This window comes from Chiloscyllium plagiosum, unplaced genomic scaffold (genome assembly GCF_037043375.1).
Source record: "Chiloscyllium plagiosum isolate Xiang-an unplaced genomic scaffold, Cpla_swu_hap1 HiC_scaffold_47, whole genome shotgun sequence".
Classification (NCBI taxonomy): Eukaryota; Metazoa; Chordata; class Chondrichthyes; order Orectolobiformes; family Hemiscylliidae; genus Chiloscyllium; species Chiloscyllium plagiosum.
In genome coordinates, this window is record NW_028270185.1 from 6,538,164 (window position 1) to 6,826,521 (window position 288,358).

The window sequence follows — 288,358 nt, forward strand, 5'->3', positions numbered from 1 at the left end:
CATGTACCTGTCATAGACAGGTCTATCCACAACAGTATCAGTGGGAGTGACATTATACAGTCCTTATGGAGACTAAGTCTTATTTTCATATTGAGGAGACTCTCCATCACTGTATGGCCTCATCACCATGCTAAATGAGACAGACTTCAAACAAATCTAACAGCTCAAACCTGTGAGGTGCTGTGGACCATCAGCAACAGAACTGCATTCAATCATGTTCTGTAACCTCATGACTTGGCATATCCTTCACTCTACCATGACCATCAAACTAAGGGCTCCACCCCGGTTCGACGGAGAGTGGAAGAGCGCATGCCAGGAGCACAGCTACATTGAAACGTCTTGGGGAAGCTACTACACAGGACTACTTGAATGCTGAAGAGCGTAAGCATCAAGTGATAGACAGATTAGGTGATCCCATAGCCAACGGATCAGATCTAAGCTCTGCAGTCCTCCCACATCCAGCAGCGAATGGTGGTGAACAATTAAATAACTCACTGGAGGAGGAGGCTCCACAAATATCCCCCTCCTCAATGATGGAAGAGCCCAGCACATCAGTGTAAAAGATAAGGCTGAACCATTTGCAATAATCCTCAGCCAGACGTGCTGAGTAGATGGTCCATCTCGGTCTCCTCCAGTGTGCCCAGCATCACAGATGCCAGTCTGCAGCCAATTTAATTCACTCCATGGGATATCAAGGAACAGTTAGAACCACTGGATACTGCAAAGACTATGGTGTCTGATAACATTCTGGCAATGGTACCGAAGACCTTGTGCTCCAGAATTAGTCGATAGTGAGGACTACAGACGCTGGAAAGTCAGAGTCGATAAAGTGTGGTGCTGGAAAAAGCACAGCCGGTCAGGCAGCATCTGAGGAGCAGGAGAGTCAATGTTTTGGGCGTAACCCTGCATCAGGACTGCCCCCAATCCCACTTTATCAACTCCAGAATTAGTTGCTCCCCCAGCCAAGCTGTTCCAATGCAGCTACAACACTGGTATCTACACAACAATGTGGAATGTTGTCCAGGTGTGTCCTGTACACAAAATGCTGGACAAATCCAGCCTGGAGAAATACTCCATCCTCAGTAAAGTGACGGAAGGTGTCATCAACAGCGCTATCAAGCAGCACCTGCTCAGCACTAACCTGCTCAGTGACACCTTAGTTTAGGCTCCACCAGTGTGACATCCATGAGCCCTAGCAAAACCGGAGTAAATGGGAACCTTGGGGAAATCTATCTCCTGATTGGAGTCACAATGCCAACAGTGGGAAACCGTGGTGATGACCAATAAAACAACATAAATGCAAAGGCCACAAAATCACTGTAGAAGCCCTGATATTGGAAATTCGAGGCTGACGATTGGGGAGGGTAGTGTAGTGATAATGTTACAGTCATGCTCCAGAGACATGAGTTGAAATCCCACTACAGCAAATGGTGAAATTCAAATTTTATGAATTAAGGCACGAGGAAGATGAAACCCAAAAGACCTACGGATGCTGTAAATCAGAAACAAAAAACAGAAATTGCTGGAAAAGCTCAGCAGGTCTGGCAGCATCAGTGGAGAGAAATCAGAGTTAACGTTTCAAATCCAGTGACCCCTCCTCACACCTGGTTCACCGGAAGGGTCACTCAATCTGAAACGTTAACTCTGATTTCTCTGCACAGATGCTGCCAGACCTGCTGAGCTTTTCCAGCAATTTCTGTTTTTGTTTTACATTGGAAGATGGTTGTGGTTGTCGGTCAGTCATCTCAGCTCCAGGTCATCCCTGCAGGAGTTCCTTCAGGTAGTGTCCTAGATCCAACCATCTTCAGTTGCTTCATTGATGACCTTCCCTCCACCATTAAGGTCAGAACTGGGGACGTTCGCCGATGATAGCACAATGTTCAACACCATTCACGACTCCTCAGATACTGAAGCACACCATGTTCAAATGCAACAAGATCTGGACAATATCCAGGCTTGGGCTGTGAAGTGGCAGGTAACATTTGCCCAGTAATGATCATCTCCAACAAGAGAAAATCTAACCATCATTCCTTGTCATTCAATGGCATCACAATCCCTGAATCTCCCACTATTAACATACTGGGAGGTTACCATTGACCAGAAACTGAACTGGACTAGCCAAATAACTCGGAGAAAGTGAGATGCTGGAGATTAGAGTCAAGAGTGTGGTGCTGGAAAAACACAGCAGGTCAGGCAGCATCCGAGGAGCAGGAAAATTGACATTTCGGGCAAAAGCTCTTCATCAGCCAAATAACTTCTCTGCCTACAAGAGCAGGTCAGAGGTGGGAGCCCTACAGTGTATAACTCATCTTCTGATTCTCCAAAGCCTCAAGTCAGTAGTATGCTGGAATATTCCCTACTTGCCTGGATGGGTGCAGCTACAACATGACTCTCAAGAAGCTTGACACTGTTCAGGACATTGATTGGCACCACATCCGCAAACATTCTCTCCCTCCACTGTTGATGCTCAGTCGCAACAGTGTGTACTATCTACAAAATGGACTGTAGTAACTTACCAAGGCTCCTTAGACAGCACCTTCCAAACCCACTTCCATTTAGAAGGACAAGGACAGCAGATACATGGGAACACCTATCCCCTGCAAGTTCCCCTCCAAGTCACTCAACATCCTGACTTGGAAATATATCTCTGTTTCTTCAAATCCTGGAATTCCCTCCCCAATGGCACTGTGTGGGTGTCCTTACACCACATGGACTGCAGCAGTTCAAGAAGGCACCTTCTCAGGAGGGGGCAATTAGGCCCAGACAGTGACACTGACACCCGTGAACAAAATTCTTAACAAAGTGTTTCTTTCCCTTGTGTAACACAATAGGATTCAGTAGTGGGTCTGTAAGACCTGACTCTCTCTGAAGGTTAATTTATCTGCAACTCATTTCTTTTTTGGCTGTTTAATGAAAGTGCATTCTGTCTTGACCTCATGTTAAAAATAAATTAATAGCAGCATCTGGAAACTATCAAGGGCCCAGTGTTTGGAAAACAGTGATCCAGTCACCAAACATGAGCAGCTCCATTTCCTCCAATAAGCCACCTGTAATATTTGTTTACTCATCTCTATAGAAACCACTAGTTTTAGTTTCTGCAATAAGGAAACGGGATCTTGGCCACCAGTTATTGATAAGTAAACTGGTAGATAAACTGAGTGTGCAACCGGCCTATTTATATTTTAAATGGTGCCTTTTCTATTCAGTCACGGGATGTGGGCGTCACTGATAAGGCCAGTACTTATCACCCGCCCCTAATTACCTAGAGGGCAGTTCAGAGTCAACCACTGTGGGTCGGGACTCACACGTAAGCCCAGATCAGGGAAGGGCAGTAGTTTCCTTGCCTGAAGCAGATAGGGTTTTCCTGACAATCGGCTGCAGTTTTATGGTCATTATTCATTGCAGATTTTGATTGAATTCAAATTCCACCATCTGCGTGGTGTGATTTGAACCCATGTTCCCAGAATATTACTGGGTCCCTGGTTTATAGAATCCCTACAGTGCAGAAGCTGGCCATTCAGCCCATTTGAGTCCATAATGACCCTCCAAACAGCATCCCGTCCAGAACCACCCCTACTATATCACTGTAACCCTGCATTTCCCACGGCCAATACATTTATCCCTCCTCACTATGGGTAATTTAGCATGGCCAATCCACCTAACGTGCACATCTTTGGCCGGTGGGAGGAAACTGGAGCACCCGGAGGAAACCCACGCAGACAATGGGAGAATGTGCAAACTCACCCGCCTCAGGGAACTGTCTGTGTGGAGTTTGCACATTCTCCCAGTGTCTGCATGGGTTTCCTCCCACAGTCCAAAAATGTGCAGGTTAGGTGAATTGGCCATGCTAAATTGCCCGTAGCGTTAGGTGTAGGGGTATGGGTGAATAGCTCTTCAGAGGGTCGGTGGAGACTTGTTAGACCGAAGGGCCTGTTTCCACACTGTAAGTAATCTAATCTAATCCAGACAGTCGCCCGAGGCTGGAATCAAACCCTGATCCCTGGTACTATGAGGCAGCAGTGCTAACCACTGAGCCACCGTGCCACCTTATAATGAATTTGCTAGATTAATAATCTAGTGATAATATCACTAGGCTATCATTGAATAAGGTGTTGAGTATGTACGGTACAGTTAGAAACAGGTATAGTCAGTTAGATAGTGGCAGTATTATTTTTCCATGCCATGGTGGGGAGATAGTGATAATGATGACTGGATTAGTAATTGGAGCATAGATCCAAATCCCACATCGCCATCCTCTGGGATTTATCAGTTCATCAAATATGGAACTGACCACTTGTTTTACAGCAAATTCAAAGACAACTCTTTAAATCCCTTCTTCCTTCAATCCAGCAATGCTGCTGCTAAATATTTAATTCAAATTTTTATTTTTGTCCATCCCGCCTCAAATATTTTGTAAAAATGTATTCTTTCATCACTGGCAGAGTCAACATTTATTACGCCTCTTTGACTGCCCTCCAACTGAAGTCCCTTGTTAGTGCCATTTCAGAGGGCAATTAGAAGTCAACCACGTTGCTGTGGATTAGAAGTCAACCACGTTGCTGTGGATCAGAAGTCACGTGGAGTCAGAGAGCTGTACAGCACAGAAACAGAAACCAATCCGTTTATGCCGACCAGATATCCTAAATCAATCTAGTCCTACTTGCCAACCGTTGACCCATGTCCCTCCAAACCCTTCCTATTCATACACCATCCAGATGCCTTTTAAATGTTGTAATTGTACCAGCCTCCATCACTTTCTCTGGCAGCTCATTCTATACATGCACCACCCTCTGTGTTATAATGTTGTTCCTTAGGTCCCTTTAAATCTTACCATCTTACCTTAAATCTATGCCCTCTAGTTTGGACTCCCCTACTCTGAGGAAAAAGACCCTGATTATTCACCTTTCCAATGCCCCTTATAATTTTATAAACCTATATAAAGTGGCATGGTGGCACAGTGGTTAGCACTGCTGCCTCACAGTGCCAGGGACCTGGGCTCGATTCCAGCCTCGGGTGACTGTGTGGAGTCTGCATGTCCTTCCTGTGTCTGTATGGGTTTCCTTCCACAATCCAAAGATGTGCAGGTCAGGTGAATTGGCCATGTTAAATTGCCAATAGTGTTAGATGCATTAGTCAGTGGGAAATTGGTCTGCGTGGGTTACTCTTCAGAGGGCTGGTGTGGACTTGTTGGACTGAAGGGTCTGTTTCCATACTGTAGGGAATCTAATCATGTGTATATATATACAGGCAAGGACAGCAGATTTTCTTCCTTTAAGGACGTTAGTGAACCAGATGGCTTTTTGCAACAATCAATATTAAATTCATGGTCATCATCACTCGGACTAGCTTTCAATTCTGGATTTTATTAATTGAATTTAAATTCCACCAGCTGCCATGGTAGGATTTGAACTTGTGTTCCCACTGGTTGAACCTCTAGATTATCGTAATAAAACAAAGCACTGCAGCTGCCGGAGATCTGAGGCAAACAAGATCGGAAATTCTGAAGAGGAGTCACTGGCCCTGAAATGTTGACTGTGCTCTATTGCTGTAGATACTGCTGAGTTCCTCCAGCAATTTGTTTTTGTCCCAGATTCCCAGCAGTTCTTTGTTATACGAGAAACAAAGATTCTGAAGAAGGGTCACTGAATCCGATATATCAGCTCTGCTTTCTCTCCCACAGATGCTGTCAGACCCGTCGAGTTTCCCCAGCAATTTCTGTTTTTGGTTGCCTCAGTTTTACTAGTCCAGCAACATTACCATCTCTCCCTATCTCTTCAGCTGGGTATAAATTAGTGTCTCCAATTTGCAACCTAATCTACACTCAGAAAACTCAGTTTCATCTTGGGAGACAAACTGCTGGAGAGGCGTAGATTTTAAAATAAAACCTGACTCACCATGGTACAGGAGACAAAATCAAAGGAAACAAAGTTCTTTCAAACCCATTTCAAACTTGTATTTACTCTATCCAAAGCCCTATTTACAAACAAATGTGGATTTTGAAAGCTCTGCCTTCACCACAGAGTTTTTATGATATTTCTCCTTTGGTCTTTCTCACCATTGCCCAGGCTAGCTTTCAAATTCCTGATTTTATTTATTTAATTTAAATGTCACTAGGATTTGAACCATGTCCCCAGAGCCAGAGGATTACTGTAATAAAACAAAGGCTAGTGGTTGCCAGAGATCTGAAACTAACAAAAGCAGAAATTGCTAGAGAAGTTCAACAGTACCTGTGGGAGGTAGAAACAGAGTTAATGTTCCAAGCCTGATGACCCTTCTATACAGACGCTGTCAGACCTGCCGAGATTCTGTCTTTTATATCATTCCTGGTTGTTATAAGAATTCTGCACAAGCTGCTGTGAATCCGTGATGGCAAAGAGTCTGTCATTTAAAGATTAGATTAGATTAGATTACTTACAGTGCGGAAACAGGCCCTTTGGCCCAACAAGTCCACATTGACCTGCCGAAGCGCAACCCACCCATTCCCCCACATTCACTTAACCTGCACATTTTTGGACTGTGGGAGGAAACCGGAGCACCCGGAGGAAACCCACGCAGACACGGGGAGAACGTGCAAACTCCACACAGTCAGTCGCCTGAGGTGGGAATTGAACCCGGGTCTCTGGCACTGTGAGGCAGCAGTGCTAACCACTGTGACAGAGAAATCCCCTTTATTTACAACCTTAAAGCTCTGCATTTCCCATTTAATTGCAGTGGGGCTAATCTCCAAAATGTTACTTCCCAGTTAACTCCACTGCTATGACACTCCCTCCTCAGCTTTTCTCACCTAACATTTCATTTCCGTAGTTGCTTCTATTGCTGTTTTCACTTTCCTTTCTCCCTTTCATCATGTACTCAAACTTTGGGAGAAATCTTTGGGGACATAGCCACTCACGTTATCCCTCCAGGGCAAGACTTAAACTTGCAACCTTCTGACTCTGAGATGACAACACTCCGACTCAACGATGGCCTCTGATAACAGATCGAGGGAAAGGACGTGCCCGATAGACCGAATGGCCTGAGACCTTTAATAAACAGTCGTAGCTGGGTTCTTTAAATGTTAACAAAAGCTCTAAAGGGCAATGGTGTCAGACTCAGGAGGCTGTTTTGACTGGCTTGCCACAGACTTGTGACCTCTCTCTCTGCTTAAAAGCCTTGTGTGCAGTTTGTGGCACAGCATTACACACATCACTTGAAAATGTGAGTGTCAGGAATGGTGCAGTAAGCCGTAAAGTAGCAGTAAGCTACTGAAAGCAGCAATGAATTTTTTTAAAATATAAATGATTGGTCTGCCAGATATTAGGGACAAGTCAAAATGGCTGTGCATTTTCCACTCCTTGCTGCTGTGGACATGAAAGGAGATATGAGACAAGTAGAGTATTCTGTCTCTGTCAGTAGGAAAGCTACAAAATAACTACAGAAGTAATCTTTGAAAAGCCTGAGCAGATAAGAGTAGAACCATATGTTCAAAGAGATCTGGGTAATGCTGCTTTCATACTGTGAACTGATGATGGTAGTTTTAGTTTCCAAACAGTGAAGATCCCAAACAGCTATTAAGAAAATTATAACCATCACTCTCTAAATTTTAGCGAGTTTAACTTATGAGCGTTTGTAACTTTCAGGGCCTCAAATTGCTGGGGGTACACAAAGTTTGAGGCACATCCTGGTCAATATTATTGAAGTTACAACTTGACGTCAACATTGTCTTGAGCAACTTTTGCTCTTCCTGAGCCACTTGCAGTTGTCAGCCTGTTCCACCAGTAGGTGGAGCAATGTGTATTCAAGCATGAAACTGTAACATTACTTTGGATTTGATGTACAAATACCATTCAGAATGGTGGAGGGGAGGGGAGGGGAGGGGAGGTGGATCTAGTCAACAGCAATGATTGCTCATTTCTGATGGGATCTGCGAACAAAAGAAAATCTTCAATGTCAGCTGCGGCAGCTGTTTATTAATAATAAAAAAAAAGTTTCCACCAAATATTTTTTAAAAAATCAGGGTTGTAAAAGCAGCCTGATCAGATTTCAAGAAACAACTAACAAGTTAAAAATCTCACAAACCAGGTTATTGTCCAACAGGTTTAATTGGAAGTACTAGCTTTCGGAGCGTTGCTCCTTCATCAGGTGGTTGTTCTACAACCACCTGATGAAGGAGCAGTGCTCCGAAAGCTAGTGCTACCAATTAAATCTGTTGGACTATAACCTGGTTTGTGAGATTTTTAACTTTGTGCAGCCCAGTCTAACACCAGCATCTCCAAATCACAAGTAAAACGTGTATGCTTGACCATATATTAATCTCCTTACAGAACTCAAGATATAACTATAGTCTTGCATCCCAAATTCCTGTCAAAGCTCTTCCTGATCCTGGGTGTTGCAGGTACATTAATGCATGCAGAGATGGAAAAAGGTGGGGGGAAAGAGTAGCTGCTCTTTAACAGAAAGGCCATTTGCTCCATTGAATGAACGTTTTCCAGGAATGTAATCAATTTCATCCAGGAATAGGATGGATTGAGCTTGCTGAAAAACCGGAGCCCAAGTCTATTCAGAATTACCTACAAATGGTGAGAATTGTTCTGTGATGGTGGCTATTTCTAGCAGTGTTTATCTTGGCGTTGATAAAACACACACACACCATTCCTGAGCAATCCCAAGCAATTCACAGCGATGAGTTAGCACAGTACTTAAAAACGACATAGAACTTACAGCTCAGGAACAGGCCATTCAGCCCAACCAGTCTATGCCAGTGATTATGCTTCACATGACCTCCATCTTCCTTCATCGCATTCACTGATACATCTGGAGTACAGTGCATAGTTCTAGTCACCCTTCTATAGGAAGGGCATTATTAAATTGGAGGGGGTTCTGAAAACGTTTATCACAATGTTGATGCTAGGATTGGAGGGTTTGAGTTATAAGGAGGACCTCCATAGACTGGGTCTTTTTTCAAAGTGAAAGTGAGGACTGCAGATGCTGGAGATTAGAGTTGAGAGTATGGTGCTGGAAAAGCACAGGTCAGGCAGCATCTGAGGAACAGGAGAATCAACATTTCGGGCAATAGCCCCTCATCAGAAATTCTTTTACTAGCAAGTAGGAGGTTGAGGGGTGATACTATAGAGGCTTATAAAATCAAGAGGGGCACAGATAAGGTAAAGAGCAAAGGTCTTTTCTCAGGAGTAGGCAGATTTTTAAGGTGAGAGGAGAAAGATTTAAAAGTGAGCCGAGGGGAACCTTTTTTACACAGAGGGTGGCTCGTAGCTATAAATAACTGCCAGAGGAAGTGGTAGATGCAGGTACAGTTACAATATTTAGAAGACATTTGGTCAGATACCCAAAATAGGAAAGGTTTAAAGGGATACAGGTCAAACAGACAGGTGGGACAAGTTTAGTTTGAGATTATGGTGAGCATGCACTGGTTGGACTGAAGGGTCTGTTTCCCTGCCATATGACTTTATGGCTCTGATTAAGTTTTGATACCAAAGATATTTTGGGGGGAATCATTCATCTATCACTGCTCAACACCATAGATTTTTGAAGCAAAAACTTGTACAACAAAGTCTTTTGTTAAATAAGATAGTTTTTTAAATTACAGGGTTATAATAATGAATCACTATTTTATGGTTTGCAGATATTTAGTGCTTTCTATTTCAGACACTTATGGTTAGGAATTCTAACTTCATTTCATAATTCAGGAATTGTCCAAATAGGTTGGACTGAATGGCCTGTAAATTCTACTGGTGTAATTCAAAGCGTTCTACTGTATAAGGCAAATGGTCAAAAGCTTGATCAACAGCATCTTGTGAGGAGGAGAGGGAAAGAGAGAGAGACTTGGAGAGGAAATTTCAGAGCATAGTCATTGGCAGCATGTTGGTTGCCAATACTGCAATGGCAGGAATCAAGGATGCACAAGAGACCAGAATTCAAGACCACATATCTTGAAGGATTATAGAGGTGGACAGGATTACAGATGGTGAAAATCTGGAGTTCAGAAGTATGGAGAGGGAAACCTATAAAATTCTAACAAGATTAGACAGGGTAATCATAGAAAGGATGTTCCCGATGACTGGCGAGTCCAGAACCAGGGGTCACAGTCCAAAGGTGCAGGGTAGGCCACTTAGAACTGAGATGAGGAGAAATTTCTTCACCTGGAGAGTGGTAAGCCTATGGAATTCTCAACCACAGTAAAGTGTTTGAGGCCAAAATATTCATATTTTCAAAAAGGAGATAGATATAGTTCTTTGGGCTAAAGGGTATAGGGAGAAAGCACAAATAGGGGACTGAGTTGGATAATTAGCTATGATCATATTGATTGGGGGGAGCAGACTGAATGGCCTGTCCTGCTCCTATTTTCTAGGCTTCTATAAAGGAGCAGCCTCTGGTTTTTGTCCCTTTTCATCCAAAACCTCAAACATACCTAATGTAAATGGCCAGAGCTGCATGAGCACAGAAACAAGGGGCCAAAGGGTGGAGACTTATATAGATAGCATTGTGACGATGAACAACAGGGAGAATTTAATCAAACAAGGTTCTGAGGAAGGGTCACTCAACCTGAAATATTAACTCTTGACATCTCTCCACAAATGCTGCCAGACCTGCTGAGCTTTTCCAGCGATTTCTGTTTTTATCTCTAATGTACAGCATCCGCAGTTCTTTCGGTTTTTATTATGTAAGCTAATTGTTTGCTGGCAAGTAAAAACTAGGATTTGCCATATACTCTGCCTTCTCACATGGTTTCATTCTAACTGCTACATTTGCTGTTCTATCTTCCCACATTCATCGTACGAAATGTCCAACAGGCACTCTATGCATGCCACAGACTGTAGTTTTTGTATACAAGGACAAAGAAAGTCAACCAGTTAAAAAGAAAACACACACAAATTATAGGCAGACTCTTCGTACATTTATTACCCTCGTAACATTAGAAAGATCCAAGCAACTATAGTACATAAATAAGTTACTATTTGCATGGAAAAGGATCCTGGAATCAATTTCTTCAGTCATTTCCCCAATCGTCAATGTTTCTACTGAGGTTTTTTTTAAATTACATTATCCACTGTCATAGAAAAATAGATTTAGAAGAAACACATAATTCACATAGTCAAATTTACAGAGGTGGTTAAGATTTTCACTATATATAATGTATACATTTGCAGGCAGAAATCAGTCGTCAACATATAGGTCACACAAAGATGAACTTAAAAAGGAAAGTGGACAGCAGTTGCAGAAGATGCATCCAACATATTGCTGAATCTACTCTAATTAACATCTTGGCATAACCCACAGTAGTTGGATTGTAGTGGAGTGGTACAATTAATGCAGCCTAGGGCAATTATATACTTTTAAATAGTCTCATTATAGGGCCAATGTTAAAACCAGATAAGTGCTTAATACTACAAGTTGCTGGGCAGCAAGTTAACAAGAGCAAGTCCTACACTTACAAACGAGTAGTTTTCAAACTGAACTGAAGTAGTGGCGATACCCAAGGAGTGGTGGGATTATGACTTGGGAATTTTATTCAGATGTGGTTTCTTTATTCTTGATTTTTGGCTAGGTAGATCTGTTTAAAATTTAATCAGCAAATCACATTCAAAAACTGACAACTAAAATTTCCCTCCTTGGGATGGATCCCCATACGCCCAAACAGTGGCCCCTAACTCGACCCCAGCACACGCTAAATCACTGACTTTGGAGCACGAAAAGGGGTGGAAAAATTGGGAGAAACTCCTGATCGAACTTCTGTATCGTATTGCCCTGCTGATGACCCTTATCCTCAAGAAGTTTGCTAGCCATTTGGCTATTAAAGCTCACACAGAGTGGCGGTGGTAGTACAGGTAAACTGTTCAACAGACTGGAGATTTTGGGGGGACGGGGATGGTGGAATATCACAGAAATGAGTGAAAATGGCATAACATTATAGATCAACCACTACCTACATGAATTGCAGAACACATCTCTGGGTGTGAATAGCTTCTTTCAGTTCGTATGTTCACATCATGCATCATGCTTTAAGTAGCATGCAGTTACCATTGACCAGAAACTGACTGGACTTGCCATATCATTACTGTGGCTACAAGCACAGGTCAGAGACTAGGAACCCTGTAGCAAGTAACTCACCTCCTGACTCCCCAATGCCTGCCCACCACCAAGACAAGTCAGGAGTACACTGCAGTAACCCCCTTAGATGATTGCAGCCCTAATAACACTCAATAAGCTTGATCCTGAACAAAGTTCCGGCCTGACTGATGCCACATCCACCATATCTCTCCATCACCGACACTCAGAAGAAATAGTGTGGACCACCTACAAGATACACTGCAGAAATTCACCAAGGGTCGTACAACATCACCTACCAAAACCTACAACCACAACCATCTAGAAGGACAAGGGCAGCAGATACATGGGAACACCATCCCCTGAAAGTACCCTCTGAGTTACTCACCATCCTGACTTGAAAGTATAGTGCCGTTCGGTCAACATCCTTGAGCTCCCTTCCTAACAGCAATATAGTCCAACCTATACCACACAGACTGCAGCAAATCAAGGCAGCAACTCACCACTAACTTCAAGGTAACTAGCGATGGGCAATAAGCCAGCGATGCCTCAACAAATAACCCCCCCACCCCGCAGCAACTCCAATCCCAGTTGACTCCAAACAATCATCTGGATCTCAGGAACCCTTTGATTTTTAAAATCCCTGCATTGCTCTGCTTCCATCTTCTGCCCCGCTCCTTCCTCCAACCCTCTTGATAACTGTGCACAATGCAGTGTTAACACAGGATAAACTGCTGAGAGAATAAACTGATACAGGACATTCAGGAGGTAATAAATGGGCAGTTACAAACGTTCTTTCATTGCTACTTCCCTGGAGATTTTACAGGGTTCCAATGCACTTTGAACCAAATGACCCCCATCTCCATCCTGATCCTGTGACAATCAAGACTTCTCTTTTTCTAGTCACCAGGGCTGGATTGAACAGAATATCTTGGTGGTTGAGGATGTGGTGAAAAAAGACCACAGGAGGTTGTATACAACTACCAAGCTTCTGAAACCACTAAAACATATCATTTGTTTGTTTGCATAATCTAGTTTCCTTAATAAAAGGGACGCTTCCAAAGTCCAAACAAAACTCGCATCTCCCATCCAAAAGGAGAAAAAACTGGAAAGGTTAAACATTTGGAGAACAGGGACTGCTTTCCCTTCGTCAGAAAGTAAAAGGATTTAATTTTGGTTTGAAAGTGAATCAAATCATGAAATTAAATAAATGGACATGTGGGTCAAAATTAAGGGCAGCACTTTTGTGCACGGTCTTAAATTGCAACTTGGAGGGATCCTACATTGCCACTGGTGTTCCTCACTCGAGAGATTACTGAACACTCTGGTATTTAAAAAGTCACAACTCGTTTATTTTGGGTTTCTGTTCATGTTCTCATGACTCTATAAATGGAAAATAGACTTTTTTTTTTAAAAAAAAAGCGTTCCATGGTACACGCGGGTCAATATCGCCTACTGATATGAAAAGCAAACATGTGACTATTACTGATCACCTGACATTCCCAAGGCATTGCTGCAGTGCCAACAACTCCCATTTTAATGTCATGAGCAAGTATGGACAGAGGTCCCTGCTATCTCCTCTAAAAACCCTATCCAGTACCATTCTTCAAGAGATGCCCTGCTTTCCCAAAACCTCCCGAGATTCTTTCATTTCTTTTGCTCATACGTGTTCCTTGCCTCAAGTCTCAAAAATACTTGAAATCATTGAAACATTCAATATTTCACAGAGGACTCTAGGCTAAGGTCATGGCCACCTTTTTCTTTAATAGGAGAACCCTACTGTGCTCATCCATTTAAAGGAAAGAGAAATCTGAGAGTAGATTTGGGTTAACTTCAGTGACAGGCAATTTTGAGCCTGATGGGAGGAAAATCTTACTCTCACAGGACTCCTAACATTTGAAATTAAGCTTCAGGGAGAGGGTAAAGAAAATTTGCAAGACAGTTGGAATCCCTGAACTGAAGTGATGAATAAGTTGAGACAGGCTGACTGTCCCCCTCGTGTTTGCGTCATCTCAAGATGGGCCATCAGATTTCTACATGGGTGGAATTGATTGGAAAAGGAACACAAATGTTGGCTGAAGCGAAGTCACTTGTCAATGACTCCCAGTGGACAAGATTCTCAGTGCTGTTTTTGCCATGAGGCTAAGCCAATTACAAGTCGGCCATTTCTCCAAATGAAGGAGAAACGAGGAAAGGGGCAAGAAAAGTAACAGGTCACCCATCAACATTCCATTCTCATGAATGTCTTGCAGAAGAATCCACTGGCAAACCTCAGAGTCAGATGCCTAACTCTTACAGACTTCCATCAGGGCACCAGACAGACAAAGGTATATTTGAGAGGAAAAGTGGTAATTATACAATGTAGTACACTCCAAATGCAACAATAGTCATATAGACAAATGCAAGAATGGGTTTGGGGGGGAAATAAGGGACATCTCTTTCCCTCTGACTTAGCCAGTCATGGATTTTGACACTTGGGAATATTCCAAGGGTTTTGTGACAACTAACAACCCTGTACCTCAGTGCACTTGACAGGTACAGAATAAAGTGGAGGTGACGGCCTAGTGGTATTGTTGCTGGACTAGCAATCCATGGAATGTTCTGGGGTTAGGGGTTCAAATATAACCATGGCAGATGTTGGAATTTGAATCCAATTTTTTTCTTAAAACCTGTAATTAAAAGTCTAACGATTGTCGTAAAAATTTAACTGGTTAACTCGTGAGAAGGAAACTGCGTGATGGTGGTGAGGCAAGAGGGAAAGAGGGGGGAGAGGACGAGAGGGCAAGGGAGAGGGCCTTGAAATATTTTCTTCTTGATACATCATAAAGCAGCTTGAACATCTAAAGCTGACAACTCACTGGTCAGACAACAATCGGACTTCTGAAAAATATTTCAGAAACTTTCAGGAGGTACACCAGATACAAAGGAATCAATTTTAACTGCTGTGCCCATTGTGGAAACTGAAAGGACCAGATGACTTTAGCTCCATGTGATTTTAAAAGTAGATCTCTTGATCGTGAGCAATAGACATCTGGCAGTTTAGTTAAATTACAGCCCTTCCAATCCCAATCTGTGATGTAAAATATTTATCTACCTCCCTACCATGCTTCAAATAATTGCTGAATTAGGGAAGTGAACCTCATTGCTCAAACCATTACCTAGACCCAACACTTCATACAAAAAGGTGAAGGCCATTCAGCCCAAGCCTGTCATGCTATTCAATCAGATCATAGCTGATCTTGGATTCTCAATGCCACTTACCTGCACCACCTCCTTAATGCCTTTTGTCCCCAGAAAGATATGGATTTCTGTCTGGAGCCTGTTCAATGATATCAATTCCACAGTTCTCAGTGGAATTCAAAAGATTTAGAGTGAAGAAATTCCTCATCTCTGCCTTAAATTGGCTACCCCAAATCCTGTTTCCCCAGCCAGGGGGAAGGTCCAACATCCAATCTATTAAGCTCTTAAGAATTTTATCAGTTTTAATTAGATCGTCTCTCATTCTACAAAGCTCTATGGAATACATACCTCAATCCTCCTCACAGGACGATCCTGCAATCCCAGGGATCAGTCTGGTGAAGCAGCGATGAACTCCCTTTAACAAATATACTCTTCCCCAAGTAAAGAGACCAAAAGTGTACATAATACTCCAGGTGTGGATTCAGCAAAGTTCCATGCAACTGCAGAGATATAATTACTCTTGTATTGAAATCCCCTCGAAATGAAGGGCAACATACTGTTTGCCTTCCTAATTGCTGGCTGCACCTGCATGTAAGCTTTAGCAAGCATCACTATCCCCTCAATCTCGCCTCAGGCTTGGTAATTTCATCAAAAATACTAGAGGATGCATTCTTGGTCAATACTGGTCTGGCTGTTGTTTAAATAAATAGTACTGCCAATGCGGGGAAAAAAACCCAGTAAATATTCAAAAGTACCTTGATTTCTGCAGTGATATCTGGGGCAATAGATTTAATCAGCTAACTAATATGCTGGGGTTTACAGGTAATGGGTCAGCCTGTCTACTTAATAGCCCTAGAACAAAACCCTGGTTTTTTTTGGGTTTTCAAAGTGAATCTTGTTTTTTATTAAATACCAAAAACAAAACACCATTTCAAAGACCATTTTCTCACACAGGGGAAACAGAGGAAAAGACTTGACAAACAGGATGTTTTAGAAAAAGACAATACAACTTGTAGATGCAGAGTTTTTAAAGTTGATATATCATATAAAAATATATTCAAAACATAATTTTAACTTCAAGGAGCCTAAATAAAAACCACCCCCTCTCAAAAGCATTGTAAGTGTTTAGAAGTAACTTAGAGATAGTTAAAGGGATGGGTTAAGTGGGCTATTGTAACCTTGGAAATACAAGACCTAGATACAAAGGATGGGAGAGAATTCCCAGTAGTGTAGTGTTGTCGTACCATACTCCTCTGAAAAATAACTGCCATCAAATTGAGGCGTTTCATTGTTCGGCGCTCTCAACTCAACCCTGTCAAAATTTCTCCCACCACCAGTGACAGATCTGTACCCACTGGTGCAGATGTTACATTAACTCTAATGTTACATTAATCCAAAAACTCGTACTAAACAGAAGGCAGAATCGGTAACTGCACGGGGTGGGCTCAGCATGAAAATCTCACCCATTCCTGGCGCGATCTCTGCCTCTGGTTGACCTTCCCTGCTGGTTACAGGTTGAGATGCCTTTGTATTTTCACGGGATAAGCGAGTTAGGAAACCATTACATAATAGAGATGGTAACTCTTCCACCCCTCACCCGTCAATAATTAACAAACTTCTTGTGAACAAAAGTGACGGGCTGAATCAAATTTAAGAAATTCATAGCTAACTTCAAGAGAAGCATTTTCTTTCAGCCCATTTCCCTACCTCTGGTGACAGAATGCTGTTGTTGAAATGAGAGGACCACCAACTCAAAGACTTACTTTTATTCCTTCCTCTGAAAGACCCTTCTCCTTGACATGGCGAGAGCAGTGCCCTAACACGTGGTTTGTTTTTCTTAATTTAACACCACCCAAACAGAAGACAGTCATGAGAAACCTGTTTGGATTAGGCGCAGAGTACAAGCTAGTTTTTGTTTTGTTTTCATGGTAAATGGTTTGACAAGAGATAGGATCAGCCGAGAGTGAGTAGTCTCTCCCCTTATTTGAAGGCTCAGAATAGGATTTGGCTTCATTCTCACAGACAAACGACATCTTTCTTTGTGCGTAATGCACAGAATGCTCAGGTGTGCATTACAAGAAGAGGAGAGACGTTCTTTATTCATGGATGCGGGCACCACAGGCAAGGCCAGTATTTGCTGCCCATCCTTAATTGCCCCTTGAATGGAGTGGGTTCCAAAGCCATTTCAGAGGATCTGGTGTCAGAGGACAAGGATGGCAGATTTCCTTCCCTAAGAGAGCTGAGAGAATCAGATGAGTTTTTACAACAATCTACCATAGTTTCATGATCACCATCACAGACTAGCTTCATATTCCAAATTCATTAATTGGAATTTAAATTCCACCAGCTGAAGTGCAGGGATTTGAACCCATTTCCCCAGAACATTAACCTGGGCTCCAGGATTGCTTGTCCTGTGACAGAGGTATGGCTGACTCAACTGCCCTCCAAAATGACCTGGCAAACCCCTCAGTTCAAGGGCAAATAAGATGGGTAACGAATACAAGCCTGCCAGCAACACTTACTCCAATGAAAAGAATTTAAAAAGAAAGCTCATTCCACTTTTTAAAAAAATCTTGGTTACTTGTCAAAATGTCTCAGCCGTCGGTTCAGGGACGTGCAGAACAGACTCCCCTCCTGAATTAGCCTCCTTGCGAGGCATGCCTGCCTAATGTGGCCCTGTCCTTAAGGGGTAGCACAGGTTGAGAATGGGCTATTCAGAGGCATCACCAACCTGAAATCAATGCTCAGCCTTTACAAACAGAAAATCAATGGAAACCAAACAAATCAATGGTCCCCAGCCTCAATGTGATATGCCACCCGTCCCCCTGACAAAAGATTCATCAGATCACTCAGGGTCTTCTAACGTTCTTTTGAGTGGATCAGATACTTTGCAATACAGTCAAAGATGAACCAAAGCCATAGAATAGCTCTGGTTGCACCATATCATTTTATTTCCATTTACTGGATACCCTTTGGAGAAGGTGGAGGGGAAATAAAAGAAAGAAATATAAAATGCAACAGACTAGTAATACAAATATGAAATTTATAGAGCTGATTTTTTGTAAGGAAAGTCTCTAGTCTCAGATTTACTTGGCTGTCTCTTGGAGTTAACGCTATGGGTGATGCAACAGTTTGATGGTGAGAGGAGGTTTGTGTCGGCTAGTCTTCTTCCAGAGGAGTCCTCGAAAACTGAGATTAATGGCACACCAACACTAGGGCTGGTAGGAAGACTGCAAGTCAAATCTGTCGTCATTGCCACGCCATTCCCACCCCTCCGGTAAAGATAATCACAACAGCTCGGCTCTGGGGAGGAAAGGACGTCCGATTTTACCGTGGTCTGTGGGGAGCTCCGTTGTCTTGACTGAGAAGCCGGTAGGTCGCAAGTTAGAAATGAGCACTTGATTGGGGACGCAAGTCTAGGTCTGGGTTTCTGCTCTTCTGCTGGCAAACCATGTATCAAATCTGTCCCCATTAAAGTCCCACCAGAGGTGGCTTTATAACCAGCTGGATCCAACGGAAGTTGCTGGTCAGATCTTCCAAGCTGTTGAGGAGTGTCAAGCAGCCGTTCCTCATGGGCTGGTAAACCATGGGTCAAATCTGTGCCAGCACTACAATGGACCTCTACTGTAGACGATGGGTCAAGTTTTACCAAAGTCCTCTTAAGTTCAGGCTTCTCCTGAGGATCTACAGATTCACTGCTCAAGGCCTCTTTCCTTTTGGATGGTGACGTGGGGGTGATTTGGCCTTGCTTCAAACCAGCAGGGGACCGAGAATTATTCTTCAGGTCCTGACAGAAAGCAAGGCCCTTTGAAGGGGAAGGAGAAGGGGAAGGCAACTTTTGGGGCAACACAGAAGTTTGGCAAGAATCTTCAGGGGAAAAATCATAAAAATCAGGGTAGTTCCAGAAGTCTACGTGTCTTCGAGGTTTCTGGCCTCGTGAGTGTTTCTTCTTCCTTAAGCTGTACTTACTGATACCCCGGTTCGTGCAGAGCAGTTCAGACGATTCCATGGGGGGCTCTGTAGAATCGCGAACAGAGTCAGTGATGGGCTTACACAGCTCAGGGTCCTTGGAACTTAAATTCTGCTTTGACCCAGCTGCCATGGCAATGTCAGGCATCAAGTCTTTAACCAAACTTTTGGAACTCTGTGAAGTCAAACAGTTAAATTAGTCTATAGGAAGTACCAAAGCAAATCCAGACTAGAAAAGAACTAGAGATATTGCAAATGTGCCTACACACTGGTTTTAATGTTATTGTAAATATAGAGATACTGCATTGCCATCACTGGTGGGAAGATGTAATTACAGTATGACTAATTTTCATACATAAATTTCCATTAATAAAATATGAAGCAGAGAATTTAAGGGAATTATTAAAAATGTTATTACTGTCTGCACTCATTCAATTATTCTCACCCGAAAAACTAAAGCTGATCTCGCCTCATCTACATATAATCTCACCTAACATCAAGTAGTTAAATATTAAACGTGTTGAGGAAACAATGGTAAATGCATTTATTATTGAGTCTTCCACAATGGCCAAAATGATTTATAGCCAAATGAGCACTTTTGATGAATAGACTCTGTCAGAATGTAGGGAAAAATGGTAGCCAATCATATACATTGTCGCACAGAACCTTGAAGATGAATATTGAAGAGCTCTAGTGACAATGGTTAAAGGACAAATAGGAGTCAGAATACCAAGAGAGTTCATTTGCCCTTCTTTGGATGGTATTTATTTTATGGTCACTTGAAAGAGTGGAAAAGGTCTTGATTTAACAGCATAGTGCAGAAATCTCTCTTTTTCCAGCCATCCCTGACAATTAGAACATTAACTGTATAGCACAGGAACAATAAGCCAAATTAAACAAATCCCTTCTGCTTGACCTTTGTTCATATCCTGCCATTCCTTGCTTATTCATGTGCTTATCCAAAAGTCCCTTAATCACCCCTATCGTATTTGCCTCCACTACTACCCTGGCAATGCATTCCAGACTCCTACCACTTTTTATAAAAAAACCTTTCCCTCACATCTCCTTTGAACTTTCCCACTCTCACCTTAAATGCATGCCCCAATATTAGACATTTCAACTCTGGGAAAAAGACTGACCATCAACCCTACCACTGCATCTTAATTTGATAGACTTCTATCAAGTCTTCCCTTGGCCTCCAGAGTTCTGACCAAGATCCATTAATTGAACACAAATTGGGAAGGGCAGCCGGGTCCATTTCTGGTCTGACTGAGTACCTTGTGCTTGCCTGCTTTTGTTTAAAATCAATGGAGTCACTGAGGCTGGGAAAAAAGACAGTTCATTTTGAACAGATGCACTGACTGGTGTAATGAGGAACATGCACTCGTTAAAGGGAAAAAAACCCTCCAATTAATTAGCATTGTTCATGATCTCAGGATGTTCCAAAGCACTTTGTGACTAATGAAGTAATTTTGAAGTGTAATTACTATTATGATATTGGAGGCAGCATACAAAGAAAATGGTGCCATTTACTATCACTGTAAACCTAGTCAATTTTGCTCTGATAACAATAGGAAGGATTCTACTGCAGAGATCAGCTACAGCGATGCAATTCATTCCTGATGGAGGGCTCCTGCCTGAAACGTCGATATTCCTGCTCCTCCAATGCTGCCTGACCTGCTGTGCATTTCCAGCACCGCTCTAATCTTGACTCGAATCTCCAGCATCTGCAATCCTCACTTTCACCTCCAACAATGCAATGCCCAACATCAGCATCAGTGAGATACCAGACAGACATTCACCAATCAGAAGCTAGGAGTGTACACTTATACTTACAGAGACCTGCTCCTCATGGGTCAAATGGTTGTCAGTGGGCTCCTCGCAGTTTATAGCCCTGATAGATGCCTGGACCGCCTGTTCTGAAGTTCGAGCGCCAGAATGTGGCTGTTGGTTAGTACGTAAAGCACAGTATGAGGTAGGCTGGCTGTCTTCTTTCTTTTCACTGGGCTGTGCGCGGTCTCTTCTAGGCGTGGGAGGGAGATGGTAAGGAGGAGGTGGTGGTGGGAGAGGCGGGCTGAAATTCCTGAAGGGGTCCAGGGTCAGGATGTTGGTTTCTTTGACTGGAGTGGTCCGCCGAGAGTTTGGCTGGCGTTTTGGGAAGGTCGGGCTATCAATGCCAAGGTGCTCATTAGGAAAATATACCGCGGGATACTGAAATGGAAAGAAATAAAACAGTAAAATAAAAGGAACACTGTACATCTTAAAACTAAATCAGCTTTGAAGCAAATCTGCCGCTAAAGGGTACAGTGGGTCAGTTAACATTGGAAAGGAAAGGCTAATATTTCAAATCACAACTGTCAGAACTCTGACATGCTCTGTGCCAGGGCATGAAGCATTTAAAAGACTCAGACCTTTGTATGACACCAGGGGAGAAAAATGACAAGTGTGGCTGGGGAAGCAGAGGAAAGTGTCATTGAGAAGGTTGGCGAGTTTAGAGACTTGTTGGCAGACAGAAGGATGGAAAATATACTGAGTTTCACTTGTACAAAGCTAAACCCACCTGAAGAACAGCTGATGAAGCCACTCTCAAAAGAAAAGAAATAAACATTTAAAGAAGCCACACAGCTGCCAGACCACAGTGCAAGCCCCACTGTTACGTCAGAGTTCCCGGCCCAAGAACCTGTTTTGGAGGGGGGGTTCACAACTTCACCACTTGGGAACCCCTGGTCTACACTCAAACAGCAAATATCCCTTTCTCTTTCCTGCTTCCAACATGCTTGTTCCTTTTAAGTTCCTTTATTCATTCTTTGAACAATGATTCTGGAGTGAAGGCTGGAATGTCTGAGGTATTTATCATCACTTCTCAAACTATAAGGCTTTTGCTCAAGAACAATTTGCAGTGGTCTTTTGTGACGCTCCGAACATTTTAAAATAAAATGAATACGTGGATGTAATAAGGCAATTCCCAGAATCAAACAAAATTTAACACAAAGGCAACCAAGACTGAAGCACAAGAGGTAGGTTTTAAAGAGGTTATTAAAAGGAAGTGGGTCAGGGAGGTTTACTGAGGGAGTTTCAGAGCTTAGGGTCAGGGAGCTGAGGTCACGAGCTGAGGTGGAGTAAGGGAATCAGGATGTGTAAGAGGACAGAAGTGGAGGACTTCAAAGATCTCAGAAGAAGCAAGTGGAAAGAATCCGTGAACAACATTAAACCACAAAGAAAATTTTAGAGCTTAAAGAAACTTCAAAATTTAGTACCACTAGATGTCTTCTATATGAAAAGTTAATTTTAAAACATTTATTTGGCTAAAAGTGGAAAATCTTTAAGGGGAAGCTAGATAAGCCAATAAGGGAGAAAGAAGTAGAGGATACACGAATGTAATTGAGTGAGAAAGGAAGAAACACTTGAATCTTTAAGGAGGCTCACATGGAGCATGGGGCCAAATGGTCTCATTGCCACTCACCATCATAGCATAGTGCAAGTATCACTGGAATAGCAATCCAGAGGACCTAGCTACGGATTTGGAGACGAGGGTTCAAACCCCACCTTGGCAATGGATGGCACATAAAATCAATTGATTAGTCTGGAATATAGGGGGACTTTCATGACCGAGTTGTAGTGTTCCTACTTCTGAGCCAGAAGATCCGGGCTCAAATCCCACCTGCTCCAGATGTATAACATCATCTCTGGAGGAGCGGTACGGTGGCTCAGTGGTTAGCACTGCTGCTTCTTAGCACCAGGAACCCTGGGGCAATAGTTTGTGTGGAGTTTGCCCATTCTCCCTGTGCCTGCATGAGTTTCCTCTCTCATCCAAAGACATGCAGCTAGGTGGATTGGTCAAACTGAATTGCCCCTTGTATCCAATGATATCCAGGCAAGGTGGGGTAACCATGGGAAATGCAGGGTTACAGAGACAGGATTGAGTAGGGGGATGGATTTGGGTGGGATGCTCTTCAGATGGTCAGTGTGGAAGTGATGGGTCAAATGGCCTGCTTCTAAACCGTAGGATTCAATGAACAAGTTGATTGGAAAATATCTAGTCTGGAATATAAAGCTAGCCTCAGTAATGGTGACAACTATGATCAAACGTATGCCGTTTAGGTAAGGAAATCTCACCTAGAACCATCTCCACACTCACAACAAGCTGGTTGACACTCCGTTTACACATGGGAAAAGGGAAAGCTGTATTAATGGAGTTGAGAGCTTAAACAACAGCATGGCTTTGTTAGGCTGAATGGCCTGTCTCTGTGGTTATGCGCCGCGCAGAGGTCAACAGCGGAGACAACAGCCAGACAATCAGATTCTATTGTGCTTCTTCAGTTCAGCCGCTAGATGGCAGCAGAGCAGAGAGGTGCTCCGGTTTCCTCCCACAGTCCAAAGATGTGCAGGTTAGGTGAATTGGCCATGCTAATTTGCCCATAGTGTTAGGTGAAGGGTCAAATGTAGGGGAATGGGTCTGGGTGGGTTGCTCTTCGGAGGGTCAGTGTGGACTTGTTGGGCTGAAGGGCCTGTTTCCACACTAAGTAATCTAATCTAATCAAAACCATGAAGGACTTCAGTCATTGATACAGGCAACGTGGCAGGGTGACTAAAAAAAACTTTTCACAGAATTTTTCATCTAAAAATACATGTGACAATAAATTTCTATTCTATTCTGAGAGCAGCAAAAAAGGGGGTTTACTCTCCATCTGCAGTTCATTGCAGAGTTTGGGACTAGGGTGGAAAGAGTGAGAGAGGGGGCACTAAGCAAGATGGAAGAAGACAGCAAAAAAAAATCAAGATTGTGAACTCTCCACAAGAGGGAGCATGAGGCAAAGAGAACCATCTACGGAAAGCAGTGTTTAATGAGGTTTTGAAAAGGTTTGTAGCTCAGGTTGTGGGTGAATTATTTAATTAATTACACCAGTAAACTACTGACATACCAAAATTTAATTTTTTGCATTTCTGATTGGGCTTTTAAGCTAGTTTGATCCACCGGGTTGACCATGCAATAGAATAAGTGGTCTCCAGTAAACTGGGGCTCCAACAGTGTGGGCTGAAAATGTATTGCTGGAACAGCACAGCAGATCAGGCAGCATCCAGGGAACAGGAGAATCGACGTTTCGGGCATAAGCCCTTCTTCAGGGAAACGTCGATTCTTCTGTTCCCTGACCTGCTGCGCTGTTCCAGCAACACATTTTCAGCTCTGATCTCCAGCCCTCACTTTCTCCGCTCCAACAGTGTGGCAACTCAAGTCAAAACACCCATGCATGGTGTGTGTGTGTGTGTGTGTGTGTGTGTGTGGGGGGTGGCACGGAGAGAGAGAGAGAGAGAGAGAGAGAGAGAAAAAAAAAGTCAAATTAGAATAAAAACACCCATCTGATTGCTGCTTGTAGTATCACATCTGTGTGCTAAATTGGTGTTTTAAATGCAGGAAGCTTACTAAATTGGCACAATCCAGAACAATGCAGATCAATTATGCACTGCTTATTTTCATAACTAGCTTCTGTAAAAACACTACAAAAAAAATCCAATCACTGCAACCAATTAAGATGTACAAGTAGCAGCTTCAGCTGGTGAATTCCTCAAGATTTATTTTTGCCTTCAGTTGATTAGATTCCAGCCTGATATACAAGAAGCAGCCCGCCTCTTCCAACCCAACCAGCACTGTCCCCTTTGCTACTGTTGCAAATGTAAAGAGTTACCTTTAATAATTCAGTTGCTGCATCAGGAAGGCCAAACTCTCGGACCACGCGCAAGTACACTGCCCGGGTGACAGCAGCCCCAGCACCGATGTTTAAAGCATAAGCTCTCTGCACCTGGTCACCTTGCCAGATCTCCTTCAGCCGCCTAAACATGGTCTTAGCTACATCGATTGGAGGCACTGGGAGCAAGAGGGAGAGAGAAGGAGGTCGGTAGGGGGGAGGAAAAGAGGGAGAGGGGTGTGGGAAGGGGCAGGAGGGGAGGTATAGAGAGAGCGCGCGAGAGAAAAAGAGGGAGAGAGAGAGATAGAGAGAAGGGAGCGAGAGGGGAAAGGAGAAGGAGAGAGGTGGTGTGGGGGAGTGAGGGTGGGAGGAAGACAGAGAGAGAAGAGTTTATCGGTTAACAAAATTGTGATACAAATTGCTCTGCGAGTATTATGAATTTCATTTACATTTAGCTTCTATTTTTGATGCTGAGAGAATTAGGTCATGAAGGCAACCCTGAATATGCCAATCAGATCAATATCTCAGTTACACTGCAGTTACTGTGATGCACATGTAACCTGGAAACTGGATTTAAAATCTCACCGGCCACTGTAAAATCTAAATACCATTAATTAAATATATCTGGAATAAATAAAATGTTGATATCAGTAACAATAACTATGAGTCTATAGGATTATTGTTAGAAAACATATCTGGTTCACTAGTATCCTTTGGTGAAGGAAACTTGCTATCCTTACCACAGCCGAGTACTCCCATCATGTGATCCAAACCCAGCATCGTGGTCAGCTCTTACTAGCCCCCTTGCTATGACCGAACAAGACACTCAGTTGTATGCAAGCCAGTTGTTCACTACCTACTTGGGCAGTTAGAGAGGGACAATAGCACTGATCTTGCCAGTGATGTAAATATCCGATGCAACAGTACAATGAACTCCCAATATCTTTGACGGCACAAATTATGACTGCATGAATTAATTGAGTTGGGAATTCCATTCTTGCAACCGTCCCCACCTCCAGATGGGCTAACCATTTTTTTTGCATAACTCTCCCAGGAATACCCCTGTTGTGGTTTCAGAAATTTAGATATTAGGAGGTGGTTGCTATTTTTAAAATCTATCCTTGTACACACCCTGGCCAGGATCACGTCAGTGTCTAATTTGAGCTTTGTCTTAGTTTCTCCCGACTATCCTCCCCCACAAACACAGGTTTCCCTCACTGTTTGTGACTAATCACTCCTTACCAAAGAACTTTACTAACCCAAACTAATTACTTCTGATGCATCATTTTGTTACAATGCCATTCAATTTCAAACCTTTCAATTTGACAGGACTGTTTCTGGAACACATCTTTAAATCCCACATTGCCCACCGGCATGCACAGACTTACAAAAAGGATTCTACATTATGATCGTGATGGCAATTCAAAAAGCACCTCACCGTCTATAAAACACTTCAGGACATATAAAGTCATAGATGTGGAGGTGCCGGTGTTGGACTGCTGTGGACAAGGTCAGAAGTCACTCGACACCAGGTTAGAGTCCAATAGGTTTATTCGAAATCACAAGCGTTCAGAACGCTGCTCCTTTGTCAGGTGACTTCACCTGACTAACGAACAGAGCTCCAAAAACTTGGGATTTCAAATACACCCCTTGGACTATAACCTGCTGTCGTGTGACTTCTGATAGAGTCTGTTTCTGTGCTGTATGACTCTTTGATCCAACCAGTCCATGCCAAACATAATCCCAAATTAAACTAGTCCCACCTGCCTGCTCCTGGTCTGTACCCCTCCAAATGTTTCCTGTTCATGTACTTTCCCAAGTGTATTTTAAATGCTGTAACTGTGCCAGATTGTGAAAGGTACAATTTCTTCCTAACATTACTCATTATCTCTACAGGAAAACTGAACCAATCGGATACAACATAGGTGTCAGCTATGCCTTAGTGGGTATCACACATTTCAGAGTCAGCTCAATACCCATTTCAGAGAGTGAAGTACAAAAGCCACAGTATAGTCACTAAGACAGAGCCATCCTAAAGATTAGTGGAATATCTGAGGCATCAAGTTAGACAGACTGTAGAAGGAAGGAAGCAAATCTTGTCTTGCATTAACCTACCAGGTACTTCTTCATGAAGAGTTGCAGAAACACTTTCATCACAGCTGTGGGGGGATCCGGCATTCAGGCGTGAAAAATCTGCCACACTAGAGTCCACCATGTAGAGGGTATCCGGAACACTGGAAATCCGACTCATTCGTACCTTTTCCAAACTCGTCTGCTCTGACATTAGTTCTTCCAAAACGATCTAAACAGATGAAATTTTCACTCTAAGTTACAAGAGCATTTTTGCTGCCTTACTGTACAATCCCTTTAGATAGGAAGGATCTTGAGGGATGGCTGTGGTTTCTTCCATTAGGTTATGGAACATGTGATAAATATGTTAAACGTTAAGATACACTTATTTCTTGTGCTTCATGGTTGTAATGTAGTAAAGTAGGAATGAAGGCACTGCAAGGGGCAAGGATAAGGGCATCACGCTAAGTGGGGAGAAGCACTGAGTTAAAGATTGATAAAAGAAGTGGGCTTTAAGGAGGATTTATAATTGAGGAATTGAAAAGAGGGAGGTTGAAAAATGGAATTTTAAACTGCGGGTTCTTGCTAGCTGAAGGCACAACCAGCATTAGCTTTCCTGCCATAGCAACAAGCTAAAGATGGAAATCAAGGGAAATCCCCAAAGCTTGGGCTGTAGGTGGGAGACGAGTGGACTGTCTTGCATGCCTGTACTTAAGGACTAACACTGCTTAGAAATCAAGATGCATTCTGACAATCCATACAGTGTATTACAAGGCAGTAATTCAGCTCAGCATTTGAATATAGTAGGAATCTTAGATTTAAAATAACAGCAGCATCCAACCCAAGGCTGAATCATAACCTTAAACTCACAATCACTTTTTATTCTTTATTATATCACTCAACATTATTTATGGAGAGAGACAGAAAGGGAAGGATACCACAAATGAGCCCAACGCAACATAAATGGGAACAAACGTGGGCCGAAGGCGCCTCAAACCTGTTCAGGTATTCAATATTGATCCTCCACTGTCCCACCCAATTCCATATCCCTAGATCCCCTTGAGATCCCAAAATCTATTCATCTCAGCCTTGAATGTTCAATGACTAAGTAACCATAACTCTCAGATAGAGAATTCCAAAGTTTTGTAAATCATTGGGTGAACAAATTTTGCCCTCAGCCCTAGATGGATGGCTGGCCCTCGTGGCCAAAGGGATCAAGGGGTATGGAGAGAAAGCAGAAGTCGGATACTGAATGGTGGTGCAGGCTTGAAGGACTGAATGGCCTCCTCAAGTACCTATTTTCCACGTCCCTTCGTCTGAAAGAACGTCCCTTAGTTTAACATTCTCTAGTGAGGGGAAACAGCCTCCCAGCATTTCCACAAGTTCGGAGAGGACTGGACAGGGTATGTTTCATTAAGATCACCCCTCACTGTCCTAAATCCCATTCCATTCAAACGCTCCACATAGAACATGCCCTTACGAGGCACTCTGTTTCCAAGCACATACAGAGGCACTCTTCCAGGCAATAAAGGCATCACTGTATACATAAAGACTCAGATTAACTTTCCCTTGCCAGGCTCAGGACTACAAAGGCAGACTCCCTTATGCTGTTCCATGTGGAGTCAGCCAAATTATACAATCATAAAACACATTTGACCCACAGTGGCTCTTTTAAAAGGTTAGCCAATGTGTCCCACTGCCCTGTTCCCAATCCCCACAAAAGATATTGATATAGATTTTAAAGAAGAAAATTAGAACTAAATTGCCTTTCAAACGAGTCTGTTTAACCTGCTCTCCTGTCTCTTTCAGGCAGTATATTCTAGTTCAGTTCAAAATAAAAGTTCTCATTTCCCTCTTTGGATTTTGATCCTTTGATCTTCAATCTGTGCCCTCCAGCCAGCAGAAACACCTTCTAATATAAAATCCCTCCTAATTGTAAACATTTCTATTAGGTTGTTTCATAACCACTGCAGTTCTGAAAAGAGCACAACCCTGGCAACCAATTACCAGGAAATAAAACTCTAATATTAAAAACAGCATGAATAAGCCAGGGTTTGTTTTGCCTGGCACAATCAGTAGAGAATGCTCATTTTGGCAAATGGCCACAGCTTGAATTCCCCTTCTTTTTAGAAAGCTGAAACCACCAGCATGACTGATCAGAATAAAAGCACAGCGATCACAACAGCCAAGGATGCAAGCAGACCACTGGGAAACCAGGTCCAGCATCCAAGGAGCATTACAAATTGGTGCAGAGTTAAATTCTGACGAGCACGATGTACAAGCCCCTATTACCATTCAGTTAATTAGGTAGCATTTAATCAGAGCTGACAACCAGGGCAGTGAGGTGGAACAAGCCTTGGCTTTTATTTAATGTCACATGCTGGAGGCATCGAAAGAAAATGCAGCATAGCAGAAACTGTTTTCCCATTAATGTTCCGCTACAGTTACCACAATTGTGCCTGTGGCAAGTAGCTGACTCCAGGGCACAGCTTTGCAACGTTTGAAAAAAAAAAAATGTAGTGTGTGCCATCGGAAAATAATGGGAGATTTACTTGCCTTGGCTTCCTCAATATATGGGGTAAACAATCGGGGCTTGGCACCAATGCCTGAGGCCTTGAAGCAAAACCATGCCCTGGATTTCCTGCCCTCTGGGGGAGGCAGCATGTCCAACGGGGGCGAGCTGATCAATGCTCTCTTCATCTGAAACACAAAAATGATTTATTATCCCCACACTGTTACAAACAACAGCCAACAACGGAAACTATACAATTTGCACAATTAAGCACACACATTCAGCCTGAGTTCAGGACTACCCTGGATTATTCTCCCCAAACAATTAATATACTCAAACGCTCATCCCACGGAACAGCCACACTGGCTTTGGCTGCAGAAAAGAAAGCTGATTTAACAACTGTTGGGCCTTTGCTGTCAATTTACACGGCTGAATTTTGCAACAGTGCAGCTCAATGAATAGTAGCCAACCTCAGGTGAAATTATCAAGCACCTAAGCAAAGCCACTTCTCCAGGGATTAAGTGGGACACAGCACAGGCTCCACTCCAAATGGTTCAGTGATCAATGACGAAATTGTTAATATCCTGCCTTAATTCAACAGCACCGAAGCCATATGCAGCACCTCCACAACTGAGGCCAGCTAAATCAAGCAGATTGGGGCCTTCCTGCACCAGTACTACGTTCATCACAGAGCTCAATCAAACAAGGAGAACAGACAATTAAGCTTGAGATGAAAGAGTAACCAATTACACTTTGGTTTGAGCTTGTGCACGCCTGAGAGGGAAAGCCACAAAGTGAGGGCAGAGTCACCCTGCAGTCATCGTCTATAGTCAAACACAAAAAGGTAAGTGCCTGTGCAATTCTAACTGGCTGTAAACATCAGGCTTCAGCTAATGGATTGGTTTAAATGGGGACTGTTTTATAAGAAATTCTAAATGGACACTAGATAGAGCTGCTTTAGAAAAATTGAACAAGCTACACCATACAAGTTCTTTTTGTTGCTAATAGCAGTTGTGCAAACACCAAGTTCATCAACAGTTGAGTTGCTATCTTTGTTGTAGGTAAAACCTTTGGTTTGGAGGTTACATCAGTTAAGACAACAGAGATATTTGTATTCAGATAGTTCCTGCTTCCGAACAGTTTCAAAGTACTTTCCAAATTTCTGCTCTTGTTGCCTTTACACACCCTGTGATACAGAAATTCAACAGGAAATGTTTATGCAGGTGAACAATTCACACAGAACGTGCAAATGTCGTCTGGCACTGATCCCTGGGACGAAGGGATTGTCTTATGAGGACAGGACGAGTAGACCAAGCCCACAGACTGGAGAATTATGAAAAACGAGAGAATGGTCCCAGGAATGAAAAAGCTTAATATGAGGAACATTTGAGGACCCAATGGCATTTAGAAGGATGAGAGGTGATCTAATTGAAACTTAGAGAATACTGAATGGCCTGGACAGATTGGATGTTGGGAAGATGTTTCCATTGGTGAGAGGGGCTAGGAGTTAAGGCCGCTGCCTTAGAGTAAAGGGAAGCTCCTTTTAAAATGGAGATAAGGAGAAACTTCTTCAGCCAGAGTGTGGTGAATCTATGGAATTCACTGCCACAGAAAGCTATGGGGGCCACGTCATTGAGTATATTTCAAATTGGGACAGATAGGTTCTTGACTGCCAATGGGATCAAAGGTTATGGGGAGAAAGCAGGAGAATGGTGTTGAGAAACTTTTCAGCCATGATTGAATAACTGAGCAGACTCGATGGGCTGAATGACCTAATTTCTGCTCCTCTGTCTTATGGTCTTATATATTCTATAAAACCACAAGAAATAACAGAAGTAGGCCATGTAGCCCTTTTGGCCCGTCCCACCATTCAATAAAATCATAGCTGACCCGACTACAACTGTAACTACCTGTTCCTCCACAACCTTCGACCTCTTTGGTGAACCAAAAGCCTGTCTAATCTGGAGATGAATGAATTTGATGACCCAGTGTCTCTCTGAGGAAGAGAATTCCAGACACTAACAACCCTGTAAGAATAAAAATTCTGCCTCACATCGGTCTTAAATAGGAGACCCATTATTAAAACATGCTGCCTAGTCTGAGATTCTGCCAATGAGGGGAAATATTCTCTCAGCGACTAGCCTATCAATCCCCTAGAAAACTGTGTTTCTTTAGGATCATCTTCCATTCCTTGAAACTTTGTACAATTCTAACCTGCACAGTCTTTTTCAAAAGGCAAATGCCTCCTCCCAGTCCAGTAAACTACTTCCTATGCAAATATGTCCCACAGTGCAGCGATCAAAACTATAAGCAGTAATTGAGATGTGGTCACAACAATGCCTGTCCAGTTGCAGAAAGACTTAACTCCATCTCCTCTTGCAATAAAGATCAATATTTCATTTGCCTTCTTAATTATTATACCTGCTTGCTAAATTTGTGATAGATGTGAAGTGATACCCAGTTCCCATAGGGAAATCGGGGAGAGTGGAGAGTGACAAGCTGAAGGAGACAGAGGTGGAGGTGCAGAAATGAAGGAGGGAGTGACGTGGGTGGGACAAAGGAAGGGGGGAGGTAGTGGTGGCGGCGATGGTGGGATGGTCCTTGTAGTTTGTAAACCCAGACAGCTATGGATGTTAGTTGATGAGTATCTTCAAGCCAGACATAATAAAGTAGATTTTTCTTTGGATACCAAGGCCAATGGGAAAAGGCAGAGAAGTGCAAGTAAGGTAAAAAAAAAATCTATTTTTATTAAACATTGCAACAGACTCAAAGGGCTGAATGGTTGATTCGTATTCCTATTTCTCATTTTCTTCTTTTACCCACCAGTCATGAGTCGAGTTTTTGACAGAATCAGAAGCTTGTACGTTCAAGTTCTATTCTAGATATTTAAAATAGTAACCTATAACCCTGCCCAGCATTGAGGGAGCACTGCACTGTGATGCACCGCCTTATGGATGAGATACTAAATTGAGGGCCCATCTGTCCTTTTGGGATGAACATAAAGATCTCATGCAAATATTTCAAAGAAAATCAAATATCTCCCTACTATCCTAGTCAGCATCTATTCCTCAAAAAGATCATTTGCTCATAAGACCATAAGACATAGGAGTGGAAGTAAGGCCATTCGGCCCATCAAGTCCACTCCGCCATTTAATCATGGCTGATGGGCATTTCAACTCCACTTACCCGCATCCTCCCCGTAGCCCTTAATTCCTTGTGACATCAAGAATTTATCAACCTCTGCCTTGAAGTCATTTAGCGTCCCGGCCTTCACTGCACTCCGCAGCAATGAATTCCAGAGGCCCACCACTCTCTGGCTGAAGAAATGTCTCCGCATTTCTGTTCTGAATTGATCCCCTCTAATTTTAAGGCTGCGCCCACGGGTCCTAGTCTCCCCGCCTAACGGAAACAATTTCTTAGCGTACACCCTTTCCAAGCCATGTATTATCTTGTAAGTTTCTATTAGATCTCCCATTAACCTTCTAAACTCCAATGAGTACAATCCCAGGATCCTCAGCCGTTCCTCGTATGTTAGACCTACCATTCCAGGGATCATCCATGTGAATCTCCGCTGGAAAAGCTCCAGTGCCAGTATGTCCGTTCTGAGGTGTGGGGCCCAAAACTGGACCACAGTACTCCAAATGGGGCCTAACCAGAGCTTTATAAAGTCTAAGTAGCACATTGCTGCTTTTATATTCCAACTCTCTTGAGATAAATGACAACATTGCATTCGCTTTCTTAATCACGGATTTAACCTGCATGTTTACCTTTAGAGAATCCTTGACTAGCACTCCCAGATCCCTTTGTACTTTGGCTTTATGAATTTTCTCACCGTTTAGAAAGTAGTCCATGCTTCTATTCTATTTTCCAAAGTGCAAGACCTCGCATTTGCTCACATTGAACTTCATCTGCCATTTCCTGGACCACTCTCCCAAACTGTCTAGATCCTTCTGCAGCCTCCCCACTTCCTCAGTACTACCTGCCTGTCCACCTATCTTCGTATCATCGGCAAACTTCACTAGAATGCGCCCAGTCCCTTCATCCAGATCATTAATATATAACGTGATCACATTTCTGATTGCGGCATTGTCCTGCATATAGATTGACTGCTGTGTCCTACTTTAAACAATGATTACATTCAAGAAACACTTTTTTGATTTTGTTCTGTGTGCTCAAGCACAAAGTACAGTGAAAAATACACAATGCTGCACACAAGGTGTCATCTGAGGTACAAGTACGTAGGTACAAAATCTTAAGAACAAGGTAAAAAGCAAAAACAAAATTAGTGACACTTTCTTAGTTATAAGTAGAAAATAAAGCTGGAAGTTCAGACATTACAGTCTTTCTCAAGTGCTTAGCCACAGTGGGACTGCATTTCAATGAATCATTTCAAGACCAGAAGTTCAAGCTGAGGCCACACTGGGCCAAGAAACTGCTATGCCAAGCCACTGAGAGGCTGCCACACTGGGCCTGGAGAATGCAAAGTACATTGGAACATCCGAAGTCGTGAATGGCACCGTATAAATACACATTTTGCACCCCAACTGAGATTACCTTAAGAACGTTATTTCTCCTGGTAGAATACAGGCTGTAAAACAATCTGCACTCACACAGAACCTTTAACTGAGCATAACATCCAAAGCATCTCCCTTACAGAGACAGGTGAAGTTGCTAAATAGCACATCTTCACCACATTGCCCAATGAACATTAAAAGAGGATAAATCAACAAACACAATCTGCTGAAGCAGCGGTAGGGCCAGTGTTGAGTTCACAGCAAAACTGCTAAAGAAACCAGCATGCAGTGACATTATGCCCTGAAGTACAAACAGTAACATCTAATCCTGGGGTGAGAGCAGCAGTGTTCATCTCATAGCTAGAATGAGGCTTGTTTGTACAAATAGTTCACTGCACTTCAAAAGACAATTTTACCACTTTAAAGTAGAATTGATGTCTTTAAACACAGATTTATTCCAGTCCCATAGGAATGATGATCCAATTTCATAATATTTAGGCATGCAGACTGGCGCACATTTGCTCTTCACTCCGTCCCATAAATGCCTCAGATTTTCCCCACACTCAGCCCAAGAATGTTGCACTGCCGGGGCACTGAGTACAAGAATGCTGAACAGGGAGGGGCCAGTTTCCTGTCTTTCATAAAAGGATAGAAAATCATGCAAGTGCTCCTTTTTATTCAATGCATTCATTGGTCCCTCATAATCTATTGCTCCCAGAGACAGGACCGGGAATAATCCATCACAGAGCATCTTAAGTTGGTCTTGCTTGGGATTCAAGTGACTTAATATTGGAAAGATGGCACCCACCATGCAGAAGACAAAATCCAGTTCCCTACCTTGGCAGGAGATTAATAAAAATAAAGGCCCGTGAGTCAGACAGTAGGATTAGGATACCAGAGTTAATTTGGGAAATATCTGTAAGCAGTGGACAGATTGCAGGTTTCCAGAATCTTCTACAAAAACAGGTCTAAATACTCTGAATAAAAAACATTTCTCCTCATTTCACTCCTAGCTCTCTTGCTGACAATCTTGAAATTGTGACCCTTAGTTACTGATAAACAGAAGATCCTTCCTTACCCTGTCAAAACTATTCATCAATTTTGAATACCTCACTAAGGTCACCTTTTAATTTTCTCTGCTCTAAGAAGAATAAGCCCAATTTCTCTAATCTTTGCTTGCATCTAAATGTTTTTCACTCTTGGTATTATTCTAGTAGATCATAGATTCGAGTCATACAGCATGGAAACAGGCCCTTCTTATCCATGCTGACATCCCAGTCTGACTTAGCTCAGATTGCCAGCATTTTCCCATATCCCTTTCCATTCATGCAACCATTCAGATGGCTTTTAAATGCTGTAATTGCACCAGCCTCCACCACTTCTTCTGGCAGCTCGTTCCATATACACACCACCCTCTGCTTGAAAGAGTTACCTCTCAGGTCCCTTGTAAATCTTTCCCCTCTCACCTTAAACCTATGCCCTCTAATTTTGGACTCCTCCCCCCTGAGGAAAATGACCTTAGCTACTGACACTATCCATGCCCCTCATGATTTTATAAACCTCTGTAAGATCACCCCTCAGCCTCTGACACTCCAGGGGAAAAAAGTCCAAGCCTATTCAGCCTCTACCTATAGCTCAAACTCTCTAGACCCAGCAACATCCTTGTAAATCCTTTCGGCACCGTCTCAAGTTTAACAACATGGTTCCTATTGAAGTGGGTGCTGTCTGCAGGACTCTAATATCCACCCTGTAAAATTCTATGAATTTATACTTCACTACAACCCTATTGAACAAAATGACAAATTTTAAATGCTTCATTGCATTGCTCCTTTGCAACCCAGAAATGCAGCACACAATAAGTTTAATACACTGGATACATGGGGCACCTATGCAAACTAAATCCCTTTTTCCAGATATTGTAGCTGCATTATCATACATTTCAAGCATTCCCAGAGTTTGCACCATTGCCCCCCCTAGCAGGATCGCAAGTTGGGATTCTGAGGTCACGAGCTCTGAGGAAACAATGACAGTCGCAAAGCCTAAACTGAAGTTTTGAGAAATGTGCGGTCCTTTTGAGCATTGGGTCAGTGTAAGTGATCAGAGGTCTGACTTTTGCTTCAACTACAGCCAGCTTAAAAAAATGTATTTAGCCATTTCAGCCACCCCACTCCCCAACAAAAAAACCCTGACCCTTCAACAACTTTCTGATCATTCCTGGATGCCAGGTAACACACACACACACCACACAATCTCACAGAAGCCTAAGCTTAAAAGAGTAGTCAAATCAGGAAAATGTTCAGGAAACACCAAGGTACACCCTTAAGTATGCATTCTCAGCAGGCTGCGTGGGGATTTCACATTTTATGCAAATGCATGATTAGCTCAACAGAAGTTGATGTACAGCCAACTTTTGGGAAATAGCTTTTTAAAGTAGAACATTCTGTATTTTACCCTATGACCTACGTTAGGTTGGAAATGTGTCAGTCAGCACAGACAGATGAGCTGAAGGCTGCCTTCTGATTTCTACAAATCTGGTTCCATGGTATCTGTCTCAGTGTTCACTGCATTAAGAATTTTTTGAAAAAATGGATTAGAATGGAAGATTCTGTCCCATCCAATGATGGGAAATGCATTTATATGAATACAGAGCTGGAAATGTGTTGCTGGAAAAGCGCAGCAGGTCAGGCAGCATCCAGGGAACAGGAGAATCGACGTTTCGGGCATAAGCCCTTCTTCAGGAATGAGGAAAGTTTGTCCAGCAGGCTAAGATAAAAGGTAGGGAGGAGGGACTTGGGGGAGGGGCGTCGGAAATGTGATAGGTGGAAAGAGGTCAAGGTGAGGGTGATAGGTCAGACTGGGGTGGGGGCGGAGAGGTCGGGAAGAAGATTGCAGGTTAGGAAGGCGGTGCTGAATTTGATGGATTTGACTGAGACAGGGTGGGGGGAGGGGAAATGAGGAAACTGGTGAAATCAGAGTTCATCCCTTGTGGTTGGAGGGTTCCTAGCCGGAAGATGAGGCGTTCTTCCTCCAACCGTCGTTTTGTTGTGGTCTGACGATGGAGGAGTCCAAAGACCTGCATATCCTTGGTGGAGTGGGAGGGGGAATTGAAATGTTGAGCTACAGGGTGGTTGGGTTGGTTGGTCCGGGTGTCCCAGAGGTGTCCCAACACGAGAGAGGGGTGGGGGCGAGAGAGGGGTAGGGGCGAGAGAGGGGTAGGGGCGAGAGAGGGGTAGGGGCGAGAGAGGGGTAGGGAGGCCAAGCAGGGGTGGGGAGGACATAAATTGCAAGGATTGAATATTTAGGCTGGGAATTTCAGCTTTTGGAAGTCAGAACTGTGGGAATTACACTGTGAATGGAATTTACCACAAGACAAGAATTTGAAATCCATGCATCGCTGGACTGAGAGCAAATTTAGGTCAGAGAGAAAATATTTTGAGAGCTCATCCACTTGTGTTGCTAATTTTCCCTTTTCCTGTTCTCCTGAAGGCCGTAAATCATGCTGCAGTATGGTTCCACTGACTCTCCTCGACCCAAGCCAAATGACTCTTCAAGTAGCAGCTTAGACAACAATGAATTGGCAAGCTCTTCAATCCTGATAGATCTCACAGCCGTGCCTGATCTCATCATCACTGGATATCCATCATGCGCACATACTTTCTATCTGTATCACAGCACATCAATCAGAAAGAGAGGCAGAGGCTACCTGTCCCCTTTCTACACCATAGATGCTGAGACCAAGTGTAAGTCACCATTGCCAAGGTCCCCGCATCCCCCAAAAAGATAGGACTCTTTCTCACTGCCTCAGCATTGGCTAAAATCAGCTGGCTTGGGATGAGTCTGAACATTTCAGATTAATATCCTGGCCAATGTTTCCTGCTACTCAGATACTTGGCATTCACCCAAATATTCAGTCTGTGGTTCAGGGATCAAAGCAAGAATAATTAACATAACAGGGCAGCCATGACTTGTCCTGTCATGGCTTAATACAGTTGAAGAGAATATATTAATACACATTTCCAGGAAAGCTGGCTGCTTTTTCCAGTCACAGAATGCGATATTCAACACTAGATCATTTCTCGTTTTCAAAGGTAATAGCGAAGGATTCACCAAATGTGAAAACATTCGCTCAATGCATGCAACCAAATTCTAGTCGATGGAATTAAAAAGGGCAGCACAAGCACAGATAAGGGACTTTGCTGAGGAAGATCTAACAAGAGGTTAGCAGTGAAATGTTGCTTTGCAGACAGGAGCATAGAGAAGCATTGCACCACCTTTCTGTCTGCCTGTCCCTCTATTTCTGGTCTTCTAATTTAATCTACACCAAAATGACGCTGGCACTGCAAAAGAATAAGAGAAAATAATATAGTTCCTCAAGTTTGATCTGCCCGTAAATATGTCATGGCCGAATGGGGTCCCTTTTTTTTCTTTGCTACATATCCTTAACAGCACTAGTTAACAAATATCTATCACAGTTCTATTATTAGTTATTAACCTAGCAAACAGAATCATAATCCCAAGTCCACACTGATCCTCCAAAGAGCATCCCACCCAGACCAACCCTCTACCCTATCCCTGTAACCCTGCATTTCCAATGGTTATCCAACCAACCTACTCATCCTTGGACACAATGGGCAATTTAGCATTGCCAATCCACCTAACCTGCATATCTTTGCACTGTGGGAGAAAACCAGAACACCCACAGGAAACATATGCAGCCACAGGGAGAACATGCAAACTCCACAGACAGTCACCCAAGGGTTGATTGAACCAGTGTCCCCAGTGCTGTGAGGCAGAAGTGCCATCATTTTGGTATATATTAAATTAGAAGACAAGAAATAGATGGACAGGTAGACAGAAGGGTAGGGAAAGGAGGGAGGGACAGGCAGACGGAGCTGTGGGGGGTGGGGATGATCGACTAAGGCAATGATAGTTGAGAAGGAATTTAGATACAAATGGAGTGCGAACAGTAGAAAATAGGTCAGCTTTGAAGACAGCAAACAAGACTCTGCAGGAGTGAGTGGCAATCAAAATGGAGTTTAGTGTTCATGTTCTGAAGTTGCTGAACTCTCGGTTGAGTCCTGCCTCAGTGAAAAGTGAGGTGATATTCCTCCAACTTGAAAGTCTGCAGCAAGCCTAAGACAGAAATTTTAGAAAGAGAGGAAGATCCAGCTCATTTTGCTAGCTCTGCTTGAATGGCCTCATAACTGCCCTAATTTAAATGGTAGTATTAGTCCCACCCTTCTCTTCTCCCAAACTAAATGCAAAATTCAATCATATTATGATTGCAGCTATTATTAATCAATCATCTCACTTTGCACCATACCAGGCCAAGTCTATCTTGCTCTCTGCTTTGCTCCAGATCATGCTGTTCTGAGTAACCATTTAGAAAACACTTAACTCACCTAGGCTACCTTTGTCCACCTGATTTTTCCAATCTATCATGAGAGAAAAGAATTACACACCAGTGTTATAATCAGGAATGTACTGCCTGAAAAGATAAGTGAAATCGGATCCATAGGTAACTTTCTAAATTCACTTTCATGTATACAGCCCAGTCCACCAGGCAAATCAATCTTCCATCCATTGACTCCATCTATACTTTCTGTTGGCTCGGGAAAGCAACCAACATAATCAAAGACCCCTCCCACACCGGTTATACCCTCTTCCGTCAGACATAAGATATAAATGCTTGAATACACACACAAACATATTCAAGAACAGCTTTTTCGCTGCTGTTTTGAACGGACCTCTCAAATGTTAATCTCTCTCTGCGACTGTAACACATTATTCTGTACTCTGTTCTGCTATCCTGATGCACTTGCATATATGATCTGCTGGTATAGCACACAAAACAACACTTTTCACTGTATCTTGGTACATGTGACAACAATAAATTACACTCAAAACTAAACAGTAATGGGATATACACTTGAAGGAGGGAAAAATGTGGACTAGTGGAACTTACTGAATAGCTCAACCAAAGAGATAACACTGAGACAATTAGTCAAATTGTTGCTGTACCACTCCAAGGCTGATTACTACAAAATCCAAACTTAGAATTGGGTTTCCAGTCAAGCGCGTAGGCAGATCAGGAAATGAAGAAATCCAGCAACCTTTGTGGAAGTCAGCAATTTCCAGATAGATGAAGTGAACCACTGCAAAATACCAGAAATGTGCAACAGCAACCAAAACTGTGGAGTGAAAAATGCAGACATGGGGCATCTAAAACAAGTCTTTTTTCACTTCTTAGCTCTAGCCTTGGGAGTAATTTTAAAATTTTTTTTTCAGCTTGTCCACTGAAAACAAGAGCAGCCACATCCAGATCTGGGTCAGTCGAGGGAAAGAGCTTTTATTTACAGACTCTCTTGTCTTTGGAACATATTTGGTTGCCTCACAGCTAAGGGGTCAGTGTTCAAGTGTGGTCATCATTCTTACATGGGCAAATTCTGCTATCAATTTGTGCAGAGTAAAATCCTGGTAATAGCAAATTAGACAATCAAGATGATATGGGGGCTTTGGGAGAGAGGTGTAGTATTAGTTTAGAATATTATAGCAAAAGGCCAGCACAAACTTAACAAAAAGTTCATGAAATTTGAGCATTGCTGGCTTCGATAGCCTTTATTGTCCATCCTTCGAGCACAGTTAAGCGTCACCACGTTGCTGTAGGCCTGGAGTCTGACGTATGCCAGACCAGGCAAAGACAGCCATTAGTGAACCAGATGAGTTTTTATGACAATACCCAATTTCTAACTGAATTCAAATTTCACTGTGCTACATGGGATTTCAACCGGTGTTCCTATAATATCAGCCAAAGGGTACTAGTCCAGTAACACAACACCACAATGGACTGAAGACCATTTTCTGTGCTGCAAATCTCTATTGTTAGAATTCTACAAAGCCACTTACAGCATCAGCCAGGACCTCACTCTTTGCTGGAAGGATATGAGCAATGCGAACATGAGGCACTAGATCGGAAACTATTTCACGGAGTTGGGCTGAGTCCAAGTCCCGCTTCTTCACTCCACGTTTGTTGACGCTGTGTGCTGTCCCATTCAGTAAATTGGGCTCTACATAATGGAAAAGGAAAAGCAAAGCTTTAGTTACAAAATCTGATTTCAATGTTCCTTTACTACGAGTCGTTTTGCACCAAGTGCTTCGCTCAAAATCAAAAGGCAGCCAGCTCTATGTTCTCAGGTCTCTGATGAGATTGCTTTACAAAAGTGAGCAAACAGCATAGTTAACTCATTTCTCTTCCATTTGGCATGTCTATGCTATAACTTGGCATTTATTTATAATCAAGTTTATTGTTGAGGGAGACTCAAGTCACATAAATCCACATCCCATCAGGGAAATGGAACAAGAAACTCAGCAGATACTGCCTGAATTTCTAGGTTTTGAAGATATGTTGGGAGCGAGCTGAAATATAGGACAGAATTTAAGCAAAGTAGGAAACTAAACTGAATAAATTCAGAGAGTGGCTTAATACTTCAAATATAGCTGAATTCTGATCATGGATCCCATTGTATTGAAAACTCCCATTAACTGGGGCTCAGTGCCAAGTGACCAAGATTTATCAGAATATAAATTTAATCTTAAACCGGTAGACTTCAAGCTGTTCTTATTTTTTAAAAAAGCCTGGGAAAATTGGTGAAGTTGTGGTAATGCCTGGGGAGACAGTTTCAAATCCCATCAATTTAAACTCAATTAGCAAAATTTGGAATGTAAAGCTAGTCTCAGTAAACTGTGACATGTAGCGTTGACTGTCATTAAACAGAAATCTACCTAGTTTGTTAATGTCATCTAGAGAAGAAAATCTACCACCCTTAACTGGTCTGGCTTACACTGATGTGACTCCAGACCCATAGCAATGCAGTTGATTTTTAACTGCCCCCAGAAATCAAGGAGATAGCAGTAAGGGGTGGGGAATGAATGCTGGCACTCCCAGAAACACCCAAATGCCGTAAAGAAAAATGGGCACAAGTAGCTAATCAAGCTTCACAAATGAGGAAGCTAATGGACATTGGAAGAATAAATTTAAAATTGGCTCCCCACACCCATTGATATCTTCTCAGCTTGCAAAACCTGCGCCCACACCTCCTCCCTCACCACCATCCAAGGCCCCAAAGGAGCCTTACACATCCACCAATGTCATTTATTGTATCTGTTGCTCCCAATGCGGTCTCTGGGAAGACTGGATGCCTCCTCGCAGAGTGCTTCAGGAAACATCTCCAGGACGCCCGCACCAATCAACCGCACCACCCCGGGGTTCAACATTTCAACTCCCCTTCCCACTCTGCTGAGGACATGCAGGTCCTGGGCCTTCACCACCACCGCCCCCCTCACCACCCAACACCTGGTGGAAGAACACCTCATCTTTTGCCTTGGAACACTTCAACCCCAGGGCATCAATGTGGACTTCACCAGTTTCCTCATTTCCCCTCCCCCCAATTCCAACCTTCCAGCTCAGCACTGTCCTCATGACCTGTCCATCTCCCTTCCCACCTATCCACTCCACCCTCTTTTCTGACCTATCACCTTCATCCCCACCCCATTCACCTATTGTATTCTTTGCTACCTTCCCCCACCCTCCTCTCTGACCTATCACCTCCATTCACCTATTGTACTCTTTGCTACCTTCTTTCCCCCGCCCAAAATTCTCTCTCCACCCTGGAGGCTTCCTGCCTCTATTCCTGATGAAGTGCTTTTGCCCGAAACGTCGATTTTCCTGCTCCTTGGACGTTACTTGACCTGCTGTGCTTTTCCAGCACCACTCTGATCTAAACCCCTTGATCATGTTTAATACAATCAATCAGTCTTTCATTGCTACTCAATACTAACTCGGTTTAATATATTCTGAGAGGTTAATTCCATACAGTCAATTGGCTGCACAATAACTCTACCCCCCCCCCCCCCCCCCACCCCGCCACCACCACGTGACTTTATTTTCTTGGCACAAAGTAAATCAAATTAGAATTATGAATGAACAAAGTCACTCAGACTGAAGGCAGCCATCCAGGAACATCATAAATGTGTCTCAAGTTCTGCGGTATTCTAGAGCATGAGAAGGTCTGGACAGAGCAGACAGGGAGAATATGTTCCCACTCTCAAAAGAATCAGCAATGAAGGGGAACAGACTTAAAATGCTTGGCACAGAAAATGAGAGACACAAGAACACACAGCAGGCAGTACGGTCAGGAATGCACTACTTGAGAGTGAGATGAAGGCAGCATCAAAAGGGAATATTATCTGACAAGGAAGAATGTGGAGGGTTACAGGGAGATAGTGACAGCGTGATACTCAGTGAATTGTTCATCCAAAGAGCTGGCAGACACAATGGGCTGAATGGACTCTTTCTGCACTGTAACAATTGAGATTACAGTAAATCGTACTCAACTGATTTTTCAATGGCACAGAGCATTTCAATTTCACTCTTTTACCTGCGAGATAATCCTATACATTGATACTTCCTGCAAGACAATTTCCCAAAACCTGCTCTCATTCACACCCCAACCCAACCGCAACCACATACACAGACCGACTTGCTCACCCAGTTTAAAGTTTACTTGTTTACATGAACAAATATTTTCTGCTGAATTAGTCAGTGGGTGGAACATTCATTGCTGGGTTAATGATGATAACCAAAAGAGGTTTTCAGCTTTCACACTGAGGGAAGGGAAGGCAAGACAAGACTGAAAGGAGACTAATGGAATGAGAGCTTCAAAACAAAAGAACACTGAGAATATTGAATGCATTGAGATGAACAGTGCAAATGCATTGAAGGAGAGGCTAGATAAGGTACAAGGGAACATATTAACAGATAGAGACATATGGGAAGATACTGGAGAGGAGCATGAACTGGCTGGACTGTTTAAACTTTGTGCTGTACATTCGAAGTAAACAAAATTCTAGAATTCAACGTAACAGGGATGAGGTTTGGCATTTTCAATTATCGTAATAATGCTCCTAACCACGATGTTTACTGAAGTGCTGATGTGGAGATGCACTTGAACTAGGTTGTGTACAAATTAAACCTTCAACGAGTAATTGCACATTTCAGATCCTGAGCAGGCAATAAAATTAAAATGGGAGGTTTCACAAACCACTTTGGCGAGAGATTTTTGTCACTATGATATAAATGTGCAATAAATAACAATAATGAAAAGAAATCAAAGTATATAAGCACACTCTGTGTGCCGCAATGTGTTAATTCAGGTGTCAGTACTCTACAAATAAAAGCAATTATGATCGCAGCAAGAGAAGTGCCAATGTGAATAGAGTCTGGCTCCAAACTAGTCGACACATGCAATCATCCAGATTCAACTATTACCGGTTTTTAAAAGGAGCCATCCACACCCATTAATTACTACATTACTTTAAACAATCCTTCAATGCATTAAAAACAAAAATCAAACTTTGCATCAGCCCTCATGCATCACAGCTTTAACAGGCACAAGTCAAATTCATCCTACCAAGGATGCCAATTTAGAAGAGATTTGGAGATGCCGGACAACCACCTCCGAAAGCTAGTGTTTCCCAATAAACCTGTTGGGACTATAACCTGGTGCTGTGTGATTTTTAATTTAGAGGAACAATAGATTGTCAGGAAAACAGAAAGAATAAAATGTTGTATAAAACAAGAAACCTCCCCCCCACCTTCTGCACATGTGGTATCAAGCTGAGCTGCAATTATACAGCTTGACCTGTGCTACCCCTAAAGTGGCTACACTTCATGTGTGTGAACTAGACAATAAACATCAGGTGGTTATTCAAGCATAAGGTTATCTCAATAAGATCTTTTCACAGCAGAGAGCGGCGCGAGCTGGGCGGAAGTGAAGTTGGAGCGCAGAGCTGGTTGGGAAGGTAAGTGATTGATATTTGAGTGGGTGTGTTCTAGACCCCAGACCCTACAAAGTCCACAGGTAAGCTACTCAGTGTTCTTGTTTTGGAGACTAAGTGCAAAGTAATGGCAGCGCAGGCAGTGGAATGTTCCTCCTGCAGGATGTTTGAGGTAGGGGTGACCACCGATGCTCCTGCCGACTTCATCTGCAGGAAATGCAGTCAGCTCCTGCTCCTCACAGAACGCGTTAGGGAACTGGAACTGGAGTTGGATGAACTGAGGATTATTCGAGAGGCTGGGAGGGTGGTAGATAGAAGCTACAGGGACATAGTTACGCCAGAGAACAGAGGTAACAGTTAGAGGTGGGAAGGGGAGGAAGCAGGCAGTGCAGGGATCCCCTGTGGTCGTTCCTCTCAACAATAAGTATACCACTTTGGATACTGTTGGGGGGGGGGGGGGGGATGGGGAGGGGGGGGGGGGGGGGGCTAGCAGGGATAAGCTGCAGTGACCGGGTCTCTGGCAGGAGGTCCGGCTCAGAGGCTCAGAAGGGAAAGGGGGGGGAGGAGGAGAACGCTAGTTATAGGAGACTCTATAGTTAGAGGGATGGACAGGCGATTCTGTGGACATGGGCAAGACTCTCGGATGGTTTGTTGCCTCCCGGGTGCCAGGATCCAAGACATCTCGGACCGTGTCTTCAGAATCCTTAAGGGGGAGGGTGTGCAGCCAGAAGTCGTGGTGCACGTTGGCACCAACCACAAAGATAGGAAGAGGGGTGGGGAGGTCATTCAGGAGCTCAGGGAGTTAAGCTGGAAGCTAAAAGCTAGGACGGACAGAGTCATCATCTCTGGGTTGTTGCCGGTGCCACGTGACAGTTAGGCAAGGAATAGGGAGAGAGTGCAGTTGAACACGTGGCTGCAAGGATGGTGTAGGAGGGAGAGCTTCAGGTATTTGGACAATTGGACTGCATTCTGGGGAAGGTGGAACCTGTACAAGCAGGACGGGTTGCACCTGAACCAGAAGGGCACCAATATCCTGGGAGGTAGGTTTGCTAGCACTCTTCAGGGGGATTTAAACTAATTTGGCAGGGGGATGGGATCCAGACTTGTAGTCCAGCAAGTAGGCTAGCTGTTTGTCAGGATGTCCAAGAATGTAGGGAGGCTGTGGAGAAGGTAGCACTGACAGGGAATATTTGCGGACACAGAGATGGGTTCAAGTGTGTAAAATTCAACGCAAGGAGTATCAGAAATAAGGTGGGTGAACTTAAGGCGTGGATCGGTACCTGGGACTACAATGTTGTGGCCATCACGGAAACGTGGATAGAAGAGGAACAGGAATGGTTGTTGGAGGTTCCTGGTTACAGATGTTTAGTAAGATTAGGGAGGGTGGTAGCGTTGCTAATTAGAAATGGTATAAAGGCTGCAGAAAGGCAGTTCGAGGGGGATCTGCCTTTGGATGTAGTATGGGCTGAAGTCAGAAATAGGAAAGGAGCAGTCACCTTGTTGGGTGTTTACTATAGGCCCCCCAATAGCAGCAGAGATGTGGAGAAACAGATTGGGAAACAGATTTTGGAAAGGTGCAGAAGCCACAGGGTAGTAGTCATGGGCAATTTCAACTTCCCAAATATTGATTGGAAGCTCTTTAGATCAAGTAGATTGGATGGGGCGATGTTTGTGCAGTATGTCCAGGAAGCTTTTCTAACTTAGTATGTAGATTGTCCGACCAGAGGGGAGGCCATATTGGATTTGGTACTCGGTAATGAACCGGGACAAGTGATGGGCTTGTTAGTGGGTGAACATTTTGGTGATGGTGACCACAATTCTGTGACTTTCACCTAGGTTATGGAGAGAGATAGGTGCGTGCAACAGGGTAGGTTTTACAATTGGGGGAAGGGTAAATACGATGCTGTAAGACAGGATCTGAGGAGCATAAGTTGGGAGCATAGGCTGTCAGGGAAGGATGTCGTGAAAATGTGGAACTTTTTCAAGGAACAGATACGACGTGTCCTTGATATGTATGTACCTGTCAGGCAGGAAAGAGATGGTCGTGTGAGGGAACCTTGGTTGACGAGGGAGGTTGAATGTCTTGTAAAGAGGAAGAAGAAGGCTTGCATAAGGTTGAGGAAACAAGGTTCAGACAGAGCATTGGAGGGATACAGGATAGCCAGGAGGGAGCTGAAGAAAGGGATTAGGAGAGCTAAGAGAGGGCATGAAAAATCTTTGGCGGATAAGATCAAGGATAACCCCAAGGCATTTTATGCATATGTGAGAAACATGAGAATGACGAGAACGAGGGTAGGTCCGATCAAGGACAGTAGTGGGAGACTGTGTATTGAGTCGGAAGAGATAGGAGAGGTCTTGAATGAGTACTTTCCTTCAGTATTTACAAACGAGAGGGACCGTATTGTTGAAGAGGAGAGTGTGAAACGGACTGGTAAGCTAGAAGAGATACTTGTTAGGAAGGAAGATGTGTTGGACATTTTGAACAACTTGAGGATAGACATGTCCCCCGGGCCTGACGGGATATATCCTAGGATTATGTGGGAAGCAAGAGAGGAAATTGCAGAACCGTTGGCAATGATCTTTTCGTCTTCACTGTCAACGGGGGTGGTACCAGGGGACTGGAGAGTGGCGAATGTTGTGCCCCTGTTCAAAAAAGGGAATAGGGATAACCCTGGGAATTACAGGCCAGTTAGTAATGGAAAAGGTACTGAGGGATAGGATTTATGAGTATCTGGAAAGACACTGCTTGATTAGGGACAGCCAGCACGGATTTGTGAGGGGTAGGTCTTATTGAATTCTTTGAGGTGACCAAGCATGTGGATGAGGGTAGAGCAGTGGATGTAGAGTACATTGATTTTAGTAAGGCATTTGATAAGGTTCCCTATGGTAGGCTTATGCGGAAAGTCAGGAGGCATGGGATAGAGGGAAATTTGGCCAGTTGGATAGAAAACTGGCTAACCGGTCAAAGTCAGAGAGTGGTGGTAGATGGTAAATATTCAGCCTGGAGCCCAGTTACAAGTGGAGTTCCGCAGGGATCAGTTCTGGGTCCTCTGCTGTTTGTAATTTTTATTAATGACTTGGAAGAGGGAGTCGAAGGGTGGGTCAGTAAATTTGCAGATGATACGAAGATTGGTGGAGTTGTGGATAGTGAGGAGGGCTGTTGTCGGCTGCAAAGGGACTTAGATATGATGCAGAGCTGGGCTGAGGAGTGGCAGATGGAATTCAACCCTGTCAAGTGTGAGGTTGTCCATTTTGGAAGGACAAATAAGAATGCGGAATACAGGGTTAACGGTAGGGTTCTCAGTAAGGTGGAGGAGCAGAGGGATCTTGAGGTCTATGTTCATAGATCTTTGAAAGTTGCCACTCAGGTGGATAGAGCTTGTAAGAAGGCCTATGGTGCATTAGCGTTCATTAGCAGAGGGATTGAATTCAAGAGTCATGAAGTGATGTTGCAACTGTACAGGACCTTGGTTAGGCCACATTTGGAGTACTGTGTGCAGTTCTGGTCGCCTCACTTTAGGAAAGATGTGGAAGCTTTGGAGAGGGTGCAGAGAAGATTTACCAGGATGTTGCCTGGAATGGAGAATAGGTCATACGAGGATAGGTTGAGTGTGCTAGGCCTTTTCTCATTGGAACGGCGAAGGATGAGGGGTGACTTGATAGAGGTTTATAAGATGATCAGAGGAATAGATAGAGTAGACAGTCAGAAACTTTTTCCCCGGGTACAGAGTGTTACAAGGGGACATAAATTTAAGGTGAAGGGTGGAAGGTATGGGGGTATGTCAGGGGTAGGTTCTTTACCCAGAGAGTGGTGGGGGCATGGAATGCACTGCCTGTGGGAGTGGCAGAGTCAGAATCATTGGCGACCTTTAAGTGGCAATTGGATAGGTACATGGATGGGTGCTTAAGCTAGGACAAATGTTCGGCACAACATCGTGGGCCGAAGGGCCTGTTCTGTGCTGTATTGTTCTATGTTCTATCTTTTGTTAATATCACACCTTCAGTGTAAGCAAAGATCACGCATCACTTCACACGAATGTTATCAGCCAAAGGTTTGTCATTGGTCCACAACAGGAGATATTAAGACTGAAAGCTTTTCGGATGGGGTGGCAGTAAGAGAGAGTGGGAGGAATGTAGACTAAAATAATGATGAAGCAGAAGTAACTAAGTAGACAATTAGGCGCAGGCCACAAGGGCTATCATAGGTCTATCTCTAACAGAGGGAAATCCAAGTAACTTGACATTTTAAAAACTCTTTCATGGGATGTGGGCATCATTGGCTAAGTCAGCATTTATTATCCCCTTGAGAGCACAAAGGTGAGCCACCTTCTTGAACAGCTGACATCCATATGGTGCAGACACACCTACTGCGCTGTTAGGGAGGGAATTTCAGGATTTGGCCCAGCAGCAGTGAGGCTGGTATATTTCCAGGTCAGGATGGTGTGTGGCTTGGAGCTGCACTTGCAGGTAGATTGAGGAGTGTAACTCCACATTAAACACAGGGAAAGGAAACTAGACATGCCTCCCCTCCGTGAACTAACACAGCCAGTTTGGGGATTGAATGCTCACCACTGGTGTAATTCAGTCCAACACTTGAGCCATTTGTTACCCAAGTTAACAGGTCTGCACCCCACAACAGAGGAAAAGGAATACCTTCATTTTCTTCCTTAAATCAAAAACAATCAAAAAGAAGAATGGAGCTGGGAAGTGACAGAATCTTACAAGACCACCTGTCTACTTCAAGGCTGGAGTTTGGGTTTTTTTGTGGGGAGGGGTATGCGAGAGCAATAGAAAAAGCACACACAAGTGTATTTTTTTAAATCCCCATTGTCTTTTTACAGCCAAACTTTACAAGAATGTTCTTTCACTGTAAACACCAGCAGTGACTATGGACAGACACCAGCTCAAAACTATGAAGTTAACAACAGGGACTTTCAGCATGCAGAGTAGAAAGCAAGTGGCCTCTAGCACCTGAACCAGCAAGTCACCCCAGGGCTTCAGCTTAGCAAGTCTCCACTGCACTCAGTACATCTGCACATAACTTACCTTCATCCGACAGACGCCTTGCCAGCTGGTTTTCTGCCCATTTAATCACAGCCTTCAGAATATCGTGTTCACTTGCCTGCAAAGGAGGGGTGGGGAGAGGAAAGGTGGGTGAGAGGTTGAGGGAAGAGGCACCATGTCAGCATCAGTATCACAGGTTTTATTTTAAAATTGTTCTCTTTTCACCCTCATTTCACAAAGGTACTCTCTCATGGGGCACAATTCTGCCAACAACAGCAACTTGCATTGAGATAGCACTTTAACATTATGAAACATCCCAAGGCACACCACAGGTATGTTATAGAACAAAATATCACAGTAGAAATTATTAAGTCAAATGACCAAAACAGTTGAGCTTAGATAAGTGACCTGAAGGAGGAAAGTGAGATAGAACAGCCGGAAGTTTTAAGAGTATTGGGTCTCGGCAGCTGAAACCATGGCCACCAATAGTGGCACAATCAAAATCAGGAACACACAAAAAGGCCAGACTTAGAGGTCAACAGAGATCACAGAGGATTATAGGACTGGAGGAGATTATAGGGATGGGGGAGGCCATGGAGAGACGTGAAACGAAGGATGAGAATTTTAAAATCAAAATGACGCTCAGCTAGAAGCAAATGTGGATCAGTAGATACAGAGGTGACAAGTTAAGACAAGGCCAGAGTTTTGAAAGACCTTAAAATTTACAAAGGGCAGATGATGGGAGACCAACCAGGAGTGTCTTCGAATAACCAAGTCTACGGGTAACAAACACACAAATGCTTCACCAAAAGTGAAACAGGGGCAAAGTTATAACAGGTGGAAACAGATCAACAGTCTCAGGTGATGGTATGAGTAGTGCTTGAAATACAAGATCGTGAACGGACATGAAGAATGCCAAACTTTTGTACCTTTGTACTTTTCTCTTGGGAAAAAAATAGTTACCTGTAGTCCTCTAGTTCCATACCAGAGAGTGAAAAATGTTCACCTACACCTCAGACAATAAGTGTCAACTGACCATCAGAGCAGAAAACTATCAAAACCATATCCTTTTACCTCCCCACTAGCTCAAATGGAGGATAGTCAGTGGCTGAAGCTGTAACTGACTCTCTTCGGCAGTCTAAGGCCATTCAAGCTACTCATTATTGGACTAGACACCCTAATGCTGCAAGACAAAATACAAGGGGTTACTGGTCATACTTCAAACTATGCAAAGCTTGGTGCTCATTTCTAAATACCACATGTTAAAGGAAGTGCAGATACAATCACAAGAATAATACCTAAACTAAAAGGGTTAAATTATAAGGAGCAAATACATGAACCAAAATTGCATTCCCTAGAACAAGAACAAAGCCTGTTCTGACACATTTTGCCCTTTCCTACTAAAACTGTCTTCATGGCCAGGATCCATATTCCTCTATTCCCTTCCTATGCATGCATTCGTCTAGCTGTTTGTTGAATGCTGCTGATGTGTCTGCTTCCACCATCTCCTCTGGCAGTGTGTTCTGGACACCACCCTTTGAGAAGGAAGACTTACATCACACATCTTTTTAAACATCTCCCCCTTCTCTCTCCTCCATGCCCCTCCCAAAATAAAAAAAACCCACACCTTGAATCCATGTCCCCTAGTAACTGACCCCTCCAACCTGGGGAAAAAGCCTTATACTTTCCACTCTATCCAGGCCATTCACAATCTTATAAACTTCTATCAGGTTGTCCCTCAACCTCCTGCGTTCCAGTGAAAATAAACCCAGTCTATCCAACCTTTCCTCACAGCCAAAATCCCCCATGCCAGGCAACATCCTGGTAAACCTTTTCTGTACCTGGTCCAAAGCATCCAGATCAGATCTGTATGCAATATTGCAAATGTGGCCTAACTAAAGTTCTACAAAGCTGCAGCATAACTCAATACCCCTTCTAATGAACTTAAAATTCACACACCAGGTTATAGTCTAACAGGTTTATTTGGAAGTACTAGCTTTCAGACCACTGCTCCTTCATCAGGTGCCAATGAAGGCAAGCATGTCTTGGGCCTTTTTTACTATCTTATCCATCTGTGCTATCACTTTCAGTGATGTATGAACCTACAAACCCCAGATCCCTCTGCATATCAATATTCCTAATTTAGAAGGTTATGGGTGATTTGATCCAAGATTTGGAGTCTGGGGAAATACAGTGGTGTAATGGCAATGTCACTGGACTAGCAACCTGGAGCCCTAGGTTAATATGCTGAGGTCAGGGATTAAGATCCCACTGTGGCAACTGGTGAAATTTAAATCCAGTTAACAAATCTTGGATATAAAAGGTAGTCTCAATTAATCTATTGTTGAAAACATTACCTGGTTCACTAATGTCCTTTAGGGAAGGAAATCTGCCATTCTTACATGGTCTGGCCTACATGTGCCTCCAGATACAAATCATGTGATTGACTCTTATTTACACTCTGAAATGGGCTAAAATGCTTTTCAATTCAAGGGCAATTAAGGATGTGCAATAAATGCTAGCCTTGCCAGCGATCTCCATAGCCAATGAGAAAAAAAGAGAAAAGGTATTAAGGGAAAATGAGAGGGGTCATAAAATCTACTTCTTTGACCCAGCCTTTGGTCACATGATCTGGTACCCCCTTTGTGACTCATACCATATTTCACTTTAAAAAGCACCTGTGAAGTACCTTGGGACACTTTATTGTGTTAAAAGGTGCCCAACAAATATGCTGCTGTAAACAAATTATTTTGCTGACTGGAGTGTTAGTATTAGGGGTACAGCCTAAAAATTGAGCCAGACTTTCAGGAGTAAACATTTGTGCACACAAAGATAGTGGAAATTGAAATTCTTTTCCTAGAGTAAACTGGTGCTGTATAGATTGTTAATTTTAAATCCAACAAATCATTGGTTTCTGATAACCAAATGTATGAGGGTTATGGGGCAAAGGCAAGTATGCTAAATTCAGTCATGACTGCACTAAATATCGAACAGGCTTGAGGGGCAAAACAACCTCTTCTGTTCTGATATACAGTGTGGATTCCAAAGAACTACCACAGTACAATGGGAAGAATAACCTCCACCTGTGCTGGATTATTCCATGATTCTATAATTTCACACTGATCAATTTATTCAGATCGTGATATAATAATTTCCTCAGCTTCATGTGAATGAGTTTTAAACAAAGAAAATTGTTACTCAGTGGGTCCTTGATTGTCTAGTGAACACAACTTTAACTAGTGATAGAAAGTGCAAATATAAATATGTTCCACAGGCCCAGTATGGTGTACTGCAAAACATTTGAGGCTAAACTTGCAGGGCTAGAATTAAAACATCCCTGACTAATGATATAGTTCCATCAAGACAGTACTTTACATAAATAAAGCTTATTTTTCAGCGGCCTTCCCTCAGAGCATTTTACATTCAAGAATCCTTTTGGATGCAACCAGACATGATTAGAGGGACAGAATAAAAACACTTCAAAGAAACTGGCTCAAAGGAAGAAAGAAGGAGATAGCACGACAATCTTCTGATCAAAGAAATGCACAGCCCTCCTATGTACAGATTCTCTACTAGCCTAGACTAGTGTTCCTTCACTAACCCCTTCAACCAGACATACTCCAAACCACAAAAAAGTGTTGACTTCAAAGGTCTCTTGTCATTGAGCACAGTTAGCTCTCAACATTAAACACTCAGATGCTTTAAAAAAAGCAAATAAGTTGCACAACACCTTAAAGCACACCACAGGTGTCTTCATGTTGTATTAATCTCTTAATGTCGCAAGTAAAACAAAACCCTCATTTAAACAGCACACTTCATGGTCTTTGACTGTCCCGATATGCTTTATAGCCAATAAACTGTTGTAACATAGAAAACATAGCAGCAAATGTGGTGATACAACAAATCTGTTTTATTTCGATTGAGTGTGCGGTGCTGGAAAAGCACAGCGTGTCAGGCAGCATCTGAGGAGCAGGGAAATCGAAATTTCGGGCAAAAGCCCTTCATCAGGTTTTTGCCCAAAACATCGACTTTCCTGCTCCTCGGATGTTGCCTGACCTGCTGTGCTTTTCCAGCACCACACTCTTGACTCTTCTCTCCTGCATCTGCAGTCCTCACTTTCCCCTGTTTTACTTTGATACTGACTGAGGGATGAATATTGACCAGGACAGCAGGGAGAGGTCTCCGGCTCTTCTTCAAAGCAGCACAATGGGGCACATGAAGCCATGGCTTAATATCTCATCTGTAAGACCACATCTCCCGCACTGCAGGTCTGCCTCAGGACTGAAGTGTTAGCCCAAACCACAATCGTCTGACTCAAAGGCGAATGTGCTACCCACTAACTCATGGAGCACACCAATGGCTGACAGTATCTTCTGCCTTATAAAGATCCCAGGACCTAGATTATCCAACAAAACCAAAGAAGAATTACCAAATTCACTTGTGCAGGCAAGCCAGATAGATCACTGAATATTCCAGCATGTCACAGAGAGCCAAGCACGTTGACTCCGTTGTTGCGAATAGCTAGTCCAGACCAGCAAGCTGACAGGTAATTTGCATTGGAGCAATGTAGAAGCAGCTAATACTAATCCTCACAGTGAAAGTGGATCAGAACAGAACGACGCACATTTTAAACACAAACTTTTGTGACTGAAAATTCGATAAGCCTTTGCACCATTACATTTAAATTCTTTACCACAGTGAGTGTTTGAAGTAACTAGCACAGTTGAATTTAAAGTGGAATAGTCAAGTCCTAGGAAGAAGACGGAAATAAAGGCTATGATGAAAAAGGAGGTAAAAAGGGAGGTGGTTCAACAGGTGCACAAACACTGGCATTGGCTGGTTGGGCCAAATGGCCTGTTTCTGTGTGACATCTGTATAATCCTATGTACTAGATAAGCATTTCATTGCATCATAGCTTATGCCGATATATTTGTTTAAAAAGGATTCATTGCTGTGGTTCTGTTCGCCGAGCTGGAAGTTTTTGTTGCAAACGTTTCGTCCCCTGTCTAGGTGACATCCTCAGTGCTTGGGAGCCTCCTGTGAAGCGCTTCTGTGGTGTTTCCTCCGGCATTTATAGTGGCCTGTCCCTGCCGCTTCCGGTTGTCAGTTTCAGCTGTCCGCTGTAGTGGCCGGTATATTGGGTCCAGGTCTGTGTGTTTATTGATGGAGTTTGTGGATGAGTGCCAAGCTTCTAGGAATTCCCTGGCTGTTTTGTTTCGCTTGCCCTATAATGGTAGTGTTGTCCCAGTCAAATTCATGTTGCTTGTCGTCTGCGTGTGTGGCTACTAGGGATAGCTGGTCGTGTCGTTTCGTGGCTAGTTGATGTTCATGGATGCGGATCGTTAGCTGTCTTCCTGTTTGTCCTATATAGTGTTTTGTGCAGTCCTTGCATGGGATTTTGTACACTACGTTAGTTTTGCTCATGCTGGGTATCAGGTCCTTCGTTTTGGTGAGTTGTTGTCTGAGAGTGGCTGTTGGTTTGTGTGCTGTTATAAATCCTAGTGGTCGCAGTAGTCTGGCTGTCATTTCAGAGATGTTCTTGATGTATGGTAGTGTGGCTAGTCCTTTGGGTTGCGGCATGTCCTCGTTCTGTTGTCTCTCCCTTAGGCATCTGTTGATGAAATTGCGAGGATATCCGTTTTTGGCGAATACCTTGTATAGGTGTTCCTCTTCCTCTTTTTGCAGTTCTGGTGTGCTGCAGTGTGTTGTGGCCCTTTTGAACAGTGTCTTGATGCAACTTCGTTTGTGTGTATTGGGGTAGTTGCTTTCATAGTTCAGGACTTGGTCTGTGTGTGTGGCTTTCCTGTGTACCTTAGTGGTGAATTCTCCATTTGGTGTTCTCTGTACCCTCACGTCTAGGAATGCACACTGCAGCACACCAGAACTGCAAAAAGAGGAAGAGGAACACCTATACAAGGTATTCACCAAAAACGGATATCCTCGCAATTTCATCAACAGATGCCTAAGGGAGAGACAACAGAACGAGGACATGCCGCAACCCAAAGGACTAGCCACACTACCATACATCAAGAACATCTCTGAAATGACAGCCAGACTACTGCGACCACTAGGATTTATAACAGCACACAAACCAACAGCCACTCTCAGACAACAACTCACCAAAATGAAGGACCTGATACCCAGCATGAGCAAAACTAACGTAGTGTACAAAATCCCATGCAAGGACTGCACAAAACACTATATAGGACAAACAGGAAGACAGCTAACGATCCGCATCCACGAACATCAACTAGCCACGAAACGACACGACCAGCTATCCCTAGTAGCCACACACGCAGATGACAAGCAACATGAATTTGACTGGGACAACACTACCATTATAGGGCAAGCGAAACAAAGAACAGCCAGGGAATTCCTAGAAGCTTGGCACTCATCCACAAACTCCATCAATAAACACACAGACCTGGACCCAATATACCGGCCACTACAGCGGACAGCTGAAACTGACAACCGGAAGCGGCAGGGACAGGCCACTATAAATGCCGGAGGAAACACCACAGAAGCGCTTCACAGGAGGCTCCCAAGCACTGAGGATGTCACCTAGACAGGGGACGAAACGTTTGCAACAAAAACTTCCAGCTCGGCGAACAGAACCACAGCAACGAGCACCCGAGCTACAAATCTTTTCACAAACTTTGAAAAAGGATTCATATCCATTACAGCTATTTATGGAAAATGTAGATATTATAATCTAACGTGCACAAAACCTAACAAAAGATAAACCAGTTAGCACACCGGCTGATTTGTATATACAGAGGAACCTCAATTATCCGAACGAGATGGGCGGGTACTATTTCGTTCAGATAATTGATTGTTCGGTTAATTGATTTCCTCCCCTGGGACTCGGAGTTTTCTGAGAAGTCTGCTCCCCATTCAGGAGACTAGGCAGCAGCACACTGCGCACAAGACCCCTCCCCTTCCACTGCCTGCCCCTCCAACCCCATCCGCTCCCACCCCACCCCAACCCCGTACGCTCTCACCCTGCCCCTCCACCTGCCCCCAACCCTGTCTACTCCCAACTCCATCTGCTTCCCACCCTGCATCTCCAACCCCGCCCACCTTCCAATCCCGTACTCTCCCACCCTGCCCCACCACCCGCAGCCCCAACCCTACAACCCTTTCCATCCCCACCCACCCTACCCTCTCTGGGGCAGCCAAACGGTACACCAATAAGACTGCTGCTGCCTTTTTGGGTGGGGTGTAAGTCTCCAAATATGCGCGCACACACACAACCTTTTGACAGGTTCCACCTCTGCTCTGTATGGGAGAGATTATCTGGGGAAGGGGGGGTTTTGGGTTCACCCCTATGTAGACCTTCAGGGAATGTGTGGGGGGAGAAAGGGCGGGAGGGCAGTCATTTAGAGACGGTGTCAGGACTGTCCAGGACTGTGCTCGGCAGCATTTCAGTGAACCGAGTTCGTTTCTAATCATTGTACCTGTAAACAAAAGATGCAATCAGGATTGAAACTTCTCTTTGACGTAATGTTTCTATCGGGATCTTGAGATCACCTTCGGATAATCTGATATTCGGATAATTAATATTCGGATTATCATCGAGGTCCCTCTGTATACTTAGTGAAGAGAATGGTGCTGACTATAATACGTGACAATATTGAAACAATACTTGTTAAACAAAGTCTCAGTGAAGGGCTCTACATGAAACAGTCTTTTTCAAACAGTGATTGACTTACTATGTATTTCCTGAATTTTCACGTCATACTCAAACTTCAAATTCAGTTGGTCAGTGCGCAGAGGGAACTCTACCTATCTGCACAGTTTTCTTTACAAGTTTCATGTGTTCAACCTGGGTTACAAATCAGTTGTGTAATACTTTTGCTTGCCTCAGCTAACACCGAAAGACATCAGATGACACGATCATTTGCATCATTGCTTTCAGTAGGGATTTGGAAATGGCTACCATGATTCCAGCAATTATACTTTAAAAGTAATTAATTGGCTGTAAAATAATCAAATACATAAAGAAAATGCAAGTCTGTTTGTTCATGGCCCAAACTATAGACTAGAGAGATAGTTCTACAAATTATTGCTCTTTCTGAAACAAACAGGCGCCTTTTGCAATTAGCAATGCCACAACAAAGACACCCTGGGTAGACAGGGTGACTTCAGGATCCAGATCGATTCAACTGTGTAAATACCATGCAAAAAGACATCCTTTATCATTTCCTGTCATTATCAATTTTCTATTTCATTCTATTATTGCCAGTAACAGTGATGTGGTGTGAAGAAAGAAAGGGAGACAGTGTCACCGAAAACCTTTTAGTTCTTCTAATTGGAGGACAAAGTCATGAGGGATCTGGGCAGAGTAGATGGGGAAACATTTCCCACTGGTGGAAGGATAAAGTCCAAGGCAACCCAGGTTTATAGTGATTGGCATAAGCAACAGCAATATGAGAAAACAATATCTTGTACAGAAGCAGTTAGGATCTGGAATACACTGTCCATTTGCGGAGTGGGGGCAGATTACATCAAGGCACTCAAGAGAAAATTAGAGTGCTGTCTGTAAAGGAACAATGTGCAGGACCAGAGAAAAGGCACAAGGGACATTCAGACGCAATAGTCAGAATACCCTCCTCCCGTGCCACAATAGTTGTGATTCTCTTATTAACTTATCTGCGTTACTTAAATTCCGTCAGGATGTAGTTGTTGCCTGGCAAGATTGGCATATGTTGCCCATCACCAGGTTTGCTGGGCCAATTCAAAGGACATTAGGAATCAGTCACAATGGTATGGGGCTGGAGTCGCACAAGAGATAAATTAGGTAAGAGGAGCAAGTTTCCATCCCGAATGAGCAATCTAGTCTACTGCTTTAAATCCAACAGCGATGTTTAATCCGTGGGTCACTGTGTATCTGTAAAACAAAATTGCTTTCAAATTCTTAACTCACTACAGTGGCATGAAATCAAAAAATCTTTAAACCATCAGTCCAGATCCTTGAACTATAAAAATAACAATACAAACGATATCAAACCTTACTCATTATTTAGATACAGAGGCCAGAAACAACAATTAAAAGAAAACAGATTGGTTAATCTGTCTTTCACAGTGCTGATTGAAGGGCGGGGCAGGGTATGAGCTCCCCAGTTAAGAACACAAGAAGTAGGACAAGTAGATCATTTAGCCCTTTGAGCCTCTTCTAGCATTATAGGATCATGACTATTTTGCTACCACAAACCCATTTTCTCATCAGACATCATACCCTAAGTGTCTAAAAAAAGGGTCAAACTCTATCCTGCACATATTAAACATTCACTGCTCTCCAGGGCACAGAACTCCAAAGCTTCACAAACCTTTTCTCATCTCGGTTTGAAATAGTCCTCTCCTATTCGGAGGTATTTGGTTCCAGATTACCGGGGGGGGGGGCATGCTGTTAGCATCCACCTTGTCAAGCCTCTTAATTCAATAACCCAAGATCACCCCAAATTCTAAATAAAAACAGCCCTACTCTACTTGATCTTCTCAATCCCCTCAGTGCAGAAATCAATCTAGTGACTTTCCTTGCACTCCCTCCAAGGGAAACGTAGCTTTCCCTAGATAAAGGAAAACAAAAACTCTGTACTGTATTTCAGGTCCCAATAGCTGATACAATTGCAGTATTACTTCTTCACTGTTGTACTCCAATTCCTTTGAAATAAAGGATGATGTACCATTTGCTTTCCCAAATAAACAGGACAGTTCCATATTAACACAGCAGGTAGACAGACTGCTAGTTTATCATCCTCTCTACAGGACAATGACATTCCCCTAGGTTTGCAACAGCACTTCAACTTTTGCTATGTGCTGAAGTCCTGGTATAAGGGCACTACTTTCTGGCATTGCCCTCAGAGCAACAGCAGAGTCAGGCAGAAGAATTAAACTTTAACAAAATGATACAAACTTACTCAAATCACTTCAAGAGCAAAACAAAATATTGGGTACTGTTACAGCAGAGGAGACGATGCTATTGAAGAAGTGGAACTTTGTACATTGCTGGGGCTGCCTGCAGGGATACATGTTGACCAAATTGGGACTAGGCGGTAATGAACCCACAACTTTGAGTCAGAAGGCAGCTTAAACTCCACAACTAGGAGCAGCAGTAATCAACGGCAGATTCCCACCTGGATTCCATTCTGAACTCCAGCATTGCCACTGGAAGTAATTAGCAAATAAGTACTGGTGAGCATAGAAAGTACACCACTTAAAATCAAGTCATTTATTTGTCTCTAGCTAGGTCTTGGACAGTGTGCAGAAGCAGATTTGCTAGAATGATACCAAGGATGAAATTCTAGAGTTATGTGGCGAGACTGGAGAAGTTGGGTTTGTTCTCCTTAGGACAGAGAAATGTAAAAGAGAAATTTGGCAGAAAACTATGATGAGCTTTTACAAATTAATCAAATAAAACCTGTTTCCGACAGCATAAAGGTTAGTTAGTAAATGACATAAATTTACATAAGGAAGAAATTTTTTAAAAAAAATAAATATAGCCAGGTATGATGCAAGTGCCATTTGAAAAGGATGATGAAGCAGATTCAAAGACAACTTCAAAAAGGACTTGGATAAATACTTTGCTAATAAACTATTTGCAGAACTGTTGAAAAAGGAGGAGGAGGAGGAGTGGAACTAAGCTGGTAGATCTTTCAAAGAGATGACACAGAAAAGATAGGCTTGAAAATAATTTCCTGGATGATTTTTTGCATTCAATGTCATTTCGATTCTTTATTCACCTCAAATTGCTGACACCACCAGAAGCAAACTAAGATAGATAAGTTTCATTCTTGTATTACAGATGTCAAAACTCTCCTATCAGACACAGCCCCAAGTAAAAATCTCAAGCATTTTTTTCTAAAATTCAACACAAATCAAAATTGCTTGGGGCACCATTTCTCTTTAACACATTTCTCTAAAGAGAACTTGAGGTTCCTGAAGAAAATCTGAACTTTACTAGTTACAGTGAGGGTCAAGTACCTGCAGGTAATCTGACTGGATGGCAGCCATCAGGTGCTCCTTGCTCAGCTCATAGAGAATGTCAGAAGTGATGACGTTACTGAACTCCTCACAGAGGAAATGCAGCATTTGCCGATGGACCCACTTGGATCCATATGGTTGAGAGCTCCACTTCAGAATAGCAACTAAAGAGTCCAGAGTGACACTCTCAACAATCAGGTCCTCACAGCCTGCGCAGAGAACAAAAATGTGAATTAGAACACTAGAACAGCAAAACACTTAATACTTAGAAAACCAGTGCCTTTGTGATCAATCGAAAACCATATCCCCTAATCCCTTCTCTATGTAGGAACATCTTCCTTTGCCTTTCGAATCTATTTATGTTTGCGTCGATACTCTCCCAGTTAATTGATTTCACAGCTCACTCATCCTTTGTGGAACCGCTTGGCTAGCTTAATAGAGTTTTACTGAAATCACCCATTGTCTCTCTGCCAGCATTTAGAGCAATCCATGCAAGTTCCATTCTCTTGTCATTCCTACACGTCCTACAGCTTTGTGAACAAACGTCTTTCTTTTGGTTTTGTGCTGAAATACTGAACAGCCTTTTACTTCAATCATATTATACACACACATACACTCTTTAGAAAACCAAGGCCGCCAGAGAACAAGATCCTGACAACAAATCTTTGCACAGAGAATGCTGTAGATCACAAGATGTTCATGGATAAGGACCCCCATCTAAGAATAAATAAATTCTCCCCATAATGTCACACGTTCTAGTTTCTTTACTTCTTGAGGTTTTGACTCCATATCTGGCTTCAAGGGTTGATTCCAAGAACTGATTATTTCTAGTGTAAATACCCATCTTAAAATTATCTTTTGAGTTTGAACCCATGTCACATGGGGCACTATAAACTGCCCAATGCTTACTTTGAGGTTTAATACCGAATTAATTTTTGCCATATATCCAATGACAATTTAATATACTTTTAAAGAGAGCATCTTGCAGAGAATACCCTTTCAGGTGGAAAACCCAAGTTTCCCCTGCTTACTTCGACTTTAAGGGCCTAGGGACCAACACCTGGCTCTGCTCTCCACAACCTCCACCACCTTAAACGTCTCCCTTGTTTCACAAAGACTGAAACCATACAGAATAGCTCATTGAACAAACCTACGTCCAGTCACGCTGCTGTCTTAGCAGAAAGGTTGGCTCCAACTTCTTCTAACTTGTTATTTAGTCTTGAGGCACTAACTTTACAGGGCAATGTTTTACACCAACTCTGCACCTTCAAAGTCTTGTTTCAAGCTTATCCTTAATCATTTAGATACTGCTCGCTTTGACTATGAAATATATATATTTAGATACTGCATTCCACAAAAGAATGCAGTAAAAACATTCATAAAGTATTTTTTTCATTTTATGCAGCAAATGTTCTTTTTAACTGAATCCACTTGCTACAAAAGCACACTGGTTTTGAATTGGGCTTCCAGGTCAGCCTGCTGCAAGAGCAGATACAGTTGGAACACTCCCAATTGGCCAACTAGGTTCCTGATAAAAGTAGGTTAGTCGCAATCCCACAGAACAATACTGGACAACAACGTGCATTTATATTTAGTACATTTAAAGTGTCACAACATCTCAAGGCACTTCACAGGAGCACAAAAAAAAACTGACACACCATCACTTAAGGAGATTTCAGCACTAAAAGCTTGATCAAAGGAGTACACTTCAAATAAGATCATTAAAAGAGGCAAAAGAAGAGTTAGAGAGGTGCGGAGCGGGAACATAGGATTTAGGAGGAAGAGTAGGCCACCTGGTGCATTGAGCTAGTTCTGCCATCCAGTAAAATCACAGTTAATATGGTTTCCTGTTGCCACCAACCTACCCCCTTCCCGGAGCCTCAGCAACTGAAGACACAACTACCAAGAGTGGAGCAAAAGAAACAGGGATATTCAGAGGCCAGGCATAAAGGGAAGCAGAGTTCTTGGAGGGTAACAGGAGTTTGCCAATACAAGGAGTGTCAAGGCCACATACTTTCAAACAAAGGATCCATATTCCATTCAGTAACCATTCCTGACAGAGTGTTAATAAAAACCAAAGGTAATCCTAAGGCTTTAAGTACAAATTACCACATAAATGCAAACTTTTAACAAATATAAAAATATGCCTCATTCCGTGCAACTTAGAGAAATGAACATCTGAGGTGGTTCCTCACACTTTAATGCAAATTCAGTTTGTTTAAAATAGAGAATGCAATTGCTCATGCGCACATACAAAGCACCAGTGGGTTCTCATAACAATCATTTAAGTCTCTTAGGCAAACTGTCAGTGTAGTGGCATTAAATTAAAGACTAACTTAAGCCAAGCCACGATCACAGCTCAATTAAAAGACTTTCATGTGGAACTTTCATCAAAGAACTTCTTGGAAGTCCAAGTGAACAAGCAAATTCAATTTCATTAACTTCTTAAAAAGTCATGATATATTTCATAAACATGAACATTCCTTTCAAGACTTTCTAAAAAAATTATTAGGTTATGTCTAACAGCTCTTTATCTCGCCCATCCCTTAGAAAGCTTCCCTTTGCCTCAGTAAACTTGTGAATCTGCTGGTGTCTGTTACACATATAAGTATTACACTTCGTTGCTTCCAATGAAGGCTCAGAAACCTCCTCACGAGGGCATGCACTCCCAATGTGAAACAAGGCCTCAGAGCCACCCCCTAACCTAGTTAATCTGAGGATGCACATACCCAAAGAAAGGAAATGTACTGGGCTTTAAATTAATTTGGGGGAAGGGCGCAGGGGGGAGAGAAGAGGAGTAGGGAGTGGGGGTGTTTAGGAGAGGGGAAATATAAACTTGCAAAGCAAGAGATTATGATAGTATTACAGGGCAGCTATTTGGATAATGATACGCAGAACAGAACAGGAAAGGACAGAGTATACAAAGATAGATATCAAAGGTAAATAGGGTCAAAGGGAAAAAACAACAGTAAACAGACAAAATTAATCACTTGAGCACACAGTGCTCGAAACAGCATTAAATGAATTAACAGCCCAAATACAGGTTAATGAGTAAGATTTTATAGCCATTAGGGAGACATGGTTACAAGGAGATCAAAGCTACATATTCAGGGTTAAGTAACTTTTCTAAGTATGGTCAGGAAAGGAAAGGTGATGGGATAGCTTTGTTATTAAGGATTGGAATACGTATGAAAGTAAGAAATGATAGTTAGTAGCTCACAACAAAGTTATAGCCCAGTGACAAAGAAGGATTCTAAGAAGGGATGAACCAAACATGGTAAACCAGGAAGTTAAGGACAGCATCAAATAGCAAGTAAAGAAACTTGTAACGTGGCAAAGATTAGAGGTCAGTCATAAGACTGGGAATGTTTGAAATATGAATAAAAGACGTCAGAAATTCAACTCTGTCTTAACATTACTTGCAATTTAATCCTCAATCAGCGAGAGCTTTTTAAACATATGAAAATGAACATAGCGGCCAAAGTGAACATAGGCCTTTTTAGAGAATGAGGCTGAAGAAACAATAATGGGGTACCAGGAAATGGCAGAGGGGTTGAATAATTACTTTTTAATCAGCCTACACAGTAGAAAACACATAGTATTCCAAAATTATGAAATAAATCAAAGGACAAAAGGAGGAGATGAAATAAATATAACTTTCACTAGCGAAAAAATACCAAGGAAACTAATGGGGCTAAAGACTGATAAGTTCCTTGGATCTGATGGGACGCACCCCAGGACATTATAAGAAAGTAGCCACAGAGACAGTGGATGTACTGGCAGTAATCTTCCAAGAATACTTAGTTTGTGGAAAAGTCCCAAACAAATTGGAAAACTGAAGTACCACTTTTATTCAACAATGGAAGGAGGCAAACAAAGTAACTTATAGGTCAGTTAGTTTAATATGTGCAATTGGGAAAATGTTAAAGTTTATTATAAAGGATCTAATAGTAGAATTTTATAATATATAACATAATCAAGCACAGTCAGCATCATTTTCATAAAGGGCAAATCATGCCTGACAAATTTCTCAGAAATCTTTAATGAGATAACAAGCAGGACAGATAAAAGAAAAGTAGTAGATGTAATGTATTTGGATTTTCAGAATGCATTTGATATGGTATCACATGTTAAGCTATTTCATAAGATAATAGCCCATGTGTTGGAGATGGTATATTAGCATGGAGACAGGATTGGCTAATAGGCCTCATAAATCACAAAAAGCTATCATGTAAATTCAGCAGGCAAATAGACTGATGGCCTTTACTACAAAGGGAATGGAATATAAAAATAGGGAGGTCCTGATAAAACTATACCAAAAGAAATAGGAACAAGAGTAGGCTGCTTGAATCCGCTCTGCCTTTAACAGGATGATGGCTGATCGGACCCTTTTCACATCCACTTTCCTGCCCTTTTCCCATAACCCTGGATTGCCCTACAAATCAGGAATCTATCTCAAACTTAAATATACACAAAAACTCTACTCCCAAAGCTCTCTGTGGCATCGAGTTCCAGAGACTCTCAACCCTCAAAAGGAGAAATTCCTCCTGTTTGCAGTCTTAGATTGACACCCCTTAATTCTGAGGCTATGCACCCAGTCATAAATCCTCCCATGAGGGGTAAACAATTTTCAACATTACTTGTTAAGCCTCTTAAGAATCCTTTTTTTTTTAAAAACGTGTTTACCTCTCATTCTTATAAATTCCAATGAGTAGAGTCCCAGTCTTTTTAACTGTTACTGTTAAGATAATCCCTCTATACTGGGGATCAACAACCTTTTTTTGAACTACTGCAATAGAAAGCACTATCTGGAATATATGAATAGTCTGGTCCCCTTATCTAAGGAAAGATGTACAGTTGTATTAGAGAAATCTGGAGAAAGCTCACGAGATTGATTCCAGATACGAAGAGATTACCTTAAGAGGGGAGATTTTGTACGTTGAGCCTATACTCAGTTTAGAAGGAGGCAACCTTATTAAAACATATACAATTATTAGGGGACTTGACAGGGTAGATGCAGAGGCATCTCCTCCTTGTGGGAGTGTCTAGGATCAGAGGACACATTCTCAGAATAAAGGGTCATCCAATTAGGACACAGATGAGAAATGACTTGTCCCAGAGAGTTGTCAACCTGTGGAATTCCTCACTGTAGAAACTGAGTAGTTAAAGAATATGGTAAGCTGAGACAGACAGGTTGCTATATCAGTAAAGAGATCAAGGATTATGGGTAAAAGGTAGGAAATGGAGTTGAGGACTATCAGATAAGGCATGATCTCACTGAATTGTGTAACAGATTCAATGGGTCAAATGGCCTTTTTCTGCACCTATGTCTTATCATCTTAAGCCCTATTACTTCAATCAGTATTTGAAACCACAGTTCAGTTTGAAAGGGGAAAGTTATAACCCACTTCATGCCAGAAGCCAAAAACAATGATGTTACAGATTGAAGTAAAATATGGAGTAATTCCACAGTAAGTCAAACCAAATGGCAGATAGTAACTTTGCCATCATAGAATGATACAGCACAGGAAAAGACTATTCAATCCTTTATGTAGGACTCTTTTGAAAGAGCTACCCAATTAATTCCACATTCTCCATTTTTTCCTCATAATCCTGCAAAATTTTCTCTTTCCAGCATTGATTAAATTCCCTTTTAAAACGGAATCTCTTCCCAGCACCCTTTTAAGATGGTGCATTCCAGATCATCACCATTCACTACATGATCATTCCCCTTCTGTCTATGTCCTCTAGTTATGAAACCTTCTATTCTAATGTTTCTCTCTTGTTTTGCTTCAACATTTCAAGCAGTTTTATCAAATCTTATCAGTGTCTCTATTCTAAGAGACAGCAACTCAAAGTTTCTCCCAACAGTCTTTTTATCCCTGACATAATTTTAATAAATCTCCACTGCAATCCCTTGAAGCTCTTCACATCATTCCTAAAGAATAGTGCCTAATAAAGGAAGGAAAATTTCAGTTGGAGTATAAGCAGTGTTTTGTTAAGGTTTAATGTTACCGCCTTGCTTTTGCGCTTTCAGCATCTCTTTGTAAAGCCCAAGGATCTCATTTGCTTTTAAACAACCCTACTAATTTGAATTGTTAAGATTCCACTGATCAATCCTGTCCACACCCACAGAACATCAACAACTCCTTTTCCACCCTTACCTTGTGCCAGCATATCAAACTCAATGAAGAGAGCTATATGGAACAGCTCCATAGCGCTTTCCAGTCGGGTCTCACTGTCCTTCCCAGATTCATCCTGCACTTCTCTTAAGCTGCCAGTTGATGGGCTGAAAGGCAGAACCAAGTCCAGATCAACCAGGTCCGTGTACATGCAATGCAAAATAACTTTTGCATATTTCTTTGGAATGATTGCTTCGTTCAGCACAATCCTAGCTGGAGTCTGCAAGGTCCGGTCTGTGGTTTCTTCACCGGTGCGAATGCGCTTCTGGAGGAGGTTGCGGAAGAATGGAGAACGAGCACACAAGATGGCCTTGTGACAGCGGAACTCTCCCTCTAAGCAGCATCCTTCAAAGTTGTCAGACGCATCGGGGTTAGAGGTAAAGCTTAGGACTGCATCATAATAGCAGGAGCTCTCCAGGAGACTGTAGATATCGAAGTGAAGTGCATTGGGCATCCCGAACTCTTCGCTGAGACGGACCAAAACGTCAACGTTCTTAATTTGGGAATCTTGCATGCCAAATTCTCCACTATACAAGTAGTGCAAAAGAGATGACAGTATTTGCATGTCTATTCCAACAGTGCTGATGTCCATGACTAGCTCAGCACGGTCCAGGTTGGACAAGAGGAGAGTTTTGAAGAAAGGACACCGGGCTGCCAATATAGCACGGTGTACAGGAAAGCACGTACCTTGGAATACCAGGTCCACATCTGTACAGTACTTGAACTGATACAACTTGGCCAGGTCTTCATTTAACCGGCTGGCCTCTGGCCTGGCTACACACGCCTGAATCACCAGTTCCTTCACAGCTAGTGCGGCTTCATACTGCTTCACCAACAGACCTACATCACGCACGTCCCAACTGCACAGGAGCTCGCGCATGTGTTTCGCATGGTCAGCCGCCTTGGCTGACTTCCGCCGCCTAAAGAGCTTCTTCTTCAGCAAGGCGAGGTTAGAGCTCCGCTTCTTCTCACGTTTATCCTGGCTGAATCCAGAGATGCAGAACTTCCCCTCTGGCTGACATCCAAACTGAGGATGCGAAGGAGATTCTGTCCAAGAAATAAATTAATAACAGGTTAGATTAGATGCCAAAAGCATAACAGAACTAGAGTGTGTTTTGCTGCAACTGAGTTGAGTGATAAAATATTATTAGTGCGCCAGATAGCCCCGAGAGTCTATTCCACTATTCAATAAGATAACCACTCGTGGTTTTTTTCACCTAATGTGATCCGCTTGCTTTGGCACCATATCCTCATCTAGTAATAATCATCAATCTCATATTTAGAACGATTGAGTTAACTGGAATTTGCTGATTTTTGTGGGAGAAAATTCTACACTTGCACCAACCTGTGTGAAGAAATGTTTCCCGCTTTTGCTCTTGAAGAATGTGGTTCGGGTTTCAAACCCATGTCCCAAATTATTCACGAGCAGAAAAAGTATGTCTTTAGCAAATCTTTTCATAAAGTCCTTAAAAAGTCAAATCAGATCACTTGAGCTTCTCTATCAGCAATGACAAGCCTCTCCTTATAACCCAGCCTTAGCAACATTTGGTGAGTCAAAGGAACTCAAAAGTGAGAGCGCCTCTGTTCTATGGGATCTTTTGCATCCGAGGCAGGCATGGCCTCGGTCTAAAGTCTTAATTGAAAGAAGGGTTCCCCAATGGCAGCACTCCCTCAGTACTTCACAGAGTTGAAGTGCTGAATCCCTAAAGTGGACTTGAATCCTGATACTATGGGGTGCTGCAACAGTGCAAAGAATGGCTGTGATTTGGAAAAACACACAGAGGATTGCACAGTCCCTCAAGCCTGCTCAGCCATTTAAGAAGATCATGACCAAGCCTTGACATTAACTACATTTTCTTCCATCTGATCCCCATCTCCCCAATTCCCTCTGGAGTCCAAAACCTTACTGCACCCAGGGTTGAAAAATCCAAAGACTGAGCGCCCAGAAATCTAAAATTCACAACCCTTCAAGTGAAGAATTTTGTCTTCATTTCAGTATACAATGCCCTATTATCCTGAGACCGCACTGCTTAGTTCTAGTCTCCTCAGCCAGGAAAACACTCAATATCAATCGGGCCAAGCCTTCTTCAGAATCAATAAAATCACCTCCCACCTTGAGAAGGTATAGGCTCATCCCACACAATCTTTCCTCACAGGCCAACTCCTTGATTCCAGGGACCAATCTGGTGATCCTGTGCTGGCCTGTATCTCCTGCAAGTATATCCTCCTTTTAATATGGAGACAACAACCTCTCATGGATATTCGGATGTGTTTGCCTGATTTTTCCTCTGATTCTTTTTAGTTACCTCTTTGTTGTCCCCTAAATGACAAGCATTTCCTTCCTTAGGTATAGCAACAGATTGCAGAATGGTCCAGGTGTGGTCTCACCAAAGCTCCGTACATTGCAATTAGACTTCTTTACTCCTGTACTCAAACCCCACCCCTCCCAAAAAAAATCTCTTGCAATAGACCCCAACATACCACTTGCGCTTCCTAAACTGCTCGCTGCACTTGCAAGGTAATCTTGCCTGTTTGGAGACATACAATTAAAAAACAACATATTGGGGAGATTTAAAGGAAAGATAGAATTTCCTTTGCTTAAACTGTCATTAACTTAGAGAAAAAAAAGTCAGAACTCTCCACTGGTTCTACAAGTTCTTCCAATTTTGAGGAGCTGGAAAAAGAAGAAATCTTTATTTTGTTCCTCCCACACTGTCGTGCACCGTTTCCAATTCTGTTAAATTCATAATCAAACACATGCTGAGGTTTTTGGCGCAGGGACAAGCCTTCCATCTGCAGTTGCTATATTCAGCACTCAAGAACATTAGCTCTCATTTTCCACATGCCATTGATCAATCAGCAAGGCGCTTGCTGCCACGTCGATCACCCCTCCCCCACAACTACCACCACCCTCCTCCCCAACCCCCGCAGAGCTCCTCTTACTGAAAGACCAAGGGTGCCTCATGAGTAAGTGCTGCCAGTCATTTACTTGGGCACCAATGCAGAAACTGCAACATTTGCTTCATGAACCTTTTCCCTTGGTGATGACTGATTCTCAAACTAGTGCTCATTAGGAGAGAATTAATCAAATCAATTCTGAAAGGGGCAGTTTTAAGCTGCCCATAAGATACTAGATTAAAACTATTTAAATTCATTCCACGCAGAGCCCATGATCTCTGAAGAATTTTGCTGTGTGCAGGCAGTTCCTTTCCTAATAACCAGTACCTTTAAAATTTGAAGATGACATACTCAGCAGGTCAGACAGCATCATAACTGATGAACGGTCATCATTGACATGAAATGTTAACTCTTTCTGCAAAGGCACTGCCTGACCTGAAATTCCCATACTGCTCAGCAAGTCGGGCAGCAAATATAGATAAACAGATTTAACGTTTCAGGCCGATGATGACCTTACATCAGATCGGAAGCTTCTGGACCACGTTCAGCACCTTCTGTTTTCATTTCCACTTTCTTGCATTTGTACCCTGAAATGGTTTTCAATATTCAAGGCAGGCACAATGTTTCACGTGCAACAAAGTCAACATGATAACTTTTAGGCTACAGCGTAAACACGCAACTCAATAGGAACACTGTGTACGATCCTCACCTGCTGATAAAGACACATCTCACAGCGGTCTGAACTAAATATGAAAGCCAATTTGAGAGTTTGAAGTTCAGTGTCTAATGCACAGCACCACACACAGCATTATTTATTCCTAGTCATAAAAAAGTCACAGGCAAGACATATTCTACGGCTAAAAAACACAAACTTATGAGGCCTGAAGCCCAAAAGGAAAATTAAACATCAGAGAAAACAAAAATATACACACTCATAGTACACAAGTTGGAGCTTGCTCCAAAGCAGTAACACATCAAAAGATTAGAGAAATAGAATAAATCTCAGCAAGGAATCGCAAAGAGACCAGGTGTAATCAAGTGATTCATTCAATCCCTGAAATATTCTTTATTTATGGAGAAGTCTAATCTGTGGAAGGGCTGCTATTATTTCCAGTAAGTTCTTGTTTGCTTCAAAAACACAGCATATGGTGGACTAAGGCATCAGATTAACATGATTCAGTCTGTGCTATGAACTAAGTCAATATGGTGCATAATTGTTTTTAAAATTACCTGGTCATCCATCTTATTGTTCCATGTGTGGTGCTGTTCATGCAGAAAGGCTACTGCATTTAGCTGCACAATAAGAGTAACTCAATGTGGACAGGGCATTTATAAACAGAAGAGGTGAGGCAATTATCAATTTTAATCAACAACGATTACTGCCCAGGAAGACAAGTACTGTACACACTTTGACATTAGCTGAGGATTGAACCTCATTTTTCCTAACAAGAGTGAAATACCCTGGGAAATGTGATACACAGATTCATGCATAAAAAAACAGCCATCTGGACAAGACCAATATTGAAAAGAACTTTTTTTTTGTAGCTCCCTTCACAACCTCATTACTTCTCAAAGTGCTTTACAATCAAAGTGATTTTGGGAGCTGTAATCACTGTTAGCATGCAGGAAACACACACAACAAGATCCCATAAACAGGCACTAAACAGAATCATAGAATCTCAACAGTGTGAAAGCAGGCCATTCAGCTAACGTGTCCACACCAGCCATCTGAAGAGCACCCCACCCAGACTCACCCCCCCTACCCCACTGCTGGATTCCCTTTGGTCAATCCACCTAGCCTGTACATTCCTGAACAATATATGGCAATTCAGCACGGCCAACCTGCACATCTTTGGAATGTGGGAGGAAAGGAGTTGAGACTGTGGCGCTGGAAAAGCACAGTAGGTCAGGCAGCATCCGAGGAGCAGGAAAATCAATGTTCTGGGCATAAGCCCTTCATTAGGAAGGAAATGTGGGAGGAAACCAGAGCACCTGGAAGAAACCCATGCAGACACAGGGAGAATATGCAGACACCACACAGATAGTCGCCCGGGGATGGCACTGAACCGGAGTCCTGGAAGGCAGCAGTGCTAACCACTGAGCCACTGTGATGCTCTTTCTAAAATAAAATATCAGGAACTAAATTTGGGATTATCCAGTCTCCGAGACATACTACCATATCACATGGTGTACAACCGTACAGGAGGCCATACAGCTCACTGCACTTGTTCTTGCTCAAACAGTCTTTCTCCAGGAGAGAATGGGATGGGATAGAAAGATTGGAGAGGTGATAAAAATAACATTAATCACAGCACCTCTGATATGAATTGCTTGCACCATCAAGTTGCTAGCAGTTAGAATGAAGTGTCAGATTTACAAAGCTCACAGTGAAGTTAGTTGAAACTTTATTGCTGGAACAGCACAGCAGGTCAGGCAGCATCCAGGGAACAGGAGATTCGACGTTTCGGGCACAGGCCCTTCTTCTTCCTGAAGAAGGGCCTGTGCCCGAAACGTCGACTCTCCTGTTCCCTGGATGCTGCCTGACCTGCTGTGCTGTTCCAGCAATAAAGTTTCAACTTTGATCTCCAGCATCTGCAGACCTCACTTTCTCCTCACAGTGAAGTTAGTCTGATTCACAATATAAAACTACATTTTGGGACACAGCATAACTGAATTTATTGTCCATTCATCGTTACTGAAGTGGTGAGCCACCTTCTTGAGCCACTGTGGTCAAAGTACTCCAATAATACTACAGTAGTACCTACATAGAACATACAGCACAGAAACAGGTTTCTCAGCCCAACTAGTCTGTGCCCAACTGGAGTATATTTCCTCATCTAAATCTGCCATCATAAACCTCTACTGCCTGGTCCTCATAGGTTTGTCTAGCCTCCCCCGAAATGCTATAATTCTATTCAATTTAAACTATCCCTGTGGTAATGGGTTACGCATTTTAATCACTCTTAGGTAGAGAAGCTTCTTCTAAATTCCCTGTTGAATTTCTTTGTGAGCGACTTAAATTGATGGCCTTTAGTTATGGTTTTTCCCCAGAGAAAGGAACATTCTTTCAGCACTCGCTCAATCAAAATCTGTTATTTTATAGAACTTCATTAGGTTCCTTCATTTTACAAGAGAAGAACCATTCATCAAAGCATCACAACAATGACTATCAGGAAACCAGGTCATCTAAGTAGCACACCAAAACCAAACCTAAACATGCCCTCATGTGCACCTTGTAATAAAAGAAGGAAATAATGCATCATTATTGGATAGCAATCAATAATGACACGTCCTCTCCCATATTGTCAATACAACATTATCATCCCTCCGAGTAGCCCAAATGGGATTAACTATTTCATATTTAGCTGCAGTTCAATATGAAGCTCCCTCATCTTTGGGTCAGCAGGTGGTATGTTTGGCCTCACTCCAGAAAATTGAGCACTAATGGGAAAATCCTGCAATTCTGAGGTGACATATTTGGGATGATATCCTAAAGTGAAGCTCCAACAGCTATCTGAAGTTTAGGCAAGAAACCCCTCAGCACTATTGTAAAGATCAACAGGAGGTATTCTCCAGTGTCCTGTCCTATATTTACACCTCAGCCAACATGATCAAGGAATAGATTTTTTGACATTATTACAATGCTGTTCATGGGGGTTAATTGTGTATCAGTTGGATGGCATCTTTGCTACACTACAATAATTAATAGACTTGGAAAAAAAGGTATTCTCACTGGCTGTAAAGAACTTTGGAGATGTCCTGATGCTGTGAAAGGCAGAATTTAAATGCAACTTTTTAAACAAAATACAAGAGTTAAATCTGGGATCATCCAGTCTGGAAAGTTTGTTACATTACATGACATTGAAGAATGCCAAGAAGTTCACTGTGCCCATGCCTATCCTTTCTAGAGTCTTCCCTGCTCCTTTTCACATAGCCCTGAAAACAGATCTTTTAAAAGCTTTTAAATCCAATTCCTTTTTGAAATTTACTACTTAACCTGTTCCCTCTTGGGGAGTGCCTTCCAGATCACAGCAACCTGCTGCATCACAAAAGAATTTCTCCGGGAATTTTGTCAAAATTGTTAAATCTGGATCATCTAGTTATCAATCTGCCGACGAGAGCAAACAATCTCTTCCAAGTACTCTTAACTAATTCTCTCAATTTGAACACTGCACTTATTTTATTAACCCTTGACATTCTTTGCTCTAACTCGACATTTATCAAATCTTTACCCAGTAAAAAACCAGAGAATTAGTAATAGGAACATGCACTTTGAAAAGCTGCTGTATCGGGAGTCACATCTGGACAGAAGGCCATTCAGCCCCTTGAGCCTGACTTGTTATTCAATAAGACCATTGCTCCTCTCTCTCACACAAGCAGAAGTCACACGATACCAGTTTATAGTGCAACAGGATTATTTGAAATCATAAGCTTTCGGAGCACTGTTTCTTTGTGAGGTGAAGTCCTTAAGTAGTGCTCCGAAAACTTGTGATTTGAAATAATCCTGTTGCACTATAAACTGGTATCGTGTGACTTCTGATTGTGAGAATGAGAGGAGCAATGATCTTACTGAATAACAGGTCAGGCTCAAGGGGCTGAATGGCGCTGTGCGCTGTTTCTTTGTGAGGTAAAATCCTTAAATGGTGCTCCAAAAGCTTGCGATTTCAAATAAACCTGTTGAACTATAAACTGGTGTCATGTGACTTCTGACTTTGTACACCCCAATCCAACACTTCCACATCATGGCCCCTCTCTCACAACATGAAATAAAATTCTTACCACCAACTGCATTGGAAGATTGTGTTTTCACCCCAGCTGTCGGACATGATGGATACGGGTAGGTAGAAGCATTAACACCCATTTTCTTTGTACACACATGGCAAGAATCTCATAAGATAGTCTTCTTCCACTCGGCAAGCAACTTCAGCTGTCTACTGACAGAGCACCATTACACCACATGAAGGAGAATTCCTGAGGGGGGAGAGATTTAAAAGATAGATCAGCAATTTCCTCCAAATCTACAATGGTCATACTTCGTTCTAATGAACCACGAAGTAAAATTATGAGGCCTACAGTGCTTACACCAATAGTTCATCAAATGGAGATTATTTTTGAGATGGAAATAATGTTATATTTAATATAAAGCTTAAAGCTACCATATATTCAACACCATTAATTTTTTTAAAAACTGGTCATTTCTCATGTGATATTGTGGGATCTGTGCATAAAGTGGCTCCCAGATTTCACAAGTAGAGAAGTGTACTGAATCTGTAATGACCCTCAGTTAGACCAAACTTTACAGTACAGCATTCAGTTCTCGTTGCCAAATTATAAGCTTTTCCCCCAGAGCATAAGAGGCTCAGATGACCTTAATAAGGTTTCTAAAATCGTGAGGGGCATGGATAGGATGAATAGCCAAGGCCACTTCCCTAGGGTAGGGGGAATCCAAAACTACAGGGCATAGAGTTTTAAGGGGAAAGATTTAAAAAGGACCGAGGGGTAACTTTATCATGCAGAGGACAGTGCATGTATGGAACAAGCTTCCACAGGAAATGATGGAGGCTGGTACAATTACAACACTTAAAAGGCATTGGATGGGAATATGATTAGAAAGGGTTTTGAGGGATGTGGGCAAAATGCTGGCGAACAGGGCTAGGTCTGATTTGGATCTCTAAACAGCACATATATGTTGGACCAAAAGGTCCATCTCGGTGCTGTATGACTATGATACTAGAAAAGGTGCCAATATGATTTACACAAGTGACACAAGAAATGTGTGGATATGCATACCAGGAACAGATGGATAGGCTGGGTCTCTTATTTATATTTCAAAAAGTAATGTTGAGGGATGACCTAGAGGTCTTCAAAACTCTTAAAGACTTGATAAAATGTGAGGAAGAGTCATCAAGAAATCCAATAGATAACTCAGAAGAAAATTTCTTTGCTCAAAGAATAGTGAGAATGTGGAACTTGTAACCACAGGGAGTTTTTGAAGCAATTAGTATAGATACATTGAAGAGGAAGTGATAAGGTTGAAAGAGTCAATTTAGATGTAGAATGATTGAGAAAATGCAAGTAAAGCAGAAACACTGGCAAGACTAGTTGGGCCGAATGGGCTGTCTATCCTATGAAAATGTTGATCAAACTAACAGGTGATGGTATTTTAAAAACATCCAGTTCACTGGCTGCAAAGTACACAGGATTGCACTGGAATTATAAGAGGAATTGTATGAAGGAAATTGGTTTCTTTTTGCTGTTGCAATCCACGCATCCTATTTTGAAATTTTCTTTGCCAGATGTAACAAATCATTTAACTGTCCTTGTAACTTGATAATTTAAAATTAAAATAGAATGCAATTGTATTTTACATCAGTTCAGATAGATGGCTAGATTGGAGAAATTAGACCTTTTTCCTTGGAGAAATTATGGCTGAGATTTGAAAAAGGTATTCAAAGTCATGAGGTGTCTGGACAAAGCAAACAAAGAGAAATTGTTCCCACTGATGCAAGGATCAAGAGCAGGATTTAAAGTACAGTAAATGGTGAAAGAAGCAATGGAGATACGAGGGAAAGCCTGTTCACACTGCAAATTGGTAATTTATGAAATGTATTGCCCATGTATGTGAAGGTAAATTCAATCAAGGCATGCAGGAGGAAATTAGATTGTTATTTGACAAGAACAAATATGCAGGATGACAGAGGTGATGGGAATGGCATGAGATGTATTATCCATTGGGAAAATCAGGCACAGCCATGATGGTCCAGATGACACCTCCATGCTGTACCTTTTCTGTCTAGTATTTATACATTCTCCCTGGCAAATAGAAAGCAAACCATTACAAAGTAAATTCCCTAACTCTTTGCAGGGGTAATGGTGATGGGAAGCAAGATTACAGTACTGTCAACCACCTCTCAACACAAAACAAATCACTTCTAGCACTCATAGGGGTCCAGAATATGATCCACTCTTGGAATGAATGACAATCAACTGATTACAGGCCACATGAGTTCTCCCTAGTTTCCTCCTTTCATCACTGAATCTAAAAGACAATTTGAAGTTTTACATGAGCTGCCTTTCAAAAGTATGGACGAGACCTCAAACATGAACCATATCAGTATAGTTTAGCATACTATTCTATGAAAACACCAGGGAGGATATAATTAAACATGTTCCTGCCCTCATCCTATTCATGTTTTCCAATCAAGCTTCACTGGACAGTGATCAGAAGCTCTGAGAGTGACTTTCTTCTCCTGCTTTCCAATTAAGATCAATTAGCTCATCATAGATTAGTTTGGAATACAGGTTTGGTTTGGTCCATGAAGCTCAGTATCCAAGCAAATACAGGGTTCTGCGATAACACACCTTTTGTTAATGCAAATTCGCTGAACCATGTTTGAAGAATTGGGGATGCTAATTCTAAAGCACAAACTTTTAAAACTTGTGTTGGCTGTAATACGATTACATCACTAACACTAAGTGCTGCATCTAAAGTGCGATTTTTCTATAATGCAAGGTTGCACAAGAACACAAACATCGCGTTATACAAGAACTACCTGTAGTGCACGTATGCCAATAACGTCTAACATTTGGAGCAAAAAAGAAGTACCTGCATTCTGTCAAATCCGTACTCCTCCTGTTATCATTAAGTAAGAGATAAAACAATAAAGGAATGGCTTCATCCATCGCTACAGCTGAGAAGCTGTATGAGATATATTAATCACAGAAAATTTCAAGATTCATTTACAATAGCAGCTCTTGACGCCAGTATTACAAAAGAGGGACAGAAACTTGAAACAGCAATAACGAATTATCCTTTTGATTTGAATATGTAAGTGTCTGCTTTAACATCTGGCTTGGCCTTGTGCCAACACAAGGTTATACTACATAATCAGTGTGCAATGAAAATGCAGTGCTCCACTTACTTGTTCCAAATTAATTACCACAACACAAAACAGAAAGCTCTCTGTAAATGTAAATCTATTATAAAAGCTTACATGGAGCACATGCTTCCTGTTGTCCTCATTTTCTGCTAGTAATTCTCCATTGTCCATTAGAATTTGCCATGTCATCTGTCACGATGTAGCTACAGGCACCAGCCTCTGAGTGGCTCTATAGGTAAATATGTGGTCTCTTGACCCTGTTCCATTACCACCTTGTACATTTTCAATTTATTAGAAACTTGAAGAAACATTCGTAAACAATTGACAAGTGTCATTTCAGTGCATAATATGACCTTTTGGTCCATCAAGTCTATATCAGCTCACTCAATCCAGTCAGTCCAATTTCTGTGCTGGAATAAGAAAACAGTGGCGTAAAACCTGGTGCCATTTCAAAGTGCCCAGTATCCAAAATCAAACAACATCAACACAATTCAATACTATACAATTTCAATAAAGGGAAACTAACTGCATGTAAAGCATTTGCAATGCTTCCACTTCAAACAATAAAAAAAAACCTAGAACTCTCATTTCTTCAAAACTAGAGCCCATGACACAAGAGGTTATCAAGCTGCATACAAGAGGTGCTGCGTTTAAAGGCCTTCTACTTGCAGAGGGAGAACTAAGTGAATTAACAGCACCTAGTAATCTTAAAATTTTTATTAACTGCAACATCAACTCAGAGAGGAGCAAATGAAAGCAAATCAGTGAGAGCACTACCCAATAATAAATCACTTTACATACCAACATTACCCTGGCAGATAGCCAGTCTGCTGTCACTGCCAGCTAACAAATACAATCCAAAACAGAAAAAAGTCATTTGCTCATATTCAACTACATACATCAGACACCGCGCGACTGTTACATTGGGTGCACACCCTATTCTTTAAAAAGTGAACTTGGAAAACAAAAACATTGAATGCTCTCAGATGGCTGTGTCAGAGTGTCCCCACTTTTAGCGGCAGACAAATCCTCACCTTCACTTCACCAGCTTCTGATAATGAACTTTGTGACATAGCTGATTTTGGGAAGGATAAAATTCATCATTAATTGTGTGAAGCAATTGAAACAAAATGCAAATCTATGCATTTCACTTTTAGTTGAACAGGGCACAGTGACTACACCAATCTATGAATCACAGGACCAACAACCTTTCAATGACAGCATCACTCCAGCCTGACAAAGATTTTAATCTGCGCAGCTGACAAATATTTACGGCAACAGCACACATGATTTAGAAGAGATAGTAGGGCACATTACCGAAAAGCATGAGAGATTCTACAGCAAGTAATAGGAAGCAATTTAATTTCAGGGCAATCGATAAATCCAGCTTCTCCTGTTTTATGATGTCATCTGTTTTGCAATATCATCTGAAACCCTTTGATTAAACTGCTGTCGTAGCACTGACTACTGACCATCTATAATGCTGTAGAAAGGGGGAGGGGGTCAGCAGTCTAGACAGTCTGGCTCAGCCATCGATCTTTCTGACATTTTGGATTCAAACCTGCAATTATGAAATTTTTATTTAAATAAAAACCAAGAACTTAAAGGTTGTAGTTTGTTTCTAGTACAAAGCACACTCTATCATTAAAGTTTGTCATGTAAAGAAGATGCTGTGTCTTATCCTGGTAACAATTCAAGCAGTGCCACTGTAGCCCCAGTAGAAAGTTGAAGGTTCAAGTTCCACTCTGTTGACACAAACATAAAATTCACTGAGTGAGGACTGTACTGCTGGAAATGTCATCTTTCAGATATGACTTAAACCAAAGCCCCATCTGTCATCAAAGCGGATAGACAAGATCCAATGGCGCTATTTCAAAGAAGATTGGGGAGTATTCTCCAGAGTTCTGGCTGACATATATCACTCAATCATCACTGAAATGAATATTAGGTCACTATCAGATGGCTGTCTGTGGGAGCTTACTTTGCACAAATTGACTGTTGTGGTTCCTAACTTAAGGGTTAACCACATATCCCTACCCACAAATTGTTTTGAGCCACCCAGGGATCTTTAAATACATTATCTAAGTACAGATTATTTAAAAATATATAACACATCTTAAAGGAAAAGTAATTCACTCTGCTTGTCTCTAGCCTTAGCAAAATGATAAACATGTGCCATTCACCATAATGAACCAGGGAAAGCAGCAACCCTGTAGACTGTATTGATAATGTTTACATTGCAGGCATAGTTGTATCCAATTGCATGCACAGCAGACACTTCATTGGAAAGTGAAGCATATTTTTGATTTGAATTGAAGTTACATTACAATAACTGGATGAGGCATGATACAACATCTATGACAACAATGCATATAAATACTCTCTTGAACTCAGCTTAATTCTGACTCTTGGCATGGCGTGGCCTCAGCATGGACTTCTGGTTTCACAGTGATTCCTTGAAGTGCAGCCCCACCATGGCTAAGCACTTAAGACTAATGTTTGTACTTCAGGTTTATGTAGAAAATAAAGCGATGAAGGCTTGCAATGTGTAACTTTTAACATTACTTCACATGTTTCTACATTATACTAGAATTAAGGCAATATTTAACTTTTAACTTTGGTCTTTCTTTTTACCTTGTTCTTAAGATTCTGCACCTACAATGATGCCTTGTATGGTGACATTATACACTTTTTGTTGTACCCCGTACTTTTGTACTTGAGTACACGTTACAATAAAATCAAAATCGATGGGATACAAGTCTCATCTGTTTGCAGCTTCAATGTGTCACGATTTGGAGGTTCTGGTGTTAGACTGGGGTGTACAAAGTTAAAAATCACAACACCAGGTAATAGTCCAACAAGTTTATTTGGAAGCTTGTGAATATATAATGTCATACCATTACTGCACAGCATCAAAGCTGTGTAACTTTATCATTCAATTTTTCCAACTTCCCAAAGACTTGCAAATTGAAAGCTGCTGTCACTTAGCCTTTATTTTGTAAGGATTCTCACTTCTTTTATTCAGGCTGCCATGCACTCTGAACCCTGGCCTTTCACATTGCATGTTAAATTTAACAAAAACTGATCGACCAGCTAAAATAGCAAAACATCAATCTATTTAAACAAAAACTTTAAAATTCTTTGCAGTTTTTCACTCCATGCTCCAGAAAAACAAGTCTTAATGTCACTAACTCTGCTGGTTGCTCCATAAATGAGCTTAGTCAGTCTCAAACCAGTTGATTACAACACAAATTGGCAGCCTGTTCTGTGACACTATGGCTGGTGTGGGAAACTTTACATTTGTACTGTAGCAGATGCGCCTCAAGATTAATGTTACAGCACAATTCTAAAGGAGAATGGTGGATACTTTACGCTTCATCTAACATTGATGCGCATAAACCTGACATGATGAAAAAAGTGCATTCCCCACAAGGGGAGGCAATGGCATTGTGGTATTATCGCTGGACTGTTAATTCAGAGACCCAGATAATGTTCTGGGGACCTGGATACAAATTCCGCCATGGCAGATGGTGAGATTTGAATTCAATAAAAGAAAAATCTGGAATTAAGAGTCTAACAATGACCATGAATCCATTGACGATTGTTGAAAAAACCCATCTGGTTTCCTTCCCTAAACGTCATTTCACTAATGTCCTTTAGGGAAGGAAACTGCCATCCACACTTGATCTGGATTACAGGTGACTCCAGACCCACAACAATGTGGTTGACTCTTAACTGCCCTCTGAGCAGTAAGTACTGCCTATCCTGCGATGCCCTCCTCCCATGACTGAATAAAGTAAAAAAAAACTGAAGTCCATGCAGGCAAGGTGGCAGGGGATGAGGCATGTACAGCCTAGAACAAGTGCAAGTAGTTCCTCCTTGACTTCATTCAAAATGCAAGACCCCTTAAGCTGTATCCCATCCCCCCCGCCCCCAAATTCTAGATTGACCCACATGGAGTAACATTCAGCATTCAACATCAAGCCTATTCAGAATTTTGTGTTCAATAAGTTCCTATTAATTCTTCTAAATTCAAATAAGAACAGGTCTAAATTGCTCAAACTTTATTCATCCCAGAAATCAGCCTAGTGCACCTACTCTGAGCAACTTCCAGCACAAGTATGTCCCTCTGATGTAAATTGTTTCTGTTTCAATTAAATCCTGCAACATGATATTCCTGAAAAGCTTCCAATTATTATTCCCAGTCGATCACAAGAGCGAAATATTGGTGGCGGCTGATGCTTATGGAGGTGGCAAATTGAATACAAACAAGTAGTATTAAAACGTACTGGTTCAGGAGTGATGCTCCCCCAGTTTATTGGCAAACTTACTTAGCAAACTAGTATCTAGACATTATGGGAAAACCATACTTAAGCCAAAATGATTTATCACTGTACCTCATCACATATTCAATTCATAACCTCAAATTGCTCCCATCGCTCCCAGTAATAATACATCTGTAAATAGCAATACTTTACAGCTAAAAGAATTATAGGAGGCGATCAAGCCTCTGGAGCCTACTTCACAATCCAGTTAATCATGGTTGTCTGAGTTCTGTAAGGGACAATTAGATCAAACTGCTCAAAACATTACAGGGTATTTATGGTGTAACTAGGGAATATCTATTGCTGCTGGTTCAACAGACTAGGACCAGGAGTATAGTTTTTAAAATACAGTCAGACTCTTCAGGAGTAAAATTAGGAAACACATCCATGCAAAAAGGTTTGGAACAGTATTCCATAGAAAGGGAGTTAGTGCTGAGTTTAAACTGGAGATTGAGATGTTTGCTATCCGGAGATATAGAGAAACATGGGGCAAAGGCTGGCAGATGGAGTTAGGTCACATACCAACTACGAAATGGCATTAACAGGCTCTGGGATTAAATGGACCACTCCTCCTAATCAAACTACTACAGCAAAGGAGGCAGCCATTTGGTCCATTATGTTCATGCCAGCTCCCTGTAGAGAAATCCAGCCAGTCCCATTTGCCTCGCAGTTCCCACAAACTGACAAGTTTATTTCCCTCAAATATTTATTCAAATTCCTTTTGAAATTGTTCATAGTCTCTGCTTCCACCCTCATTTCCTTGTGGGCAGCAACTCCATGTCTTTAGTACTCATTGTGTAAAAAAGTTCTTCCTCATTCCCCCAAATATCTCTTGCCCAAAACCTCAATACTACATCCCCTCATCTCTGTAACAAAACCAATGGGAAGAATTTCTCAATCTGCGTTATCCAATCGGTTACTAGATCTCCAGTCAACTTCCTTTCCTCCATGGAGGATGCACTCACTAAAAGCCTTCAGCCCAGGAACCATTCTGGTAAATGTCCACCCTACCTTCTTAATACAAACATTTGTGCAGACAAAATAATGGGAGGTGACTTACTGCAGTATGACTGCTATCCTTTAATATCCTTTGGTCTCAAAAAGGAAAAAGGAGCTCCAGATTTAATCAATTCAAACTCAGATGAATGATAATACTCAAGTCTTCCATTGTAATTCATTTTTGCACAGCTCCAAATATTCCCTATGGATACAACTCAAGATTGTGAGGATAAAATCTTTAAACTATACGCTTAGTTGGTTTCCCACACAGTTGTATAGGAACACAGAAAATTGTCAAATCACTTATGTTTGATTGAAAATGAGGCAGCAACATAATCATATCATGAGATGCATTTTGTTACAATTAAAGCGTCAAGAGTATATTTGTGTGTGTGTGTATGTATGGCGGAGGATTTCAGGCTCTTTTTACAGCATTTGATAGTGAAGTTTCATATTAATAACACTACAATAAAAATCAATTATTTTGCTCCGTTAGGGTAGGTATTCAGGACTTCAGATAATTAGGAATGAAGGTGTTTTATAGTCCCAACTCAGAACAAATAAAAATAATAATCCAATAAAGAAACTTGCAAATTCTACAAACATGTCTGAGCAAAGAGCATGGAACTGAGGCTAATTTAAAGAGCCAGTAGGGGCACAATGGGCCAAATGGCTTCCTTTGGCATGATATGAATGCACTGGGGATATTACCTTGTGTGTGCACAATTCTCTTTCTAAAGCTTCCACTACACTATCAAGCAACCCCCCCCCCCCCAGACAATAACATGCTGATAGCACCAATTCTGGCTTCTCTGTTTTTAAATCGCTTCATCAATGGTGGCTGAGCATTCAGCTGTAACAGCCCGAGTTCAGAACAGCTTCCTAAAAAACTGCTGTCTCTCTGCACTTTTCTAAGTTGTTCCTTAACACCCATCTCTAAATAAGTTTTTAGTGACCTACTTTAACACCTTCTGGTGTCAAACATAAGCCAGAAACCCTATTGCACGTTAGGTTGTATCATACTAAAAGGTGCTACATCGATGTCAGTGGTTCCAATTTTAATAAACTGTCACATCATGCCCCTCTCCTCTTTTGCAACCATCTTAAATCAGTAATAAGAACAATCAATCAATCAGCAGACTTAGCAGCATCAGTGGAAATAGAAAGAGAGAGAATCAGAATTAACATATGAGGGTGAGGTCCTTTTGTCACCTTCTATTGCTTTCAGTGGATCTTGCCAGACATGAACAATGTTGTAAGCATTTTCTGTTTTTAGTTCTGCAGTATTGCGTGAAATCCTTTTAAGTCCTTGCAGAGGACAGGACTGGACTGGTCCCAACTTTGACCATAATGATCCTCACCTGGTAGTAGGGGTTTGGAATGCAAGATGTGAAAAAAAACACAAGAAAGTTCAGTGAGTGAAGTACCATTTGATGGCAACCTTGAACCTATCTTGGGATTATGAGTGAATGTAAAACAGAAAGAAAAAAAGCACAAGAAAGTTCAAAGAGTGCAGTGCAGACCTTGAATCTATCTGGGAACTGAGTGAATGTAAAATGGGATGGGAAAGAAGCAAAAGAAAGTTGAGTGAGTGATGATAACCTTGAGGCGGGCTTGGAGCAGGCTGCCTGGTGTTTACATACAAACACATACCAGGGCTGGCAATCAAAAATGGGGTTCCGCCTCCACTTCACAGTTATTGGCTGACAGCCTGCCATCCACCCGCTCCCATTGGCCCGGACGCCTGTCAATCAGCAGCCTGGCTGCATTTCCGGCCCCAGGGACGGTGGGACGGCCTCCTTCTCTCTACCCCCCCCCCCCCCCTCCGTGAGTCCAGCTCCATATTCACAACTTTTCGCCGGCGGAACAAAAAACGAAAAAAAGAGACGAACATCCACCGGCACGGCTTGCGTCGGGGATATTGTAGGAGAAAAAAGGCGTTGAAACATCAGAAAACAAAACTCCAAACCGTCGGGACCCCTCGGTCTTCACACCTTCCGCCGCCATCGCCCCCCGGTTAATATTCTTTATGTTTTACCTGATTTTTAAACTCCAGCGTCGCTAGCTACCCTCTCCCCTGCCGCCGAATTCTTCAAGGAGGGGGAGGAGAAGGTTTTAATCGAAAAGATTTATTCCGAATCGCCTCAGCCACTCGCTCGCGCTCTCTGTCTGCGTCTCGCGACGACTGGCGCCTGGACAGGAAGTCAGCTCTGTGATGGACGTGAGCCCTCGACCAATTGGAAGGAAGGGGGCGGGCTCTCTAACCCCAGGACAGCTGACAACAACTACCTGCATTGCCATAGCTTGTAAGTGCATTTAGTGTCATAGATATGTGCAGTCATGAGAAGATCTTTGTCTGTTTATCCCTATCCTTTGCTCCCTCATGATTTTATAAACCTCTGTAAGGGTCCTCCCCTCAGCCTCTGACGCTCCAAGGAAAACAGCCCTAGCCTCTCCCTCTACCTCCAACCCTGGCGATACCCTTGTCAACCTTTTCTGATCCCTTTCAAGTTTCACAACATTCTTCCTATAGCAGGGAGAGCAAAATTGCACATAATAGTCCAAAAGTGAGGACTGCAGATGCTGGAGAATCAGGGTCTAAAAGTGAGGTGCTGGAAAAGTTCAATAGGTCAGGCAGCATCCGAGGAGCAGGAGAGTCAATGTTTCGGGCACATGCCCTTTCTCAGGAAGGATTTACACCCGAAACATCAACTGTCCTGCTCCTCAGATGCTGGCTGACCTGCTGTGCTTTTTCAGCGCCACACTCTTATTCCAAAAGTGGCCTAACCAATATCATAGAGAAGTACAGCACGGAAACAGACCCTTTGGTCCAACCAGATATCCTAAACTAATTTAGTCCCATTTGTCAGAACTTGAGCCGCATCCCTCTAAATCCTTCATAATCATTTAGGAGAAAGTGGGAGGATGTAGTTGAGAAACTTATCAGCCATGATTGAATGGTGGAGTAGACTCAGTGGACTGAACGGCCTAATTTCTGCTCCTGTGTCTATTGGTCTCCCCAGTTGCTTGGGGAGCAGTGAACTCCCGGAGGGGGAAGAGTGTTGTGACACGGTGGTAGTCGTATGGCATAGAAACAGGCCCTTCAGTTTACCATCACGACGCTGACCGACAACCATATTGCTGTGAGTGTGGAGTCACATACAGGCAGTTTCCTTCTCTAAAGGGCATTTGTGAACCAGCGAGGATTTTCCAAAAATCGACAATGGATTCATGGTCATCATTAGACGCTTTTTAAAACATTCAAATTTCACCATCTACCGTAGCAGGATTCAAACCCAGGTCCCCAGAACAGTACCTAGGTCTCTGGAATAACAGTCCAGCAATAATGCCACTAGGCCATTGCCTCCCCCTGTGAACATTAAATCGTGATGGAGAGAAGGTGGAGTCCTCCACCATTGTCACTTACAGTCCCAGAAAGCCTGCTGATTGATTGCAACCATCTTAAATCAGTAATAAGAACAAAGGAGGAGAGGGACATGATGTGACAGTTCATTAAAATTGGAACCACTTGCATTGATGTGGCACCTTTTAACATGATACAACCTAATGTGCAATAGGGTTTCTGGTTTACATTTGACACCAGAAGGTGTTAAAGCAGGTCACTAAAAGCTTACTTAGAGGTGTGTGTTAAGGAATAACTTAGAGTAGTGTAGAGAGACAGCAGTTTTTTGGGAAGCTGTTCTGGAGCTCAGGGTGTTACAGCTGAATGCTAAGCCACCATTGATGGAGCAATTAAAAGCAGAGAAGCCAGAATTGGTACTGTCTGGGGGGGTGTTGCTTGATAGTGTGGTGGAAGCTTTAGAAAGAGAAGTGTGCACACACTTGAGGTAAAATCCCCAGTGCATTCATATCATGCCAAAAGAGGCCATTTGGCCCATCGTGCCTCAACTGGCTCTTTAAATCAGCCTCAGTTCCATACTCTTTGCTCAGACATGTTTGTAGATGTCAGGGAACTATAGACTAGTGAGCTTGACATCAGTAGTGGGCAATTTGTTGGAGGGAATCCTGAGGAACAGCATTTACACGTGTTTGCAAAGGCAAGGCCTGATGTCAGCATGGCTTTGTGTGTGGGAAATCATGTCTCATGAACTTGATTGAGTTTTTTGAAGAAATAACAAAGAGGATTGATGAGAGCAGAGCAGTGGACGTAATGTATATTGACTTCAGTAAAGCATTCAACAGGGTTCCTCTTAGAACGCTGGTTAGCAAGATTAGATCTCATGGAATACAGGGAGGACTAGCCATTTGGATACAGAACTGTTTCGAAGGTAGAACACAGAGCATAGTGGTGGAGGGTTGCTTTTCAGACTGGAGGCCTGTGACCAGTGGAGTGCCACAAGTATTGGTGCTGGATCTACTACTTTTTGTCATTTTATATAAATGATTTGGATGTGAACATTGAGGTACAGTTAGTAAGTTTGCAGATTATACCAAAATTGGAGGTGTAGTGGGCAGCGAAGAAGATTACCTCAGAGTACAATGGGATCTTGATCAAAAGGGCCAATGGGCTAAGGAGTGACTGATGGAGTTTAATTTAGATAAACGTGAAGTGCTGCATTTTTGAAAAGTAAATCAGAGAAGGTCTTATACACTTAATGGGGAGTGATGCTGAACGAAGAGACCTTGGAGTGCAGGTTCATAGTTCCTTGAAAGGATAGTCACAGGTAGATAGGATAGTAAATAAGGCGTTTGGTATGCTTTCCTTTATTGGTCAGAGCATGGAGTATAGGAGTTGGGAGGTCATGTTGCAGCTGTACAGGACATTGGTTAGGCCATTTTTGGAATATTGCATGTAATTCTGGTCTCCATCCTATTGGAAGGATGCTGTGAAACCTGAAAGAGTTCAGAAAAGACTTACAAGGATGTTGGCAGTGTTGGAGAATTTGAGCTATAGGGCGAGAATGAATAGGCTGGGACTGTTTTCCCTACAGCAACAGAGGCTTAGGGGAGACCTTAGAGGTTTATAAAATCATGAGGGGCATGGATAGGGTAAATAGACAAGGTCTTTTCCCTGGGGCGGACAGTCCAGAACCAGAGGGCATAGGTTTAGGGTGAGATAGAAGAGACCTAAGGGGCAACCTTTTGACGCAGAATGTGGTACCTGTATGGAATGAGTGCCAGAGGAAGTGGTGGAGGCTGGTACAATTGCAACATTTAAAAGGCATCTGGATGGGTATATGAATAGGAAGGGTTTGGAGAGATATGGGCCGGGTGCTAGCAGGTGGGACTAGATTAGGTTACAATATCTGGATGGCATGGATAAGTTGGACCGAACGGTCTGTGTCTGTGCTGTATATCTCTATGACTCTACAAGTCAGTGTTCCAGGTGTAACCCTTCTTCAGGTTATACCTGCAACGTTGACTTCTCCACCTCCTGATGCTGCCTGGCTTGCTGTGTTCTTCCAGCTTCCTGCATTCTTCCAGCTTCCTGCTTGTCTACCTTGGATTCCAGCATCTGCAGATTTTTTTGTCTCTCTCTCTGAGTTTCTTCAGCACTTTGTTTTTATTCTACCTTAGTTACTTCTTATTTTCATTCTAATAATTGTCTAAAATTGTCAGAAATTATGGCTAATTGTTTCATTTGTATTGTCATCACAATTTGGCACCTTCTGACATGATGAGTTTTCAATAAATCAATTCTTAATGGACAGTTACAAAAGAGCTGAACTCCAGAGATGAGGTGAGAGTGACTTCCCCGACATCAAGGCTGCACTTGATTGAATGTTGCATCTAGGAACTCTAGCAAAGCTGGAGTCAATGAGACTCAGATGGAATCTTCTTCAGAAAGAAGATTCAAAACATCAATTTTATTTCTTTCTCCACAAATGCTGCTAGACCTGCTGAGTTTCTCCAGCATTTGTTTCAGATTTCGGGCATCCGCAGTGTTTTGCTTTTATTTTAACTCAACCTAAGATTTCCACTGTCTCTCCTAAGATGACTGGGCGTCAAATCCAGCTTGATAAGTCCATGATATCCAGTCTGGTAAAAATAAAGGTAAAGTCGTCATCGTCCCAGAGGACCAAAGGGCTGCTCTCTCACTCGGCATCAATCACTCACTAACAAGTAGGAAATTCCATGTCAGTGGTCCTGGGATCTAATGGGTCCTTGTGTGGTTGATGAGCTCAATCCTCGAGCCACATTTCCAACCACCCATTTGGCAGGCGTTTCCAGGAGGTGGAATTAGTCCTTGGCCTCCAGATTGCTAATGGATGTTCTCAAAGAATTATGTCCCTTCGTGCAAGAGATTCCTCCAAGCTGGAATGTGGGTTTTAGAATCCCTACAGTGTGAAAACAGGCCCTTTGGTCCAAGTCCACATTGACCCTCCAAAGAGTAACCTACCCAGATCCATTCCCCTACATCTACCCCGGACTAATACATCTAACCTACACATCCTGAACACTAATCTGCACATCTTTAGATTGTAGGAGGAAACCAGAGGAAACCCATGCAGACACGGGGAGAATATGCAAACCCCACACAGACAGGTGCCCAAGGTGAGAATTGAACCCAGGTCCCTGGCACTGTGAGGCAACAGTGCTAACTACTGAGCCACCGTGCTGCCCCAAGCATTGACATCTATGTTGCATTTCTTGAGGGAAGCCTTCAGTGAGTCTTTGAAATGTGAACATAGGAGGCATGGTTAGTTGGTTTGCAGATGATACCAAAATTGGTGATGTAGTGAACAGCGAAGAAGATTACCTCAGAGTACAAAGGGGACCTTGATCAGATGAGCGAATGGGCCAAGGAGTGGCAGATGGAGTTTAATCTAGATAAATGTGAGGTTCTGCATTTTGGTAAGGCCAATCAGGGCAGGGATTATATACTTAATAATAAAGTCCTGAGGACTGTTGCTGAACAAAGAGATGTTAGGTGCAGTTCATAGTTCCCTGAAAGTGGAGTTGCAGGTAGAAAGGATAGTGAAGAAGGTGTTTGGTATGTTTGACTTTATTGATCAATGCATTGAGAGGTCATGTTGCAGCTGTACAGGACATTGGTTATGTCACTTTTGGAATACTGCATTCAATTCTGGTCTCCCTGCTATAGAAAGAATGTTGTGAAACTTGAAATGGTTCAAAAAGATCTGTAAGGATGTTGCCAGGACTGGAGGATTGAGCTGTAGGGAGAGGCTGAATAGACGGGGGCTGTTTTCCCTGGAGCATCGAAAGTTGAGCGGTGACCTTATAGAGCTTTAAAAAATCCTGAGGAGCATGGACAGAGTGAATAGTCAAGGTCTACTCCCTAATGTCAGGGAGTCCAAAAACTAGTGGGCATGGGTCTAAAGTGAGAGGGGAAAGATTTAAAAGGGATCTAAGAGACAACTTTTTCACAAATAGGATGGTGCCTGTACGGAATGAGCTGCCATAGGAAGTGGTGGAGGCTCGTACATAACAACATTTAAAATGGTTACATGAATAGGAAGGGTTTACATGACAAATAGAATGAGATGAATTTATGATACCTGGACGAAAGGTCTGTTTCCGTGCTGTACATCTCTATGACTCCTAATGCTTTCTTTGTCCTCATCTCATTCAAGTGCCTTGCAATGGACTGCCAACTTGCTACCGTGGAGTGGCTTACGTGACTTGCTGAGCCCAAGAGTGATACCAGCAGGAGTTCTCAACTCCTGTCAGGACCACCCATGACAGGAAGGTCTCTCATTAGTGGGAAATGCCTGGTGGTGAGTTGAAATTGAGGGCAGAAGTTGAGAAGGTTGTCAGGCTAGTTACCTCAGCCAGTGTGGGAAATTGAACCCATGGTGTTGCTGAATTGCAACTTAGTCATCCGGGCAACTGAGCCAATTGCCATCGGCCTCCAATCTGTAAAACAATCCCCCACCACTACGCTCTGTGTTCTACCTTGGAGCCAGTTCTGTATCCAAATGGCTAGTTCTCCCTGTATTCCAGATCCAAGATCTATTCTTGCTAACCAGTGCCCTATGAGATACCTTGTTGAACGCCTTACTGAAGTCAATATACATTATGTCCACCGCTCTGCCCTCATCAATCCTTTTTGTTACTTCAAAAAAACTCAATCAAGTTCATGAGACATGATTTCCCACGCACAAAGCCATGCTAACATCAGTCCTTGCCTTTGCTGTAAATGCTGTCCCTCAGGATTCTCTCCAACAGCCTGCCCACTACTGATGTCAGGCTCACTGGTTTATAGTTCCCTGGCTTGTCTTTACCACCTTTCTTAAGTTGTGGCACCATGTTAGCCAATTTCCAGTCTTCTGGTACCTCACCTGTGATTATCGATGATACAAATCTCAGCAAGGGGCCCAGCAATCACTTCCCTAGCTTCCCACAGAGTTCTAGAGTACATGGGTGGCATGGTGGCTCAGTGGTTAGCACTGCTGCCTCACAGCACCAGGGACCTGAGTTCGATTCCACCCTCTGGCGACTGTCTGCGTGAAGTTTGGGCATTCTCCCTGTGTCTGTGTGGGTTTCCTATGCGTGCTCTGGTTTCCTCCCACAGTCCAAAGATGTGCAGGTTAGGTGAGTTGGCTATGCTAAAATGTCCATAGCGTTCAGATTAGTGAAGTTTAGGTGTGTTAGTTGCGGGTAAATATAGAATGGGGGAATGGTTCTGGGTGGGTTCATCTTTGGAGTATTGATGTGGGCTTGTTGGGCCGAAGGGCCTGTTTCCACACTGTAGGGAATCTGTAATACCTGATCAGGTCCTGGAGATTTATCCACTTTTATGTGTTTCAAGACATCCAGCACCACCTCCTCTGTAATATGCACATTTTTCAAGGTGCCACCATCTATTTCCCCACGTTTTATATCTTCCATGTCCTTTTCCACGCTGATTCTTCACCTCCTGGAGAAACTCAGAGGTCACGCTGCATCTGTGGAGAGAGAAACAAAATAATTGTTTGAAATCAAATATGACTTCTTCAGAACCCAAAGTTTAGAGTTGGTGGAAGATCAATTCATACATTCAAGAGTGGTTGGGTGATTATCTGGATGGGAAGATGTTAAGATAATGGGGAAGGAAAGTGTCACGATAGTGGGAGAGAAGGCATGAGTGTGACACCAGGGGTGCTGGCACGTACGCTGAATAGGCAAAAGTGAGGACTGCAGATGCTGGAGATTAGAGCCGAGAGAGTGTGGTACTGGAAAAGCACAGCCAGTCAGGCAGCATCCGAGGAGCAGGAGAGTCGACGTTTTGGGCAAAAGCCCTTCATCAGGATGCTGTTATGCTGAATGTCCTACAGTGAAAGATGCTACATAAATGCATGTATTTGTTTTTTCTTTGTTTGAAGCAACACCAAATAGCCTTTTCAAAACAAAATTGCAATGGTGGGGGGGGAAATCTGCACATTTGTTTTAGTTCTTTCCTCCACCAATACTGCCATCTGGTGGACTCATGGGGAACAAGTCAATATCGCCAGAGGCAACCTGAAGCATTTATCCTGCCCAATTATATACTATAGTGAAACGCACTCGAGAGTCCAATTCCCCCCTAACATGCTGGGAAGAGAAACTGTAATACTCCTATTGTTTCAAATCCATCCTGTTATCTTGGACAGCCTGTCGCTTGATGAGGTATCAAAGTTTGATTATTAGACCTCAGCTCATCGGAATGTCTACTAGGCAGTTTTTAAAAAATTGACTCCAAGGATTAAAAAGGAGAGATTAAAGAAAACAAGGGTTGTATTTCTTGGATTTGGGAAGGATGGGGGCAATTTTATCAAGGTACCCCAGATACTAAGGGGAAATGATATAGAGAAAGATATAGAGAAGGTATTTTCACTGCTTGGAGAATGTCTCGCTCTCTGGCACTCTCTTGAGATGGGGCTATAAGATGAAAGAGCTGAAGTAGGCCATTCAGTCCATCAATTCTGCTCTGCCATTCAGTGTGATCTGATCATCTTAAGCTCCACTTTCTTGCCTTTTCCTCATTCCCTTACTGATTAAAAATCTTGATTTGGAGATGCAGGTGTTGGACTGGGGTGTACAAAGTTAAAAATCACACAACACCAGTTATAGTCCAACAGGTTTAATTGGAAGCACTAGCTTTTTGGAGTACACAACCACCTGATGAAGGAGCAGCGCACCGAAAGCTAGTACTTCCAAATAAACCTGTTGGACTATAACTGGTGTTGTGTGATTTTTAACTTTGATTAAAAATCTGTCATTCTCAGCCTGGATGTACTTAACAACTCATCCTCTACAACTGTCTGCAGGAAGCAGTTCCACAGATTCACTACCCTCTGAGAGAAAAAACAATCCTCTTCTCTGACTTTACTGGCTGACCCCTAACTCTGGTACAAGACTCTCATACAAGGGGAAGCAAACTTTCTGCATCTACTCTGTCAAACCCTCTAAGAATCTTCGCGGGTCTGAACAGTTCTGAAGAAAGGTCACTGGACCCAAAACATTAACTCTGCTCTCTTTCCACAGAGGGAGAAAGTGAGGACTGCAGATGCTGGAGACCAGAGTTGAAAAGTGTGGTGCTGGAAAAGCACAGCAGGCCAGGCAGCATCCGAGGAGCAGCAGAATGATGCCCGAAAAGTCAATTCTCCTGCTCCTTAAATGCTGCCTGGCCTGCTGCGCTTTTCCAGCTCCACACTTTTCAACTCTCTTTCCACAGATGCTGCCAGGCCTGCTGAGATTCTCCAGCAATTTCTGCTTTTGTTTCAGATTTCTGGTATCTGCAATATTTGTTTTATTTAAAACTCTAAGAATTTTGTATCTATCAATAAATACGTTTGTCATGGAGCCCAAGGTAAGAATGTGGACAGTTTTAACATGGTTCCTTTGAGTAGTGGAGTTGAGAAGTCATGTTAGGGTTGTACAGGAGATTGGTGAGGCCTCTTCTGCAATACTGTGACCTGTTCTGGTTGCCCAGTTATAGGAAGGATATTATTAAATTGGAGAGCATTCAAAGGAGATTTACCAGGATGTTGAGTTATAAAGAAAGGCTGGTTGGGCTGGAACATTTTTCACTGGAGCATAGGAGGTTGAGAGGCAACTTTATAGAACACTCACAAATACACCCCCTCACAGATATATGACACTCTACACTCACATACACACACATATACACTCTCTCTCACACTCACAACCCCCCAACCCAGACAGACATGTGCGACACACACACACACACAGACCCACATGCACACATATATGTTTGTGGGGTGAATTTGTACTTGCAGAGTTACATTGTACTTTGCTGAAAAACTGCATGAATTTATGTAAGACTCTGTTATCTCACTTTTTACATTAGAATCAGTCTAAACGTTATGGCACAGATAGAGAACACAGGGTGCTAACACCTTCAACCTATTGTCTAGCTAACACCAATTGTTACAGTTAACCTGAGAACGCAACTTTTTAAAAAAAAAGTTTTGTGATTTACATGAAAGAAGTGAAACTATCATGGTATTCGAACAGATGAAAGACTCCACAAATTATCAAGGTATTTTTCAATGTATAATTTCAGTTACATCACACTGTAAACTTTTGCTATAAATTCTGTGTTTTACAATTGTGTCCTCCACAACCACCTGGCAAAGGAGCAGTGCTCCGAAAGCTAGTGCTTCCAATTAAACCTGTTGAACTATAACCTGGTGTTGTGTGATTTTTAACTTTATAGAAGTTTATAAAATCAGTAGGGTATAGATACGATTAATAGTAGGTGCCTTTTTTCTAGGATGAGGGACTTCAAGACCGAGGGCACATTTTGAAGATGAAAGAAGAGACTTAAAACAGACATGAGGGACAAATCTTTTACAAGAGGTTGTTTCACATGTGGGAACGAACTTCCAGAGGAAGTGATGGGTACGGGTACAGTTACAAAATTTAAAAGACATTTGGATAAGTACCGTATATACTTGTGTAAAAGCCGATCTCATATAAAAGTTGACTCCTTACTTTTGGCCAAACAATCTTGTATTTTCCATGTATCTCATGTAAAAGTCAACCCTACTATATCACATTATAAATCTCTTACAAAGGAAACTGTATGTTCTCATTAACTCACTTAAACGAAATCACATTTATTCATTCATGACTCTACTTAGCCCACTTGGTTTACTACAGCACATGTTGATTCATTCATTCATTCAGACCGGAACTCAATCTATCGATACTTATTGCACTTTGTTCACTATACATCCAAAAGTTAACATCTTTAAAAAGATTGCTCACTGAGCTGGAAGGTTTGCTTTCAGACGTTTCGTCACCATACTAGGTAACATCAACAGCGAGCCTCCGGTGAAGCACTGGTGTTAGTGATCCGTTTTCTATTTATGCGTGTCTCTGTTTGGTTTGTCCTAGGATGGCTGTGAGAAAAAAAAAACAGTGACACACATGAGAATTCCTAGAAGCATAGCATTCCAGCCAGAACTCTATCAACTAACACATTGACTTGGAGGACCCTATTTACCATCCTCTAAGGAAATGACATCGCCACAGGAAATGGCGTCACCAACCCAAGGAAACTTAAACACATAAATAGAAAGCGGGTCACTAACACCAGTGCTTCACCGGAGGTTCATTGATAATGTTACCTAGTATGGTGATGAAACATCTGAAAACAAACCTTCCAGCTCAGCGAGCAAACTTGCATCCAGAACCTCAACCTGAGCTACAAATACTCTCAAAACTCACTAGTTAATCACTTTAATTGTGCCATTATATCTGAATAAAAGTAAGATATATTAGCTACATACATTTAATTCTTTAACAAATTTGTTAATGTTGCTAAGGTTCACAACATGTGAGAGTAAATGGGAGGGAAATGGAAGAATTTAGCAGGAAAGTACAAGAGGCTTACACATTCAGAATTTAATAACTGTTTCATTTTAAGTGTGTCATTATACCAGGTCATGACGATGTTGAACAGTACGATTTTGCAGGATTTCAATGAATCTTTGACATGTTAAATTTTTGTACCGGTATGTATAAATATAATTTCCTACCAGTAATTCATTCTTGTTCCTCTTGCTTTTACCGTAATTCATTGTGTATTTCTTCTTTACCCAGGATTAGTTGTGCGATCAAATCGACTTCTAGTAATAATGTGGTATTTCGAACTGCAGCACGAATTTCAAAACTAGTACCCGTGTCTTAGTCCACCATATAAATTGAACCTTTAAAAATAGTCTAAAAAATTTGACTTTTACATGAGTATATATGGTACATGAATAGGAAAAGTTTGGAGGGATACAGGCCAGGCAGGTGGGACTAGTTTAATTTGGGATTATGGTCAGCATGGACTGGTTGGGCCAAAGGGTCTGTCTGTGCTGTATGATTCTATGGAGAGGCTGTAGTTGTGAAGTTACTGCATGGTTCTGGCTGTCCAGGAAACTTCCCTGCTGTTACCATTTGCATTGGTGCACCGGAAGAATTTGCAGGTTGATCATCAACTGTTTGGCTGCATCATGGCACAGACCTTCCATGGCCATCCAGCCCTGCAGTGAACTAAAGACAAACTACAGAGAAACTCAGCAGGTCAGGCAGCATGTGTGGAGAGAAAAATAGCATTAACATTTCAAGTCCAGTATGACTCTTCTTCAGAAGTTGGAGTTTGATACACAGGCTTAATTCACTTGTGCCACAAGGATCATTGGAGAGTCTAGGATTAGGGGCCATTGTCTAAACATTAGAGCCAGAGCTTTTGGAAGTAAGAATCTTCTGCACTCAACAGATGACAGAATTTTGTAATTGTCTTTTCCAAATTAGAACCATGCTAGAACAATTGTTAATTTAAAACTTGATGTTGATAGATTTTTTTGTTAACTGTAAGTATTAAAAGGGTATAATGTTGCAAGAGGGTGGGTCAGAAATTAGCCATCACTTATTGAATGGCAGGTACAAATGGCTGGATGATTCCTCCTATTTACACTTCTATTTGATTCTGTGGGTTGGAGAGTGGATGGTGATGATGGATTACCACTCATAATCATTGGCGGTCCCTCACTGACGAGGATAACTCTTTTCCACTCTCAGGGTGAGTCTGTAGGTAGTTGTACAGACCAATGCGGCTACCATAGCCCTGTTATACTTGGGAGAAAACAGTGAAAGTAGGCCACTGCTACATCAATGCCTACCCACGCTTCCTCCAAGCTTCTGCTTTTTCCCAATGGCAATCCATAGACTCATAGAGATGTACAACACGGAAGCAAATCCTTAGGTGCAACTCATCCATACCGACCAGATATCCCAACCTAATCTAGTCCCATTTGCCAGCACCCGGCCCATATCCCTCTAAACCCTTCCTATTCATATACCCATTCAGATGCCTTTTAAAGTTGCAATTGTACCAGCCTCCACCACTGTGTGAAAAAGTTGCCCCGTAGGTCCCTTTTATATTTTCCCCTTTCACCCTAAACCAATGTCATCTATTTCTGGACTCCACCACCCCTATGGAACCTGTCCATCCTCTCATGATTTTATAAATCTCTATAAGGTCACCCCTCAGCCTCCGACACTCCAAGGAAAACAGGCCCAGCCTATTCAAACTCTCCCTATAGCTCAAATCCTCCAACCCTGGCAACATCCTTGTAAATCTTTTCTGAACCCGTTCAAGTTTCACAACATCCTTCCGATAGGAAGGAGACCAGAATTGCACGCAATATTCCAAAAGTGGCCTAATCAATGCCCTGTACAGCCGCAACATGACCTTCCAACTCCTATACTCAATACTCTGACCAATAAAGGAAAGAATACCAAACGCCTTATTCACTATCCTATCTACCTGCAACTCTACTTTCAGGGAGCTATGAACCTTGTCTCCAACACTCCCCAGGACCTTACCATTAAATGTATAGGTCCTGCTGTGATTTGCTTTCCCAAAATACAGCACCTCACATTTATCTAAATTAAACTTCATCTGTCACTCCGCCCATTGGCCCATCTGATCAAGATCCAGTTGTACTCTGAAGTAACCTTCTTCACTGTCCCACCACACCTCCAATTTTGCTGTCATTTGCAAACTGACTAAGTATACCTCCTATGTTCACATCCAAATCATTTATATAAATGACCAAAAGTAGTGGATCCTTCCTTGACGTGTTTGACGTCTTCCCTGATGCCATAAACGAGTAAGGAGATGCTATAGTTAGACATGTAACCCGCTCTCACCCAAACCTTCCGCAAGCTTTTATTAGCATCCACAGTCCTCACCTTTTTGGGACAGCAATGTTGAAAATTATCCCAGCCTCCACACAGATGTAGCTGGTCTGGTATTGGTAGGTGTGCCAAAACTGCAGCTGCACTAAATCATCCTGCCCACCAGGTGTCACTAACTGCTGCCCAGATTTGAGTCTCCTGCTCCAGAGAAGGGGAAATTCCACAGTGCAGGACATTCCTGGTTCTTGCTGCCATAATCTTAATTATTTTTATCACATGATCTGCCAAAGACCAGAAAGACAAATTGCAAAGACAGCGTCATTTATGTTTCTGTACATTGATCCTTGAAGGTAGTAAGACAAAATCAGAGAATGGTTAGCACAGCGCTGGGGGATCTTGGGTTGCATTGAGTACAAAAGCAGGGAAGCGATGTAGAAACGTTATCATATTCCAGCTTCAACCATATTGTGTCAACTTCTGGTCATTGCACATTAGGAGGGATATGAGGGTTCTCTAGAGTGTATGGAGGGTGATCTACCGCAATTGTCCCAGGGATGAGGAATTTAGCTACCATGCTGGGTTGGAGAAGCTGTGGTCATTTGATTAAGAGGATCTGTAACAGAGGTGTACAAATGATTTGGAGATGCCGTTGTTGGACTGGGGTGTACAAAGTAAAAAAATCACACAACACCAGGTTACAGTCCTACAGGTTTATTTGGAAGCACTAGCTTTCAAAGCGCTGCTCCTTCATCAGAGGTGTACAAGATTGTGATAGATTCACATAAGGCAGTGAAAGATAGTTCCAATCACAGATTGTCCAAGGATCCACTTCGGAGTTGGAACGAGTTGGACTGAAGGGTCTGTTTCCATGTTCTATGACTGTGGATGTAATGTTTTGGGAAAGGGTTCCAGGATGGAAATGGTAGGAAGAACTTTCTTTACACAGTGAGTTGTCATGACCTGGAACAAGCTGCCTGTGAGGGACTAAAAATAAAATTGGACAGGTTATGGAGAAAATGAACCTCACAGGGTGATGAGGATGGAGCAGGGAAATGGGACTGAATGGATTGTTCTACAGAGAACCATCAAATGGCCTCTGTAATTCAACTATGAGACTTTCTGTCGAGCGTAAGGTGCTGGAAAAGCACAGCAGGTCAGGCAGCACCCGAGAAGCAGGAGAGTCAATGTTTTTCCTTCATCAGGAATGAGGATGTGAGCCGAGGGTGTGGTGAGATAAATGGGAGAGGGGTGGGGCTGGGGGGAAGGTAACTGAGAGTGTGATAGGTAGATGGGGGTGGGGGTAATGGTGATAGGTCAGAGGGGAGGCTGGAGCGGATAGGTGGGAAGGAAGATGGACAGGTAGGACAGGTCATGAGGGCGGTGCCAAGTTGGAAGGTTGAATCTGCATTAAGGTGGGAGGAGGGGGAAATGAAGAAACTGGTGAGATCCACATTGATGCCATGGGGTTGGAGGGTGCCAAGGCATTCTTCCTCCAGGCATCAGGTGGTTAGGGAGTGGCAATGGAGGAGGCCCAGGACCTGCATGTCCTTGGCGGAGTGGGATGGGAAGTTGAAGTTTCGGCCATGGGGCAGTGGGGTTGATTGGTGCGGGTGTCCCGGAGATGTTCTCTGAAGCGCTCTGCGAGTAGGCGTACTGTCTCCCAATGTAGAGGAGACCGTATTGGGAGCAACAGATACAGTAAAGGACATGTGTGGAAATGCAGGTGAAACTTTGATGGATGTGGGGCCTTGGACGGAGGTGAGGGGGGAGGTCTGGGCATAGGTTTTGCAATTCCTGCGGTGGCAGGGGGAGGTGCCGGGAGGAGAGGGTGGATTGGTGGGGGGGGATGGGGGGTGGACCTGACGAAGGAGTCTCGGAGGGAACGGTCTTTACAGAAAGCAGATGGGGTAAGGAGGCAAATGTATCAGTGGTGGTGGGTCCGTTCGTAGGTGGCGGAAATGGTGGAGGATGATGCGAGGTAAATGGAGGTTGGTGGGGTGGAAGGTGAGGATTGGAGCTTTCTGTCCTTGTTATGGTTGAAGGGATGGTGTTCGAGGGCAGAGATGTGGGAAGTGGATGAGATGCGCTGGAGGCCATCACCAACCACGTGGGAGGGGAAATTGCAATCTTTCAAGGTCGGAGTGGAATGTGTTGGCGAAGTTGATGCATTCCACCCTGACCTTAAATTTACCTGGACCATCTCTGACACCTCCCTCCCCTTCCTGGACCTCTCCATCTCCATCAGTGACGACCGACTTGACACTGACATTTTCTACAAACCCACCGACTCCCACAGCTACCTGGATTACACCTCTTCCCACCCTACCTCTTGCAAAAATGCCATCCCGTATTCCCAATTCCTTCGCCTCCGCCGTATCTGCTCCCAGGAGGAGCAATTCCACCATAGAACACACCAGATGGCCTCCTTCTTTAGAGACCGCAATTTCCCTTCCCACGTGGTTAAAGATGCCCTCCAACGCATCTCGTCCACATCCCGCACCTCCGTCCTCAGACCCCACCCCTCCAACCGTAACAAGGACAGAACGCCCCTGGTGCTCATCTTCCACCCTACCAACCTTCACATAAAGCAAATCATCCACCGACATTTCCGCCACCTCCAAACAGACCCCACCACCAGGGATATATTTCCCTCCCCACCCCTCTCCTCCTTCCGCAAAGACCGTTCCCTCCGTGACTACCTGGTCAGGTCCACGCCCCCCTACGACCCACCCTCCCATCCTGGCACTTTCCCCTGCCACCGCAGGAACTGTAAAACCTGTGCCCACACCTCCTCCCTCACCTCCATCCAAGGCCCTAAAGGAGCCTTCCACATCCATCAAAGTTTTACCTGCACATCCACCAATATAATTTATTGTATCCGTTGCTCCCGATGCGGTCTCCTCTACATTGGGGAGACTGGGCGCCTCCTTGCAGAGCGCTTTAGGGAACATCTCCGAGACACCCGCACCAATCAACCAAACCGCGCCGTGGCTCAACATTTCAACTCCCCCTCCCACTCTGCCGAGGACATGGAGGTGCTGGGCCTCCTCCACCGCCGCTCCCTCACCACCAGACGCATGGAAGAAGAACGCCTCATCTTCCGCCTCGGAACACTTCAACCCCAGGGCATCAATGTGGATTTCAACAGCTTCCTCATTTCCCCTTCCCCCACCTCATCCTAGTTTCTAACCTCCAGCAACACGATCCCCTTGACTTGTCCGGACTTGTCCGACCTGCCCAGCTCCTTTTCCACCTATCCACTCCACCCTCTCCTCCCTGACCTATCACCTTCATCTGCTCCCCCACTGACCTATTGTACTCTATGCTACTCTATCCCCACCTCCACCGTCCTCTAGCTTATCTCTCCACGCTTCAGACTCTCTGCCTTTATTCCTGATGAAGGGCTTTTGCCCGAAACGTCGATTTTGCCTGTCCTCGGATGCTGCCTGAATTGCTGTGCTCTTCCAGCACCACTGATCCAGAATCTGGTTTCCAGCATCTGCAGTCATTGTTTTTACTTACGAAGTTGATGAACTGTTCAACCTCCTTGTGGGAGCATGACGTGGCATCAATGCAGTCCTCAGTGTAGTGGAAGAAAAGGTGGGGAATGGTGCCAGAGTAACTACGGAAGATGGACTGTTCCACGTAATCGACAAAGAGTGGCATATAGGGACTGGATTTTCATGGTGAAGATGAGGCCTCATCCAGTCCCTATACACCTCCATCCGCCTTGACCAGGGCCTCTCAGCTACCTTCCTCTCAGCCCCACCCCCCTCCCATTTATCTTACCACTCCCTCGGCTCACAGCCTCATTCCTGAAACGTTGACTCTCCTGCTCCTCGGATCCTGCCTGACCTGCTGTGCTTTTCCAGCACCACACTCTCGACTCTAATCTCCAGCATCTGCAGTCCTCACTTGCACCTATGAGACTTTCTGTCTCCATTTGGCAATTGATTCCATCCCCCTTCCCCATTCAGTGCCAACTGTGACTCAGCAGATAGCACACGTGCCTCTGAGTCAAGAGATCATGAGTTTGATTCCACTCCAGCAACCTGAGCTCATTATCTGGGATAGCACAGGCAGAGCAATGCTGTGGTCAGATATATAGCCTTTCCAATGAAACCTCCTACAGTTTCACATGGTACTGTTTGAAGAAGAACAGGAGAATTTCCATTGAAGTTCTGGTCAATATGTATTCCTAATGAAGGGCTTATGCCTGAAACGTTGATTCTCCTGCTCCTCAGAGGCTGACTGACCTGCTGTGCTTTTCCAGTGCCACACTTTTCGACTCAATATTTATCCCTCAATCAATCTAAGTGATCTGAGCATCAACACATTGTTGCCTATGAGACCTTGTTGTGCATTGTGTCTAGGTTTCTTTACACTAGGCCAGTGACTACATTTCAAGGAAGTATGTCATTGACTGTAAAGCTGAGGTGTTGACAAGTAGTTGTGTCTAACAGCATCACTCATTCTGAAAAGGTGCCTCTGACGCAGTGCCTTGCAGTGGTATCTGCATGATTTACAGTAAACCCTAATGAAGAGGTATATATTTATGTGCACTTTCTCTGGTTATTTTTGCCTTCTGCCCGGTTTCAGATAGGGAAGCAGAATTTAGTGCCATTGCGCAACAGAGTTAATGCATGACTGACACTGTCAGTGTGTAACAATTTGATAATGAGTCACCCCAGCCATAGGTGAAAGTTTTGTTACTAAAATGAATATCCCTGCACATGACCCTGAGCGGAATAGAGTCATACAGCTCAGAAGAAGGCCATTCAACCCATTGTGTCTGTGCTGCACTTTTGAGCTAGTCCCTCTATATTCATTTTCTTTCCATGATGTGGAGGTGCCAGTGTTAGCCTGGGGTGAACAATGTCACACGACACAGGTTATAGTCCACAGGTTTATTTGAGATCACAAGCTTTTGGAGTGCTGCCCCTTCTTCAGCTGATGAAGGAACAGCACTCTGAAAGCTTGTGATTTCAAATAGACCTGTTGGACTATAACCTGTGTTGTGTGACTTCTGACATTTTCTTTCCTACAGTCCCTTTTGAGTATTTACCCAACTGCCTTTGAAAGTTCCGATTGGACGTGTTTCCACTGCCCTTTCAAGTAGTAGCTTCCGTATCGTAACAGCTTGCTGTTTTTTACAAAAAAAATCTCTACAACTTTTGCCAATGATCTTCTGAGGCAGCAGTGACATAGTGGTAATGTCAGGATGATTTTCCTTAAAGAGATGGGTTCAAAACCCACAGAGTTTAATGGTGTTTGAATTTGGTTCAAGAATCTAGTTCACGTTAGTAATGTTGGCCATGGGATGGCTCACCGCCAGGGACCCAGGTTTGATTCCACTCTCAGGGGACTGTCTGTGTGGAGATTGCACATTCACCCCCGTATCTGCGTGGGTTTCCGTTGGCTGCTCCGGATTCCTCCTGCAGTCCAAAGATACAGGTCATGGTGCATTGGACATGCAAAATTACCCATAGTGTCCAGGGATATGCAGGCTAAATGGGTTAGCCATGGGAAATGCAGGGTTATAAGATAGGGGGTGGATTCAGGTGGGCTGATCTTCTGGACAGTCAGAGGGGACCCGATGGGTTGAATGGCCTGCTTCCGCACTGCAAGGATTCTGTGATTCTATTTGTGTCCCTCTGATTGCCTCCTGCCACTAGAAACTGTTCGTTCTTATTTACTCAACGAACACCACTGGTGGAAGCACAGGACTTAGAAGCCAAATGAGAACATTCAGAAGCTCCTCAAGTCTGCTCTGCCATTCAATAAGATCATGACTGACCCACTATGTGGCTGCAACTCCTCTGTCCTGCCTGTTCCCCAGAATCCTCAACTCACTTGGTCTATCAAATTCAGCTTTGAATAAAAAACGAGTCTGCCTCCACTTACCTTCTGGGGAAGAGAATTCCATTGATTAATGAGACTCTCCGAGAGAAATAAATTATCCCCACCTCCATCTTAAATGGTGAGGGGAATCCTTATTTTCATATTGTGTCCCCTAGTTCTAACCTTCTCCACACGAGGAAACATTCAGCCAGTACCTTTCTTGTCAAGTCCCCTCAGGATCTGATATGATTAGATTAGGTTAGATTAGATTAGATTACTTACAGTGTGGAAACAGGCCCTTCGGCCCAACAAGTCCACACCGACCCTCCGAAGAGCAACCCACCCAGACCCATTCCCCTACATTTACCCCTTCACCTAACACTACGGGCAATTTAGCAAGGCCAATTCACCTAACCTGCACATTTTTGGAAACCGGAGCACCCGGAGGAATCCCACGCAGACGCGGGGAGAATGTGCAAACTCCACACAGATAGTTGCCTGAGGCGGGAATTTAACCTGGGTCTCTGGCCCTGTGAGGCAGCAGTGCTAACCATGCTGCCTTCTAAACTCCAATGGAAAGGGTCCAGCCTGTCCAACCTTCATAGAATGACCCCAACATCTCAGGTTTCTCCTTAACATACATTTGCTTTTTGTTCTATCAACATACAACTTGCTGTAGCTTCACTCCCAATTATATCATGCATTTTCCTATTTAGGTTTCCACCGGCTATTGGCCTTTCTGGAACTTTCCAGTTATGACTTGTGCCTTGTAGATGGGTGGAGCAGGCTTTGGGGAGTCAAACTTGAAAAGTACAAACACTGGAGGATTAATTGGAGAGGTCTTGCAAAGGGTTGGCACACTCACAGAAGGACTGAATAGTCTCACCTACTATTACACGATTCTACAGTCATCAAACTGCTCCCTCTGTCTCACTAACCCCTCTTTAATTTAAAAGTTGGAATGCTACTTTTTGACTAATGGACGTAAAATTCAACTTTGAAAAGGCTGGTATGTTTAAACTTTCTGTCTCAAGGTCCACGGATGGAGTTTAACTGTGTAGGACGAAAGCTTCGTAGAAATATGAAATAAATATTGTTGCATTGGTTTTAAGGTGATGATGGAAGTGAAAGTGTGGGTGTTCTATGTGAAGGAATGGAACCATCAATAGACCTACAAAAGGAAGTTATTTGGAAAAACAACAAACCTCTAGGTTGATAAGTTGAAGCGGAAAAGCCAAGATGCTGGTTATAACATTTCATTTCTTGTTGAATAAGCAAATTGTACCTTTGCGTTCAAAAATAACCAACAATATACCTTTGTCGAGGAAGGGAGTACAGAAAACACTTGCATTGATGCATGACAACCCAATTTCTTCTATTTTTCATTCATGGGATGAGGGCATCGCTGGCTATTGACTATTCCTAATTGCCCCAGAGGGCATTTAAGAGTCAACCCCATCGGTGTTGATCTGGAGTCACGTGTAGGCCAGACCAAGTAAGGATAGCAGTTTCCTTCCCTAAAGGATATTAGTGAACCAGATGGGTTTTCCTGACAATCAGCAATGAATTCGGAGTCATCATTAGGCTCTGTGTTTTTTAAATGAATTCAAATTCCACCATCTGCTGTGGCAGGATTCAAACCCAAGTCTCCAGAAACTTTTGGGTCTCTGGGTTAACAGTGTAGTGATAATACTACTAAGCCATAATGAAGGGTTTTTGATGTGTAGACTCTATTCTGACACTTAAAGTATAACAGCCAATTTGGACACAGCAAGCGCCCACAGTGATTGGTTCATTTTTTCATGCGTCGTGAGGGATAAATCAGAATGTCAAGAACAACGTCATTGCTCCTCAAGGTAGTACCACAGGATCTTCTTCATGGGAGAGGTTGGGACTTAGAATAGAAAACCAATCTCGAAATCCTGCTGGCTCTGAAGCAGAACCTCAGGTTATTGGTGGAGAATGTCCCAAGTAAGGTCTCAGTAGGTGTGATAGTTTTGGGATTTGTAACCAGTCAGATGCACTGAGAATTAGGATTGCACAAGTGGCCAAACTTGGAACCTTTATTACTTATTATTCCTTTCCCAGCAGATTCTGTCTCTACTAGTGCACGTGATTAGTGAACCCGTCTGGTTCACCAATGTCCTTTAGGAAAGGAGACTGTCATCCTTACCTGGTCTGGCCTACACGTGACTCCAGACCAACACCGATGGGGTTGACTCTTAAGTTCCCTCTGGGGCAATTAGGGATGGGCAATAGCCAGTGATGCCCTCATCCCATGAGTGAAACTTCATAGGAACAAAGTACACCATGCAATTTTCCGCACACTTCAACAATGCATGCAGAGGGCAGCACAATTGTCTGCAGGAATCTTGATTGCTTGATTTATTGTTGTCACATGTACCGAGATACAGTGAAAAGTGTTGTTTTTGTGTGCTCTACAGGCAGATCGTATCATACAAAGTGCATCAGGGTAGCAGAACATAGTGCAGAATACAGTCTTACAGCTGCAGAGAAGGTGCAAAGAGAGAGAGATCAGAATTAATATTTGAGAGGGCCATTCAAAAGTCTGATAGCAGCAGGGGAGAAGCTCTTCTTGAATCTGTTCGTATATGCATTCAAACTTTATATCTTCTGTCCAATGGAAGAGGATGGAAGAGAGTATTACAGGGTCGGAGGGGTGTTGGGTGAAGTGGGAGGAAACAGCTAGGATTCCTTGTATTGCTGCTCAGCAACGGGGGAGAGGGTGGACCTGCTCAAGAGGTGAATGGTCTCTTCTAGTTTCAAGGCACCTACATTCTTTACTGTCTCATTCTGAATTAAGGGACACCCTTGTTAGGATTTCTTAGTAAGGAAATGTTATCCAGTCGTTCCTCCTCAGGAGGAGAGTCTGATGACACTAACTTCTCTTGGTAATATACCTCTCAGGACCACAAGAACGTAATGGTCCCAGTAGAGACATCCTTCGACTGTGAAACTGTGCACAGCACAGTTGCTGGTTGGTCAGTGTTAATGTGGAAAGTCCCATCATGAACATGTCTTGAGTCTGATATAACATCTGGGCTAATTTACTCTGATGGGACTTTTAGTTCTTAGGCTATTGGATACCAGGCAAGTCTTCAAATGACAAAATGTCCTCCTCAGCCACCAGGCCTCCTGAGATTATAACTCCTGAATTAACAAAATGTGAGTCAGTCATTCAACAGCGGTGCTGGGGGAGGGCATGTGTAGGTCATGCAGTAGTGACTCATGAAATATTTCAAATAAAGTTCTGTGTTGAATACACATTTGAAATATAAGTTCCTACTGTGCAGTGTAAATGAGAATCCGCACGCGCTGTTTCAGTAACGGGATGACTCTTGGTAAAGTACAACATCACGTCCACTTGCCAGATATTACAGCGATGAAATGTACTACACACATCCACTGAGTAGAGAGAGAACGCTCTCATTACTGGTAACATCACATTCTGCCCCAAATCGTAAATGTCCTTAGTTTGCAAAAAGTGAGCATTTTCTCACATACAATAATTAAGCTGTCCACTAACAATCATAGAGATGTACAGCACGGAAACAGATCCTACGGTCCAACTTGTCCATGCCAACCAGATATCCTAAATTAATCTAGTCCCATTTGCCAGCATTTGGCCCATGTCCCTCTAAGCCCTTCCTATTCATATACCCATCCAGATGCCTTTGAAAAGCTGTAATTGTACCAGCCTTCAACAGCTCATTCCATGCACGCACCACCCTCTGCGTGAAAAATTTCCTCCAAGTCCCTTTTAAATCTTGTCCCTCTCACCTCAAACCTATGCCCTCCAGTTTTGGACTCCCCTACCCAGGGGAAAGACTTTGTCTATTTAGCCAATCCATGCCCCTTATGATTTTATAAACCTCTATAAGGTCACCCTCCAGTGAGAATAGCCCTGCCTATTCAGCCTCTCCCTGTACCTCAAGCCCTCCAGTCCAAGCAACATCCTTGTAAATCTTTTCTGCACCCTTTCAAGTTTAACAATTTCCTTCCTTTGCAAAGGTGACCAGAATTGTATGCCATATTCTAAAAGTGGCCTCATCCATGCTTTTTACGGCTGCAGTGTGACATCCCAACTCTTATATTCAGTTCTGACCAATGAATAAATGCAGATGTCCAGGCTGAGACACCCAGTGTCTGTACCAGAGGAGCTGTGACATTGAATTGTAGTCCCTTCTATCTTCTAATGGGAAGGTAAATAAAGCAAAAAATCACATAGCTCCAATGAAAAGGAGGGCAAGAACATTCTGACTCCATGACCGAGAAAATATGGTCTGAGAGAAAGTGAAGATAAGCAGATGCAGGAGGGTCCAAGTCGAAAAGTACAGCAGACAGTCACCCGAGGGTGGAATCGAACCGGGGTCCCTGGCACTGTAAGGCAGCAGTACTGACCAGTGAGCCACCCTGCTACCCTTAAGACCCACGGACTGCTACAGTCTAGAATGAGAGTCTTGAAAATATGTGGGCCTGAAGACATGAAAAAGATAGTTTAGTCCTTATCAAATGTAATTATAAGATCAGAGCCTGGTGTAGCTAAGATTACCATATATTGCAATATTTAATATTAATGTGTAATAACTAGCTTTACTTTGATGTCTAAGCCTGGAGACAGTTCTTCACTTTGCCTTCTTCTTGCCCAGTCTGTGAAGAATAAAAGAACAAGTGTAGCTACAACAAGCAACAATTTTCCCTCCAAGCTGCATGGCCATACAGATGCTGGGATGCTCTGCAGGCACTGATCAGCGCGTCAAAGAAAGGCTTCTGCTTCTAGAACCCACTGCAGTGCATGGACTTCGGTCTGCACAGTGACAAAACAATTCACAGGCAACACTGGGTGGCTGACATATGAGCTTCCCATCAACATTACGTTTCCCTCCAAAGTCACACAGACCCCATCCCAACTTAGGGTATAGATCATTCATTGTTTCATTGTTGCTGGGTCAAAATCATGGAAGTCCCACAACATTTAAAAGGCATTTGGGTTTATGAGTAAAAGGTTTAGAGGGATATGGGCCAAGTGCTGGCAAATGGGTCGAGATTAATTTAGGATATCTGAAGAGTCTGTTTCCGTATCGTACAACTCCATGACTCTAACCTAAAGGAAAATAAAGACTGAACTTGCATTTATGTAGCACTTCCACAACCCTAGGAAGTCCCAAATCTACAGCTGTACAAAGCCCGAGTTAGTCCACTTTTGACGACTCTCAGAGTTCTGGATTTCAGGAAGAACATATTGGCCTTGGAGAGAGTTAATGAAGATATACATGGGACTCCAAGCGTTTGGATGCAAGGTGAGAGGAAACAAATCAGAATTGTCATCCCTGGAATTCAGATGGTTTCCAAGATATTCAGAGAAACTGTTGGAGTTAAACAGGGAAAAATTATTTCCATTGGTTTGGGAGTTTAGGACGAGGACCCAGAGTCTAAAATTTAGAACCAAGTGTGAAATTAGGAAACACTTAAATGCACAGAGGGTGCTGGACATTTGGAACTCTTTTCCACAAATAATTGGTGATCGATCAATTAATAATTGCAAAACAGAAATTTTGATAGATTTTCATGAACTGGAGGTATATATACAGAGCAACCATAAACTCAGTGGATGGTGGCACTGGCCCATAGGATTGAATGGCCTACTTTTGTTCCCATGTCCCTGAGCACTTTACAAGCATTTGCAAACATTTGAGGTATGGTCCTCACTTAATGTGAGGACAATGCAAGTGGGAAATGTAAAGTTTCCCAGCCTTGGCAGTTGGGAATGTCAGTGGTTAGGGGACAGGATGGGGCCCACACTCTATAGCTCAGACACCCTCCTGAAGGTTATTGACAACCACTCAAAGAGAATCATTGGTCAAAAGCACAGGCCACAGGCCATACATTTCATTTAGTCATAAGAAGTGAGAACTGAAATGTCAGCTCTCATCTCACCTACAGCTTGGACTTTCCCTAGTCAGTGTCTGACATCTCCTAAATTCTAGTTTTGCTATGATGTGCCTCTCGCTGATCAGTCCAGCAGAATAAAACGAAAAGGACTTCCACTGATATAAAGCTTTTCACAGCATCAGAACAACCCAAAGCATTTGGCAGCCCCATGATGTGATATTGCAGCGTTGTCACGGTGGTTACGTAGGAAACATTTGCACATAGCAAAATCCCACAAACTCACAAGTTGCAAAGCTATCATGACCAGATCATCTTCATTTTTAATGAATATTAAAATCAGGAGAAGAATAGGCTGCTTGGCCCCTCAAGTGACTGATGTACTGTTCACAAGACCATGGGCTGATTGGGGCTTCAACTCCACCTTCCTGCCTGATAACCTTTGACTTCCCTGTCAGTCAAGGATCTACCTTAGGAATATCCAATGATTCCATCTCCACCACCCTCTGGGGAGACAGTGGAGTCCTCAACCAGCCGTGATCTTGCAACCATCAGAGCTACCTTGAATGGCCTCCCAGCATCCTGCTGCCATCACATGATAACCAGCCAATTGCAGACTCAAAGATGAAGTGGTTGGCCAGTTGTGCAGAGGGGACTGTCAGACAGTCACCAATCCCATCATCACCTCACAGGGCTGAAGGTCCAAGCGCCATGTTTGAAGGGTATGTGGGTGGGGATTCATTGCCTGCAATTCAAGAGCTGCTTTGATGATGGCTCTTTATTGATTCTCCTTCAAAACAGCAACATTTCCCATTTGCCAATGATGGCAACTCCACCAGGAGGCTCTCCTCTTTGTAATCTGATACCTTTTAACCCAGCAGGGAGCCCTGCACAATGCAACAGCCACATATTGGTCTCCATCCACAACATTGTGGACATCTCCATCCTTGACCTTCCACTGCAGAGACCTGTTTGTATTGTCCCTGGGCAGTGCTGTAGTGTCTGTAACTGGACAGCCTCATAAACTTGATACAGTATCATACAGGATATGATGACATCTATCGCTTGATACAGCAGTTGGAATGCGTTAGTAGAGAAGGCAAGGTGTATCAGTGAGATTTCTTCAGCATTGTGTATGTAGAAACATAAAGACATCGAAAATAGGTGCAGGCCACTTGGCCCTTTGAGCCTGTACCACCTTTCGATATGATCGTGGCTGACCATGCAATCTCAGTATCCCACTCCCACTTTCACTCCATACCCCTCAATCCCTTTAGCTGCAAGGGCCATATCCAGCTCCCTCCTGAATATATCTAATGAATCAGCTTTCTGTGGGAGAGAATTCCACAGGTTCACAACTCTCTGAGTGAAGAAATTCTTACTCATCCCAGTCTAACTTGATTGAGTTTTTTGAAGAAGCAATGAAGAGGATTAATGAGGGCAGAGCACTGGACATGACCTATATGGTCTTCAGTAAAGCGTTCAACAAGGTTCCTCACAGTAGACTGGTTAGCAAGATTAGATCACATGGAATACATGGAGAACTAGCCATTTGGATGCAGAACTGGCTCAAAGGTAGAAGACAGAGAGTGGTGGTGGAGGGTTGCTTTTCAGACAGGTTAGGAAGGGTTTACAGGCTTAGGGGCTAAGTGCTGGCAAATGGGATGAGATTAATTTAGGATATCTGGTCGATTTGGACAAGTTGGACCAGAAGGATCTGTTTCTGTGCTATACAGCTCTATGACTCTTGAATGGCTTACCTGTTATTCTTAGACTGTGACCCCTAGTTCTGGACCTCCCCAACATAGGGAACACTCTTGCCACATGAATTGGAAGGGGATTAATAAACTGGCAGGGAGATTTGCTAAAGCTGCTCGGGAGGATTTAAATTAGTAAAGTGGGAGTTGGGACCCAGGGAGATAGTGAGGAAAGAGATCAATCTGAGACTGGTACAGTTGAGAACAGAAGTGAATCAAGATCAGGGCAGGCAGGACAAAGCAGAGAACATGGCAGCACTGATAAATTAAACTGCATTTATTTCAATGCAAGGAGCCTAACAGGGAAGGCAGATGAACTCAGGGCATGGTTAGGAACATGGGACTGGGATACCATAGCAATTACAAAAATGTGGCTCAGAGATGGGCAGGACTGGCAGCTTAATGTTCCAGGATACAAATGTGACAAGAAGGATAGAAAGGGAGGCAAGAGAGGAGGGGGAGTGGTGTTTTTGATAAAGGATAGCATTACAGCTGTGCTGAGGGAGGATATTCCCCGAAATACATCCAGGGAAGCTATTTGGGTGGAACTAAGAAATAAGAAAAGGATGATCACCGTATTGGGGTTGTACTATAGAGCCCTGAATAGTCAGCAGGAGATTTCAGTTATCTGTAAGAATAATAGGGTGACTATGGTCGTGGATTTTAACTTTCCCAAACATAGATTGGGACTGCCGTAGTGTTAAGGTTTAGATAGGAATTTGTTAAGTGTGTACAACAAACTTTTCTGATTCAGTATGTGAATGTACCTACTAGAGAAGGTGCAAAACGTGACCTACTCTTGGGAAATAAGGCAGGGCAGGTGACTAAGGTGTCAATGGGGGAGCACTTTGGGGCCAGCGACCATAATTCTATTCATTTTAACATAGTGATGGAAAAGGATAGACCAGATTTAAAAGTTGAAGTTTGAAATTGGAGGAAGGCTAATTTTGACAGTTATGAGACAAGAACTTTCAAAAGCTGATTGGGGGCAGATGTTCGCAGGTAAAGGGACGGCTGGAAAATGGGAAGCCTTCGAAATTAGATAACAAGTGTCCAGAGACAATATATTCCTGTTAGTGTGGAAGGAAAGGCTGGTAGGTATAGGGAATGCTAGATGACTGGGGAAATTGAGGATTTGGTTAAGAAAAAGAAGAAAGCCTATGTCAGGTATAGATCAAATGAATCTATAAAAGAGTATAAAGGCAGTAGGAGTATACTTAAGAAGGAAATCAGGAGGGCAAAAAGGGGGCATGAGATAGCTTTGGCAAATAGAATTAAGGAGAATCCAAACAGTTTTTACAAACACGTTAAGGACAAAAGGGTAACTGGGGAGAGAATAGGGCCCCTCAAAGATCAGCAAGGCAGCCTTTGTGTGGAGCCGCAGGAGATGGGAGAGATACTAAACGAGTATTTTGCATCAGTGTTTACTGTGGAAAAGGACATGGAAGATATAGAAAGTAGGGAAGCAGATGGTGACATCTTGAAAAATGTCCATATTACAGAGGGAGGAAGTGCTGGATGTCTTGAAATGCATAAAAATGGATAAATCCCCAGGACCTGATCAGATGTACCCTAGAATGCTGTGGGAAGCTAGGGAAGTGATTGCTGGGACCCTTGCTGAGATATTTGTATCATCAATAGTCACAACTGAGATGCTGGAAGACTGGAGGTTGGCTAATGTGGGACCACTATTTAGGAAAGGTGATAAGAACTGGGAACTATAGACCGGTGAGCTTGGCATTAGTGGTGGGCAAGTTGTTGGAGGCAATCGTGAGGGACAGGATTTACACATATTCAGAAAGGCAAGGATTGATTGAGGTTGGTCAACATGTCTTTGCCTTGGGAAATCATGTCTCACAAACTTGATTGAGCTTTTTGAAGAAGTAACAAAGAAGATTGATGAGAGCAGAGTGGTGGGTGTGATCTACATGGACTTCAGAAAGGCATTCAACAAGGTTCCCCATGGGAAACTGGTTAGCAAGATTAGATCTCATGGAATACAGGGAAAACTAGTCATTTGGATACAGAACTGGCTCAAAGGTAGAAGACAGAGGGTAGTAGTGGAGGGTTGTTTTTCAGGTTGGAGGCCTGTGTCTAGTGGAATGCCACAAAGATTGGTGCTGGGTCCACTACTTTTTGTCATTTATATAAATGATTTGGATGTGAACATATAGTTAGTAAGTTTGCAGATGACACCAAAATGGAGGTGTAGTGGACAGCGAAGAAGGTTACCTCGGATTGCAATAAGATCTTAATCAGATGGGCCAATGGGCTGAGGAGTGGCAGATGGAGTTTAATTTATATAAATGTGAGATGTTGCATTGTGGGAAAGCAAATCTTAGCAGGAGTTATACAGTTAATGGTAAGGTGCTAGGGAGTATTGCTGCACAAAGAGACCTTGGAGTGCAGGTTCATAACTCCTTGAAAGTAGAGACACAGGGTGGATAGGATAGTGAAGGCGATGTTTGGTATGCTTTCCTTTATTGGTCAGAGCATTGAGTACAGGAGTTGGGAGGTCATGTTACGGCTGTATAGGACGTAGGTTAGGCCACTTTTGGAATATTGCATGCAATTCTGGTCTCCTTCCTATTGAAAGGGTTCAGCAAAGATTTACAAGGATGTTGCCAGGGTTGGAGGATTTGAGCTATAGGGAGAGGCTGAATAAACTGGGGCTGTTTTCCCTAGAGCGTCGGAGGCTGAGGGGTGACCTTATAGTGGTTTATAAAAACATGAAGGGCCTGGATAGGGTAAATTGTCAAAGTCTTTTCCCTGGATGGTGGAGTCCAGAACTAGAGGGCATGGATTTAGGGTGAGAGGGGAAAGATATAAAACTGACCTAAGGGGCAACTTTTTCACGCAGTGGGTAGTGCGTGTATGGAATGAGCTGCCAGAGGAAGTGGTGGAGGCTGGTACAATTAGAGCATTTGAAAGGCATCTGGATATATGAATAGGAAGGGTTTAGAGGGATATGGGCCAAGTGCTGGCAAGTGGGACTAGATTAGTTTAGGATATCTGGTCGGCATTGCCAAGTTGGACCAAAGGGTCTGTTTCCATGCTATACATCTCTATGACTCTACAAGATATATAGGAAAACCACCACCTTCAAGCCACTCACTTTCCTGACTTGGAAACACATCGCTGTTCCTTCATTGTCGCTGGGTCAAAATCCTGGAATTCCCTCCCCACAGCAAGTGGACTGCAGCAGTTCAAGAAAGCAGCCCATCACTCCTTTCTCAAGGGTAACGACGGACAGGCAATAAAATGCTGGCCCAGCCAGTGATGCCCTCATCCCACAAATGCATAAAGATTAAAAAAAAACTGCCTTTGACCCATCACGACTCTGAAGGTTCGTGTTTCTTGTTTGTCACAGAGCTAATGACAAAGACCTCATTTAACGTGGTAAAAAAATGCCACAATAAGTCTGTGAGACTTGCTAATGCATTATAAAACGAGTTCTTACCACTGACTGCTGGAAAGCTTAAAATGCCACAACCGTAAATTCCAACTTTCCTCCCACTGTCGGGAAGCTGATTCTTCGCCTCCTGCATAAATAACACTATTGCCTTCCTATTTTCTTGTTGCCATTAGTGGTACTGGAGTTTTGTCAGGGTCAGATGCTGATTGATCAATGTTATTGTAATATTTCTGGCATAGCCCTAAAACTCCGGGGATGTGAGTTCAAATCTCATCTTGGCAACCAGAGAAATTTAAATTTGATTCTTAAAAATCTAGATTTTTTTAAAGTTAAAAATCACGTGACACCAGGTTATAGTCCAACTGGTTTAATTGGAAGCACTAGCTTTCGGAGTGCTGCTCCTTCATCAGGTGGTTGTGAGCAGCGCTCCGAAAGCTAGTGCTTCCAATTAAACCTGTTGGACTATAACCTGGTGTTGTGTGATTTTTTTAACTTTGTGCACCCTAGATTTGTAAACACTTCCCGTAAAAATGACCATAAAAACCATCATTGATTGGCATCAAAATCCATCTAGTTCACTAATGTCCTTTAAGGGAAGGAAATCTGACATCCTTACCCAGGCTGGTCTTGCATTCATTGCTCAGATCTTAGAGTATAGGAGTTGCAACGTTATGTTGTGGTTGTACAGGACTATGGTGAGGCTTCTTCTGGACTACTGTGTCCAGTTCCAGTCACCCTGTTATAGGAAGGATACTATTAAGCTGGCGCAGGTTCAATAGAAATTTACCAGGATGTTGCCAGGATTGGAGGATGTGAGTTATATGGAGATTCTGGATAGACTGGCATTTTTTTCACAGGAGCGTAGGTTGAGAAGTGACCTTGCAATGATTTACAAAGCCAAGAGGGGTATAGATAAGGTGAATGGCAGGCATCTTTTCCCTAGGGTAGGGTATTTCAAGGCTAGAAAGCATATTATTAAGATGAGAAGAGAAAGATTTAAAATGGGCACAAGGGGCAATTTCTTTTACACAGAGAATGGTCCATGTGTGGAATGAACATCCAGAGCAAGTGGTGGATGGCGGTGTTGTTACAACGTGTAAGAGATATTTAGTTAAGTACACGAATAGGAAAGGTTTGGAGGAACATGGTCCAAGTGCAGGCAGGTGGGACTAGTTTAATTTGGGATTATGGTCAGCATGGACTGGTTGGACCGAAGGGTCTGTTTCCATGCTGTATGGCTTTATCACTGTACATGCTACCCAGGACCCATTGAAATGCCTGACCTTGCCATTCAGTTCAAAGGCAGTCAGGGATAGACAACAAATGCTGACCTTGTTAGTGATACCCACGTACCATGAAAGAAAGAGAAACAACTGTTTATTTTTATACAATTTTCCATTCCACGATCAAATGGAATCCCTCGCAAAAATGGTCATGTGGTTAGACGTATTAATGGCGCCAGTTAGCATTTGTGGTTTGTTGGCAGGTTTTGCTCAGTGTTTTGTGTGTGTGTGTGTGTGTGTATATGTGTGTGCATATGGCTGTGTGCTTGTGTGTGTGTGTTTATGTGTATGTGTATGTGTATGTCTGTCTGTGTGTATGTATGTGTGTTTTGGGTCAAATCTGGAACCTGGAAGGTATGTGTCACATTGGGTCATTACCATGGCAACAGGTCTGGCTCTAGGCCAAGCTAGGCTGAGAAGTGGTAGTTTCTCTGTTGACATATTCCATTGACTCATCTGTCTGCTCTTAATTTAGTTCTTATTTTCCAAGCCCCCACTGGCCCTTCACCACAAAATGGAAAAAAAGAAGTATCATGAAAATATTTCTCAGTTTTCAAGAATTTCCAGCTGCAGATTCATACTGGATTGTTTTAAACTTTTGTTTTGAATTTTTTTTTGTCGGTCTACACCTACACATCTGAGCACAGAAAGTCACGAAGGTGTCACAGGTTCAGTGTGTGGGAGACTGCAGCACAAGCAACCAGCCTGATTTCCTGTTTGTTGTTGAGGTTATAGTATGGGTTTAGACAACCTCGGGTTTGACTGTTTAACCTTAGTACTGGATCAATGACAAATCAAAGCAGCTCACATTGGACACACAACCTAGATTCAGGTCATTTGGCCCAATCAGTCCATGCTGGTATTTATACTCCACTTGAGCCTCCTCCCAACATCCAATTCTATCACTGCCATCCTCAATGACCTCATGTACTTAACCAGCTTTCCCTTAAATGTATCTGTATTGTTCACTTCAGCCACTCCCTCTGAGAGCCACACTCTCTGAGTGAAGAAGTTTCTTCTGAATTCTGGATTGGATTTCTTGGGGACTATCGTGTATTGGTGGCCTCTCATTGTGCACTTCCCCACAAGAGGGAACATTCTGTCCGTGTCCACTCCGAATCATAAACGTGTCATGGTGCAGAAGGAGGCCATGGGGCCCATCGTTACGTGTGTCAATCTCCTGCTTTTCCCCCGTACATTATTTTTTAGAAATGCTTCATTTGAACCTGCATCCACCACTCGATCACAACCTTTTGTCGTTTTGAAGACCTTTATTACATTGTTTTTTAAGAGAGAAGAAATAGCCTATCAACTATTTCCCTGATGTGTCTGGTCACATTTCTGATCGCCTCTTTGAAAACCTTCTCTGTACTGTCTCCAGTGCACCCCCTTTCCTTTCCACAATATGGCCAACAGATCTGAGAGCAGTACGGATACTTCCTCTATAACGCAATTACTGCATTCTTGATCAATCCTACCTTACAGAAAAATCACACTTCAGAAGCGTTGCTTAAAGTGTTGATGATGTAATCGCATTACAGACAACATACATTTTAAAAGTTCACACTTTATCATAGAATCCCTACAGTGTGGAAACAGGCCCTTCAGCCCAACAAATCCACACCGACCCTCCAAAGAGTACCCCACCCAGACCCATTCCCCTACATTTCCCCTGACTAATGTACCTAACCTACACATCCCTCAACACTACGGGGCAATTTACCATGGCCAATCCACCCTAACCTGCACATCTTTGGACTGTGGGAGGAAACTAGAGCACCTGGAGGAAACCCACATGGACACAGGGAGAGTGTGCAAACTCCACACAGACAGTTGCCCGAGGCTGGAATCAAACCCGAGTCTCTGGCGCTGTGAGGCAGCAGTGCTAACCACTGAGGCACCACGCCACCCTAAATTCTTCAATCATGTTACTGTGAATTCACATGAACGATACACACGTTATAGCAGAACGACCTGTTATTTTAAGACCTAAACAAGCTCAATATAGATTTAGCATAACCTCCTTACTCCAAGCACAGCCCTCCAGAAATAATGCCTGGCATTTGTTTTTTTTTTATAACTTTACCAACCTGTAATGCAACTTTTAGTCACTGATGTATTTATCCAAGATCCCTGTGTTCCTCACCCAGGTTCACAACTTCCAGGTAATAAGCGACGTCTTTATTCTTCCTTATGCAGAGGGTCGAAACTCTGTTTTTCAGAGGTCCAGGCACACATGGAAAATCTCATCCAATGGACTCCGTTTACAAACAAAAAAACGGACAGACTTGTACCAGTCGGTCTCGCCCACGCAACCACAGTCCTGTTTTATCATAACCCACACGCCTCTGACTGTCATCTGAAATATCCCAGGAAAGGCAAAATCAGAGATTGGAACTCAGACCAGAATTTTGCAAAAACGAGAAGGTCTGGCCAGTTCCTCTCTGAGACATCCAGGTGAGCATACTCAACCAGGGAAATCCCAAGATCCATCAATCTTAGAATGTTAACTCTGTTTTTCTGTCCACAGATACTGCCAGACTTCTATCTCAGCACTCTTTTTGTTTTGTTTCCAGGAAATCACCTGGCCCTATCTTTAGTAACAGTTCACCCTCAGTCAGAAACAAATCTCATCCTCGAACGGCTTCAAGCTTTTGGCATCCGCAGTTCAAGAAAACATTTTTTTTCAAAAGGCCCACTCCTGTCTGAAAATAGAACATGTCCTGCTATTTGACCTCAGTTAGCCTAAAACTGTGACAACCCCTCTTCTCTAACTTGCTTGATGAGGTAAAATGGTGATCAAAAGTACATTCTGTCCTTGAGTATTGCTGAAAGAAAAGACTTGGCATGAAAGGGTCAGTACAAGAGGGAAAGCCAAACAGATTAAGCCTATGTCTACTGGGGGTTTAGAAGAACTAAAGGTAATCTTATTCCTGATGAGGGGCTTATGCCCGAAACGTCAACCCTCCTGCTCCTTGAATGCTGCCTACCTGCTGTGCTTTTCCAGCGCCACCCTTTTCACCTCTGATTTTATTGAATCCCTACAGTACAGGAACAGGCCATTCAGCCCATCAAGTCCAAACCGACCTTCAACAAGCATCCCACCCAACCCATCCTATCCCTGCTAACCCACCTAGCCTGCACATCCCTGAACACTACAGGGCAATTTAGCATAGCCATTCCATGGTGGATTGGATGGGGTGAATATTTTGAAAAAGGGCTCATAAATCCTTGGACTGCAGGAGGAAACCAGAGGAAACCCATGCAGACATGGGGAGAACGTGTAAACTCCACACAGTCAGTCACCCAAGGCTGGAATTGAACCCAGATCCCTGGCACTGTGAGGTAGCAGCGCTGACCATGGAGCCACCCTTCAAGATCTTGAGGGGGTTGGATGGGTGAACATTTGAAAAAGGGCTCATAACATCAGCATGACAGGACCCTCTTTGAGATGAGGAAAGTCTTCTTTAGAAAGGAGCGGAGTGGCCCTGGTAAAACACAAAGTATCAGCGAACGAATTATTGAGAAGTAAATGCTGATTGATAATGCTGTCAATGACCCTTTCCAACACTCTGCTGATGGAAAGAGAGCTGACTGAAGGTGTGTAATTGACTGGGTGAGATTTGTCCTGTTTTTTCTATACAGGTCATACCGAAGCAATCTTCCACATTGTTGGTTATACTGGAACAGCTTAGTTCAGGGAAACAGCTCGTTTTGGAGCGGAAGCCTTCAATACAATAGCTGAAATATTGTGATAGCCCACAGCCTTTGCATATCCAGCCCCTGCAGCCATTTCTTGATATCGTGTGGAGTGAATCAACTGAGATGTGGCACAGTGGCCCTGTGGCTAGCACTGCTGCCTCACAGCACCAGGGACCTAGGTTCAATCCAGCCGCGGGCGACTGTCTGTGTGGAGTTTGCACATTCTCCCCGTGTCTACGTGGGGTTGCTCCCACTATCCAAAAATGTGTGGGTCAGGTGAATTGGCCATGCTAAATTGCCCATAGTGTTAGGTGCATTAGTCAAGGTAAATGTAGGGTAGGGGAATGGGTCTGGGTGGGTTACTCTCTGGGGTGTTGGTGTGGACTTGTTAGGCCAAAGGGCCCGTTTCCAGACTGTAGGGATTCTAATCTAAATTGCCCGTTGTGCAGGTCAGGTGCATTAATCAGGGGTAAATGTAGGGGAGTTGCTTACACTTTGGAGGTTTGGTTGGCCCAAAGGACCTGTTTCCATACTGTAGAGATTCAATGATGCAAAGTTTTAATACTGGCTTGTTCAGAAGAAACACTTCAACACAGCCCCTGTAACCACAAAAGAGCAGTATCTTTCTTTTTATAGATATTTTTATTGAAAATTTAACATAATTTTATAAGTTTACAAATTAAAAAAACCCAAGTATAAACATTGATATACAATTAAATCTTAAATAAATAATAACCAAAATTTAACAAAAGAAAAATACCAAGAAAAAAACAAAACTCAACTAACTACTAATCTAACCTACAACTAACCAGAGTGTATAATTAAGTCTCTTACATTATTCAAGTAAGAGAGAAAAAAACAACGGATAACACAGAAATTGGTTAGTGAGATACATGCTCGGAATGTATTAACATCAAATGTAACAAAACTCGTATTCGTGCGGGATTCCTCTCCCAAGGGGCCCCGGACCAGCCAGGTTCGCCATCTCAATTAAATAAAAGCCCTTGTTAGGATGGCCGAAATATCTGTATTTACATAATTCAAGAAGGGCTGCCATATTTTATGGAATAATGCAGTCTTTTGGTGCACCATATTTGTAAGGAAGTCAAGGGGAATACATTCCATAATTAATCTGTGCCAATTTGAAAGTCATGGGGGGCCCTCAGCCACCCAGTTAACCAAAATATTTTTCCTTGCACAGAAAGAGAGAACAGAAAATAATCTCTTCCCGCGTATATCCAGTGAGGGTAAGTTCGAAAAGCCCAAAAGGAGAGATACAGGGTCCACTCTAATTTCCATTCCTAAGATTTCTGTCAGAGCACTTACTACTTTAGTCCAATATGTATGGATCTTATGACAGGTCCGTAAGTAACGTAAAAGAGTGCCCATCTCTATTTTACATTTGGGACACATTGGAGATGCTCCTGCCTTAAACGTTGCCAATTGATCCGGTGCTATATGGGCCCTATGAAGTATCTTCAACTGAATGGCCTGAGTCCTGTTGTAGATGGTGATTCTTCTGGTGTTTTCCCAAATGTCATTCCACGTTTCTATAGAGATTTCTAGTCCCAAATCCTGATCCCATATTTTAAGCAGATTGTTCATATCTCCCGATACTTTATCATGTAATAAATGATAAATAGTACTGACGGAAGGTACCCCCATTGGCCATAGCACTCTACATTCTCTATCTGATTTATAAAGACTATCTAATAACGTGGTCTTCTTCTGTGTGTAATCTCAAATTTGGAAGTATCGAAAGAGGTCTCCATTAGGTAATCCAAATTTCTGACGCAGCTGTTCAAAAGACATCAGGACCCCTTCTTTAAACAGATCCCCTAAACAGGCGATACCCCTGGATCTCCAGAGTTTGAAAGTAGCATCTGTAAACCCCAGTAGAAATCCCCATGCTCCCACTATCGGAGCATAGGGGGATGTTTTATGTGAGTTGCCCTCATTTTGCCGCATTATATTCCAAGCTTTAATTGTGTTGAGTATTATAAGGTTTTTACAGTGGTCCATAATGATTTTCCTCTTGTCTGGAAATAAAAGGTTAATAAGTGGGCATTTTACTTGAGAAGCCTCGAATTCCAGCCAGATTGATTGTGGGTCAGACAAGACCCAATCAGCTATGTAACTTAATAGGGAACTTAACTGATATTTCCTAAAATCTGGGAAGTCCAATCCTCCCCTTGCCTATAGAAGCTGTAGCTTCTTCAGCTTAATGAGGGGGCGTCTATGATTCCAGATAAAGGAACCCAACCAGCCATATAATTTACGTAGTGCCAGCCTCGGCAGCATCACCGGAAGCATTCTCATAGGGTATAGGAGACGGGGCAGGACATTCATTTCAATTAGTGCTATTCTACCTAGCCAGGAAATTGGAAGGTCTCCCCATAGCTGAAGGTCCTGCCTTATCCTTTCCAGTAAATGCACAAAGTTAGCCTTGTATAACTGACCAAATACTGGGGTAATAAAAATGCCTAAATATAAGAAACCCTCCAGGGACCACCGAAAGGGAAAGTGGGATCTGTCCAATAAGTGGGATATACTAGCAAGGCCACCCATTGGCATAGCCTCCGATTTTGAGAAATTAATTTTATAGCCTGAAAATATACTAAATGTATTAATAACTTGGATTAAGCGAGGCACGGAGATCAGGAGATTACTGAGGAATAGAAGAACATAATCTACATAAAGGGTAATTTTATGTTTACCTGTACCAATCCTCAGGGCCATTATATTATGATCAGCCCATATAGCTTCTGCTAGTGGCTCAATTATTAGCGTAAATAGCAATGGCGAGAGAGGACATCCCTGACGGCAGCCCCTATCCACACTGAAGCTATCCGAGCCTAATCCATTGGTAATCACAACTGCCTTGGGATTACTATATAATGTTGAGACCCATTTGGTAAACACCTTTCCAATGCCAAACCTTTCCAATGTGTAAAACAAATATGACCATTCAACCCTGTTGAATGCCTTTTCCGCGTCTAAGGAGACTACTACTCCTGGTATCTTTCCCTGATGGCAGGCTTGAATCCCATTCAAAACCCCTCTGACATTATTGGATGATCTACGGCCCTTAACAAACCCCGTCGGATCTTTCTTTATAATATGTGGCAATACCCTTTCTAGCCTCAATGCTAACGTTTTAGAGAGGATTTTAAAATCTACATTTAGCAAGGATATCCGTCTGTATGACACGCAATCTTCTGGGTCCTTTCCCTTTTTAAAGATAAGAGAGATATTCGCCTCTTTCAATGAAGGCGGGAGACAACCCTGACGGTATGAGTGGACCAGCCAATATTCCTGTAAATTCTTTATAGAATTCAGCTTGAAAGCCATCTGGGCCAGATGCCTTACCACTCTGAAGTTGCCTGACTGCATCAAGTATTTCTTGAATTGTTAGGAGAATATTCAAGATCGATACCCCTGTTCCGGAGTTAGGTCCAGAAAGGCCAGGTTTTTAAAAAATGACTGCATCCTCCTAGTCCTGTCTTCACAATCCTGCGATTTATATAAATCAGAATAAAATTTTCTAAAGATTGCGTTAATCCTTTTATGATCATGAGTCAGAATACCCGTACTTTCCTTGATAGACGTGATAGTTTGAGGGGCCTTCTTTTTCTTTGCGAGAAATACTAAGTATCGACCAGGTTTATCGCCAAATTCATATAACCTTTGTTTTGCAAATAATATTTCCCTCTTAGCCGATTGGGTAAGCATGGTATTTAGAGCTGTCCTAAGGACCGTAATCCTTTGTAATTTGATAATAGAAAGTCTGTCAGCGTATGCTGTTTCAGCTGCTTTTAAGCGAGCTTCGAGCAGACGCTGTTGTTCTCCCTTTAATTTTTTCTGGGACACCGAGTATGAGATGATCAAACCTCGCGCGTAAGCTTTGATGGTCTCCCACATCATTGATGGGTTGCTAGCCGTATCTGAATTAATTTCTAAAAAAGTTTTAAATTCTTGAGAGAAGCACTTTACAAATTTTCTATCTTTCATCAGGAAGGGGTCCGTACACCAATGCCGGGGGGATGTCTCATTGTTCCTCGCCTTGATTTCCATATATACAGCAGCATGGTCGGAAATTGCTATACTGCCAATTTTACAGGATGATATGCAATTTTAAAAAATCGAGGGGGCAAAAAACATATCGATTCTGGTATGACATTTATGTGGATTGGGGTAAAAAGAAAAGTCTCTGCCCTGTGGATGAAGGCATCTCCATACATCTACTAATCCTAATTCTTTGTTCAAATCCACCAATTGTCTAGATCTGGGAGATACTCCTGCAGTACTCTTGGGAATCCTATCTATTTCCAGATCCATAATACAATTAAAGTCTCCCCCTATAATTGTATGATGAGCCCTGAGAGCCATCAATTTTGCGAAGGCTTCCGTTATAAATTTAAAAGGATGTGCCGGGGGCAATACAAATTTAAAATCCCATATTCCTCTCCATTTATAAGGGCTTTAATCAGAATATATCGTCCAGATTCATCTTTTATCTGATTTAGGATTTTGAAAGGGAAATTCTTCTGAATAAGAATAACCACTCCCCTGCTTTTTGAGCTAAAAGAAGAAAAAAAGGCCTGATCAAATCCACACATTTGTAATTTCAAGTGTTCTTTATCCAATAAGTGTGTCTCCTGTAGGAGAGGTATATCAACCCTTTCTTATTTGAAGTTTGATAATATTTTCTTCCTTTTGACTGGTGAATTACTCCCCTTCACATTCCAGGTGCACCACTTAACTGACTGATCAACCATAATCGTCCGGGCAAATCCGAGACCCCTCAGGAGGGGATCCTCTATCCAGAACATCCCGAGCATAGAGCATATAAAATTCACAGAAATAAAGGCTCTCTAATACACTCACAACAGTATAATAAAAACTATTTCTAAATAAAAAAATATAAAACATATTTAAATGGAGATTTTCCCCCTTGTTCCCAGGGGGTATCACTTCCTTTCCAAAAGTCCATTGTATCCTCTCCCAACCAGTGACCCAGGCGCTCCTCAATAGGATGAAGAAAATTCAAATATACTACAGAGCTGGAGTTAACAGTGAGCATCCTACACCACCCACACCAACACCTGGATATATTTGGTAATGTTAATACCATGTATAAACATTTTTAACTATAAAATTACAGCCTCAACAAGTAATAATTAAATATAATAATACAAAATAACAAGGGAAAACAACTCCGCACCTAAAGACAGAGATAAAATAGGATAAGGTAACCACCTCCCCCCTCCTGGCCTATATATATATATATATAGAATTAAAAAAAGGGGGGGTGTTAGAAACGAAAATCGCTTCTCAATAATCGCTCTAGACAAATTCAGGAAAACAAAGTTTTATTAACAAGTCAAGTCTGCAGAGTCGGGCACCCTTAAAGAAAAGGCGCGCTGAGGCTCACAAAGTCTCCCATTATATACAGCACAAGTCCCTCCTCTCCTTGGCTCCAACAAGCCATGAGGTTCACATTCTTAAAAACATCATTATTTTTATCACAAAGTCTGCAACAAATGTCTTCAGAGTCTCTAAAGTTGTTGTTTTTCTCACCCTGTAGTCTTATCAGTCAAAGACTTATTCTTCTCTGTCTGTGCTAGCAGTCTTATCAGTCAAGGACTTATCCTTCCCTGCTGTGTGAATGGCTTCATCAATCAAGAGCCTGCTTGTTTTTACTATCGCTCACAAATTGTCAGCATTCTGCACAATTTAAACTATTCTACTTTTGAGTATATAAAATGGTTGTTAGAAAAGAAACAAAAGTTTTGTCTTTTATTATAGATCAGTCTGTGGTCCAGGCACATCTTAAAGTTTAAACCGAAATTACCTCTCACAGGGGGGAAGATCGTTAAGTAGAGAACAAATAAATAAATCCCTCTCCCCACCCCCCAAGATAATATTAAACAGTAAGGTTAAAAAAAACCGGGGGGGAAAGCAAAATAACATCAATTAACTCTTACAATTTATCTAAGAGAGTCCAATAATTCCTTGGCCTTTTCCAACGATCCGAAGTTATACACGGACCCTTTATGGTTAAAGCGTAGCGTTGCTGGGTAGCGCAAGGAGTACTGAATATTTAAGTCCCTAAAACACTTCTTCACTTCATCAAATGCCTTCCTTTTTCGGACCAGAGCTGGGGAAAAGTCCTGGAATAACATGATCTTGGATCCTTTATAGATCATGGCTTGGGAATCTTTTCCAAGATTTCTGGAGGCTTCTAAGAATATCTGCCTCTCCTTATAGCTCTGCAGCCGGAACAGGACCGGGCGGGGGCGCTGGTTCAAGCCGGGCCCGTGCGCTGCAACCCGGTAGGCCCATTCCACCCTTATCTGGCCTTATCCAGCCTCCAGATTTAAAAGCTGTTCAAGGAACACTGTAAGCTGGCCTTCCTCTTCCCATTCGGGAAGGCCCAGCAAACAAATATTTTTTCGACGACCTATATTATCGAGGTCGTCAATGTGGTTCTCTAAGGTCCGGATTAACTGTTCGAGAGTCCGGACCCGATCCACGGCCGATTGTGCTGTAGTTTCGGAAGTCGCAGCCTTTAGCTCCGCCCCTCCGACTTGGCGCTCAATTTCCTTGATGTCTCGTTCGTGCTTTTGCAGCGCGGCCGAGAGTGAGTCCCATCGACTTCGGGATTCCTCGATTAAAGCGTCGCTCTTCGTGTCCAGTTTGGAAATCATCTCCACAAGGCTCGCCACCGTAGGTAAGTCCCCCGGGGCGGCTGCGGACGCCTCTGCTGCAGCTGGAGAGGGTGGGGGAGGGGTTCCTGCTTGCTGAGAGCTGCGGGCTCCCTTCCCTTTAGTCATTTTTACTGGAGACTAAATTGTTTAAATTCAATACTAAGCAACTAATTACATTAAGTAAAACCTATTTTAAATGATTTGGTGAATGTGGTGGGGGCGGGTGACCCACTTTGCCCAAGTCTTGGGAGGAGCACTGTAGACTCAGACTTGCTGGGTCGCCGCCATCTTGGATCCCCCAAATAAGCAGTATCTTTAATTACATGGTTGTGGATTCAATGGAGCACGTGAGCAGGGATGGCAGAACTGAGGAGGTTTTTAATACATTAGGTGTGCTTGTTCAGATGGCAGTTGAGAGACGGGAGGAGTGAGGTATGTTCTCCTTGAGGCACAGAAGGTCAAAAGGGATTTAATGGCGGAGTTCAAAATGATGAATAGGTTTTTATGGAGTAAATGAGGGAAAACTCTTTCCCAGTGACGAAAGATTAGAATAACCTGTAGAAGACGGCATGGGAGAATTTTTCTTAACACAGTGAGCTCTTTGTGACCTGGAATTTGCCTCCTGAAAGGGCAGTTGAAGTAGATTAAATCAGAAGTTTCGAGAAGAAATGGGGTAACTAACATTCTGCTGCAGGGAAAGAGCAGGGAGACCGGGGCTAATTGAATAGCTCTTGCAAAGAGCCAATAGAGGTGCGATGGGCCAAACAGCCTCCTTTCATTATGCTTGATTCTATGTGAAAGACTGTTCAAACATCAAGGGGTTTCCCCACAACCACAAACCTCATTTGACCAAAATCATAAAAACTGATCATTTAATTAATCATCCAATTGCTGGCCACGAACTATCTATCCCATTTCCCTAGGGAATACTAGTGACTGCATCTCTTTGACTGATGTTCCTTAGGAAGGCCACACTCTGAAACCAAGGAGATTTTCCACTTCATTCCCAAAGTAAAGACCCTTGAAGTCATTTGCAGAGATCCCAGGGCGGGAGAGTTATAAACAGCACACACTTGGAAGCAAAATGAAAACAATAGGGCAGTGCGGTGGCTCTGTGGTCAGCACTGCTGCCTCATAGCAACAGGGACATGGGTTTGATTCCACCCTCAGGCGACTGTCTGTGTGGGGTTTGCACATTCTCCCCGTGTCTGCTTGCGTTTCCTTCGGGTGCTTCGGTTTCCTCCCACAGTCCAAAGATGTGCAGGTTAGGGTGGATTGGCCATGGTTAATTGCCCATCTTGTCCAGGGATCTGCAGGCTTGGTGAGTTAGCCACGGGCAATGCAGAGTTATAGAGGTGGGTCTTCGGAAGATCATGTGGACTCAATGAGCCGAATGGCCTGCTTCCACTATGTAGGGTTTCTAACATCCCCCCCCCCCCCCCCCCCCCCCATGCAGGGGAAACAAAAGGGGTGATGGAAACAAAATAAAGAAAAACATTGTTGACAAAGGGTCGCTGGACCTGAAGCATTATTTCTGTTTCTCTCTCCTCAGCTGCTGCCAGACCTGCTGAGTTTCTCCAGCAATTACTGTTTATGTTTCAGTAATGTCAGTTGGTTTGCTTCATGAAGGGTTCTGTTCTATATCTTTTTCTTTGGATTTGCTCTCCCTCGCGAATTGTTTCGATCCTATGGCCAGGTATCGCTTCCTGACAGCTGTTAACCTAACCTCCCCCCCCCTTAGCTAAGTGTGTGCCATCTCTGCAAGTGAAAACTGTATTTTAATATGATCCTGGGATTTAGATATCACTGGCCAGGCCAGATATTCCACGCATCCCCCCGTCCCTAATTGCCCAAAGGGCAGTCAAGAATCAAGCACATCGCTGCGGGTCTGGAGTCACGTGTAGGCCAGACTGGGTAAGGATGACGGATTTCCTTCCCTAAAGGGATATTGGCAAACCAGGTGGATTTTTACAACAATCAGCGATAGTTATAATTACTGAAACCGGTTTAAATTCTAGACTTTCTCACTTAATTTAATTTTAATTTCATTAGTAGCTGTGGTGAGGTCTGAACCATCATGCATCAAAGCGTCAGACTTGGGACTCAGGATTGCCAGTCCAGCCATACTGGAAAGCAGTTCAGAACATTCCTGTTCTGTCCCTGAATCCACATTCATGTATCCTCCAGTAGGGGGAGCCACCAGAGGATAGTAGCGACTATAAACATAGGGCACCCTGGAGTGAGTCTGGCACTTCTGAGACAAAAGGATTCCTTGAATCCCACCCCAGACATTCCTGCCAAATGGAAATCCCCAAACTCTGACTCAGGAAACCACTGGGAGAATCACATCTACTGGGCACATCATTCATGGGTTACGGAAACCCAAAATAATCTTACCATCTGTGTATGGAATGTGCTGCCACAGGAAATGGTGGAGGCTGAAACAAGTACAACATTTAAAAGGCACCTGGATGGGTATATGAATCGGAAGGATTAAAGGGATATGGGGTAAATGCTGGCATATGGGACTAGATTAATTTAGGATTTCTGGTCACCATGGACTAGTTGGACTGAAGGGTCTGTTTCCATCCTGTACATTTCTATGACTCAATGACCATTCCCATCCACCCCAAATTGTTTAGGAGGAACAACATTATGACACAAGTGTAAAGATGGCTATGTAACCACCCATTAATCAGTCCTTTCATTGTATTCAGAGAGAAGAACAAAGAAGAAAAACCTGGATTTATATAGCACCTTTCATAACAATCAGCCATGTAACATGTTAAGAATTTTTGATGTGTGGTCACTGTTGTAATGAAAGAAAAGTGGCCATCAATGTGTGAATAGCAAGCCCCACGATGTGACCATGAACCAATAAATCCATTTTTATTGAGGGGAAAGGCTACCAGGAGAGACCCCCACTCCAGTTTTCCTTGAAATAACAGCCAATGACATCTTCCACATCCCTCCAAGGAGGCATCTGAGAGTCCAGAGTTAGCTGTGATCAGATGTGGGAACATAGAGCCACTCCAATTCATTCCCTTAGGCTCAGATCAGCTGATATTAGGCACCAAACAGAGGGAAATCTGTTCATGTGATTTGGTATCAGACTGATGTGTGGCTGAAGCTTGGTGTCTCACACTCATCTGGACCAGTGCAAGAATGCCAAATTACAAACAATCACAACTTCCTGACTCCCCAAAGCCTGTCCACAAGGCACGAGTCAGGAATGTGATGAAATATTCCCTACTTGCCTGGATGGGTACAGCTCCAACCCAATACTCAAGAAGTTCGACACCATCCAAGGCAAAGCAGCCCACTTGATTGGCATCACATCCACAAGCATCCACTCCCTCCATCACTGACACTCAGTAGCAGCAGTGTGGATCATCTATAAGATATGCTGCAGAAATGCACCAAAGATCCTCAGATCTTCCAAACCCATCTTGAACCCTTCCATCTAGAAGGACAAGGGGCAGCAGATACATGGGAATACCACCCCCTGCAAGTTCCCCTCTGAACCACTCACCATCCTGACTTGGAAATATATCGCCGTTTTTTCAGTGTCGCTGGGTCAGAATCCTGGAATTCCCTCCCTAAAGGCATTGTGGGTTAACCTATAGCACGTGGACTGCAGCGGTTCAAGAAGGCAGCTCATCCTCCACCTTCTCAAGGGGCAACTAGGGACGGGCAATACATGCTAGCGAGGGATATCTGTATCCCCCAAATGAGTATAAAAGAAACAATTTAAACTACAAGAGTAACGAGTATTGAGAAGCTAAATTTACTTGCCAACCAATTGCCACCTTTGTGTGGTACAAATTATTGCTTATTTATATTTGAAATTTCCCACTTTGCATGTGTCCTGATGATGCTAACAATTCTGGTACACTGCTCTCAGTCTACCATTGACTCATCTCCAGGAGGGGGTCACTTATAAAAAGGTACTCTGGGTGAGAGATTGCCCCAAATGAAAGACATGCATTTGGATAGTACCTTAGCACATGCCAAGATGCTTTACAGATAGTGAAGTCCTTTTTGAAGTGTAGTAACCATTGTGATGTGGGAAACATTGCAAGTTCCCACAACTAGCACTCGCTAAGTAATCACTATTTTTAATTGTTAGTTGAGGGCTGAATTTTGACCCCAGGACGTCAGGGAAAATTCCTCTATTGTTCTTCCAACCAATGGCCAAGATCTTTTACTTCCAGCTGAGGAGATGGACAAGTTTAGCATCTCAAAGGAGGACAGCAATTCTGACAGTCCAACACTGCCTTCCTGCAGGCAGCGGGACGGACAGCCCTGGATTAAGACGCATAAATCTCTGGAGTGGGATTTGAACCTACAACCTTTTGACTCAGGACTGGAATGCAAATCACTGAACCACAATTAATGTCCTTCCAATCTATACTAGTAAAGTGTTCCTATACCAAATAACAGAATGGTTTCACATGTGTGTATGTGTAAGTTTGTGCGTGTGTGTATATGTGTGTAAATATGAAAGAGTGTTATACTGTATGTGTGAGAAAGAGTCTGAGTGTATGTTTGAGAATGTGTGTGTGTAAGAAAGTATGTCAGTCTATGTGACAGTTAATGTCTGCGATTGACTGTATGTCTGTGTATGAGTTAATGTCTGTGTGTGCAAGTTGGTACCTTTTGAGAGTTAATGTCCATTTGTGTGAGTGTGTGTATGACTGTTTGTGTGTGTGTGTGTGTTAGAGTCTATGTGTGAGAGTGACTGTGGGTGTGTGTTTGAGAGGAATTGTATGACAGTTAGTGTGTCTGACTGTCTGTATGTGCATATGTGTGTGTGAGTTAGTGTGTGAGAGAAAATATCTGTGCCTTGATGTCTGTGCAAGAGAGATAATGTCCATGTTTGAGAATGTGAGTTTGTGTCTGTGTGTGAAAGATATTATCTGTGTCTGTGGGTGTGTGTTGGTTGTCTGTGTGTGAGAGAGATAATATCCATGTCTGAGAGTGTGAGTTAGTGTCTGTGTGTTTGAGAGAGAGAGTTAATGCCTATGTCTGAGGGTGTCTGTGTGTGAGCCTACGGTCAGCAAGAGGATTTATCAGTGGAAACTTGGGGTGGGAACTGTTTCCACAGTGGGAGGGGAATCCTCACTGATTTGAAAAGTGACGGGGGTTTTACAGACCCAAAGTGAATCACTGTGTTACACCAAACAGCCTCAGGAGACAGAGAATCACCTCTCTCACATGCATATGAACCTGACATCTTTGCTCCTTCAGTGAACTTCTCTCTGACATTGTTTGAATCAAGGGGCTTTTCTTCATAAAATATCTGCAGCGTGACAGCAAGGGGCTTATCAAAGGTTAAACCCCTGCCTTGCCAACTCATGCGTGTGGACTGGGAATATCCCACAGCGTCATCAGAAAAATAAGGAACTCTCCGAGTGCCCCTCCCCACCAATATTCCTTTATTGACCAATTCCACTAAATCTTACAGGGTGGTCACCATCATCAAGGGAATGGGCACAAATAAATAAAAGAACACACCGAAATCTGAACGTTGAGTTTACATCCAGAGGACAATGAGAAACTAAGAGGGGGATTTAGATAGTGGAAACACATCAATCCCACTGGGCTCAACAGTTTTCATTGATACATAAGAATTAGGAACAGGAGTAGGCCATTTGGCCCATCGAGCCTGCTCTCCCAAATACTAGTATCAAGGCTGATCTTTTCGTCGACTCAACTCCACTTACCTGCCTTCTCACCATAATCCTTTATTCCTTTACTGTTCAAAAGTCTCTCTACCTTTGCCTTAAAAACATTCAACGAGGTAACCTCAACTGCTTCACTGGACAGGGAATTCACAACCCTTCGGGTGAAGAAGTTCCTCCTCAGCTCAGTCCAAAACTCGCTCCCCCTTATTTTGAGGCTATGGCCCTTGGTTCTAGTTTTATCCTCCAGTGGAAACACCTCCCTGCTTCTAATTTATCTATTCCCTTCATAATTGTTTCTAGAAGATCCCCCCTCATTCTTCCAAATCCCAATGAGTATAGTCCCAGTCTACTCAATCTCTCCTCATAAATCAACCCTCTCAATGAATGTAGTCAATAGCAGTGCACATAAGATATGAGCAAATAAAGGTGAAAGGTGTATAAGTGAGGCAGGGACAGACAACACACCGACTCACCCAAACCCCCAATCTAAGCTGGATCCTGGGCTCCAGCTAATGGGGCCCTAATGAACCCCCTTGCATTGTCCCGGTGTGATGATGCTGTCACTTTAAGAGGTTATTTTGACCTGTCTTTTTCGAAGAGAGGTTGTAAGGCAGAGGTAGCGAGGTAAACAATCTGTGAGGCCCTGAGGTCTTTTTTAAAGTTGGAACAATGGAAGCATCTGGGAGTGGCCAACTCTCACAAACCAGGCTTTCTGGTTTACTTTTATTTTTTAGGTTTAGTTTTAAGCAGAAGCCTTTGGAGTCTCAACAGAATTGGAAACTTCAGTGAATGTCTCCTGGCTGCTACTCTCTCTGAATCTTCTCTTGTTGATTTTTCCTCTTGGATTGGAGAACTGCATGTGAGAATCTATGTCTGAATGTGCCTTTTGGTCAAGGGGTGTATTTATGGGGATGTTACTATATTGTAACAGTTAATTAGTATGGGTACCGTGTCTATTAGTCCATTGTGTTTTCCAATAGCAAAGTTATTCTAAATTCCTCTTTTTTTTGTTAGCGTTTTAACTAGAGTGTTTAAATAAATTGTGTTTTGCTTAACGGCCAGCAGTTTGACCAGTTGTATCACATCTGGAACACGGCACTTCACATTTACTTTTAAAACAGGAAAAATGTAGGGTCCAGGTGACATTATTAAAATATTTTGAGGGAGTCTGGTCTGATCCATTATACCAGGCACTGCATATGAGGACAAGGGACCAAAGAGCATCTCAAAGGAGCAGGAAGTGATGGAGAGGCAGTGAGGGAGAAAAATCTGAAGCTTGGGGCCCAAGCAGCTACAAACATGGCCAACAGCAGTGGAGTGATTAATATCAGAAATGAGGCTGGATTTAGAAAGGCACACAGATCTCAGAGAGGTGTAGGACTGGAGGAAATTCCAAATTAGCAAGAGGTATGTCAAGGAGGCAGTAGTTAGATGACTGTTTTATTTTATTTTTTTATAAGTCATGGGCACAACTGGTTGGACCAGCCTTTATTGCCCATCCCTAGTTGCCCCTTGAGAAGGTGAGGGTGAGCTGCCTTCTTGAACCGCTGCAGTCCATGTGCTGTGGGATGACCCACAATGCCCTGAGGGGGGGACTTCCAGGATTCTGACCCAGCGACAATGAAGAAATGGTGATATATTTCCAAGTCAGGATGGTGAGTGGCTTAAAGGGGAACTTGTAGGGCGTGGTGTTCCCATTTATCTGCTGCCCTTCTAGATGGAAGTGGTCCATAAGACCATAAGACATAAGAGTGGGGAAGCAAGGCTATTCAGCCCATTGAGTCCACTCCACCATTTAATCATGGCTGATGGGTGTTTCAATTCCACTTACCCACTTACCTGCACTCTCCCCGTAGCCCTGAATTCCTTGCGAGATCAAGAATTTATCAATCCCGTAGGTTTGGAAAGTGTGAGACTATTAATCTAGAAACACAGATAATGTTCTGGATCAGTTCTGCAGAAAGGTCACTGAACTAAAAACATTGACTACTTTAGCTCCACAGACCTGCAGAGTTTCTCCAGAAATCGCTGTTTTTGCTAATAGAACATAGAATATAGAACATAGAAAAATACAGCGCAGTACAGGCCCTTTGGCCCTCGATGTTGCGCCGATCCAAGCCGACCTGACCTACACTAGCCCACTATCCTCCATATGCCTATCCAATGCCCGTTTAAATGCCCATAAAGAGGGAGAGTCCACCACTGCTACTGGCAGGGCATTCTATGAACTCACGACTTGCTGAGTAAAGAATCTACCCCTAACATCTGTCCTATACCTACCACCCCTTAGTTTAAAGCTATGCCCCCTCATAATAGCTAACTCCATACGTGGAAAAAGGTTCTCATGGTCAACCCTATCTGAACCCCTAACCATCTTGTACACCTCTATCAAGTCACCCCTAAACCTTCTTTTCTCCAATGAAAACAGCCCCAAGTGCCTCAGCCTTTCCTCATACGATCTTCCTACCATACCAGGCAACATCCTGGTAAACCTCCTCTGCACCCATTCCAGTGCCTCCACATCCTTCCTATAGTATGACGACCAAAACTGCACACAATACTCCAGATGCGGCCGCACCAGAGTCTTATACAACTGCAACATGACCTCAGGACTCCGGAACTCAATTCCTCTACCAATAAAAGCCAGTACGCCATATGCCTTCTTCACCGCACTATTTACCTGGGTGGCAACTTTCAGAGATCTGTGTACATGGACACCAAGATCCCTCTGCTCATCCACGCTACCAAGTATCCGACCATTAGCCCAGTACCCCATCTTTTTGTTACTCTTACCAAAGTGAATCACCTCACACTTAGCTACATTGAACTCCATTTGCCACCTTTCTGCCCAGCTCTGCAGCTTATCTATATCCCGCTGTAACCTGACACATCCTTCCTCACTGTCAACAACTCCACCGACTTTCGTATCATCCACAAACTTGCTCACCCAACCTTCTAGCCCCTCCTCCAGGTCATTTATACAAATGACAAACAGCAATCGTCCCAAAACAGATCCTTGCGGAACACCGCTAGTAATTGCACTCCAAGATGAACCTTTACCATCAACTACTACCCTCTGTCTTCTTCTTAGCCAATTCCTAATCCAAACCTCCAACTCACCCTCAATGCCATACCTCCGTATTTTTTGCAGTAGCCTACCATTGGGAACCTTATCAAATGCCTTACTAAAATCCATATACACCGCATCTACCGCTTTACCCTCGTCTACCTCCTTAGTCACCTTCTCAAATAATTCAATCAGGTTTGTGAGGCACGACCTGCCCTTCACAAAATCATGCTGACTATCCTTGATCACATTATTCCTATCCAGATGTTCATAAATCCTATCCCTTACAATTCTCTCTAAGACTTTGCCCACAACAGAAGTGAGACTCACCGGCCTATAGTTACTAGGGTTATCCCTACTCCCCTTCTTGAACAAGGGAACCACATTTGCTATCCTCCAGTCTTCTGGCACTATTCCTGTAGACAACGAGGACATAAAAATCAAGGCCAATGGCTCTGCAATCTCCTCCCTTGCTTCCCAGAGAATCCTAGGATAAATGCCATCAGGCCCAAGGGACTTATCTATTTTCACCCTTTCCAGAATTTCCAACACCTCTTCCCTACATACCTCAAAGCCGTCCATTCTAATTAATTGTGACTCAGTATTCACATCGGCAACAATGTCCTGTTCCTGAGTGAATACTGACGAAAAGTATTCATTCAGTGTCTCCCCAATCTCCTCAGCCTCCACACGCAACTTCCCACTACTACCCTAGTCATTCTTTTATTCCTGACATACCTATAGAAAGCCTTTGGGTTTTCCCTAATCCTACCAACTAAGGACTTTTCATGTCCTCCTTCCTGCTCTTAGCTCTCTCTTCAGATCCTTCCTGGCTACCTTATAACTCTCAATCGCCCCAATTGAACCTTCACGCCTCATCTTTACATAGGCCGCCCTCTTCCCTTTAACAAGGGATTCCAATTCCTTATTAAACCACGGCTCCCTCACATGACCCTTTCCTCCCTGCCTGACAGGTACATACTTATCAAGGACATTCAATAGTTGCTCCTTGAATAAGCTCCACATATCAATTGCGCCCTTGCCTTGAAGCCTACCTTTCCAAGCCACGCATCCTAAGTCATGCCTCACCGCATCATAATTTCCCTGCCCCCAGCTATAACTCTAATGTTTTGGGGACCTGGGTACGAATCCCACCATAACAATCCCACACACCAATTTGGGAACGTTTCGTGGGCGGCACGGTGGCACAGTGGTTAGCACTGCTGCCTCGCAGCGCCAGAGACCCGGGTTCAATTCCCACCTCAGGCGACTGACTGTGTGGAGTTTGCACGTTCTCCCCGTGTCTGCGTGGGTTTCCTCCGGGGGCTCCGGTTTCCTCCCACAGTCCAAAGATGTGCAAGTCAGGTGAATTGGCCATGCTAAATTGCCCGTAGTGTTAGGTAAAGGGGTAAATGTAGGGGTATGGGTGGGTTACGCTTCGGCGGGTCGGTGTGGACTTGTTGGGCCGAAGGGCCTGTTTCCACACTGTAAGTAATCTAATCTAATCTAAACAAATGGTGGAATTTGGAATAGAGTCTAATGATGACAAAACTATTGTGGGGGAATATCTACCATCCTCACCTGGTCTGGCCTACGTGTGATTCCATTCTCCTACATTCCTGATGAAGGGCTTATGCCTGAAGCATCGACTCTCCTGCTCCTTGGATGCTGCCTGACCTGCTGTGCTTTTCCAGCGCCAGGCTTTTCAAACACATGTGACTCCAGTCTCACTGCAAGATGGCTGATTCTTAACTGCACTCTGGGATAGGTAATAAATGTTGGCCTAGCCAGGTTTGCCCCACATCCTGTGAATGAATTTAATTTAAAAGCATTTGGACGTCAGCTTTAAAAGTGAAGAGTTACTATGATACACATATGGACATTCCCTCGTCAGCTCGACAAGCTTTGGGATTCCTCATTGTTTTCCCATAGCTTGTTATTTCCCAAAAGAAACTCCAGCTGCCAGCTTGTTGTTTTTATCCGCACTGGAAAATCCTAGGGCTGCTTCAGAGTCAAAACACTGTTTCCCAGATTTTCTGTCAATGTGGCAAGCAGAATTTTTCCCACACCTCCCCCCTCTCCTCCATTCAAGGCCCCAATGGAGCCTCCCACCTCCGGCAGAGATTTACCTGCACTTCCACTCACGTCATATACTGTGTTCGTTGTGGTCTCCTCTACATTGGGGATACAGGACACCAATTTGGGAACGTTTCAGAGAACATCTCTGGGACACATGCACTGTGGCTGAACACTTTAACTTATACACTCAATGTTAAGGTCCTAGGGTGTGTTGCTGAACAAAGAGACCTTGGAGTGCAGGTTCATGGCTCCTTGAAAGTAGTTCACAGGTAGATAGGGTAGTGAAGAAGGCGTTTGGTATGCTTTCCTTTACTAATCAGAGTATTGAGTACAGAAGTTGGGAGGTATTGTTGCGGCTGTACAGGACATTGGTTAGGCCACTTTTGGAATATTGTGTGCAATTCTGGTCTCCTTCCTATCGGAAAGATGTTGTGAAACTTGAACGGGTTCAGAAAAGATTTCCAAGGATATTGCCAGGGTTGGAGGATTTGAGCTATAGGGAGAGTTTGAATAGGCTGGGACTGTTTTCTCTGGAGCGTCGGAGGCTGAGAGGTGACCTTATAGAGGTTTATAAAATCATGACGGGCATGGATAGGATAAATAGACAAAGTCTTTTCCCTGGGGTGGGGGAGTCCAGAACTAGAGGGCATAGGTTTAGGGTGAGAGGGGAAAGATGTAAAAGGGACCTAAGGGGCAATGTTTTCTCGCAGAGGATGGTACATGTATGGAATGAGCTGCCAGAGGAAGTGGTGGAGATTGGTACAATTACAACATTTAAGAGGCATCTGGATGGGTATACGAATAGGAAGGGTTTGGAGGGATATGGGCAGGTTGCTGGCAGGTGGGACTAGATTGGGTTGGGATATTTGGTCAGCACAGACAAGTTGGACCGAAGGGTCTATTTCCATGCTGTATATCTCTATGACTCTATGACTCTATAACTCCCCCTCCCACTACGCCAAGGACATGCAAGTCCTTGGCCTCCTCCACCGTCAAACTCTAGCCACCCGATGCCTCGAGGAAGAACACCTCATCCTCTGCCTTGGGACCCTCCAACCACATGGGATCAATGTGGATTTCATCAGTTTCCCCATTTCCCCTCTCCCCACCTCATCCCAGAGCCAACCTTCCAACTCAGCACAGCTCTCTTGAACTGTACTATCTGTCCATCTCCCTTCCCACTTATCCGCTCCACCTTCCTCTCCAACCTATCACTTTCACCCCTCACCTTCATCTACCTGTCGCATTCCCTCCCAGCCCGACTCCCCTCTATCTCTCAGTCCCCTTGGGCCACCCCCTCATTCCTGATAAAGAGCTTATGCTTGAAACGTCGACTCTCCTGCTTCTCGGATGCTGCCTGACCCACTGTGCTTTTTCAGTGCCACACGTTTTGAACCTGATTTCCAGCATCTGCAGTCCTCACTCTCTCCTAGATTTTTTCCATTAACTGATTATACTTTGTCAGCCTCCATCAGCACATCGTTCTTTCATGTTTGAGCCAGACAGGCCTTGGGATTTTAAAAATTTCATTCACAGGTTGAGGGTGTCACTGACCAGCCCAGTATTTATTGCCCATCCCTAATTGCCCAGAGAGTAGTTAAGAATCAACCCCATTGCTGTGGGTCTGGTGTCACATGAAGGCCAGACCAGGTAAGGATGGCAGTTTCCTTCCCTAAAAACGTTAGTGAACCAGATGGGTTTTTGCCGACAATTAGCAATGAATTCATGGTCATCATTAGACTCTTAATTCCAGAATTTTATTGAATTCAAATTCCACACCATCTGCCGTGGCAGGATTTGAATCCCTAAGTAGGTTTCAAGTCCTGCCTGGTGGCTCAGTGGTTATGCCTGCTGCCTCACAGTGCCTGGGACCTAGGTTCGATTCCACCCTCAGGCAACTGTCCTTGTGGAGTTTGCACATTTTTCCTGTGTCTTGGGAGCTCTGGTTTCCACCCACTGTTCAAAGATGTGCAGGTTGGTGGATTTGCCATGGGAAATTAGCCCGTAGTGTCCAGGGATGTGCAGGCTAGGTGAGTTGGCCAGGGGAAATGCAAGGTTACAGGCATAGGGCAGAGAAGTGGGTCGGGATTAGATGCTCTTTGAAAGGTTGGTATGGACTCAATGGGCTGAATGGCCTGCTCCCACACTGTAGGGATTCTATGATGCTGGTGTATAATATCCAGAGGCACCTGGGGCCAGTGCTCCATGATATGAAATGTGGTCTTTTAGACTATGTTTATATTCTTCCATGAAATAAATACCAGCATTTGTTACCATCTCAATTGCCTCTTGAGAAGGTGATAATAAGGCTGCTTTCTTTGAACTGCTGCAGTGCACATGGTATAGGGACACCCACAATGTCCTTAGAGAGAGAATTCCACGGCTTTGACCCAGCGACACCGAAGGAACGGCGATATATTTCCAAATCAGATGGTGAGTGGCTCGGAGGGGAACTTACAGGGGATGGTGTTCCCATGTGTCTGCTGCCCCTGTCCTTCCAGATGGAAGTGGTCATGTGTTTGTAGCTGATACACACTACTGCCTCAGTGCCTGGGTGGTTTGGGGGGGTTAATGTTGAAGGTGGTAGATGTGGTGCCAATCAAGCAAACCTGCGTGGTCCTGGATGGTATCGAGCTTCTTGAGTGTTGTTGGTCCTGCCCCCATCCAGGGCAAGTGGGGAGTATTCCATCACATTCCTGACTTGTGCCTTGTAGATGGTGGGCCAGGCTTTGTGGAATTAGATTCTGATAAGCTCTTGAGACAGCATTCATATTTAAATTATCTCAGGCTCTATCCCACCTGTTAAAGATCCTTTGGCCACTCTTGTAAGATGAAAACATCGCAAGATGTAGGAGAAGAAGTAGGCCATTCAGCCTGTCAAATCTGCTCTGCCATTCAATGAGTTTTGGTTGATAAGATAATCAACTCCACTTTGACTTTTCCACTTGGTTCCCTTACGGGAGCCTTAAATATACTGAATGCCCCAGCCGCGACATCCCTCTGCTATAAAAAAACTCCACAGCTTCACTCTCGTTGGAGAGAAGATATTCCTCCCCATCTCTGTCTTCAATGGGTGACCCCTTATTCTGAGATGATGCCCCTGTGGTCCTACACAAGGGGGAAACACCCTCTCCACATCTCCCCCTGTCAGGCCCCCTCAGAATCTTGTATGTTTTAATAAGATCACCTCTCATTTTCTAAAGTCCAATGAGTTCATGTCCAATTGAACCTCTCCTCCTAAGACAGTCTCTCCATATGTGATATAAGACCAGTGAACCTTCTATGGGCTGCCTCCAATGTCCATATATATTTCCTTAGATAAAGGCCCAAAATCACTCACAATAATCCAATTGAAATGGATTGAAATCCAAGACGAATGCCTTGTTTCATTTAGCAAACCTTCCCTACTTTTATAGTCCATTCTCTCTGGAATCATTGCCAAATCCCATTTTCCACTCCTATTACCTGCTGAACTTGGGTGATTCATATAAAACGGCGCTAAAATCTCCATTCCATAGCTTTCTGCAGTCTTGTTCCATTTAAATAATATTCAACTCCTCTATTCTTCCTGCCGACTTCACATTTTCTCACATTATACTCTATCTGCCAAGTTTTTGCCCATTCCCACATCCCTCTGTAGACTCTTTGTGTCATCCTCAGCACTTCCCTTCCCACCTATTTTTGTGTTATCTTGGCTACAGTATATTCACTCTTCTCATTCAAATCATTAATGTACATGGCGAATAACCGTGGCCCCAGCACTGATCCCTGTGGCACTTCACTAGTTACAGATTGCCACTCTTAAACTGCCTCCTTTATCCAACTCTCTGTTTTCTATTAGTTAACCAATCCTCTATCCATGCCACTGCGTGACCTCCTGAATCATGGACTCTTATCTTAGATAATCCAGTGTGTGGTAACTTATCAAACTTCTTCTGAAAATTCAAATCTATTTGAGTCAAAGGGACATAGAAATGTACAGCACAGAAACAGACCCTTTTGTTCAACTCGTCCATGCCGACCAGATATCCTAAGCTAATCTAGTTCCATTTGCTAGCACTTGGCACATATCCCTCTAAACCCTTTCTATTCATATACTCATCCAAATGCCTTTTAAATGTTACATCCACTGTTTCCCCATTACCTATCCTGCTTGTTACCTCCTCAAAGAATTCTAGTAAATTTGTCAAACGTAATTTTCCCTTTGCAAAGCCATCCTGTTTCTAATTGGTCATATTAAGCATTTTTAATCGCAACATTTTAAAATTTCTAATTTCTAAATTTTGAAGAAACACTGGGGTGTTCTCCCCAGTTCCCTGATGTGACAATGCTGTCACTTTAAGAGGTAATTTTTGTCTTTTCTTTTCTGAAGAGAGGTTGTAAGGCAGAGGTAGCATGCTGCCTGCTGAAGACCACTAGAGCAGACAGTCTGGGAGGACTTGGGTTTTTCCAATGCAGCATGAAAGGGGGTGACCAGCTTTCACAGATCCAGATTTCTGGATTTTGGTTTTTTTCAGTAACATCAGAAGCAATTGGGGTCTCAACAGAGTTGGAAACTTCAGTGAATGTCTCCTGACTGCTTGTCTCTCTGAATTCTCTCTTAATGCTTTTTCCTCCTGGATTGGAGAACGGCATGTGAGAATCTGTGTCTGAATTTGCCCTTTTGCCAAGGGGTGTGTTTATGGGTTGTTACTATATTGGAACAGTTAATTAGTAATATGTACTGTATCAACTATTCTGTTAAGTTTCCAATAGAGTTGTTATTCTAACTTCCTCTTTCTTTTGTTGTATTTTAACTACAGTGTTTATTTAAATAATGCATATTTTGTTTAACATCGAGTAGTTGAATAGTCACATCACGTCTGCGACAGACTGTACTTTTGCCTTTAAAATAAGAAAAAGTTAGGGTCCAGCCTACCTTCTTAAAATATTTTGAAGGGGTCTGGTCTGGTCTATAACACTGAGAAATATTTATCTTGCAATCAACATCACAAAAAAACCATGAGATTTCTTTAATTTACCACCTTACTGTTTGCGAGAGCTTGTTGTGCAGAAATTGGCTTTGAAAGTGCTTCTTTGATTAGTCAAAGTGCTTAAATAAAATCCAGCTCTTTCAAAACGGACATCAGGCGATCAGGGCAGACAGAATGAAGTCTCGGTCATACCCTCAACTCTGAGCCTTATGTTTGCGGGTTCAAACCCCATCTTTGTGATGGCACCACTTGCTGAGCTGCTGCTGTTTGGAATTTTTAACGGGTCTGTAAGTAAATCCTTCTCACAATGTTACAAACTACCTCATTTTAAACTTTTTTTTACTGGACTGTAATGTAAATCCTTTTCACAATGTTACAACTACCTCAGTTCTAACTCATTCTTGGACACCGTAAGTAATGCTGCTACTTTCCTTTTAGTCCTCTTTTGAAAACAACACAATATTTTTCTAAACTGTAAGATTTTTACCTAGGTACTTGACCCTAAAGTGGCGCCATTAAAAGGCAGCCATTGTAAAAAAAATTCACTCTACTCCTGTACTTCTGTACTGGAGTCCAAGTGACAATAAAGGATATTCTATTTAATTCAACTCAACTGAACTTAGCACTCAGGAGAACATGGTGGCACTACCATCTCACAGCACCATGGACCCAGGTTCAATTCCAGCCTCGGGGCAACTGTTTGTGTGGAGTTTGCACATCTCCCTGTGTCTGCGTGGGTTTCCTCCGGATGCTCCGGTTTCCTCCCACAGTCCAAAGATGTGCAAGTTAGGGTGGATTGGACATGGGAAATTGCCCACAGTGTCCAGGGATATGTAGGTTAGGTGGATTAGCCATGGGAATTGGGATGGGATGGGCCTGGGAGGGATGCTCTTCAGAGAGTCAGTGTGAGGGGCTGAATGGCCTGCTTCCACACTGTAGGGATTCTATGATCTTAACAAATGCAAATTATCCCCTTAACCACCCCAAGACAAAGGAAAGAAGAGGGAAGATTAAATTAACCAACAATAATATATTTTTGCTAAATCATTTATGAAAGTACAAAGGTTGAACTTACCGTGGTTGAATAATCACGCGATACACCTGCACTATAATGCCAGTCTCCTATTTCAGTTGTCTTTGTGTTTTTAATGAAGAGGGAAATTCCAGTTGGGAATTATGCCAAGTACATCTAATAATACATTACATCTAACCGGAACCAGAGACAATAAGACTGTTGGCAGACAAGGAGGTAACCTTCTAAACAAAACAAACCAGGTCCTGTCCTAAACAGTTACCACGCTATTCTTCGAAATGTCATCACAGAAAATGCCTGGAGACTGCTTCCCGTGTGTTTCCCAAGCCACCTGGTTGGACAGCTCTGACAGTTTTCAAGTTGGTTAATAGAATCATAGAATGCCTTCAGTGTAGGAGCAGACCATTCGGCCCATTGAGTCCACACCGTCTCCCCCTTACTCTATGCCTATAATCCCGCATTTCCCATGGTGAACCCAGCTAGCCTGCACATCCCAAGACACTATGGGTAGCTTAGCACAACCAATCCACCCTAACCTAAGAACGTGCTGTCTGAAGCACTGGGTAGGTCTTTTAAGGCCACCTGCGACTAGGCCTCAGTGTAGTGCTCCCTCCCCATGGCACTGAGGAGACCTAAAACCACCAGCCTCTCATTTACTCGACCAATGCCTGGGACGGGAACATTACCTTCGGAGGAAAAGTTAGATGAGCTGGACCAGTATCCACTGGGAGTTTAGAAAAGTGATCTTAATGGAACAAGTGAATTCCAAAGGGTACTTTGGTAAAGTGAATGTCTGCCCTTGCGTGAGATATTAGGAAATAAAGGACACGGTTGAAAAATAAAAGGTCGCCTATTTAAGATGGCTGGGAGGAGAGTTTTGTTGTCTCTAAGACATTGCTGACTTTTTGAAATTGTCTTTGCAACAGAGAGTGGGGGAGGTGGGGTCACTGAAGTGGGGAATCAAGAGAAAAGGGGAAGTTTGTATAATTATTGGTTCTGACAGGATTAATAATTCATGTTAAATCAGCTCTACCCATTCCACTACCCAGTCAGTGGGGACAGTGTGGACTCAATGGGCCGAATGGCCTGCTTCTACACTGTCGGCATTCTATGATTCTATTAATCAACATGAAAACAGTCACAGCTGTCCAACCAGATGGCTTGAAAAACACACAGGATCGCAAACATATTTTTTATTCATGCACAAGATGAGGGCATTGCTGGCTAGGGCAGCATTTATTGCCCATCTGTGAGCAGGTGAAGGAGGAAAGCATGTGACTTCAAATAAGCCTGTTGGACTATAACCTGGTGTTGTGTGACTTCCTTCTTACAGCTCAGCTTCTCCAACCCAATCAACAGCGTCCTCTGTCCCTTCTGTGCTATCATATCCTTCCTGTTGTGAGGTGACCAGAACTGCACACAATACTCCAGCACTGTGACCTGACCAATGCTCTGTACAACCCCAGCATTAGCTCCTTGCTCTCATACTCCATGACTGAAGAAAGCAAGTGCCCCATTCCACCTCTCTCGTTCTTGGTGCAGTGGAACACTCCCATTCTCTGACCAGGGACTTGGGGTGGCCTTGTGCAACCTGGGTCACATGTCCCTTCGCGAACTCTGCGATTCTGGAGTTTGGCATGTGAGATGGCACGGGGCCTGAAACATGTGGTTGATGAATGGACATGCCTGAGGCTACATCTGTACTGTGCGTCACACACAACAAAACCACAAAATGACACAGCTTTTGGGTGGCGCTGTCAGTGTTTTGGTTGCCTAGTGATGGCGTCAAAAACCATGGGCAGTAAGCCCCACCCACCCTCAAGAGAAAACTTCAAGTGTCTCAACTTGCCAAGTGCACCAGTCTGGTAAGGTCGATGCCAACATGCCTATAGACAAAAGAGTACTTTTCAAAATAGAACGCTTTCAGACCCTATGTCAAAGGCACAGAAAATAAGATTGGTGGGGTGGGGGGAGGTGAAGTGGAAAATTGTTCTGGGACCAAAGCAACCCCCGCCACCCCCAACTCCCAGTCTGCTGCTCAGTGGAAACTGTGGGTGTTTGGGCTCCGGACGAGGGTGGGGTGTGATGTAACCTGTGGTCAATCAGCCCTGGAACAACTAATTAAAGGTTATCTCATGGGCTGTGGGGGGGTCACTGGCAGATCCAGCATTTAATTTCTCCCGCATCCCCTAATTGCTCTTGAACTGAGTGGCTTCCTGTGTCATTTTAGAAGCAAAAGGTCAGTAAAGGATCAACCACATGGCTGTGGGTTTGGAGTCACATGGAGACCAGTAGATTGCTGTCCTAAAGGAATTAGTGAACCAGATTTTTTTTTTAATGATTGATGATAGTTTCATGGCCACCATCATTGAGACTAACCTCATTTTCCACATTTTAATAACAATGTAAATTCCAAACAGAGTCGTAGAAATATACAGCACAGAAACAGACCCTCCGGTCCAACTCGTCCACGCTGACCAGATATCCTAAATTAATCCAGTCCCATTTGCGAGCACTTGGCCCACATCCCTCTAAACCTTTCCTATTCGTGTACCCATCCAGATGCCTTTTAAATGTTGTAATTGTACCAGCCTCCACCATTTCCTCTGGCAGCTCATTCCATACACACACCAACCTCTGAGTGAAAAAATTACCCCTTTGGTCCCTTTTAAATCTTCCCCCTCTCACCTTAAACTTATGCCCTCTAGTTTTGGACTCCCCCATCCCGGGGAAAAGACTTTGGTTATTTACCCTATCCCCTCATGGTTTTATAGTGTCCTTACAGCATTTGCTTAGGCCTCTGGATTCCTACTCCAGTGTCATCATACTACTATCTCCAACACCTGATGAGCTATTCTTCCAGAGAGGAATCATCTCCAGCTCTGAGGAGGAAGAGGAAATAGGATAGGACTGTTTATAATGGGCTAATGGTAATGTCTCAGGGATAATTGTGGGGTGCTCTAATTCTTATAAGTGTGCAAAAATATCTACAATAGAAGATGGAGGTTACCTGGGTGATAAAACCTGGGAATCATTGATCAGTCTGTGCCTATTCTATTAAGTAAGTGATCTTGAGTGTGTTGAGGAGGGTCAGTTAGCTCAGTAGGCTGGTTTGTAATGCAGAGTCAATGCCAATAGTGTGCATTGCAATTCAGCTGAGGTTATTGGGAAGGATTATTTCTCTGTCTGAATCATTCCCCCCTAACATGAGGCATGGTGACCTTTGGGGTTAATCCACCATAGTTACCTCTCTCTCTCTCTCTCTCTCTCTAATGAGAGAGCTATGGTCTGATATGAGATATGGTGTGATATCACTAAAGCTCATAATGTGGCCAGATCTCAAACAATGACGAGACAGATTACAGGAAAGAGATAGAGTGCTTAGTGGTGTGGTGTAAAGAAAACAATCTCTCCCTCAACGTTAACAAATTAAAAGTGCTGGTCGTTGACTTCAGGATGCAAGGTAGATGCCACGCCCCTGTCTATTCCAATGGTGCTGAGGTAGAGATGTCCAAGAGCATCATATCCTTGGGAGTGATGATCACCAACAATTGAAGTGGCACTGCTGCCTCACAGCACCAGGGTGACTGTCTGTGTGGAGTTTGCACATTCTCCCTGTGTCTGCGTGGGTTTCCTCCAGGTGCTCCAGCTTCCTCCCACAGTCCAAAGATTTGCAGGTCAGGTGAATTGGCCGTGGTAAATTGCCCATAGTGTTAGGTGCATTAGTCAGAGGTAAATGGGTCTAGGTGGTTACTCTTCAGAGGGTTGGTGTGTACTTATTGGGCTGAAGGGCCTGTTTCCACACTGTAGGGAATCTAGTCTAATCTAATCTATCCTGATCCACCCCCATTGGCGCAATGGTCAAGAAAGTACAATAACATCTCTACTTCCTCAGGAGGATAAGGAAATTTAGAATGTCCATAAAGACTCTTACCAATTTTTTATAGATGCCCCATAGAAAGCATTCTATCCGGATCATGACTTGGTACAGCAACTGCTCTGCCCAGGACCGTAAGACCTACAGAGAGTCATGAACGCAACTCAGTTCATCACACAAACCAGCCTCCCATCCATTGACTCCATCTACACTTCCCACTGCCTCAGGAAGGCAGCCAATGTCATCAAAGACCCCTCCCACTTCGGTTATAATCTCTTCCAACCTCTCCCATCAGGCAGAAGATACAGTTGCTTAAATACACAGACCAACAGATTCAAGAACAGCTTCTTCTCAGCTGTTATAAACTACTGAATGGGCCTTTCAAATTTACTGATGATCTCGGGCTCTGTGCGCCTTCTCTGCAGCCATAACACTGCATTCCTTGTTCTTTTCTATGACACTAGCAATCTTTCTATGGTATGATTTGCCTGTACTGCACGCAAAACAAAACTTTTCTCTGTACTTAGGTACATGTGACAATAATAAATCAAATTAAATCAACTTGTATTCTTAACCAGAGACTCATATCCGTAAGCAAAAGGGTGATATTCCAGCCTTGTGTTTTTTTTAGTTATCCAGTAATTTAAGAAGCCAATCAGGCTCAATTTGTCAACCAATCAACATCTGTTTCTGCTGCAGTATATGTTGTTGTGATTGTTTGAAATTTAGCATTCTTGCATGTGTCCTGATGAATGCAAGATGAAAACTTTCGGGCAATCTGTCTTTATTTTAAGCAAGATTCAAGTTCTGTACTTTTCAAGGAACAGTTAGTAAATGTCTGTTTGGTTCATGAATATGTACAAACCTGGAAACTTCCAGCTAGTATCCAGCAATAACAGCTTCCTATGCAGGCAGCCTTACCTCCTGTCAGCTCATTCCCTGTGAAATTAAGGTTATTGCTTCCATCTTCAGCACTGAGCTGTATGTAGGGCAACTCTGTCATTGAACTAAATTCTCAGAGAGCGAGATAAAGCCGAGGCAAATCAGACCATCCTTTTAATTTATACATGCAATATAAAAAACACACACAGGGAGCTTGTCTTAGAAGAGCTATTGAAAAATATTTCACTAGTATTGGACAATAGACAGGTATCACACACTCTGTCTATCACATTCTCTTCCACTGTCTTTCTATCTATCCCCATCACCTTGTCTCACCTTGGGGAGTTATTCCAAGTGCCAGAGGTGCCGTCTTTCATAGAATCCCTATAGTGTGGAAGCAGGCTATTCAGCCCTCAAGTCCACACTGATCCTCTGAAGGGTATCCCTAGACCCACTGCTCTAACCTATCCCTGTAACCCTGCATTCCCCATGGCTAACCCACCTTGCTTATACATCCCTGGACACTAGGACAATTTAGCATGGTCAATCCACCCTAACCCGCACATCTTTAGACTGCGGAAGGAAACCGGAGCACCTGGAGGAAACCCACACAGACACAGGGAGAATGTGCAAACTCCACACAGACAGTCGCCCGAGGCTGGAATTGAATCAGGTCCCTGACACTGTGAGGCAGTAGTGCTAAGCAATGAGCCACTGTGCTGGCCATAATCTGAGTTGTCAAACCATTGCCCTATTTACCCTTTAGGTTCAACATGTTGGCCTCCATCATGATGAAGAGCAAGTGGAGAGTCAGTCTGAAGAGTCCAGGCCAATATTTAATCCCTCAACCAACACCACTAAAAATGGATGGTCTTTGGCATATTTCTTTGCATTGGACCTTGCTGTATGCAAATTGGTTGCTGTCCTTCTGACATTTCCAGTGTGAATCCTTTCATAATTGACTGCAAAGAGTGATGTATAAACATAGAATTACAATTAGCTTCATTGTCACACGTACTCAAATGAGTGCAGTGAAAAGTCTCCACTTGCAGCGCCACCTTATGTACCCAGCTTCTTAAGTACCAACTCTGAGAGGAAAAAAAAAGAAACAAAAAGTTCAGAAACAGTCCTTCCAATGCTACCCACACTGGCACCTAAATTTTGCTCTTGTGTAAAGCTTTCCCAAGCCTCACCCTGCACTGTCCCTGTAACCTCCTCCAGCCCCATATGCTTGCTGTACTATAATTTATAACTTAGAGCTACACACAGACGTTTCCAATTTCTAAATGTGCAGGAACTTTATTTTGATGCTTCACCTGATGGTTTAAAATATCTGCCCTCTCATACTTCCAGCAACTTCTGTGGTGGCTATGTCCAGGCCCAGGTTTACCCAATCAAGCACCTGAGCATAGATCAGTAATCAGACTCACATAATTGAACACAGAACAATGTGGCTGAGTCTTAACGTCTTCCCCCAAAAAGGCTGAATAAGTCACTCGTGTCAAGGGTGAATGGGGGTTGGCAACAAAGGTTAATGTGCCAGCGACACCCAATGTCACCTGAAGGGGTAAAAGAAATCCTATAGTGTATTGATCTCTCTCTTGAATACACTCAATACATTGACAGCAGGGATTTCCAAAGCTTTGTTTGTCCACGAATTAAGAAATGTCTTCTCATCTCAGTCCCAAATCATAGAAACCCTCCAGTGTGAAAGCAGGCCATTGGCCCACATTGACTCTCTGAGGAATATCCCTCCCCAGACCCACTCCCATACCAAATGCCTGTAACCCTGCATTTCCCCATGGCTAACCCATCTAGCCTGCCCATCCCTGGACACTATGGAGCATCTTAGCGTGGCCAATCCACCCTGACCTGCACATCTTTGGACTGTGGGAGGAAACTGGAGCACTTGGAGGAAACCCACACAGACGCAGGGAGAATGTGCAAACTCCACACAGACAGTTCCGCAAGGGTGGAATTGAACACAGGTCCCTAGTGCTGTGAGGCAGCAGTGCTAACCACTGAACCACAGTGTGCTTTGGGCCAAACGGCCAACACCTCATCCTAAACCCAACACTATGCAGGGAAACAAGGCCAAGATTAATGTGGAAGGTCTGTTCCCCAATGTTACTTCACCCTGAGGATGGTACATGGTATATTCTTGCTGTAAGTTTGTTCACTGAGCTGATAGGTTTGTTCTCAGACGTTTTGTCACCAAGCTAGGTAACATCATCAGTGAGCCTCTGGTGATGTTTCCTGCATGGTGACGAAATGTCTGAGAACAAACCTTCCAGCTTAGCGAGTGAACTTACAACCTGATCCACAACCTGAGCTACAAATCTTCTCCAAAATCGCAAATGGTATATCCATCATAGAGAGGGGTTGGGGGAGGTGTGGGGGTGGTGGGCAATGCTTTTACTTGCCAAGCTACACTCATTATGTCCCTCATCACACTCTACCCACTTCATACCTGCTTATTGTTTTCTTACTTTGCCTCAGCGCTGACCCAATGCCATAGTCTCAGGCCCTGCGATACATTAATATAATTAGAACAAAATATCTGCAGATGCTAGAATCCAAAGTAGACAGGCAGGAGGCTGGAAGAACACAGCAAGCCAGGCAGCATCAGGAGGTGGAGAAGTCAACGTTTCAGGTGTAGCCTTTCTTCAGGACTGGGGTTGGGGGTGAGGGGGAGCTACAGATAAAGGGAGGTGGTGGGGAGGGTTTTGGGTGGGGGGAGGAGCGGAGTGGTGAGGTAGGGATGGGTGAACACGACTAGTGGGTATGGCCTGGTTGGTCGATGGGAGGAATAAATCCGGTGGGTGGCTGGAAGGAATGGTCGGTAAGTGGAATGGAAGGGAGAGGGAGAGGCTGGGAAGGCAGTCAGTGTAAACAAGCAACTGAGGACGCTGGGGATCCCAAGCAAAAACAGAAAGTGCTGGAGAAACTCAGCAGCGCCTGGAGAGAGAGCGAGAGAGAAACAGAGTCAACATTTCGAGTCCTGGCCTAACAAAGACTCACTGGACTCTAAATGCTGACTCTGTTTTTCTCTCCACAGATGCTGCCACCGCTTGCTGAGTTTCTCTAGCATTTTCTGTCCCTGTTACGCACTCCCTCCCTCCCTGGATCAGCGCCTCCTCTCTCTCTTTATGTCTCCCATAGCCCTGTCCTTGTCTACTCCCTCACACTACCACGTGACTCAAGGACTTCAATCATTTCCCTTGAATTTGGGTCGACAACACAAAAGAACGGAGCGAATCTGGACCTGTCTAACCTTCCCTGTTGCCATAGCAACACTTGCTGTCCAGTCAGCCCTGACAACACACTTCACAGAACCTACCTCCTTGAGAGTCCCTTTAGGCCCAATCCGCAGCAGTTTGAAAACTAACTGTCCTGCTGTCACAGGCTCTTCAACAGAAATTATATCCTGGTTTTCAATGATTATCAGAACTGGTTCTGACACAGAATAAAACAGAATCATTTTGCGTGCAAGAGTAAGAGTGTGTGTGTGTGTGTGTGAGAGAGAGAGAGACCTGGGTGGGGTAAAACATGTCCCAACTATCTAGAGACAGCGATGGCAGGGGTGTGGGGCTGCAAAGGTAAAGATCACTAACCAAACATCAAAATTATCACAGGATTTTTAACTGAGCTCAGCAAGGAAACTGGACAGTGAGGAAGAGAAGGAGCTTACACCCCTGTTTAAAAAGGACACAACACTGAGTTATTCCGACAAGCTCCAAACGCTTGCGGTTTCAAATAAAGCTGTTGGACTATAACCAGGTTTGGTGTGATTTTTGACTCTGTCCACCCCAGTCCAATACTGGCTCGTCCACATCATGTTTAAAAAGGATACCTTCCCTTTTCTACACAGCAAGAATGTTGATGAGATTGGAGGGTTTGAGCGATAGGGAGAGGCTGAATAGGCTGGGGCTGTTTTCCCTAGAGCATTGCAGGTTGAGGGGTGACCTTAGAATCATAGAATCCTTACAGTGCGGAAAGAAGCCATTTGATCCAACAAGTCCACACCAACCCTCCGAAGAGTATCCCACCCAAACCTGTTCCTCTACTCTATTACTCTACATTTCCCCTGACTAATGCACACCTAACCTATACATCCCTGAACACTATGGGTAAATTAGTATGGCCAATTCACCCTAATTGCACATCTTTGCTCATAGAGGTTTATAAAATCATGAGGGGCATGGATAGAGTGAATAGCCAAGGTCTTTTCCCTGGGATAGGGGAGTCCAAAACCAGAGGGGATAGGTTTAAGGTGAGAGGGGAAAGAGTTCAAGGAGACCTGAGGGGCCACTTTTTCACTCAGAGGGTGGTGCGTGTATGGAATGAGCCGCCGGAGGAAGTGATGGAGGCTGGTACAATTGCAGCATTTAAAAGGCATCTGGATGGGTATATGAATAGGAAGGGTTTGGAGGGATATGGGCTGGTTGCTGGCAGGTGGGACTAGATTGGGTTGGGATATCTGGCATGGATGAGTTGGACCGAGTTGCTGTGCATCTCTATGACATTAAAATTAGTGTTTTACACACTGTAGTTGACATATTGATGATAAGGCAGTTAGTACAGGACAGACTTAAACTTCAGGGAGGAAGTGAGAACTGCAGGAGATCAGAGTTGAGAGTGTGCGCTTGGCCCTGCCATGTTTTTACTGTTCCCCAGACCTCTCCCTTACTGAGGATGAACGTTCAGTCCTCAGCAAAGGCCTCACCTTCATCCCTCTACGCTCCTGGATTAATGAGTTTGACATGCATTGCGACGTTAAATGTTTCTTCCACCGCCTCTGCCTCCAGCATCTGAGGAGCTCTTCACTGGGAATGTGCGGTGTGTGGAATGTGCGTCTTCAGTCCTGATGAAGAGCTTGTGCTTGAAACCTGACTCTCCTGCTCCTCGGATGCTGCCTGACTGGCTGTGCTTTTCCAGCGCCACACCTTTTGACTCTGAACTCCAACATCTGCAGTCCTCACTTTCTCCCTTCTGGATTGTAGTGGGGTCATGGGTTTAGAGGAGCCTTGGCTTGATGCTGCCGCAGGGTTCTGAAAGCTTACACCTCTAAATAAACCGAATGTGGAGGGGCCGGGGTTGGACTGGGGTGTACAAAGTTAAAAAATCACACAACACCAGGTTATAGTCCAACAGGTTTTATTTGGAAGCACTAGCTTTAGCTGCTCCTTCATCAGGTGGTTGTGGAGTATAAGATTGTAAGATACAGAATTTATAGCAAAGGTTAACAGTGTGAGGTAACTGAAATGATATATTGAAAAAGACCTGGATTGTTTGGTAAGTCTCTCATCTTTTAGAATTACTATCTTGGTTTCAGTTCTTTCATATGTAAATCCCAGAACCTTTTTAAAGTTACATTCTGAAGGGAACTTTAACAATTGGTGCCATGTCAGCCCAGATAATGCACTGAAGGTGTGAGGTGTCCTCTATGAGGCTGTCTTGCCCCAATGGTCAGAATCTTACATGGATTCATGCAGTTTTTGAGCAGAATAAGTTTCATCATCTGCCAACATTTCTGCCACCTTCAAACGTACCCCACCACCAGGGATATATTTCCCTCCCCACCCCTATCCACTTTCTGCAATGACAGTTCCCTCCGTGACTACCTGGTCAGGTCCACACCCTCCAACAACCCACCCTCCCCTCCTGGCACCTTCCCCTGCCACCGCTGGAATTGTAAATCCTACACCCATACCTCTTCCCTCACCTCCATCCAAGGCCCCAAAGGAGCCTTCCACATCCATCAAAGTCTCACCTGCACTTCCACACATGTCACTTACTGTATCCATTGCTCCCGATGTGGTCTCCTCTATATTGAAGAGACAGGACACCTACTTGCAGAGCGCTTCAGAGATCATCTCTGGGACACCCGCACCAATCAACCCCACCGCCCCGTGGCTGAACATCTCAACTCCCCCTCCCACTCAGCCGAGGACATGCAGGTCCTGGGCCTCCTCCATCCCCGCTCCCTCACCACACGATGCCTGGAGGAAGAACACCTCATATTCTGCCTCGGGACCCTCCAATCCCATGACATCAATGTGGACTTTACCAGTTTCTTCAGTTCCCCTCCCCCCCACCTTACCCCAGTTCCAACCTTCCAGCTCAGCACTGCCCTCATGACCTGTCCCACTTGTCAATCTTCCTTCCCACCTGTCTGCTCCACCCTCCTCTCTGACCTATCACCCTTCCCCCACCTTCATCTACCTATTGCACTCTCAGCTAGCTTCTCCCAGCTCCACCCCCTTCCCACTTATCTCTCCACCCCTGAGGCTCCCAGCTTCATTCCTGATGAAGGGCTTTTGCCAAAAACGTTGATTTTCCTGCTCCTCGGATGCTGCCTGACCTGCTGTGCTTTTCCAGGGCCACTCTAATCTTGACTCTAATCTCCAGCATCTGCAGTACCCACCTCGGCCACTTCACATTGTTGCCTGTCCCGAAGTCCGCCTTGGAGGATGGTCACCCTAAGGTCGAATGTTCCAGACCGCTGAAGTGTTCTCCGACTGGGAAAAAACACTCCTGTCGGTAGATTGTTGTGCAGTGTCCATTAATCCATTGCTGCTTGGTCTCACCAATGTACCATGCCTTTTTTCAATATATATACCAGATCTTTTTCAACATATGATTTCAGTTACATCACACTGTAAACATTTGCTATAAATTCTGGGTCTTACGATCTTATACTCCACAACCACCTGAAGAAGCAGCGCTATGAAAGCTAGTGCTTCCAATTAAACCTATTGGTCTATAACCTGGTGTTATGTGATTTTTAACTTTGTTTACCCCAGTGCAACATTGATGCCGCAGTGCATCTTGTCAATGGTACGCACTGCTGCTGCTGAGTGTTGGTGGTGGAGGGAGTGGATGTTTGTGAATGTGGTGCCAGTCAAGCGGATAGTGTTGAGCATCTTGAATGTTGTTGGAGCTTTTCGCAACAGAGAGCGGCGGGAGCTGGGCGGAAGTTCAGACGGAGCGCAAAGCCGGTCGGGAAGGTAAGTGATTACTACTAGAGTGGGTGTGTTCTAAACCCCAGGTCCTACAAAGTAGGGTCTCCCTCCCTCCCTCCTCCTCTAACCTTAATTAAGAGTCCACAGATGTGCCACAAAAAGAGGGTCTAAGGAAGTTTAGATCGAAGAGTGAGGCTTCAGCTCAGGACTCTTTGACAAGGAGGTTGAGTGAAGTGATTACACCACAGTTGAAGAGGGTGAAGACATGACTGCCCAGCTGGTTCAGTGCGCTACGTACTTGATGTGGGAGGTCAACGACTCTGGTGTGTCTGGCTCGTATATGTGTGGAAAATGTGTGCACATTCAGCAATTGACCAAGCATATTGCAGCGCTGACGAAAGAACTCGAAGACCTTAGGCTCATCTGAGAAAACGAGATCTTTCTGGACAAGACCTTCAGCGATGTTATTACACCAATCATGCCAGAAGAGAGCATATGATGAGGAAGGCGGAGAGGAGACAGGTGCAAGAGACCCCGGGAGAAGTACCTGTCAGGAACAAGTTGAAGCTTTTGGAAGCAGAGACTGATGACACTGCCAGTTCGCAAGGCGGCCAAGTTTGTCAATCAAAAGTTGCCGCAGAGGCAGAGCGGAAGAGTCGGACATCGCACAGAGCCGTGTTAATAGGGGACTCCATCATGAGAGGAACTGACCGGGGTTTTTGTGGCAGCAGACGGGATTTAAGGATGGTGTGTTGCTTTCCTGGTGCTAGAGTGAAAGACATCGCGGACAGAATGCAGGAAATCCTCAAGGATGAGGGTGAAGAGCCAGAGGTGGTGGTACATGTCGGCACAAATGATGTCGGGAAGAAGAGGAGGAACCTACTACAGCGAGACTTCGGAGAACTAGGAAGAAGGCTGAAAAGCAGGATGTCCAAGGTGGTTATCTCCGGTTTGCTTCCAGTTCCTCGGGCTAGTGTGGCCAGAAACAGGGAGATAATGGACTTGAACGTGTGGTTGCAACACCGTTACATTTAAACTAAGTAGCGGGGGGGGGGGGAGGGGACAAGCTGGATGTTTAAAAAGGAAATTGAAGGGAAAGTTAGAACAAGAGAAGTCAAGAAAGACAACTGTATTAATGAGGCAGAAAACTCGGAAAGGCATCATGCTGTAAGGTTCAGTGAAATAAGGGTTGATGGGAAGGGTGAGAGCAGTAACAAATTAATACTATACATGAATGCACGAAGCATTAGACATAAGATGGGTGAGCTTGAGGCTCTTTTGGAAATTCGCAGATACGATATTGTGGGGATAACTGAGACGTGGCTTCAAGTGGACAGGGTCTGGGAAATGAATATTCAAGGATACACGTGCTATCGGAAGGACAGACTGACGGGCAGAGGGGGTGGGGTGGCCTTGTTGGTAAGGGACGATATTCAGTCCCTTGCGCGGGGGGACCTAGAGTCAGGAGATGTAGAGTCAGTGTGGATAGAGCTTCGAAATACTAAGGGTAAAAAGACCCTCTTGGGAGTCATCTACAGGCCCCCAAACAGTAGTCTGAATGTCGGATGTAAGTTAAATCAGGAGCTGAAATTGGCCTGTCGCAAAGATGTCACTACAGTTGTTATGGGGGATTTTAACATGCAGGTAGACTGGGAGAATCAGGATGGTATTGGGCCTCAAGAAAGAGACTTTGTGGAGTGCCTCAGAGATGGATTCTTAGAGCAGCTGGTGCTGGAGCTGACCAGGGAGAAGGCAATTCTGGATCTGGTATTATGTAACGAACCAGAATTGGTCAGAGACCTCGAAGTGAAGGAGCCATTGGGAAGTAGTGACCATAATACAATAAGCTTCAATCTGCAATTTGAGTGGGAGAGGGTACAGTCGGAAGTGACAGTACTTCTGTTGAATAAAGGGAATTATGGAGCTATGAGGGAGGAGCTGGCCAAAGTTCAATGGTGCAATACCTTAGCAGGGATGACCGTGGAGGAACAATGGCGGATATTTCTGTGTATAATGCAGAAGTTGCAGGATCAGTTCATTCCTAAAAGGAAGAAAGATCCCAGGAGGAGGCATGGGCGGCCGTGGCTGATGAGGGAAGTAAAGAAACATATAAAGTTAAAAGAGAAAAAGTATAACATAGCTAAGATAAGTGGGAAAACTGAGGACTAGGAAGCTTTTAAAGAGCAACAGAGGATTACTAAGAAGGAAATACGCAGAGGAAAAATGAGGTACGAAGGTAAACTGGCCAATAATATTAAGGAGCATAGTAAAAGCTTTTTTAGGTATGTGCAAGGCAAAAAAATGGTTAGGACAAAAATTGGGCCCTTGAAGACAGAAACAGGGGAATATATTACTAGGAACAAAGAAATGGCAGAGGAATTAAATGGGTACTTCAGATCTGTGTTCACTTGGGAAGACACAAGCAATCTCCCTGAGGTAACAGTGGCTGAAGGACCTGAACTTAAGGGAATTTATATTTGCCAGGATTTGGTGTTGGAGAGACTGTTAGGTCTGAAGGTTGATAAGTCTCCGGGGCCTGATGGTCTGCATCCCAGGGTACTGAAGGAGGTGGCTCGGGAAATCGTGGATGCGTTGGTGATTATTTTCCAGAGTTCAATAGATTCGGGGTCGGTTCCTGAGGATTGGAGGGTGGCTAATGTTATACCACTTTTTAAGAAAGGTGGGCGAGAGAAAGCAGGAAATTATAGACCAGTTAGTCTGACCTCAGTGGTGGGAAAGATGCTGGAGTCTATTATAAAGGATGAAATTATTGCACATCTGGATAGTAGTAACAGGATAGGACAGAGTCAGCATGGATTTATGAAGGGGAAATCATGCTTGACTAATCTTCTTGAATTTTTTGAGGATGTAACTATGAAGTTGGACGAGGGAAATCCAGTAGATGTAGTGTACCTGGACTTTCAGAAAGCTTTTGATAAAGTCCCACACAGGAGGTTAGTGAGTAAAATTAGGGTGCATGGTATTGGGGGCAAAGTACTAGATTGGATTGAAAATTGGTTGGCTAATAGGAAACAAAGGGTAGTGATAAACGGCTCCATTTCGGAATGGCAGGCAGTGACCAGTGGGGTACCGCAGGGATCCGTGCTGGGACCACAGCTTTTTACAATATATGTTAATGATATAGAAGATGGTATCAGCAATAACATTTGCAAATTTGCTGATGATACAAAGCTGGGTGGCAGGGTGAAAAGTGATGAGGATGTTAGGAGATTACAGGGTGACCTGGACAAGTTAGGTGAGTGGGCAGATGCATGGCAGATGCAGTTTAATGTGGATAAATGTATGGTTATCCACTTTGGAGCAAGAACAGGAAGGCAGACTACTACCTCAATGGAATCAATTTATGTAAAGGGGCAGTACAGAGAGATCTGGGTGTTCTTGTACACCAGTCAATGAAGGCAAGCATGCAGGTACAGCAGGTAGTGAAGAAGGCTAATAGCATGCTGGCCTTCATAACAAGAGGAATTGAGTATAGAAGTAAAGAGGTGCTTCTGCAGCTGTACAGGGCCCTGGTGAGACCACACCTGGAGTACTGTGTGCAGTTCTGGTCTCCAAATTTGAGAAAAGACATTCTGGCTATTGAGGGAGTGCAGCGTAGGTTCACGAGGTCAATTCCTGGAATGGTGGGATTACCTTACACTGAAAGACTGAAGCAACTGGGCTTGTATACCCTTGAGTTTCGAAGATTGAGAGGGGATCTGATTGAGACGTATAAGATTATGAAAGGATTGGACACTCTGGCAGTAGGAAACATATTTCCACTGATGGGTGAGTGCCGAACCAGAGGACACAGCTTAAAAATATGGGGTAGACCATTTAGGACAGAGCTCAGGAGAAACTTCTTCACCCAGAGAGTGGTGGCTGTGTGGAATGCTCTGCCCCAGAGGGCAGTGGAGGCCCACTCTCTGGATTCATTTAAGAAGGAGTTGGATAGAGCTCTCAAAGATAGTGGAATCAAGGATTATGGAGATAAGGCAGAAACAGGATACTGATTAGGAATGATCAGCCATGATTATATTGAATGGCGGTGCAGGCTCGAAGGGCTGAATGGCCTACTCCTGCACCTATTGTCTATTGTCTATTGTCTATTGTCATTCCATCACAATCCGGACTTGTGTAAAACTGCAGTTAATACTTACAATGTTCATTGCATATCAAGCATACAACCCAAGAGGTTTTACAAAGGTTCCAGCCCTGGGCATATTTTGATGGGAGAGCCTTTGAATTCAACATCTTTAAATTGTGAACCATTTCTTTCAGTTTGTTATCATGTCCTCCCCTCCCTCCACCCCAGTGAGACTGTCTGTTCTTCCCAGTCTGGCAGTTAGACACCATTGTTCTGCCATTCTCACATTCCAACCACTTAATCTGAACTATCAACATCCTTTCTCCCTAAGCACTCTACAGCCACTATCTCCACACCTCAGCCCCCAAACTGTAGCATAAATGTGTCCCCTCCATACTTTGATACAGAGCCATCTAGACTCGAAACGTCAGCTTGCTCTCTCTCCACGGATGCTGCCTGACCCGCTGTGATCTCCAGCATGTGTTGTTTTCAGTAGAGTCCAGCAGCTGTGGTCATTTGTTCCTAAGCCTCTACGATGGTTACCCAAATCATAGAGTCCCTACAGTGTGAAAGCAGACCATTCAGCCCATCGAGTCCACATCAAACCCCCCCCCCAGACTCAACACCGTTCCACCCCCCATCCTATCCCAGTAACCCTGCATTTTCTAGGGCCAATTCACCTAACCTGCACATTTTTGGGCTTCAGTTCTTCCTTCAGAACAAAGTCCGAAACCTTGTCCTGATGAAGGGCTTTTGCCCGAAACATTGATTTTCCTGCTCCTCAGATGCTGCCTGACCAACTGTGCTTTTCCAACACCACACTTCTCAACACTCTCTATGAACACAGCTCTTCACTCTGGAAGAGCAGTGAGTTTCTGGCAGCTCAAGGAGCACCTTTCACTGATTTGATAGCCCTCCAGGTGCATTCGATGTTTCTCTCCCATGAGCAGACTGTAGGGCACAGAGCTGCTTTGGGGTGGCATTGTGGCTCAGTGGTTAGCACTGCAGCCTCACAGCACCAGGGTGCTAGGACAATCAATCCTATCCTCGGGTGATTGTCTGTGTGGAATTTGCACGTTCTCCCCATGTCTGCGTGGGTTTCCTCCCCACAGTCCAAAGATGTGCAGATCAGGTGAATTGGCCATTCTAAATTGCCCATAGTGTTAGGTGCATTAGTCAAAAGCGAAATGGGTCTAGGCGAGTTACTCTTCGGAAGGTCGGTGTAGACTGGTTGGGCTGAAGGGCCTGTTTCCACACTGTAGGGAATCTTTAAAAAAAAATTTTTAAATCTTGACAGAGGTGCACCGCATCTCTCTCCAAATCAGCCCTCCCCAGAATGGTGCAGCTGCTGTCTGTGCCTTCCCACAGCTGGGAATTACACTACATTTCTGGATGTATAGGAAGAACCTAACTGGAAGCACCTTTCCTCACCAGCTAAGTGATGTCCCAGCTGCTTGCTTCTAAGTTCTGGCGATCTGCCCTTTTCCCTATGGTACAGAAGCAGGCTTTTCAGCCCATTGGGTCCATACCGACTCTCTGGAGAGCATCCCACCTAGACCCAAGCCAACCTTATCTCTGTAACCCTGCATTTCCCATGGCTAACCCACCCAAGCCTGCACATCTGTGGACAGTGGGATGAAACCAGAGCACCTGGAGGAAACCAACACAGACACAGGGAGAATGTGCAAACTCCACACAAACAGTCACCCGAGGCGGGGATCGAAGCTGGGTCCCTGGCGCTGTGAGGCAGTAGTGCTAACCACTGAGCCACCGTGCCACCCTGACCTTGCTAAATACCTGTATGACAATCTGACTCAGGGGCTATCTGACAGGATTGAGCATCTCCTTTCCCTAGGGCACCTGGAGGATGTTATGTGTTACCCATTGCTCAATGGACAGCTGGTTGGAAGGGTTTTCCATTACTGGGAATGGAATGCCAATATTCTGGAGTCCCCACTCTGCCAGTTTTCCACAAAGAACTGCAGATGCTGGAAATCAGAAACAAAGGCAGAAACTGCTGGAGAAACTCAGCAGGTCTGGCAGCATCTGTGGAGAGAAAGCAGAGTTAATGTTTCGAGTCCGGTAAACCTTCAGACCTGCTGAGTTTCTCCTGCGCGCTCCACTTTTTCTCCACACTCTGGCAACTCCTCATTCTGCTTCTGGGGTTATTTTGAATACAGCTCACAACTGGGTCATCGCAAAAGATCAGCATTTCCAGGGAAGCTTTCTGTGGCTTTTTTTAATGGATAGAAGTGCTTTACCACACACTCTGAAAGGCTTTTCACATCACCAAATCACCCTTTCTATCCACCACAGTTAAATCAGGAATCTGAGCTGATTAAATCTGATCTTTAAAAATGTTAACCTATTTTTCTAACCAACCTGTTCGGAAATGTTATTACACACCTCTGAAGCAGGTGGGACTTGAACGTGGGTCACCTGGATCCACAGCTAAAGACTGCGCTACACATGCCCTCCAGCAAGAAGCTTCCTACTTCTTCCTGTTAAATTGGAAAAATGAGCTGTTAATAACTATTCTCTAACCAACCTGTTCAAAGATGGGAGAAAGTGAGGACTGCAGATGCTGGTGATCAGAGTTGAGAGTGTGGCGCTGGAAACACCCAGCAGGTCAGGCAGTATCTGAGGAGCAGGAGAATCGACATTTTGAGCATAAGAAATTCAAAGGCTGCATCAGGCTGTTCGAAGATGCTCTGACACATTCTGAACAAGTGGGACTTGAACCTGAGCTTCCTGGCTCTGAGGTTGGAACACTACCACTGTGCCACAGGAGTCCTAATTCACTTCTTTTTCCTTCCCACTACTCAAGTCTTTCTTATAAAAGCAATGGAGCAGCTTGGCCTCCAAGGTCTAGGGACAGGGACACTACCTCTGCACCACAAGAGCTCCATCAGAGTCTGCTTTATTTTAAATATGTATTTATTTTTTAATGTCGTGAGACAGAAAAAAAAATGTAGGAGGCACCATTGTGAATCAACATTATTCGTTTTGCTTCTTCACCAACAGGAAAACACTGTGTGGTCAATTGAATATTCACAAGCAAAGCCAGTTAAGGACAATGTTAACATCAGAAAGTGATGATTTGGAGGTGCCATTCTTGGACTGGGCTGTACAAAGTTCAAAATCACACAACACCAGGTTATCATCCAACAAGTTTATTTGGAAGCACTAGCTTTCGGAGCGCTGTTCCTTCATCAGGTGGTTGTGGAGTACCCCTTAGCAAGTAAATTAATCAGTTGGAAACCACGGGTGATTTACTGGTGGTGCTCAAGAGTTGAGAAAAAAACCATGGGAGATTTAGTGAGGGGGATATAAACATTTGATTGTGCACCTTGGGAAATTACAAACCAGGGATCCGCGCGCCCCCCCCCACCCCCCAACCCCTGTTTTTGTAATATCCCGAAGTGCTCTCTCACACAATCGAATGGATTTCTTGGAGTGGGAGCGTATAGTATCCACTGGCCGGCTGCAATCAAGGGGTCATCACAGGGTCAAGGGAACAACTAGAGACTTTGAGTTAATCCAAGTCCCTTTGAGATTGTGATTTTTGTTACAGTGCCCCTGGGTGGCACTGCAACTTCCCAAATGTAGCCTGATTAAGATATTTTGGATTAACCTGGTTAGGATGTGAACCGGGGAGAAAGTGAGGTCTGCAGATGCTGGAGATCAAAGTTGAAACTTTATTGCTGGAACAGCACAGCAGGTCAGGCAGCATCCAGGGAACAGAAGATTCGATGTTTCGGGCACAGGCCCTTCTTCAGGAATGAGCAGAGAGTGTTCAGCAGGAGAAGATAAAAGGTAGGGAGGAGGGACTTGGAGGAGGGGCGTTGGAAATGTGATAGGTGGAAAGAGGTCAAGGTGAAGGTGATAGGTCGGAGTAGGATGGAGGCGGAGAGGTCAAGAAGAAGACTGCAGGTCAGGAAGGCGGTGCCGGGCTGGAGGGATTCGGCTGAGACAAGGTGGGGGGAGGGGGGATGAAGAAACTGGTGAAGTCCAAGTTCATCCCCTGTGGTTGGAGGGTTCCCAGTCGGAAGATAAGACGCTCCTTCTCCGACCGTCGCGTTGTTGTGGTTTGGCGGTGGATGAGTCCAATGACCTGCATATCCTCGGTGGAGTGGGAGGGGGAGTTGAAATGCTGTGCTACAGGGTGGTTGGGTTGGTTCGTCCGGGTGGCCCAGAGGTGCTCTCTGAATCGCTCCTCAAGTAGGCGGCCTGTCTCCCCAATATAGAGGAGGCCACACCGGCTGCAGCGGATGCAGTAGATGATGTGGGTGGAGGTGCAGGTGAATCTGTGGCGGATATGGAAGTTTCCTTTGGGGCCTTGGAGAGAAGTGAGGGGGGAGGTGTGGGCGCAAGTGTTGCACCTCCTGCGGTTGCAAGGCAAGGTGCCGGGAGTGGAGGTTGGGTCGGTGGGGGGTGTGGATCTGACAAGGGAGCCGCGGAGGGAGTGGTCTCTACGGAAAGCTGATAGGGGAGGGGAGGGAAATATATCCTTGGTGCTGGGGTCTGTTTGGAGGTGGCGGAAGTGACGGCGGATGATGCGCTGTACATGGAGATTGGTGGGGTGGTAGGTGAGGACCAGTGGGGTTCTGTCCTGGTGGCGGTTGGAGGGGCGGGGCTCAAGGGCGGAGGAGCGGGAAGTGGAGCAGATGCGGTGGAGGGCACCGTCGACCACGTCGGGGGGGAAATTGCGATCCTTGAAGAAGGAGGCCATCTGTGTTGTACGTATTTTGAACTGGTCCTCCTGGGAGCAGATGCGGCAGAGACGAAGGAATTGGGAGAATGGGATGGCGTTTTTACAGGGGGCAGGATGGGAGGAGGTGTAGTCCAGGTAGCTGTGGGAGTCGGTTGGTTTGTAGTAGATGTCCGTGTTGATTCGGTCGCCTGAGATAGAAACAGAAAGGTCTAGGAAGGGGAGGGAGGAGTCTGAGACTGTCCAGGTGAATTTGAGGTCGGGGTGGAAGGTGTTAGTGTAGTGGATGAACTGTTCAACCTCCTCGTGGGAGTACAAGGTAGCGCCGATACAGTCATCAATGTAGCAAAGGAAAAGATGGGGGGTGGGGCCAGTGTAGTTGCGGAAGATGGATTGTTCCACATACCCTACGAAGAGGCAGGCATAGCTGGGGCCCATGCGGGTGCCCATGGCTACTCCTTTTGTTTGGAGAAAGTGGGAGGATTGGAAAAAGTTGTTCAGGGTGAGGACCAGTTCGGTCAGTCGAAGGAGGGTGTCGGTGGAAGGGTACTGGGTGGTACGGCGGGAAAGGAAGAAGCGGAGTGCTTTGAGTCCTTCGTGATGGGGGATGGAGGTGTACAGGGACTGGATGTCCATGGTGAAGATGAGGCATTGGGGACCGGGGAAGCGGAAATCCTGGAGGAGGTGGAGGGCGTGGGTGGTGTCACGAACGTAGGTGGGGAGTTCTTGGACTAATGGGGACAGGACTGTGTCGAGGTATGCCGAGATGAGTTCGGTTGGGCAGGAGCAGGCTGAGACGATGGGTCGTCCGGGGCAGTCAGGTTTGTGGATTTTGGGCAGGAGGTAGAAACGGGCGGTGCGGGGTTGTGGTACTATGAGGTTGGAGGCAGAGGATGGGAGGTCCCCTGAGGTGATGAGGTTATGGATGGTCTGGGAGATGATGGTTTGGTGGTGGGGGGTGGGGTCATGGTCAAGGGGACGGTAGGAGGAGGTATCTGCGAGCTGGCGTTTGGCCTCAGCGGTGTAAAGGTCAGTGCGCCAAACTACTACTGCGCCTCCCTTGTCAGCTGGTTTGATGGTGAGGTTGGGGTTGGAACGGAGGGAGTGGAGGGCTGCGCGTTCCGAGGGTGAGAGGTTGGAGTGGGTGGGAGGGGTGTGGGAGTTCAGGTAGCGGTTAATATCGCGGCGGCAGTTTGCTATGAAGAGGTTGAGGGCAGGTAGGAGGCCAGCACGGGGTGTCCAGGTGGACGGGGTGTGTTGGAGGTGGGAGAAGGGGTCGTCAGAGGGTGGGCGAGAGTCTTGATTGAAGAAGAAGGCACGGAGGCGAAGGCGGCAGAAGAATTGTTCGATGTCACTCCGTGTATTGAATTCATTGACCCGAGAACGTGTGGGAACGAAGGTGAGACCTCTGCTGAGGACTGATCTTTCATCCTCAGAGAGGGGCAAGTCCGGCACATCCTCAGAGAGGATGTGAACCGGGGCCTCCTAGGTCAGTGCTGATGTCCTCACTATTCACTACAACATCCCTTCAAACTATTTTTTTCTCTTTTGTATCTAGAAGGGCTCTTACACGGTTTCCCCATCATCAAATCACCCATGGTATTAATTGTAGCATCGCTACAGTGCAGACAGAGGCCAATCGACCCATTGTGTCTGCACTGACCCTCCAAAGAGCATCCCACCCAGACCTGTAACCCCATGTTTACCATGGCTAATCCAGACTATGACCATCACCAACAAGAGGCAGTATAACCAACAAGGAGAAAGTGAGGCCTGCAAATGCTGGAGATCAGAATCGAGAATGTGTTGTTGGAAAAACAAAGCAGGTCAGGCAGCATCCAAGGAGCAGGAGAGTCAACATTTCAGGCCAGAGCCCTTCATCAGGAATCCAACTATGTACTCCATAACCACCTGATGAAGGAGCAGCGCTCCAAAAGCTAGTGCTTCCAATTAAACCTGTTGGACTATAACCTGGTGTGGTGTGATTTTTAACTTTGTACACCCCAGTCCAACACCGGCATCTCTAAATCCTCCACCACTGACGCTCAGGAGCAGCAGTGTGTACCATCTACAAGATGCACTGCAGGAATCCGCCAAAGATCCTCAGACTGCACCTTCCAAATTCACAACCACTTCCATCTCGAAAGACAAGGACAGCAGATATATGGGAACACCACCCCTTGCAAGTTCCCCTCCCAGCCACTCACCATCCTGACTTGGAAATATATTGCCTTCCCTTCAGTGTAGTTGAGTCCTAATCCTGGAATTCCCTCTCTAAGGATATTGTGGGTCAACCCACAGCAGGTGGACTGCAGCAGTTCAAGAAAGCAGCTCACCCCCACCTTCGCAAGGGGCAAATAGGGACGGGTAATAAATGCTGCCTCTGCCAGTGACACTGACAAATGAATAAAAACACAATCCACCTAACCCGCACATCTATGGACTGTGGGAGGAAACCTACACAGGCACAGGGAGAGCAGACAAACTCCCCACAGACAGACGCCTGAGACTGCAATCAAACCCAGGTCCGTGGCGCTGTGGAGCAGCAGTGCTAACCACTGAGCCATCATGCCCATTAACCATTGACTGACTTCATCAAAATAGTAATGAAAGGGGAACAGACGGGACTAGTGTGGGAAGGGAGCTGCAAGGCTGAATAGTTAGTAAACTCTAACCACAAGGAAGGGTGCCTGGGTTTCTGTTTCACTGACTGACTTGGGCAAAAGTGATTTGCTAGAATAGTTCCAGACATGAGAACTTCAGTGATGAGAATAAATTGAAGAAATTATGATAGTTTTCGCTGGATAGTTGCCTTTATTAGCTGAGGCACAGTGTTTAAGAGCAGGGAGGCGTTGCTGGAACTGTATAAAATTTTGGGCAGAAGTGGGTACTGCAGATGAAGGGCTTTTGCCCAAAACGTCGATTTTCCTGCTCCTTGGATGCTGCCTGACCTGCCGTGCTTTTCCAGCACCATTCTACTCTTGTATAAAAGGCCACAGTGAGAGTAATTCTGGAATCCACATTTTAGGAGGGATGTGACAGCACTGGGAGAGGGGGCAGAGGAGATTTCCCAGGATGTTGCCTGGGCTGGAGAGTTTTAGTCACGATGAGAGATTGGACAGACTGGGGTTATTTTCTGGGAGCAGAGGGGAGGGACGTGATTGAGACGCATAATGTTATGAGGGGCAAGGACTGGGTGGACAGGAAGAAACTTTTCCTCTTGGTGAAGGGATCAATGTCGGGGGGGGGGGGTACAGATTTATGGTAAGGGGCAGGAGGTTTAGAGGGAAACAATTTTTTCAACCAGACGGTGATGGGAGATGGAACTCACTGCCAGGAAGTGTGTCATTGATTCATAAAGTCATAGAGATGTTCAGCATGGAAACAGACCCTTCGGTCCAACTCATCCATGTCGACCAGATAACCTAAATTAATCTAGTCCCATTTGCCAGCATTTGACCCATATCCCTCCAAACCCTTCCTATTCATATACCCATCCAGATGCCTTTTCAATGTTGTATCAGCCTCCACCACTTCCTCTGGCAGCTCATTCCATACACGCACCACCCTCTGGGTGAAAAGGTCCCCTTGCGGTTAGAGTTTAAATCTTTCCCCTCCCACCTTATACCTATGCCCTCTTCTTTTGGAGTCACCCACCCTGGGAAAAAGACACTGTCTATTCACCTTATCCATGCCCCTCATGATTTTATAAACCTCTATAGCCTCTGACACTCCAGGGAAAACAGCCCAACCTATTCAGCTTATAGCTCAAACCCTCCAACCCTGGCAGCATGCTTGTAAATCTTTTCTGAACACTGTCAAGTTACACAACATTCTTCCGATAGGAAGGAGACCAGAACTGCATGCAGTTTTCCAAAAGCGACCTAACAAATGTCCTGCACAGCTGCAACATGACCTCCCAACTCCCGTACTCAATACTCTGACCAATAAAGGAAATGCCTTCTTCACCATCCTTTCTACCTGTGCCTCCACTTTCAGAGAGCTATGAACCTGCACTCCAAAGTCTCTTTGTTCAGCAACATTCCCTAGGACCTCACCATTAAGTATGTAAGTCCTGCTCTGATTTGCCTTTCCAAAATGCAGCACCTCACATTTATCTGAATTAAACTCTATCTGCCACTCCTCAGCCCATTGGCCCATCTAATTTTGATCCTGTCGTTCTCTGAGGTAATCTTATTCACTGTCCACTCCACCTCCAATTTTGGTGTCATCTGCAAACTTACTAACCATACCACCTATGTTCACATCCAAATCACTTATATAAATGATGAAAAGCAATAGACCCATAGGGATGCACAGCACAGAAATGGACCCTTCAGTCAAACTTGCCCATGCTGACCAGCATCCTAAATTTAATGAGTCCCATTTGACTGCATTTGGCCCATATCCTTCTAAACTCTTTCTATTCATATACTCATCCAGATACCTTTTAATACCAGCCTCCACCACTTCCTCTGGCAGCTCATTCCATACACACAGGAAATGTTGTCCCTTAAGTCCCTTTTAAATCTTTCCCCTCTCACCCTAAACCTATGCCCTCTGGTTTTGGATTCCCCCACCTTAGGGAAAAGACCTTGTCTATCTACCCTATCCATGCCTCACATGATTCTACGAGCCTCCAGTGGTAGAGACAGAAATGCCTCGTTATGTTTAAGAAATATTTAGAGGTGCACTTGTGATGCCAAGGGATACAAGGCAATGAGAAGGAAGTGAGGACCGCAGATGCTGGAGATCAGAGTTGAGAATGTGGCGCTGGAAAAGCACAGCAGGTCAGCCAGCATCCAAGGAGCAGGAAAATCGACGTTTCAGCATCCAATGAGCCAAGTGCTGGAAAATGGCATTAGAACAGTTCGGAGGTTGGCGCAGACCCTATGGGCTGAAGGGCCTTTCTCTTTGCTGTAGAATTCCAAGACTCCAGGAACACAGAGATATGAGGATGGATCCAAAATCTTGGTCGATGAGGTAGATTTTAAGGAGTGTCTTAAAAGAGGGGAGAGGAGCAGAGAGGTTTAGGGAAGGAATTCCAAAGCTCTCAGTGAGTACAAGCTCAATCTACTCCCCCTCTTCCTCCTAATACAGTCCCTCTCTATCTTCATATTCCTGATGAAGGGCTTTTGCCTGAAACGTCGATTTTCCTGCTTCTCGGATGCTGCCTGACCTGCTGTGCTTTTCCAGCACCACTCTAATCTCCAGCATCTGCAAGTACCCACTTTCGCCAAATAAATTGCTATACATCCCCACCCAACACACACCCTGCCAACATCTACCTCCCCATTCACACCCTGAAAAGCACATTATCTGCAAGGTATCACAGTGCTGTTTGTGGGAGATTGGTTGCCAATACACGACAACATGAGTCAGACTTCAAGAAATGTTCCACTGACAGCCAGCAACTGCCAAAGGTGCTATCCAAATGCAATTCAGTTGTGAGCAAATTGCTGCAGAATGATGTGAAAGAGATTACAGCCAGGGCCAGAAGCTAAATCAGAGCTACTGGGCTGTAGGAACAGCTTATTTCCTGGTTTCCGTGTGTGTTTGATTCTGAAATTGAAAGTAAAAGTCGATAAGAAAGAAACTTCTCCATTTCTGCGCCGGTCGCGCCTTAAGGATGAGCCGCGGCTCCAGCGCTGGCTTTGACCGTCACATCACTATCTTTTCCCCCGAGGGGAGACTCTACCAAGTCGGTCAGTGGTTTGCAACTTCTGTCCCCGCTTTATAACTTTGCACTTTAAGTTCCTGCAACTCTTTCATCTTCTTCGCTACACCCAGCTCTGCCACTGTAGCCGTCCCCGTGATTGACAGCGGGGCCGCCCAATGGCGAGACAGATCCACACGTCAATCACAGCGTGTTCGCCAATAGGTGCAAGGATGAGGGGCGGGATCTGTGTTTGATTGACAGCTGCTTTCATTTTGCCTTCTGTGCTAACTTTTGATTTTCAAGATTTTTCTCGAAGTAAATCTCTTAAAATTCTTTTGCAGCAGAGGTAGGTTTTAATGGTTGAGTTAATTCAATAAGTCTCTTTAGAAAAATACCCCTTCAAATCATCTGCAGAGTTCTTTGAAATAATCATGTTGCTTAAAACACAAAAGGAAGCAGCGGATGCTGGAGATTTGCCTGTGACATTTTGCACAAATGTTTCATTGAGAAAAGATGGAAATTTTTATCTTCTGCTAGAGTTATTCAGCAGTTACTCAGTTATTAATTTCTGATGATTTAGTCCTCTTAAAACTTGGGAATTTCCTGAAGGTGCTTACTCTAGCATGACTCAATAATAATTACCAGCCCGCCCTCCCCCCCCCTAAAGTCATAGAGATGTACAGCCTGAAAACAGACCATTGTTAATGAGTAATAAAAATACAGCCGCCATACTCCCAGAGGGATCCGGAGAGAGTATAGGTGTGGAGTGGAGTTTAACCTGAGGATCACCATATCTTAAAAGGAGGGGGTTTGGGGAGAGATTGAGAAGGGGAATTCTTATTAGTGACCTCAGTCTGTACAGGAATTGAGCCCATGCTGTTACAGAGTCAAATAGCATGGCTACAGGCCCTTCAGCTCAATTCGTCCATGCTGGCCTATTATGACTGTTCAAGACATTGGTGAGGTCACAACTGGAGTGCTGCATACAATTTTGATCGCCCTGCTATACAAAGGATGTTATTAAAGCTGGAAAGGGCGCAGAAATGATTTACTCTACAAGGATGTTACCGAGACTGGAGGGTTTGATTTATAAGGAGAGGCTAAGTGCTGACCTTATAGAGATTTAGAAAATCATGAGGGGTATAGATAAGGTGAGTGGCCAAGGTCTTTTCTCCAGGATAGTGGAGTCCAAAACTAGAAGGCATGGGTTTAAGGTGAGAGTGGAAAGATATAAAACGGGCTTGATGGGCCCGTTGGTCCATAATCAAGGTCTTGTTGTACCCTGAGCTAACCTTCTTCACTGTCTATACACCTCCAATGTTGGTGTCACCTGTAAACGTACTAACCATACCGCACATGTTCACATCCAAATCATTTATATAAATGACTAAAATCAGTGGACCTATAGAGGTGTACAGCACAGAGACAAACCCTTCAGTCCAACTTGTCCACGCCGATCAGATATCCTAAATTAAATTAGTCCCATTTGAAAAATCCTAAAAGTTCTACATTGTTAACTACTGTATTAATCAACAATATTGTGTTAACTTGTACTCTAAAAATATAGTCAGGGCCTTTCTTACTTCATGATACTTGTCATTTATCTCAAGAGAGTTGGAATATAAAAGCAGTGATGTGCTTAAAACTTTAGTTAGGCCCTATTTAGAATACTGTGTCCAATTTTGGTCCCCATACCTCAGGAAGGACATACTGGCACTGGAGCGTGTCCAGCGGAGATTCACACGGTTATCCCTGGAATGGTAGGCTTAACATACGATGGATGGTTGAGGAGCCTGGGATTGTCTTCATTAGAGTTTAGAAGGTTGAGGGGAGATCTAATAGAAACTTGCAAGATAATGCATGGCTTAGAAAGAGTGGACGCTGGAAGTTGTTTCCATTAGGCGGGGAGACTAGGACCCATGGGCACAGCCTTAGAATTAGATGGGGTCAATTTAGAACAGAAATGAGGATACATTTCTTCAGCCAGAGAGTAGTGGCCTTGGAATTCATTGCCACGGAGCGCAGTGGAGGCCGGAATGTTAAATGTCTTCAAGGCAGAGATTGATAAATTCTTAATCTCGCAAGGAATTAAGGACTACGGGGAGAGTGCGGATAAGTGGAGTTGAAATGCCCATCAGCCATGGCAGAGTGGACTCGATGGGCTGAATGGCCTCACTTCCACTCCTATGTCTTATGGTCACACTGCTGAAAGCCAGTTTTGAACGATCCAAAGGAATTTGAGAAAGTTTGACACCACAGGAATGCTGGGTTTAGACATGAACTAAGTAAGTTACGGCTTAGCCCCTCACATTATGCGCTTCCTCAAAAAATGGAAAGCAAAGCTAAATTTTGGGTTTTGCATAATCATTTGATAAATAAAGGAGACAGAGGAAGAAAAGACTCTAAAACAGGCATTTTTTTTCTGATATTACGCAAGTATATCTGATTTTGCAATTCTAACATAAAACAGTCCTGATTTAGGATTTCAGATATAATCAGAAAACTTTGACTGACTCTATTCTGGAAGTGCAGTACTCAGACTCCCAGACTCCTATGTCTCAAACTGATGAAATGCAGCCAATACAACAGTACGTCTGCAATTCTGCTCTAACAATACAATCTGTACCAGCTGATGTAGTTTTTTTAGATCTTGATTTCAGCTTTGAATCATATATTAGTGCCGTCACTAAGACTTCCTATTTCTACCTCTCTTACATCCTTCCAATTCGTCCTGCGTCAGCTCCTCAGTTATTGAATCCCATATCCTTGCCTTTGTTAGCTCCCAAGTCCTGAAGAAGGGTTACACCCCGAAATGTTGACTACTCCACCTCCTGATGCTGCCTGGCTTGCTATGTTCTTCCAGCCTCCTGCTTGTTTACCTTTGTTAGCTCTAGACTTGACTCCTGTCAATGTCTGCTGTCCTTGTTTTAACTCTATATAAATTCCATTCACTCATTACCCCGGTGCTTCATGAATTGTCTTGGCTCCCAGGTAAGCAAATGTATCCATTTTAAAACTCTCATCCTTGTTTACCTCTCCCTCCATCACCTCACCCCCCTCCCTAGCTGGATAGTCTCCTCCTGCCACCAGGTCCCACTTTAGTTCCTCCACCAGCCATTGTGGTTTTTCTGGCATCTGATTGGATCAATCAGAAAGAGACAAGAGGAACTCTACAACCATACAATATCTTTCACTGAGTCATAGAGACATAGAGATGTACAGCATGGAAACAGACCCTTAGGTCCAACTCACCTTTTCTGACTAGATATCCTAAATTAGTCCAGTCCCATTTTCCAGCATTTAGCCTATATCCCTCTCAACTTTTCCTATTCATATACCCATCCAGATGCCTTTTAAACATTGTAATTGTATCAGCCTCCATTACTTCCTCTGGCAGCTCATTCCATACATGCATCTGCGTGAAAACGTTGCCCCTCAGATCCCTTTTATATCTTTCCCCTCTCACCCTAAACCTATGCCCTCTAGTTCTAGACTCCCCCATCCCAAGGAAAAGACCTTGTCTATTTACTCTATCCATGCCTCTCAGCCTCCAGCACTCCAGGGAAAACAGCCCCAGCCTATTCAGCCTCTCCCTATAGCTCAAACCCTCCAACCCTGGCAACATCCTTGTACATCTTTTCTGAGCCCTGTCAAGTTTCACAACATCCTCCCTGTAGGAGGGAGGCCAGAATTGCATGCAGTATTCCAAAAGTGGCCTAACCAATGTCCTGTACAGCTGCAACGTGACCTCCCAGCTCCTATAGGAGAAAGTGAAGATTGCAGATGCTGGAGATCAGAGTCTAGAGTGTGGTGCTGGAAAAGTACAGCAGGTCAGGCAGCATCTGAGGAGCAGGAGAGTCGACGTTTCGGGCATAAGCCTGATGACACTCTCGACTCCCAACTCCTATACTCAATGCACTGACCAATTAAGGAAAGTGTACCAAACGCCTTCCTCACTATCTTGTCTACCTGCAACTCCACTGGTTCAGGTTGTGGTTTTGTTTGAAGAAAAAGCTGAGGGATAATATGCAAGGAATGGAGGGATATGGACCCAGAGCAGGCAGAAGGGATTAGTTTAATTTGGAGTCATGTTTGGCACAACACCGCAGGCCGAAGGGCCTGATCCTGTGCTGAACTGGTCTACATTCTATGTTCTATAAAGCCCTCCAAAAAAGTGGGTAATCAAAGTTGGTACTGTCATGTGACCCACCATCAAAGATGGCCGCTGTGTACTCCTCCCCATTCCCTCCCTGACTTCTTGGACATGTTCTGAATGGCTAATCTGCTCCTTTCTTTTCAGAGTATGCATTCAAAGCAATAAACCAGGGTGGCCTTACAACAGTGGCCGTGAGGGGGAAGGACTCAGTCGTTGCCGTGACCCAGAAGAAAGTGGCAGTGAGTATGGACGTCTTCTGCAACTTTGCTCACATTCACCCCAATGATCCTGACTCTCGCTGGAGTTCAGCCTTCGGTCACACAGCAACAATGACGACACGCATTTGTATATCACCCAAGTGCTTCGCCAGGGCTGCAGCTGGGCTGAAAACTAACAAGTGTGGTCAGCGGATTTATCAAGTTGGGGTGACCAAGAGATGAGTCCAAATGTATTTTTAAGGGGAGGGGGGGGCCTTTAAAGGAGGTTTTAGGGAGGAGATGTCGGAAAGTCTGCACCTCTGGGAGAACAGACCTGGGCACGGGTGTTTGAATGGGACTGGAGTAGATCAATGTGCAGTAGGTTAGTGTTGGGAGGTTAGAGCAATGTAGGACGAGGAGGTTGTAGAAATGGGGAAAGGGAGAGATTTAAATACTAGAAATTAGGAGCACCCATGTAATACATATCTTATGGTTATTTGTCATTGTTAATACTGGATGATAACTCATTTACTGTTACTGGAAACTTGCTGTTCACACATTAGCTGCTGAGTTTTCTTACATTACAACAGTGACTGCACTCAAACGAACACATTGGCTAAGGATCACTTTCAGGAGACCTAAGGATGTGAAGGGCGCTATTTAGTTGCAGGAAAAAGTGAGGACTGCAGATGCTGGAGATCAGAGCTGAAAATGTGTTGCTGGAAATGCGCAGCAAGTCAAGCAGCATCCAAGGAGCAGGAGAATCGACATTTCGGGCATGAACCCTTCTTCATTCCTGAAGAAGGGCTCATGCCCAAAACGTCAATTCTCCTGCTCCTTGGATGCTGCCTGACCTGCTACGCATTTCCAGCAACACATTTTCAGCTATTTAATTGCAGTTTGTTCTTTCCTCCAACATTGACTGGGTCACAAATCTTACATTCTTTCAGGTGCAACTTGCTTTTTAAACATGACCAGAATCCCTACTTAACATTTACCACATGTTCAGATCAAAATCTCATTCAGTTTTGCTATGTCAACCATCACAGTGTAGCTGCAAAGCTGTGCCACCAAGTGGCGTTGTGGAGCAACTGTCTCCCAACAACTGGAGCAGTAGATTAATTCGCTGATTGTGAAGGTGTAAATCTACTCGGAAAGTTTCAGCTATGATCTTATTTTTAATGGCTATTAATTTACTGCACAGTGCAACAATATGCACAAAGAGAAATTAGAGGGAACGCGAGTGAAACTATTACATCTTTACCTTGAGAATGATAGAGGAGAGATACCCTCATTGGCAGACTGTGTGAATCTGGTATCGTCATTTCTGGAATATGAATAGAAAATGGCAGGTCTTATGGCACAGTTGGTAGTGTACCTGCCTCCAAGCCAGAAGCTCCAAGTTCAGAGTTTTGTCTGTGGGTTGGATTGGTGACAAGCTACGGACTTCAATCCCCACTCTGGTTGGGGTTGACTTAAGACTGGGAATCATAGAATCTCTATAGTGTAGAAGCAGGCCATTCAGCCCATCAAATCAATTCTCTGAAGAGCACCCCACCCAGACCCACTCCATTCCTGTAACCCTGCATTTCCTAATCCACCCTGACCTGCACATCTTTGGCTGTGGGAGTTAACCAGAGCACCCAGAGGAAACCGACACAGACACTGGGAGAATGTGCAAATTCCACACGGACAGTCACCCGAGGGTGGAATTGAACCCGGGTCCCTGGCACCATGCCACCACTTGTCTCCTTGTCCTACCCATGGTGGGATCAGTGGGTCAGACCTGCCTTTGGGCAGAGAGCTCCAGACTTAGGAATAGTAAATGCAGTGGAGCAATCAGCAGGACTGGTACCAAACATGGAGAGAGTGACACAGTTAATGTTTCTGGGTGATGACCCTTCTTTCTGCAGCTTTGATAAACAACCATCGACCTGAAACCTTAACTCTGTTTCTCTCTCTACATCCTCCCCATGTCTGTGTGGGTTTCCTCTGAGTGCTCCGGTTTCCTCCCACAGTCCAAAGATGTGCAGGTTAGGTGAATTGGCTGTGCTAAATTGCCCATGGTGTTATATGAAGGGCTAAATGTAGGGGAATGGGTCTGGGTGGGTTGTTCTTCGGTGTGGACTTGTTGGGCCGAAGGACCTATTTCCACACTGTAAGTAATCTAATCTTAAATGCAGCCAGACCTGCTGAACATTTCCAAAATATTCTGTCTTTGTCTGAGATTTCCAGCATCCGCAGTATTTCATTTCTTTCATGTTGTTGGTGTTTTTCAGGACAAGCTCATTGATGCCAGCACTGTCACAAACCTTTATCATTTGACTGACAAGATTGGTTGTGTCATGACTGGAATGCTCGGTGAGCCATTTCTATTCCTTGTTAACATTCATGCTCCTTTAATTCAAAATGAACTCAGTCTTAAAGCCTCCTGACTCCCCAAAGCCTGTCCACTAATCAGGCACAAGTCAGGAGTGTGATGGAATACTCCCCACTTGCCCTGGATGGGGCAGCCCTAACAACACTTAAGAAGCTCAACATCATCCAGGACAAAGCTTGATTGGCTCCACATCCACGCAATTCACTCTCCCCATCCCTGATGTTCAGTAGCAGGAGTGTGTACCATCAAATTTAAAAGGGACCTAAGACTAGATTCCCCACAGTGTGGAAACAGGCCCTTCTGCCCAACAAGTCCACACTGACCCTCCAAAGAGTAACCCACCCAGACCCATTCCCCTACCTTATATTTACCCCTGACTAATGCACCTAACACTATGGGTAATTTAGCATGGCCAATTCACCTGACCTGCACATCTTGGACTGTGGGAGGAAACCAGAGCACCTGGAGGAAACCCACGCAGACACAGGGAGAGTGTGCACACTCCACACAGACAGTCACCCAAGATGGGAATCAAACTCAGGTCCCTGGTGCTGTGAGGCAGCAGTGCTAACCACTGAGCTGCTGTGCCCCTAAGAGGCAACTTTTTCACGCAAAGGGTGGTGCGTGTATGGAATGAGCTACCAGGGGAAGTGGTGGAGGCTGGTACAATTACAGCATTTAAAAGGCACCTGGATGGGGACATGATTAGGAAGGATTTAGAGGGATATGGGCCAAATGCTGGCAAATGGGACTAGGTTATTTAGAATACATGGTTGGTGTGGACTGAAGGGTCTGTTTCCATGCTGTGTATCTCCATGACTCTAAGAAGTTTGACACCATCCATGACACCTCATATATTACCTTCAACTTTCACAGTCTCTATCCCTGACGCTTACTAGCAGCTGTGTGTACTATCTATCTACAAGATGGTAACTCTCCAAGGGACTTTCGACAGCACCTTCCACACCCACAATCTCTACCATCTAGAAGGACAAGGGCAGCAGATACACGGGAACACCACCCCCTGCAAGTTCCCCTCAACTCACCATCCTGACTTGGAAATAAGTCGCTGTTCTTTCAGTGTCGCTGGGTCAGAATCCTGGAATTCCCTCCCTCAGGGCATTGTGGTCATCCCACAGCAGGGGACTGCAGCGGTTCAAGAAGGCAGCTCACCCCCACCTTCTCAAGGTGCAACTAGGAACGGACAACAAATGTTGGCCCGCTAGCCGCGTCCATCTTCCAAAAATGAATTGAAAAAGAATGTTAAGGGCTTGCTCAGCTAGACATTGGCAGGATGACTGTTTGGGGAATTTAGAACATGGGGTCACAGACTTGGAATTGGAGGTCAAACATTTAGGAGATTCTTCAATCAAAGAATTTTAAATCTTTTTGAGTTCTTTCCTCAGGGCACTGTGGTTGTTCAGTCCTTGATTATACAAGACAGAGGTCGATAGATTGTTAGGTACACTGCGAGGTGATGATTTAATGGTATTATTGCTGGGCTATTAATCCAGGGACCCAGCTAACATTCTGGGGACCCTCACTCAAATCCTGCCACGGCAGATGGTGTAATTTGGATTCAATAAAAATCTGGAATTAAAAGTCTAATGAATCAATTGTCAGGAAAGAAAAACCTATCTGCTTCACTCATGTCCTTCAGGGAAGGAAACTGCTGTCCTTAGCTGGTCTGACCTGCATGTGACTACAGAACCTCAGCAACAGGGTTGACTCTTAACTGCCCTCTAGGTGATTAGGGATGGGCAATAAATGCTGGCCCAGACAGTGACAGCCACATCCCATGAATGAATAAAGAGATAGTGAGGCAAATTGGGATTGAGGATTTATTTAATGATGGGGGCTGAATGGTCTACTGTTGCCAATCAAAACAGTTTCTACCCTACTGTTGTTAGAATACTGAATGGACTCACAAACTCTTAACATTCACCTGTACCTGTGTTTTTGTTTTTGCCGCTGTTTACCTATTATTTACTTATCTGTGCTACTTAACTCTGTGATCTGCCTGTATTGCTCCCAAGACAAAGCTTTTCACTGTGCCTCGGTACACGTGACAATAAATTCAATTCAATTCAATTCATTTGTCAATGTAATTTTTTCTTTCATTCATCCACCCCCCCACCCCAACCTGGCCTCTCTCCTGATGTAACTAGCGGATTGTCGCTCCCAGGTTCAGAGAGCACGCTATGAAGCTGGCAAGTGGAAATACAAGTATGGCTATGACATCCCTGTGGACATGTTGTGCAAGCGAATGGCTGACATCTGTCAGGTTTACACTCAGAATGCGGAGATGAGACCTTTGGGATGTTGTAAGTACGAATCAGTCCTCTCTCCCAGTGAGTCAAGAGGGTGCTCCCTGAAGGAGCGACCGGAACAACATCAAAGATGCTTTCTAAAAGGAAATGGGCTAGAAATAAATGTGAGTCAGAAAGGGATGGTGTGTAGGTCTGACTGGATTGATCTTTGTCAAGATTAGAATGATGCTGGAAAAGCACAGCAGGTCAGGCAGCATCTGAGGAGCAGGAAAATTGACGTTTCAGACAAAAGCCCTTCATCAGGAACTTTTGCCCGAAACATTGATTTTCCTGCTCCTCGGATGCTACCTGACCTGCTGTACTTTTCCAGCTCCACTCTAATCTTGAGTCCATCGAGCCTGCTATGGCATTCAATGAGATCATGGTTGATCTGATTGAAAAAAGCCATTGATTCCTGATGAAGGGCTTTTGCCCGAAATGTCGATTTTTCCTGCTCCTCGGATGCTGCCTGACCTGCTGTGCTTTTCCAGCACCACTCTAATCTAGACTTTAATCTCCAGCATCTGCAGTACCCACAGTACCCTGGATTGATCTTGAAAGAGCCGGGGTAGAATTGATGGGCAAAATGGCTGAATTGAGTTCATTGAAATCAGAATCAAAAAGTGTGGTGCTGGAAAAGCACAGCCGGTCAGGCAGCATCTGAGCAGCAGGAGAGTTGGCATTTCGAGCATAAGCTCTTCATCAGGAATGAAGAACATATGTTCAAAACATTGACTTTCCTGCTCCACGGATGCTGCTTGACCTGCTGTGCTTTTCCAGCACCACACCTTTTGACTCTGATCTCCAGCTTCTGCAGTCCTCTGTTTCTCTCTTCATTGAAATTATGTTTTATAAAGCGGAGGTTACCTCAGAGTGCAACGGGACTTTGATCAGATGGGCTGAAGAGTGGCAGATGGAGTTTAATTTAGATAAATGTGAGGTAATGCTGTTTGGAAAGACAAATCAGGGCAGGGCTTATATACTTAATGGTAAGGTCCTAGGCAGTGTTGCTGAACAAAGAGACCTTGGAATGCAGGTTCATAGTTCCTTGAAAGTGGAGTTGCAGGTAGATAGGATAGTGAAGAAGGCGTTTGGTTTGCTTGCCTTTATTGGTCATTGCATTGAGTATAGGAGTTGAGAGGTCATGTTGCGGCTGGACAGGACATTGATTAGGCCACTGTTGGAGTAATGTGTTCAATTCTGATCTCCCTGCTATAGGAAAAATGTTGTGAGATTTGAAAGGTTTCAGAAAAGATTTACCAGGATGTTGCTGGGACTGGAGAGTTTTGCTGGATAGGCTGGGACGTCTTTCACTGGAGGCTTAGGTGATTGAAGGGCGACATGATAGAGATTTATAAAATAATGACAGAGTGAATAGCAAAGATCTTTCCTTATGATGGGGGGAGATCAAAACTGAAGGCCATATTTTTAAGATGAGAGGAGAAAGATATAAAAGGGACCCGAGGGGCAACGTTTTCACACAGAGGCTGGTGTGTATTTGGAATGAATTGCCAGAGGAAATGGTGGAGCCTGGTACAGTTACAGCATTTAAAAGACATATTGAATAGGTACATAAATAGGAAGGGCTTATGCCCGAAACGTCGATTCTCCTGCTCCCTGGATGCTGCCTGACCTGCTGCGCTTTTCCAGCAACACATTTTCAGCTCTGATCTCCAGCATCTGCAGACCTCACTTTATCCACATAAATAGGAAAGGTCAAGAGGGAGCTGGGCTAAAAGCAGGCATATGAGACAGGTTTAGCTTGGGAAACATGGTTGGCATGGACGAGTTGGACTGAAGGATGTGTTTCTGTGCTGTATGACTTTATGACCATCTTGAGGTAGGGAAATCCAGCAGAACTAAAATCGTAAAGTCACCCATCCAAGGGTATAAATAAAAACATAGAAAATAACAGCAGGAGGAGGCCATTCATCCCTATGAGCCTGCTTTGCCATTCTATATGATCATGGCTGACCATCCAACTGTTTCCACTCTCTCTCCATACCTTTTCATTCCTTTAGCCCTCAGGACTGTATTAATTCTTTTAAATTCTGTAACTAAGGTTTTTTACCTAGGTACTTTATACTTAAGATGGTGCCATGTGTGACAACATTGTACACTTGTCACTGTACTGTTATACCCCCGTACTTGAGTACCCATGATAATAAAACCAAAATCTAAATCTAAATCTAACTCCTTCTTGAAAACATTCAATAATTTGGCCTTGGCCAGCTGTGGTAGAGAATTCCACAGGCTCCCCGCTCTCTGGGTGAAGACATTTCTCCTCCTCTCAGTCCCAAATGGCCTACCCTGTATCCTTAAAAGAAGAACATTTTTACAGGTAGAAGCCTGTGTTTTTACAGTGACAGAGTCACTCTTTTAACACCTAGCCCTGATGACCCTCCAGTGTCGTCCCATGCTGAGGCAGGCCATTCAGCCCAACTCTGTGCTGGTGTTTCTAGTCCCACTTGAGCCTCCTTTCATTCGATTTAACTCACCTCATCTCACACTTTCAGCATCTTTTTATCTGATTTTCTCTCATGTACCCATTGCGTTCCTTTAGAAAGCCTACCGTCTCACTGCTTCCTGTAGTCATCATCTCCATGTTGCGATTACTGTTGGAGTAAAAAAAAACACTCTGTTGCTCTCATTAATAACAATGATGACAGAAAAGGCCATTTCACCAACAATTATCTTCATCTAATTTGATAACAAAGAGTCTCTTTGCTGTCTAATCTAAGAAAGGAATAGTGCTTTTTAAAATTCATTCACATGATGAGGGCATCGCTGGTTAGGCCAGCATTTACTGCCCATCCCTAATTGCCCAGAGGGCAGTTAAGAGTCAACCTCATTGCTGTGGGTCTGGAGTCACATGTAGGTCTGATCAGGTAGTTTCCTTCCCAAAAGGGCGTTAGTGAACTAGATGGGCTTTTTCACACAACAGATTCATGGTCTTCATTAGGCTCTTAATTCCAGATTTTTATTGAATTCACAATCCTCCATCTGCCACAATGGGATTCGAACCTGGGTCTTCAGAACATTGTTTCTTGATTGATAGACCAATGATAATACCACTAGGACATTCCGCAGTGGTAGTATCACTAGACCACTCATCCAATGGTGAAATTTGAATTCAGTAAGAAGCTAATCTAATGGCAACCACTACTGATTGTTGTTAAAACCCCATCTCGTTCATTAAAGTCCTTTATGTGAGGAAATCTGCTGTCCTTACCCAGTCTGGCCTACTCGTAATAGTGGAGGTAAAGTTAATACAGTCCCATAGGCTGCTCTCTCATTAGAGAGAGGTGACTGGTGGCGAGTTTAATTCATAGAATATCTACAGCGTGAAAGCAGGTCATTTGGACCATACTGATCCTCGAAAGAGCATCCCACCCCATCCATATAGCCCTGCATTTCCACCTAAACTGCACATCTTTGGATTGTGGGAGGAAACTGGAGCAAACCTGCTCAGACGAGGAGAGAACGTGTAAACTCCACACAGACAGTCGCCTGAGGCTAGATTTGAACCCAGATCCCTTGTGCTGTGAGGCAGCAGTGCCAACCACTGAGCCACCGTGCCAGCCAAGATAGGGTCACCACACCTCAAGCAGGAGGTGGGGTTTGAGTCCTTCATGGTAACCTCGGCCAGTTTAAGTATTGAACCCCTGTTTTTAGTGTCACTCCGCACTGCAAATTAGCTATGCGGCCAATTAAGTTAATGTAACAGCAATGTAGTTGACTCCTAACAATTAAGGGATGAGCAACAAATGCTGGCCTAGCCAGCAGTGCACATATAAATATTCATATATTTTTGAAAAATCGAACATGAGGAGCCAAATGAATAGAGCAAGGGTGGGAGCATAGGCTTGGGATATGTCAATGGATTGTGTGATGGTACCTGCAGGGGTAATGCCAGAGAGAGTTGGCAACCCTACTGGCATAGCAAAGTCAAAAGAGTGTGCCAAACCTGCCTCACCCCAGCTGTTTATTCTCCAGGTATGATCATGTTTGCAATTGACGATGAGAGAGGACCCCAGCTTTACAAGTCCGATCCTGCCGGTTACTACTGTGGCTACAAGGCTACCAGCGCAGGGGTCAAACAAATAGAAGCCAACAGCCACTTGGAGAAGAAGATTAAAAAGAAGCCAGACCTGACTTACAAGGCCACCGTCGAGGTAATCGGAAACTTCCTGAGCTGGCCTCTCATGTTTTTTTAAAGTTCCTTCACAGGTCGTGGGCATCATTATCAAAGCTGGTCTTTATTGCTCATCCCCTAATTGCCCCTTGAGGTGGCGGTGAAACACATGAGGGAAGCCAACTGAACCTTGCGCATGGCTGAAATGAGAACGGAAGAAGGCCATGCAGCCCAACAAGCCTATCCCTTCAGTCCCAGCTGATCTCAACTGTGGCTTGATAAAGTGCTGATGAGCAATTTGACTGTTCACCAACTAAATCGCAATACCTTAGTCCTCATTGCTTTATGAATTTGTGGGATGAGGACATCGTGTGCTGGACCAACATTTCCTGCCAATCCCTAAGTTCCCTTGAGAAGGTGGCGGTGAGCTGCCCTCTTGAACCACTGCAGTCTGTAGGGTTATCTGCAGTGTTGTTAGGTAGGCAGTTCCAGGATTTTGACCAAGCGACATTGAAAGAATGGTGAGTAATATTCTTTTCCTAAGAATTTGTACTCAAGGATCTGTACCTAGGCACCTTTGTACCTAAGATGGGTCTGTAGGTGGCAACTTATAAATATTTCACTATACACGTGAGAGCACATGTGACCATAAAGCTTATTTAGTTCAATTCACTATTTGGATGGTGAATCAACAGGTTTTTATTTTTATTCTTTCATGGGATGAGGGCGTTGCTGGCTGAGCCAGCATTTACGGTTCATCCCTAATTGCCCAGAGGGCAGGTAGGAGTCAACCACATTGCTGTGGGTCTAGAGTCACATGCAGGCTGGACAGGATAAAGAAGGCAGTTTCCTTCCCTAAAGGGCATTAGTGACCCAGATGGGGTTTTCCAACAATCGGCAACAGGTTCACGCTCACCATTACACTCTTTATTCCAGATTTTGTTTTGAAATCTGAATTCAAATCTCACATCGTGGCAGGATTCACACCCAGGTCCCAGACCATTGTCTGGGCCTCTGGATTATCTGGGACTTGAGTGTGAATCCTGCCATGACGTGAGATTTGAATTCAGATTTCAAAACAAAATCTGGAAGCATTAATACCAGTAGGCCATCACCTCCCCTTCCCCGCTGTTACAGACATATGAACGGACCTCTCATATATTAGAGCTGATCTTTCTCTGTAGCTGTAACGCCACATTCTGCGTTCTGTCCTAGTATCCTGATGTAATAATGTATTTGTCTGGATAGCAAACAAAACAATATTTTTCACTGTATCTTGTTACATGTGTCGATAATACATCAAATCAGTTCAAATATTTCCGAATCAGGATGGTGAGTGGCTCAGAGGGGAGCTTGCGGGGGGGGGTTGGGGGGAGGTGTTTCCATGTATCTGATGCCCTTGTCCTTCCTTGGGGTAGAAATCGTGGGCCTAGAAGGAGCTTTGGGGGGTTGGGAGATTCTTCAGCTCCAGCCATGCAACTTTTCGATATTAATCATGTGAGAAAAAAAATTCCCGTCAAGTCATTTTTGTAGCGGTTATTTGACTCGCCGAGCAGATTGGCAAAAGTTCTCAAAGCTCTCCATTACTCAAAGGGAGTTTCTTTTTTAATTGGAGAGGGGAATTAACCAGAAGTAACCTGTGAGGGAGCTGGATTAACCTCAAACACAGAAAAAATGACGAGGCCGATGGTAATACCATGAAAACCCATCTCCCTGGAGGTCAGTCAATCCCCTGGGCATACCTAAGCTGAGAAGGCTTGCATTTCTGAAGCGCCTGTCACAATTTCAAATCATTCGAGAGCCCTTTGCGACCAATTACAGTAATTACTTGGCCTGAAGTGCTTCATTATTGTAATGTAGGATACACAGGCAATAAACTCCCAAAACTGACAATGTGTGAAAGACCAGATCATCTGTATTTTTGTTAATGATGTTGCTTTCAGGGATAAATATTGGCCAAGAGATCTATCTACCCAACATAGGATCCACAAGATCCTTCACATCCGCCTCAGAGAGTGATCGGGCACCTCTTCTTCCTCAGACGGTTCAGAAAATTTGGCATCTCCATAAGGTCCATGCACCACTGAAAGCATTCTATCTGAGTGCATAATGGCCTGGTGTGGCTACTGCTCTGCCCAGGACCATAAGAAACTACAGAAGGTTGTGTGCACAGCCCAGACCATCACGGAAGCCAAGCTCCCATCCACAGATTATATTTACACCTCTCGTTGTCATGGAAAGGCTGCCAACATGATCAGAGACCCCTCCCACCTTGGTTATTCTCTCTTCCAACCTCTTCCATCAGGTAGAAGATGCAGAAACCTGAACACACGTACTGACAGGTTAAAGAACAGCTTCTTCCCTGCTGTTATTAGACTGCTGAGTGGAGCTCTCCAACTTCAAACAATGTTGATCTCTGTCCATTTCCTGTGCATCTGTATGCCTCACTCTGTCTAAGCAGCCTATGATCTGAATGGCCTTGTTTGCTATGATTTGCCTGTTCTGCTCACAAAACAAAGCTTTTCACTGTACTCAGGTACACGTGACTACAATAAACCAAATCAAATCAAATAATCTCAGTATAGAATCATAGAGTCATCCAGCACGGAAACAGACCTTTTGGACCAGCCAGTCCATGCTGACCAAACGAGTCCCGCCTGCCTGCAATTGGCCCATATCCCTCCAAACATTTCTTATTCATGAACTTATCCAAACATTGTAACAATAGCCACATCCACCACTTCAACTGGAAGTTTATTCCACACATAAATCACTCCCTGTGTAAAGAAATTGTTCCTTGTGTCTTCTTTAAATCTTTCCCCTCTCATCTTAAAAAACAGCATCTCTGGTGCTCCCCAGCACTCCCCTGGTACAACATTGGAATGTTAGTGTGGACTGAGTGGGCCCACATTTCTGGAATGGGACGATGAACACACAACCTACAGGCTAGCCTCTGAGCCACAGCTGACTTTTAAGCTTCAAGATAACTCAGCCTCCACATAACCTTTCTGATCACATTTTCTTGTGTGTGAGAAGCAGTTAAAGTTCATTCGAAACACCTCTAGGCATGTCCAGAACATGGATCCAACTCACCGCCTCTCTTACTTTAAGATGCTCCTTATTTGCTCCTCTATTACCAAACGTTTGGTCCTAATATCCCCTTAAGGGGCTCGATGTTGCTTTCTGCCTGATGTCACAGCCGCCTCTTATGGTGATAAAGGCACTAGAGAAATATGAGATGTTGTTGCTGGGAGATCCTGGGCGTATTGCAAAATCACAACCTTGTCTTTTTTCCCTCCTCTTGCAGCTGGCCATTTCCTGTCTGTCCACCGTCTTGGCACTTGACTTTAAAGCCACGGAGATCGAGGTCGGGGTGGTCACAGCCGACAATCCCAAGTTCAGGTCTGTCGGACCCTCCCAATGGATGTGGGAATGAAACGTTGCTCCGGAACCAGCCTGTTCAGTCGTTTGGGCTTGTTCACATTGTCCAGTCTGTATTTATCTTGTTTTAGAACTCTTGTGGCCCCTTACCCAATAAAAATCTATTAATCTCAGTTTGAAACTTTTAAATCACCCCTCTCCTCAATGGCACTTTTTTGGAGGGGGGGTGGAATTGGAAGAAAGTTCCAGACTTGCACTCCCTTTTATAAGAAAGAAAAATTCATTGATAAAACCATAGCAAAGATACAACACAGAAAGAGGCCATTCACCCCAGTGTCTCCATGCCGACCCATGGTCACACAAATGCCCTTTCTAATCCTGTCTTCTATACATGCCCCATAGCCCTACTGCTTACACTACTTCACTTGTAGATCCAGGGTATAAGAGTTTAGGGTCTCTGCCACTGACTCAGGCAGTGAATTCCAGACCCCCACCACTCTCTGCATTAAAAAAACTATCACTTTTGAATAGCCTCTCTTGAATTGTAAGGTTAGTCCCCCTTGTTCTGGATTCTGCTGCCCCCTTTCCAACCCAATCTTCCCCCCCCTATCCTGCCTCCGATTGGTGAAATAGTTTGATTTACTACCCCATCAAATTCTTCTACCATCTCAGTCAGTCCCTTAGTCGCCATCATGTGAGCACACGTATGCAATCCACACAATATTTTCCTGACAACTATCGAGTCATAGAGTTGTACAGCACAGGAACAGACCCTTTGGTCTAAACCGTCCATACTGACCATAAATCCTAAATTAATCTAGTCCCATTTGCCAGCATTTGGCCCATATCCCTCCAAACCCTTCCTATTCATATACCCATCCAGATGCCTTTTAAATGCTGTAATTGTACCAGCCTCTATCACTTCCTCTGGCGGCTCATTCCATACATGCACCACCCTCTGCGTGATAATGTTGCCCCTCAGGGTCCTTTTAAATCTTTCCCCTCTCACCCTAAACCTATATCCTCTAGTTTTGGACTCGCCTACCCTAGGAAAAAAGACCTTGTGTAATCACCCTATCCATGCCCCCATGGCTTCGTAAACCTCTATAAAGTCACTCCTCAGCCTCTGACACTTTAGGGAAAAATGACCCAGCCTATTTTTATTTTCTTATCTGCTGTTTTCATATTTTTCACAGGAGCCTCCGTGTGACGGAGATCGAAAAGCATCTCGTGGACATTGCCGAAAGAGAATAGCTCCTTCAAGCGTTTCAGAGAACCGCAGTGAAGCAAAACTCTGCCAACTTGAGGAAGTTGGAAGACAAATCCAGGGAGACTTGAAGCAAGAAAATTGGGTCAGGATGTTTAAAAAAAACCCTGCATCCCTCATTCTTTCAACCCACTTTGTACACACTATATCCTAGATAGAAAACTTCTAGCAATTCAAAGAAAACTGCTGTAACTTTTGCAAAGAGTTCATTGTCTAATTAGTATAAGACTCAGCAAATTTCATAATAAAAGGGGAATTTAACATGCAAACAAACAGCTTTGCGCTCTTGTGTAATCATTTAAAAGACTAACAAATTGTTCAAAATTGTTTATGTCCATTAATAATAAGAATTTTAATATATCATATCTGTAGTTCAATGGGTAGCACTTTTGCCTCTGAATCTGGAGGCTCTTGGTTAGAGCAAAGAATAGTACAGCAAGCCTGTGCCAACACATTCTGCCCTTCCATCGTGAAACTGTCTTCACTTACAGGATCCTTATCCCTCTATTCCCTTCCTATCCATGTATTTGTCCAGGTGCTTCTTCAATCCCCGCCCCAAGGGTTTTGAACATAGGATTTCAGATAGGGGCAGCACGGTGCTTAGCACTGCTACCTCACTGCGTTGGGGACCCAGGTTCGATTCTACCCTCAGGCGACTGTCTGTGTGGAGTTTGTATGTTCTCCCCTTCTAGCTTTGTCCACCCCAGTTCCACTCTGGCATCCTCCATGTCATGTTCACCCAGAGTAAGGGTGTTTGGAATTCACTGTCAGTTTGGTGGTTGAGGTATAGACCTTCGAATGATTTAAAATGACGTTGAATCTGCTCCTGACATGTTGTATCCTGCAGGTCTGCATGAAGCAGGTGCTGGGTTAGTGGGATTAAAAGTAGGTCGCTAGTTTATTCAGGGAGAAAGTGAGGACTGCAGATGCTGGAGATGCTGCTAGTTTATTCAGGCAATGCAGACAAGGTGGGCCAAATGGCCTCTTTCTGTGCTGTACCTTTTCTCTGGTTCGATGGCTCAGTTGGACATGACCTTTGTTTCTTCACCACTTTGCCCTCTCTTTCGGCTCCTGAAATCTTTTTTTTTGAGAGGTGAAAAGTTTTTTTTATAGATATTTTTCTTGAAGAAAAAGGAAAATTTTTAAAACTCTTTTTACAAACTTACAAAATAACACAAACAAATATAAACACTAATATACAATTAAATATTAAATAAATAATAACCAAAACACAACAAACAAAAAAAAACTCAACTAAATACGAATTTAATCTACAAATCACCAAAGCATATAATAAAATATCTTACATTACTCAAAAAAACATAGTAATTAAATAATTAAGTACATGCTCAGAATGAATTAACATCAAGTCATAATAAAACCCATATTCATACAGGATTCCTCCCCCAAGGGGCCCCGGACCAGTCAGAACCACTACCACAACTAGGTAAAAGCCCTTGACAATATGGCTGAAATATCTGTATCTATATAGTTCAGGAAGGACTGCCATATTTTATAGAATTATTCAGTTTTTTGGTGCACCACATTTGTAAGGAAGTCAAGGGGAATATATTCCATGATTAACCTGTGCCAATTTGAAGTCCTGGAGGGCCCTCAGCTACCCAATTTACTAAGGTATTTTCCTTGCACAAAAGGAGAGAATGGAAAATAATTTCTTCCCGTGCACATCCAGGGAGGGCAGGTTTGAAAAGCCCAGGAAAAGAGATACTGGATCTACTCCAATTTCCGCTCCCAAGATTTCTGTCAGTGCATTTGCTACTCTGATCCAGTATTTGCGGATCTTATGTCCATAAGCAGTGTGTGAGAGTGCCCACTTCTATTTTACATTTAGGACACATTGGAGATGTTCCTGCCCTAAATTTTGCCAGTCATTCCAGTGCTATATGAGCCCTATGGAGTATCTTTAGTTGGATGGCTTGGGTTCTATTACAAATGGAGTTCTTTCTGGCATTTTCCCAGATGTCATCCCACATTTCTGAAGGGATTTCCAACCCAATTCCTGATTCCATGTTTTAAACAATTGTTCCATGTCTTTTGATACTTCGTTCTGTAATGAGTGATAGAGAGTGCTGACTGAGGGTGGACCCATTGGCCATAACACTCTTCTTTCCCTATCTGATTTATAAGAGCTATCTAATAATGTGGTCTTCTTCTGTATATAATCTTGAATTTGGAAATATCGAAAAAGGTCTCCATTAGGCAGTCCAAATTTCTGGTGCAGCTGTTCAAAAGACATCATAACCTCCCCATTGAACAGATCCCCTAAGCAAGAAATACCCCTGGACCTCCGGGTTTTAAATGTAGCATCTGTGTGCCCCGGTTGTATAAGGAGTATAAGGAGAGGTTTTTTGTGAATTACCCTCATCTTGCAGCATTATCTTCCAGGCTTTAATTGTATTTAATACAATAGGGTTTTACAATGGTCCATAATAACTTTCATCTTATCTAAAAATAAGAGATTAATGAGAAGCCTCAATGTCCAGCCAGATTGATTGCGGGTCACACGAGACCCAGTCGGCTGCGTAGCTTAATAGAGAACTCATCTGATACTTCCTAAAGTCTGGAAAATCCAGTCCTCCCCTTGCTTTTGGAAGCTGCAGCTTCTTTCATTTAATAAGGGGCTGTCTATGATTCCAAATGAAAGAACCAAGCCAACCGTATAGTTTACACAATGCCGGCCTCGGCAACATCACAGGGAGCATTCTCATAGGGTATAAGAGATGAGGCAAAATATTCATTTTAATTAGAGCTATTTTGCCAAACCAAGATATCGGGAGATCCCCCCAGTGTTGAAAGTCCTGCCTTATCTTCTCTAATAGGTGCACAAAATTGACTTTGTACAGCTGACCAAATACTGGATGATAAAAATACCTAAATATAAAAAACCCTCCAGAGACCACAGTAAGGGAAAGCAAGACCTGGCCGATAAATTGGACATACTAGCGAGACCACCCATCGGCATAGCCTCCGATTTTGTGAAATTGATTTTGTAACCTGTGAACGCACTAAATAAATTGATTACTTGGATCAGACGGGACACGGATATCAAAGGATCATTAAGATAAAGGAGAACAGCGTCTGCATAAAGGGTAATTTTATGTTTACTCGAACCAACCCTCGGAGCCATTATATTAGAATCGGCCCGTATAGCTTCAGCTAGTGTTACAATTATTAGCGTGAATAATAACGGTGAGAGAGGACATCCTTGACGACAGACCCTACCCACACTGAAGTTATCCGAGCCTAAACCATTAGTAATCACGGCTGCTTTGGGGTCATTGTACAATATTGAGACCTATTTGGCGTATACCTTTCTGACACCAAACTTTTCCAGGGTGTAAAACAGATATGACCATTCAACTCGATCGATTGCTTTCTCCGCATCTAAAGAGACTACTATTCCCAGTATTCTTTCCTGATGACATACTTGAATCACATTTAAAATTCTTCTAATGTTATTAGATGATCTACAGTCTTTGAAGACCCCGTCTGGTCCTCTTTTATGATGTATGGTAAAACCCTCTCCAGCCTTAATGCTAATGTTTTAGAAAGAATTTTAAAATCTACATTTAGCAAAGATATTGGTCTGTATGATGTTCAATCTCCTGGGGCCTTTTCTTTTTTAAGAATGAGAGAAATATTTGCTTCTCTCATCAAAGGCGGGAGGCAGCCCTGACTATATGAATAATTATACATGTCTATAAGTAGACCAGCCAGTACCCCTATAAACTCTTTGTAGAATTCAGCCTGGAATCCATCTGGGCCAGGTGCCTTACTGCTCTGAAGCTGCCTGATTGTGTCCAGTACTTCCTGGGTTGTCAGAGGAGCATTCAGGATCGACACCCTGTTCCAGGGTTAAGTCCGGAAAGGCCAGGCTTTTAAAAAAGGACTCCATCTTTTTAGCTCTGTCTTCACAATCCTGTGATTTATACAGATCAAAATAAAACTTTCTGAAGGCTGTATTGATCCTTTTGTGGTTCTGAGTCAAAGTACCAACACTTTCCCTAATGGTCATGATAGCTTGAGGGGCCTTTTTTCTCCTTGCAAGATATGCTAGGTATCTACCAGGCTTATTGCCGAATTCATATAGTCTTTGTTTTGCAAATAATATTTCCCTCTTTGCTGTTTGGGTAAGTGCGGTATTCAAGGCTGTCTGAAGGGCTGTAATCCTTTGTAATTTAGCAATGGAGGGCCTATCAACATACGCTGTCCCAGCTGCCTTCAAGTGAGCCTCGAGTAGATGCTGTTGTTCTCCCTTTTGTTTTTTCTGTGTTGCCGAGTATGAAATAATGAGACCTTGCACATAAGCCTTAATGGTCTCCCACATCATCGACAGGTTACTGGTCGTGCCTGAGTTAATTTTCAAAAAGGTTTTAAATTCTTGAGAGAAATATTTTACAAATTTACTATCCTTCATTAAGAAGAGTCCATACGCCAATGTCAGGGGCTTGTCTCATCGTCCCTAGTCTTAACTTGCATGTATACTGGAGCATGATCAGAGATTATTATATTATCTATTTTGCAGGATAATATGGAGTTCAAAAAGGTTGAGGGAGCAAAAAACATGTCAATTCTAGTAAGACACTTATGTGGGTTAAAGTAGAAAGTAAAGTCTCTGCCCTGCAGATGAAGGCACCTCCACACATCCACTAATCCTAGCTCCCTATTCAAATCCGCCAATTGTCTGGATCTGAGAGATATACCCGCAGTACCCTTGGGTATCCTGTCTATCTCTGGGTCCATAGTACAATTAAAATCTCCTCCTATAATTGTGTGACGAGCCCCAAAACCCATCAGTTTGGAGAACGCTTCCATTATAAATTTGAAGGGGTGTGCCGGTGGACAATAAAGATTCAAAATTCCATACTCCTCGCCATTTGTGAGGGCTTTAGTCAGTATATACCGTCCAGATTCATCTTTTGTCGGACTTAAGATTTTGAAAGGAAGGTTCTTTCGAATGAGAATGACTACTCCCCTACTTTTGGAACTAAAAGATGAAAAGAAGGCCTGATCGAATCCTCTTTGTTGTAATTTTAAATGCTTTTTATCCAGTAAGTGTGTCTCCTGTAAGAGAGCTATATCAACCCTTTCTTTTTTGAGATTTGATAGTATTTTCTTCCTTTTGATTAGTGAATTACTCCCCTTGACATTCCAGGTGCACCAACTAATCGAATGACTAACCATGATCATCCAGGCAGGTCCGAGACCCCCCCCCGGGAGGAAGAACAGCACCCAAAGCACCTCGAGCACAGACCGTAGAAAATTCACAAAAGTAGAAATTTTTTAACACATTAACGCCATTATAGTTAAAAACTATTTCTAAATAAGAAAAATATAAAACACATTTAAAAGGAGATTTTCCCCCTTGTTCCAGGGGGCATCACTACCTGTCAATAAACTCACCGTATCCTTTACCAACCAGCACCCCGCCTTCGACCCAAGAACCACATAACAGAGTAAATAAATTCACATGTACTATAAAACCAAAGTTAAAAGTGAGTGCCTCACCCCCACCAATACTTGAATACATTTAGTAAAGATAATACAAAATATAAACATATAAAACTATAAAGTTACAATCCCAGCAAGTATCAGATAACTTAAGTATAATAACAGAAGAACAAAAAAAAAACCCCGCTCTTAAAAAAAATTGAGGTAGGACAGAGCAAACGCTCCCCCCCAACCCCACCCCCCCCACCAGATGAATCAAAGTGGATAACAAATAAGCCCCTCTCCCTGCCTCCCGGAGACGATATTAAACAATAAAGGGGATGAAAAGAGAAAGAAAAGGTAAACTGGGGGAGGGGGGGAGCAAATTAGCATCATTAGCCATACAGTTTAATTCTTACAGTCTATTTAAGAGAGTCCAAAAATTCTTTAACCTTCTCCGGTGATCCAAAGTTATAAACGGATCCTTCATGGCTGAAGCGCTGTGTAGCTGGGTAACAGAAGGAATATTGGATATTTAAGTCTCTCAGACGCTTCTTCGCCTCATCAAATGCCTTCCTTTTGCGGACCACAGTTGGAGAGAAATCCTGGAATAGCATAATCCTAGAGCCCTTGTACACCGTAGCCTGGGGATCCTTCCCCAAGATTCTGGAGGCTTCCACAAACATCTGTTTCTCTCTATAGCATTGGAGCTGGAACAGGACCGGGCGGGGGCGCTGGTCCGACCTGGGCCTGCATATAGCAACCCAGTGGGCCCACTCTATCTGCACCTGGCCTGATCCGGACTCCAGCTTTAATATTTCAGGGAGCCATTGCTCCAAAAAAGCTGCCAGCTGGCCTTCCTCTTCCTCTTCTATGTGCACATATAAACCAAAGTCTCTGAACCCGCACACCCCTTTATTCTTTTTATATTCTTTGTACCAAGTGTATCACCTCACACTTCTCCATGTTGAATTTCCATCTGCTCACTCTGTTGACATGTCAATGCCTTTATGAAGTCCTACACTGTCCTCATCGCCGTTTACAATTCTTCCAAATTTTGTATCACCTGCAGACCAATATAAATTAGGAGAATCAAGATTCCCAATACCAACCCCAGGGGAAATCTGCAAACCTTTCCTGGCCTGAAAAATATCCATTGACCATTGCTCTCTGATTCCTATCACTCAACCGAATGGGTCTATCAATGACTTTGGACTTTCCTTTTTTCTTGGCTGCTAGTCTTTATTTTCATAGTCTTTTCTTTGCTTCTCCTATTTGCTTTTCCATCCTCCCTCTGAACTTTCTGAATTGATTTTACTACCTGGCTCCTGTCATAATTTTATGTTCTTTCATTTCTTTCTCCTTTATAATCCAGACAGCTCCCACATTTGTTGATCTTACTTTCCCATTCGAGGAAACGGACATTTGTTGTACAGAAACCATCTTCTTTTTGAAGAATTCCCATCTTTGGCTATTTTTCTTTCCACCAACTTCTGGTTCCAATCTATCTGGCCCAGCTCTTCCATATTAAAGTCTGCTTTCTGCCAGTTAATTATTCTTACTCAGGGTTGACCGACGTCATTTTCCACTGTGATCCTAAAGCTTATGGTACAATGATCGCTTGATCTATTTAGCCCCCCCCTCAGTCCTAAGAATCAACTCTAACAGTGCCTCCTTTCCTGTTGGACTGGACGGATAACTGCTGGAGAAAATTCTCCAGACCACAATCTAGGAGAGCTTATCTCTTGCCCCTTACATTACCACTACCCTGGTTGACATACAAGGGTGGAGACCCTCATTAAAATTACCCTATGACATTTACACCTCTCTCTCTAAGTTCCTTATAAAGTTGTTCCACTGTATCCTTCCCAATAGTTGATGGTGGAAGCAGACACAATAGCAGCATTCAAGAAGCACCTGGACAAATGCATGACTGGGAAGGGAATAGAGGGATATGGATGTTGTAAGTGAAGACAGTTTAGTAAGGAAGGGCAAAATGTGTCAGTGCAGGCTTGTAGGACCAAAGGCCCTGTTCCCTTGCTGTATTGTTCTTTATATTACACTGACCAAAGTAATTAAATCTTTCTTATTCCTTAGTTCTAGCCAAGTTGGTTTTGGCCTTGAATTCTTTGAAACGTCTTACTCCTTAACCAAAAATGTCATCCATCCTCCTTTCACCATTTCCTGTTTTTGTTTGAATACCTTGTAACTAGAGACATTTAATATTCAAATTCACTCTTCCTTGAGCCGGGTCTCCATTATTACCTCAGCATCGTAATTCCACTATGTCTGTAACTCCCTAATCTCATTAACTCTATTTTGTGCTTTCACACACATGCATTGTAACCCTAATTTAGACTTCATTACTTCCCTTACTTTGATAGAATTTATGTAATATTGTCTATTCTGGTGCTAACTGCCTCGTCCAGCATTTTGTTGATGCTGGTTTTACTTTCTAATATTCTCTCCTGTTTCCCATATCCCCTTTGAGTTAGTTTAAACCCTCTCCAACAGCACTGGCAACATGTCATGGAAGGAGCTCAATCTTAGCTCTGTTCAGGTGCTACCTCTCCCAGAGCCAGTCTAGAACTCTAAAGCCCTTCCCAGTGGATCATCCTGCCAGCTACACATTACTGTGTTTTATCTTCCAAGTTCTATATTTACTTGAACGTGGCACTGGGACTAATCTGCAGGTTGCTACTGTAGAGATGCTGCTTGCTAACTTTCTACCTAGCTCTCTTAATTCCAATTGCAAGATCACAGTCTGCTTCCTGCCTGTGTCGTCGGTACCAGTATGGACCATGAATATTGATGCTAGTTCTAGCCCAGGAGAAAGTCCTACAGCTATTCTGTGACTTCCCTAATCCTAGTCCCAGGGAGGCAACGCCACCCCAGCCCCACCCTGAGCGATGTTTTGTTATCTCCCCCTACCTGAAGAATCCTCTGTCAGTCCTGCACAGCTGAGCTTTTCATGGTGCCACGGGCTGGATTCTTGGTGCACTCCTCCAAGGACCGATCACACTCACTAATATCTGGAGTGAAGAAACCGGTTAGTGAGCACTCCTATTTATTAGTCTATGACTGCTTGACATTCACCCATTCCTGTTTCATATCATTCTGTCTCTGCATGTTTGCCTCCAACTTGCAGTATGACTATCTTTCTGAATGAGCTATCCTCTGCCTAGTGGTTACATCTCAGTGACTCTAGCCACAGCTTGAGCCCTGAAACCCAGACCTGAAGCTTGTGTTAGTAGTGACACTTTCTGAATGAGGTCTCATCTAGGTCAGGAAAAGTGGCATAGCATGAGCCTTGTGCTTGGCCGAACTGCCCTGTCATATATCAATCTGTACTTTCAAATTACTTTACTTACTATAACTTTAGTCACTTTGACTTACTTCAACTAAAAACTGGAAATTAGTAGAAATTCATCTTTACAAATCAGCTCCTTCTCCTGCTGTTATAAATTCTTGCCCTGTGCTAGTTTAGAAATATACATTTTTCAGAATCGTTAGGGTTGAAACATTCAGTCAGTAACAGCAGCTGCTCAACAACCAGTCAACTCAACTTCTATGGATCACTCTTTGACTGCTTTCTCATCTCCTTGTGCTGTTTCATCTGTCATCTTTTGCTTTTTTAGGAGCTGGTAACAGTCTGTAGCTCCTTTGCCCTTCTACTCATTTTGATGCTACTGCCCCTTGCCCTCCTCTGTCCCATTCTGTTGAAATCTACTGACCCTCTCCAAGTCCTACTCTCTCCCATTCTGTTTGGCTCTATTAACTATCTCCAGGCCCTCCTGACTCCCACTTTGTTATAATTTACTGACTCTCTCCTACTCTGTTAGAATCTACTGACTATCTTCAGTCCTACTTGCTCTTGCTCTGGCTGATCTTCTTCCTCTACTCCATTTTGCCACACTATCCCCTTGATATCTTTATTAGCTGTAAAGTGTTTCAACGTGCTCAGGTCATGAAGTGTATTGTATATGAGCAAGCCTTTCTTCAAAAATGCTTCTTTACAGCAGCAACTAATGATTCACTGAGATGTTGGGACATGGTCAATAGAATGAGTTCCTCTTGTTTATTATGGGGAAAATGTGTGTCATATGGGGGGAAAATGACGGAAGGCTCTTGCTGCTAATTCTGTTTGGGACTCCTCCTGCCAGAACACTCCATCAGTCTGGCCCGTCTCATTCCATCTCACACGTCCACTGCAATTCATTGGGAGCCACTTAGTGACACCTAGCTGCAACTAGCTCACCCCTTTTTCTAGTACCCCCTCCCCCGCCCCCTTTATCGATGAGAAAAGATCTTATCAGCTCTGATCAAACAGTTGAAATACAAACATATTCCTCACTGCATATCACTTCTTAGAGTTTGCTTTTGCAATTTCAAGTATCTACATTCATTATATGGTCCGGATCTGGAATGTTCAGCATATGTCTCAGCATTCCCAGGAGGAATTCCAACATAACACTTGGGCAAAATAAAACTTTGCTGTTAAATTCTGTTAAATTTGCGCTTCTCTGGAAACAGACACTTCAGTCCAACTTGTCCATGCCGACCAGCACCTCCAGTGGCAGAAAGTTGTATTTGCATCCTGACTGATATGCATAGGTAGTTTCTCCATCGAATGTATAATGGATTAAGTGGGCATGATGCGTGCACAGCACATTTTTGACAGCAAACAGCGATAAGTACTGACTTAACAATCTTAGTTTGATCATTCAATCATTCAGATGATTGCTGAGAGAATGCTGAACTGTCTTAGGGTGAGACAATAAACTGAATATATGACTCTGCAAGGCTCTGGTTTGATAGAGTCATAGAGATGTACAGCACAGAAATAGACTCTTCGGTCCAACTCATCCATGCCAACCAGATATCCCAACTCAATCTAGTCCCACCTGCAAGCATCCGGCCCATATCCCTCCAAACCCTTCCTATTCATATATCCATCCAGATGCCTTTTAAATGTTGCAATTGTACCAGCCTCCACCACTTCCTCTGGCAGCTCATTCCATACACAAACCACCCTCTGCGTGAAAAAGTTGCCCCTTAGGTCTGTTTCATATCTTTCCCCTCTCACCCAAAACCTATGCCCTCTAGTTCTGGACTCCCCCACCCCAGGGAAAAGACTTTGCCTATTTATGCCCCTCATAATTTTGTAAACCTCTATAAGGTCACCCCTCAGCCTCCAACGCTCCAGGAAAAACAGCCCCAAGCCTGTTCAGCTACTCCCTGTAGCTCAAATCCTTCAACCCTGGCAACATCCTTGTAAATATCTTCTGAACCCTTTCAAGTTTCACAACATCTTTCCGATAGGAAGAAGACCAGGATTGCATGCAATATTCCAACAGTGGCCTAACCAATGTCCTGTACAGCTGGAACATGACCTCCCAACTCCTGTACTCAATACTCTGACCAATAAAGGAAAGCATACCAAACACCTTCCTCACTATCCTATCTACCTGCGACTCCACTTGTGAAAGATCCCACTGCATTATTTAACCAGGACTTTCATCCTGACTAACACACAATATAGATTACATAGTCAATTCTGTTTCAGTATTGGTTTTGGAAGTTTGCTGTGTATGTTCCCTACACTGGCAGACAATGAGGACTGCAGATGCTGGAGATTAGAATCAAAAAATGTGGTGCTGGAAAAGCACAGCCAGTCAGGCAGCACCTGAGGAGCAGGAGAGTTGACGGTTTGAGCATAAGCATTCCTTTTTGACTATGTTTCCTGCACTAAAGGTAAAGTCACCATAGTTCTAGAGGGCTGTTGTCTCATTAGAGACAGAATTGAATAGTGCCGAGGGGTGAGGTTGAGAAGGCAGGACCTTCCTAATAACCTCAGCTGGTGCGAGAATTGAACTCACGCTGTTGGTGCCACTCTGTATCACAGCTACCTGAGCTAACTAACCTTCCTACAGACTTTATCCCTTGTCTGAGGCGCAATTACCCTTGGCAGCAGTTGTCTGTCTCTAATGAGAGAGCAGCCCCATGATCCTCTGGGGCTACGGTAATTTTTACCTTTTCCCACATTGCAACAGTGACCACACGTCCAGAGCGAAACAAACTTGCCATGAAGTGGTTTGGGACGTCCTGAGGTTGTGAGAGATCTGTAACAGTTCACCTTTCCTCACAGTTTGAAATGATTGATTTGGGGGAGGTGACAAAGAAATAAATAAAGTGCAGTCAGACATTATGCTTTGGCGCCCAGTGAGACAAGCTTAATGGGTACAACCCACCTTTTCCTGTCAGCTTCTTAACATGCCTGATTCCCTTTCTTTATATAAACCTCAGTCACACCTGGATTATGGCTGATACAAGCTTCCACTCTGCAATTTTTTAACAGCAACTCAGTTCAACCGGTTATTCAACATTTGAGGAGAAATCAAGATTTCTGAGTAACTTAAACAGATTGCTAAGTGAATCCTCTCCTCTCTGCCCTAGAGGCTGGCTACAATCTATGGAAATCTCCATCGCTTGTGACTAGTACAATAACAATAAACGTCATTCGGTGGAATGCCTCTCACTGTTTTCAAAATAAGAATATTTCTCTTATTATGAAAACAAAAAGCTTTTAAAATTTCTTGCTGTCTAATCACTAACTGACAGCTCCCAATGGTATGTAGGACATTCCAATGTTAAAAGTATATTCTCTAAATTGGAATAGTTCTGTACTGGTTAATTATTGCCTGTTACCATTGTTTTTGTCTAGTCTGTAAAGGTGCGGCGTTAACTCAGTTTCTGGAGTAAAACATCCCTTTGCAATTCATCCATCAAATATTTGCGTTCCATCAAAAGTATTTTGAGTCATGCCCATTTCCTTTTTGACAATGCAGAAGTGACTGAGGAAACCCCAGTTCAGGGTTTCTCCCACGTGGGGGTCAGGAACACGTGTGGGGTCACGAGTTCAGAGACAGCACTTAGCTCCACCATTCTCTCCAGCTCTTCCAGCCTTCTTCCGGAGCCCTCCAATTCTCACTGAGAGGTTACAGTAACTTCCCAGCCATGAAATGGTGGGGGGAAGATGGGCTCAGTGGTTAGCACTGCTGCCTTAGAGCACCAGGCACCTGGGTTCAATTCCAGCCTCGGGTGACTGATGTGTGGAGTTTGCACTTTCTCCTTGTGTTTGCATGGGTTTCCTCCGGGTGCTCCGATTTCCTCCAAAGATGTGCAGGTCAGGTGGATTGGCCATGGGAAATGTGGGGATAGGATGGCTCTAAGTGGGATGCTCTTGGGAGGATCGGTGTGGATTCAAAGGGCCAAATGGCCTGCTTCCACGCTGTAGGGATTCTATTCTAGGATCCTTCTGCGTGCCAGATATCAGACGGAGTGGTACAGCATGGAAACAGACCCTTTGATCCAACTTGTCCTTGCTAAATAGATAGCCTAGATTAATCTTGTCCCGTTTCGCCCATATCCCTCTAAACCTTTCCTATTCACATAACCATCCAGATGCTCTTTAAATGTTGTAATTGTACCAGCCTCCACCATTTCCTTGGCAGCCAGTTCCATACACACTCCACCCTCTGTATGAAAAGGTTGCCCTTCTCACCTTAAACCTTTGCCCTCTAGTTTTGTACTTCCCTACTCTGAGAAAAAGACCTTGGCTATTCAATCTATCCATGCCTCTCATGGTTTTATAAACCTCTGTAAGGTCACGCCTCAGCCTACACTCATCTCTGGTGATTGAACTAACCAGATTTCCTCTGCATTTTGAACTTTGGAATAAAAAAAATCCTCCTTAATGTAACATAATGAAAGGGCCAGACAAAAGCAGAGCAGCACCTGGGTGGAAGAAACAGAATTAACGTTTCAGAGTTGGAGAGAAGTGTGTACGTCAGAGATCTTGATTTGTTGAAGTGGGGTGGGAGAGAGAACAGGAGGAACAATACAGGAGCTCTGTGGTAGGGAGGAGGTCAAGGGGAGATTAGCTCACTAAAGATTTCAGGAGCAGGTAGATTCAAGTTGGTGGCAACCCAGCAAGTCTGAGTCTGTAGTGCTTTGCCCAAGACTCAGGCAAAGTGGGGTACCCGCCTCCACCACATCCTCTAAACCATTTAAAATAACTTTTACTCAGCATATTTAGCCATTTTGCACCAGTTTGGTGCTGTGCTTAAAATGACTAAAGGCAGAGATAGTATTGAGGCTTCATTATTAGAGGCAGAGTAGAAAAGCAATGAGATTATATTGATTACATAGGACACTGGTTAGACCTCAAGTGAAATATTAGATCGAGCTCTGGGCCCCACACTTTAGGAAGGATGTGAATGCATTGGAGAGGGTGCAGGGGAAGCTTAAAAGGTTAAGGGATGAGAAACTGCAGTTATGAGGAAAGATTGGGGTATTGTTGAAGGACCCTTGGTAAATTGCTGTAGTGCTTTGTAGACAGTACAATACCACTGCTACTGTATTGGTTGGGAAGGTAGGAAATGTTGAAGGTGGTGAATACAGTGCCAATTAAGCAGGCTGTTTAGTTATGGTGGTTGTTGAGCTTCATGGATGTTGCTGGAGCTGTGCCCATTTAGGCAAGCGTACTCCATTACACTCCTGACTTGTACCTTTCGGTGGTGCACAAGCATTAGGAAGACAGGAGGTGAGTTAGCCACTGCTGGACTCCTAGTCTCGGAGCTGAGTCATACAGCACAGAAACAGAACCTCAGTCTGACCCGTCCATGCAGACCAAACATCCCAATCTGACCCAGTCCCATTTGCCAGCATTTGGCCCATATTCCTCCAAACCCTTCCTGTTCATATACCCATCCAGATGTATTTTAAATACTTTAATTGTACCATTCTCCACCACTTCCTCTGGCAGATCATTCCATACACACACCATCTCGTGTGAAAAAGATATCCCTCGGGCTCTTCGTGGAACAGCACGGTGGCTCAGTGGTTAGTACTGCTGCCTCACAGTGCCAGGGCCCCAGGTTCGATTCCAGCCTCAGGTAACTGCGCTTGTAGAGTTTGCATTCTCCCCATATTTGCGTGGATGTCCTCTGGCTGCTCCAGTTTCCTCCCACAATCATAAGATGTGCAGGTTAGGTGAATTGGCTATGCTAAATCGCCCATAGTGTTCAGGGATGTGTACATTAGATGTATTAGTCAGGGGTAAATATATGGTAGGAGACAGGGTTACTCTTCGGAGGGTCTGTGTGCACTTGTTGGGCCAAAGGGCTTGCTTCCATACTTTAAGGATTCTATGATAAATCTGGCCCCTCACACCTTAAATCTATGTCCTCTAGTTTTAGACTTCCCCACCCTAAGAAAAAAAACCATGGCTATTCACCCTATCCACGTGCTTATGATTTTATATACCTCTAAGATCACCATAATTTATATGACTGGTCCAGTTCCATTTCTGATTAATGACAACACCCAGGATGTTGATTGTGGGCAATGTAGAAAAGATAACATCAAAGACAGATGGTTAGATTCTCTATTGTTTGAGATGATCACTACCTGGCCAGCCTGGTGTAAAAGTTAATTGCTGCTTCGTGGCCTGGATGTTATCCAAGTCTTGGGACAACAGACAACAAGCTCTAACAAATAGGCAGAGGGATAACTGATTAGAAAATGCAGTTTTATTGAGGGACAAAGAATGATCAGAATACAGAGAACTCCCTTACTCTTGCTTGAAATTAGGAACTACTTGTATTTTTCTAAGGGCAGACCTCAGTTTAACCTGCATAATATAAGGTCTGCATTTTGTACATAATTTATTTTAGATGCTGGTTTTTGGTCTGTATATATGAGGGAGTTTAAAGACTATGTTGTCAGTTATTTAGACACCAATGGTGTTTTGAAACCAGTATAAGACAGAGTTCCTGGAGTATTAATAGAAATTTGCCTGCATTAGGAGAATTTTACATGCAGAGTAAATATTGACGAGCATTAGCTTGCTTTCAATTAGAAAGATCAGTTTTGATTTCAGTTCTCACAGTCCTAGTTGAAGTTAGATGGAAGAACATAGTTCTCCTGGAGCAAGGAGTTAGATCAGAAATATAGGAACATGCTACCTCAGCGTAAAGATTTAGTTTTAAAAGGTCCAGAAGTGTTTGTTTAGTACCCTGAAGACATTATCTGATGCCAAGAAAGTGTAAACTCAGCGATATGAATATTCAAGGAAGAAACTATCAAACTCTTAACACCAGGAATTAAAAGCTATGATTCAGTTAAACCTATAGATGGGATAGAGAAGGGAATTCTCTCAAGTAATTGAGTATTGTAAAGTGATGCTGTTGAGACACATAGAACATTGTATTCTGAAGTGTTTTGAAAATTTTCTTTTGTGCTTCTGTGAAAATTCTTTTGTGAAAATTGTGCTACAAATTGTTTGTATAAATAGCTTAGTTTATTCTATTTTATCTTTTCTTTTGCATAATAAACTGGTCTCATTGTTAAAACCAAATCAGTAGCATTGCATGCTTGTTTTTCAGTAAAAGATCACCTCAACAAATAAAAAGCAAGTGATTTATCAAATTAAATTGCAACGTGCGGTCTGATTTGTCCAGTAATCACATATCACCAGTTAGCAAACACTGACAGCACGGTACTCTCTGAGTGCTGCATGGAAGAGTCATAGGGATATGGTGATTTTGTGGTAATTATCCTGAGGCTCAGGCTAATATCTAGTACAAGGATTCAAATCCCATTGTGGCAGGTGGTAAATTTCATTTCAAACAATAAATGTGGAACTGACAGCTTGGGAGATGAAGAAAACTGTAAAAACCTACTACATTGAAGTACCTTTAGGGAAGGGAATCTGCCATCTTTTCCCTGATTTGTTGTAGATTCACAGCAGTATAGTCTATTCTCTTTTGCCCTCAAAAAACAAGTCAGGTAACATAACAGCTAGCAATGCTCACATTCCAAAAACAACGAACAAACAAAATGTTAGCCTCAATTATGAGCTAAAAGCTGTGAGGTCTGAACACAACCTCCCTGGCTAAGAGCGCTACAAAACCAAAAGTAAAAAAAAAAATGCTCATTATGTTCAAACCTAACAGCATCAAAACAAGTTTTACAGCTATATTTGCAAATATTTATTTGTCAGTTTTTGTAGAAAGAGAAAAAGTGCTGGTTATCTTCAGTGGTTAATATCAGTCTTTAAGGCAAGCAAAGCACTAACTAGCAATCCCAGTATGCAGCTACAAGAAAATGTATGATACAATTAAAATAAAACAATTCAACAAAAAGTTTAACAACAAAGCCAAAATTGTAGACTCGAAAGAAAAACATTGCTGCATTCTAACAGTGCCTACATGACACAAAGCATGACAAAAACATATCATTCAATATCTCAACATCAAAACCAAACCAGACATTCTGTACATATGTAATGTTTAAAAAAAATGCTGTAATGGAGAATAACTGTAGAAAACAAAGGACCATATTTTCATGATAGCTTTTAACTGATACTGATAGATTAGCCAGAGCATTGCAAATGAATGAGAGCCTTCTAAAACCAGCATCACCCTCATGGCCAGAGTCTGCAATTACAGTATTGCAGGTAACCGTTCACATATTCACATTCCACATATTTTTACAGGTAGCTTCAACCTCAGAATGTTGAAATTGTGACCAGATATCAGTACAACAGGAAAGTGGACAAAAGACACACAAACAAGATTTCTTCTAACAATAAAGGGCTGCTTTCAAGATGAATATCATACTAGTTTCCCATTTCAAGAGGGATTTAAAGAATCAAATTCCTACAAATGACTGAATAGGGTGAATCTTATTCACTATCATTGCTTGAGGAGTTTAACTTGGATAGTCTTTCTCAATGTGAAGCTTGAACTGGTTTTACCATGTACTCAATAAAAAAGTCATGCTAAGAAACAAACTGTTGGCAATCAAACATTACTATCCAACCAGCAAGCGTGAAAACACTTGTTGCAGCCAATCAGATTTGGATTGGGGCAGAATGTGTATGAGAGAGAGAGAGAGAGATTGAGAGCTCAGGAGTGACTGAGTGACAAACTGCTCAGGCTAATGCTCTGGGGAAAGTAAAACAGAAATTGCTGGAGAAACTCAGCAGATCTAACAGCAACCGTGAAGAGAAAGCAGAGTTAACATTTCAGGTCCAGTGATCCTTCTTCAGATTTTCAGCATTTGCACTCCCATTGTTTCATTATAATACATTGGGGATATTGTTTCAACTTTCATGACAGCAGCTGAAATCCTTACCCAAACTGGTCTAGATAAGACTCCAAGTCCAGAGATATCGGCTCGAGTCCTGTCTGCCCTCTCCACTCAGTTGAACGGCTAATATTGGCCCTGCCAGTGATTCAGGTGTGGAGCAAAATAATTTTATAAAAAGAATCAGGCTGAGACTTTACGGTGCCACATTTCCAGCTTATTTTCTCAGCAAAAGACGGATGGGTGGAACAAGGAGATTTTAAAGTCCAAACTATATAGCTTTTTTAAACACTATAGTCATTAACCAGATTGTGACGAATATTGCAGTGTCCGGTTTTGCTCACAAGGTCTATGCATTTTCAAAAATGGGTTAACAGGGCTGTTAAGATCAGTATTTCTTTTGCTGTGAAGTACTCCTGTCACCAGGAAAAAGACCTTCAAACTTCAGACTGCTTCTCTCCCCAGTCCTCCAGGGGACAAAATGAATAGATGTCTCCCAACAGCAACATGGAACATCAGCTTTAGAAGTCAGATCCCTTTTAACACTGAGGAAGAATTGGGCAAACTGGGCTTCATACTCTAGTTTCAAAGAATCAGACGTGATCTCATTGAAACCGACAAAATAGTTACAAAGGAATTGACAGGTAGATGCAGGGAGGACAGGGAGCATGGAATCCAGGGCCACAATTTAAAAATAAAGAAATGCCATTGAAGACTGAGACATGGAGAATTTTATATTTTACTCAGAGGGTTGAGAGTCTTTGGAATTCTCTACTCAGAGGGAAGTGGAGGCTTAGCCATCAGTAATGTTTAAAGGTTAAAAGATTTCTGGCATCAATTGTTATAGGGCACGTATGGGTAAAAGGTACTGAAGTATTTGATCAGCTACGATTGTATTAAAGGGTTGAACAGAAGTCTGATGGGCTGAATGACCTATCGCACACTCTTATGCCTGTCAGCTTGCAGAAGAGGATTTACCACTCATATCAACTCATCAAACTATTGCAAAGCTGGAGTTCAGACATTCTGAAATATTAATATTTTAAATGTAAATGTACCGAAACAATGACCATGAAATACATGTGCTATGCATTTTTTTTGCATGAATTGCTAATTACTTTTATGAAACCAGAAAATCTGTTTTGCATTTCAGCTTTATTCATGTGCCTCTTCTCCTCACCCTCCTCTGCTGAGTTCATGGAATCTATTGTTATCCATTACAGCTCAAATTAACATACAAAAATCCCAAAGTAATTTTAACATTTGACTCCCTAATACTGCCTCCAACTTTTGTGAATGATGCGATCCTACAGTGAGTTTCATTTGGCCAGAGACTGCATTCCAACAAGTTACTTAATCCACTTCGTGCAATCCAATATGCTGCAACTTAATCTTCCCAATTTTGACTGTTTCTTCTATGAGATACTGCTGGAGGCTGAACCCAGTGAAAGAGAACCATCTTCCATAGAGTTGTTCTCTCATTACAGAGGTGAAAGGACAAGTTGAGGAGAATCCTTTGTGGTAACCCAAGCTGGTGCAAGAATTAAACCCATGCTGTTAGCATCACTCTGTATTGCTATCCAGCCAACTTAGCTAACTAATACTTTCCAGCCCCCTGCTACTCTCGTTTACTGAGTTACCAAAACTAAAACGTCACTTCTTCCAGAGAAAAGAAACCCATTTAGTTTTCATGGAACTTCAAGTTCAGAAGTTTGCTTATGAGTCAACCTTGGGAATCTTCCAAACAGACACGCACGAAAAAGCTTTGATTCTATCAGGGATGGGACGGCAACTGCAACAAAGGAGCCAAGTAAGCGTCTTTTTAAAAAAGAAACTCATGTTGGAGCCTCTTATTTCTAATTAAGAATGTCACTATGGAGCCTCTGGCTATGGGTTAACAAGACCTCCAGGCAAAAGGGTGATTGCAGTGTGGAGAGCCAGCAGAGCTACAAACTTTAAAAAACAGTGATGGTCCCTTTGCTCTACATCCCCCCACCACTAACCATACTCCAGTCCTCAGCACCAAACCCCACCAGCGATATTCAGGTTTAACATCCTCCTGAATTTTGCCAAGCGTATCCCTCCTTGCCAGATTACACTGCGTTCACCCTATGTTTCCCAGCTTCAGGACCTACTGTATGTCTCACATGACTGGTATTTTTACATTGGGTTCCCCTTTGACTTACATGAGTGGCAATCAGTTCTATACAAACCAAAAATCTGTATTTGTAGACACCAGGTTATAAAAACTACTCCTAGATATTGGCTCAATACATGACTACAAGACAGTGAAAATGACTATATGATGGTGCTCCTTTGCAGTAGTAGAGTTGAACCACTTTAATGCTTCAACTGTAATGTTTAAATACAGCAGGACATCAGAATTTTCTGATCTTCTATTAACATCCATGCACCACAAAGTCATCATACTCGCCCTACAAAACAAAAAGAGAATGAGGAAAAAACATTAATGAGATCAGAACATCTGTGAAAGGTTACTTCATTGAGTTGCAGTTAACATTCCAGAAACAGCGATTCGGTCCTTCAACTCTGCACTGACATTCTTCTACTATATACTACTTGGTCTAATCTCAGTCACTTTCTAATTTTTACTATCCCTTGTTTATTCTAAAAATGAATTAACGCAGTTACTAATAATGAATGGATTTTCCATATATCACAGTGCATAGGAATACTTAATCAGCTTCTATACAAAAGAAAGACTTCCTGATCTCTTCATTCATTCTTTGTGATTTAACTTTCAATCTACTATGTCACTAACCCCTACAAATAATCTCATCACTTACAAATCATCCCAATCTCAGAATACAACACAAAGAGTTCAAGGATTTCAGAGATATAACAAGCAGGATCACCAAATGACTGATCCATTTGGTGAGCTGTCTGCAGCCAGAGCAGTGCTTGAAAGAGCTGAAATGTCTGACAGAAGGATTAATAGCTAACCACTGCACAAGGTCCACAAACAAATAAGGTCATTTTTTAAAAAAAAATTGTCTGCATAGACTGTGAAGGCTGCACTTCTCAGGTGTGGCTTTGAAAAAACTGTAACATTTTTGGAAGGTGATTCTTTCACTGGGTTCCACTTCCAGCAGTACCTCAAAAGAAGGAGTTTTCTTCAAGTGTGAAACTGCCAACAGGTTTTGTTCGTTTACTCAAACTCAAGACCAAGCAAGTCATAGTCAGGTATCCTTACACTCTGGTTTTCCCCACCAGGTGATCAATGAATAGCAATTCTGGTAAAAAGCCTTTTGATTTTTATTACTGCCAGCTTAGGATTCACAGTGCAATTTGTAGATCCACACTCTAACCACCAAGTCAGAAATCCTCTCATCTCTCCCTCCTCACATCCTCATCATGTGCTGTCACAGTAGATCTGTGTTAAGAAGTGAATTAAGTACACTGTTCCCAGGTCAGAGAGCCAAAGAATGCCGCTGGTTCAATCCCGATTCCCTGAGTTGGATGATCTCAGGTAGAACGACTATATAAAAGGTGCAATGAAGTAACTCTCCAGGCTCCTTCCACAGCTCCTAATAAACCTGCCATCTCCATCATCAGTAGAACAAGGGTAGCAGATGCAATGGATCACCAAATCAAAGGTCCCTTCAAGAACACACTGTCTTAGAATTATATCACCCTTTGTTCACTGTCACAGGGGTGAAAATGTTGGAAAGCTTTCTTAACAGCAATGAAAGTGCACCTACACCACTTTGAATACATTGACTCAAAAGGCACATTCTCATGGGCAATTAGGAATGTGCAACAATATAGGGGAATGATGGTACAGCAGTAATCACTGGGCTGGTGATCCTCTGGAGACATGGGTTCAAATCCTGCAGATGGTGAAGTTTGAAAATCTGGAATAATGATCATTGTAAAAACCCATCTGGTTCACAAATGGTCACCAACGTCCCACTAATGACTTACCTGGTTTGGCTTACATGGGACAAGAGTCAACAATATTGCTCCGGATCTGCAGTCACTTGTAAGGATGGCAGTTTCCTTCCCTAAAGCGCATTCATGGACCAGATGCATTCTTCTGACAACCAACAATGGTTTCATGGTAATCATTAAATTCCAGATTTTTCTGAAACTGAATTCAAATTCCACCATCTGCAGGATTTCAACCTGGAGTGAACATTACCTCAGAATATTATCTGGGTCTCTGGATTAATAGTCTAGTGATAATACCACTATGCCACCATCTCCTGAGCTGTTTAGCAGCAGTTAAAACACCCTTCTGTCTCAATATCATTGTACGATGGATCCCAAATACCCAGTTCTGTGCCCAACCTGTGCAGACTCAGCTTGCAACAACAACTGTCAAAAGCAAAAAAATGTCCCATGCAGGTAACTACAGTTTATTTCCATCGCATTCACAATGTACATGATAAATGGAGTGACTGCAGCTGAAATGCGGTGAGATGATGAGCTTGTGGGAGACTCAATGTTTAGTCTGTGGTGAAAGAGGATTTTACTTTAGAACTAACAGACAATCCAAAAATCAGAGACAGAACAAAGAAATAGAAAAATGCTGCACTCGTAGTTGTGCTTTGGAATTCTACTGTCCAAAAATAGTCAAGAATGAACTCTCTGGAATACATTTTAACCTTTTACCATCAGCAAATAAAGAAAGTTGTAGGAAGCATTCGGTTTCCAAGTATTCCAAACACTCCTCATCCGCTAGCTTATCCCCTCCACCCAGCTCATTCTACGGTACACTATTCTAAATTGATGTCAGCATCTAAAACAGCGGGAGGGAAAATGACCCAGAGTTACCGGTACCTAAAATCAAGAGATAGACATGGAGCTGACACTAGATGAAACAGCATTAGAAAAACATTGAACATCTATGACACTGAAACAAATTCAGAACCTGAAGAATGGTCACTTCACCCAAAGCTTTAACTCTGATTTCTCACCACAGATACTGCCAGATCTGCCAAGCTTTTCCAGCAATTTCTGTTTTTCTTTCTGATTAACAGCATCTGCAGTTCTTCTGGTTTTTACCTTGAACCCTGAACCATTCCAGTCCCTTTATCTAAGGAAAATACGTACAGGCACTGAAGGAAGTCCAGAGAAGGTCCACTACATTTATCCTGTGCCTGTGGGATTTTCATATGAGGAGAGTTGGGCCTATACTCATTGAAGTTTAGAGGAATGAAAGGAGATCTTTTTGAAACATATACGATTGTGGAATGGCTTTACAAGGTCAATGCTGATAGATTGTTTCCTCGTGCAAAGAGTGTGGTGCTGGAAAAGCACAGCCGGTCAGGCAGCATCTAAGAAGCACGAAAATTTTTCAAAGAGAAAGCCCTTCACCATTCCTAACAATGTTGATTTTCCTGCGCCTCGGATGCTGCCTGACTGACTGTGTTTTTCCAGCACCACAGTCTTGGCTCTAATCTCCAGCATCTGCAGTCCTCACTTTCACTTTGATTCCCCTTGTGGGAGAGTCTAGGACCAGGTGGCATTATCTTAGAGTAAGAGGCCATCTTTTTAAGACAGAGATGAGGAGGAACCTTTACTTTCAGGTGGTGGTGAATCTGTGAAATTCTTGACAACAGTGGGCTGCAAAAGCAGGGCTGTTGAGAGTATTCAAGGATAAGACAGATTTCTAATCAGTAAAAAAATCAGGAGTTCTGAGGAAAAGGTACAAAAGATTGGATGTGAGTTCAGTTACAGGCAGCAGTCTTTGATCAGCTCAAGTTTAGAGACAAATCATTTCCACTAGAAATTGAATCAGTAACCAGAGAACACAGATTTAACATAATTAGCAAAAGAATGAAAGGCTGAAGAAGTTTTTTTTAAAAAGAAGTTGCAAGTTATAATAAACTGGAATGAAATACCTGAAAGGGTGTTGCAAGCAGATACTATATAGAGTCATAGAGCTGTATAACACGGAAGCAGACCCTTTGGTGCAACTTGCCAATGTTGACTAGATATTCTAAATTAATCTAGTCCCATCTGGCCCATTTCCCTCCAAACCCTTCCTATTCATATACCCATCCAGATGCCTTTTAAATGTTGTCATTGTCCCAAACTCCAACACTTCCTCTGATGGCTCATTCCATACACGCACCACGCTCTATGTGAACAAGTTGCCCCTTAGGTCCCTTTTATACTTTTTCCCTCTCACCTTAAACCTATGCTCTTGAGTTTTGAACATCCCTCTCCTGGGGAAAGGACCTTGACGATTCACCCTATCCATTACCTTCTATAAGATCACCCCTCAGCCTCCGGATCTCCAGGGAAAATAGCCCCAGCCTATTCAGCTTCTCCCTATAGCTCAAACCCTCCAAGCCCCGTAACATCGTAAATCTTTTCCGCATCCTTTCAAGTTTAACATCTTTCCTATAACAGGTAGACCAGAATTAAAACTTTCAAAGATAATTTTATATATAAAAGAGAAACAAAATGTGGGAGGGCTACAGAAATGAACAAGATGACAGAATCAATTAATTATATTTTTTCAAAGAGAAAGCACCAGATATGGGCCGAGTGGCCTCCTTCAGATATTCTATGGTGTATGTAGGCTGATAAACCAGAGTACACATAATTAACCCCTAAACTATTAGGTGAAGGAAAATACAGCTCTATAACTGATGGAAAAAAAAGGTAGGATTACTGCCTCTGATCATTATTTGGTGAACACTGTTCAAAACTTTGCCGATGTCATAGGTAAATCCAGATTGGGCTTGACTTGCAATGTCCCTAACTGTAAGAGATTAGTGCAGCACAGTGTCTCAGTGTTTAGCACTGCTGCCTCACAGCGCCAGAGACCCGGGTTCGATTCCACCCTCGGGCCACTGTCTGTGTGGAGTTTGCGCAATCTCCCTGTGTCTGCATGAGTTTCTCTGGATTCTTCCCACAGTCCTAAGATGTGCAGGTTAGGGTGGATTGGCCATGCTAAATTGCCTGTAGTGTTCAGGGATGTGCAGGTTAGGTGCATTCGTCAGGGGTAAACGTGGGGTCATAGGGTAGGGGGAATGGGTCTGTGTGGATTACTCTTCGGGGGGTCGGTGTGGACTTGTTGGGCCGAAGGTCCTGTTTTCACACTGTATATGATGATTCTAATTGCTAAGCACACTGACATTGTCCAGCCTAGTCTCAAGTATGAAGAATGTGAACCACAGAACATGCTTTCAATTTGAGGTATAGAGAGAAAATAAATATTCCATCACTGGAACGTACAATTTCACCAAAGTAAATTGATCTTTTTAAAAACAAATGAACCAATTTTTCTCATCAACCTGTTCAGAGATGTCATTACACAGCTCTGCTACAGGTGGGTCTCAAACCCTTATGTTCTGGTCCAGGGAGTTGGGACACTACACTCCTCCAATCCATTTTTGTTATATGCCTGAGAGACATAGACAACAAAGAGACTATGGATACATTTGAAATGTGCTTTACAGAATATTCTGCACATCCTATACAGAATAAAGGATTCCCGACAAAATCTTTTAAAAATTTATTCAAGGATGAGGGCATGGCCAGCTAGGTCAGCAATTATTGCCCATTCCTAATTACCCAGAGGGTAGTTAAGTGAACCACAGTGCTAGATAGACCAGACCACAGCAGGGCAGTTTCCTTCCCTAAAGGACATTAGTGAACCAGATGTGTTTTCCCAACAATCGGCAATGGATTTATAGTCTTCATTAAACTCTTGGCTCGTTTTTTTATTGAATTCAAACTTCTCCATCTGCCGTGACAGGATTTAAACATGGGTCTCTGGATTTATAGTCCAGTGATAATATCATTAGGCTGTCATCTCCCATGTTGGAAACGATTGGAGAAAAATGAAATTGGTGCACAACATCAAAGAGAAGATACAATATTCTGGTAACATCATTAAAACAAACAATGCAAGTTGCCATAGCTTCAGAGGACTGTATGGCTTAAACGATAGGCATTGATAGATAGTGAAAGCAAAAAATCAATTGAAATGTATAGAGCAAGAAAGACAAGAGGAAATAAATGACATATTAGCAAGTTTTGAGAAGATTTGTAGCTCAGGTTGAGGTTCTGGATGTAGGTTTGCTCGCTGAGCTGGAAGGTTCGTTTTCATAAAGACTACATTGAGAAAGCAAATGCATTACTTGCAGATACCAATAATGAAAACAAACCTTTCAGCTCAGCAAGCAAACCTACATCCATGGATGACATATGTATTGGACTGGCTTCAGTTAGCCTATGTGGAATGTCTAAGCGCAGCGCAGAACAAAGGTGGAGATCTAGGGCAGACAACTTTCTGGGAAAAAGGGGAGACCAAGAAATGAACAAAATTCAGTTTATAATAAGAAAATTCCTCCTTAATTGAAGTTGCACCCATCCTCTTATGTCACCACAGCCAAGCTACGTCCTGTAGCCACTCATACATCGAGTTTTAGACGAGGCCTCTTTTCATCAGCTTTACATACCATGCCATCTTCATCAATTTCTTCATTCTCCTCCGACTCCTCATCTGTATCCGGTTCTGAAGAGCCATAGTCTCTGAGCATCTGCGTTATGCTCCAATTAGGCCTGCACACAGCCAGACAAATTGGTGTATAGCCACTGTACATCTGAGCGTGAACGTCTGCGCACCAGTCCAGCAAGAGTTTGACAATTTGCTGATTTTGTTCCTCTACTGCCAGATGTAAAGCAGTTCGGCCTGCTGACCTCTCCTAAAAGATTGAGATAAAAGGTTTCATAGACCCAACACAAATACAAGTGGGTAACCAGCTTCTTAGTTCCAAAGAGCTTCTCATTAATTCCCAGTGCATACAATTGCACACATACAAAAATTTAGCAATTGCCACCCATGCATCATTGCTCAGAAACATTCTGAGGACCTTTATAATAACCAACAAGTAAACGATGAGAGACAGCAGCATGTCATTCGGAATGTTGTCGTGGATACAAAAATGGCAATAGTTTTGCACGCAGAAGATCCTGCAAAACTAATGGGTTTGAAATCCTTGAATGATCTTTTGGGTTGCAAAGAAAGTTGAATACTGGTGAGACCACAGCTGCTGACACTGTGTTCAGTACTGGCCTCCTTATTTAAGGAAAATTATAAGTATGTTGAAGGCAGTTCAACCAGGAACGTGGGAGGAAAGGGCTGAAGTTCAAAACCATAAAAGGTAACTTGATTGAAACATACAATATCCTGAGGGAACTTGAAAGGGTAGATATGGAGAGGATGTTTCCTCTCATGGGAGAATCTAGAAATAGGAACCACGGTTTACAAATCAAGGGTCACCAATTTAAAACAGAGATCAGGTGAATGTTTTTCTCTCAGGAGATTGAGTCTTTGGAATTCTCTTCCTGTGAAAGTGGTGGAAGCAGAGTCCTTGAATATTTTTAAGGTAGAACTGGACAAATTCTTGGCAAACAAGAGGATGTAAGCTTATCAGGGATAGATGGAAATGTGGAGTTGAATTTAAACTCAGATGTGAACTTACTGAATGGTGGAGCAGTTTGAGGGGCTGATTGATCTACTCTTTCTGAGTGATATGATCATATCTTTTGTTTTTAATTGGTATTCCTATGAGATGCAAGTGGTGCATCTGGGTGGAGAGATGGCTGGTGCACTAGGGTAAAATCTGCTAAGGACAGGGAGCAAGGAGGAACGAGTTAAGAGGTCTCCAAGTATTTGCAAATGTGATGCCACGGTTTAAAAAAGGAGGTAGACAAAAGATGGGGCATTATAGACCAGTTAGCTTAACTTCTGTAGTGGGGAAAATGCTAGAGTCTATTGTCAAGGAAGAAATAGCAAGGCATCTAGATAAAAATTGTCCCTGTGAACAGACACAGCATAGGTCCATGAAGAGCAGGTCATGCTTAGCTAATCTTCTGCAATTCTACGAAGATATTACGAACACGGTGGACAATGGGAACCCAGTAGATTTGTATCTAGATTTCCAAAAGGCATTTCACAAGGTGCCGCACAAAAGGCTGCTGCATAAAGATGCAAGCCTTTACGGGCAATGTATTAGCATGGATAGAGGATTGGTTAACCAACAAGAAGCAAAGAGTAGGAAGAAATGAGTGCTATTAGAACATAGAACAGTACAGCACAGAACAGGCCCTTCAGCCCACGATGTTGCGCCGACTACTGATCCTCATGTATGCACTGTCAAATTTCTGTGACCATATGCATGTCCAGTAGTCTCTTAAATGTCCCCAAGGACCTTGCTTCCACAACTGCTCCTGGCAACGCATTCCATGCTCTCACAACTCTCTGTGTAAAGAACCCGCCTCTGACATCACCTCTATACTTTCCTCCAACTGGCTTAAAACTATGACCCCTCGTGTTAGTCATTTCTGCCCTGGGAAATAGTCTCTGGCTATCGACTCTATCTATGCCTCTCATTATTTTGTATACCTCAATTAGGTCCCCTCTCCTCCTCCTTTTCTCCAATGAAAAAAGTCCGAGCTCAGTCAACCTCTCTTCATAAGATAAGCCCTCCAGTCCAGGCAGCATCCTGGTAAACCTCCTCTGAACTCTCTCCAAAGCATCCACATCTTTCCTATAATAGGGCAACCAGAACTGGACGCAGTATTCCAAGTGCAGTCTAACCAAAGTTTTATAGAGCTGCAACAAGATCTCACGCATCTTAAACTCAATCCCCCTGTTAATGAAAGCCAAAACACCATATGCTTTCTTAACAACCCTGTCCACTTGGGTGGCCATTTTAAGGGATCTATGTACCTGCACACCAAGATCCCTCTGTTCCTCCACACTGCCAAGAATCCTATCCTTAATCCTGTACTCAGCTTTCAAATTCGACCTTCGCATTTATCCAGGTTGAACTCCATCTGTCATCTCTCAGCTCATCTCTGCATCTTGTCAATGTCCCGCTGCAGACTACAACAGCCCTCTATACTGTCAACGACACCTCCAACCTTTGTGTCGTCTGCAAACTTGCTGACCCATCCTTCAGTCCCCTCATCCAAGTCATTAATAAAAATTACAAACAGTAGAGGCCCGAGGACAGAGCCCTTCTGTTTGGCCATCAGTAACTAGTGATGTGCCTCAGGGTTCACTGTTGGAACTGCAATTATTCACAATTTACGTGGATGATTTGGAGTTGGGGACCAGATGTAGTGCGTCAAAGTTTGCGGATGACATGAAGATGAGTGGTAGAGCAAAGTGTGCAGAACACTGTAAAAGTTTGCAAAGAGACATAGATAGTTTAAGTGAGTAGGCAAAAGTCTGGCAGACATTTATGTTAATAACTGTGAAGTCATCCATTTCAGTTGGAATAACAGTAAAAGGGATTACTTGAATGGTAAGAAATTGCAGCACACTACTGTGCAGAGGGACCTGGATGTCATTGTGCTTGAATCACAGAAGGTTAGTCTGCAGGTGCAATAGGTCATTAAGAAGGCAAATGGAATTTTGTCCTTTACTGCTGAAGAGATTGAGTTTAAAAGCAGGAAGGTTATGCTGCAGGTGTATAGGGTGCTGGTGAGGTCACACCTGGAGTACTGCATGCAGTTTTGATCTCCTTATTTGAGAAAGGATGTACAGACACTAGAAGGTGTGCAGAGGAATTTCACTAGGTTGGTTCCGGAGTCGAGGCAGTTGACTTATGAGGAGAGACTGAGTAGACTGGGATTATACTCCTTGGAATTTAGATGAATGGGGGGGGGGGGGGGGAAATCTTATAGCAACATATAAAATTATGAAGGGAATAGATAAGATACAAGTAGAGAGCATGTTTCCACTGGCAAGTGAAACTGGAACAAGAGGGTACAGCCTCAAAATTAGGGGGAAGCAGATTTAGGACTGAATTGAGAAGGAACTTCTTCACCCAGAGGGTTATTTACCTATGGAATTCCCTGCCCAGTGAAATAGTTGAGGTTTCCTCAGTAAGTGTTTTTAAAGTCACGGTAGATTTTTTTTTTTTAAACAGTAAAGGAATTAAGGGTTATGGTGACAGGACATGTAAGTGGAGCTGAGGCCATGAAGAGATCAGTCATGATCTTATTGAATGGCAGAGCAGGCTCGATGGGCCAGCTGGCCAACTTCTGCTCCTGGTTTTTATATTCAATGCAATCAACAAAAAGAATGAGACTTGAAACATAATTATTGTTATGAAGTAGACAAACAGAGCAGCTATTTTGTATATAGTAGACGAATAAAAATACAATCATCCAGTTAATCAGTTTTTTGGGAGGGGCTATTGGTTGAATTAGATAGGCACATTGTGTTCTTGTTCACAGTTGGATAAACACGTGGCACAGTTAATCTTTACTTTATGGTCTGCGCTCTGCTTCTGCACCACAGCTGTTTAGAGGACAACAAAGTGAGGTCTTAGTGAGGACTGTGGGAGGGGAGAATCCTAAAATGGGAGTAGGTGGGGAACAAAAAAAAATCAGTTTTATAACGGGGGCCGTCCCCTTCTGTTTAAAACAAATTAAAAGAGAAACCAAATCGTTTGCAGCCCTGCAGTTGGGCTCAAAAAGCTGGTCTCAATTTTGAACAAATTAAGAGTACTTGCCTTTGCGTTTATATCAACGTTAGATTGCAGAAGATATTCGACGATATGAACGTCATTGACCTTTACAGCTAAGTGCAGGGGTGTGAGTCCTACAAAAAGAGGAAAATCCATTAGTTTAATATTTGATACCTGTTAAAATAAAAATTATCTTTGGTTTTGTATTTAATAATTCTCTTTTGTCCCTCCAATTTTCTCAAGTTGTTGATTCCTTACTGGGATGCATACAAGATTTTAGGAGTACTGTACGTCTTCCTTACCATTTGCCTTCCTATCTTTTTTTCAGTAATCTGCAAACTTGGCTATAGTAATTTCACTCTCCTCATCCCAACCTATTTATATATATTGCGAACAATTGTGGTGCCAGCACTGATTCCTGAGGCACTCAACGAGTGACAGGTTGCTATTCTGAAAATGTCTCCCTTATCCAACTCTGTCTTTTATTACTTAGCCAATCCTTTATCTGTGCTCATATATTACCCCCGATATCATGGTCTCTTAACTTATTAAGCAACCCAATGTCTTGTACCTTATCAAACAGTTACAGAAATCCATATTACATCTACAAGCTTCTGCTTTATACATCCTCCAAGAATATGAAGAAATTTGTCAAGCATGATTTCCCTTTCATGAAGCCATGCTGACTCTGTTTGATCATATCATGTATTTTCAAATGCTCTGTTATTACATCCTTTACAACAGATCCTAACACTTTTTCAAATAATAGTTGATAAGCTAACTGCACTACAGATTTTTTTTGTCTCCTTTCATTTCTGAATAGAAATATTACTTTGGCAACGATCCAATCCTCTGATAATTTTCCAGAATCTAAGTCTTTGTGAAAGATTACTCTTTGTGCACTCTTTAGCTACTTCTTTTAATATCTAGTGATTGTTCTTGTACTTATTTCTTTTCCCCTTTTTGCCCCTTGATTATTTAGTATTTTTGAAATGTTATTCATGTCTTCTGATGTGAAGATGAATGCAAAATACCCATTTCATATTCTCTGTCATTTCCTGGCTCCCCATTAATATTTCTCCAGCCTCAATTTCTCAGGGGCCTATGTTCACTTTGGCCACTCTCTTTCTTTTCATATATTTAAAGAATCTCTTGCTTTCCACCTTGATTTTCTTGCACATTTATCTGCAATGTTTATTTTCTCATGGTTACCCCTTTTGGGTCACACTGATGTACACTTTCCAGTTGGAATCACTACATAGTGGGCACTAAACCCATCTAAAACCTAGATCTATTCAAGCCAATATCAAAGCTCCAATTGAAACAGTTAACTCAGCACAGAATCAAACATTCAGGTCTAACTGGCTAACTTGCACAACTCTATGCCAAATAGCTCATCAAGGGACCCCGTTTTTTCATTACCTTGTTAATTCTTGTTTGCCCTTCTAACCAGAATGTGATTTATCAAAAATTAATAAAAAGACTCTACCTTTATAGTTGTAGCAATTCAGCTGCTGTGTGACCTGGGATTGGTCAAAAAGACTGGAATTCCTTAGGCCAAGAGTATGATGAAACAGGAGAACGTGAACACAGCTGGTAGCTCTTTCCATGCACGCTAGGTGTAAGGCAGTGTTCCCATCCTTCTCTTGCAGCAATAAGTTTGCCCCGGCAGCCACCAACCTTTCCACAAAATCAGCACGCCTAACGATCACAGCCAAATGCAGTGCCGACTGCCAGAGATGGTGGAGGAAAAATATCAAATTATTTTAGAGACAGCAGTCTGGGGTGCACAGGGGATACTTATGTTCCTAATATTGTAGCAGAATAACAAGGAAGGTGCAACACACGAATAATAAGGCGATGTTACGGGAAAGAATCTAATCAAATGTTTGAAAACAACAGCAGCACATATTGCCTCATCTCTGTAACTAAAACAGAAATTTTGGAGAAACTTAGCAGGTCTGACAGCTCCTGTACAGAGAAAGCGGGGTTACCATTTCATGTGCAGTCCTAATCACCTGGTTCAAGTCATTCTGCAGGTTGAGGTATTCAGCATCCTTTATATAGCAGAGAATAGTGACGAAAAAGTCTTCTTTCTCATGGATGACAGAAAGGTGCAGTGCCCTATTTAAAAAAAATTCATAAATGTTAGTCAACCTCCCATGCTATTTCACACGACTGCTTTATTCAAAAATATATTAAATACAGCATAACTCTTTGGGGTAATCATACAGAAAACAATGTGCACTTAAACAATGCCATGAAACGTTTTGTTTCTTTTCTTGTTATGCAAATGAACGAGCAAACCCAACAATTGTGCCTCATCCATAACTGCACTACAGAAGATAGTGGTAATCCACAAGTGCATTAGGATATGACAGTGAAGGTGTGTTACTCCAATTATATTGGACCTTGGTAAGACCCACACCTGAAGCATCGTGTACAGCTTTTGTCTTTTTACTGAAGGAAGGACAGACTTGCCTTCAGGCCATTGCAAGAAAGGATCACTTGAATGGGTTAAGCAGCATGTCGGAGAAGACGTAATCGACTAGGCTGTATTCCTAGAATTAAGAAGAATGATGTGATATAGTGTGTGAAATTCTTAAAGGGCTTGACAGGGTGGATGTTGAGAGGTTGCTCCACTTGTGATAGGGAGTGTAGAATCAGGGAAGGAAGGAAGGCTGTTACTTTAGGACTGAGATGAAGGTGAGTTTCTTTACAGAAAGGATTGTGAACTTTTGGTATTTTTTTACCCCAGAGAATTGTTAATGCTTAGTTCAATGTATAATCAAGACAGAAAACAACAGGCTTTTGGATACTGAAGAAATCAAGGGATATGTGGAAGTGCAGAACCATGATAATACTGACGAACAGACCAAGATCAAATGTTTCCATGCTGTATGACTCTATGATCAACTCTAGACACTTTTTTTAAGTTAATGTATATTCTTACTGAATTTAAGTACCTTTACGAAAACAGCAGTCTAAATGTTTGAATTAAATTATGAATCTTCTACCAACCATGGAAGTTATCAGACCTTGTTATCTCCCTCTAAAATTATCAGAAGAATTTTCCAGTTTGAGAAATACTGCAACCATGTCAAGTGATATATCTATTTAATTTCAAGTACTAGCTAGCAAAACATGTATTAATGTGGCAGACCAATGTTGAAAAATTAACAAGTTATATGCAAATAAATCCCATAATATGTTTGAACTGAGTTTCCTAGCCCATTCCTCAGACATTGAGTAGGCAAAATGATTAATTTGGAAACTACCGAACTGAACTGACCGAAGTCGGCACTTTTCTGAGAATGAAGTTGGCAATTAATCACACATCATACAGAACTGACGCAGACAGTTAACTTGCTCCAATTTAAGATGAAATGCCTCAATTTGTCACAGAGCCTGGGTCAACCTCCAGAGAAAAGCAAATGGGCCTCTGTTTAACACCATATCAGGGACAGTGTAACTGATGATGCAGCACAACTTCAGGGCTACAGGGAAGTGTCAAGTTTTGGTCATGAACTCAATTTCTTTGAGTGGAGTTTGAACCCAAAATCTCTAGCTCAGAAATGAAGAATACCACCACAGGAGTCAATCAGACATGTTTGACTTTGCTGCAGGAAACTCACTTAGCCAAACTGCCTCTAATTATTACACAGCTCATGATGAACCACATATTACCTTGTATAAAAACCAACTCCTTACTGTCTTTCTCAATTACCTTTAAGATTGTTTTTGTCACTAATCTACAATCCAAGAATGATATCAGCATTTTAAAAAAGTGAGCATCAAAGAAAAGCTACATTTAATCTGCTTCTCTTCCCCATTATAACAACTTGCATTCTATCTTTTGCCATAAAAAGTATCTGAAGGCATTTTGCAGAGAAATTAAAGAAACAAATGTTGAGCAGTTAGAAGAGATGACTGAACACAAAGACATTATAAAGTTAAAGTTTCAGGAGACTTTTAAAGAATAGAAAATCAGCAAGACATGGGTGGAGAGGGGATGCTTAGAAATTATAGGAAGTATGGCGAACGTAGCTCGAGGAAGGCAAGAAATAGAAGGCCATAGGACTGTTGGAAATAGTTGGGCTGGAGAAGACTGCTAAGACAGAATGATGCACAACCACGAAAACTTCTAAATTATGCCAGGAATGATGAAGTCAATGCACAGAAACACACTGAAAAGCATGTCATGAGGCAGTCACCAAGGACAATGGTGTTTTGAAAGAGTGCAAAGTGTGCAGAATGACTACTGCAAGTTAGGCGAAGCATTACATAAGTCAACAGAATAAACACATGTGGAACACAATCTACCAGTTCTCCTATAAATGACGCATCATCTAACCTGGGACTATATTATCGTGCCTTCACCATCCCTGTTCAGTAACCCTTATTTTCTTCCAAACAGTACCATGGCTACATGATCTTATGGGCATATAGGAGGCGGCAACAAATCCTTATCTAGTCAAAGTGCGTACAGTCAGTTCTGCTATAATGCGGTAGTTCCATTCTCATGCAATCCCATGTAATAAGAAAATTGCATAATAGCAGCACCATTTAAACTAATGAAGCAGGAATTGCATTATAACCAATACTTTAGAAGTTTACGCTTTAGATACAGTGCTCCTAATTCATGAATTGCATTAACGAAATGCACGTTATAGCAGAACAACCTTACAGTATCTCCAAAAATAAATTTTTCAAAATTAGCCTGCAGATTAACATCTGTTTAACTGTTGCGAAAATAAATGCTTCCTTCAGCCCAGTACCTGAAAATTTCCTAATCCTACTTCACGTTCAACAGTAAGTAATTGATTGACCTTTAAGATATAATACTTAATGTATCCCTTGTTTATCAGAGCACAAGCATAAAAACAGGAGAGCAATGATACTCCGTGCTAATCATTTAATGTAGATAGTAGCTGGTGCCAAATATAAGCACTGGGACTATCCAACATATGTTTCGGGAGTTCAGATTTGTCCAATAGGTCAGCAACAAGGCAGGACACAGAAGTATGTGCGTAAAAATTGCAGGTGTGTCCAAGGTCAAACCCTAGACTACATCATACTAACTCACAGGAAAAGCATAAGAATTGCTTTCAGTGCCACTGGGATATGAAAAGTAAGAAATAAGGCATGGCTTCCATTCCTGATTGCTGACCAGTGCTTCTTGTTGAGAAATACAATTATATGGGCAATCAGGAGAAGGATCAGGTTTAGGTGCACACTCCAAGGTCAGAGAACTTTGCCATTGCTTCCTGTTCAAAATGATGAGAAAAAGACATTTGAATGAATGGTCAGAGTGCTGGACAAACAGCATCCTGGTTGAAGCAGATTTCAAGGAAGGAGAAAAGAAAATTGGATCAGGGAGGTGGGGAATTCCTTCATTGGATGCATTGTGATATTAGCCATAGATAGATGATTAATTGCAATTTCTTTAGAAGGAACAATGTCCACAAAGTTGTTAAAAAGCCAGCTGTACACTGAGAATTGATCAAATGCCGGGAAATTCCAGGACTATTGCTGCATTCGATAGTTACCGCAGCTGACAAATCTAGTCAAGATTAACATTCTCATGAACAAAGCAGACACTGTCTGTTTATTTCATCTCTTTTTTAAAAGCATGGATTGCAAACTACAATCAAATTACCTCAATGATTTAAAACAGCTATCTGACTAAATATTACAATACACTGGGGGTGGGGGAGGGGAGCAATAAATTTGAAGTAGGGGGGAAATTAAGGGTGTTCTTTGGTGGTGTTTGATGAAATAGAAGACCCACCTTCCATTTGACAGCACTCAAGATCTTACGAAGATCTACATCTGTGCCATTTGGCACTATTTGTTAGGTACAAATCATGATTTAGCACCAAGTGTAGAAAGGAAGCACTCGCTCTGACTATGCAGAAATACATATTTGAAAAGAACTCTGTCACATGATATTACACAGAAGAAATTATCTATCAGTGTTCTAACATTGCTATTGAGCTAAATATTTTAACTTTTCCCCAGCAGCAAATAAGCAGGAACTGAAAAGAACATTGGGAATGATTGATTTAGAGGTGCTGGTGTTGGACTGGAGTGTACAAAGTAAAATAAAAATCACACAACACCAGGTAATAGTCCAAAAGGTTTATATGGAAGCACGAGCTTTTGGAGCACTGCTCCTTCAATCATTTGATGAAGAAGCAGCGCTCCGAAAGTTAGTGCTTCCGAATAAACTTGTCTGACTATAACCTGGTGTTGTGTGATTTTTAAAATTGGGAATGGAGAGTATGATTATTAACATTCTGAATAAATTTTAGATGCGTGCAACAGGGCTTTTCAATGTGTAGTTCCATTTTTTTCCCCATAAACCTACATGCATTATTTATTACAGGACAAAGTCTGCAAGTCAGCTCACTTTACAGGTCGGTGGGAACATAAACTTGGAAAAGCTTTTTTTGCAGGGGTTAGCTATGTACAGGACAAGGTACCAAGGGGGATGATTTTAACTCCACTATGCTGACTATGTTTTATTAAAACTGAGCAGGTGGATATAACTCCCTCAATCCCTGCCTCATTTCATCTTTAGCCAATTTCCAAATAGATGTTCCTGCTGCAGGCAGGCTTGAGAAACATCCAAAAAAAGAGTCCAATGGCAACATTTTGGGGTCTTGACTGAAAGTTAACATACATATGCGTAACATTGTGCTTTATGTAGGCAGCAATCACAGCAGAAAAGGCCCAGTCAGTGTAATGCCAATTTTTTGTTTATCTTTTCACTTGGAATTTATTCCCTCAATGAAGTAACAGTAGTAACAACAGCCATTCTAAATTTTCAGGGTAATGACGTGAATGTTAGTGAAATTAGTGAACAGCATACATGTATAAAGAAAACGGGGGGAGGGGTCTTCAATTGCTGGGTTTGAGAGCAGATTAAGACAGAGGAGAGAGGATACTTTTCTCTCAGGGGGTAGTGGATCTATAGAATTTTTTTCCCACAGAGGGCTGGCAAGATTGTTGTTAAATGCATTCAAGGTTGTGATAGATTTCCAATCAGTTACGGACACCAGGATTTGAGAGGTTACAGCAGGAAAGTGGAAATGATCATTACCAGTCAAATAAAAGCAAATTACCACATATGCTGGGCAACATCTGTGGAGAGAGAAACATCTCCGAACAGGAGAAAGTGAGGACTGCACATGCTGGAGATCAGAGTGCGGTGCTGAAAAAACACAGCAGGTCAGGCAGCATCCGAGGAGCAGGAGAATTGACATTTTGGGCATAAGCCCCTTCATCAGTCATTCCTGATGAAGGGCTTATGCCTGAAACATCCAATCTCCTGCTCCTCGGATGCTGCCTGACTTGCTGTGCTTTTCCAGCACCGCACCCTCGATCTCCAAACAGAAGTCATACTGATCTTGAAACGTTAACTTTTTTTCTCCACAGATGCTGTCAGACCTGCTGAGTTTTTCCAGCACTTTCTATATCATATCAACAATGATCTCATGAATGACAAACCAGACAATGCTCTTCCAGCACCACTGATCCAGAAAATGGGCCAGATGGCCTACTTTTGTTCCTATGTCTACTGTCAGTTGTTGGAAAACTCCTGCACTAAATAGACAGCAGACTAGCTATGACAAACTGCTGCAATTGTGTATGTTTGTACACGGCAGGTAATAATAAGGGAATTTCTGACTTTCAACAAATATGAGAAACTAAATAAACATTATAGTAGCTCCTGGGTGGCAGCAAGAAACACGTTTAGGCACTGATGTTGTGACATTAGCTATTATTATATGACATTCCTGTGATAATTTTCTCACATTCACCTGCGATCTTTTCATGTACAGTTGGAAAATGCTCACATGCCCAAGATAGAACGCAATTCTAATCCCTCCCTCGTGCACACCCTGGATCTTGTCTTCCTAAGATACGCAGGTGGGCTTGAGCCTCAGTCCATAATTATGTTAAAAATCACACAACACCAGGTTATAGTCCAACAGGTTTAATTGGAAGCACACTAGCTTTCGGAGCGACGCTCCTTCATCACCTGATGAAGGAGCGTCGCTCCGAAAGCTAGTGTGCTTCCAATTAAACCTGTTGGACTATAACCTGGTGTTGTGTGATTTTTAACATAATTATGGACTGAGGCTCAAGCCCACCTGCGTATCTTAGGAAGACAAGATCCAGGGTGTACACGAGGGAGGGATTAGAATTGCGTTCTATCTTGGGCATGTGAGCATTTTCCAACTGTACATGAAAAGATCGCAGGTGAATGTGAGAAAATTATCACAGGAATGTCATATAATAATAGCTAATGTCACAACATCAGTGCCTAAACGTGTTTCTTGCTGTCACCCAGGAGCTACTATAATGTTTATTTAGTTTCTCATATTTGTTGAAAGTCAGAAATTCCCTTATTATTATCTGCCGTGTATGAAGGAGCGTCGCTCCGAAAGCTAGTGTGCTTCCAATTAAACCTGTTGGACTATTACCTGGTGTTGTGTGATTTTTAACTTTGTACACCCCAGTCCAACACCGGCATCTCCGAATCATCCATAATTATGCTTTGTTATAAGGTTTACTGAACACGAAAACAAAAAAGTCATACTGAAACTTTATTCATTATTAGTTAAGTGCCATTTGCAGGACAGTGTCCAATTCTAGGCATCTGTTGAGAAGGATGTCAAAAACTTTGAGGGGGGTTCAAAGGGTGTTTACCAACGAGACAGCAGGGATGAGGGACCAGGGAAGAAAAAGGTTAGGGAAGGATGATTGCCCTGAAGGGTGAAAGGCTGAAATTCAAACAAATTAATAATTAATCCTTAAACATTATCATTAAAATGGAGTATTTAGATAGTTATCTTTCAGCAGGTCATGGAACCTTGGATGTGCACTGACAATCTGACTTTCCCTAAATATAACAATGCTTCACATTTCAAAAGTATTTCTCCAAATACAAGTGAAACAGGCAACAAAGAGACGAGAAAACTACAACAGAAAGAAGGCCCCAGAAATCAAGTAAAAATTAAGAAAATTGCCATGATCAACAATACTACTCATTCTGACAGTTATGCTACCAGTACTACTTGATGGTTTTTCAGCATGAAATAGTGGATTTCTCTTTATGTTGCCCACAGAAGCCAGGTCTAAGTTCAGAATCCCATCATAGTACATCAAAGATATCTGGTTATCAGGAACTGCATTTGTGGCTTGTCAAGTGGTAGAAGATGATGGGTCATTTTTAAAATAGAAATTCTAATCAAGGCATCAACAAGAAGTATAAGAAAAAGCTGGTGACCAAATGAGTAGAGTGTGCCAAACATAAGGAAATGTCACATGCTTATATTTTCCTCACTGCAATCGACAAAGTCAAGATTTACATTTATATAGCTTGTAAATATTGGCTCTTGAAACAGTGTAAAACCTTGTACATTCCTATCCACAAAAAGTAAACACAGAAAATCTAGCTTGACACTTCAGTGCAGGACTGAGGGGGTTCTACACCATCAGAGATACCACCTTTCTGATAGTATACCAAGGCCCTAACTGCTTCCCTGACAGTGAATATGTACACGATCCAGGGTACTCTTTCTTACGTACAATCTTAAGTTTCAGAGTTCTGTGTGGGTATTAGCCCATCGCTTTGAGCTATCCAATCGGTGCTTTTTTTCCTACCATTTTGCCAATGTAACAACATGTTAATATAATCCACGAGCTGTGAATTTTGATGGAATGCGTTGAGGACATGAGGAGTTGCTATATAAATACAAGTATATTCTTTATTCTATTATTTCATCACCTTGCAGAACTTGGTCAAAACAGCTGCACTTAAAGGGGTGTCAGAACGGAAAACTACAGATTCTCAGATTGCATGCAGCGTGTGTGGGCCTGACAACAGTCCGAGAGAAAGATCTGCTCCCAACAGCAACCTGTGTTTATATACTGCCTTTAATGTAGTAAATCAAAAGATGAAAATAAGATATTCCTGGTCATTGAGCTAAACAGGGAGATATTAGATCTTTGCCTGAGCTTTTTTCCTATGTTTCAAAAGACACCTTAAAAAAGGAAACAGAAGTAGAGTACCGGAGAGGTTTAGGGAGGAAATTCCAGAACTTAAGGTCATGGCTACTAATGGAGAAGTGATTTTTAAAGCAGAGATGCTATGCACCAGATAATTCATGTTTCTACAGTATTCTATTTTAAAACTGATTTAATGTGGAAGTGACATTCCTCAAGACAAGGGGTGTTTAAATTTCGGTAATTTTGCACAGTCAAGGTGAGTTTTAATTACTCCCAGAATATAAGAATGCAGATTCAAGCTCCTCTACTCAGCCCAGAAACATGTCTGAGCCCCAAGACCACTTCCAAGTGCACTAGGGTGACATTTCTGAAATAGTCAGTCAATTTGCAGTCTAAAATGAAATTTTCATCAAAAGGAAATTTGGTACTGTAGACCTAAGAGTGTGTTAAACAGAGACTATCACATTTCACATGGGATCACTTCAGCCACAGTGATTAATTCAAACGAAAGGTCACACAGATGAAAGAAAAGCCAGTGTTTCAGTCATCACATCACGTAATACTTTTTAAAATGCTTTTTACTCATTCATAGAATGTGTGCATTGCTGGCTGGCTAGCATTTATTGCCCATATCTAGCTGCCATTGAGAAGCTGCCTTCTTGATCCACTGCAGTCCATTTAATAATAATGCTGTCTAAAATAACATTATTTCTTTGAACAGTCAAGTAGATATAAAAATAATGTACGTCATAGAAAACAATCTGTTTGAGTTGAGTGTTACAGATAGGATTGCCTCTAGGAACATGTTGAGAGGGGAATTAAGCAACTTGAATTGGTATAAAACTTTTCATCACCTCAGATTTCAAAGCACCACGGGGCCACTTTCGAAAGGTAGTCACTGTATAAGAGGAAAATGCAGAAGGCATTTTACACAGAGCAAGATCCCACAAAATAATCAATGGCCAAATGATCTTTTTCCTCAGTGACATTGGCAGAGGAAGTAAAATGTTGACCAAGTCACCACAGGGACACACTTCATGTTCTTCCACCAAATAGCACTATAAAATCTTTGATTTAACATCTCATCCAAAAGATGAAATACCTCTGACACTGCAATACCCTCTCAGTATTGCAATGGAAATGGATCAAACTTGATTTTTGCTCTCAAGTCTTTGGAGTGAGGTTTAAATGCACCAACTTCTGAGTAAGAGACAAGTCTTTGAAATCGTGCCAGTTATTTTTGTATTCACCAGAGAAGTTTATTGAGCTCAGCTGCAAGTTGTTGGTACTGGGCAAAGCAACACGTGGGTTGAAGGTGTGTTTCTGCAACTGTACTTGGGAATGATTGAGCCAAGTCAATGCCATACCACCTATGCCCACTCACAGTTGACAGTTAATTAACCCCTCATGCAAAAGGTACTCACGAGTCCATGTCTTCAGTTCGATAGTGGCGCAATTCCTTCAACTCATCCACTGCTTCTTGGGAAGTGCCCAGCTCCGTTCCCAGGGTGATCTGACCAGTGCCACTCAGTTTCACATCCTCAATGCCCTGGGTGATTTGGCCAACACCGGTCTCTGACCGCTTCTGGGTGGACAGGCAGATGTCAGGCTCGGTGCCTGGGGACATTTGCCCCATGCCATCCCTGCTCTCCCCACCATCAACACTCTGGTCAACGCCACCCAACTCGTTGAACTGCCTGACCTGCAGCTCACTGAGGGAGCCAATGCCACTGTCGTAGTAGTCATCGCTCTCTACCTCAGCAGGTAGCCCCATGCTGTCCAACTTAACCTGGCCACCCCATGGCGCTGCCACTTTACCAGTGCCCAGCTTGGACATCTGTTTGGATGCGATGCCATTTAACAGCTGCGGGGCCACCTCCATTTTTTTTCCGGACTCCAGCCGTGGTAATGAAAATCCGCTTTCGAACAGGATTCTAAAGCACAGGGCTCAACGCGTCAGCGAAATCTATGAGGTAAAGCCGCCATCCTCCTCGCCGCGGAACAGCGGCTTTAACGAGAAAGTGAAAGAAAGACACTAAGGAGGAACGGACGCTGCGCCAAAAATGGCCGACGCCTTGTTTACCCTTTCGTCTGAAGGGAATTTCCCCCGCTAGGCCAGGGACCAATCGGATTGCGCTTTCCTGGCAGGTCCCTGTGCGGGAGACACGTCGCCCATGCGCAGACGCTGCTCCCACCGCAAGGGTCTGTGGTAATTGTAGTCCTGTTCGTTATCGACGACAACAACAACTTGAGCAAAACTCCCACTGGGGATGTGGAAAGAAAACAGAAAGTGCTGGAGTAGCTGAGCGGATCAGATATAGGGAGGGACAGAGTTTTCCTTTTGTTAATCACTCAGGGGAGTGTTGATTTGCCCATCTCTAATCGCATCTTGATTGGTCTGGCTTTGTAATGCCACTGTGGAGACTGGGAGACAACAGAGTTGCTGTGGATTTGGAGTCACATAAAGGCCAGCGGAGTCACATTTAGGCCAGATCGGTTCATAGAGATCATTGATCATCGAGGTCTGCAGCATGAAAATGGGCCCTTCGGCTCAACTTGCCCATGCCGCCCAGTTTTCACAATTAAACTGATCCCATTTGCCTGCTTATGGTCCATATCCCTCCACATCTATCCCAACCACATACTTGTCCAAATGTTTCTTAAATGACAAAATTGTTCTCGCTTCCATCACTACATCTGGCAGTCCATTTCAGACACTGGCCACCCTCTACATGAAAATATTGCCCCTCTGAACTCTTTTGTATCTCTCCCCTCTCACCTTAAACCTATGCCCTTTAGTTTTAGATTCCCCTACCATGGAGAAAAACTGTTGGCTTTCTACCTTATCTATTCCTCTCATGATTTTATAGAGCCCTATAAGATCACTCCTCTGTCTGTGTGAGCAATCAAGATGGCCCATGAAATGCAAAACATTTGTACGCAGGTCCAGCAAGTGATTCGGAAGCCATTTGGAATGTTGGGGTTTATTGCACGCTTTGGATTTTAAGAAGCAGGATGGTGTGCTACAGCTGTACAGTGTCATGGACACTGCATTAACCACACGGACAAACACATAGTAGAGAACTGCAAGTCCGTAACATATGATGAAAGATTTATGAAGTAATTGCAACAAATCCTACCAATTGACATCTCTTTCAATTTACTGTCCCTGAGCTACACATTGCAAAGACCTGACACTTTTTGTTTTATGTAAAACGGGAATAACTTTTTATTACTAATGAGAAGTACTTTTCAAAATTCTAGGAATAGCAATGATACAAGCTATTAAAACCATAAACTAAATATCCTGACTTTTAGCCCAAAATTCCCCATTTCCCCCAAGCCGGCACTTAAACCTGACAGATAAGACAGGCAGTTAGATATTAGGTTAAAAATAGAAAGAGAGAAAGGTGGTAGGCCATGGATCTGGACTCAAGAGTATTTGAATCTCAGACAAGCAGTTCTGACATCCAAATGTACTAAACCCCTCTGAGCAGCTCGATCAGTGTGGTGCGGAAGGAGCTGAACCTTTGATAGAGTTACAGAGTTGGGTTGGTTCCTTCTGGATGGTCTCTTCGAGGTACTCTACCAATCAGACGCTCACAGTATGGCTCCTCACCGAGAAACGGTCTTCCAGTTCAACTTTTACTGCTCCAGTCACTGTTATCTGTTCTTTGCTTCAAGCAGTGTCTTCCGTGATTCCCTACCAATTGGGTCCTCATGGTGTGTCCCCTCTCTGGGAGTAAGGATGGCAGATTTCTTTCACTAAAGGACATTAGTGAAGCAGATGGGATTTTACAACAAACAAAAATCAGCAGGTCTAGTGGCATCTGTGGAGAGAAAGCAGAATTAACACTTATAAGGTTATTGTCGAGAGTGGTTAAGAGATAATCACAGTGCTATGGGTCTGGAGTCACAAGTAGGCCAGATTGGATAAGGGCAACAGATTTCCTTCCCTAAAGGACATAAGTGAACCAGATGTGGTTTTACAACAACAAAGAGAAATTGCTGGAGAAACTCAGTAGGTCTGGTGGTATCTAAGGGGAGAAAGCAGAATTAACGCTTACAGTTAAGTGACCTTTATTTAGCAGTTTACTTCATATCTGGATATTTCAGGTTGGATAGGCTGGGACTTTTTCACTGGAGTGTAGGAGGTTGAGGGGTGACCTTAGAGAGGTTTATAAAATCAGATAGATACAGATAGATATAGTGAATGGCAGGTGTCTTTTTCCTAGAATGGGGGCTTTCAAGACTAGGGGGCATATTTTTAAGGTGAGAGGGGATAGATTTTGAAAAGTCGTGAGGGACAACCGTTTTACACAGAGGGTGGTTCAAATGTAGAATGAACCTCCAAAGTAAGTGGTGGATGCAGGTGCAGTTACAAAATTTACGAGACATTTGGATAAGTACATGAATAAGAAATGTTTGGAGGGATATGGGCCAAGCACAGGCAGATGGAACTACTTTAGTTTGGAATTATGGTCAGCATGGACTGTTTGGACCAAAGGATCTGTTTCCGTGATATATGACTCTACCTGCAACATCTGCTTCCTGATGAAGGGCTCACACCCGAAACTTCAATTCTCAATATGCCATCAAAGCACTGGTGTTAATTTCTGCAGGCATAGAATTACAATCCTAAGGTTCTTGTGGCACAGTGACAGTTCCTTACCACTGATCCAGGAGGCCTGGGTTCAAATTTAACTTGCACCAGAGGTGTATCATATTACATCTGAATGGTTGATTGAAAATATTGAAGGGTTCATGCAGTGCAGTATACTGCTGAGCCTGAACACCCGGGTTCAGGTTCCACCTGCTCCCTTTATCTGAGGGCTCTTGTGATACAGTGGTGTTTCCCCAGCTCTGGGCCAGGAGGCCTGGTTTCAAGTCCCATCTACTCCAGAGGTGTGCCACAACATAAAGGTGGATAAATCTCTGGGATCTCATCAAGTGTGTCCCAGGATGTTGTGTGAAGTTAGGGAAGAAATTGCGGGCCCCCTTACAGACTTATTTGTATCATTATTAGCCACAAGTGAGGTGCTGTAGGACTGGAGGGTGGCTAATGTTGTGCCTTTATTTAAGTGAGGCTGCAAGGAGAAGCCTTACTGGTGAGTCTGACATCGGAGGTTGTAAGTTATTGAAGGGGATTCTGAGATGATTTGGAGATGCCAGTGTTGGACTGGGGTGTACAAAGTTAAAAATCACACGACACCAGGTTATAGTCCAACAGGTTTATTTGGAAGCACTAGCTTCAGAGCGCTGCTCCTTCATCAGGTGGTTGTCCACACAACCACCTGATGAAGGAGCAGCGCTCCAAAAGCTAGTGCTTCCAAATAAACCTGTTGGACCATAACCTGGTGTCGTGTGATTTTTTTACTGGGATTCTGAGAGATAGGATTAAATGCATTTGGAGAGGAAAGGACTGATTAGGGATGGTCAGCATGGCTTTATTTGTGGGAAACTTAATTGAGTTTTTTTGAGGATATGACCAAACAGAAAGATGAGGCAGAGCGATAGATGTTGTCTGCAGACTTTAGTTAAGCCTTTAACAAGGTTCTGCATGGTCAACTGATTCCTAAAATTAGATCATATGGGATTCAGGGATACGGACCAAACACAGGCAAGTGGGACTGGTTATTTTGGGAAACTTGATTAGTGCGGACGAGTTGGACCAAAGGGTCTGTTTCCATGCTGTATGACTCTATGATTAAACAATATCTAGAACTACAAAGTTATGCTTAACTTAGAACATTGATTGGACCACTCTTGGAGTACAGTGCAAAGGTCTGGTCATTATATTATGAAAAGATAGTGATTCAGTGGAGAATGTGCAAACATAAAAGTTTAGAAGGACGATAACAGACGTGAGATCTTATAACTTTCAAGAATGACTGAATACACTTGGAGCTTATTTCTCTAGAAAAGACAATGGCCAGGGTGATCTGATAGCGATCTTTCAAATTATAAATGAGTTTCGATAGGCTAAATGTAGATAGAATAACATTAACAATGCAACAACCATGAGTATGTATATAGCTTTTAAGTTGATAATACATGCCAAAGGCAATTAATAAAAACACTTGATATTGAACTACTTAAAGTCAGTGAGATGGCCAAATTTTGGTCAGAGAGATAGGTGAAATGCATCTTAAAGGAAGGGTGAGAGGCAAAGAGATTTAGTGAGGGTATTCCAGAGCTTAGAAGTCCAGGCAGTTGAAGACACTAACACTGATGCTGGTAATCAGAAGGATGTTCAAGAGGCAGGATTTGAAGGAGCGCTGGGGTCTCACAGGGTGACTGTATAAATTATAGTCACAAATGAATCCAATTAGGAGTTTAATCTGACCACATAGTGGTGAGTAGACAGGCAGGATGCTGGAAGAACAGAGCAAGCCAGGCAGCATCAGGAGGTGGAGAAGTTGATGTTTCTGGTAAGAACATGGATCACACTCCCACATGGAGTAGTTGAAGAGACAGACACAGAAGTGGGAAGCTGTATAAACACAAGAGGGAGAAAAGAATGGAAAGATATGTCGATAAGGTTGGGGAGATTCGCGTAGGGCACATAAACAATGAGCCATTTTTGCCAATTTTTCTAAGTTCTGTATTTTTAAGTTCTGTATTTTTTAAATTGATTCACAGCATGTTGACGTCACTGCCAAGGCCAGTGTTTATTTCCCATCCGAATTTGGCGTGGAGAAGATGGTGATGGTGAGTTATCTTCGTGAACCCCCACTGCAGTCCATTTGGTGTAGGGTCACCCACGATGCTGTTAGGGAGGGACTTCCAGGAATTCGGAGCCAGAGACAGTGAAGAATGATGATATATGTCCAAGTTGGGGTGATTTGTTGGAGAATTTTATCAGGGAATGGTCTTCCCATATGCCTGTTGACTTTGTCCTTCTAGGTGGTAGTTGTCATGGGTTATTCTCATCAGTCCATAAAACCTGCATCATATCCAGTTTGCATAGCTCCACTGAGTGACAGGGTGTAGTGAATGGAAGGGAGTTGTAATGTGAAGGCAACCTCAGCCACTTAGCAGCACATCCTTACCTCACCCATTTTACACCACCTGTGTCGAAAAGGCAAACTGTGGACAAGAGGAGGCTTGTGAAGATGGATTATTTGGCGGGCTGAATTTTATTTTTGCAAACTCTGCAGTTGTACAGGCAGTTTTGAGTGGGCGGCACAGAGCAGATACACTCGATGTCGCACCCACATAAGTTCAGAAATAAAATGATCGCACTGAGGTGTTTTTTGAAGGCAGGATGCTCATTCGTTTCTCGGTGGTTTTATGCAAAGTGGTGCCAACTGAGACAAAACATACACAAACAGACTGAAAGAAAGGGGGAGTTTTTTTTGAGCAGCATACTATTATGATCTAAAACACACTACTGGAGAGGGTAAAGCAGGTTCAGTAGGAACTTTCACGGGTGAATTGAATAAAAACTTAAACAAAGTGAGAAACAAAGTATAGGGCTATGGCAAAAGAGCACAGGAGTGAGTGTAATTGGATCGCTCATTTGAAGGGCTAGCAGAAGCAAGATGGACCGAATGGCTGATTTCCAGGGATGAAGGGATTTGTCATATGAGAAATCGTTGAGCAGCTTGGACCTGTACTTTTTGGAGCTTAGAATAATAAGACAAAAACAGTAATTGCGTAAGCTCAGCCGGTCTGGCAGTAATTGTGGAGAGAAATCAGAGTTAACGTTTCGAGTCAAGTGACCCTTCCTCAGAACTGGAAAGATCCCACAAGGAGTAGTGAGAGAAAACAACCAGACCTAATAACATTGATTTTCTTTCTCCTGCTGGGTCAATGAATATACTCATGACTGCATTAGACAGAATTTTGTTCGACCAGGGCATTTTAGGGTTGGGGTATTGGCAAAAAAGTGGAGTTGAGCCCATAGTCAGAGTGGATGCAATCATATTGACTGGCAGTGGAGGCATGGGGAGGTGCCGATTGGCAGGGACCTACTCCTATACACTTGTGACTTCTGACATCCTTCTGTGCTCCATTGTTCCTTGATACTGCATTGTAACTTGGTTGAGTCATTAAAAGGGCAAAAGTTCTGTGTTGACAGCAGATAGCAATAGCCACTGATGATATAAAGTGAAATAACTCCTTCCCCAGCCATGATTCATGGACTCAAAATAGACAATAACTTAAAACTAGCTTATGCAATAATGGTTATCTTGCATTCCAAAGAAAATGTACAAACTGAATTCCTTCAGCTTATATGTACTGTGATGCGACACTCCCATTCCTGACCCATACTTGACAATGAGTTGTGAAATATAGTGATACATTTCATTTCTAGCATTTTGCAAGATTATGCAAGATTAAGTCCCTTTTCTCTGAGTTCCTTGATGTCATGTACGATGAGCTAGTGTCACGGAACACGTAGAGAGTCGTTATCTGACCTCTGAGTCAGGAGGTCATGGGTGTACGCACCATCGCAGACAGTTGAATCCATAGTCCAGTCCAACACTCCCACTGAGGAAGTGCTACATTTAGCAAGTCCAGTTTTCAGTCATATTAATGATGAATGAGCAACAGGATTTACTGAGGGGCAGGGACAGAAATCATAGGAATAAAGGCAAAAACTTTGGATGCTGGAAAACTGAAACAAACAGAGAGAATGCTGGCAAAACTCAGTAGCACTGGCAGCATCTGTAGAAAGTCAGAAGTCACACGACACCGGTTTATAGTCTCACAGGAAATCATAAGCTTTCTGAGTGTAGCCCCTTCGTCAGGTAAAGTACCCAGTGTCGTGTGACTTCTGACCTTCTCCACCCCAGCCCAACACCGGCACCTCCACATCATAGCTTCTGCAGTGAGAGAAACAGAGTTATGGCTTCGAGTCTGATATGACTTCCTCAGAAGACTCTCATCTGATTCTGCCATAGAAAGCAGTTGAGGCCAAAACACTGAATGTTTTCCAGACAGACTGGATATAGTTCATAGGACTGAATGAATCAGAGAGTATGAGGAAAAAGTTGACTCAGCGTAGCAAGTTGAATGCTTAGCCGTGATCATATTGAATGGTGGAGCAGACTGGATGAGCTAAATGGCCTACTCCTGCTCCTGTTTTCTATATTCCTATATTTATCGTGTTGTTTTCGTATACCTCGAATAAAACAATTAATTGCTCCACCATTGGTGGGCATGCCCCCAGCCGTCTGAGCCCTCAGCCAAATCTTCCCAAACTTATCCCCTCTGATACCCCATTTTGGGCTGGAAAATCATCAATGATCCCTGAGTGATCACTGTAAGAATGAGAGGATAACTCCACAGCTGTTATAGCTTTGTCAGAGCTCCCTAGTGGCCATGCTGCCTTAGATCTCGTGATTTCAATGTTTCAGCTCATGACCCGACTTGGGTTCCTGAGCCCTGCTTTGGGAAATCCTGTTCAAAGTTCTGCAAATCCTTTTCTCTCCACCTCACTCCCCTACACTGGAAGCAGTGCAGAGAAGGGTCATTCACCTCTTTCCTGGGATGAAGAGGTTTGTCTTAAGAAGGAAGGTTGTAGAGGCTGGGCCTGCATCTATTGGAGTGTAGAAAAATGGGAGGTGATCTTATTGAAATCTACAAGATCCTGAAAGTGTGGATACTGAGAAGATGTTTCCCCTTCTGGGTAATACTGGAATGAATGGACACCGTTTAAAAATAATAGGTCTCACATTTATAGTCATAGAGTCATAGAGATGTACAGCACGGAAACAGACTCTTCAGTCCAACTCATCCTTGCCGACCAGATATCCCAACCAATCTAGTCCCACCTGCCAGCACCTGGCCAATATCCCTCCAAATCCTTTCTATTCACATACCCATCCAGATGCCTTTTAAATGTTGCAATTGTACTTGCCTCCACCACTTCCTGTGGCAGCTCATTCCACACCTGCATCACCCTCTGTGTGAAAAAGTTGTCCCTTAGGTCTCTTTTATATCTTTCCCCTCTCACCCTAAACCTATGCCCTCTAGTTTTGTACTCCCCCACCCCAGGGAAAAATACTTTGTCTATTTTTCCTATGCATGCCCCTCATGACCTCTATAAGGTCATCCCTCAGCCTCCGACGCTCAGGGAAAACAGCCCTAGCCTATTCAACCTCTCCTTATAGCTCAAATCCTCCAACCCGGGCAACAGGGTTGTAAATCTTTTCTGAACCCTTTCAAGTTTCACAACATCTTTCCGATAGGAAGGAGACCAGGATTGCACTCAATATTCCACCAGTGGCCTCACCAATGTCCTGTACAGACGCAACATGACCTGCCAACTCCTGTACTCAATACTCTGACCAATAAAGGAAAGCATACCAAACGCCTTCTTCACTATCATATCTACCTGACACTCCACTTTGAAGGAGCTATGAACCTGCACTCCAAGATCTCTTTGTTCAACAACACTCCCAAAGACCTTACCATTAAGTGTATAAGTCCTGCTAAGATTTGCTTTCCCAAAATGCAGCACCTCACATTTATCTAAATTAAATTCCATCTGCCAGTTCTCAGCCCATTGGCCCATCTGATCAAGATCCTATTGTAATCTGAGATAACCTTCTTTGTTGTCCACTACACCTCCAATTTTGGTGTAATCTGCAAACTTACTAACCATATCTCTTATGCTCACATCCAAATCATTTACATAAGTGATAAAATAGTGGACCCAGCACCGATCCTTGTGGCACCCCACTGGTCACAGGCCTCCAGTCTGAAAAACAACCCTCCACCACCACCCTCTGTCTTCTACCTTTGAGCCAGTTCTGTATCCAAATGGTTAAAACGAAAATGAGGAGAAATCTTTTCTTTCAAAGAGTATTGAATTTTTGGAACTCACATCGCCAGATAGCAGTGGAGGCAACGTCATTGAATATATTTTTAAGGCAGATGTGAATAGATACTTACCTAACAAAGGGATCAGTGGTTTTCAGAAATGATCCAAAGTGGATGGCTGAGGTCACAATCAGATCAACCACAATCTTATTGGATGGCAGATCAGGCTAGAGGGGCTGAATAGCTTTTTCCCCACGCCTAATTCATTATTTTCTTGTTATTGATTAAGATGCTCCTTAAAACTTCACCAAGCTTCTGGTCATCTGTCCAAATATCTCCTGGTGTGGCTCTGTGTCCCATTTATTCTCATGTTGTTCCTCTGAAGCCTGCTTGGATATTTCATTCCAGTACAGACACTATCTAAATGAAGTAGAGAGTATGGTGCTGCAAAAGCACAGCAGGTCAGGCAGCATTCGAGGAGCAGGAGAATCGACGTTTCGTGCATGCTGCCTGACCTGCTGTGCTTTTGCAGCACCATACTCTCAACTCTGATCTTCAGCATCTGCAGTCCTCATTTTCTCCTGAATGAACACAAAACCAAAACATCATGGATGCTGGAGATATGATAGAAAGGGGGAAAAAAGGCTAGAAATCACAGGTGGTCAGGCAGCGTCAGTGAAATGGAGTTAACATTTTAGGTTGATGACCTTTCATCAGAACTGCGGAGAGATAGAAGTCTAAGGGTTTTTAAGTCAGCGGGAGATGATGGTGAGAAGGGGCAGGAAGTACAAAATGGTGACATTGTGATACTATCCATGGGTAATAATCTGTGGGCCCTAAGCTCTGGGGACACAGGTTCAAATCCCATCATAACAGCTGATGGAAGTTAAATTCAATCATTAAACCCGGAACTGAAAACTAGTCTTAGTGATGGTGACCATGACAACCATCAACAGTTGTAAAAACCAGTCAGGTTCACTAATGCCCTTTGGGAAAGCAAATTGGCCATCTTTACCCCATCTGGACCTACATGTGATACGGCTGACTTTTAATTGCCCTTTGAAATGGCCTTGGACACCACTCTGTTTAAGGGCCAATTAGGGACGGGAAGCACTTGACACCTACATCCCATGAAAGGATAAACAAACAAAACGAGAAAAAGCTCTGCGATCAGGAGGGGGGCAGGTGAGATTAAGCAACAAAGTTTTCTTGATGCAGCAGCCAAAAACAAATGAAATGAAATTGGTATTAAAATGAGGAATTAACAACTTGTGATGATGCTGCTCCTTTAACAAGGTTATGTTGTCCTTGATATTTTTCAGAGATATCGTAAAAGACACAGATTCCGAAAAGTCTAAGTTGAAGTCCAAGATGAAAGCTTAGGCTGAGTTGACCTACTCACAGGTCCGACTCCTGTAGTCCCTTGGAAGGAACCTTCCCCAGTGTTGTTATTATAAGGGGGCATGTCACTTCTTATCATAACCCACGCACCAATCAATTTGGGAACAGGAAGGTGGAACTGAGATGAGGAAGGTTGTTAAGAAGGAAATCCCACCCTTCAGCCATCAACCTCACACCCAACTAGTTTAAGAATCAAAGGGTGGAGTGGGGTGAGGAACAGCATTAAGGTGGTGGTGCCAGAGATGACAGGCTGTTGACCAGGAGGCATGGATTTAAATCCCACTGCATCAGTTTCAAATTCCTTAACAAATCTGGAGTATAAAATACACCATCAGCGATGGTGCGCATGATAACCATCATTGATCATAACAAACCAAAAGAGAAAATGCTGGAAAATCTCAGCAGGTCTGGCAGCACCTGTAAGGAGAGAAAAGAGCTGAAGTTTCGACTCTTTGACAAAGGCTCAGTTAGACTCGAAACGTCAGCTCTTTTCTCTCCATACAGTGCTGTCAGACCTGCTGAGATTTTCCAGCATTTTCTCTTTTGGTTTCAGATTCCAGCATCCGCAGTAATTTGCTTTTATTTTGGTCGTAATAAAACCCATCTGATTCACTAAGTCCTTTAAGGAAGGGATTTGGTCATCCTTTTCCTGTGTGACCTACATGTGACTCCAGACCCACAACAATGTGGTTGATGCTTATATGCCCTCTGTCATGACCCTTGCAAGCCACTCGGTTCAAGGGTAATGAAGGGTGGACCATAAATACCCACATTGTGTGATGTCGACGTGCCGGCATTGAACTGGTGTGAACAAAGTCAGAAGTCACATGACACCAGGTTATAGTCTGATAGGTTTATTTGAAATCATAAGCTTTTGGAGTGCTGATACTTCACCTGATGAAGGAGCAGTGCTCTGAAAGATTGTGAATTCATATAAACCCAACGGACTATAACCTAGTATCGTGTGACTTCTGACATTGCGTGAGACATTTAAAACTTCTCTTGACATCATAACATGAAACCAGATATTTGTTGGTCATTTTTCAATATTATTTATTGTAAAAAAATAAATTTTATAAGACATTATATACAAATGTGTATGAAACAAGTCACTTCCCACACAACTTAAAACATTCCAAAAAGCAGCAACAGAATAAAGTATTTCAGCTAATTACATGGGCATGGCTCACCAATACCCTTCTTTCTCGAATTGGGGAAATTATGAATATGGTGTTAGATTATTTTCCCCATGTTATTGCATCAATCTTTCTCCCATCCTATCTTGTTCCTTCAGCACTCTCAACGGTTGAAATGAAGATTTGCAAAATATTGTCTCCTCTAGTTTGGGTGGGGAGGTGACCCCTAGCTCTAACACTTTGCGCTTTCAAGAGGACCCTGGCTCCCATCCTGCCTGGGAGTGAGAGTGATTCTATCATACAGATGGCAAGAATCTTGATAACACTGGGTCTTTGTCACCTCCTGGCTTCGTTCTGTTGCTTCACGGGTGCATGTTGAAATCCCTAGCCTCGTTTTACACCCCCACTTATTTGTCCCTAGGTTTACCTCCAGTAGCTTGCCACTCCTGAAAGAAACATATTTATATAGTGCAGAGTGGAAAACACCTGGTCAAGATTTCAATTGTAGGGAAGGCTAGATGGAATACCACCATTTCTTCTGTAGTCCCAACATGTTAGAGCTATAGGTAGTCAATTGGCATTTGCTGCAGCTCGGATACAATAGGGTCCAAATTCATTTTTGGGTACAATGCTTGTCCAATTTACCATTGCCCATTCCATTCTACCATCTGAACATGAATTTACACCAACCAGGAGGGATAGGTACAAGGAGGGTATATCAGAGTCCACTAATGGACCCTGGCACTCCATAGGGCCTACAATGCTAGGGTCGAGACCTGGACTGCTGTGCTCAGGTCAAAAAGCCAGGGGCCTCTGCTAGGGGTGGCACTCTTGATTTCTGCCACTGTCAGTGACAGTGCCTGAAATTGGCATCATAAATACAAATAAAGATACATCAAAACATCATCCCTTTCTCCATAAATGTTTACATAATCCACAATATCTACTTGGTATGGTCAGGTACAAGTCCACAGTGAGTTATTAGTTCATCCCAATCCTCAATACCCAGGATATGAATGAAAGGATTTGTATCCATTCTGCCCGTGATCAGCTGTTGAAGCAATTTGCCAAATGCGATGTACATGTGGGTATTCAGAGTTGATAGTGATCCAGAGGGGAGAGTTTGCACAAAGAACCTGGCATAGCACCAACTCAATGATTTATTGCAAAAGGGCCTATGTGAAACAAGACCACAATAAGGTCCATGAGCACATTGGTGGGTTTGACATGACATTTGGGAGAACTGGTATAATTAATGTTGCCATAACATTGAGATTGTCACTGCATCTGTCCCCTGCCTATCCACCATGAAGTTAAACTCTCGGGAAGAAGTTAACAAAGTGAAGCTATGTCATTGTCATTCAGGCTTCAGTCCCACTCGCTGTGGGGCTCACCCCTAGCCTGAGCAGTGCTTCCTATTGAGAGATCCTCAGGTGAGAGGGGAGCTTAGCATCATAGGCCGAGGAGAAACTGGGTTCAGGCATTTCAGCTTCAGTTCCTGTACTATCTCCCTCTCAAGTCAACAGCAAAGGGTGTGATCTCAAGATGAGATTTGAACCCATCGACGACAAGATACCTTCTGGATTTTTGCACCATCCAGTAATGTTGGCCTTGCATTCATACCATGTCGCAGTGCAATCTCTCACTCAACCTAGGGGCCCCCTAGGTGGGCCTGGCTGGAGTTAAAGCACCCCCAGGTAACAGTCTCTCTTCTCATCAGTTTATGTGTATAGACTAAACTTTGAGTTCAGTGATACTAAAAAATAAATGGCCCAGCCCCCTCCCATGGGGTTATTTCTCAAACCATGTGTATGTCATGAGTTAGGCAGGAGTCACCACTGGTCAATGGTTCATAGCTTCAGCCAGGACAAGTGGGAACAAAGAGATGATGTCCCATTCCCCACGACATATTAGCAATAAGCTAAATGAAGTTAACATGCTTCTCTTGCTCCTGTCCTGACTGTGAGAAGCAAGGGCAAGGGGGAATGTCCCAGTATTTCTGTCCTCTAGTTCCTAAGTTCATGTGTAAGCTCCCATCCCATTACTGCCCGGGCTGGTCCTTCACATTCCCCAGTTTCCTCATTTTCCACTAACATTTTCAACAGTATCTCGCAAAGTGCTGGTTTTTTAAGTTACAGTGAGCTCCACATGATACAGTCAGCATCCCGACTTATGGTGACTCATCCTCCAAGTGGCTAGATCTCCCGAGGATCTATGGAAGGATGGGGTCGGTCTGTGGGCCATGGGGTGAGGAAAGGTCACTGCTGTACGTATACTCTGTTTGTAAGTTCCTCTTCAATAACACAATCATTGTTTCAGTTGGAACATAAGTTGATGATCAGCTTTGAGTGTCTTCAGTGATCAATGGAGGGAATGGCCTCTGATTTGAAGATCATCGTAGTCTAGAGGCATCTGTAAGAAAGGAAGAAGGATCAGTATGTTTTCTTACCATTCTTGCCCTGTATTTTCTTCCTCCCCTGAGGATGCTATAGCTACTGTTCTAGTTTTTATCAGGTAAGAGTATGAAGGATTATAGAATCAAGGTGGCTAAATGGTATTAAATATGTGCAGAACAAGCTTGAGGGGCTGAATGGCCACTTCCCTTTTTCACATTCCACAAATGCTTCTTTCGGCACCTCAACCAAGTGGCTAGTCCTTACATTTGAGCTGAAATGAGGGACTGTCCAAATGTTTCGCCCTTACTGGCCACTTAACACTGTGTGCCATGGTCATGTGAAAGGGGAAATCCCTATGATCACAGGATGGTTTCGTGTAGGAGGGTTTTTACCCCATCTAGTCTGTCCCAGCTCTCTGCAGGCGCAACTCACGTAATGTCCTTTCCCTTCCTTTGCGTCTACCCCCAGCACACTCTTCGGGGATGCATCCTAAATCCTATCCACTCTCTGTGTAAGGATTATTTTCCTCATATGGCCATCAATTCATTTGTCAATCTCCCGTGTCATCCCGTTCTCGATTCTTCTACCAATGGGACCAGTTTCTCTCTGTCTACTTTTTTCCAGTTCTCTCATGAATTTGAATACCTTGATCAAATCTGCTCTGACCCTTCTCATTTCCAAGGAGGATAGACCCAATCTATCCAGGTTAAGTCCTTCCTATGTTGTCTCTAATTGACAAATCGCTGTGTGCAGACTCTCTGAGCAACTTTGCAGTTGGGAAGTATAAGTCCCTCATCCCTGGAAACAATCTCATGTATCTTTTCTGATCTCTCAAACACCCTCACTCATCACTGACTTGGCAACTCATCAGTCAGTTAGTTATTCAATTAGTTAGAGAGAGCTAATTCCAAGTCTTAACTTCTACATAAGTTAAGCTGCTAGAACAAGAATCTGGATGTTCTAATTTAGAATTGATCCTGCGCTGTGGTAACAATAGCCAGAATGGATCTTATTTAGACCCAAGATAGTCGAACTATGACAAATCTCCAAGTCGGAAATTGAAGAGGTCTGGATATGGTTGGGGCAGATTGTTAAGATTCAATCTGTGGTTGAGGTCCTGACTGTGCATTGTAGGTTTGTCCCACCTCACCTTCACCCAATGCTTGTACTCACAAGAAAATTAAGCACAACATTTAGGCCCGACCCACCACTGCTAGCACTGGGTGTGTTGTATTGCAGTAGGCACTGTCTTTAGGCTGAGGTGTAAAACTGAGGCCGTGTATGCCGTCTGAGGTGGTGTTAAAAATCCCACAGTTGCCCTTTCAAGGAAGATCATTGGAGTTCTCCCTGGTCACCTGGAGCCAATGACCCTCAAGTAACACCACAACAACTTCAATCTGGTTGTCTCCAAATTGCCATTTGTGAGATTTTGCTGTCATCATCTTGTCTGCCTGTTTCCATTCATTACAAAGGTCACTTCAAAAGTGCTTCAATGGCTATAAGGGACTTTGAAAGACAGAAAGGCTTGCATATATTTCTTGCCTCACATGACCTAAGGACATCTCAAGGTACCTTACATCCCACAAAATACTTTGGAACTTCCCAAGATTGTGAATGGCGACATAAAAATGCAATACCTTATTACGCTTGCTCTCTGAAGTGGGAGCCATGTCAGCCATGATCTAATTGAATGGCAGAGCTGGCCTGAGACAGGAGATGCTGAATGGCCTCCCACTGCTCTGATTTGCCCTCTCCCGACGCTTGCCTCATGCAGACGCATGTTTTTTTGCGAACCCGCGGTAGAGAGGCTCACCTCGCAGTCTGACCGGGCGTCCCACTCTGGCTCAGACTCGGAATCAGAGGACTCATACAGCGGGATCATCGAGGAGTTGGTGAGCTGAGAAAGCTGCTCCCGGATCTGGAGGTCCGGCCGGCCTGCTGTCAGGTGGAAGGCCGTGCAGCTGTTGTACATTAACCGGTTGACATCCACGCCCCGCTCAATGAGGAGCTGAACCACCTCCCGATGCTGAAACTCCACCGCCAGGTGCAGGGGTGTCCTCCCACTGTTTGGTTCCTGTCAGCACAGCCACAGGGACAAGGTCACGGCTTATTCCAAGTACAATTCAAAAGGACATTAAAAAAAAAACTTTCCTCCAATTTGATCCCTTCCACCTCAACCTACAATCAGCACCTCACGAGGCCAGAATGTTTTGTGGGATCTTGCTAAGTGTAAAATGGCCTGCCCTTGAAAAGGCAGTTACCATCCTGATGATGAGAGGAGTTCTCCCCAATGTCTTAGTGCCAAAATTTATCCCTCAACCTATTTAAGAATGAAAGGAATAGGAGCAGGAGTAGACCACTCAGCCCCTCGTGTTCGCTTTGGCATTTAGTACAATCACGGCTGATCTCGGGACTTCAACTCCGTCTCTGATCCTCTCCCCACATTCCTCGATTCCCCAGGAGGTCAAAGCTCTGCCTGCAAATGAACAATCTGCTCATTCTCGCTCATTATTCTGTGTCACAGCTTGTTGTGCACCAGCTGGCTGCCAGGTTTTCTACATTTCAACAGTGACTGCACAAACTTGAAAAAAAATTCTTAATCGGAATGTTCTGAAGTTGTACTAGGTGCTATAGAAACGGGGACAATAGCATAGCGACAATGTTTGTGACCTTTCAATCCAGACTCCAGATCCACAGCAATGTGGTTGACTCTTAACTGCCCTCTGAAATGACTTAGAGAGCCACTCAGTTCAAGGGCAATTAGGGATGGGACCCTGACCTTGTCAGTGATGCCCATACCCTCAAGAACAATAAACAAAGTATTAATTTTTCCAGAAGGATTGACTGTAACCCATAGTATTGTGTAGGTAACACACACACTCATATGAGCTATTGTGGCACAGTGTGTACTGTCCCTAAACTTGATCCAAAAGTCCTGGGTTCAAATCCCACTCCACAACATCATGGCCAAGAAAGGCGTGTCTGTGTAAATCCTTCCAATGCACACCAATGGCGGCTAGTAAGAGCAGGACAGATTCCTGTTCAACTGTGTGATGTAAAAGACATTGGAGCCTCTCCCATCACTATCTCTAGCTCCAGTCGACAATATGCACATAAAAAAGTTAATGAGTCGACATCAATTTGGATCCTCTGAGGCTTTGATCTGTAACACCACCACAGCTTGGAAGGTGAGTGGGAAACGTACCTATAAGATTATAAGAAATAGGAGCAGGAGTAGACCACTTGGCCCCTTGAGCCTCCTCTACTGTTCAATAGCATCAATGGCTGACCTGACATTCCTCACATCCACTCTCCTGCGTTTTCTTTACTGATCAAGAATCTATCTATCTCAGCCTTAAATATACACAAGAACTCTGCCCCCACAGCTCTCTGTTGGCAAGGAGTTCCAAAGACTCCAGAGAAGAACTTCCTTCTCATCTCAGTCTTAAATTTGCACCCCTTTATTCTGAGATTATGCCCTCTGGTCCTAGACCTTCCCACGAGGGAAATATCCTTTCAGCATTTACCCCGTCAAGCCCCAACAGAATCCTGTATGTTTCAATGAGATCACCTCTCATTCTTCTAACTCAAGTGAGTAGGGTCTTACCTGAGCATTAATGTTGGCTCCTGAAGCTAGCAATCGCGCCACTGTTTCACAGTCTCCTTTCATTGCTGCGATGTGAAGACATGTGTGACCTGTGGTGGAAAAAAATCAGTGTTTAATACTCAACTCACATGAGGTACGGTCAAGCCTTGCTCCTGTCTACAAATTCCCCAATGAGCAAGATCGAAACTCCAGGTCAGGATGTTACTTCCCTAGGTTGTGCTGAGTGAATGAACTCAATCTGGGCATTCACTTGGTCTCAGTGCCTCAAGGAGAGTTAAGTTGAGTTGCCTGATGATTACCTATGGGCAGCACGGTGGCTCAGTTGTTAGCACTGCTGCCTCACAGCACCAGGGATCCAGATTGAATTCCAGCCTTGGGCGACTGTCTGTTCTCACATTCTCTCTGTGTCTGCATGGGTTTCCTCCGAATGCTGTTCTTTGCTCCCACAGTCCAAAGATGTGCAGGTTAGGTGTGTTGGCCATACTAAATTGTCCATAGTGTTCAGGGATGTGCAGGCTAGGTGCCTTAGTTAGGGGTAAATGTAGAGTAATAGGGTAAGTGAATGGGTCTGGTTGGATTACTCTTCAGAGGGTCGGTGTGGCCTTGTTGGGTCGAATGGCCTGTTTCCACACTGTATGGATTTTATGATAACAGCAAGTGTGTTTCCCGCCATGCACAACTCAGGCAAGGAGAGGATCAGACTTGAATGTGATGCTCCTACTGTTGAATAGTCTGAACACTGTATAGGATCAGACATGAGGAACAGTAGGCTGGGTGGGCAAGTGAAGAGCAAACACTACCTATCCCAATCCCTAACTTCATCATATCCCAGAACTATTATACACACCAGCAAGGAGTCATGGATTTACACAGAATGTCTGTTGCAGAATAAGGTCATTTAATCCAAGGTTTTTGTCCTGATGTTTATGCCCCATACAATTCACCTCCCATTCCACCCTTCTCATCTCAGACCTTAACAGCTCATTTTATCACTTTTTCTTTCATGAGGTTCTCTGGTTTCACTTTTGAATGCATCCAATCCATTTGCCTCTATCACATTCCAACCATTCTTTGAGTATAGAGGTTTCTCATTATTTCCACAGAGTATTTAACAATGACTGCCTTAAATGTTTGCCTCCCAGTTTTGGAATTTCCCTTAAGCAGAAACATTCTCTCCACTGTCCAACACATACTATAAACCTCCAGCTGGTATTCTCTATATTCCATAGAGAAATAACCAAACCTATGTAATCCTCCCAACAGCTACAATTCCTCAGCTTACTCATTCATGGGATGATTGTGTCCACTGGCATGGGCAGGATTTGTCACCCATCCTATGAACTGAGTGATTTGTTCAACTGTTTCAGAGGGCAGTTAAGAGTCAACCACATTGTCTGGGTCTGGAGTCACATGTAGGCCAGACCAGGTAAGGATGGCAGATTCCTTCCCTAAAGCACATTAGTGAACCACAGGGGTTTTTCCAATAATGATTGATTCACAGTCATCCTTACTGAGACTAGATTTTAACTCTAGATTTTATTAATTGAATTTTAACTCCACCAGATGCTATGATGGGACTTGAACCCATGATTTCATTGCATTAGCCTTGACCTAAGCAGTGCGGTGGCTCAGTGGTTAGCATTACTGCCTCACAGTGCTAAGGGACCTGGGTTCGATTCCATCCTTGGGTAACTGTCTGTATTGAGTTTACACATTCTTCCCATGTCCGCGTGGGTTTCCTACTGGTGCTCTGGTTTCCTCCCACAGTCCAAAGATGTATGGGTTAGGGTGTATTGGCTATGATAAATTGCCCATAGCATCTAGGGCTGTGCAGGCTAGGTGGATTGGCCATGGGAAATGCAGGGTTACAGGAATGGGGGAGAAGGATTGTGTCTGGGTGGGATGCTCTAGAGGGGGTCAGTGGAGACTCGATGGGGCAAATGGCCTGCTCCCATACTGTAGGGAGTCTATGACCTAGGTTACTCATTCAGTGACATTCCCACTATATCACCATCTCTTTGTACTTGCACTTTCTCCAGTGTTGCCATGTTAAATTCCCTTTAAGATTTAGTTGCTGTGCACAGTTCATTTATTTGCATTGGGCTCCTTGAAATGCATGGCTGCTCAAATGGATTATTTCATTGCAGAATCAGGTCTGGATAAAACCCTTCGCTGTGCACACCCATGCAGCTTGGTGGCACCCACGCTGTAGGCCCTTCCAATCGTATAGAGACCAAGACTATGCAAGTGGGAGAGAGCTGGTGAGAAAGGAGGATGGTCATTAAGCCTTATCATGGCGTTACTCATGCATTGCTGTAACATGTTCAGCTGGGTTAGTGGGCGAGTCAAAGAGTGTGGTGTTGGAAAAGCACACCCGTTCAGGCAGCATCCGAGGAGCAGGCGAATCAATGTTTCGAGCATATACCCTTTAATGTTGACTCTGCTGCTCCTCGGATGCTGCCTGACCAGCTGTGCTTTTCCAGCAGCACATTCTTCGACTCTGATCTGCAGCATCTGCCGTCCTCACTTTTTTCCTAGGTCAGTGGGCAAACCAAGTGAGCAAAGAAATTACCGCAGTAATTACGCCATTCCAGATCCTGTGCTTGGCGCTGTTGGGTGATGTTGCTGGTGCCCATTGGATCGAGGAGTGCATCAACGCAGTCCAGGTCCCTCTGCTCGCAGGCCAGGTGCAACGGGGTATTCCCGAAGCTGTCTAAACTCTCCAGGTCCGCCCCAGTCTGTGCCAGCTCCCTGGTCACTCCTGGCATCCTCATGATCACTGACAAATGCAAAGGGCTCTGGAAAAGGGTGAGGAAATAAATAAAAACTGTGAAACCTTCAGAGAAATCAACGACTGATTCTCCATTGCCACAGGAGCAAAGATAAAGCGAGTAAGTCTCCGGAAGATAGGAACTGACAGATTACGGATTAACACTGACTAGCCTTTGTTGACAATCCCTTATTGCCCTCGAACTAGACACTGATTGGCTGAGAGAGGAAGGATGTGTGGAGATGGACTTTCTGAATACAAGGTCCTACCTATTACTGTATGGAACATCCAGCAACATGTAAGTAAGAGAGGAACAACATCACATCTTCACACCAGGCATTTTATAGACTTAATATTGAGTTGTGAATCCACTCTCATTCCATCTGTTTCTTTTAGTTTCACTTGTCACATTTTGTGTCACCATGTTTTCTCTCCCTTCCCCCCTACTCCAGTGGGATTACCTGCTCTTTCCAGTCTGGACACACCATTGTTCTGCCACACTCACATTCCAATCACTTAATCTAAACAATCAAAATCCTTTCTCGCCTGGCACTCCACCCCCTCTCCCCTCAACACCACCCACCACCCCCTCATCAAATATTGCATTAATGTTGCCCTCTCCACATTTCACTTCAGCTCTGAAGCCCAAAACATTAGCTTGCTCTCTCTCTCTCCATGGATGCAGCACGACCTGCTGTGATTCCAGGATTTTTTTGTTTTCAGTGCAGATTCCAGCATCTGCAGTAACTTGCTCCCACAAAGTGTAAGTAAACTCCACTGCACACCCATGCGATAATCTCAAATTGGCACACTCGTCATTATTCAGCAATTGGTGTCCAATCACAGAAACGCATCTATCGGCCAATGTTATGTTCTGAGTTATGAAAGCACAGGCTGGCCTTCCTTTCTCCCAATGTCCCTTGTTATCGCCATTTTCAACTAGACATGGGAGGAAGGACAAAAGGGAGACTCACCTGTCGGGACTTGTTGCGGATGTCAATAACGGATGGTTCAGACCGCAAGAGGAAACTGGCAATGTCAGGGCGCTGGTGCAGAATTGCCAGATGGAGGAACCTGGGAGAAAAGAGGAAGGACACAGAGAGAGAGAGAGATGAGAGAGGTTAATAAAGGTGAACAGGGTGAAATAGTGCAGAGTGCAAATTTCCTGAGAAAATGCAGCCTGCCTAAACTCAAGTCCCACTTTGGAATTGAGTAACAGTTTCCACATTAACTGGCAGTCGTACAATTAAAGCACAAGCAAAATATTGATGCATCATCTTTAAGCGGGGAATTCCAAGAATCATTCTTACTGGAAATGAACCAACCTTTTCAATAAGAGGGGAAGGGAAGTCAAAAACAGAACACATTTACATCCAGAGTTTTGCTTCCTTCTTATCCAATTTCCTTCCACATCCAAACAACAACAACTTGCACTTATATATCACTTTTAACTATGACAAGAAAGTTCCAGGGTTTGTTCTAGGGCAATATTTGGCATCAACGTGTATTTGCATAGTATCTTATTAGCTGTGAGGCACTTTCTAATTATTATCAAATAAAATTTGACACTATAAGGCCAAAGATGTAGGAGCTGAAATAGGCCATTCAGTCCATCGAGTCTAGGCAGAAGTGGGTACTGCAGGTGCTGGAGATTAGAGTCAAGATTAGAGTGGTTCTGGAAAAGCACAGCAGGTCAGGCAGCATCCGAGGAGCAGGAAAATCGACGTTTCGGACAAAAGCCCTTCATCAGGAACTTTTGCCCGAAACGTTGATTTTCCTGCTCCTCGGATGCTACCTGACCTGCTGTACTTTTCCAGCTCCACTCTAATCTTGAGTCCATTGAGCCTGCTATGGCATTCAATGAGATCATGGTTAATCTGATCTCAATTCTTGACTCCACTTTCCTGCATAATCATTGATACCCTTACTGATTAAAAATCTATCTCAGCCTTGAATATACTCAATGACCCAGCCTTGTCAGCCATCAGTGGTAAAGAATTCCACAGATACACTATCCACTATCCTTACCTACGTTTTAAATGGGTGATCCCTTATCCTGTGGTCCGCAGCTCTCCCACAAAGGGAAGCAACCTTACTGCTTCTACCCTGTCAAGTCCCCCAAGCGTCTTATGTTTCAATAAGGACACCTATCATTTTTTTCTCAATTCTAATGAGTATGACCCAACATCTCCTCTATACTCAGGACCAACCTAATAAACCTTCTCTAGACTGCCTCCAGTGCTTGTATATTAAGCCAAAACCTAAGGATTCTTAGCTAAATCTGAGGAGATATTAGGATGGATGACAATACGTTTGGTAAACGACATAGGTTGTAAGGGAGGAAAGAGAATTGGAGAGATACCAGGAGGGGATTCCAGAGCAAAGGGCATAATTTGAACATTAGCAAGAAAATACCTCTTAAGCATGTCCTTGATTTCCTCACCCTCCACTACTGATGACCACGCCTTTAGTCTCCTAGGCTCTGACACTGAATTCTCTCCCTAAATCTTCCTGCTTCTCTCTCCTTTTTTTAGATGTCCCCACCTCTTTATTCAAGCATTTGGATGCCTAGGAGACACCTTGGGAATTTTTCCCCACATTGAACACAAATGCAAATAGATGTTTCCTCCATTACAACCTCTGCTTTTTACCAAATCTACTGTCATCCATCCTAATACTTTGTCAACTTTAGCTAAGTATCCTTAGATTTTGGCTTAATATTGGAGGCAGTCTAGAGGATTGCACACTGTCCTTTTGCTAATTTTAAAATTTGTTGGTGCAGATTTAGTGGTCACCAAAATGCACATCCTCTCAAAGCTCATTGAAGCTAGCAAGTGAACAGGTGAGTCATTTCGTCCAAGCTCGGGGAGTGTTTCACTTCTGTACCACTCATTCTGAGTCCTCTCAGAGTGTGATGGTGAAAGGCGAAGTTTTTCTCGTTTCCACCTCCAAGGCTGTATGCATTCCTGTCGAGGCATTTCCACCTGGGTTTCCCCGGCCTCTGCTTCGAAACCGAGCCGGTTCAAAACAGGAATGGCTCAAAGTCACTCTTCATTAATCTTATGCTGAGTTAGCGAGTCTGAGTCAGAATGGATGGACGGTGCCAACACATGACCAAAAACAACAGTCTAAACATTAAGCAAAGTTATTCACCTGCCATAGCAGCCTAACCAAATATTTAGTTAATGGTGTAGCTTAGCAAAAAGAAATAATAATTTGAATTCTCACGATGAGGAGGAACCGGTATTGGACAGGGGTGTGGACAAAGTTAAAAATCACACAACTCCAGGGTATAGTCCAACAGATTTATTGGAACTTCTGGCTTTCGGAGCGCTGCTCCTTCGTCAGGTTGTGATTTTTAACTTAAATTCTCACATCAAAGGGAGTTGTGTTACACTTGATTTGTACTAGAATAGATCATCTCTATTTTCACAGCTCCAACCCCAGTGATAAGCCAGGTAAGGAATACTCAAGAGAGCTGGAGGTATTTTACCAACATTTCCTCAAATGGAATTTCCATGGACTTTATCAAGAAACACAGGGACTTTTACCAACAGGAAATGGGAGATTTTGAAGTACAAGAGAAGTGGGATAATCTTGGAAACAGGTCAATGAGTCCATGCTGATATTTAAACTACACACGGGTTTCCTGTTGTCATCCTTCAGCTCACCCCTTCCTGTTTATCACGTTAACCTTTTCTCCCTCTCCCTGCTTCTCCTTAAAGGCACAAATAAATGCAAAATGCTGCAGATTGTGAAAATCTAAAAGAAATTACATGAGTAACTCAGCGGGAACTCAGTTCTGAAGACATCATATCAAATTTGAAACATTAACTCTGCTTTCCCTCCACAGATGCTGCCAGACCTGCTCAGTTTCTCCAGCACTTTCTGCTTTTATCCCCTCTGCATTTCGGCTATTCCCCTCCTCAAGGGAGTGAGTTCCACATTGTCCCCACTCTCCAAGTAAAGACGTTTCTCTTGTATACTCGATTGAATTGATAACTCAAATTTACAGCCCCTGGTTCTACTGTCCCAACAAGGAGAAACACTTTCTTTGGCCATCTCCCACTCATTCATTATTTTTAATGCACTCAATCTGAGCTTAGTCCTCCGTCTTTACTTGAGAGAAAACAGCCCCTGTCTTAGTGGTTGTTCAGCATTGTAAAGGCCTTAGCTGGAGCACATTTGTCCTAATTATTAGGTAAAAAATGGGGTTTTTTTGGTTAGCTAGAAATGGAACACCAAAAGACAGACAACCGGAAGCAATCATGTGTTTAGATGGTGACAGTGTTAATGTGGCAGATGTTGTTACTAAATGGGAGCCGTACAGTCCCTGTTTAGTGATGTGTGAGAGGGAATCAGCCTGGTTTTTCCTTCCTTGGTCACTAACCAGGGAAGTGTAGCAAAATGCCCACTTTCCAAACCTGTGACCTCAGTCCACCACATGGACGGACAATGCATGGGAACACCACCCCCGGCAAGTTCCCTTCCAAGATATGCACCACCCTGACTTGGAAATATTTCGCCATTCCTTCACTGTCATTGAGTCATTACCTCCCTAACAACACCGTGAATGCTCATGCACCCCAAGGACTGCAGCGACTCAAGTTTGCAACTCATACCAGCTTCTTAAGGGGCAATTAGAGATGGGCAACAAACACTCCTCTAGGCAGTGATGCCCACATAGCCGAGAACAAACAAGAAAGATTCTGGATAGAATAAAATAGAAGCAGGAAGATTCAAAATAAGGCGGATTTAGGACTGAATTGAGGAGGAACTTATTCACCCAAAGGGTTGTGAATCTGTGGAATTCCCTGCCCAGTGAAGCAGCTGATTCATAATTAAGGGTTATGGTGAACGGGCGGGTAAGCGGAGCTGAGTCCACAAAAAGATCAGCCGTGATCTTATTGAATGGCACAGCAAGCTCAATGGGCCGAATGGCCTACTCCTGCTCCTATTTCTGACATTCTTATGTAATTAAAGTGCATCATTCTTCTCTCTGTCTCTTTCACATTCTCTCTCTCCCACATATAGATTCTTTCCTGCTCCATTCCTGCACTTGGCAAACGGTAAGGACTGAATCCCTCCTTTTCATTCCGCACATAATCCCTGGCCAAGGCAGAGAATCAAGATCTATTGCAAGGGAGCCAATATGTTCCTGAAAATGCAACTCCAGCTCAGGCCAGTAATGGCATTTCCAAACTTTGCTGGATTTTATTCAAAGCGGTCTTTCCCTCTGTGCAGTAAACAGTGGTCAGAACAGAATGAGATTGACCAGAATAAAGGCTAGACTTTGAGTGCCCGTCTATGAGATCTGCTCCCACTCAGGACAGTCAATCACAAATGTCTGGGCCAACTGCACCAGTTGCTGTGCCAAGGGAGTGCCACGCTGTCAGAGGCGGATAACGTGCAGGGTGGTTGGCTCAATCCGAGTTCTCTAAACTGGGTTAGACTGGTTCCAAAGAGGAGTCCTATTGATTCAAAAAGATTGGGCAAGGGCTACTTCAGCCAAGGTGGGATGAAGGATCTCCTTCCGGCCCGGAATTCTTAACCAAAACAGAAATTGCCGGAAAATCTCCATGGAGAGGAATCAGAATTAACGTTTCGGGGCTGGGTGACCCTTCTCCAAAACTCATTCATTAACTCCGTCTCCCCATCTAGTTGTAAAAGCATTTGCTGGAAAAGCTCGGCAAGTCTGGCAGCACTCTGTGGAGAAAAATCAGAGTTAACGTTTTGAGCCTGGTGATCCTTGCTCAGAACCCAGGAAGGGTCACCAGACCCCGAAAGGTTAACTCTGATTTCTGCCCACAGACCTGCTGAGCTTTTCCAACACATGCCGTCTTTGCCCCCATCTACCTGTGCTGCCAGACATTGTCTGGCACTGCTGCCTGCCAGTATCCAAGCAAAAGCGGATCATCTATCCGACCATCCTCGCTTTTCTGCTTGTGGGATCTTCCCGTGCACCAAGTTCCCGCATTGCAACAACAACTGCACCCTCCAGAGCACCACGGGGTGGTGAAAGGGGACCGTGTCGTTGTTGCTTTCCCTCGCCTGGAGGTAAGCATTAGCCCTGATTCCCCCACCCCACCCCAACCCTCCAAGCGAATTGGAGTTCATTTTCACACAATGTTGAGGCGACTTTGAAACTTACGTGTCTCCGTCTTCAGTCCTGAACTTTGTCCAACTCTGGAGTGGTCTGTCCACACTCCCACTGGCGACGTTCAGGTAAACCAGCTGGTCAGTGACACTGCTCAGGCTCTCGTCCGCTTCCTTCATGGAATCGATACCACTGTCCAGTCTCTCGCCTTCCAGCCCAGGCTTTGCATCCTGGAATTTGCCATCTCTGTCACTGGCCCGAAATTCCCTGAAATTGACTGAGACATCAGCCATTTTTTTCTCATTCACCCAAAAAAAGAAACACTTTCTTGCTACTTTTGAGGACAAAGCCCACACACGCACATACCCTTCTCCGGAATATCGCACAAAATTAAGATCAGCAAATGTAGGCGGAGACAATTATATATATATATATATATAGATATAAACTCCGCCTCTCTATGAGTCTAAAAGTGGGGGATTACCACAGACGTGATTCCGGGTGCTTTTTACAAATGACTAATTATATTACTGTACTTTACTGTCTTTTCTACATCCCCTGACTTTTTTTTTTCTCCTTTACTTTATTTCCTCATCTTGGACTCTCCTTTTGTTTAAAGAAACACCCTAAACCTTTTCAAGTGACCTGCATTTCAAATTTAATGCAAACGGAAGGAAATGGTTTTTCAACATTTCCTGTCACTTATACACACAACAAAAATTGGGGGCTAGGTAACTTAAAATAGAAGTCCCCTCCCTCCTGTGGATATTTATAATTGCAGCAAACTTTCCTAAAAACTAAATTCAGAACATTGAGAGATTTGTTTTTAGTACCAGTGGAAGTTAGGGGATGATGTGAAGGACATTTTTTTGTTAAGATAATCAGAAGAAATTGAAAAACATTTTAAAAATTATTTTCTCCCTTTGTTTTCAATTTGGAGCAACTGGGAAAAAAACAGTATGTTTATAGGAAAGGGTTTGGAGGGATATGGGCCAGGAGCAGGCAGGTAGGACTAGTTGAGTTTGGGATTATGGTTGGCATGGATTGGTTGGACCAAAGGGTCTGTTTCTGTGCTGCATGACTCTATTTTGTGTTGTAGATTCCTCAGTTGGAGTTGCCCAGGGAGCACACACTCTATACAGTATCACAGAATTATGACTGAACAGGAGGCCATTCAGTCCATTGTGCAAGGCCTATTATCTAATCCAGCTCTTTTGTCCAGTGCCAACTCCCTTTTCCCAAAATCACTGCACACGTTACTATCTGAAAACAAAACATCCTGAAATATCTGCACGCTGGCTGGTATCCCATCATCAGGTCACTCTTTATTTACTTGTGCTCAGTACACTTGGCTGTGACCAGCCAGCTCAGAATCAGTCCCTGAAGTGAGGAGCTTTTGAATCTCCTGTTTATTTTTTTTTATCCCCTTCAAGGAGGAGAGTCCTTGCACGTGCACACACTCACACTGATCCAGCTCTCAAAAGGAAAACACCCGAGTGGCCAGTGACAAGCAGTGCTCTTCACAAAAAAGGGCAATGTTGTGTGATCAAACAGTGAAGGGGAGGGCAGGGACTAAATCAAAATAGAGTTGGAGGGGGAAATGATGCACTCCACTCCCTGCGGCGCCCACCTCTCCCTGAACAACTCCAGGGTGTTGGTGGACACCGCGTGCTCCTTCTCCAAGGACACCCGGGCCCTAACGTAACCGCGGAAGAGGGGCAGGCAGTCGGCCCTAACGACCCCCTCCACGGCCCGCTGCCTCGACCTGTTAATGGCCAGTTTGGCCAGGCCCAGGGGCAGACCCACGAAAAGGTCTTCAGACCTGCCCTCCCTCCTCCGTACCAGGTGCCCGAAGATCAGGAGCGTGGGACTGAAGTGCAACCAAAAGCAGAGGAGGAGGTTTTTGAGAAAATTAAAAAGGGAGTGCAAACGCCCACACCCAATATACACGTGGTCCATGGACTCCACAGAGCCACAGAACAAGCAGTTGGGCTGGGAGTCCGTGAACCACTGCAATCTGCGGTTGCAGGGGACTGCTGCGTGCAGCACCCTCCACCCCAGATCCCCGAGAGAAAGGGGGAGGACTCCCGCGTAGAGAGCCCTCCACTGGGGATGCCCACCGCCCGGTGGCAAATGGGCACGCCAAGGCGTGTCCGGACAGTGGATGAGGGAGAAGAGGTGGACAGTGTGCAGCAGCAGTCTATACAGGGCAATCTCCTGTTTATTTTTTTTTTCTTTATTTTCTTTCCACCACCAGGAAGAATGACACAAACCTGATCCAATTGCGGGTTTTCTCATTGAATTTAAATTCTACCAGTGGATATTGTAGGATTGTAGGATTTGAACCTGTGTCCCCAAGAGCAGAAGCCTGTCCCCTCCCCATCTCCTCTCCTTGGATTACAAGTCCTGTGACCTTACCTCTCTCCCACCATCTTACCCACCAACCCAGTGTAAGAGGTCAGTCTGGATAATGACGAGATGTGGAAACCCTAGCTGCTGTTTATTGTCCCTGTTCCATCATGGCACTTTCCTGCCCTCTGGTCAATAGGTGGTTCAGGAATTTCCTTGTTGGGACCTGCCCAGGCCCCTCTAGTATCAGTATTGGTTTCCCCTCTTCACGCCCATCATCACTCAGTAAGGAAACATGCAAAGTAGAACTAGCTAGATCTTTCACAAGCACGGGCTGGGAATCTGATCCGGGTGCTTCTACACATACGATTAACCTGCTGACCGTGCTACTCACGAGTCACCAGCTGGAATGTAATCTAAACATAAATCAAAGTTATACATAGAGGAAGTGAATGTGTGTAGTGCAGCAGGTCCTGGTTGTGGCTCATTCGGAAACACTCCTACATCCTAGTTGTCAGGTTCCAGGCATTTAACCCTCTCCAGGACTTAAGCACAAACATTCCAGTGCAGAACTGAAGCAGTGCTGGTCGAAGTTTTGTCTTTCACACAAAACATTAGACAGTGGTCCTACTTCCCCTCTCAGGTGGTGGTAAAACTTCCTTCAAGGTGAGAGGAAAGAGATTTTAAAAAAGACATGAGGGGCAACTTTTTATGCAGAAGGTGGTTTGCATGTACAATGAACTTCCTGAGGAAGTGGCAGGTGCGTGTACAATTACAACGTTTAAAAGACATTTGGATAAGTACATGGGTAGGGAAGGTTTGGAGGGATATGGGCAGGCATAGAGTCATAGAGATGTACAGCGTGGAAACAGACCCTTCGGTCCAACCTGTCCATGCTGACCCAATCTAGTCCCACCTGCCAGCACCGAGCCCAGATCCCTCCAAATCCTTCCTGGGCAGGTTGAACTAATCTAATTTAGGGTTATGGTTGGCATGGACTGGTTAGACCAAATGGTCTGTTTCCATGCCGTATGACTCTATGAGTATTTCAAAGAGATTTTGGGATTATAAAAAGTGAAAAAAAAAGTGGATATTGTAAATTGGAAACAGAAACAGAAATCGATGGAAAAGCTCAGCGGGTTTGACAGCATTTGTGGAAAGAAATCAGAGTTAACGTTTTGGGTTGGGTAATCCTTCCTGGATTCTAAGGAATGATCACCAGACCCAAACATTAACTCTGATTTCTCTGCACAGATGCTGCTAGACCTACTGAGCTTTTCCAGCAATTTCTGGTTCTGATTTATAGTTCTTTCAGTTTTTATTAACCCAGAGACCCAGGTAATGTTCTGGAGACCTGGATTCAAATGCCACCACGGCAGATAATGGAATTCAAATTAAATAAAAAAATCTGGAATTAGAGATCTAATGATGATCATGACCCCATTGTTCATTGTTCAAAAAGAAACTCCATCTGGTTCACTAATGTCCAAAGAAAACTGTCATCTTTACCCGGTCTGGCCTACATGTGACTCCAGACCACAGCGATGTGGTTCACTCTTAATTTCCTTCTGGACAATTAGGGATGGGCAGGGACACCCAATTCCTGCAAATGGCAAAAAAAGCCTGGAAGCTCAAAGTGAGCCATGTGTTCCCCCTGCTGGTGTAGTATTGTAACTGCATACTGACCAAACTGGTTTTATTATCTGAAGTCACAGGTTAATAATTTAGATGGTAACCTTCCAGCAGAGAATCCTGACTGAAGAGGGTTAACCTCCTGACCACCATCTACAAGGCACAAATCAGGAGTGTGAAGCCCAGTTGCCTGGATAAGTGAAGTTTCAACCATTTGTATACAGTCAACGAGATGCAGTACAGCAACCCAAGTTGAAATCACCAGGACAAAGCGCCCCATTTGATTTTTGTCAGGTTATAGATATTCATGACTCTGTGACTGCAGGAGTAGGCCATTCAGCCCCTTGATCCTTTCCGCCATTAATGAGATTATGACTAATCTGTGACCTAACTCCATATACCTGCCTTTCACACGTTTCCTTTAATACCTTTGCTGAACAAAAATATTTCTCAGATTTAAAATTAACAACAAAGACTGAGAGGGAGTATTTTTTCACCTTTTGCTTTTTTGGAATTTTGTTTACCCAGTCTATATTCCTTTTCCACCCATAGTGTATATGTAAACCATCTATCTTATGACTTTATTGTGAATGAGTGTGTGTGTGTGCATTTGGAGCTCTGAAGATGTACCGTTTAAGTATCATAAATTACAAATCCTATTCTGTGCTATTGCTGTTCAGGTTAAATGTGTTACAATACAGAGTTTTTTGATGTGAATTGTTTTTGTCTTCAGTAGCAGTCATTCAGGCAAATTGATCATCTCATTGGGATTTTATACATTTTGTGAAATTTAGAGAAAAGGAGCATCACAGCACAGGAGCGCCATCAGATGACAAGTAAATGTATTGCAACAGCTTCATAAAATGCTCAGTCCTCTCCCAAGCTTTGATCAAATTCCTTTCAAAGTCTTGGGCCGGTGGCTCATCATTTGTTCTGTCACCAGTAAACTGTCAGTCCAGACTTCAGGATGTAAACCTTTAGCCTGATGCTATGGTGTAACACTAAGTGAATGCTGCCCTGTCAGAAGTGCTGTATATTGGATGAGAGATTCCTGTTCGATCTCCCAGACTCGATGGGCTGAATGGCCTAGTTCTTGTGGTCTTATGGCTCTCCACATCTAGAATAAAACAGAATTGCGGATGGTGGAGATCACAGAGAGAGAAAGAAATTGCTGAGGAAACTCAACTGGTCTGACAGGATTTGTGGAGAGAAAGCTGAGCTAAAGTTTTGATGAAGCATCACTGGACGTTAATTCTATTTCTCCCTCCACAGATGCCGCCAGACCTTCTGAGTTTCTCAGACAATTTCTGTTTTTTGTTTCGGATCTCCAATATCTGCAGCTCTTAGTTTTATTTATTCTCTCTACTCAGGATCAAACACTGTGGACAATCAATCATCGCGATCTCTCTCCAATCTGATTTCAGTGATTGAAGATGCCCTGAGTGAAGACTGTGACATCAAAATCACAATCAAACCCTGTGAAAATGTACTCCAAACGTGGCTGGGCCCAGACTGCTGAGAGTGTCTCTTTATGTGGATGGTCTTACTCTCAGGCCCTATATTCTGATTACTGCAATTCCTCCAGGGTTACTCCAGCACCTTTGCTATCAGACAGCATTGTTCACTTCTGAGTCAGAGAGTGCTGGGTTTGAATTCCATCCTGGACACTTAAGCATAGATGTTCCTAGTTCCTGGGCTGCTGGAGCACAGAGCTGAAAATGTGTTGCTGGAAAAGCGCAGCAGGTCAGGCAGCATCCAAGGAACAGGAGAATCAACGTTTCAGGCATGAGCCCTTCTTCAGGGCCCGAAACGTCGATTCTCCTGCTCCTTGGATGCTGCCTGACCTGCTGCGCTTTTCCAGCAACACATTTTCAGCTCTGTGCTCCAGCATCTGCAGCCCTCACTTTCTTCCTGCTGGAGCACAGCAGTTGCAAGTTCCGTCTTTCAAGTGGAACATATAAATCAAACATGGTTCTTTTTAAGATTTAATTAGATTAGATTCCCTACAGTAAGGAAGCAGGCCCTTTGGCCCAACAAGTCCGTTGCGACCCTCCAAAGAGTAACCCACCTCCCTCTGACTAATGCACCGAGCACTATGGACAATTTAGCATGGCCAATTCACCTGACCTGCACATCTTTGGAATTCGGGGGGAAACCGGAGCACCCGGAGGAAATCCACACAGACACAGGAAGAATGTACAAACTCCACACAGACAGTCACCCAAGGCTGGAATCAAACCTGGGACCCTGGCACTGTGAGGCAGCAGTACTAACCACTGAGCCACTGTACCTCCCCACTAAAAGGCAATAACAAGCAAATTATTTCACTCAATGTGGAATTTGTTTGTTATTGTCCTTGATAGGTGATGAATGATATGATGTTGCCTCCAACAGGATTCTTAATTCGATGAGGAAACGTTTATGTTGTCTCCTGTAACATTAGAAACTGGACCTGGACATTGTGGTATTGAAGAATTCATCAAAAACCTCTTCCAACTAGCTATTCTATGCAGATATTACACTCTTCTGGTAGATCAGATTGAGCTATTGAGTTAAATGGAGCAGCACACTTCCAGTGAAATGATCAAGTAATCAAGTGATCCAGATTACGAGAGACTCTACGATCCTTATACTCTCACATCACATGCTGAGATATAGTGATAGGCATTTTCCTTAAAGATATACTGACTATGAGATATTCGACAACAGAGAGCAGCTGCACTTCGTATGGTGTAGGGATACCTACAGTTAGGGAGTTCCAGGATTTTGACCCAGCAACATTGAAGGAACAGCAATATTAAGTGTGTCCTCGAACATTGTGAAAAGCTAGGGAAGAAATTACAGGGCCTCTAGCAGAAATACTTTTAGAGTCATAGAGATGTACAGCACGGAAACAGACCCTTCGGTCCAACCTGTCCATGCTGACCAGATATCCCAACCCAATCTAGTCCCACCTGCCAGCACCCGGCACATATCCCTCCAAACCCTTCCTATTCATATACCCATCCAAATGCCTTTTAAATGTTGTAATTGTACCAGCCTCCACCACTTCCTCTGGCAGCTCATTCCATACACGTACCACCCTCTGCGTGAAAAAGTTGCTCCTTAGGTCTCTTTCGTATCTTTCCCCTCTCACCCTAAACCTATGCCCTCTAATTCTGGACTCCCCGACCCCCAGGGAAAAGATTTTCTCTATTTACCCTATCCATGCCCCTCATGATTTTATAAATCTTTATAAGGTCACCCCTCAGCCTCCGACGCTCCAGGGAAAACAGCCCCAGCCGGTTCAGCCTCTCCCTATAGCTCAAATCCTCCAACCCTGGCAATATCCTTATAAATCTTTTCTGAATCCTTGTATCATCATTAGCCACAAGTGAGGTGCTAGAGGACTGAAGGGTGGCTAAGGTTGTGCCTTTATTTAAGAAAGGCTGCAAGATGAAGCCTAGGAACTATAGACCAGTGAGTCTGAAGTCAATGGTGGGTAAATTGTTGGAGGGAATTTTGAGAGAGAGAGGAGTTACATGCATTTGAATGGGCAAGGACTGCTGAGGGATAGTCAGTATGGCTCTGTGCGTTAGAAATCATGTCTCACAAACTTGATTGAGTTTTTTGAGAATGTGGCCTAGAGGATAGATGAAAGCAGAGTGGTATATGTTGTCTAGGCCTTCGACAAGGTTCCGTATGGTAGACTGATTAGTAAAATTAGATCACATGGGATTCAGGGAGAGCTTGCCAATTGATTTCAAAATTGGCTTCACAGTAGGAGACAGAGGGTGATGGTGGAAGGTTGTTTTTCAGACTGGAGGCCTGTGATCAGCGGTGTTCCGCAGGGATTGGTGCTAGGTCCACTGTTATTTGTCATTTATGTAAATGATTTGAATGAGTATATGGGGAGCATGGATAGTACGACTGTGGATGACACCAAAAGGTTTAGTGGACGGTGAAGAAAGTTATCTAAGATTATAAAGGGATATTGATCTATAGAGGCAATGGGCTGAGGAGTGGCAGATAGCATTTAATTTGGATAAATGGGATTTGTTGCATTTTGGTAGGATGAACAAAGGCAGGACTTATGCAGTTAATAGTAGGGCCCTATGGAGTGTTGTAGAACAGAGACACCTAGGTGTTCAGGTACTTAGTTCATTGAAAGTTGCATCACAGGTAGATAGACTGGTAAAGAAGGCATTTGGCATGCTTGCTTTCATTGATCAAACCATTGCGTATAGGAGTTGGGATGTCCTGTTGCACAGGACATTGGTAAGGCCACTTTTGGAGTACTGTGTGTAGCTCTGGTCACCCTGCTGTAAGGAGTATGCTATTAAATTGGAAAAGAGGCAGAAAAGATTTACCAGGATGTTATCAGGACTGGAGGATTTGAGTCATATGGAGAAGCTGGATAAGCCAGGACGTTTTTCATTGGAGAGTAGAAAATTGAGGGGTGACCTTCCAGAGGTTTATAAAATTGTGAGGGGCATAGATAAGGTCAATAGCAAAGGTTTTTGCCTTGGGGTCAGAGATTTCAATACTAGAGGGCATAATTTTAAGGTGAGAGGAGGGAGATTTAAAAGGGACCTGAGAGGCAATGTTTTCACACAGAGGGTGGTTTGTGTGTGGACTGAACTGCCAGAGGAAGTGGTAGATGCAGGTACAATTACAACATTTAAAAGACATTTGGATATGTACATGAATAGGAATGGTTTAGAGGGATATGAGCCTCTCATATAGAACTCATAGGCAGGCAGATTCTGGAAAAATGCAGAAGTAACAGGGTTGTTGTTATGGGTATTTTCAACTTTCCCAATATCGACTAGAACCTCCTAAGTGCAGATGGTTTGGATGGAGCTGTTTTTGTCAGGTGTGTTCAGGAGGGTTTCCTTACTCAGTATGTAGACAGACTGACGAGGGGAGAGGCCATTTTGGATTTGGTGCTCGGCAATGAGCCAGGACAGGTGTCAGATCTCGCAGTGGGAGAACACTTTGGTGACAGTGACCACAACTGCCTCACATTTACCATAGCCATGGAGAGGGAAGGAGCAGTAACCGAGAGAAGATATTTAATTGGGGAAAAGGACATTATGACGCTATCAGACAGGAGTTGGGAAGTACAGACCGAGAGCAATTGTTCCACAGAAAGGGCACAGCAGACATGTGGAGAGTATTTAAGGAGCAGTTGTTGCGAGTGATGCATGAAATTGTTCCTCTGAGACAGGTAAGGAGGGGTAAGATTAAGGAGCCTTGGATGACGAGAACAGAGGAGCTTCTTGTCAAAAGGAAGAAGGCAGCTTACGTAATGTGGAGTAAGCAAGGATCTAGCACAGCTTTAGAGGATTACAGGCTTGCTAGAAAGGAACTCAGAAATGGACTGAGGAGAGCCAGGAGGGGGCACGAAAAAGGCTTAGGGAGAACCCAAAGGCATTTTACTCATACGTGAGGAATAAGAGAATGATCAGGGAGAAGGTAGGGCCGATCAGGGATAGCGGAGGGAACTTGTGCGTGGAGTCTGAGCAGATAGGGGAAGCCCTAAATGAGTTTTTAGCTTCGGTTTTCACCAAGGAAAGGGACCTTATTATAAATGAAAACTTTGAGGAGTTGGGAAACAGGCTTGACCAGATCAAGATTGATGGAGTTGATGTGCTGGAAATTTTGGCAAACATTAAGATTGATAAGTCCTCAGGGCCAGACCAGATTTATCCTAGGTTGCTCCAGGAAGCGAGAAAGGATGCTGCTAAGCCGCTGGCGAGGATATTTGCCTCCTCTCTCTCCACGGGAGTCATACCGGAGGATTGGAAGGAAGCGAATGTTGTTCCTCTTTTCAAGAAGGGGAATAGGGAAATCCCTGGCAATTACAGACCAGTCAGTCTTACGTCTGTGGTCAGCAAGGCTTTGGAAAGAATTCTGAGGGATAGGATTTATGACTATTTGGCAAAGCATAGCATGATTAAAGGCAGTCAGCATGGCTTTGTGAGTGGCAGGTCATGCCTCACAAATCTTATTGAGTTCTTTGAGGAGGTGACAAGACAGGTCAATGAAGGTCGAGCAGTGGATGTAGTGTATATGGACTTCAGCAAGGAATTTGATAAGGTTCCCCATGGTAGACTCATTCATAAAGTCAAGAAGTATGGGATACAGGGAGATTTGGCTATCTGGATTCAGAATTGGCTGGCTGACAGAAGGCAGAGAGTGGTTACAGATGGAAAGTATTCTGCCTGGAGGTCAGTGTTGAGTGGGGTCCCGCAGGGCTCTGTTTTTGGGCCTCTGCTCTTTGTAGTTTTTATAAATGACTTGGATGAGGAGGTTTGGGGTGTGGGTTATTAAATTTGCAGATGACACAAAGGTCGGAGGTGTCGTCAATAGTATAGAGGGCTATTGCAGGGTGCAGCGCAACATAGACAGGATGCAGAGCTGGGCTGAGAAGTGGCAGGTGGAGTTCGACCTGGATAAATGCGAAGTGATGCATTTTGGTAGGTCGAACTTAAATGCTGAATATATGATTAAAGACAGGATTCTTGGCAGTGTGGAGGAACAGAGGGATCTGGGTGTGCAAGTTGTCACCCAAGCGGATAGGGTTGTTAAGAAAGCATATGGTGTTTTGGCTTTCATTAACAGGGGGATCGAGTTTAAGAGCGAGGTTTTGCTACAACCCTACAAGTCCCTGGTGAGACCACACTTGGAATATTGTGTACAGTTCTGGTCACCCTACTATAGGAAAGATACAGAGACTTTGGAGAGGGTGCAAAGAAGGTTTACCAGGATGCCGCCTGGACAGGAGGGTTTGCTTTATGAAGGAAGGTTGAATAAGCTCAGACTTTTCTCTCTGGAGAGAAGGAGGAAGAGAGGAGACCTAATTGAGGTATACAAGATAATGAGAGGAATAGATAGAGTCAATAGCCAGAGACTTTTCCCCAGGGCAGGATTGACTGGTATGAGTAGTCATAGTTTGAAGATATTAGGAGGAAGGTTATAGAGGAGATGTCAGAGGTAGGTTCTTTACGCAGAGAGTTGTGAATGTATGGAATGCATTGCCAGCTGTGGTGGTGGAAGCAGAGTCATTAAGAATATTTAAGTGACTGCTGGACATGCACGTGGATAGCTGTGAGTTGAGGGGTGCGTAGGTTAAGTTATTATATTTTACATTAAGGTTAAACCTCGGCACAACATTGTGGGCCAAAGGGCCTGTTCTATGTGGTACTTTTCTATGTTCTATGAGCCAAAGATAGGCAAATAGGACTAGTTTAGTTTGGGAAACTTGGTCAGCATGGACGAGTTGGACTGTTTCTGTGCTATATGGCTCTATGACTCTAGGTTAGGGTGGTGAACGGCTTGGAGGGCAACCTGCAGGTGCTGAATCTTGCATCTCAAGTGAATGTAAAATACCTTATCTCGAAGAAAACTAGTCGAGATTTTCCACTTGTACTGGGGACAAAATGTATCCTTAATAAACATCAACAAAAACAGCTGATCTGGAGCTTGTTAAAAAAAAACAGAAGATATGGGCGTCACTGGTTGGGCCAACATTTAGTGTCCCATCCCTAGTTGCTCCTTGAGAAGGTGGTGGTTAGCTGCCTTCTTGAACCGCTGTGGGTCCATTTGCTGTAGATCGACCCACAATGCTGTTGGGGAGGGAATTAATCATTAATCAATTGCTATTAGCGGGAGGTTGTTGGGCACAAGTTGGCACCCATATTTCTTACATTACCGCAGTGGAAACACTTCCAGAAAGTACTAAATTGGCTTTGGAAAGGTGTGAGGTTCTGACAGGCGCCAGAGAAATGCACATCCATCCCTGTACACAGATGGTAAACCTGTCTTTACAAAGTCAAGGGAGTGAAGCCATCACAGTTAATTAAGATTAGAAAACCAAGCTTTGGGGCTTTACAGTGCTGATAAGGAGGCCAATCCTTTTGTACGGGTTGGGTTTTATTCTGCGAGACGAGCTGTCAAGACACTTTGGCGAAAACTCACAATGCACAATGAGCGAATTTAAACGATTGGTTGTGAGAAACCTTCCCTGAGCTATATGATGCCAGGGATTGGAGTCCATTTAAAGATTAAAAAGGCAGGGTGAACGAAAATGTCCTGTCATGATGGAATGCCACTGAACCTGATTAAAGATCAACTTTGATCATAATCTCAACAAACCAAGCGAGAGAGACGATGATACGGTTTAACAGATAGGGCGGTCGCCTCAGCACCCAGGGCATTCTGTCACTGCCCGTTTCCATTAAACTGAGGACCAGGATCTTAGAAGCAGAGCTCAGGAAGAAAAAGAAAAAAGGGGGAGAACTTTCATTTAACTATCCCCTCTCATCCTGTGTCTTTACAAGTCCTCTCGGCCATGGGTGAGTGGACAATTTTGGAGAGGCTCCTGGAAGCTGCAGTCCAACAACACTCTACTATGATCGGAAGGTAAGATTCTGCTCTGAAAGGGGGAGGAGAGGAGAAGTGGGGTTTACTGGATATATATTCACCCATCAGACCAAAAACCGCAGAGAAATCCCTGGCTACAATTTCTGTCAGACTTATTCACACATTTAAACAAAAACAACGTTAAATTAACCCTTGATTATTGGGTTCATGTGTGATTATATGGAGGGTTTAACAAATTCTACATATACCCTCTGGTTTTTGCCTGACTGCTTGAATTTTGATGCGCATGAATATTTTTGGTAATTTACGGACTTAATGTCAGTTAACTATTATTCAGATAGCAATTAAATCAAACTAGATTCAAATTTGATTTTCCAAAACTATGATTACGAGTGTGGGATTGTGAATGAATGATGATGTATCGAACTTTTACTAGTTTAGTTATTCAGCATAATATTCGGCCTGTGGAGATTTAAATTGAACTAATAAATTTGGAGTTGAAAGTTAACCCTAGTCATAACTACCTTAAAGCTATCGACACTAATCTCTAGGGAAAGAAAGCTGCCATTTTAGCCAACATGTGAAGAAAAGTCTTTCTGAATAAGAGTCATATTTGAAACAGTCACATCCCATGACAGCAGCTGGGATCATTTAAAACCAATTGGAAAGATGGTGCTGAGCTGCCCTTTGAACTACCACAGTCCACCTGGTATAGGAAGACCCACAATGCCATGAGGGAGGGAATTCTAGGATTTTGACCCAGTGACACTGAAGGAACAATGACATATTCCCATGTCAGGATGGTAAGTGGGTGCGATGGGAACTTGCAAAGGGTGGTGTTTCCATATATCTGCTGCCCTTGTCGTTCTTGATGGAAGTGGTCATGGGTTTGGAAGGCACAACCTAAGGAGCCTGGTAGTGCATCTTGTAGATGTAACACACTGCTGCTCCTGAGTGTCGGGGGTGGAGGAAGTAGATGCTTGTGGATGCTGTGCCAATCAAGCGGACTGCTTTGTCCAGGATGGTATCAAGCTTCTTGAGTTCTTTGCAAGGTTTGTAGCTCAGGTTGAGGTTTAGGGTGTAGGTTTGCTCGCTGAGCTGTAGGTTTGATATCCAGACGTTTCATTATCTGGCTAGGTAACATCATCAGTGGCGACCTCCAAGTGAAGCGAAGCTGTTGTCTCCTGCTTTCTATTTATATCCTTCTCCTGGATGGGGTTCCTGGGGTTTGTGGTGATGTCATTTTCTGTTCATTGTCTGAGGGGTTGATAGATGGCATCTAGATCTATGCATTTGTTTATGGCATTGTGGTTGGAGTGCCAGGCCTCTAGGAATTCTCTGGCATGTCTTTGCTTAGCCTGTCCCAGGATAGATGTGTTGTCCCAGTCGAAATGGTGGGTTTTTTTGTCCATGGTACAACCCACGGACAAAACCAATGTCATCTACAAAATTCCATGCAAGGACTGCCACAAACACTACGTAGGACGAACAGGAAGAAAGTTAGCCACCAGGATACACGAACACCAGCTAGCCACAAAAAGACACGACCCTCTCTCCCTCGTAGCCCTACACACGGATGAAAAAAACCACCATTTCGACTGGGACAACACATCTATCCTGGGACAGGCTAAGCAAAGACATGCCAGAGAATTCCTAGAGGCCTGGCACTCCAACCACAACGCCATAAACAAATGCATAGATCTAGATGCCATCTATCAACCCCTCAGAAAATGAACAGGAAATGACATCACCACAAACCCCAGGAACCCCATCCCGGAGAAAGATATAAATAGAAAGCAGGAGACAACAGCTTCGCTTCACTTGGAGGTCGCCACTGATGATGTTACCTAGCCAGGTAATGAAACGTCTGGATATCAAACCTACAGCTCAGCGAGCAAACCTACACCCTAAAGCTTCTTGAGTAGTGTTGGAGCTGCCCCCATCCAGGCAAGTGGAGAGTATTCCATCACACCCCTGACTTGTACCTTGTAGATAGTGGACAGGCTTTGGGGAGTGAGCAAGTTATTCGCTGCAGGATTCCTAGCCTCTCACCTGCCCTTGCAGCCACTATATTTATATGGCTAGTCCAGTTCAGATTAACTTTTCATCCAACAGATCACATCCCTGATAGTGGTTGCTGTGGGCATGTTGGGCTCAATTGAGTGTTGGGCTTGGATCTCTGGAATGTGACTTGAACACACAACCATCTGACTCAGGAGAGGCCCACTGAGCCTGGGCTGCATTATTAAAACAGACATTGTGAGTACATGTGTTGGTCACGATTAGAAGTTAAGATCAAGATGGGTTGACAGAAATAAGCCAAAGGGAGTTACTGGGGCTGTGTAGAGTTCAACACACACAGCTAAACCATTCTGAGAGACGAGGGAAGTGGACTGAAGGAATTGTAGGTGACTGATTTGAAATCAAGTCACCCAAAGTTAGTTTACTGGTTCAGTGCATTCCAAGGTAAAGATGAAATATTTTCTTTGCTGTGTTCATCTTCCCTACAAACCTGCACCTCCTCCTCTGTACCCAGTGAGAAGACACTCATCCTATGAGTACCATTCATTCTCCACACTGCCCTCATCCTCCCTAGGGACATAGGAACAGGAATAAGCCATTCAGCCCCTTCAGCCTATTCCAATATTCAGTGAGATCATCCTAACTCCATACACCTGCCTTAGGCCCACATCTCTTAATACCTTTGATTAACAAAAAATTATCTATTTCAGATGTAAAATTATCTGATTTAGCATCACTCTAATTTGTGGGAGTGAGTTCCAAATATCTACCACCCGTTGTGTGTAGAATTGCTTCCTAACATCTCTCCTGAACTAGCCCTAAGAATCTCCAATCAATGGAAATAGTTCATTTTTATCTACCCTGTCTTTACCCAGTGTGTTATAGCTGAACTTTGCCCTGTCCTTATTCTTGTAGTGATTATAATGAGGTCAGCAGCTGGATGTCATAGAATATGAGTTCCCTGGTCCAATCAGGGAACCCTGGCTGACAGATATAAACAGGAGTGTCAGAGGTTCTTTTCACTGTGAGAGCTGGTTCTGAGGGAGCTGGGTAAGTGTCAAGGACTCTTCCTGTGTAAATAAAGTGTGATGATGACAGGACACAGGCTTCTGTGAAGTTATTTCAATTCCCTTTGCTTTTATTCATTGTGTGGTGTTGCTGGCTAGGCCAGCATTTATTGCCCATCCCTAAATGTCCCTGGAGAAGGTCCCTAGAGATGCCGGTGTTAGACTGGGGTGTACAAAACTAAAAATCACACAACACTAGGTTATAGTCCAACAGGTTTAATTGGAAGCACTAGCTTTCAGAGTGCTGCTCTTTCATCAGGTCATCAACCTGTTGGACTATAACCTGGTGTTGTGTGATTTTTAACCTGGAGAAGGTGGTAGTGAGCTGCCTTCTTGAACCGCTGGAGCTAGGGAGGGAGTTCCAGAGTTTCGACCCAGTGACAGTGAAGGTACGGCAGATTTTTTTATCAAGTCAAGATGGTGTAGGGCCCGGAAGGGAACTTGAAAGGGGTGGGGGTACTCTTATGCACCTGCTGCCCTTGTCCTAAGGTGGTAAAGAACACCAATTTGGATGGTGCTGTCAAAGACACCAAATATGCACTTTCTTCAGTAACCATGTAGCTCTTAGCCTTTTTGAAAGCTTATTTATTCACACAAGATATACACCACTGGCTAGATCAGCATTCACTGCTCAACTCTAATCGCCTCAATGGCTGTTCTTACATGGATTGGTCCACATACCAGGCCAGACCCACAGCAACATGGCTGACTCCTAACTGCTGTCAGCAAGAGACTCACTCATCGTGATTAAGGTCAGCAAGTAAATGCAGGTCTTCCTGGCCAACACTCCATAAAATAATTTATTTATAAATCAAGTATTTATGCATTTGGCAAGTATAATGGATGGTAAACAACTTTGATAACAAAATGTCTGGATTAACTGGAATGGGGGTTCCTTAAAGATCTGTATTTCCACAGCATGACCTCTTAAAGAGCTGTACATGCAATGTAATTAAGTGGTGTTGGAAAGCATGACTGTGGCATGCAGGGCTTCTATAATGCGGTTGTGCACTCTTGTAACATTTACGAGGTTGGACAACATTTTCTCAACCATCCCAAGTGTGCTAAGAATTACACTAACCACCAACTTAAGTTTGTCAATTGTGCTCGTAATGAGGCTCACTTACTCTTGCTAGAATCATATACATTTATTTCTTTTGGAGGGATCTGTCTCCTATACACAAAAGGATAATGTTCAGGCATTGCACTATTTTTGAATTAGACCAAAGTATAGGTCTCTGGTGCATTTCCCACAACACTGCCTCGACCAATCAGATTTGGCTTGCTAACCAATCAGCACCCTTTCTACGTGCAGTATAAATTGATGTTCCCTTAGAAATTTAGCATTCTTGCATTTGTCCTGATGATCACAGAATGAAAAGCTTCAGCAATGCAGTATCGTTTATAAAAATTTGACCCAGTAAATTCTCACTTTATTCTTAGGATCCTCCTCACAGTGGTGGTGATCTTCCGAATCCTAATCGTTGCCATTGTAGGGGAGACGGTCTATGAAGATGAGCAGGCCATGTTCATGTGCAACACTCTTCAGCCAGGCTGTAACCAGGCCTGTTATGACAGAGCATTCCCCATCTCTCACATCAGATACTGGGTCTTCCAGATCATACTGGTGTGCACACCTAGCCTCTGTTTCATCACGTACTCTGTGCACCAGTTGTCTAAGCAGAAGGAGAAACATTTCTCCATGCTCTGTCCACTTCTGGATCGGGATTCTGCCAGGGCATCCATGGAACAGAAGGAGGATAAAAGGCCGAAATGTAGTCTTGTCAATGGGGCCCTAGGCCAGAGTCCTGAAGGACATCCAAAGGCACTGGATGCAGACTACATAGAGGGCAAGAAGCTGTCTAATTTCTCAGGTTGGATCAGTAGCAAAAGCATGAAGATGAAACGTCAGGAGGGCATCTCGAGATTTTACATTATCCAGGTAGTCTTTAGGAATGCCTTGGAGATCGGCTTCTTGATGGGACAATACTTCCTCTATGGGTTCAGCGTTCCTGCAATCTTTGAGTGTGACCGGTATCCATGCGTTAAAGAGGTGGAATGTTATGTGTCCCGGCCAACAGAAAAGACAGTCTTCCTGGTCTTCATGTTCGCCGTCAGTGGCATCTGCGTGGCTCTGAACCTCGCGGAGCTCAACCACCTGGGCTGGAGGAAGATCAAGGCGGCTGTCAGAGGGGTACAGGCCAAGAGGAGGTCTGCGTTTGAGGTTAGGAAGAAGGCCCTGCCGTATTTCAGCAGCCAGGGGAGGACCCAATCCAGTGAGTCTGCATACGTCTGAGTGGCGTTTGTCCCTTTAAACCCAAAGCCAACTAAGTATCTTGGAAGGAATACCTCACCTTGGCAAAAAATCTCTGTTTGGTTCATGGCTGCGGTGTTTCTTTGTAAAATGTGCCCTGTTAGTAAAGAAATTTAAGCTTGAAGGGACCTCACATCTAATGGATCTCAGGAAGAAGGAAAACTGTTTAGGATGCGCTTTTTATGGCCACTCGATCTCCGAAATCACTTTACAGCCAATGATGTATTTTTATTGAATCACAGTTGTAATACAGGACGCATAGCAACCAATTTGCATACAGAAAGCTCCCACAAACAACACTGTGACAACAGGTGAACAATCCAGGCTCCTCTGTGGTATTGACTGAGGGATAAATATATGCCTAGACCCCGGAGAAAACACGCCCACTCTTTGTGAAAGTGCCATGGCAGCTTTTACATCTACCTGAGTGGTCAGGTGGGAATTCTATTTAAAGTCTCATCTAAATGATGGCACCTCTGATAGTGCAGCACTCTCACAGTACCAGATTAGGAGCATAGGGGGTAGTGACAACTTCAAATCATTTTTTGGTGGATTGCTAAGCTTTTGTTCTTGCCATTGTATGAGAATTAGAACAGAATATCCTTTATTGTCACTTGTACTCAAGTACAGGAGTACAATGAAAAGTTTTACAATGTCACCTCTTATAGCGCCATCCATAAGTACCGAGGTACAAATCTTAGATACAAAAAGAGGAATAAAGAAGAAAAGTAGTTCGTGGGCGGCACGGTGGCACAGTGGTTAGCACTGCTACCTCGCAGTGCCAGAGACCCGGGTTCATTTCCCGCCTCAGGCGACTGACTGTGTGGAGTTTGCACGTTCTCCCCGTGTCTGCGTGGGTTTCCTCCGGGTGCTCCGGTTTCCTCCCACACTCCAAAGATGTGCAAGTCAGGTGAATTGGCCATGCTAAATTGCCCGTAGTGTTCGGTAAAGGGGTAAATGTAGGGGTATGGGTGGGTTACGCTTCGGCGGGTCGGTGTGGACTTGTTGGGCCGAAGGGCCTGTTTCCACACTGTAAGTAATCTAATCAAAAATAGTTGCAATACTTTATAGTGATTCACAGAATAAGTTCGAAATAAGATATAGTTAAAAGGTTTGACATCAGTCAGATGAACAAGTCACACATAAACATTACATTGCAGTAGCTCAGTGCAGGGGCTTCCCACACCAAACCCCAGTCCAACATTATCCCTGCTCCACTCCAGGCCTCCAGTCTGCTCAGCATCAGCTCTCAGCTGCTCCAAGGGAAGTTTTCTCCAGATTTGTTTCTCCCTCGCCGGCCTCCACTCCGGGACTCGCTCCCCCCCCCCTCACCTGCCTCCACTCCGGGACTCGCTCCCCCCCCTCACCAACCTCTGCTCAGGGACTCGCTCCCCTCCCTCACCAACCTCTGCTCCAGGACTCGCTCCCCCCCTCTCATCTGCCTCCACTCCGGGACTCGGTCCCCCCCCTCACCAACCTCTGCTCTGGGACTCGCTCCCCTCCCTCACCAACCTCTACTCTGGGACTCGCTCCCCCCCTCACCAACTTCAGCTCTGGGACTCGCTCCCCCCTCACCAACCTCTGCTCTGGGACTCGCTCTCCCTCACCAACCTCTGCTCTGGGACTCGCTCCCGCCCCCCCTCACCAACCTCTGCTCTGTGACTTGCTTTCCCCCTCATCAGCCTCTGTTCTGGGACTCGCTCCCCACACTCACCAACCTCTACTCTGGGACTCCCTCTACCCCTCGCTGGCCTCTGCTCCGGGACTCGCTTCCCCACATCACCAACCTCTGCTCTGGGACTCGCTCCTCCACATCACCAACCTCTGCTCTGGGACTCACTCCCACCCCTCACCAACCTCTGCTCTGGGACTTGCTTTCCCCCTCATCAGCCTCTGCTCTGGGACTCGCTCCCCCCTCACCAACCTCTGCTCTGGGACTCGCTCCCCACACTCACCAACCTCTGCTCTGGGACTCGCTCCTCCCCCCCCCTCACCAACCTCTGCTCTGGGACTCTCTCCTCCCCCCCCCTCACCAACCTCTGCTCTGGGACTCGCTTTCCCCCTCACCAACCTCTGCTCTGGGACTCGCTCCCCCCCCTCACCAACCTCTGCGCTGGGACTCGCTTTCCCCCTCACCAACCTCTGCTCTGGGACTCACTCACCCCCCCTCACCAGCCTCTGCTCTGGGACTCGCTCCCCACACTCACCAACCTCTACTCTGGGACTCCCTCTACCCCTCGCTGGCCTCTGCTCCGGGACTCGCTTCCCCACATCACCAACCTCTGCTCTGGGACTCACTCCACCCCTCACCAACCTCTGCTCTGGGACTCGCTCCCCCCTCACCAACCTCTGCTCTGGGACTCACTCCCCACACTCACCAACCTCTGCTCTGGGACTCGCTTTCCCCCTCACCAACCTCTGCTCTGGGACTCGCTTTCCCCCTCACCAACCTCTGCTCTGGGACTCGCTTTCCCCCTCACCCGCCTCTGCTCTGGGACTCGCTCCTCCCGCCCCCCTCACCAACCTCTGCTCTGGGACTCGCTCCCTCCCCTCACCAACCTCTGCTCTGGGACTCGCTCCCCCCCTCACCAACCTCTGCGCTGGGACTCGCTTTCCCCCTCACCAACCTCTGCTCTGGGACTCGCACCCTCCCCTCACCAACCTCTGCTCTGGGACTCGCTTTCCCCCTCACCAACCTCTGCTCTGGGACTCGCTTTCCCCCTCACCAACCTCTGCTCTGGGACTTGCTCCCCCCCCTCACCACCTCTGCTCTGGGACTCGCTCCCTCCCCTCACAAACCTCTGCTCTGGGACTCGCTTTCCCCCTCACCAACCTCTGCTCTGGGACTCACTCCTCCCCTCACCAACCTCTGCTCTGGGACTCGCTCCCCCCTCACCAACCTCTGCTCTGGGACTCACTCCCCACACTCATCAATCTCTGCTCTGGGACTCGCTTTCCCCCTCACCAGCCTCTGCTCTGGGACTTGCTCCCGCCCCCCCCTCACCAACCTCTGCTCTGGGACTTGCTTTCCCCCTCATCAGCCTCTGTTCTGGGACTCGCTCCCCACACTCACCAACCTCTACTCTGGGACTCCCTCTACCCCTCGCTGGCCTCTGCTCCGGGACTCGCTTCCCCACATCACCAACCTCTGCTCTGGGACTCGCTCCCCCTCACCAACCTCTGCTCTGGGACTCGCTCCCACCCCTCACCAACCTCTGCTCTGGGACTTGCTTTCCCCCTCATCAGCCTCTGCTCTGGAACTCGCTCCCCACACTCACCAACCTCTACTCTGGGACTCCCTCTACCCCTTGCTGGCCTCTGCCCCGGGACTCGCTTCCCCACATCACCAACCTCTGCTCTGGGACTCGCTTTCCCACATCACCAACCTCTGCTCTGGGACTCGCTTTCCCCCTCACCAGCCTCTGCTCTGGGACTCGCTCCCCACACTCATCAACCTCTGCTCTGAGACTCGCTCCACCACTCCCTGGCCTCTGCTCTGGGATTCGCTCCTCCCCCCCCCTCACCAACCTCTGCTCTGGGACTGGCTCCTCCCCCCCCCTCACCAACCTCTGCTCTGGGACTCGCTCCTCCCCCCCTTCACCAAACTCTGCTCTGGGACTTGCTTTCCCCCTCACCAGCCTCTGCTCTGGGACTCGCTCCCCACACTCACCAACCTCTGCTCTGGGACTCGCTTTCCCACACTCATCAACCTCTGCTCTGAGACTCGCTCCCCACACTCACCAACCTCTGCTCTGGGACTCGCTCCCCACACTCACCAACCTCTGCTCTGGGACTCGCTCCCCACACTCACCAACCTCTGCTCTGGGACTCGCTTTCCCACACTCATCAACCTCTACTCTGGGACTCCCTCTACCCCTCACTGGCCTCTGCTCCGGGACTCGCTTCCCCACATCACCAACCTCTGCTCTGGGACTCGCTTTCCCACACTCATCAACCTCTGCTCTGAGACTCGCTCCACCACTCCCTGGCCTCTGCTCTGGGACTCGCTCCTCCCCCCCCTCACCAACCTCTGCTCTGGGACTCGCTCCTCCCCCCCCTCACCAACCTCTGCTCTGGGACTCGCTCCCCCCCCTCACCAACCTCTGCACTGGGACTCGCTTTCCCCCTCACCAACCTCTGCTCTGGGACTCACTCCCCACACTCACCAACCTCTGCTCTGGGACTCGCTTTCCCCCTCACCAACCTCTGCTCTGGGACTCACTCCCCACACTCACCAATCTCTGCTCTGGGACCCGCTTTCCCCCTCACCAGCCTCTGCTCTGGGACTCGCTCCCGCCCCCCCTCACCAACCTCTGCTCTGGGACTTGCTTTCCCCCTCACCAACCTCTGCTCTGGGACTCGCTTTCCCCCTCACCAACCTCTGCTCTGGGACTCACTCCCCACACTCACCAATCTCTGCTCTGGGACTCGCTTTCCCCCTCACCAGCCTCTGCTCTGGGACTCGCTCCCGCCCCCCCTCACCAACCTCTGCTCTGGGACTTGCGTTCCCCCTCATCAGCCTCTACTCTGGGACTCCCTCTACCGCTCGCTGGCCTCTGCCCCGGGACTCGCTTCCCCACATCACCAACATCTGCTCTGGGACTCGCTCCCCCTCACCAACCTCTGCTCTGGGACTCGCTCCCACCCCTCACCAACCTCTGCTCTGGGACTTGTTTTCCCCCTCATCAGCCTCTGCTCTGGGACTCGCTCCCCACACTCACCAACCTCTACCCTGGGACTCCCTCTACCCCTCGCTGGCCTCTGCTCCGGGACTCGCTTCCCCACATCACCAACCTCAGCTCTGGGACTCGCTTTCCCACATCACCAACCTCTGCTCTGGGACTCGCTTTCCCCCTCACCAGCCTCTGCTCTGGGACTCGCTCCCCACACTCATCAACCTCTGCTCTGAGACTCGCTCCACCACTCCCTGGCCTCTGCTCTGGGACTCGCTCCTCCCCCCTCCTCACCAACCTCTGCTCTGGGACTGGCTCCTCCCCCCCCCTCACCAACCTCTGCTCTGGGACTCGCTCCTCCCCCCCTTCACCAAACTCTGCTCTGGGACTTGCTTTCCCCCTCACCAGCCTCTGCTCTGGGACTCACTCCCCACACTCACCAACCTCTACTCTGGGACTCCCTCTACCCCTCGCTGGCCTCTGCTCCGGGACTCGCTTCCCCACATCACCAACCTCTGCTCTGGGACTCGCTTTCCCACATCACCAGCCTCTGCTCTGGGACTCGCTCCCCACACTCATCAACCTCTGCTCTGAGACTCGCTCCACCACTCCCTGGCCTCTGCTCTGGGACTCGCTCCTCCCCCCCCTCACCAACCTCTGCTCTGGGACTCGCTCCTCCCCCCCCTCACCAACCTCTGCTCTGGGACTCGCTCCCCCCCCTCACCAACCTCTGCACTGGGACTCGCTTTCCCCCTCACCAACCTCTGCTCTGGGACTCACTCCCCCCCCTCGCCAGCCTCTGCTCTGGGACTCGCTCCCCACACTCATCAACCTCTGCTCTGAGACTCGCTCCACCACTCCCTGGCCTCTGCTCTGGGACTCGCTCCTCCCCCCTCCTCACCAACCTCTGCTCTGGGACTCGCTCCTCCCTCCCCCTCACCAACCTCTGCTCTGGGACACGCTCCTCCCCCCCTTCACCAAACTCTGCTCTGGGACTTGCTTTCCCCCTCACCAGCTTCTGCTCTGGGACTCGCTCCCCACACTCACCAACCTCTACTCTGGGACTCCCTCTACCCCTCGCTGGCCTCTGCTCCGGGACTCGCTTCCCCACATCACCAACCTCTGCTCTGGGACTCGCTTCCCCACATCACCAACCTCTGCTCTGGGACTCGCTTTCCCCCTCACCAGCCTCTGCTCTGGGACTCGCTCCCCACACTCATCAACCTCTGCTCTGGGACTCGCTCCTCCCCCCCCTCACCAACCTCTGCTCTGGGACTCGCTCCTCCCCCCCCTCACCAACCTCTGCTCTGGAACTCGCTCCCGCCCCTCACCAACCTCTGCGCTGGGACTCGCTTTCCCCCTCACCAACCTCTGCTCTGGGACTCGCTCCTCCCCCCCCCTCACCAACCTCTGCTCTGGGACTCGCTCCCTCCCCTCACCAACCTCTGCGCTGGGACTCGCTTTCCCCCTCACCAACCTCTGCTCTGGGACTCCCTCCCCACCTTCACCAACCTCTGCTCTGGGACTCGCTTTCCCCCTCACCAACCTCTGCTCTGGGACTCACTCCCCACACTCACCAACCTCTGCTCTGGGACTCGCTTTCCCCCTCACCAACCTCTGCTCTGGGACTCGCTCCCCCCCTCACCAGCCTCTGCTCTGGGACTCGCTCCCCACACTCATCAACCTCTGCTCTGAGACTCGCTCCACCACTCCCTGGCCTCTGCTCTGGGACTCGCTCCTCCCCCCCCCTCACCAACCTCTGCACTGGGACTCACTCCTCCCCCCCCTCCCTCACCAACCTCTGCTCTGGGACTCGTTCCTCCCCACCCTCACCAACCTCTGCTCTGGGACTCGCTCCCCCCTCACCAACCTCTGCATTGGGACTCACTCCCCACACTCACCAACCTCTGCTCTGGGACTCACTCCCCCCCTCACCAACCTCTGCTCTGGGACTCGCTTTCCCCCTCAACAACCTCTGCTCTGGGACTCGCTTTCCCCCTCACCAACCTCTGCTCTGGGACTCGCTCTCCCCCTCACCAACCTCAGCTCTGGGACTCGATCCCCCTCACCAACCTCTGCTCTGGGACTCGCGCTCCCCCTTACCAACCTCAGCTCTGGGACTCACTCCCCCCCTCACCAACCTCTGCTCTGGGACTCGCTTTCCCCCTCACCAACCTCTGCTCTGGGACTCGCTCCCCCCCTCACCAACCTCAGCTCTGGGACTCGCTCCCCCCCTCACCAACCTCAGCTCTGGGACTCGCTCCCCCCCTCACCAACCTCTGCTCTGGGACTCGCTCCCCCCCTCACCAACCTCAGCTCTGGGACTCGCTCCCCCCCTCACCAACCTCTGCTCTGGGACTCGCTCCCCCCCTCACCAACCTCTGCTCTGGGACTCGCTCCCCCCCTCACCAACCTCTGCTCTGGGACTCGCTCCCCCCCTCACCAACCTCAGCTCTGGGACTCGCTCTCCCCCTCACCAACCTCTGCTCTGGGACTCGCTCTCCCCCTCACCAACCTCAGCTCTGGGACTCGCTCCCCCCCTCACCAACCTCAGCTCTGGTACTCGCTCTCCCCCTCACCAACCTCTGCTCTGGGACTCGCTCCCCCCCTCACCAACCTCAGCTCTGGGACTCGCTCCCCCCCTCACCAACCTCTGCTCTGGGACTCGCTTTCCCCCTCACCAACCTCAGCTCTGGGACTCGCTTTCCCCCTCACCAACCTCAGCTCTGGGACTCGCTCCCCCCCTCACCAACCTCTGCTCTGGGCTCGCCCCCCCCCCCCTCACCAACTTCATACGGTTGACGATGGTGGGATTTCTTTTCAATTAAATCTGATTCCGAGGAAGATCTCAAGAACATAAACAGCATTGAGGAGCTAACGAGCATTAAAAAAGCAAGAGAGAAATGCTGCAACATTTTTCGAGTGAGAAGTGGTGTTTTAATTTCAAAGAAACTTCGATTCCAATAAGGTGCGTGTGGTAGTCCCTCAGAATGAGGGCGATGCTTTCTCACAGAAGGAAAAAAACAGTAGGTGGAATTATTTAATGCAGAAAGGGTGTTGAATTGTGGCTACCCCATGGTTTGGACTCACTAGGAAACTCTTCCAATCTTATCGCCAACAGTGCATCAGAAAAATGTACAGATTGATAACCTAACTGTTTAGTCACGTTATGATCCATCACTCATGACCATCAAGTCCTGTAGTGGGACATAAACCCAGAGCTTCTGGCCTAGAGGTAAGGACATTCCCCATTGCATTACAAGAGTTCATGTTCCAACATGCTGCGGAAGCAGAAACATTTTTGAAACGACATTGTCAGGATAAAGCTTAATAATGGTGGCATGGTGACTCAGTGGTTAGCACTGCTGCCTCACAGCGCCAGAGACTCGGGTTCAACTCCCGCCTCAGGCAACTGTCTGTGTGGAGTTTGCACATTCTCCCCGTGTCTGCATGGGTTTCCTCCAGGTGCTCCGGTTTCCTCTCACAGTCCAAAAAATGTACAGGTCAGGGTGGATTAGCCATGCTAAATTGCCCATCGTATTAGGTGAAGGGGTAAATGTAGGGGAATGGGTCTGGGTGGGTTGCTGTTTGGAGGGTTGGTGTGGACTTGTTGGGCCGAAGGGCCTGTTTCCACACTGTAAGTAATCTAAAATCATCACTCTAGAACTGAATCAGTTTCTGCTTCCAAATAATGTGTTTTAATTCTGGTCTGACCTTTGTGCTTAGCTGACATCTACTTATCTGTTCAGTCAGTATTTTAGTGGCGTTCAATCACAATGAAACCACATCTGTGAGGAAATAAAAATTTATTTTCAATTATACCAGGCTGATTCCTGGTAGAGGTCAGTAAAGAGAGAGAGAGACTGAGTAAGAGAACAAGCGAGAGACAGAGAGAGAGAGAGAGAGAGAAAACAAGAGAAGTGCAGAAGGAGGTTGAGTAGGAGAGCAAGTGACAGGCAACGAGAGAAAGAGAGAGCATGTGGGAGGGTTGAATTGGAGATTAGGTGATAACAAGTGAGGGACAGAGTGAGAAAGAGAAGAGAAACAGAGGGGCAGAGTGTCTGAGTGAGAGAGTAAGCGGAAGGGTAGTGAAAAACATGGTGACAAATAGAATTTGATGAAAGTTTGTAATTTATAAGTCTAATTTTAAAATTTAGATTCTAATGTGGACAGACTATGTGTATCTTTAAGATTGATTTGATAATGTAAGTGTTAAGAAATGAGGAAACATAGTTTTATTTTCATTTTAGATTTTGAATTCTTTCAGTGGTGATGGGTTGTCTGGAGCTGATATGCACTTAAATGAAGCCATCAAAAAAAACCGTTGAGGTGAACAGTTCGGGGTTTTAGAAAACAAGGGTGGAAGAGTGGAAAATAATTGGCAGTTGCGTAGCAACAAAGTGTCCTATGATACAGGGAGACAGAAATAGAAACAAGTTTCCTTTCAGAAGGAGAGAGAGAGAACTATCCAGAAGGCCGATGAGTGGTCAGGTTTTTTTTTCCAGCGAGTAGATAATTCAGGGAAAAAGCCTGTACCAGCAGCAATGCAATTTGGCAGTCTTTACAACAGTCGGGGCAGGAGAAAAGGAACAGAGTAGTTTACTTTCAGTAAGAGAAAAACTCCAGAAATAGAAGGCTGTGGATGAGGAATTTAATGAATTGATGTTAAGAAATATGTGAGCTGTTTGTTTAAGGGACTTAGGAGGACACATCGACAAAAGGAATAGCATCAAATAAATGAAAATGTTTGCTGGAAAGAAACCAAATACAGCCACGCCAACTGAACAAGGAAATTTAAACTGGAAGTAGACTAATCCTTTACTGAGGTTTGAGTATCTATAAGGTTGTTATTGAGGATAACAGGGTTGAATCTTCATTTCTGACTTTTCTGGTAAGACCGTTTCAAATAATTTTTATATCATGTAAGACAGTTTGTATTTACTTCACTTTTGTATGTAAGAAACATTTATGTTCCTTTGTTAAAAGTACATTGGCAGCCTCTTGTGAACGTATTCAGTGACTGACCACCACAGCAAACAACTTGCGAAAATAAAGCTTACGGTTTCTCAAGCCAGGTTTAACTCTGGGATCTGACTTCAACAGTATTACTAATCATCTGAGATCGTTAGAAGAGACAGTGAAAAAAGCATAGAGATACAACACAAGATTGGAAGTGGGAGAGAGGCTGAACACAAAGTGCTGAGAGAGGCTTAATGTGAGAGGGTCAGGGAAAAAATGAGAGTGAAGGAAGTGCAAAGAGAGAGAGAGACTATAAGACCATAAGAGAGTGAGAGAGAGAGAAACATGCACACACATTGTTGCTATCAAGCTGTTGTCTTTATGTAAATGTAAGAATTGCAATTGCATTTCAGATCTTGGGAGTCCTTTGGTATTTTGCAGATTAACGGTTGTGGAGCTTCAAGCTGAGAGTTTGGACAGCTGCCTTTAAGGAGAATTGCTGTCAGGGATAGCTTGATGCCAGCTCCAGCCACATACTGCCCTCAATTTGGAGATAGCTCAACACTATTTAAAACTTCTAAATGTGCAGAGTTTTCTGAATGCCATATTTTTACTGCTTACCCATTGTATGTCAAACAAAAAGATATCACAATGTCTTTACTTCATATTGTAACAATTTATCAATAAAACATTTTAAAAAGTCTTATGATTGTGTGCATTCTGTGTGAACTTTTTCTATTATAAATGTTTCAGTTGACTATAAAGGGGGAGACAGTAGTGGTAATGTCACTGGACTAGTAAGCCAGGAGTCCAGGTTCTGGGGAGAAAATGTCAAATCCCACTGTAGCAGATGGTGAAATTTCAGTTGAATAAAAACCCAGTGACCATTGTAAATCGCTCCAAGATTGAATGCACTGTTAATAGCACTCTGGCTGTCCAGGACCAGGCATGGATAAGCTGACTGTGTTTGTGGATCCATATTACAGTTCACTAATGTTCTTGAGGGAAGGAACTCTGCTTCCTTATTAAGTCTCTGAATTACATGTATCTCCAGACCCACTGCAACATTTGGGCAATAAGTGCTGACCTAGCCAGTGATGTCCACATCCCATGAACAAACAATTCAAAACAACTATATAAACCTGACACACTGCATTACTGAAGGTGGTTCCGAACATTACTTTTGTAATGTGGAGGAGGCAGTGTTGGACTGGGGTGGATAAAGTCAGAAGTCACATGACCCCAGGTTAATATCCAACAGGTTTACATAAAATCACAAGTTTTCAGAGTGTTGTTCCTTTGTCGACTAGAGTCATAGAGATGTACAGCATGGAGACAGATTCTTCAGTCCAACCCATCCATGCTGACCAGATATCCCAACCCAATCTAATCCCACCCGGCCCATATCCCTCCAAACCCTTCCTATTCATATATCCATCCAAATGCCTCTTAAATGTTGCAATTGTATCAGCCTCCACCACTTCTTCTGGCAGCTCATTCCGTACACATACCATCCTCTGTGTGAAGATGTTGCCCCTTAGGTTTCTTTTATATCTTTCCCCTCTCACCCTAAACCTATGCCCTCTAGGTCCTGACCCCAGGGAAGACATTGTCTATTACCCTATCTATGCCCCTCATAATTTTGTAAACCTCTATAAGGTCACCCCTCAGCCTCCGACGCTCCAGGGAAAACAGCCTCAGCCTGTTCAGCCTCTCCCTATAGCTCAAATCCTCCAATCCTGGTAACATCCTTGAAATTTTTTCTGAAGACTTTCAAGTTTCACAACATCTTTCCGATAGGAAGGAGACCAGAATTGCATGCAATATTCCAACAGTGGCCTAACCAATGTCCTGTACAGCCGCAACATGACCTTCCAACTCCTGCACTCAATACTCTGACCAATAAAGGAAAGCATACCAAATGCCTTCTTCACTGTCCTATCTACCTGCGACTCCACTTTCAAGAAGCTATGAACCTGCACTCCAAGGTCTCTGTTCAGCAATACTCCCTAGGACCTTACCGTTAAGTGTAGAAGTCCTGCTAAGATTTGCTTTCCCAAAATGCAGCACCTCGCATTTATCTGAATTAAACTCCATCTGCCACTTCTCAGCCCATTGGCCCATCTGACAAAGGAGCAGTGCTCCGACAGCTTGTGATTTTAAATAAATCTGTTGGACCATAATCTGGTGTCGTCTGACTCATCATTTTTGTATTTGCTGGACCCTCAATATTTGCAGCAGTAAAATCCAAAAATGGTAATTCTCATAACTTAGGCTGAAAACACAATACCTACAGATTTAGATTTAACAGAACAATAAATAGAGGCTTCTTCTATTGCTGCAACATGTGCTGTCTGACCTTGCACCCCCAAGGTCTGAAAGGCCATAAAACTTCATAGCAGAAGTAGGCCTTTCGGCCCATTGAATCTGGCGATCACCTATTTAATAGTGTGTTCCTTTCAGTTTCTCATCTGAGTGCTGCATAGTTACTCAAGCCCATGCTCAAACATGCACACATTCAGCACAGCAGTAACCAGCTCTGCTCAATTGTAAGTTGCTCCAAGATTGAAAGGACTGTTAACAGCACTCTATCTGTCCAGGATCAGACATGGATGAGCTGACTGTGTTTGTGGATCCATAATCCAGGGTTAGCTCATCGAAAGGATTTCAAAGTCACAACAGCTGGCTGTTTTATAAGCACTTAATAATTTTTGTCAATGTAGGAGTTGAATTTCAGAATCATATCATTATTCTCTTGTTTGGTTAGGGGTAGACGATGCTGTTAGTAATGCCATTGGACAAGAAAGTCTGAGACGCAGACTAATTCTCTGGCATCATGGGCTTGTGACCCACCATGGCAGCTGGTGGAATTTAAATTCAATTAATAAAAGACCTGTAAATAAAGATAGTAATACTGACCTTGTAACCATTGTCAATTGTTAAAAGCCCATCTTGTTCACCAGGGTCCTTTAGGGAAGGAGACCTACTGATTTCACTCAGGCTGGTCTACATGACACTCCAGGCTCACAGCAATGTGGTTGACTTTTAACCTCTCTCTGAAATGGCCCGGCAAGTCAGTCAGTTTAGAGACATAGAGTCATACAGCACAGAAACAGACCCCTCGGCCCAACTCGTCCATGCCAGCCAGGTTTCCCAATCTAAACTAGTTCAATTTCCCTGCGTTTGCCCAATTTCCTTTAAACCTTTCCTATTCATGTACGTGTCCAAATGTCTTTTAAATGTTATAACTGTACTTGCATCCACTCCTTCCTCTGGCAATTCATTCCGTATACACACCACCTTCTGTGTGAAAAGGTTGCATTTCAGGTCCCTTTTAAATCTTTCCCCTCTCACCTTAAAACTGTGTCCTCCAGTTTTGAACTCCCCTATCCTATGGAAAAGACCTCTGTAATTCACCTTTTCTATGCCTCTTGTGATTTTATAAACTTCTATACGGTCATCCTTCAGCCTCCTCCACACCAGGGAAAGAAGTCCCAGCCTACCCTTATAACTCTAACCCTCCACTCTTGGTAACATCTTTGTAGATCTTTTCTCCACCCTTTCCAATTTAATAACACCCTTCTTATAGCAGGGCAACCAGAATTGTATGCAGTACTCCAAAGGTGGCCCCACCAATGTCTTATACATGACATCCCAATTACTATACTCAATGCTCTGACCGATGGAGGCAAGTATGCCAAATGCCTTCTTCATCACCCTGCCAACCTGTGGCACCACTTTCAGGGAACCTAGGCCCTACCTGAGCCCCTAGGTGTCTCTGTTCGACAATACTCCACAGGGCCCTACCATGAACTGTGTAAGTCCTGCCATGGTTTGTCTTACCAAAATGCAACAACTTACATTTATTTAAATTGAACTCCATCTGCCATTCCTGTCATTTGCCCAGCTGACCAATATCCCATTGTGCTCTTAGATAACCTTCTTCTCGGTTCACTACACCACTACTTTTGATGTCATCTGCAAACTTACGAATCATGCTTCCCATATTCTCATCCAAATGATTTATGTAAATGACAAACAACAGTGGATCCAGCACTGATCCCAACAGAACACCACTGGTCACAGGCCTCCAGTCCAAAAAATAACCTCTGCCACAACCTTCTGTCTCCTACCATCAAGCCAATTTGGTATCCAATTGGCAATTTCTCCCAAATCCTGAGTGATCTAATGTTACTAACCGGTATACCATGCAGAACCTTGTCAAAGGCCTTACTAAAGTCTATGCAGACAACATCTACCGCTCTGCCCTCAACAGTCCTCTTGGTCATGCCCTCAAAAAACTCAATCCAGTTTGTGAGATACGATCGTTCACGCACAAAGCCATGCTGATATTCCTAATCAGTCCTTGTCTCTCCAAATGTATGGAAAACCTGTCTTTCAGAATCCCCTCCAACAGCTTATCCACCACTGACATCAGACCCATTCATTTCCAGGCTTTTTTCTTTTAAAAAAGGCGCAATGTTAGCCAACCTCCAGCCTTCTGGTACCTCACCCAGGGCTGTAGATCATACAAATATCTCTGCTAGTAGCCCCACAATTTCTTCCTTGACTTCCCACAATGTACAGCTGGTCAGGTCCTTGGAATGCATTTTAAAACCTTCAGCTGTAATGTGACTGCTTTCATTTTATCACTATTTATTTCCTCAGGTTCCCTAGCTTCCATGTCTTTGTCCACATTAAGTACCCATGTGTAATATTTGATTAGTATTTCACCAATCCTCTGTGGTTCCACACAAAGATGGTCTTGAAGGGACCCCATTCCCTCTCCGAGGGGTAATTGGGAATGGGCAAGAAATGCTAGCCTTGTCAGTGATGTCCAAATTCAAAGAAAGACAGAAACGTTGACAAGATAGGCAGAATATTATTTCTGTTGAGCCGAGGGATATCTTTTGAAATGTGGGCGTAGCACTATCTTCACTGTTGTCACACTGTGCTCTTCATTTTATCATGTCTCCGAACTGCCCTTTAATCCCATCTTTAATACCTCTAAGCACTCAAAGCTTTTAGTAACTGCCATCTGGCTGCAAGATTTTGAAA

At 43.9% G+C, this 288,358-nt stretch overlaps 5 protein-coding genes across 7 annotated transcripts; 2 read left to right on the plus strand and 3 right to left on the minus strand.

The window, feature by feature from the left end:
• Nucleotides 1-10,872: 10,872 nt before the first annotated feature.
• Nucleotides 10,873-85,255, minus strand: LOC122542775 (BTB/POZ domain-containing protein 7-like). Its single transcript, XM_043680808.2, has 11 exons — nt 85,120-85,255; nt 74,657-74,848; nt 66,962-68,026; nt 60,798-61,006; nt 49,857-49,932; nt 40,881-41,041; nt 29,505-29,648; nt 26,994-27,180; nt 24,879-25,057; nt 21,031-21,405; nt 10,873-19,369 (listed from the first exon to the last, which is right to left on the minus strand). The coding sequence occupies exons 2-11, from the start codon at nt 74,736-74,738 to the stop codon at nt 18,269-18,271; spliced, it is 3,579 nt and encodes a 1,192-aa protein (XP_043536743.1). The 5' UTR covers nt 74,739-74,848; nt 85,120-85,255; the 3' UTR covers nt 10,873-18,268.
• On the plus strand, nt 85,255-187,915 carry LOC122542776 (proteasome subunit alpha type-6-like). Of its 2 annotated transcripts, none has more exons than XM_087983932.1 (7): nt 85,255-85,387; nt 174,122-174,216; nt 176,454-176,535; nt 178,723-178,878; nt 182,860-183,038; nt 186,306-186,400; nt 187,576-187,915. In XM_087983932.1, exons 3-7 carry the CDS (start codon nt 176,520-176,522, stop codon nt 187,631-187,633), a joined length of 504 nt encoding a protein of 167 aa, XP_087840058.1. In that variant the 5' UTR covers nt 85,255-85,387; nt 174,122-174,216; nt 176,454-176,519; the 3' UTR covers nt 187,634-187,915. The 2 variants fall into 2 exon arrangements, with proteins under 2 accessions (XP_087840058.1, XP_043536744.1); XM_043680809.2 differs by lacking the exon at nt 85,255-85,387 and adding an exon at nt 169,711-169,867.
• Nucleotides 187,916-204,127: 16,212 nt separating this feature from the next.
• Nucleotides 204,128-229,825, minus strand: LOC122542777 (NF-kappa-B inhibitor beta). Of its 2 annotated transcripts, none has more exons than XM_043680811.2 (6): nt 229,162-229,825; nt 219,712-219,841; nt 219,207-219,447; nt 217,763-217,851; nt 213,692-213,937; nt 204,128-207,685 (listed from the first exon to the last, which is right to left on the minus strand). In XM_043680811.2, the coding sequence occupies exons 1-6, from the start codon at nt 229,617-229,619 to the stop codon at nt 207,650-207,652; spliced, it is 1,200 nt and encodes a 399-aa protein (XP_043536746.1). In that variant the 5' UTR covers nt 229,620-229,825; the 3' UTR covers nt 204,128-207,649. The 2 variants fall into 2 exon arrangements, with proteins under 2 accessions (XP_043536746.1, XP_043536747.1); XM_043680812.2 differs by having other exon boundaries at nt 219,736-219,841; nt 229,162-229,822.
• Nucleotides 229,826-240,947: 11,122 nt separating this feature from the next.
• Nucleotides 240,948-256,461, minus strand: LOC122542778 (NF-kappa-B inhibitor alpha-like). The gene is made up of 6 exons (XM_043680814.2): nt 255,972-256,461; nt 250,795-250,894; nt 249,623-249,848; nt 247,051-247,139; nt 245,257-245,517; nt 240,948-243,459 (listed from the first exon to the last, which is right to left on the minus strand). Exons 1-6 carry the CDS (start codon nt 256,208-256,210, stop codon nt 243,409-243,411), a joined length of 966 nt encoding a protein of 321 aa, XP_043536749.2. The 5' UTR covers nt 256,211-256,461; the 3' UTR covers nt 240,948-243,408.
• Nucleotides 256,462-267,905: 11,444 nt separating this feature from the next.
• LOC122542779 (gap junction delta-2 protein-like) lies at nt 267,906-274,959 on the plus strand. The gene is made up of 2 exons (XM_043680815.2): nt 267,906-268,304; nt 272,798-274,959. The coding sequence occupies exons 1-2, from the start codon at nt 268,234-268,236 to the stop codon at nt 273,648-273,650; spliced, it is 924 nt and encodes a 307-aa protein (XP_043536750.1). The 5' UTR covers nt 267,906-268,233; the 3' UTR covers nt 273,651-274,959.
• The last annotated feature ends 13,399 nt before the right edge of the window (nt 274,960-288,358 follow it).

Excerpts from the sequence above, each read along its gene's own strand:
- LOC122542775 (XM_043680808.2), bottom strand. The coding sequence starts at position 74,738 with ATGGGTGTTAATGCTTCTACCTACCCGTATCCATCATGTCCGACAGCT. Across the intron at positions 41,042-49,856 it reads AAGGCGTCTGTCGGATGAAG|AGCCCAATTTACTGAATGGG; the intron begins GTAAGTTATGTG and ends TCCATTATGTAG. Across the intron at positions 19,370-21,030 it reads CCCATGAGGAGCAGGTCTCT|AGTTCCAAAAGTTTGGTTAA; the intron begins GTAAGTATAAGT and ends TTGACTTCACAG.
- LOC122542779 (XM_043680815.2), top strand. The coding sequence starts at position 268,234 with ATGGGTGAGTGGACAATTTTGGAGAGGCTCCTGGAAGCTGCAGTCCAA. Across the intron at positions 268,305-272,797 it reads CACTCTACTATGATCGGAAG|GATCCTCCTCACAGTGGTGG; the intron begins GTAAGATTCTGC and ends CTTTATTCTTAG.
- LOC122542776 (XM_043680809.2), top strand. The coding sequence starts at position 169,792 with ATGAGCCGCGGCTCCAGCGCTGGCTTTGACCGTCACATCACTATCTTT. Across the intron at positions 169,868-174,121 it reads GGGGAGACTCTACCAAGTCG|AGTATGCATTCAAAGCAATA; the intron begins GTCAGTGGTTTG and ends CTTTCTTTTCAG. Across the intron at positions 186,401-187,575 it reads GCCGACAATCCCAAGTTCAG|GAGCCTCCGTGTGACGGAGA; the intron begins GTCTGTCGGACC and ends TATTTTTCACAG.
- LOC122542778 (XM_043680814.2), bottom strand. The coding sequence starts at position 256,210 with ATGGCTGATGTCTCAGTCAATTTCAGGGAATTTCGGGCCAGTGACAGA. Across the intron at positions 250,895-255,971 it reads AGGACTGAAGACGGAGACAC|GTTCCTCCATCTGGCAATTC; the intron begins GTAAGTTTCAAA and ends CTTTTCTCCCAG. Across the intron at positions 247,140-249,622 it reads GGAATGGCGTAATTACTGCG|GTCACACATGTCTTCACATC; the intron begins GTAATTTCTTTG and ends TTTCCACCACAG.
- LOC122542777 (XM_043680811.2), bottom strand. The coding sequence starts at position 229,619 with ATGGAGGTGGCCCCGCAGCTGTTAAATGGCATCGCATCCAAACAGATG. Across the intron at positions 217,852-219,206 it reads GAATTGCTACAACTATAAAG|GACTCACACCCCTGCACTTA; the intron begins GTAGAGTCTTTT and ends CTCTTTTTGTAG. Across the intron at positions 207,686-213,691 it reads AAATTGATGAAGATGGCATG|GGCGAGTATGATGACTTTGT; the intron begins GTATGTAAAGCT and ends TTTGTTTTGTAG.